General features: G+C 38.2%; 12 protein-coding genes and 1 non-coding gene across 20 annotated transcripts; 7 read left to right on the top strand and 6 right to left on the bottom strand.

Annotated features, from left to right (window-relative positions):
- The first annotated feature begins 4,988 nt into the window (after positions 1 to 4,988).
- Positions 4,989 to 44,221, top strand: LOC141901454 (vitamin D3 receptor-like). Of its 2 annotated transcripts, XM_074788691.1 has the most exons (7): positions 4,989 to 5,059; positions 11,387 to 11,457; positions 23,570 to 23,720; positions 31,334 to 31,504; positions 35,195 to 35,312; positions 35,711 to 36,291; positions 37,186 to 44,221. In XM_074788691.1, the coding sequence occupies exons 3-7, from the start codon at positions 23,592 to 23,594 to the stop codon at positions 37,684 to 37,686; spliced, it is 1,500 nt and encodes a 499-aa protein (XP_074644792.1). In that variant the 5' UTR covers positions 4,989 to 5,059; positions 11,387 to 11,457; positions 23,570 to 23,591; the 3' UTR covers positions 37,687 to 44,221. The 2 variants fall into 2 exon arrangements, with proteins under 2 accessions (XP_074644792.1, XP_074644793.1); XM_074788692.1 differs by lacking the exons at positions 4,989 to 5,059; positions 11,387 to 11,457; positions 23,570 to 23,720 and adding an exon at positions 28,552 to 29,181.
- Positions 44,222 to 46,248: 2,027 nt separating this feature from the next.
- LOC141901500 (alpha-aminoadipic semialdehyde synthase, mitochondrial-like) lies at positions 46,249 to 66,816 on the bottom strand. The gene is made up of 22 exons (XM_074788774.1): positions 66,544 to 66,816; positions 65,154 to 65,409; positions 64,318 to 64,494; positions 63,753 to 63,905; positions 63,148 to 63,294; positions 62,964 to 63,042; positions 60,380 to 60,507; positions 59,701 to 59,975; positions 58,852 to 58,963; positions 58,663 to 58,722; positions 58,108 to 58,178; positions 57,647 to 57,774; positions 57,149 to 57,278; positions 52,173 to 52,283; positions 51,248 to 51,356; positions 50,692 to 50,768; positions 50,552 to 50,615; positions 49,762 to 49,929; positions 49,308 to 49,403; positions 48,969 to 49,084; positions 47,948 to 48,036; positions 46,249 to 47,270 (listed from the first exon to the last, which is right to left on the bottom strand). The coding sequence occupies exons 2-22, from the start codon at positions 65,373 to 65,375 to the stop codon at positions 46,984 to 46,986; spliced, it is 2,799 nt and encodes a 932-aa protein (XP_074644875.1). The 5' UTR covers positions 65,376 to 65,409; positions 66,544 to 66,816; the 3' UTR covers positions 46,249 to 46,983.
- A 321-nt stretch (positions 66,817 to 67,137) lies between these two features.
- LOC141902487 (solute carrier family 52, riboflavin transporter, member 3-B-like) lies at positions 67,138 to 77,732 on the top strand. Of its 3 annotated transcripts, XM_074790241.1 has the most exons (4): positions 73,040 to 73,069; positions 73,219 to 73,299; positions 73,375 to 74,664; positions 75,208 to 77,732. In XM_074790241.1, exons 3-4 carry the CDS (start codon positions 73,411 to 73,413, stop codon positions 75,406 to 75,408), a joined length of 1,455 nt encoding a protein of 484 aa, XP_074646342.1. In that variant the 5' UTR covers positions 73,040 to 73,069; positions 73,219 to 73,299; positions 73,375 to 73,410; the 3' UTR covers positions 75,409 to 77,732. The 3 variants fall into 3 exon arrangements, with proteins under 3 accessions (XP_074646341.1, XP_074646343.1, XP_074646342.1); XM_074790240.1 differs by lacking the exons at positions 73,040 to 73,069; positions 73,219 to 73,299 and adding an exon at positions 67,138 to 67,272; XM_074790242.1 differs by lacking the exons at positions 73,040 to 73,069; positions 73,219 to 73,299 and adding an exon at positions 72,281 to 72,413.
- A 1,292-nt stretch (positions 77,733 to 79,024) lies between these two features.
- On the bottom strand, positions 79,025 to 155,680 carry LOC141902435 (pachytene checkpoint protein 2 homolog). Of its 4 annotated transcripts, none has more exons than XM_074790151.1 (14): positions 155,642 to 155,668; positions 151,854 to 152,037; positions 145,498 to 145,611; positions 104,469 to 104,665; positions 88,754 to 88,919; positions 87,674 to 87,853; positions 86,786 to 86,876; positions 85,852 to 85,988; positions 85,519 to 85,605; positions 85,328 to 85,434; positions 84,779 to 84,932; positions 82,816 to 82,937; positions 81,870 to 81,939; positions 79,025 to 79,222 (listed from the first exon to the last, which is right to left on the bottom strand). In XM_074790151.1, the coding sequence occupies exons 4-14, from the start codon at positions 104,630 to 104,632 to the stop codon at positions 79,130 to 79,132; spliced, it is 1,371 nt and encodes a 456-aa protein (XP_074646252.1). In that variant the 5' UTR covers positions 104,633 to 104,665; positions 145,498 to 145,611; positions 151,854 to 152,037; positions 155,642 to 155,668; the 3' UTR covers positions 79,025 to 79,129. The 4 variants fall into 4 exon arrangements, with proteins under 4 accessions (XP_074646252.1, XP_074646253.1, XP_074646254.1 ...); XM_074790152.1 differs by having other exon boundaries at positions 145,492 to 145,611; XM_074790153.1 differs by lacking the exon at positions 151,854 to 152,037 and having other exon boundaries at positions 155,642 to 155,680.
- LOC141902174 (uncharacterized) lies at positions 131,846 to 143,267 on the top strand. The gene is made up of 3 exons (XM_074789813.1): positions 131,846 to 133,248; positions 133,569 to 133,716; positions 142,998 to 143,267. Exons 1-3 carry the CDS (start codon positions 131,846 to 131,848, stop codon positions 143,265 to 143,267), a joined length of 1,821 nt encoding a protein of 606 aa, XP_074645914.1.
- A 349-nt stretch (positions 155,681 to 156,029) lies between the features above and the next one.
- On the bottom strand, positions 156,030 to 161,711 carry LOC141901379 (eukaryotic translation initiation factor 6-like). Its single transcript, XM_074788586.1, has 7 exons — positions 161,540 to 161,711; positions 159,917 to 160,005; positions 158,625 to 158,800; positions 158,043 to 158,153; positions 157,520 to 157,585; positions 157,197 to 157,378; positions 156,030 to 156,494 (listed from the first exon to the last, which is right to left on the bottom strand). The coding sequence occupies exons 1-7, from the start codon at positions 161,644 to 161,646 to the stop codon at positions 156,485 to 156,487; spliced, it is 741 nt and encodes a 246-aa protein (XP_074644687.1). The 5' UTR covers positions 161,647 to 161,711; the 3' UTR covers positions 156,030 to 156,484.
- A 1,971-nt stretch (positions 161,712 to 163,682) lies between these two features.
- Positions 163,683 to 165,362, bottom strand: LOC141902781 (uncharacterized). Its single transcript, XM_074790671.1, has 4 exons — positions 165,296 to 165,362; positions 164,808 to 164,909; positions 164,511 to 164,628; positions 163,683 to 164,148 (listed from the first exon to the last, which is right to left on the bottom strand). The coding sequence occupies exons 2-4, from the start codon at positions 164,907 to 164,909 to the stop codon at positions 163,709 to 163,711; spliced, it is 660 nt and encodes a 219-aa protein (XP_074646772.1). The 5' UTR covers positions 165,296 to 165,362; the 3' UTR covers positions 163,683 to 163,708.
- A 2,598-nt stretch (positions 165,363 to 167,960) lies between these two features.
- Trnae-cuc (transfer RNA glutamic acid (anticodon CUC)) lies at positions 167,961 to 168,032 on the bottom strand. Its single transcript has one exon. It is a non-coding gene; the product is annotated as a tRNA-Glu (tRNA).
- A 776-nt stretch (positions 168,033 to 168,808) lies between these two features.
- Positions 168,809 to 170,269, bottom strand: LOC141902459 (uncharacterized). Its single transcript, XM_074790191.1, has 4 exons — positions 170,203 to 170,269; positions 169,938 to 170,042; positions 169,649 to 169,757; positions 168,809 to 169,356 (listed from the first exon to the last, which is right to left on the bottom strand). The coding sequence occupies exons 2-4, from the start codon at positions 170,040 to 170,042 to the stop codon at positions 168,917 to 168,919; spliced, it is 654 nt and encodes a 217-aa protein (XP_074646292.1). The 5' UTR covers positions 170,203 to 170,269; the 3' UTR covers positions 168,809 to 168,916.
- A 1,588-nt stretch (positions 170,270 to 171,857) lies between these two features.
- On the top strand, positions 171,858 to 173,807 carry LOC141902477 (uncharacterized). The gene is made up of 8 exons (XM_074790220.1): positions 171,858 to 171,925; positions 172,084 to 172,148; positions 172,276 to 172,381; positions 172,487 to 172,561; positions 172,655 to 172,720; positions 172,803 to 172,844; positions 172,932 to 173,039; positions 173,493 to 173,807. The coding sequence occupies exons 2-8, from the start codon at positions 172,086 to 172,088 to the stop codon at positions 173,726 to 173,728; spliced, it is 696 nt and encodes a 231-aa protein (XP_074646321.1). The 5' UTR covers positions 171,858 to 171,925; positions 172,084 to 172,085; the 3' UTR covers positions 173,729 to 173,807.
- A 4,466-nt stretch (positions 173,808 to 178,273) lies between these two features.
- Positions 178,274 to 206,033, top strand: LOC141902758 (copine-8-like). 2 transcript variants are annotated; one of them, XM_074790631.1, is made up of 18 exons: positions 178,274 to 178,416; positions 185,126 to 185,213; positions 185,302 to 185,405; positions 186,018 to 186,057; positions 186,352 to 186,463; positions 188,090 to 188,118; positions 188,672 to 188,775; positions 189,403 to 189,549; positions 196,356 to 196,431; positions 196,933 to 196,986; positions 197,621 to 197,682; positions 198,111 to 198,263; positions 198,514 to 198,589; positions 198,898 to 199,025; positions 199,792 to 199,894; positions 199,979 to 200,036; positions 200,123 to 200,196; positions 200,340 to 206,033. In XM_074790631.1, the coding sequence occupies exons 1-18, from the start codon at positions 178,346 to 178,348 to the stop codon at positions 200,973 to 200,975; spliced, it is 2,115 nt and encodes a 704-aa protein (XP_074646732.1). In that variant the 5' UTR covers positions 178,274 to 178,345; the 3' UTR covers positions 200,976 to 206,033. The 2 variants fall into 2 exon arrangements, with proteins under 2 accessions (XP_074646732.1, XP_074646733.1); XM_074790632.1 differs by having other exon boundaries at positions 196,359 to 196,431.
- Positions 206,034 to 218,019: 11,986 nt separating this feature from the next.
- On the top strand, positions 218,020 to 220,077 carry LOC141902175 (uncharacterized). Its single transcript, XM_074789815.1, has 2 exons — positions 218,020 to 218,889; positions 219,946 to 220,077. Exons 1-2 carry the CDS (start codon positions 218,020 to 218,022, stop codon positions 220,075 to 220,077), a joined length of 1,002 nt encoding a protein of 333 aa, XP_074645916.1.
- A 6,071-nt stretch (positions 220,078 to 226,148) lies between these two features.
- Positions 226,149 to 231,649, top strand: LOC141902656 (GLIPR1-like protein 1). The gene is made up of 10 exons (XM_074790488.1): positions 226,149 to 226,183; positions 227,403 to 227,509; positions 227,638 to 227,714; positions 227,963 to 228,113; positions 228,653 to 228,771; positions 229,219 to 229,337; positions 230,038 to 230,073; positions 230,260 to 230,364; positions 230,885 to 230,978; positions 231,195 to 231,649. Exons 2-10 carry the CDS (start codon positions 227,471 to 227,473, stop codon positions 231,211 to 231,213), a joined length of 759 nt encoding a protein of 252 aa, XP_074646589.1. The 5' UTR covers positions 226,149 to 226,183; positions 227,403 to 227,470; the 3' UTR covers positions 231,214 to 231,649.
- The last annotated feature ends 37,144 nt before the right edge of the window (positions 231,650 to 268,793 follow it).

Below are 268,793 nucleotides of genomic sequence, written 5' to 3' on the forward strand. Positions count from 1 at the left end.
GGGTCAATGAATTCGCGGTTGCTTCTCATTTGAAGCTGCTGGGTCTTCAGCAAATTTAAGATTGCTTCATCATTGGTATTGGCTATCTGATTCACCTCATTAGTGTCGTTTCTCTCAACCTTCAGTGGCTGCCAAGCTGGTGCTTCAGAATCGAGGCTGACACCTGTAACATCGTACCTATTGTGGATATATGTAAGCAGCGGCCTCAGATAACCGTGTGCGAAGCTTAAGTTGCTGTTCTTCAATTCTGAGTCTTTCCTCCTCTTGTTTCAATACCAATCTTCGTTCTGACAGTTGTCTCTCGATCTCTTTCTAGAGCAGCAAGTTTTGCTTCTAAATGCTTTTTTCGGGTGGATTCTTCGATCAGCTTCACTTTGACGCTATTCTTTCTGCTCTTATGGCTACTGCTTACATGACTGACTGAGTCGTGAGGCGTGACGTAATCCTGGCGTAAGTCTGATATCCATCCTTCGGCTCTTCTGCTGAATACCGAATAAGCTTCCTCTTTCTTCTCGTAGTATGTTTCGGTCAGGTCCTTGTCTTCGTCGGTCTTTAGCTATGCGATGTACACAGCGTAACTTTTTTCTAAGTTTTTTCCAACATGTCTTGATGTCGTTCAGCCGAGTTTCTACTTCGTCAACGTTTGATTCGCTGGACATCAATTCTCGAATCTCTCTTCTATTCCTCGTCAAGGTCGCCTTGTAACCAGCACGACTTCTCTTTTGCGAGGTTAATTCAGCTAGTTCGTCTTCGGTTGGATTGCCATCCCCTATCGACGTCATCTTGCTTTTGTGTTAAACAATGGGGGATCCTCAATTCGAATTGGGTATGGGGGCGATGACAATCCACGAACATATGTGACTAACGCTTCTTGTTGTATGATAATTTAATAGTTTATTTCCCTCGATAACGTTCAACGACGACGACGAACGACGGAAGGCGGTTTCTGGAATACACAAGTACAAAGAAACATCTAAAAGTTGTACTAGAAGACGACGAACATAGATCGGACGAGAACACAGTATTGACGGCTAAGTCCCCAAATTGAATGATATGCAATAATAACACTATCGCTATGTACTAAATAACTATAAAGATGCCATAAACATGTAAAATGCTACGTTTCTAAGTTGCACTAGCTATGTATAAATTCGTGACAAAATACGGTAAGCATGGGCGTACCCAGGATTGTTTGTGGGGAGTTCGTTTTAAGGCATGTCTTGGGGTCCTCCCCCAGAAAATCTTTGAGAATTGCGTGAAAATAGGCGCGTTCTGGTGCAATCTGAGGCTGATAGGTAGACTGGTTCCCGTTTACTTGGCATGTATCGATTTTATTTTGCTAATTTAGCAAATACAGACAAGTTCCGACGTTCGTCGACGTTTGAAAATTCGAAAAAGGGGGTTCGTTCGAACTACCGACAGTCCCTCCATCCCCCACCCCCTACGGACGCCCATGGTAAAACTTACAACACATTATGACATTATGTTCCTACGCATGTTCCACGATCCGACACATCCAACGACCAGGGCTCAAAGAGGCCGGTTTAACTGCGAGAAATGCTTTAATACAGCGTTAGAGCTATGTGACCGCTGAGGTGCGAGCCACCAATAATAATGTTATAGAAATATTTAACTATTAAACTATTGATCCCTAAAAACTAGCTCCTACATACTGAGTTAGTTTATTCACTTCATAGAAACTCATTCAAGCGTCGTTCATTTATAGATAAATGGAAAACAACTTCAATACAGACAATTGTGAAGGGAATAAAGAAGTTTCCAGTTTCTAGGACCGCATCGCGCGTAAAGAAATTACGATTTTCATTAATTTTGAAATATCTTAGTGGTTATTAAAGCTATATTTCCTATCTTTACTGAGGTTGAAGAGCGTTATTTGCAGTTTTGGCCTGCGTTGGAATTTTTTAGATATCTTTCCTGACGACTGATCTGTAATCGATAGAGTTTGAGATTACGCGCCAAAGGGGTCTGCGCTCACTGCCCACCGCCATTTCACTGAACATTGAGATTTGGGAAAGGAAATGGCAAAAATACAATTTAATACTGGTTTCTAGTTATCAATATTGCTTCTTAAGGTTATACGTTACCTTTATTTTCGTATGGTTGAAATAGAATTTTGAGTGCTTTGATGAGCACGAGTTTTGTAGCATCGGGAAACTAAAGGATTTTTTGAAAGAAAGGAGACTTTCTGTGCTGATTGTTAAGGTGACCTAGTTGAAAGCCTATCTTTGCGTTTGAACAGAATGTACCGCTCCTGGTTGGAGACTCTAGAAGAAAATCAAGGTTTTGATATGTTTTTGAATATGTGGCTCAGTTGAATGTTGCAAAAATGGATGTTGACCCTCTAAAACAGAATATTAAATGGTGGACAGATATGATATTCATGATATTGGAATTTGATATCAGTAAGGTTTTCTGGTCATGTTTTCAAGCAAGAAGGTCGATATTCAGTAAATTCATCGTATGATCCCAGAATGAGGGATTACGAGAGAGACTTATGTAACTAGAATTTTTACCTGTCGGTTGGAAACTAGTAGATTTTCCGCAGATTCTGTTAACTCGATAAATTAGACGGCCGAAGCTCCAACTCCGATGAAACCGTAGTTTATTTCAACCAGCAGACAATTCAAAGCTTACAAAATCTCGGTGTTTTTCAGGTATGGGTATTCCAAGTGATATAGCAAGGATCCATCCAAGACAAAAGTCTAACTCTGGTTGCTACATAATTCTAGAAACTTAAATATATATCTTTACAAGCTAGATAGGTTTATAACATGTCTGACACATTCTCAAAGACATTACTAGTATAACTGCTTAGAAATAGATGTCAAACTATTGTTACAAACACTATCACTATCAAATCGATGCTCAATAAAGTAAAACGTTCACTGTCTCCAGTATGTGACGAGAATGAACAAAGAAGATATAACATAAAATGCATACAGATACACACTAAATAAATAACAGTTCTTGAAATTAATAATAATAATATATAGTACTAAATAATATCTGGGACCAACTACGCTATAGGAACAACCGTAATACGTTGTCCCGACGTTTAATGAATCTGGAATTGATCTCGTCGTAAGCGGAAGGGTCTGTGTCCTTCCAGAAATGTTATGAAATGTGCTGCTCGTTGAAGCGGCGGATATGCGAGCTCTCCGATAGACACTTTAGAATACCACCAGGAACATACGTTATATCTTCAGAACAAATATTTGTTTCAAATTAATTTCGTCGGTCTTTGATATGGATTCATATCTTGGTCGTTGTGTCATTTAATCGATTCTGGGTCATCGACAAACGTTGGGTCTACCACCACGATCAGCTTGATCAACACCGGCATTTCCTTGATATTCATTGTGATCTATTCAGGACGGATTATTAGCGCATGTTGAACTGATTTGAACAAATTTTGGACCAGTCGCACGAATTGTGAGACTTAACCGTTTAAATCGTAGCTAAGTCTCATCCCGCTAATGGGAAATTTTCTTCACTTGGTTTTCTCATCGCTTCGAAATTTGTTTTCACGATTCTTTTTTAAGTCGAAAAAAATTCCAGCAAACCGAATCACCCACCAAAGATAGTACGTTGTAGTAGTACGCTGTCCAGGACCTCACCCCCCAAAAGGCGTGATCAAATCCCTGGATCGGATGATCCTGCATACTTTTGTCTGACTTTCACTGGTAACACGAGTACGAGCGCGTTTTGCCGGCCGATCACCATCGTGCACTGCGTACATGCTGATATAACTTCGAGACAGACAGGTTACTGGAGAACGGGCCTACTCAAATTTGGCCAGTAGGGCGTCCCGAAAAAGAAAGCCGCTTAAATACGGGTCCGCGGCTCTTTTTGAGGGGCAGTTCTATTTCAAGAAAAAGGGCCTTTCATCGTGAAAAAAGCACAGAATATGATCTTATTTATGATTTTTCGATAACCTTAACTTTAAATCACGTTGAATTTAATACCGTCAACAACATTACTTAAGTAGTAAATTAGTGGAATAAATTTTAAATTTAAATTTAAATTTTAAATTTTCCCTAATTTCCCTGGGAGACTTTAAGGGAGGTGCGAACCCGCACTCCCTTTGGATCCGCCGCCCCTGTACAAAATCCAGGGGCGGATACAGGGGGTCGCACCTGCGGCACGTGCGACCCCTTGAATTTGTCAAGTGCCCTTTTCAAAAAGATTCACATGAAAATACCGTCCGGCCCGCTACAGCGCCCGCAAAAATACGACGTCCGGACCTATGAAATGAATTATAAATTTGAATATATATTGCCAAAAAGGGCACGTTATATTGCAAAAAATGGCACGTTTTATTGAATCAATTGCCAAAAAGGGAACATCATATTGAATCAATTGCCAAAAGGCACGTTATATTGCCAAAAAGATTGTCAAAAAGGGCACGTTAATTTTCCAAAAATTCAGAAAAGGGCTCCAAAAATCGTTTGAAAAATCCTGTTATGGGCAGAATTATTCTCCAAAATGAGGGATTGCAAAAAAATTGCAAAAAAATCCTAAAGGCACATTGCATTGCCAAAAGGGTGCGTTCATCAAAAATTCAGAAAAGGGCTAAAAAAATATTCGGCTCAAAAATATGACTAAATAACTATCACATTCTAAAAGGGGCACATTCAAATTGCAATAAATATTAAAAGTGGTTTGTTATTGCCTAAAATTCAGACAAGGGTATTTTTTGCTATTTTGATGCCTCAGATGCTCTGATACGTAGCTGGGCTTCAATTTTTAAAACGTTCTATAAACCCTTGGTGGCTTCGTACCTTCGGTGCTCGCCTCGCCGTGGTAATACAAATCCGGACAGGTGCCCTCTTGAATGAGTGCTACCCCTTGAATTTGGGCCTAGATCCGCCCCTGAAATCTAGAACGAAACACTCGAGACATGGCCTGATAACCGACCGCGCGTAAAAAATGATATCGCTTTTTGAGACCATGACGTGCTGCCATCTACTGGTACTCCCAATGAACTTGTGTCCATTATAGCGGACACAGTGCTGATGATCATTTACTCGATGATAAGGTAAAGTGTTTTATTCTTTAATGAAAGTACATCTATTATTGTACTATTCAATGCGATATTTTAGGTTGGTTTCAGGCGGTCGAGCTATAAACTTCATACTGGTGCGTGGAGGGATGCAAAAACGAGCAAAATAATTTTTTATAGTCTGTGCAAATTACGTCTAGGTCCCAGGCCTAGGTGTACATGGACCACAGGCACTCGCCGATGGGCTTGGGATAGACTACTATTCCTGGGGTTTTTGATAGTGTTAAACATGAATACGCTATCAAAAACCCTAGTAACTGTACGTATCCCAAGCCCATCAGCATCGGCGAGTGCTTGCGCATGGACGAAAACCAGTGCGAACTTTGCTTTTTGTGGTTAGTCCTGTTGAACAAGAGGTCTGGACGTATGATTGAACGTACTGTAGTTTTATCTGAGGTGTTTTTTTAAAATCATTTTGAATACCGAGAAGATAATAGAAGGGTGTCATGGTGAGGTCGAGAAAAAAGAAACGAATTAAGATTTGACTCTGGGTTAACTCATTGAAAATAAACTAACTTATACTCAGAGTAAACTAACTCATTCCTATGGAACTTGGTCCAGCGTTTGAACATATTGAGTATTAGAGTCTTCACGTCAGTGTCAGTGAATATTTCAATAGCTTTGCACTCAAATGAAATGCTATTGCTAAAATTTCATTAAGATAAACACTAGGTCTAATGGGTCATCCTTATTACCGAGATGACATAATTTACCGAGATCAACCGAGATGACATGAAATATAGCATATTTATTTATTCCTTATCGATTTTAACATTTGAAATCATATTATATCAGTAATAAATACCTTCTAGAGTCATATTTTTCCGGATATTTTGGAAAAAAAAATTTGACTTCAAATACGTAATCTCTTTTAGCAATAAAATTTCATTGAATTTGATTGATCGACGATCTCATCTCGGTAAAGTTAAAAGTTATGTTTCTACAAAAATATCCGACTAAATATGTAAAATATGACTCCAGCAGGCATTTATTACTGATATAATATGATTTCAAGTGTTAAAATCGATAAGGAATAAATGAATATGTTATATTTCATTTCATCTCAGTAAAATACGTAGTCTCGGTAATAAGGATGACCGGGTAAATCGTTTAGTGGTTTGATATGTAGGCTTACATGCAATGCATTTTGGACATAGGCCTATATGATGCGCGTCGAAGCACGGGTGATCAATGAATATCAGGCCGGTCCGAAACAAAAATGGGTTGGTTCAATCAATGATTTTTAAGGTAAAATTTCCTTAAATCTATAAAATTTCTGTGTAGAAAGAACCTCTTTGAAGCGTGTCACGGAAAGATTAGGTACGAAAAGATGATTAGATTTAGCTCGTTATTCAGATCGGTTGTGAACGCAACATTTGTCGCGGCTTTTTAAATCAAATGCCTCGGAATATCGGGAAAATGAAGGGTTAACGCCCTTTAGAACGACGATAGGTTGCTCTTCACAGTTTTCATTTCAACTTGAGTGGGAAATTCACTAGGCCTATATGAAAACAAAATATCATTTGCCTATCACTAGTAGAATTTCGCCAATGAGCCAAAAATTTTTTTCTCAAGTATCAGTCTGACTCACAATGACCTAGTAACTAGGACTGTAGGGACATTGAACTCCTAGGCCTAATGAATATATTGCATTGCTACTGCATGTAGCATTTTTTTATCCATCGATATCAGACTGTCATAAATCGAAACGCTTTGGAGAACCTTTTTACAGTGTTGCCAGACTTACGAAAATCGAAACTTTCAACAAAAAAATTCTCGGAAATTTTCTGCCATTATACTTCGTCTAATAAACGAAACTTGTTTTGTTTTTATTTATTGATGAGCGATAGTTTAGTCGGCATACGGCTCCCGTAATGCTGAAAAAAACCGCTCAGCGGATGTTCAGAAACGTTGCTATGACGTCATCGCCTATTCATTAGCATAACAAAACAATGTAGTTGGCGCCACGTTTCGGGCCGCGAAAGCCGTTTTTCAGCATTACGATACGGGGAACGATCTTTAATTTGATATCCGGAAATATTATAGCTAGGCGCTGGCAACACTGTTTTTTTAAACTCCGATGCTCGCTTCAAGCCAAAGTTTTTCCGGGAATTAATGTTTCAATTCCGATGAAAATGCGTTATAGTAGCCGCGTTCAAACGGAGACAATTCGGCCCGGGCCAAATCGGCACGGATCAGACCCGAGTGATATTTGGTCCATGCCTACCATATTTTCCGGCCAATAAGCCGATTTTCTAGCCTCAGATTTTTACCCAAAATATCGTGATCGGCTTATTGGGCGGATACGATCTGACATAAAAAATCAGGCTTGCTCGGTCCAACGTTCGAGAATTGCTCGTAGGTCCAACAGACTTATCATATGCGAGGCTGTTGAATCTCTAATGCAGTATCAATCTGCTTATGACCCTTACAGAAACAATAATTTGATGGATGAAATCAAGACGATCTGATTTACCAAGCTTTACCGCTGCTAAAATGTGTCTGTTCCGTCGAGCCCTAGATGAGGCGAAGTTATGACAATTAGTTTTTGTATGGATGACCATCGCGTGTTGATTATCTGAGGGTTGGGTCCAGGACAGATAAGTCTAATACCTAGGCCAATTAGCCGCTCAATCCTTTTTTTTTCTTCTTTCCTTTTTATTTGATCTTAAAATAGGGATTGTCCGTTATTTATTTGGTTGGTAAATTTTGTTTGATTTTTTGATTGAGTGTCCCTTAAAGGCCCACCACACCTGCCGGGAGCGAAACAGGGGGTTTGATTTTGAAATCGGAAATCAAAGTACAGTTCATCGGCGGTCGAGTTTACAGAATTTTTTGTTTAAATCGAAGTACATTTATTGGGAAATTCAAACAATCTTCCATTCAGTCTGAACCGGGAAGCGACTGATTGGGCTGAATTTTTCTGGCCGCCTAATTTAATACATCGAAATTTTGGAAATAGCTATATTGAAGATCATTTTGCCCATTTTAAAATTTTTTCGGTTGTTTTCTACGTGTAAATAGTCCATTAGTTTATTGTAGTTTTCTCGGGTAGATGTTGATGTAGATAGTCATCTAAGTTGATTGTTCTGCGTGTTGACTAGATAGAAAGGAATGTGTCTGTTCCATCGAGCGCTAGATGAGGCGAAGTCATGACAATAAGTTTTTGTATGGACGACCATCGTGTGTCACTTATCTGAGATGAGACTCATACCTGGGCTAATTAGCCTCGATCTTTTGGTTTGGGCCAACCGTTCACATGGACGCCAAACAGGCCCATGCCTCTTTGGTCGAAACAAAAACGTCAGACTAGACCTGATCGGGTCAAATTGTTATGTGTGAATTGTAACGAATTCTGAAATTAACTCCCTTCGCTTTTTTACTATCGAGTAATAAGTTTATGTACAGTGAACACGTTCTCTCATCAGGCATCGGCCAAAGTCGACTCTCCGGGCCAAATCTTCTCCATATGATCGCAGCTAATGATAGCGCATGGCAAAATACATCAAGGTGTTTCACGTTGGTGATAGTATTTTTCCTGAATGAAAATTTCAGTTCGTCGTCGGCTAAGCCATCGACGAAATGCCTTAACGCGCATTGATATTCGCCCTTTGAATGCGGTCGGGCATTGGTCGACCTTGCGACGCGATGCGGTCGTCGCGTTGCGTCACAAGTGGGGGCGTAAGTCGGTTGCGACGCGATTGTCTGCGGCGTTGCTCCCAGTCGCAAGAGCGCGTAGATCGGTTGCGACGGTTGCGTCGCATCGCAGAAAGTAGAACATATGCGACTCGCGTCGCTGGCAGTCGCAATGGAGCGTAGGTCGGTTGGTTGTTTCGACGCGATTGTCGCTGGCGGCCGCAATGAGTCGCAAGCCGTCGCAAGGCCGACCTACGCCCGGCTTAAGGGAATAAGTCATATTTATGAATGGAACAACCAGGGTAGGATAGATTAACGCCAACATTATATGAATAAGTAATAACGTGGATAATTTTCTGATATGATCAAACATATACCTTTCACAAGGTCCCTACTACTACTCCTCGGTCCATTTGAAAACTCCTAAACAGAAAGTGCTTTTGAAGATCGTGCTTAAAACTCCTTTATTTTGAACGAAATGCTCAAAACTCCTTCAACATTCTTTTCAAATTAGAAATTTTTGTAACTTAGATGGAAAATGCTTTTGAAGACCATGCTTGAAACTTATTTTGAACAAAATGCCCAAAACTCCTTTAATTTTGAGATTTAAGGAAAAATAAGAATTTTTGTAAAGAAACGGAAAATGCTTTCGAAGACCATGCTTGATTTATCAGTGTTTATAGAATGAACAAAAAGTCAGTTATTGACATAAAGTGGCCCAAATAAAATTGTTTTAATAAACATTATAAGCAGGACTCGAACCCATAAACAGCGGCAAAGTGAAGGTCATCTTGGTTGGATATCGGAAACTGGTTGCAGAAGGGCTCAGGTCTACAAAAACGCCGCACAACTAGTGGTAGTCGCTGCGGCGCGTTTGCTGAAAGTTCAACATGTTCAACTCATAGCGACTGGCAGTTTTTCCATCGCCGACCCGTCGCTGTCAGTTGTAGAAGCGCTCAGGTCGCCGCAACTGGCAAAAAACCAGTCGCTGACGATCGTTGCCAGAACTTTTGCTCGAATCAGTCGCTTCCAGTTGTAGTCGCAGTTGTAAGCGCGACCTGAGTGCCCCTTAAAAACTCCTTGCAAACTCATCAGGATTGACTGATCTGTTGGGACCCTGTTTTAATCATCAATAAAATACTAATATACTGGCCTAATTTTTTGAGTTACCAACACAATGCCAAGGTCAGCGACCGGTTGCTCAAAAGTTGGTCAGTCAGGGGCCGGTTGCTCAAAAGTTGGTTAGAGTTAACCAGTGGATAGTTGATATGGTGACAATTGAAATTTCATTGTTATTATGGTATTTAACGGGCGGTTATCTTTAACCAACTTTTGAGCAACTGACCCCAGAGAATTTGTGATGAGACGCCACCATTTTGGAGTTTGTACAAGATTTTAGAAATCAGCTAAACGCTGAACTGCCATTTGCCTGACTATTATCAACTGCCCTTTTCCACGAAAAGGTACTCTTTTTACGCAAAACTTTAACATAAAAAAGATTTAGTTAGGCTCTGATCGATAGAACTTTTTTTTTGGCTATTTGATTTTTTCACAAGACATTGAGGCAGTCTTGCCTTAAAATGTCATCTAATCAAAATAGATAGTAATTAATATGTACCTGGTATTGAAACATGTTAATACAGTAAACCTAGTCAGATGTTTCTGATTTTTGTGTTATTGTGGTTTATAGCTGCGATCACACTGAGACGACACGGATCAGACTCGAGCAAAATTTGGCCCGTGCCTAATTAGAGAGTGCTCACACGTAAACCACTCACTCGCCACTGAACAATGCTCTTTTAAACAAAGCAAAGTCATTTCCGGTACCAGTTGCAATTCAAAGGCAATCATTTGTCCTGTGCAAAAATTTGGCGAGGGCTTGGTCCGATGTTTTTGGTCGGGCCAAACAGGCTCGGGCCCATTTGGCACCTGTGTGAGCGAACAGTTGTTCCGCGCCAAAAAGGCTCGAGTGATGGCTGCTTATGTCTTGCTGTGTACGCTGGGCTAAGTGATCTTGATTAGGATCAATGAAAATACTACCGTTTCCAAAGAAAAAATGGGGCGTAAAGAGTTTTCATCCAAGAGCGTTGTATTCGATTTATATTCATCCTGGAAGACGACTTTCCTACTTAACATATATTTCATACTGAACAGAAAAAGGCATTATCAGATTTTAGGGACTCGCACAAACAAAGTAACCCCTCCAGCGCTGGGCATGATCGGGCAGTTATTTTTTTTCTTTCGTTTCTCATTTCAAATATGATTCCGTATTGATAGTCTTTTTCTGTGTATGCAGGTCGAATGAAGATGTACTTTTTTTGCGCTAAAGTACGTCTAGTCTTTCCATGAACTCTGATACGATACGTTGATGACACAGGGCGAAATAATCGATAAACCGCGGGGCTATCTCCGGTCTATTAAAGAAGTTAATAAGAGTGTTCTATCGGGGAGGCGCGGTTGGGTTATTCGTGGAGCGCGCAACCCCCGTTAAAACTCTCATTGTTTTCACATCATCGACGATGCATCGGATTAATAAACCCCGTACCCAGCGCGATATTGAATCATAGCTCGTAGAAAGATTTCTACTCTACTGCTCGAAATACTCGCGTCGACCTAATTCAAGCGATTTTACTAACGCAGGATTTTCGGCGTTGTAAATAATTTCAGGTTGGTTCGGATTAGAGAATGCGCCGCATAAGATACTGAAACAAAGAGGATTTATGGATTTTTCTATAACGGTAAGTGTTGATTAAGTTCTTTTTTTTTGTTGAAAACTTCATTAATAATAGTATAGACTCCCCCAGTCAGATCAGATTAACGTACTCGGGATGTTTATGTTGGAATGTATTCGGGACACTCTTAATGAAATATATTAGCTGCGTTCACACTAGGATTTCAGTACGGTACTAAGTGTTCGCGCTAGGAAATTATTCGAGGCCTAATCGCGGCTTATTCAGTTCCGTATTTAAATACGCGGCTTATTAAGCCTGGAATGCGATTCTTTGCTGAAAACGTGATGTCAGTATGACACTGAGCTGACCGCGTATTTTCTGTAGTGTGAACGCAGATTCGGCGCTTTAGCCGCGTATTTACATCCTCGTAGTATAAAACACTGAACACTAATTACACTCCCCTCTATTGGCACACTGGGTGACTACTATACTGAGCTTACTGAGTGCTTAATTGTCGACTCGTAGTGTGAACGTAACTGGCTGAATAAGTGCTGTATTTTGGTGAATTTGGCACCAGCGAAGTACGGTACTTCGTAAGCGCCGAATCTAGTGTGAACGCGGCTATAATTTCCAACTCCGATGATACGATTCAAGTCAGACACATTTTGCCACCTAAGGTCCTACTCGAGCGGAGTCAAGTTAAATTTGAATCATTCATACACTACGTTTGTATTGAATTACGTGTGTCTGAAATGCTTTATTCATCCATTCATGAATGTATGTCACCAACGAGCAATTATCTGAACTTAGATGTCACTAAGTATGCAAACATGTCAATTGCACTCTTTTGCTACGAAACAAAGTTACATTTCTGGGCATCATTAGGCTTTATTAGGGCTTCCCAATACTTCACTGAAAGCTCTTATGTTCATCTTCTCGTGTTTATTATTATGAATTTTTTCACCTTTTCACACTCTCCAAATATTGTACATTGCTCAACAATATTTACAGTCTCCCTATGACTCATTGATTCCTTTTCGCGCTTTTAAAGTTACTTAACCCTTTCAGTGCTGGCTAATTAATACCCTATAGTGCTGAAGCTAATTTGAAAATTCTAAAAAATTCCACCCTAGTGTTTTGAATAACGGGAATACCACTATAGTGCATCTACACCGCGGTGCAGTGTATCGTTAGTTACTCAATAGTATTTCACTGTTTGACAGGTGCTGCCATTTTTCAATAGAGAAAATTAGTAATTACTAATTAAATCAATACACTGCAGTGCGGTGTACTAGCAAAATCCATCACTGATTTGTACACAGCACTGCGGTGTAGACGCACTGAAAGGGTTAAAACTCCTTTCATTTTGAGAAAAATGCCCAAAACTCCTTTAAAATACTCTTTCAACGTTTTGAGAAATAGGCAATTAGAAATGCTTGTAGTTGTGTACAGAAAACTATGCCTAAATCGGTTGGGGCCAGGATATTTTTGTTACCCAATTAGGTGGTTATGGAATTGGATAAAAACTTTTTTCTTATAAAACCACTGAATTAACAGTTTACTGAGATAAGCAGAACTGAAGTGATATCAACATGTTACTGGTGCCATCTTCAGACCTACACATTGACCGCACGATTCAGCGGTTAACCCAGGGGAGGATGCCGGGGACGCTTACCCCCTTAAAAATGTGGAGTTGCCCTGAAATTTCGCGGAAAAAAGGAAATATCAACTGATACCTGAAAGAGTTAAATTTCATAAGCTTGTCCTCTGTATCTCCAAAAATGAGTTAATGTTTTGTGATGAGCTTTCGGGGTGCCCTTTTATTTGTATGATGTGCGCGGGGTGCCTGTTTTCGGGGTGTAGCCCTCCCTGAATCAGACTGGTATTGCGGTTCATCATCTGTTTGTGTAATTCGTTATATATGTTGGCGCTGTATCACCAATGTGCTGCATTCGATGGGTAACATACCTGCAGCCAACTTATTCAAGAGAAATATGTATGAACGTCCAGGGGTCAACGACCCGGTATAGGCTAGGTGGCAGATCTGAACCGTGTATTTCCAGTTAGAATGTTCATGAACCGATGCTAGAGCGTATTCCATCAATCGATCAGAAATAGCAAGGTGATATTGATGTCCATGATAAGTTGGCATATGTTAATTGTACCAGAAGGATAGGGGTTTTGTGCGTGGGTCTTAATGACAATTCATTGGCCCTAGCGGAAGCTCCTTGTTATGATATCTTAGTTTTCTTGCTCATTGAAGGCCACTGTAATTTGCCTATTATCTTATGGAAAATATTGCTGAGTTGATTCATTTTTGAGTGTTAGGTGTGAAGTGTTTACATAGATATTTCATATATATTTGTAACTATACGACTAGTATACATGTAAAAATTCATTATTTCTGCATATTTACAATTGTAACATCTCATAATACAAGCCTGCATAAGTCGGGGTATGTTGTAATATTATTCAATGACCCATTTTTCCGATAAAGCCAAGAATAAAGCCTATAAATATTTAGATTTAGGTTGTATCAATGAGTTGGATTTTAGGATTTAGTCTTTGCTCATTTTGTTGCGCAATTGTTTGGGTGTCCATTCTGTTTGAATTAAAGTCATAATTTAACTTGACTGACATTTCCAGCTGCTATGGAATAATATTTTGATATTTGGTGGATTTGCTGGCTTTGGGGCCCTATCAATATCGAACTACCGTGAAAAATTCAGCAAAAATCAGAATAAAGCAAAATAAACCAATAATCTTTCGATGAATTGAACGAAAATCGCTGTTCCTGTCGGATGGAAAGATTACCTACATTATGAAAACAAATGGCTTAAGTTAAAATTTAAGTTAAAATCCCAGGATTTTGAGTTAAGTACTGCAGCTAGTGATCAACACCTGTTGTGAAAATTTGGGAAACACTTGTTCGTAAGCTTGATTGAAGCAGGGAGCACCTCACTGATTTAAGGGTATTGACCATTGATATTTGGATCAAAATGGTCTAATTGGTGGTCTTCTATGTGTGAAGCCAAGAAAAAATATGTCTAATAGCAAGTATTGCGAGTCTTCGACTCATATTTTTATAGTGCGAAAACAGCGATTTCGGAAAAATGAATTTCATTATGGATATCTTTCTTGATAAAGTATCGTCAGCAGCATCCGTCTAAATTTAACGATTATGCATATTTTCAGAAGAATGCGATAAACTTTAGTTGGCCTTTTGGTTGCCGTTGGTAACTGATAGAGACGTGCGTTCGGGTTATAAGGTCACCAATGTGTGTATGTATATATATATATATATATATATATATATATATATATATATATATATATATATATATATATATATATATATATATATATATATATATATATATATATATATATAGATATATATATATATATATATATATATTTTTTTTTATATATATATATTTATATATATATTGAGCGTTTCAGTTATTTCATGAATTTTCCCCTCAAACCTTTTGCCAGGATGAAACGTGGGTCATGTACGTAGGTGCGGTAAGTGTGCTTACCTGTGTAGTCCCACTTGACCAGTGGTTATACACTAAAGCTACGTCCTGTTTGCGTTTAATGCATTTAATTTCGGATCGTGGCATACTTTTTCTTTAAAAAGAATGCGTACACGTGCGCAGTGCACAACAAACAGGTTTATACATGATATAGTATGACTCTTTCGTTCGAATCGCTGTTATCCAGATTTTCACTTATTTCGAACTAAAATTCCAGTCCTCTCTAGGTTGAGAGGACACTATTCGGGTTGTCGTTTAATTCGGACCAAATTTTCCGGCCGTGGGTGATCAGAATTCAAAGAGTTCTACTATATTGCATACAGATTAGTTACTGTGACATGTACAAACACAGTTCGAAGAGGAGAACACGCATACGTATTTCTGGAACATTTTCGGCCATTTTTTTTTTAAATAATTGCGGAGGGGAGAAATTTTTTAAAGAGAATCCATTTTTTTTTCTTAAAACATTGAATTCATTGTTAAGCGGTCGGGAGGGGAATTCGAAAAGAAAATGAAAAGTTGTCATGTTTTGGATAATGATATAGGAATATTGTCTACTCTTTGTTGAAACGCATAGCTGACATCGCCATTTTTCACGAGTCGCGTTTCAACGAATATATCCATAGAACACCGTTTTCGACATCGATTGTTTTATGTATGATGTCGAAAGATGAAGTGGCACTGGAAAGAATTGTAAATTTTGATTTTAATTTTCATATCTACGCTTAAAAATGAGGTGCGTCAGAAAGAATATTAAATTTTTTTTTTGGCTAATCGTCTTGTCTGGATTTATTGTAGGATTTCTCTCTAATGCGGATATCGTGCCTCTTCTCTCGGCCATCAGGTGAAATGTTCGTATGTTGAATACACCCTGGGCGTTTATCGACCGTTTATGAAGGCAGGAAATGAAATGAAAAATACAAAATAGCCTCCCTTGACCTTTGACCAACAGGACTTGAAATCTAATCTAAAATTATCTATGGTCTCTAGGATAACCCATATATGAAATTTCACCAAGTAATCTTAAACCATCTATGAGTTAGTGCCTGGAATTGAAAAACAGCTTCCTACTTTGACCATCGACCTATAGGACCTGGAATCGGTTACCCACGGTCAAAAGGATATAGGCCTAACCCATCCACAAGATTTCACCGAGCTATCTTAAACTTTTTATGAGTAAGAGCCCGGAAATGAGAATTACGAAATGGCTCCGACTGTGACCTTGACCTCGGTCCTACAGGACCCAAAATCTAATCGGTTACTAACCTCATCTAGTACGACACAACAGTTGAATTTTGGGAAAATATGTAAAATGATTCAGGTCCGAGCACACGGAAACCACTGCCGACAAATGGACGAGTGACAGTTTAACCTTGTGTTGTGGAGGCATAAAACGGCCTTACTAGAATTTACATATAAGGGACAAAGATATATAGCCTATTAAATAAAAACTTTTGACCCTTGCTGTGTAAAGCGATAAACTTTTTACGATGATCAACTTCCTCATAAAAGGATTCTCTGATCCCCCTTGAGTAAAAAGAAGGCTCTTCGGCAATCATTGAAATCAGTTCGGAGCTGGTATTAGATCGTTGGTTCCGCCAACATTCCAGATTTTTGGTGTCATGTTCGAATGCGTAAATGAGTATGTACTTCTAGAATTAAGTCAAATATCAAAGAAAAAGATGTTCCGTGAATACGAAAGTTGACTATAACGTACGTGTGAAGTAAGGTCTCGAAATAAACACCGGATTTTAAAAATCCTTTGAAACTGTATTGTGTAGGATTGCGAAATAGTCATTCTTTTACGTAAGTTGAATCGAAGAAAAAGGAGACGATTTTATTTTTTAATCGATAGATTGCCTATGAACTGAAGTTATTTTTTAATCATCAAAACATGGAATGAGGAAACTATTAGACCTCTTGACCTAGTATTTTCTAAACTGTGTTTTTTCCTCTTGTGTCGGTTCAATTCGATCGAAAGGTCATCGACATCCAATGGTCAATGACCTTTTTCATTGTCAGCCTGCTTTAATGACATAACGTATATGTATAATGACATAACGTATATGTATATATATATGTATTTGTATATATACTGGTTATGAGTTGTCTGGTTTCGATTTGCGAATATAAAATATTCTGAAAACGAGGTTACGGTTATTCGTCGAAAAATATTAAAATCGAAAATTTGCATATAATATCACTCGAGGTATATGTATGTCATGTATTCAGACGTTAATCTGATTCGCGAACGTTATTGATGGCTGTGTATATGCTAGTGTGGCGTTATCTTTTTACTAGTTCGGCAAAGCTATGCCGCACATAAGGCAGTTTTAAGATGCAGTCAAGGTAAGATTTTTAGTTACCTCATCAGTAACCGTCAACCCGCTGCTGCTAGGCGGGTGTTCTCGGTGCGGGAAAAATATGTCGTAAGATGTTTGGTGAATTGTTGGCCGATGACGAATGAAACGATCATTTCATTTCTGAGTCGGCTATAAGTGCCGTACTTTAATCACAGTGGCCACTTAGCCGGGAACTATCTTCAAGCCAGTGCCAAGCTTTTTTTAGGGGCAGTTCTATTTTGAGAAAAAGGGCACCTTATCGCCGTAAAAAGGTGCTCTTTCTTAATGAGAAAGGGCAGATATGAAGTGTCCGGGTACCTGAATAAATCATTTGAGAATTGATTACTTTTCATTTTCTAAAAAAGAACATGAAAATTGTTTCCGAATTTCAAAAAAAATCTTGACCAAAATTTTTAGAATTGACTTTGTTTCGAAGGGCGCTTTGATGACAATTTTAGGGGTTCGCTACTTCTTAATCCCCTTCAGCACGGGCCTACAGGGACCCTGTAAAATGATAACAGAACGATGCTGTGGTAAGTGAAATGAGACAATTCCTACGAGAACCAATTGGCATTCACACAGGATGAGGTGATCCATATATACTAAAATTTGGCACGGGCCTGTCCGATGCACAGTAAAAAAAAAAACCTTTGTGCAATCGGAGAATGGTGGAGGTAATGACAGGCAGATGTAGACAGGTCAGTGACATGCTATGTTTAACTAGTCGGAGTTCATTGACATAGTTTCCCAGGTCTGTAGAGGGCCAATGAGAGTAGTAAGAGGAGAGTCCCCTCTCACCAAGTGAACTACAGTAGCACCCCCTAGGCAGGTGACATTATTCTCTGTGTGATATGATGACATGTGTTTGTATGTTTTTACTGGTTTGGATATTGTTACAGACAGTTAAGTCCATACCCAAGAATTTAGTTGAAATACATCGCGATAAGTATTTTTATTTATTCTATGTTAATTTGATTAGAATAATGCGGGTTATTGGTCATAATTGAGCTCGTTTCTAAGAAGAAATATGTTAAGCCATTAGCACTCAGGAATTTCACTACGTAGTGTCTATGATGAGGTACTAGCCTATCAAAATCATGACTTTTTGCTACCTGAAATGTATCCAGATTTCTCTTGGATTATAAGTGAGCGCTCAGATCTGTCATGTTCGTATTCCAAATACTCGAGAACATCAAATCGGAAGATGTTGATATCTGTATGGAATTTTACAGAGTTTTGATGCGTCTAGTTTATCCTAAGCTAATGGGTTGATTCCCATGTTATATCCATTTTTGTGTAGCAGATGAAATAAAGTCAGGGCCGATGCGGGCGGCTTGAAGGCTACAGGTTTGTGCGCCCTTTGCAATTTTTCAATTTGAGCGCCTAGAGGCACAAAAAATTAAGCTGTTACCGTCTCCGTGGTCCCATATTGGATATGGCTTCAGTTGCTACTAAAATGAATTGTAATTGGTAGCCTCGTGAAACTGGGCGTATTATTTATTTCAGGCAAATGTCACGATGTTGTTGATCTCGTACATGAGACGATACTAGTAATTTTCTCTGAATCATCTGAATGACCTAGCCTTATATGTCTTGGCCTTTTGACCGAACTGCTACCATATATAATCAACAGGCTGTCTGGTGGTCAGTTTATCTAATTAGATTAGTTAGAATTGCGGAGTGTGTCTGTTTTATTATCGTACGCGTTTGTCTGGTCGGAGAATTGAGAATTGAATTTATCGCCAGCAAAATATGTAAAATTTCACCAAAAGAAAATCTGAATAAATTTAACCAAATTATGAAGTGTAGCAGGAAACCCGTCCGGGTTGGTTGATGTGGAGACATAAATACATCAGCGTTACATGTCAATTATAGCCGCGATCACACAAGCATTTTTGGCCCGGGCCAAATGAACGCGCTCTCTTATTAGCACGGGCCAAATTTGGCCCGCGTCCGATCCGTGCCAATTTGGCCTGGGCCAAATCATGTCTGTGTGATCGTGGCTTATATTAATGATGGTTCATAGTCCTTTACAGAGGGACAATCCCCCAACTGCCAATTGCATAGTTCACTAATTTCCTCACAAAGACATCGTACACATAGTATCAATATAGCTGATGCGCAATGATTTTATTTCATTCGATTTTTATTTCATTTCGTATGATTTTCTGTTCGTGGTCGGGTTTACTTGGCCTTATGCTGTATGCTTAATTTAGGACTGATTTACTGTAGGTTGTGGCACTAGAACGCCGCTTGCGCGAAATTTTCTGAGGGAGGACCCCAGACCTCCTTCTATTCCTAAAAGCGAACTCCCCGAAAAAAATCCTGGCGACCCCCATGTGAATTCATCGAAATTTCCTATGTATCGCTTCACTATTCGCCATCTGGTGTGTGTTGCCGGTACTTCAATTGATTTGATGTGTTTTTAAAAAGTTTTCTTTTTTTGCTTCGTATTTTCAATTTCGAGTTTACCAAAAATAATGTGCGTTGGCTTAGTACATAAAAGATGTGCAGTTCTTATTACTTGAGCAAAAAATTTGGTTTTAATTTCCAATGTAAAACGCCGATCTGGCGGTAGCCTGTTTGTACGCTGTATGAAATTGATTGAAATTCGTCATGGTCAAGGTTATGGCTGAAGGTTATTCTACTCGGTTTAAACAGTATGAAATTCATCAGATTTGTTGGTGTACTTTTACTGAAATCGACCGGAAAATCTGATGAATTTCTTTTTTTCAGAATGCTGAGGGCCGAGGGTTTGAGCAGTTATAGGACCAGGGTAAACATGTTTGTTAAAACCAATAGCTATAAAGTAAACCTCGCCTAACTCCGACAATTCAATTCAATATGTCTTTATTGTCCTTTGAGTAATATAAAATACAAGTCAGGTTTTTTAACAATTAAAGATGAGATAAGCATAAAATACAAAATCTTATAGGAAGTCATAATTTAAAACGCTGTTACAAAATATGAATAAACATATAATACAATGTAATGCAATATAATTACAAAATAACAGTAACAGTGATCACCTTATAGAGTTACCTATGTCGTTCGAAGCCCAGTGAGATGAATTTTCCGAGAGCTTTAGTTAGTTTAGGGGAACACGTAATAATTATGAATTTGCCATGACCATCTCTGATTCACTTACTCTGACAAAAACAAAATTGTTTTCTGTCTTCCTAATTCATACTTTGTAATCTTTTACTTGGCCTTATGCTGAACTGCAACCATTCTGCCACTCCCAGTTCGTCTTGAGTTGCCCGAGGTTTACTTTACTTAGTGTACGAAATCTAGTTGAATTTTGGTCCTTAATCAGTAGTGGAGCTATCGATTCCGGAATGCCATTTTATTCGGCATTAATCGTACAAAAACGTGAGAGAAAAGATTCATATGAAGCATTACATATCGCCTAAAAACTTGGCTGCAAATCTTTTAGTCATTAGGCGCCGTGCCTCTGGAACTCTTTACCGAGTCGTATTCGATCGATTCATGACCTCGCTCTGTTTAAGTCGGATTTTAAAACATTTCTGTTCGAAGCAGCATTTTCAGATTCATAGACACTAATTCGAGGAGCACCTATGAACATTGTTTAATTCTTTCAGTGCGTCTACACCGCAGTGCAGTGTATAAATCAGTGATAGATTTTGCTAGTACACCGCACTGCGGTGTATTCATGTAATTAGTGATTAGTAATTATCTCTCTTGGAAAATGGCAACACCTGTCAAACGTAGTAAAATACTAGTAACTAATGATACACCGCACTATGGTGGTATTCCCGTTATTCAACACACTAGGGTGGAATTTTTCAAAAAATTCATATTATCTCCAGCACTATAGGGTATTAATTAGTTGGCACTGAAAGGGTTAATCAGTGGAATGGGCGCTATATAAATGAACCATCATCATCATCATCATTATCATTCATACCCTGTAAATCTGAAATAGAAAAACGTACTTCGTCGACGTGTGATCGCATCGTTTCGTAAAGAAGTTGCTATTTGAAAGCTAGCTAGGCTACACGCACAATAATAACGACCATTTATGTCGACCAGTTACCACCTAACTACGTCTCCGTGAACCGGTCTCAAACTGGCTTAAGTTGTTTTGGTGAGTTCAATTTCGAATCGATTCCCGATTGTTATTTGGAAGCGGAAATATCTAGCGTGGTCCAAAAATAGCTTCCGAAATTTTGTGCGGGTGTTTCCTACTGCTAACACAGCTATTGGCGTTGATAATTTCGAGCTTTTTCAAAATCTGCTTGTGTTAGGCAATTCGGTTGTACGTACGTTTGGTGGAAATATGTTTATTGCGATAGTCGACGACACTGGAAAAGCCGACAAACTCGCCTCGCGCGTCATATCTGCTTTCTATGGGCGAAAAATGTATTTTTAAGATTTCAAAGAAAAGATCATATGCGCCTAATGCGGTTATCCTCGACGACAGCGCGCGTTTCTTTTTTCAGATCCGTCTCATAGATTAATCATGACTGATTTGAAAGTACAGGGGTGGATCCAGGAGGTGGCTTATGGGGGGGGGGGGGGACGAAAGTTGGACAGATTATCTCCGGACACAAAGATAGGGTATGGGGGGCCTCCCCCAGGAAATTTTTTTTAAATGAGGCCCACTAGATGCATTTCGGAGGCATCTTGATGTTATGATCCTCAACACGCGACCATCCACTTTCAGGCAAAAAAAACAAAAAAAGACCAATAGAAGAGTTATTGTAACATCAATCTTTTTTAGAACAACGTATTTACATTTGTACCATAGAAACAATGAGTAGAGTGCATAAATGATCCTCGACACAACTATCTACTACTAAATCCTACATGAAAACTCTTGTTTCTAAAAAGATATATCTATCGAAAGATAAATATTTCAAGGCCCAATGTGGTAAAAAGGTGGGTCCAGATTTTTTACTGACATTTTTAGGGGGGGGGCACGTGCCCCGGTACTCCCCTGAAGTATGTACGTTTACGTATATTTTCAAGAGAAAACGCGGAGAAAACGCTTGTTTTCTATGACGATATACTCTACCAACGACGGATGGAGGTTCGCGTTTTATTACCGTTCGATATATATTATTGATGAAGCGACTTCGAAAATAGAACGGATTCGTCGACGCGATTCAATCCTATTCGCGGGGAGAATGGTCGAGGTGCGGATATCACGACTGAATATTACGTGAGAGGGAGGGAGGGGCAGAGGGGGAGAGAACGAACCGAGCTGCAATCGCGAGGATTCGACACGGATCGGGCCCCGAGTCAAATTCGGTCCGTGTGCCTGATTAGACAGCGCGTTCACGTACGCAAACCACTCACTCCTCGATACTAAACAACGCTCAAACAAAGCGAGGAGGTGAAGTGAGTCGCCTCTGAAACCAGTTGCAATTCACACGCAATAATTTGTGGCCTAAGACTGGCCCATTTGGCACCTGTGTAAACAGTTGTTCGAGACCAAAAACACTCGTGTGATTGTGGCTACCCAGAAGGGGATGATGAAATATAGGTGAAATATTCACATAATTCATGAATATTGCTCTGCGGTGTCGGTTGGAGGTAGAATCCATTCCCGAAGCAGAGGCATTGACGGTTGTTCATTTCTATGGTTCCGAGTTTGCTGGACCAGGTCAGCGTATTGAATAAAGGTGCATGCGACCTCGCGGAGGATATATTGTTCCGTACGCGTAGGGAGGCAGGGAGGGCCGCGATGATAGAATAGGAGAAAGCATGGCTGTCGGTGTTATCATTAAAATAGTGCATTCTGAGAGCGATTCGGGCTGTCACATGTACACACATATCGCCGATCTCGACGCCTGTGCTGTTTGTGACATATGTTGTCGTACGTAGACCCTACATGTATTCATCATTTTCGACCGGACTTTTTTTTCTATCATAAATCTATCTGCATTTACGGGATTTTATTATTCATTTCGTTCGAATAGTGCTGTACACGCTGTACGATATGTAGCACTACAGTCGAGTAGCAACATATATAATATTTTAGTAGATATTTAGCCGAGTGTATATATATTTATATATATATATATATATATATATATATATATATATATATATATATGTATATATATATATATATAATATATTTATATATATATATATATATATATATATATATATATATTTATATATATATATTTAATGTTGTATTGATCTCTGTCGTCCGCTGTGAGTTTTGTAAATAGCTGTTTTCGAAACGATATTATGAAAAGCGGTGTAAAAAATGAGTAGAAATATGTACGAGTGTGTAATAGATACGCATATTTATATTTGCAGGTCTACCGGTAATTGAAATGATATGGAGCCAGTAAGCGTAACGGGAGTGCCTGCAACTCATCAGTTACATAATAGAATGTATGATAATCAAATGTATCCGAATATGAACGGTTTAAACTCCGGTGGCAGCGGCGGCGGCGAGGATAGTCAGGTAGGTTTCCTTTATCCAGTCATTTCAGTGGCGCTCACAGCCAGGCCACGAGTCATATTCGGCCCAGGTCTGATCAAAGGGAGAGGGAGAGGGAGAGGGAGAGGGAGAGGGAGAGGGAGAGGGAGAGGGAGAGGGAGAGGGAGAGGGAGAGGGAGAGGGAGAGGGAGAGGGAGAGGGAGAGGGAGAGGGAGAGGGAGAGGGAGAGGGAGAGGGAGAGGGAGAGGGAGAGGGAGAGGGAGAGGGAGAGGGAGAGGGAGAGGGAGAGGGAGAGGGAGAGGGAGAGGGAGAGGGAGAGGGAGAGGGAGAGGGAGAGGGAGAGGGAGAGGGAGAGGGAGAGGGAGAGGGAGAGGGAGAGGGAGAGGGAAATCAAGTTTTATTTTAGCCCGGGTTTTCCACTTATAGTTTATCTGTGAAATTTGCCTGCAGCGAACTGCGATCATACAACTGGCAATCTGATTGTTGCGGCAAACTTGCGCATGTACCTGCACACCCGGTCTAGCGTAGCAGGGTTTCGTGCCGAGGCTGATTCAAGCGATGCCATCAGGTTGAAATCCCTGCTGCGGAAGAAGGTTCTAACCAAAACGCTCGAGTGATCAGGACAAACGCTTTTTCCCGAAGATGTCGACATTTAAAATAAAATTTTATTGCTGTATATGAATGGCGAGCCTTCAACGCGATGTTGCGAGGGTCAACTAGCTGATCGGGTCATCGGTGCTTGTAAACGTTCAATTGAAATCCAGGCAAATATTCTCAGAAATAAATCGCGATTGAGTTGTAAATCTCGACTATCAATGAGAACGGTAATAAACACTGAGTTGGAAATTCAATGACATGATGATACAGCGATACGGAAGCCTCAAAATTTTCGCAATCAAAGTTCATCGGAAAAGAACTAATTTCGACGGCGAACGACTGAGCGTTTTTCGCCACGCTTCCGATTTTGTCGTTCCCCCATTTGTCTGCCCGAATTCGAAGACGATTCTTCATTTACCTTTTTTTGAGGTCCCGATTCGTGCGTTCGCTAGTTCGTTGCTGCTTCATTTTATTCTTTATTTCAAATGAAATTCAACTTCGACTTCTCTTGGGAAGTAAATCAATTATTGATGAGTACTAGGCCTACATCCAATTACTCGCATGCTCCGGCGGAAGATAGCGATTTTGTTGCATCATTTTCCATTATCGGTGTATGTACTCTGTTACCATATTAGCTACGTATGTTTTTTTTAAGCGTACATGTAGTTTTTACATTCTACGTCCTTGCATCGATTATTGCACCGGATCAATGAACAAACACGAATAACGATTTATCGATGGTCATCATCGCGTACCGCCGGTACAGCGCGTTAACGCTTAAAGACCGTTCTGGTCCGGGGTGGCAACTGACCCGCAAAACCCGGAAAGCTCGGGAATCGGAAAAATCTTTGAAGAAAATCGGAGAAAATTCCCTGAATTTGACAAATTTTACAACAACAAAAAAAAAAAACAAACAAACTGAAAACGCGGGGAATTCTGATAATGCTATTGAACGCGTATTTCTTTATCAGTACGTGATTCAACGAGAAATTAATTAATCGTAACATTTTGAACCGAGACATTCATTCCGAATTTTGCGTGATCCCGCCGAAAAATCCGGGAAAACTCCGCGTGATTAATATATATCCATGACGTAATATATCTAGATATAATAGTTGGTCTTTCATCGGGGACAGATCGATGAAACTCCTCTAGAGTCGGCTGTTACGATCGACCGACTCGGAAATGTGCAGCTGCTTCGTATGATACATCATACATATCGTCGTCAATGCAAATGCGGTTGTAATTATGAATTTGTAAAAAGTCTCTGATTATATCGGAAAATGTCAGAGGCGCCTACGCGTAGACTACTGTCGTCTCATATCAAGGTCAACGAGGACTCTGATGAATGGAGAATCCACCAGGTGGTGATAGCGTGCAATTGCTGGTTTGTTTCTCGAATCGTCTTGTCGACGTGTTCTATGTGGACTATCATAGGCACAGTGTTGTTACGCGGCTGGCTTAAAATCTTTCGTGTAAATCGATTGAAAACTGAACAAACTGATGGTGCTGATCCCACCAACCCCACTGGCGGCACACAGACCTCAAATTAGAAACACAAGACTCACGACTCACTGGAAGCCATATGAATTTCACTGAAAGTCCACTCAAAGTAACAGCGAAAATTTTTTGTGAAACTGGCCGGCACCTCATTCTGTTTTTGGGCTAGGTTTGACTTTGAATTGGTTCATATTTCACTAAACGTATATATATATATATATATATATATATATATATATATATATATATATATATATATATATATATATAATATATGTACTAGGTACTCGAATAATTTTAGAAAGGTCCGTCCGCGTTTTTTCCCTTAAGCCTGGATCTTTGGATTATGTCTGGATGAGAACAGCTGACGATTCTGTCATGAGACAGACACCCTTGCCATTAGTTCAGATCATTTCTGACTGATTCGGTTTCAACGTATTTCACATTGTTCTGTAGCTGTATGTATATGGTTATATATGTATAGATTCAGAATATATTTAATGGCTGCCAGAGACGCTGGATGTCTGGAGTGGTTCTTGACTAAAACATCGGAACAATTATTGATGAAATATTAGCGGCACTCACACGAGATTCTTGGCTTACAATGTATTGTAATTGTGCGGGAGCGAATATGCCAGAATACCGCGCCTACATGTGATTCTGTGCTTAGTTAGCCCACCTTAAGCCTAGCGTGCATTGTCACTGCGATTGGAGACAACTGGTTGCGAGGCAGTTTTCGGCGTATGCGAGTAACTGGCTGGATAAAATCAGTTGCTTGAACGTGTCGATGTGAGCGAGCTTACGACTGGTAAGCGACGATCTATATCCTGTTCTAGCCAGTTGCCCATGTTCTACTTTTGAGCAACTAGTTGTACTCAGTTACTGCCATATCAGTAATCATCAACAACATGGTTGCAACTGACTAACAACAAAGCAAAATGACACTTGACTTGAGATCCCCTCAAGAATATTTGCTAGTAAACACATCTCTCTTGGGGCAAACTCTTTTATCAGATCGGAGAATCCGTTTGCCTCCAATCGTACTCTTTTATTGGTCACGTGACTTTTTGGAGTCTCCGAAACCTCCTTTCTGTCTCGGTGGTGTGATTCGGATTTTGTGTGGAGCCAACCGGAGATTTCGGACGGAGACTTCGGAGGTCATAAAAGAGTACGCCCTTGGTGTCAATGTGTGCGTTTCAGACCTAGAGACTGACATGAGCCATGCAGTTGCTGGTTTTTGCTAGATTCTTGATGTGAGGGTGCTGGGGTACTCGCTCACTAGCCACTGGATATGATCAGTTGCTAGTCTGACGTATGCTACAGGGGCAGATCCAAGCTATATTCCGTTGTTTTCCAGAAAACAGTCAGAACAATGTGAATAACATACTTTCTAGAAGAACCTAATCTGACAGGTCCAGATTGCCTTTAGATACCAGGAAAATGAGTGATTTTCAAATTTTTCTTATGGGGAGGATACCAAACCCCCTTAATGAGCTTAGTCGCTGGCAGATAGGCTAATTGAGCTGTAATTTTGAGGACTAGGCCTGTAGTAATATTTACCCGCTGGATCCGCCCCTGAGCTAGGCATTAGGTGTGATTTCATGATGGCGTTTCTGTGCTATCATCGTTTTCTTGAATATATTTCGGAACTCTTCTTAACCTTCTCTCCTGCCTTCTGAATGGCAGTTTGAATTGTCAATTTGGTGTATAGCTACCGAATATGAGCTTAAAACGTTTGTCGCCATATATTGTTTAAAAAGTTAGCCTCAAATAATGTGAATACGATTTCCTCTATAGGCCTATCTTCGTTCTTATTAGTGGCTCTTAATGTTAAAAACTGGTAAAAACTACCATATGCGTGAATCAACGACAACGGCACTTGTTTCCTGCTGTGGTTGAGTGTAACGTACTACAATACCGGCTTGCAAATCTGCATTCACATTGCAGAAAAAAACGTGACCAGCTGACTCCCGGGGGATACACTATGCCATTTTCGCTGCTAATCCATTCTGGAATGGCGGCTACCGGATTGGTTTCAGTATCTGGCTAGAATAGAAATCTGCGTCAGGAAATGTGGATCAGTTTAAGTAGATCTGGCCTATAAATCTGCATCGGGAAATGGCGATCGGTTTCAGTAGATCTGGCCTAGAGATCTGCGTCTGGAAATGTGGATCGGTTTCAGTAGATCTGGTCAGAACTCTGTGTCAGAAAATGTGCATTGCTTTCAGTAGATCTGGCCTAGAATAAAATCTGCCTCATGAAATGTGGATCGGTTTCAGTATATCTGGCCTAAAAATCTGCGTCAGGAAATGTGTATTTTGCTCTTTCAGAATGAACCGAGCATTTTGCGAAAAATTGAATTTCGATATTTCGTGAATAGACAGAGTAATTTGTCACGCAATTTTTGTTGTTGTTGTTGTTGTTGTTGTTGTTGATGTAAAATGAAGACAGAGATGATGACAATAATCACGGTAAGTTCAGCAGACGTTTGCCGGCTAGACACAGACGTATATCTCGCTGGCACTGGCGCTCTGACTGTAGAATACAAAGTTCAAATTGATGTGGTCAGTTAATTATACGCGCAAATTCCAGGAATAATCAGCGCTTGTGTATGTGTATATATATATATAAAGCGTATGTATGCACACTGATAGAGAGTAGCAGACTGTCAGGAGGTCAAGGTTAAATATATTGGAATCTATTATAAACAGGTTTCAGCTATCTCTCATATTTCTCACTACGCGGAACCATAGTACACTAAGGTTCACCAGGTCAAGCACGTATCGATTTCTCCTGGAATTTCGCCGGCACCATTTCTGCTCTCGGAATCGAGAATATTCCGAGCGCTCCGCGGAAAAAGGGGCCGCGCGCGCGACGATAGGGAGCGAGTTCATACGGATCGATGTCCACCTAGCCGTGCAATTAGAATCGACTGTCTGGTTTATATCACAAAAGCCGTCTATTAAATCAAGTCTTATTGCGGTGGACTGTCTCGGATTGTGGTTTAGCGGTCAGTCAGTGAGTGTACACACACACTAACAAACACGACTAAAGCTGCTCTACCTCTATCATAGCCGTTCTTCGCGTTTCGCGTATGATCTCTGACCTTCTGTTGACCCTGTTCGTTGAATGACCTACACCGGGAGTTGTTGAGAACTAGCGCACACTCACACACACGGATAACCGTTTATATCGCCGTGCTGTTGGAGAGTGTGTCCGTATTGCTGCCCGGCCGTTCAGTCAGTCGGTCGATAGATTTTTAAATTCGTAATTTGGATTTTCGAGCGAGAAATTTCGTCGGCGTTTCACGACGACGATGATAAGTTGTCGAGGTTATAACGTGTATCGCGTAAACGATCAGGCAGTTTACAGCATGAATACGCCTAAGGTAAGTCGACATGTCGCGGACTGCGCTCGCTTGCTCTCTCTCTCTCTTCTCTCATGATCATACATCATTATCGCTAACTAAACTTCTGATTCACGTCGAATTTCGAACGAAGTAGATGTCTGGCGAATCATCCATCAATCCAATCAACGCTCATCGGGGGGGGGGGGGAAGATATTTTTCACCAAAGAGTTGTTATCGAGCGGGGATTTGTGTAAGATTTTATATCGTAACCCTTGATATTTCGTATTTTGTCAACACGTTTATCTATGTGAAGGTCGTTGATGCGCATGTCTTTCCGTCGACGTTCGTTAATGACGATCTGAATCGGCGAATATAGCTGACATTTTTAATTCCGGCGGAATTTTTTCGATTTTTCTATGGCTTCCGTTATGAGACCCTTGTTTTCGAGCTGAGTGTCCGTCTTTCATCGACTTTTTTAATAGTGGGCTGATCTCGATGAAACAATATGTTAGTGCGGGGTCGAGTTGTGCCGCGCAAAGAATGGGTCCTGTGTGCCATCTAAAAACTATTTCAACGATACGTCTTTGAAAATGAGGGGGTCGAAATTTATTTAAAAAATTGTCTCGTCAAAATTAAGCTATTGGCACTAGATTGGCCTACAACATATCCAAAATACAATGGGAACTATAACGCATGGTAATTTCGCATGGTAATGGAGTTTGATGCTGAGCCCGAAAACTGTTGTCGCATATGGCTCGTGATCACTTTTAATCCCCACGATTAACTAGACTTCGATATGAATACTTAGTACCATTCTACCTTATGATGATTTGACAGCTCAAACACTTATAATGACTCATAGTATATGGCCGAAATGTTGGGCGAGGGGGGGCAAACTTGGGGGTCAAATATCTTTAGGGCTAATTGCGTAATAAGAAATGGGCATTCCGGCAGCAACCTGCTGACCCCTTTTCTATTTCCATTCAATTTCTAACTTGTATCTTCCGTTTAACTGAAATTGCTCTTTTCAATCGAAACCAATAGGATGCATTATCAATATCATGTGATTACTATTGTTATTACTATCATTACTCAATTCTCTGCACTTGCACAAGGTACCTAGGTGCAGTGACCTGTACAGCCCCTTACGCTCTCACTGTCACCTTCATTTAACTTTACTTCATTTTCTCTTTATTGTCATTATTCGTGGAAATGTAAGTCGAATGAAAAATGAATTATTATTATCGTAAAATGGATGCCATCAGCGGAGTACGTTGTCGGAATATCGGTATTGATCGCTACATTTATGTACACACGCATATAGTAATCGGGTGATTTGCTGCCTAATTCGAAAAATTAAACTGCTCCGGTAACCCTACTTTAGCTGAAATGTTAGGTCAGTCCCAGCTGATGATTTTTATTTAAACGTAATCATTTGTCATAGGCTTAGGCGCGAAGATTTTTGTCCGGCTGAATGCGTAGAACTTTTTCTTGAGTTCGTTGAATTAATCGACGAGCCCTTTTCCTTCGGTATCCCCGTATGACATTATTAACTGTATTTTGAAATTACTCGAGAATGTTTAGAAAAATGTTTCTTACATGTGAAAATGTGCAAAAAGTGAATATTTTTGAAAAAAGTAAGAAAAAATTGGGAAAAAGTATGTAAAATTTTGTTTGAAAATTCTTGTCAGAAAATGTCCATGTAGGCTGTATATGTTCTTTTATCTCTGGTCTTTGCTATCGTCTAGTGTCAAGCATCGATTTGTATATCCTAATTATAGGTCAAAATTGTTTCATCGTCTTTAAAAATGTTTTAACTATGCAATTCTTGCTTAAAACCTCAATGAAAATGGATGAATCGCGTTAGGAGTATGTCCCTTTTAAAAAAAATCTATTGTTAGGTGTGTTATTCTGAATGGAGTCTGTATTTGGTATGAAAAAATGTGAAAAATCCTTCGGTCAGGTGCTCAAAAGTCGTTTAGAGTTAACCAGTGGATAGTTGACATAGTAACAATTAAAAGTTCATCTTTACTATGGTATTTATCCTTTGGTTATCTTTTTGCAACTTTTGAGCAAATGACCCCTTGTTTTTTGAAGAAATGTGAAAAAGTGGATAATGGCAATATTGAAAAAAAGTGGAAATTTCTGAATCTCGCATCTCATCCATGTCCTTGTTATTTTGTCGTTTCAGTCAGCGTCTCCGAAAAGGGAACGGAGGAAGCGACGCTTAAAACCGCCCGGTTTGGAAACGGCCGATATGATTTGCGGCGTATGCGGCGACAAGGCCCACGGTTACAATTTCAACGCGATCACCTGCGAGTCGTGCAAGGCGTTCTTCAGAAGAAACGCGTTAAGAATGGAGGTATGTCGCGAAGGTTTATCGAGGCCGAAGCTAAAATCGGAAAAAAAATGTTGAATTCGTCCGCGGCTCAACTACGTCGAAATGACCTCGGCGGCGGCTGCACTGGCTGCAGTAGCTCAAAAGTCGGTTAAAGTGAACCAGTGGATAGTTGACATAGTTGACAATTCAAACTTCATTGTTGAGCTAAAAAAATTCCTTGTTTGTGTTGAGCTTATAAGTCGACTCGGCCGGCTGCCTATCGACCTTGTACTACATTACTTCTTTTAAAATCGTGACCAATTTTACCATAACAGACCCTGCAGCTATAGAAATGAACTGATTACAAATTATATTATATTTTACGAAATGACCCGGCGGCCGCTACGGAGATTCGAGCTATCATTTTTGTTTAGCCTTACTTTGGTAGTTATCCGCCCGCTATCTTTTACCAATTTTTGAGCGACCGACCCCAGATCGACATGAACAGTCTTATCGAGGATATTCGGCGAAATTGATGTTCACCGAAAATTCATCAGACCGAGTTTGTAGACGTTTGAAATCTTATGCGTAACAAAAAAAGAAAAACGTTACAGCATGGTCGGTTTCAATCGATAACACTTTATTCGATAGGGTTGCCTCGATCATAACCTAAGGGTGGCTCCATGTCATTCCATTATTGGTAGCATCGGCGAGTAAAGACGTCCAGCTGCGTTGCCTCCTGAAGCGTCCTGCATTGCGCCTATGAGCAATTATAACGTCGAGATAATTTCTTGTAGCTATGTCTCAAATTTTAATCAGCGCGCATAATTTCTAATAAATTAACCTCAATGACGATGATAGTTACTATATCTCTTAGTGATTCCAATCAAAGCATTATACGGGAAGAATTCTTTTTGAATAGGCCTATATCCCCCCTCCAGCAAGCTAGTTGCCATTAATAAGAATAAATTGCTGATAATGAACGAATCATGGTAATAGCTTCTAATTTCGATATAGTTTGGCACTTATTTTGTATGATTTTAATTATTCAAAAATCAGTGAAAATGAGAAATGTTTCCTTTTAAGAAGATTTTCTAGAATGTGGGTTCATTTGGTGCACGGAGTGCTGCCACACGGAGCTATTAGCCTAATTAAAAATTCTCCCGTTGAAGGCTTTGGCTTTGACTTTCTTGCAAAGACCGAAGTAAACAAGATGACGATTTTGAAAACGCATTAGGAAATGCTGCGCGAATTCTCAGAAACTCATCCGTCTTCGTTTGAATCCCGCAGCGGCTAGCCGACCAGTACCGCGCGTCGCTTTTGAAAATAGTATTCGTCTCAGAGCTCGAGTCGCCGTAATCCTATTACTCCACGCTAATGAAACGGCGTGATCTCTTTTCTAATCCCCGAAATAGAAGAAAAAAAAAACTATTCATAACGCCTTCGAAGATATATGGTATTCATGAGATGAGTTGGAAGATGGCGTCGGGCTTATATTTCACCAGAAATCCGAGATAAATGAATTCGCGTAGTCGACTCAACATTAAAAAACTAAATACTACTACTACTACTACTACATAGTTTTACGGAACCTTCCTCTGAAGATGAGGTCTATATAATGTGTTGTCGCGTTGTATTTCAGGTGTGTAGAAAGTCGAACTGTGACTGTTTTTGGAAGATGGGTTTTTATGGAGTTGTGAATCAGAAGATGGAATATATTAATGCAAGGGAGTCGTAAGGGGGGTCTCGATACGCCAGGTTTCGATGGGTTCCTTAGATATCGGTCTGAAAACACCTGATCGACCTTTTTCAATGAATACGGAGATGCCCAATCCCCTGAAGCCTTGAGAATTTATGAAGCCTTCTTTTTGGGTTTTTTCGGATGCTCGCAATATTTTTTCCATTACGTAATAATTGTGTTAATTCAACCGATTATATTTCGTTATCTGATTTCTAAATTAAAGCCTCGGTTCCGTACAGGCAAACCAGGAGTGTGGGCGAGGCATCAGTCGATTCATAGGAAACCCCTCCAGAAAAAAAAGAATCAGTTCCGCTCATTTATAATCAAAAAAGGAAGTAAGGAAACATAACACTTACAACTTCATATCACAACATATTACGAAAAAAATGCCTTTATTTAGTTTGACTTTTGTTTATATCAGCAGAAATCGCTGTAATCAGCGGAAATCAGAGGACAAATATGAGCATAAAATTTTCTCGGGGTTCATGAACCCCTGACCCCCTTCAGCTCCAAACCAAGTTAAAAACGAACCGACCCTAATGCTACGGCCTGTCTGGGCAGGTGGGCCGTGGGTTTTTCGAGGGACTGCCTCAATCATATTTATCGTGGAAACTAAGTTTCTGGATAACGCTAATCGGAAAGGTTTAACTCCCTGGTTAAAAATGTTTTCCGTGAATATGCGGTGTTGAAGATATTTATGACCTGGTTATAATCGTCTACTGCTGGTGGTAACTTGGTCAGCAGTAATGTCATGAACTTTAAACAAACCAGTAAAGGTTCAACAGGCGGAGTGCTGAACTAATATTGAACTGGGTTTCCATTTAGCGCTCGCTCTCCGGATGGTTGGCTGATAGCCAACCTAATTAATAGGTATTCACACAAGTGACAATGAGATTTGATTTGCGTAAATGACGTAAATCAATAAATAAATAAATGGTTAAATGTTTTCGCTAATCAACAACCTTGCGTAATATTAGTTAGTTCGTCCGGGGTGTTAATTTGATCACTGAAATAATATTGCTATAATTGTGTCATTTCTTATTTAAGCTTAATCCACATCAGCCCTTTGATGTGAGGTCAAACATTATATAAGAAAGCAATGTAATGCTGAACAAAAGGAGCTGTTAATGATTCTGCCGATAGGGAGACCCCTGTGTTCCAAGAAAATTGAGTTCAACCTAGAATATTGGCAAGAATAAGAATGGCCTTTTCAGGCATATGAAATCTATATATTCCCAGGGGTTCATATGGTATCATGGGGCTAGTTTTATTGGCCAATATTAACAGGAAACCAAGTGGTTGACTCAATCCAACTCAATTGAGTTTTAAGTTAACATTTCTTTATCTTGAAATATGGATTGTCCCTGTTATTTATTTGATTGGTAGATTTGGTCTGATTTGCTTTCATTTTGTGTCGCTCATAAACCCACCACACCTACCGGAAGCGAAACAGGGGGTTTGATTTTAAAATCGGAATTCGAAGTACAGAAGTAGTTGTGCGATCGGCGGTCAAAATTACAGATTATTGTGTTTTAATGGGATTACGAAATCGGTAAAAGTTAACTTTTACCACGATTCAACTAAATTGAGTTAATACTGCTCTATTTTTTGGGTCGTATCCTTTGCTAAAAGCTTTCATCAATGGTACCAATCCTGTAATTAGGCAGTTTTAGAGGTTGTAATATTATGATAATTTTCCGGGGCAACCTTATTTCCGCGAACCTGTTGCACCCATCCAGAAATCGATATACATAGAATATTCTAAAATCATCAACACACCGAATCTGCTTGCCCTTCCCACCACTACTTCTACTAGTTAAACAATCCCTAAGATTTTTGTTGTCAATCCCGTTGTTTTCCGACCTCATGACACAACTTCTAAACTCGTTGTGTTGTTACTCAAGGTTTTCAATTTAACCATAGAGTTTTCGGTTTAACCTTATCCTTATATTGTGGGTTGCGTGTGGTGACGTTTTCAATTCTATTTTCAGGTGATAAAATGTAACTTCGATGGCACGTGTAAACTCGATCCCCATACGAGGCGATTTTGTACGGAATGCCGCCTTAAGAAATGTTTTACAATCGGAATGAAAAAAGAATGGATTCTGAGTAAGTTTTTACCCTTGACGTCCTTCTTCCTCCCCTCTCACGCGTATTGACCTTATTTCACAAATCCCAGTCCTTCTTGTCTTCCAGGCTCACCTCCACTCATTCATCCCTCATCCTACCTCATGCCACCCATTTCATCCTACCTGATTCTATTTCACTCCCTCCTGCCTTCCCTTTCTTAGTACTACTTGCGCGTAACAAGGATTGTGGACACTGGGCTGGATATTTGCAGGCAAACCCAGATAATCCGGGTATGAATGTCTGTCCATTGATACATAAATGTACATGAATTTTGATTCAATCCGGATCTCATCAACTGGACAAATTTCATCGGCCTCAAATAATCTGATTTAAGCGGATTCTACTGTAAGATGTATTATTGGAATTACTGTTTCTAGGTGACGATCAGTTGATGAAAAGACGAGAAAAGGGCGGAAAGAAAGAGAAAAATTCCTACAACGTCAACAACACGTTTCATCATCAAAATAGTCAAAATAATAAAATCGAACAGTCAGTTTCGAACATGTCAAACATGTCGTTATCGCCTGGCAACTATTCCGACCAATCCGATCAATCGTTACATCAAATCAGTCCGATCGACCATTGCGCATCGATGGATATGTTACCTATCTCATCACCGACGGCGACGACAACGACGATGACGACCTTCGTCAAGGTCGAACCGGATTCGCCGCCGACGTTACAAGAATCTCCGTCGTCGTCGTCGTCGTCAACGACGACGTTGCCATGGCAATCGAGCGGCAACCAAGTCGAAATGGATATCGCGACGTTAGAACAGTTGCTAGCGACGACCGTCGATGCTCCGTACACGGAACGAGACACTCAGAAATTTTCGCCTAATTCGGCGAGTGATATGTTCAATATGGCTGACACGTTCATTCGACGATTTATCAAATTCTGTAAGAGTTTGCCTGAATTTTCCGCGTTATCTCAAACGGACCAAATTGCCTTACTAAAGGTAAGTTGAATCAGTCGCAGATATTCATGCTCTGCCTGAATCCACCCCACCCCCAAAGTGGCACACGTCTTCAGGACTTTAGCCCAGACACTTTTTATTCAAAATGACCTGGAAACACCAAATATTAGACATATCAGGACATTTTAACCCTTTCAATGTGTCTACACCGCATGGCAGTGTAAAGATCAGTGATGGATATAGCTAGCACACGGCATCGTGGTGTATCTGTAATTGGTCATCAATATTTATCCCAATTGAAGGATGGCAGCACCTGTCATACATAAATGAAATATAAGTAACTAATCTAATGATACACTGCACTGCAGTGTAGAGATGCACTGTAGATGTATGCTTGTTGTACATCAACTGTGCCAACAGTTTTGTTTCAATGTCCAAAGAAGGTTGGTTCAAGGCTGCAGATTGACATCTGCAATAGTATCAATGTATAGTTAACAATAAGCGAAGATAAGTGAATTCTTTCTATCTTCAATATGAAACCCTTTCTCCGAACTCACCACTTCAATTCATACAATACAATAAGTAGGGTCGCCAAATTTTACTCAATTTAAGTGTTAGTGAAAGTCTGAACTAAACAATGAATTTCTAGCCAATTACCGTGGAATCTCGTCACAGCAAACTTCATGGGACCAGAAAATATGTTCGTTATAACCGATAATTATGAAAATAATTAGATTGTCTTACGGGGGATGAAATTCTATACTTGTTACATCCGATGAATCGTCGTGCCCGAGTTCGTTATAACGAGGTTCCACTGTAGAAATCAGTTCGTAAATAGAATTCGATCGCGGCGCCATAAAAAAAGATACGCTCGGATACCCCAATGAACTCTCTTTGTCGAAATGACGATTTCATTTCTCGTTTTTTTTTTTGCAGGGTGGTATAATGGAGGTGATGATATTGCGCGGAGCGTTGAAGTTCGACCCGGTGGCGCTGTCGTTCAAGTTCACCGAGGCGATGAAAGGAATCGGCAGTATCAACTCGTCGTTGATCGACAAGAACCTGTCGGTGCCGGACAATAGTCAGTTGCAGTACCACGGCAACGCGGTGCACTTTTTCAAATCGATGAACGATCTCGTGCACGGCAACAAGACGTGCATATTACTGTTGTTGCTGATCGAGTTGTTCTCGCCCGACCGGCCGAACATCGACAATCGCGTGAAGGTCGAATACGCGCAGGAGCACTACTCAAACCTGTTACAAAGACACATCGCGAATATCTACTCGGCCGACGAGGCGAAGGGCCTGTATCCGAAAATTCTGATGAAACTGGTCGAGGTACGTGAACTCGGCGATACGTCGTCGAAAGCGGCCGCGCGCATCAACGTCAGCGACATGGAGCCGCTGCTAGTGGAGGTTTTCAGTCTGTCGACTTGATACGAATCGAAATCATAGGATTTAAAAACGTTAATACTAGAATATATTGTCATATATATATTATATATATATTGTTGTCGGATACTGCACTGCTGATTGGTTAATTCGTAAAAAAATATGATTCTACTATATCATATTTTTTCAGTGGATATTATGCGAGTATTTTAGAAATTTCTAGCGTTTCGAAGGCTGTATTCATCTAGTATCGTGATGTTGTCGAATTACGACCTCGCCCGGTTGTAATAAAATACGAGTGGAATGTTTTGATTCCGGATTCGAATACGCACTCGATTCTGGTTCACTTAGATTCTGGGCCCAGTTCCGCGGAGCGGGTCCGTTCAATATACTACCGATGTGAATCTGGTTTGATTTGATTCGAGATCCAGTTTCCCAGTTGTGGGTAAAAAATTAACTGAATTTTAGTCCCGAGTTGACCTATAGGTCCGAATTTAGTCCTGTATAGGTTGGCTGATTTTAGATGTACATGTATTAAAAGAATTTTTAACATTCTCGATAAGGGAAGATGTTTTATCGATGAGTCTTCTGTGAGTTTCGTCGCAACTTGACCCGAAAAAGCCGTGTGATAAGGATTTAGTATTTTAACTTTTATTCGTCATCGAAATCTGAACCCGATTTGAACTTGCTGAAATGTGCTACGTAGATATAGGAATAGAAAGTTAATGAAGCGATAACCGAAAATTGTTTTCGCTCGGTTATTATTTTTATTCGGAAGTTGAAAAAAAAAACCAGAGCAGAGAAAATCTTAATCATCTCCAGTGCTGTGCTAAGTATAAGAAATATATATCAAGTTTTGGAAAAATTGATGTATAAAATGTACTAGTACGTTTTATACTTTTAGTGAAAAATTCTTTGTTGAAATTTGCCGACCGGTGGAACTACATTTTGTCTTAAAAAATGTTTTGTATTTCTTGTACAGAATGGTGGTTTATTCAAAATGTATTGTCAACTACAGGTTTGCCCTGTTAGTTAATCACCTGGTTAACGAATTGTTCCTTATTATTTTTGGAATATTTCGAAACATGACCACCCGGTTTGTTATTTCAGCAGTATGCCACTATTTGAATTGGCCTCGTTTTCTGCCAAGTATTGTCCCGATCAAGAGCGATTCACTTTTTGTTTACTTAAACACAGCGGCCAATGAATAGTTGCCATTCATATTTTTTTCTGGGTCAAATACTTATATGATGCATTATTGATCAGTGAATGAGAACATGTGGCCTTGAGTTCTTGTTAAAGGACACAAACAGCTGTGTGAACAAGTGTGTGCAATGTGTAACCTCGTTAAAACAAACCCAAATCACCTTGGATAGAAATAAGCAGAAATGACATAGGTGATCTAATAGGCTTCCCGGAGTGAACTTGGGGTAATCAAGGTGAACAGAAAAAATGGCCAAGGAAAAAGTGGCCAGGAAAAAATGGCCAATCAAACATTCTTATTAAAACATTCATAGCTGTGTTCTCCAAATGCAGAAGTAGCAAGGCTTTCAGTTTCCAAAAAAAGAAAATTTGGTGTAATCTTCTATTTGTCACATTAGCTCAATATACATTTCAAAGCAATTATCGGCATTGATAGAATATGTTGACATCCACTCTCGTAGGGGCAGCATATATTTCAAAGGGGGTGGCTAAATTTCTGAGGGGTGGATGTAAAAGTGACAGGAGTGGCCATCCCTCTAAAACCTGTTGTGGAGAACACCTCACACATACACCACGTGTATATGTGTGGCAAATGAATCGCTGTGCTTCACTTTCTTTTAAATTTCAATTGAATTCGAATTGACAAATCTCTTCCATGTATGTTTATTATAAATGACAACCTGAGTCGGAAAAGCCGATTTAATATCTTTATTATCGAAATGAACTAATTATGACGCGAATGCAAGATGGACTGTTGGTCAAACCACCTGGCGAGATAGCTGGATTCACGGGAAGTCCGTACAAATTTGTAGTTTGATTAGAAATCTTGCTTTCTTTCTATGGATTTAGATTGCTCTATTTCAAGTTGAGTCGAGTGAAAATATGCTCTCCGATTTTGCACCATCCTGGCTCTGGGGTGGATCCAGACTGTATTTAACGCATTGGATAATAATACTTTCTATGTAAGTGCCTTGTCACTATTATATAAAATTTTTGAAAATGTTATTAACTAAGGGAACTTGCCCCATAGTTGCTTTGAGCTGTGTGCATTGGCTGTGATACAGGTGTGCCCTTGAATGCTGTCTTGAAACAGCCTGGATCCGCCTCTTTGGCCAGTTAATTTGGAAGAGGCTGCGCAATAACGAAATAACTCAGGGAACTTATTATTAAACTGTCCATAATAACACAGCATAATCTCTTGTTCTATCTCTACCTCTTAGACGCTTGCCAGGGTAGCCGAACAGACACCCGTATAAAACAGGAATAATTTGCATGATATTGGAAAAAAAAAGAACAAATAGACAGCGAGTGAATTGCTCATTGAGGGCTCTCGACCTCCAAATCAACTCTTCGTCGTCCTCGTTTTACACCAAATAAAAGTTCTGCCCGCTTTTCGGATGATAGCGACATCTAGCGATATAATTCGAAACTACAATCAACTGCCTTCGATTTAAAACCCGGAATTGAATTTTCATGTAAAACCTGTAATCAAACTCGCTTTACCCATGAGCACTCGGGAATTTCACTAAGTAGTGTCTATTACTCCCCAGAAAATTCAATTGAAAATCCAAATTAATCCCGATACCGAATAGCTCATTCCCAGTTTATTTTCATGTACATGTATTACAAGTTCTTGTTATTTTGTTGTAAATAGTCGAGGCTTTCATATGATATAAGATTTGATGAGGTGGGCCACCAAAATCGTATCATTTTGGCCCCCGAAATAATCCAGACTAACATGGATTTGAAGGCTCACTTCTGTCATATTCAAACTCCAAATACTCAAAAGATTTTAAATAGGAAGATGTTGACTCTGTATGGTATTCTGAGAACTTAGGTGTCTAGTTTATCATAAGCTATTGCATTCGAATCCCACTACAACCGTTTTTGTGCAGCACATGATAAAAGTGTCTGGGAGGATTCGGGCGGCTTGAGGAATAATAAGGCAGGGCATATACGGGCGGCTTGAGTGCTAATGGGTTTAGTGGTTGAGAGTTGGGACTATCAATATTTCACCGACTTATCCTAATGACAGCTTACACTTGTTAATTGAATTATTTTTGATTGTGAATTGGGATTCGGAAATAGAGATGCCTAACTCTGGTCGCACTAAGATCCGATCGGATCATCCGCGATTCTGCACATCGCGAGTCCGATTCAGCCAAGACTCGTTTGTCGGATCTCGGCTACACTCAGGTCACCTGAGGTACACGATCATTTTGAACCGTATGCTTCAGATGTTCATTGGCTACGACTTTACGATTGGGCGTAAGTACACTCAGGTCACCTTAGATCCGATCCGATCGTCGTAAGAAATAGAACATGTCCAATCGGCTTACGACCGGTCACAGATAAACGATCTCAAGTGCACTGATGTCACAAAAATTTTCTGACTAAGAAACGGCGACTGGTTGCAGATTCCTGACGATCGGGTCCGATCTTACGCCACCTGAGTTTGGTTTAAGCGATGATCTGCTGACTAATCTGACTGGCGACTAAAACGAGTTTGACTGTTTTGAACACTTTCGTCAGGATCATCGGGATACGATTCTTTCCAAAAATGTTTAAGATTCGACTGAAACAAATGCCGGTGTAAATCAAATTAATTATTCTGTTGCGGTAATTAAGATATTCCTGTTTTCCGGGAATTGGTCCATTAAATTCGAAAGCGGGTGCTTATTTACACGTTGAATATATAAACTTATATATATATACACATATATACTAAGGCTACTGTAGATAGGGCATAAATTTATGATTTTATTTATACATAGTAAATCGTCGGTTGTTTTTAATCGAAACGAGGAAATGAAAAGAAATACGAGTGAAAATGCTTGAAACAAATTCCCGTTTATCGAGCGTCTATATTTACGACCAGTAGACCCTTCCCGAAATGACTGCTGCATTCCTAGATCGAATTAAAGGCGTTGAATTGATGTCAAAATGAAAAATCTGCAAAAAAAACATGAAAATGTGTGCGAACAATTTCGAGAAGTTTCTGTCGGAATATTTTGATGATATTCAGAGCGAACAAGTTTTACATGAGCTGTATTATTAAGATCGAAGAAATTTAATTTTGAGCTGTCCAAGATATGAAAAATCCTGGTTTATTGTCGTGAAAGAAGCCGATTGTAAGGATGTAGGAACAAAATTCCATCATTATCTGACCCCTGTGGCCAGTTTTATAGACTGGTATTAACTTAAACCCGGGGGCTAACTTAATTTATTTTCGATAAAGTTAACCCCCGGGTTAGAAATAATACCAGTCTATGAAACCGGCCCTGGAAATAACGGATGTATAGGCTCGTCCGAAAAAAATCCTTTAGGAGTTAGATGACGTTTATTCAGGATTTAGGAGGAAGCCATCTTTTAAGAAAAAGGTTCCAGCAACATCGGATGTTCCACAGTTCTAAGTTACGATAATGTAAATGAAAATTCTAATTTTTGTTGCAAACCTTAACCCATTACTGTGGAACTGGATCCAGATTTACAATATTCCAAGTAATCCGATCTTGATTCTTTTTAAACCATCTCGTCGTTTCAAATATCTAATATTTGCAGCTAAAATTTCATTTAGTAATACTGCAACGGAGAAAAGATGTGTTAGTGACGGGGGATAAAGCGGCGACTAACTCGGAAGCTGGTTAGTTATTTTTGTTTTTAGTGTAACCAGAAACCCTGGTTTGGAAAATTTTCAGTGCCATATTGATTTAGGATAACCTGTCGCCATTGTTAGTGGGTATATCGAGGGGGATTGGGCATTACATTGTACCGGTAAGTCTTATTTATTTCCGTATGTCGTCGATTTTTTGGGGGATTATATTTCGCTTAGTCTTTAGAACACCTACCCCAAACATGAAATTTATGGTTGAGACTGCACAGGTTTCACTGGTTGTATTAAGACCAATTTGAGGTAGTGTTCAAAAGATTAAAGCCGGACGCACAGGGGCGACGTTTTCGAGCAATTCTTGAGCAACGGCTCGATTTGCTTGGTGTTGAATGAAGAAATTGTTCGTCTGCGTTTACAGGAGACAGAAATTGTTCCTTGTCGAAAAGATTTGCTCAAGAGTCGCCCAATATCAAACGCGTTAGATATTGGGTGATGGAAAATTGCTCGTCGTCAATTACTCGGAGTTGCCGTGTGAACGGCAGCTGGAGATGCCAAGCGACGAGCAACTTATCCAATGAGCCAAATCCCAAATGCGGTGACTTCTAAGGCAGCCATCTTGACATAGATGTTTGCTAGGAAATATATTGACTCAGTCTCCAGTGATAGCACACTGGAAACACCAAGCGATCGATTGCTCTAGAATCCCGCGCAGTACCAATCGCTGCAACCGGTGACTATAAATCGCATCGTGCGCGCCGAAAAATGGACGACACAAAAATAAATCGACTTCTAACCACATTTCTTTCTCATCTGATAATGTTGCCTCAGTCATTTGCTGATAGGTTTTAGCATTTAAGCTGGAGGTGGTATAAATTGTTAAACCGACCCAGGGTGTGGGTTATTCGGTCTGAATCATGTAAGTCGAACTCGCTTAAGTAGTCGAGACCTTCGTTAATTTTGATATTCACACGGATGAATAGTAGTCAAGGGATCATTCATTTATTACGTACGCATTAAATTTGACTTTTCCAATGCGGAGGTAATAAATGAATGATCCCCGATTGAATTAGGAATACAAATTCAATCTAGAAAACACAGACAACTCGAGTAATGCGACGACTTGTTAGCTGATGACTTGAAGCGAGTTTGACCGTAGTTGTTCGTAATGTTTCGTAGCGAAAAAAATAGATGACGATTTTCAATGAAATTATTTCGATCGAGCATTGGATTTATTTTGACCTTTTGTGAAAGGGTATGGTAGTTATGGGAACCATTGTTGTAAAATGTCGTAGATCAAGAGTTCGTATTCCAACGACAACAACTTGTTAAAACACAGGCTGAAAGCCCTTAGTTCTTAATGCACAAAATACACCACAAAGGTTTTTATTATAGTTCTGTAATGGCAGTCGACTGTGAATTTTTATTCCTGTTAGTGGCTTCCTATTGACAGCCAATATGGATATCGTAATGTCATGAAAAACTTTAGTACTGGGTAGTAAGCTGCAGGTATGTCATCAGGATTTGTTTATGAAACCATGGACGTATAAACTAATCTAGTTTATACATCCATGATGAAACTTAGGCATCCGGACAATATCCATTGATGAGCTGCGTTGAACTTACACCTGTAACGACAGACTAGACCATTGGTTATTGATAACTTCTTGTTTATTTTCATTTCACTATTATTGTAAATTACTCCAATATTGTAGCTGGCCAGATATAAAATGATTGTCTCATACTAAAAAAAATAAAAATGTGTTTTGACTTGGCATTTTGAGTTGGAATTTCATTTGCTCTGAGAACAAATTAAAGATAGGATTTGAAGATATCAATCATGTACTGAGGACTATAATTTAAGGACATTTTTAGGGGGCATAATGACTGAACCGTTGCAGGGGCGGATCCAAGCGTTATTCCACTGTATTCCAGTATATAGTCAGAAACATGTATATAACATATTTTTTAGAAGTGCCTTATCTAACAGGTCCAGAATGCCTTTAGATACAAGGAAAAAGAGTCATTTTTCAAATTGTATTTCTTGGGGAGGACCCCAACCCCCCTTTAATGAGCTGGCTGGATCCACCCTGCATTGTACGCCCAAAAGATCAATCACAGGAGCACCAACTGATAGGAGAGGGAATCAAGTTTGATGCGTAACCATATTAAGCAGTGGCCCTATGAACGCTCATTAGGCACATGGTCACATTATACAGAAAACATTGCTGTGAAAATATAAAATCACAGGCCACTTGTTGTCAATGTCCAACGAGATAAGCCAACTCCATGAGATTTTCAAGAAAAATTTTGATTTCGTTTTGATCTTAATGATTGATATGTATATGCATCCTCTGAATTCATAGGCCTGTAACTTTCTCTATATGGTTGCAAATATTACAATTACTGTTAAATGCAAATTAGGATATAGATAAGCATATATAACCTTGTTATCCCAAAAGTATGAGAAATGTTGAAAATGGATTCATTTGTATTTTGTGGTTGAGATTGCACAACAGACTACCCCGTACATATTCCTACATACGATATTTGAATGACTCTGCAATCTGAATGGAATGAAAAACGTTGCTTGATTCACCCAAGATTTTTCCAGATTCCTCATCGATGAGGCTGTTTTTCCATGGGACTGGTTCACGTGGAAAATTTGATCTAACAAATTTCCCTTTAGCTTTTCGTTATTTTCTGAGAATTCCCTTTGGCAACAGGCCCAACAGCAGAGCAGACCCAAACCCACCTCCGTGTCTCGTCACTTGGCAAATCAATCTTATTAAGAAATTAGCACCATATTATCAACACTGTGTTAATTTTATCGTCCTGTATATTTGATAATTTCGCTTTATGCAATGAGGTTTTCAGTGCTTAGAATTTTCAGGCAACCTCGTCAACCTTGTTAAGGATCCAAAGACACTATGCTCACGAAAAGTGAACGTAATAGCCCGCTGGGACTAAAGTCCCAAGTGGGTTAAAAAGTAATTAGAAAATATGTATTTTAAGTATAACAAAAATAAAACTCATCCGACACCCAAGAAATTTATAGCTTAGGAATGAAGTCTCCCGTACCTGCTTTGCAATGATCTAGAAAATATCCCAGACATTCAGTCTCCAGAGTTATAATAGCAGTAAAATCAAGTCAGTCGGTTATAGAATTTAAAAAGACACGAGTCAAACATTAAAGAAAGTGAAATAAAATACAGTCAACCCCCCATTTACTGCCAACCCCGTCTACCGACTGGTTTTCTCAAAATATATGAAAATTACCAATATAATGAAAATTACCATGCGTTCAGTCTTAACTTATGCTATTTTGCTCTACTCAGACCTAAAAACTAAACAACTTGTTTCCAGCATAAATTTCTTTTCTTTAATATATATGTGACATGCTTTGCAGCTTATAGATCAAACCAAAAATACATCATATCGATCAGACTTAAAATACACGATTCAGAAAGAGATTCTGACGATGAAGATCTGCAATGAATGAGATCATCTGTTATCCTTCTTGTGGCCTGGACCTTCCCCCTCAAAAATTTGATACTTTATCACAATTCCTCCAATTTCCGATCCTCAAAGCTTGACCAGTATTCAGGAATTTACGATTTTTGTTGAAAATTATATCACAAATGGATATTAAACACTCAACATTAGTCAGCGGTTGTCAAGACTTCAGATTATTAATTGGTGGATGGTGGTAGGTTCCAGGCTGCATAAGAAATGAAACGTCCATAATCATCCAAATACAACTTGTTAATTCCAGTATTGAAGTTGAAACCGTTTTTATTGTTAGCAATAATATACAATGACACTGACATATTATACAAGTACCGTATAACATATATAACATTAGTATATATATCAGATCTCAAAACCAGCTCTGGTTATTGTGAGGTTGAAAAACTCTGAAATGCTTTGTACACTAAGCTAAACTAAATCTAGCTCTGGAATGTGAAGGTTAGATCTAAAACAAAATCCAGCCCAGGAATGTGAGGGTCAGATCTAAAATAAATCCAGCCCGCAAGGGTCAGACCTTGCCATACTTAACCCCTGGAATGTGAGACAAGACCTACACAAAATCTAGGCCTAGAATGCGAGGGTCAGATCTAAACAAAATCAAGCCCGGGAATGTAAGTATCTGGTCTTAATGAAGTTAAGCCCTGGAATGATCTTAATAATTCAAGCCCTAAAAAGTGAGGGTCAGATCTAAGAACATTTGAACCTCTGGAATGCAAGGGGTGTTCGGTCAAAAAATATAAAACATTTCGGAATCTAAATATAACAAAAATAAAGAAATCGTTGTAAAACCTGATAAAATTTGAGCCTCAATTTACCACAGCCTCTTTTTAAAATACACTATTTCATTCAAATATCTGAGAATCTATGATACAGAATCAAACCCAAAAATACATCAATTTATACTATAGAAACACATCACACAATGAAGGCGCTTACGCTTACACAATATTACCGCAAACATTTGCACCGTTTTTTTAATCTGCCCGTAGATGGCATCGTTGTTAGTTGACGGTATAGGTGGCGCTGATACCCTCGGCTCGTAGTCGTTGTAACATTGGACGGTACATGGATACTCCTTTCGGCATACAAACTCCTTTCGATTGGATTTCTCCTTCGAGGATCATTTTCGCGCCGATGCCGGCTGTATAGCCAACACACTTGGCCATAGCGCTGTGACCGTTCGGGTCGCCGTAGACAACTAAACGAGTATCCCTCTGTTCTGTCGCTCCTGACGACCATTGGAAGTCGATCAGATTTCTCATAACAACTAAATCACGTTCTCCAGGACCTGCAATTGGATATTTCCATGTTGGTAATGAATTATTTGCAATCAAATGGTGGTAATCGCAGTGCTACTCTGGCAATCAAATTTCCACTTATGGCAGGCGAGGATCCGCCAGGTTCGCTAGTAGATAGTTGGTCGTCCGTGTTCAATTTCTTCTACATTTCAATTAAATCTAAATGAACTTTTCTCTTAAATGAATCAACTATTTATGATACCTTTCTCAGAGTAGAAGAATCAAAGTATTGTATATTTGGGGGTCGTTGTGATAATATATAGATTGAGGAGTCTAAAAATCCAGTTTAATGTTCATTAAAAATGAACTAATTTTGACAATGGACACCCTACTGCTTGTCACGCCAACTGGCGGGATAGCTGATTTTGCGGGTACCCCATTATTAGACAAAATAGTTTCACCCAGAGTTATCGAACCCTGGAACAGTCTCCCCAGTGTAGTAATGTGCAACACAATGGACTCATTTTAGGCGAATCTCGACAATTACTGGTGTGACTGTCACTACCGCACACACCACCAAAGTTATAGCCTACGCAACTGTATTTGATGATGATGGAGCCTTAAAAATAATAGCTTAAAGTATGTATGATGAACCAGTTGTCCAGCTGTCCTAATACTGTTAACATGAGTCAATGATCCATTCAAATTGAGAGTTCAGAAAACTTACCGAATGCAAGTAACGTGTTTAAATGTTCAGCCAGAGTTTCTACAGGAGTTCCACGTTTATCTATAACATCATCGCTGATTAATCCCAACCTAAAATAAATACATGTAAATACAGGGTTTGATCTAAGGAATGAAAGCCACTTGCCTGGGGGGCAAGCATATCTGAAATTTCGCTTGCCCCCTCCAAAAGCTACTTGCCCTACACAGGCAGTCCGATTGGTGGCACTATCATCCGTTGTATGAGTGGGGAAAAAAAGCTTTGTGACATAAAATTTCACAAGCCCGGGGGACAAGCGATAATGATAACCTACTTGCCCTGATGAGAATATACTTGTCTCGAGCAATCGGACAAGTGCTTAGATCGGACCCTGCAATAGCAACTAATCGGATGAGGTATGGGGTATCATGAGTTCATGAGTTTCACAAAGTTAACAAAGCTCGAAATCTATAAACAAATTTAATTCTTTCCTTGTAACCATTCTCAATTGCAGCCTAAATTGTGCAAGCAAAACATTCAAGATGGCTGTCCTGGTGGCCATATTGACCTCCATTTACAATAGGGTTGAGCATTTCACGTGTCCCATTCCTCACGGCAAGATTCATTTCATGAATATCTACCAAAACTTGCAAGCTGTATCATGCTAACAAGAATTTCAAGATGATCCCCGAGGTGGCCCTATTAGATGACCTCCATTTTCAAAAGGGGACATCTCACCTGAACCAATCCTCAAAACCCAATCACATGGTAATCCACTATGAATCGTAGGCTGTATCACGCTAACCAGGTCTCAAAGGGATGGCCAATGACGCACACTTACTTATGTAGAACGTCTTCCCCCATAATCACCATATCTGGAAAGTGTCCATGGCTTAATAGCCAATACCTATTGTATGTAACAACTTATGTCAAATGGAATCCTCATTTGATATCGTAGAACATAGCATAATCACTCTTCATCGACGTCATAAATCTACTAAATTGCTGACTTTACATCAATGAGTGCTCTGCACTCAATACCTACTGTTCAACCATTTGCATCTGTTGTTCATCTTTATCTAAATGATCGAATACGGCATTTCTCAAAGTGTCCACGAATATATCGGTCGGCTTTCCAACTAATGTGCACATAAACTCTTTCTGTAACGAACAAAAACCCATTCCGATGAAGCCGTGTTTCTTCAAAAAACACCAAACTCCTTTCAATTTGAAATATAGCTTAACGGTTTTACTCGCTGAAGTCAGATACAAATTCGAGCTGAAAAGTATTTCTGACGCGACATGAAATTATGTGACTATCTTTTTACCAACAATGACTTTAACAAGTTTGACCATTATTACGCGTTTTAAGTTGAGCAGTTACCCATGTTATATCACGGCCACCTGGATGCAGATAATGGTTCGGCTGGTCGCAAATGAACCCTAGTTTAATCAAACCTTTCATTGCGTTACAGAAACCCTGAAAATAAACATAATTGCCTCTGTATAACGAAAATGATACAACGGACCAATCGGTATAGTTATACAGTGGAACCTCATTACAGCGAACTTCACGAGAACAAAAATTCTGTTCATTACAACCGTGAGTTCATTATATCCAGTATGAAAGTACACGTAATTGATATTTTCCTATTTGGGACAAGATTCTAGGTTTTTAATAACCGAAAAATCGTTACATCCGAGGTCGTTATAACGAGGTTCCACTGCAGGCATATATGGCTTACAGATGACCTGTGCACTGTAGGGTTGATCTAATAGTTTTATTCTAAATCGCTTCGTGTATGATATAGCGCGGGTCGGTGTATCTGGATACTTACCGCATATCTCACTGAACCACGTAATATCGTCTGGGCCGATTGTATACCATACAATTCCTTGTAAACTGTAGAATCGCGGTTGGGTAAACCTTCCAAATTGAATCCCGGGAAAAAATCCAACACGGTCGCCTCGTCCATCAGAGTACCACCAGCTGATATATCAACTACCTAGAAAATAAAACGACGTTGCTATTAGGAATCATCCATCTACTATCGGCAGTTTCCTTCCTCCATCTCTGGACTTTGATTTATTCAACACCACAAAGCATGGTTAGATTCTCTAATCTCATATCTACGTGTACTTTCATTCAGTATTAAGAAAAAGGACAGAAAGAGAAACTCTGTCACTGTCAGGATTCCAATGATTAAATATAGCTGCAAAGCAGCGATAACAGGTTTTCTTTCACATGTGACACAGAGGGATTGAAAGGATGGAAAGATTCGCACCACTGAGAAAATGAAATGGGAGCAACTTTGATTTGAATATTTTCTTAATAATGGTTGCATGGAGAGCTCATAAGAAGAGCCCAATAAGAAGATCCTCTAACAGTAAGGATTCAAGCCACAACCTTTTGAGTGAGAGCTTTGAGAAAAACCACAGAAAGAAATTCTGGCACTGTCAGGATTTGAACCATCAATTGTGTCATTGTATGAATTGAATTGTTGGATAACAAGCAAAGAGGAGAACTACAGAAATTCTGCCTGGATTTAATTGTAGAAAAAGAAGAACCACATGTTCAAATAGATTCAGGGAACTAAGTGTTGAAAGATGTTTCATATGTTTACATGCCTTGTTATCCATGAGATATCTAGCTGCTCCTACAACATTTCTCAACACACCAACAGGACTCCAACTATAAATATGAAGAAAAAAGAATTTTCCAAGAGCTCAAAGCTAGAACAATGTTCAATTCTACGGAGGCTACATACCTGAATTTATATCTGAGAGGATTATTAGTGAGTTCTGGAGAAGGTAACCCTCCACAGTAGGAGGTGAATCCAGTTATCTGTAATATAAAGACGATAAAACTATTTACCACACAGCCCAAACACGGAACTTAACAGGATTTTGCTTTTAAGCTAGGCTATGCCTGCTTCGGCCTCTACTCTCTGCGACTGGAAGATCTAGTCACTTGCTTGTGCTTGCAGCATCCTAAGAAGTCTTTTCACGTAAAGCTTAATTTCATATGTAGATGGGTACAACTCAATATCCCAGGACCCAATATTGTTGGTTAAATTCTGACTAAAGGATATCAATCAAAATGAACTCAATAAGGAAAATAATTGAGAAATTTGATTATCAACCCCTGAGGTGAAATGACTAATTTCAGGCTGCTAAAGCTGTACTCATGAAGGCTTCTCACCAACAGAGTCGACAGTCATGGATCATTCAGACTACAGCTCTCAGGCCATCGTAGGCGAACCATAGAAATCTGTACAATGTACGTTATTAGCATTGATTTAAAAAAAAAAAAAATGAAATTACCTTTCCACCGGCTTCATGAATTTCATCGAAACATTCTAAAGCCAACATATGGTCGATCCCCGGATCCAAACCCATCTCGTTCAGAATCGTTATATCTGCATTCACAGCACTATAAAACAGACCAATCGATAAATCTTACCGTCACGTATTTCTTGAAACATGTTACAAATGATTTAGAAAAGTTCAGGAGTGATGTAAAAATTACCAGTAGTTGATTATATCAAGTGCTGGTCAACAATCAACAATTCAGATGTCGTTCAGTCAAGCTGTTATGACTGGTCTCAATGTCTTTCGTATCAGCTAATAGAGACTTATCAGTAAAGCCTGGCGCACACGAGGCAATTTTTGGTCGCCGGTTGCTACGACCAATTTTTTAAGCAACCATTGAGCAATCGATTCTTTGGTGTCGCCCGTTTGCTACCAATGGCGACAAAAAGGTGATTCTCTCTCTACATCTGTATCATTTGATTTGTCAAGATGGCCGCGCTATTGCCTCGGAGGTCACCGTATTTGGAAGTATCAAATGATAATTATTCACTCTCTCATCGTCTAGTTGATGAGTTGCTCGTCGCCTGGCGTCTCCAGCTACGGCACACAGGCAACTCCTGAGCGATCGATGAGCACTTTCTCGGCGACGAGCAATTTTCCGTCTCCCGATATCAAACATGTTTGATAACCAGCGACCAGGAGCAAATCCTTTCGTCAATGAGCAATCGCTGTCTCCGGTTACCGCAGACGAGCGATTTTTTCGTTCAACGCCGAGCAAATCGGGCGGTTGCTCGAGAATTGTTCGAAAACGTCAGCCGTGTGCGATAGGCTTAAGGCTTAGCTCATAAGACTTAGCTCAAGGACTGGTATCACACAGTTTAGGCTGATAGAGACTGGTATGAATTAAGTTTTGGCGGATGGGGAAGATGATACTTACGCATCATGTAGTTCTCTCATAGATGGGTGTATGTAACTACTGGTTAACATGTTAGTCTTGTATTTGATACATAGTTTTGCTATATCTATGTGGTGTACATGCGGCAGCATGCTAGAAAACAAGATGAAAACAAGAATTATTCATCAGAAAATAATAGAAATTCGAAATGATTCAAATGACTTTCGTGTCAAAACATATAGCAAATATTGGCAAGGAATTTCCGTCCTCGTTCTCTTCGTCCCCGTAGTGCAAATGTAACAATGTGCAACCAATGACAGACCCAAACAGGGATATAATAAACTGAAATCATGCATTTCATACCTCTCAGTCGAGTACAACACAAGAGGTCGAAATCACACAATGTGCAAAATACAACTAAATATACAACTGACAGGGAAAACGTATCATTCACGGGACGGGTTTCATAGATGGGCCACTACTTTCACAAAACGAAACCCCATGATTTCTACAGTGGAATTTCGTAATAACGAAATCAAATATACCCGGTACGTAAAAACAAATCTAGAATTTGGTCCCGAATATAAATAATTTCGCAACAGATACAAGGAAGAGATGTGCTGGTTGCCTGAAATTCATATCAATGTTGTTCCACTGTGATTTCGTACTGAAACCGAATTCACTGGTCCCCTGAAATTACCACTAAAGATTAATGTCTTATTCATTGGTGTTTATAACTCACCACACCTGCTGGGAATGAAAAGGGGAATTTGATTTTTAAATCGGAGAACAAACTATACCGATAGATGATCAGTCAAAATTTAAAGAACTTTCTTTAGTCTATATCGAAGTACAAAATTGGAAATTTCTATCGTTAATCGTTAACATTCACATAATAATCATAACTTCAAACTGTTGCCCGCAGTAAAAGTAATCAGCCGACTATAAAACCAGACCCTGAATAAAGAAACGAACATTTATCTAAGGAACTTAAGGAAGATCGAACAACAATTTACCCGTATTCCAATCTGGATAAAGACAAGATCATAAATAGATATACACTACTTTCAGAGCACTAGTGTACATTTACCAGTAACTAGTGATTGGGTTCATAAATGAAGTAATATGCCAACCAATGGGTTAACTGAATACCGAATCAACAAAATGTTTTCTTTAGAAAACTACATTTCATTTATAATATACAAAGAGGGACATCTTTCTTTGGCACGGATTCGAACCTGATGGCATCACATAAAACAATGCATGAACAGTCCAGTGCACAACTATAAGCATTCTTAAAATGTTGTCATTATTAGTCAATTGAAATTAGTCAATTTGAATGTTACATTTGGCCCGGGTTATTCTAATGATAAATATATCCATGAATTTGCATCATACGTACAGCATGTCAAACCTGACTACCTTATTATCTACCTTCATAGCAATTTTGACCACAATTTGATACATAAAATCGCAGTTTAATTGAAAATGAACTAAAAATTAATCTCATTTTGAGAATATTTCGATGATATCGGTGGTTATTGAGCTCTTAGGAGTAGTAACTACCGTACTCTTAAATAGCATTAGTAGTCAGGTCTGGCATAAAATCTTATTGACATAGCATATTCTCACGTGGCGAAGGAGCCCAAGAAAGGCTGATCAGGCAGATGGCAGAGTGTTATAATGCCATCAGATTCGAATCCCTGCTGAGAGGGGATAGGGGGGTTTAAATATATAGAAAGATGAGAAATAAACGTAGAAAGCAATAATCACGTCAAAGTACCTCGATGATGACAGATGCCATATTGTCAAGATTGTTTAGAAATTTCATGTATCATCGATGCAAATTTCAACAAATCAAACAAGAATTTCGTGCAAAATATATAACAACACCCTACTGGAAGTACATATTCTTAATATTTCTCTCCAGTATAATAGACGTACTTTGTACCAGGTGATGAAATTTATCGTTAATTACTAATATTATGCTATCATATTTTATAAATCGAATATCGATGTAGCAAATAATTCACATAATTCCTTTCAGACCAATGAAATTAAACGCCATATCGTACATACATCTATGCATAGGTGGACTAAAGATAATATCGAGATAAGATCAAAATCCAGATTAAACCGTTCCGGATTAGGTGGGCTTGACTGGTTACACCGCAAAACCGAGTAGACCCAGTATATGGTGGTGCCCGGTACGCGGTGAAAGAGTTAATTGAAATAAGTTAAGAAGTTTATCAATCATAGATGAATTGAATAAGATAGAGAAGCATAATTAGAGTGTATATATTCGGAAAATGGATGCATACGTAGATAGTGACAGAAACAGAATCATCTAAACAGAGATATTTTGTAGCGGTTAATAATTAGCAACATTCGGAAATGAAGAATAATGGAAACGTTCCACGATTGAAAAAATATCGGCGGCAACAACTACAGTATCGAAATAAAAATCGCGTAAATTATGATCTACATGTATTTCATTACCGGGGTTGGTGCAGATAGTATTCAATTATGGGACACATTTCTTTCAATGAGGCTTCCATGCCACCAGTTATCGCACCAGGGTGTCACTAACAATGACCCATTCTTGATGAAAATGTAATCGATTCGCAATTCACTATTCATATCCGGATTTTAGCCCTCTATGTAGAAAATTTGATCATGTTTCAAGATTGGTGTTCTTATAAGGCACTTATTTTTTCTTTGTCAATCAATGAATTTGAAAAAATCTTAATTTCAAAGGAGAGTCTAGGTCGACTCGTGACGCTACCGGTTGCAACTGGTCGCAGATCAGTGCTTGGGTGAACTGTAATGCATAAGTCAGCAACGGTATACTACTCATCTTACAGTCACATAAGCAGCATATGGCAGTTGCAACTGGGAGACGCCACGTCGCGTTGCAAAATGTCAAACAAATGCGATGGCAGTAGCTACAGGAGTGCGTATGTTGACGGGTCTTTGCTAGCGAACACAGAGGGAATCGTGTTGCAATGAGTCAAAGGCAATCGCAATGCCGACCTATGCCTGCATTAAAATTGAACCAGAGAACAAATTCAAATACACATTCTACCACTGTACATTATCAACACCTGGTGGATTCTGGATTGCCATGACCTCATTGATTTCAGATGAAATCAGCTCAGGGGGTGGGGGTGGGGGTTCAATCAATTAAATACATATTTCATTATACATGCAAAATTAGAAATCGCAATGAAAACCCACCAGAACTCTTACAAATAAACAAACAATACTACAAGACAACACAGAGCCTAACAACGGCATGATTTTCATCTCTGAAATACATAGATACATTGAAGTTGGTTAGAAGAGATTCGTAAATTGTTAGATTTTGAAAGTCTGCCTAAAACCTGACGACGTACGTAGTGGTTGCGACATATTTTATTTTTTTGTCTTTATCACCGTTTGGAATCGTAGCTGAATGCATGAAAAACAAGAACAAGTCAACAAATTCTATACACGCGATTAGAACTGCAACTTCAATCCAATTCCTTCAACCCACTGAGCGCTACTAAGGACAGTATTAGTAGGTTAAGGCTACGGCGCACTCTGCTCGAGATCCGAGTGGACCGCATTTGATGCATAGAAGTAGTGAGCTTCTACCTGCAAGATTGTTATTGGCTAACTAGCGTGTGTAATAACCCGAAAACTATTTGATTAAAAAAACCAACAGATCGAATTAAAGATAAGAATTGCGTTGACTATTTCTCATAAATCAAACAAGCAAACGAAGATTCCAATTTTCCTACCTTCCGTATTCCCATTCCTTTAAACTAGAACATACGTAATGCGGTAAGCTGGATAACACTTAACGCCCATTTTCCAAATTACATAATCTACACCCTTTATACCGACGGGGACAGAAGCCACAGCCCGGAGCATAAATACATTTAGGCCTTGTTGTTATCGCAGTCAGCACAGTTATTTACGGTGTATTTTGTTATATACATGCAGTTATATGATTCAGACAGAAAAATACATAAATTTAAGTTGGATAGATCAAGAAATAATAAGGAAATCATCCCCGGGCCCTATATCAGTCAGTAACCACATTTGTTAGTGTACCTTCCTACACGGATTCTCCAATGAGTATTTCTTTCCCCTTGGCAACAATAACCGGATTGTTGGTGTCCCCTTCAACCCAGGATTTTTCAAGCCATTAATCCGACGACCTATTAAAATTACGTAAATGATTGAACCTAGGGCTCGAGGACACCACGATAAAATCTGAAATTTTCAATTTTCAACGCCCCCATGGTCAACATATAAACACATACTCATCACATTCATTGACAATGCCTAAAATTTCGCCTAAAACCACATGTATCTCCCATCTGAAACTGACATACTAAGCTATAGGAAAATCGGTACAAAGTGTCTATTTTACTTACACACTAGTATAGCCATCTTGGATGACTTTCATGGGTCAAAAATAAGTGGACTTATCCCCGAAAATATGAAGACGTAAGAAAATTGGTCCAAAACTACTGTAGACCATGGAACTGGAGCAAGGTTCAAAATTCCTATTTCGCATACAAAACTGGCCCTCCTTCCACTCCTAACCCAAATACCAAGTTATAGGAAAATCAGTCTTTGTAGTGCGGGGACACGGTCCATATTGAACAGGGTTGGAATGCAATATGGCCACCATTCAGCCATCTTAAATACACCTTACAGGTAAATATGCAGCTCTACTCCAAAAACTACGCCCGATATGACAAGAACAGCATTCGTAGTTTGTAGTTCATCATCAGCTCGTAGACACAAGTTTTAATTGAGAACTCTAGATGCGGTTCTTGATTATATGGCCTTTGATTCGAGATTAGATATCCCCACAAAACGCAGATGCATCTAGGCTAGGAATATCTACAGTAGGGGGTCTTGCGGTAATCCAAACCAATCACAATGTGGATTTAATACAAAAATTTGGTTACTGACTGCTAGAATTCTAGAGGGTAAGCAAAAAGACTTATCTTAAATCTTACCTGATCACTAAATCATGATCTTTAATCATCTCTTCTACATTTTCGCGCTGATCGATAATGTCGAGGAATTTCGGAGCAGTATTTGGGTAAATGTTCGAGAGATTCTCTGCTTCGCTGCGGCTGTTCGAAGCTGAAATTCAACACAAATGCAAACAAACTGACACATACACAGTAAACCGCACGCGTAAGTTAGATCAACGCTCAAGTCAGAGGTAAGGGGATGTTCAAAAATTACGCAACACATTTTTCGGGAAATTTTGATACTCCTCATCCCCAGTAACAAATTTTGATAGACCCCCTATCATATAACGTAACAAATGTAACACCCCACAAAATCATTGCTAAAATCTTTATCACGATACCACTTTGAAACTTTATACTATGATCAATATCATATCATAATATCATTTTGAATATCAGTTAAATAAAGCGAAATGATTAGAAAATTGTCGATTGAGGTTTGCCCGCAGTTGTCTTCGTTTCAGCGCGACATCTTACCAACGGTGACGGCTATCGTTTTATCTCTGGTTAAATACTCCACGACTGGTTCCGAAACGTATCCCGATCCGAGTAATAAAACACGCTTCGACGCGCTTCGAGCTGCTGCCTGCGCTGCTGCATGACTCCTAAAAATATCACAATCGAGACACTCATTTAATCTAACTCCAACGTTACACATGCGAAATTACTACTGCAGCAATGAGTATTTTCTATGCTTCGTTTTATTTAGACTTTGTTTTTAGTTCATACAACTTTTTGATGTACCAGTTGCATGTGTATTAAAAAGTTTAAGCTATCTGAATGGAAAATGAAATACCGGTAATAAATCAACTATAAACACCAGTCAACAGATATTTTGTCAGCAAGTACAACAACTTTTCATTGAGCTGCTTTCAATCTTTCGAGCAAGTACAGCTAAAACCTATTCGTTTTAAACTAAAACTGGTCCCAGAACTTACTTTCTGCTTTCCCGGAGATCAGCGATGTAATTATATTTATCGGCCAACATTCCATTAGTAGCAATTACAGCCTAAAATGAGATATCAAAATAAATACATTGCAGCATGATCAAAACCCTGAAAAACTATCCAGTGCCTTTGATTCAAACCTGACACAATTTCAGTGATATTCCTAAGCACCCACACTGGACACCAATGCCACGATTTGGATATTCTCCGAGCCTGTATGTGTTGTACATCAACCTACATACTTTTATATTGGAAAAGTCTTATCATATATGGATGCATATTGAAGAATCAGTGTTTTCGTTTTCATAACAATACATAATATAATGTCTATTCACAAATTGCATTACAATAGGAAGCAGCATGAATAAATATTACAAAATTGAATCAATGCACAAAAACGAGAATGCAGCTACCAAAACTTTATTTCTACACATAACTGATTCTTCAATAAACATCCGTATATAATAAGGCTTCTCTAATCTAAAAGAGTTAAGAGTTGATCGAAAACTGTACAGCATGTTTTCCAACACCGAGCGGCAAACTTACATTTTTGACAACTGAACCGGCGCTGAAGTTAACAAATGGTTTTATTGCATCCGATTTTAGCTAAAAAATAAGAAAGAACATAAGGTTAAAATTACTTCGAATTATAATCAGTTATGTTCGGATTTCATCAAATTTCTTGCGAAGAACGAACGCCGCCAAAAACTCTGTATGAAGTACTAAATCACCCACCATATCTGGTATCCATGGTAACAGTTTCGATCCGAAGTAATCGGTAGCTTCTAACGGCATTTGAGCGGGCAACTGTTCGATACTACATATCACAACACCATCACCATCAAAACTATTGACACAAAATATAGATTCAAATTAATGTAAATCATTAAGTTTCACACTTTATCAGGAGCAGGGGAGAGATTGATCAACTCCGGACTTTTCACTTATTTACAATTGGCTTTTTAAACACAAATACTAGGATTTTTACATTGTAGCACGCAAGGTGCAATAATGTAAGCAGATACTGATCACAAAATGGACAAACTAGAAAAGTTTCGTCAACTTTACTAGAGCTAATGCATCGCACATTTTCATAATTTTTCAGATTTTTGGACAATGAAATATATTCTCAGTTCTTCACATTTTTCAATTCATTGATTGCAGCGGCAGGATACAAAATTGCCAGCATCGAAAGAAATACCAGCATTGCAGACAGTTGCACTTGGGTGATTGCATAAACATGAAATTTGTGCATATTTGACTCAATTTCCCGGAAATGGCATCTTTACACATTGATTTTTACAAAAATCGTCGGAATCACCCTTCATTTTTTTCAGATTCACCCCTAGGGATATACCGTTAACTAGGTAGGTGACAATGGGACAGGCATGGCTTAGGTCAAAACGTGGTCTAAAACCATATAAGACCAGACTTATGTTGATAGTTTGGCTATAGAACTAAAATGAGTTTACACTGGCCATTACAAAGCAACTGGCCTCAAGTATTCAGTGTAAAGGCTTCAACGTACGTTCCGAAGACAAGTCTCTAATGAGGAAATCAGATCCTCAGAATCTTTAGACTTACTTTTCGGAATTTTTATGCTGATCGGCGTCATAAATACAGAACGGACGATCCATTGTCGTACATTCCTCCATGAATTCGATTGAACCACCGGGATCGGCGGATATATCACATATGGCTACAAGCCGATGAGGCAACGTCGGACAGCCGGGGCTCGTAGGAATCCACGGGGTATCTTTCGGTTGCAGAAGGGTTTTCGCGTCAGGGATCGAGATGAGTCTCGGAGCACCGGGAGCGTAATAAATACCATTAATAATACATGTAGCGTACGGAGCAATCTGTAAAATGTAAGGTAAACTGTCAACGAGAATAGAGAATATATAGCCACAAGGCAGCGAAATCTAAGTTCTTAGTATGGTTCGAATAGCGTTCTAAGGTAGGTGATGAAGATATAAATTTTCTTTTTGAATAGATTACCACAAAATAAGTGGCATAGAAAATACAAACAGAAAATATAGCCACTAGGCGGTGATAACAGGTTTTCTGTACGGTCAGAAAAAGTATGTATCACACTTTTAAATATCAAGAAAATGCAATAGGGCTTTCTGGGAGTAGCACACAACCATAATAATGGAATAGGTACCTATTCATTTCATCGAAAATGTAAAAAAGAAGTATTACATACAATGCGCATGTATGGATTCAACTAAATAAGTATTTTGATAACCAAATCAACGCTCACCTTTTGACTGAATGTAGAGATGTATTTTTCAGGATGAGTCGTGAATTCTTCCGAATCGAATCCGCCGTCTGCTTTACGAATATAGTGATCCTCGCGGCTCACGACGCATCCGTAAACTTTATTTCTTTCTGTGAAATAACGAAAGATGAACTACAGACATTTTCGAAATAAATTGATCTTGAATCACTCACTGACTGCTATGGAATTTGAGGTAAACATTTTAGTGAAACTGGACCTAGACAACACGCACACACATATGCTGTCTTAAATCTCGGTAAATCACACCGGCTCATAACCATAAATCTTGACTGTGGTTTCGAACAAGCTACAAAATTCTTTAAATGGACTTTCAAGTGTTTTGATAATAATACAAGGTTTGAGAATTATAATACTTCTGGCCTACTATATTGTGTATATCAGTGTGTATTGTAAGCTGACGATAAAACAGTAAAATTTCATCGGATGATCTGCTCAGCGTGAAACGCAGTCTTTCATTGTATTGAATTGCTTGCTATGTACCGATGTACTTAATGTTTTGACGCGTTGTGATCTCATCACTACACCTGCTGATCTCTGCGGCTAAGCCAATCATAGAGGAGTCTTCGCTTTCTGATTGGCTTTTTAAAACCGATATTTTTGCGTTCAGATTTCCGCGAAAAAGCTCATATAAATTTTAACGAGGCCCTTTTTCAAAATTCAGCTTAGTAGGATTTGGAGAATGGGTAACGCTTTAATGAATGATTTGTACGAATATAATATGCTCAGTTGCACAGTCAAAGAGCCTTAGCTCTGGAAACCATGTCAATTAAATTCGCTCCATTTGAATAGTAATAGGCTCAGCCTACGGCTGGCCTAAAAATAAACTTCGTCATCAGTAAACATATTACGATGAAATTAAATAGCATAGAAGCCATCATTACTCCATTGGAAATTCCACCACCTTTGGTGGAATTGTCTACAATGGGCATTGGCATAATGTTCACATTAGACTTTGCATATCAACCGATAGTTTTAGAGAAAATCCTACATGGATATAAAATCGGTATAATTTCCCAAACAGTAAAAAGTACAAAGGATCGTCTGCTACCCACTAGATTGAACTTTACCATATAAAGGCTAACACTACTGTCCATTTAAATGTGTATCAATCCAAAGCATTGTCCTCTTAACTACCAGATTGAACTTTTCTGTCGGGTGACCATGAGTTGAATCAGACACCAGTCAAAAGTACTTAATCTATTGTACGATTGCTTTAGAATATAACTAACTAGGGGTCCAGGGACACCATGCCCACTTGGGAAGTGGTTTCAAATGCTCAACAATCTAACAATTTCAATATTCAATGCCCCCTGGTGACCATTTACAAAAACCAATGACCTTAAAACTCACCACAATCATAGAACATGTCAGCAGCTACGATTTTGTAATTGATTGTGATAACAAAATATGCCTCGTTACCAATTTAATATGGAAATACTAAGTCATTCTACTATTCAACGCCCCCTGGTGACCATATTCAAAACTCAATGACCTCGAAACTCACCACAATCATAGAACATGTCATGAACTACAACTTTGCAATTGATCATGGTAACAAAATATGCCTAGGTACCAATATGATAAGGAAATACTAAGTTATTCTACTATTCAACGCCCCCTGGTGACCATATAGAAAAACTTATGTCCTTAAAACTCGCAACAATCACATATGATGTCTTGAGCTACAACTTTCCAATTGATTGTGGTTACAAAATATTCTTAGGTACGAATATAATAAAGAAATGCTAACATATTGTATTATTCAACGCCCCCTGGTGGCCATATACGAAATCCAATTACCTTGAAACTCACCACAATCATAGAACACGTTATGAGCTACAACTTTCTAATTGATTGTGGTAGCAAAATACGCTTAGGTATCAATATAATGTGGAAAAACTTTTTCCCACTTACGAATGAGTACTGGTGACACCAAGATGGCCGCCAATTGCATCATAATTGGCTGATGAAAAATACCTGTCTCAGGTATAAAACATCCCTTTCCAAAGAACACCCATCACAAATTGTAATGAGAAATGGCAAACCAGTAGGAAGCTACAGGACTCAGAATTCGGGCCAAAATTAACATTTTTGGGCACCAAAAAGGTCATAGGACGGCCATCTTGAGTCCGACCGACCCAATTTTTGTTATGTTGATGGGCCCTGGGGGGTTTCACATATATCCGAAAGATCAAGGTAATTGATCAAAGCGCCTTCAAAATTTCCCTCAAAAAGTTCAAAACTGTGTAAAAAGTGCTGATTTTGGCAAACAACAATGGCTGCCAGTCGGCCATCTTGATTCTGACAGGGCCAGTTTTTGGGCTGAAGATGTGTCTAGGGTAGATACATGTGTAACCCAAATATCAAGACGTTACCTAGAAGCATCTTCAAAACTTCCCAAAATAACTGGATTCCGTCTACGGACGGACGGACGACGGACGAAAAGTGAACGCAATAAGGACTTAAGTCCCAAGTGGGCTAAAAATCATAGCACATAATCCAGATATTGACCTATTCAAGGGTCTGTAGTGAATTAAATACAAACCTCCATGTCGGGCAACTTTCGGCAACTGTTCCGGTTCTATATATTCAAATGGCAACTCTTGAAATACATCTTGGGCACCCTGAAAATCAATGCAATGCAAAATAAATAATACACACTTTTTTCCTACTAGATCAAATTGATGAATAATAAAAGCGCTCATCATGAAGGTGAAAATAGAGCTCACCTGCGATACATTTCCACGTCCGGTGAACACAAATATCAATGGACCAAGACTTTTAGGTAACGATCCGAGAGCGATTTCATAACCAATATCTCTCACAGCCTGCAACGCCATTCCCGTTCCGCGGTAATTATGAGCTAAACCGATGTGCTGCGAACGCAAAACCAGAAACGAGAAATTAACACAGGATCGATATTCATGGATGACACAAAACCAGGGTGCACCCGAAGCAATCTAGTCAAACTCCTATGGCTTTAAGTCATTGTAGCTGGAACAATCATGATATCAACCAACTTATCAACATGATTAACCATTGATTCAATTGTAAATAAAATTTACAAATTGGGACCCAAACATAGAGATGGCTTAAGTTATGCGATAGTGACTTTACCGAGTTTGACTCTCCTAGAGAAAGGGATCATTTCATTTTAGGTTAAAGTATGTATATTCTCAGCGCTAGCGCCGGTCTTGAACATCTGCTTTTAACCATCTACAAGTCAGTAGTGGTGTTGAGCCATACATATGCCAGATCCTAATATAAACAGTTAAGTAATCAAAAATACCTATTGTAGTAGAAACGAACTCTACGCATAAAACAAAAATCTTACCAGGAATGGAGTATGATGACCTAAAGCCAACAGACGAACTCCCATACCATGCAATATATCGATCATACCGCAGAATCCGGCGTACTTTCCGAACGCTACCAAACGTCGACTGTTTTCATCGACCAAACGTTCATAATCAATCAATCGAATATTCTACGATAATAAAGAGTGAAAAAAATAGACGATGATTTTCTTAAACGTAATTCTCTTCGTAGTCCAAGGAAATGTGGGTGTTATTTCGAGAAGAAAAAGCGTTACGACTGAATATGAAATCGATGCTTTTCCATAGCGTTTGAGACTGGAAAGGGCTTATTTAATGGTTCATCAAAAATTCAAGATGAAAACTATTGTGGAGAAATAATATAACCATCAAATAAAACCTGTTAATTACTGTGGTTATGTCAACTATCCACTGGTTTACTATTTACTTAGCAGCTTTTGAGCAATAGTATAAAATTCAAAAAATAAAAAACTTTCCTAAGAAGCTAGTGAAAGTGTTCAGGCTAATGATTTTTGCCAATTTTAAACGTATCGAGTAATTTCATACAGCCTCCAAAATACCAACCTTTTCCATGATAGCGTCTAACATGGCCATGTTGTCATCTTGAGCTTTGATCGTATGCGAGAAAAATGCGTACGTTTTATTCGGTATGAGCTGATCGATGGCGCACTGTTTAACCCCGATAATCAACGAGGCTTCGCGAATATCTTCTTGAACGACAGCTCCGACGTGTCGATAATCCTACGAAGTGATCGGGAAAAAAACTTGTTATCGATAAACTTGATATCCTGATAAACTTTTGAGAAATTCTAACAAAAACCTGCGGTGAAATCTTTGGAAATTTGTGAGACTGGTGAAGTACAATCAAGTGGGTAGCTGACTTTCACCACAGGTAAACGGACGAATACCAGTAGTAATAGTATTGGTCATATGTCTATCGTATCATGCTTACCACAGTTATATGAATTCAGAATTCCCAAGTTTTTCATGGGTGATTTTTCAATTTTCCCAAATGGAAATGAACACATATCGTCATGCTACAATCAACATTTTAGTGGTGACTGGCTGATTAAGGCGATTTTCAAGGGAAATCGCTGAAGAAAGTTGCCCTTGGCAAATGCAATACGTGAAATGTAATGAATTTCCCAAATACCCGGTATTTCCCTGATTTGCGGAAAATTTTTCAAATTCCAAAATATTTCCAAACCGGAAATTATCATTTCAAAATTCCCAAGTTTTTCCCAATTTCCCTGTGTACTGTGGGAACCATGATCGTATGCTTTACACAGTTCAGGTCTTTCATTGAAGGCTGTATAAGTCATCTTTGAAATGATTACCATGAGATCATGCGTGTCTCACATAAAAATGCACTATATTCTTATTATATTATTATGGATTACCTCAGCCGTATAAGCTCGTCTGTTCGAAGGTTGAACGATGACTTTGACACCGCTTTTCACTAAATTACGAACTTGTCTGGGTGCGAGAGGCGCGCGACCCTCCCAGACGTTTATATCTTCACGTCTTATCGCCAACACCGCCGGCTGAGTACTGGCTGCACGGCACCCCCTAGCGGCCGACGAAAGCACTCGTCTACACAGTTGCGATTGAACTTTCCACATTTTTCGTCGTTCACGTTGCTGTATCGGTGGAAACCTGAAAAAGGAACCAGTGGAAAATAGTTATTTGGATCAAGGGAGCGACTACAGCTCAATAGGTATCCTTAACTTGGTCTAGTACCTAGCCGTCGTTCCACAAACAACGTCTAGGAAAGTGCTCATACAAGGTTAATTTTCGTCCCTCATTTTCAGACTATCCTTAAATTACCAAATCTCAAGACAATAAAGCGTCTTCAAAATCACAATTAGACTAACCATGTTTCATGTGTCAACATGTTTGGCAGCAGATTTTTAGAATTTTGTGTATATAAAATGTCTTAAGAGTGATTTTTTATCTCAAGCGGTAGTTTTACTTTTAGATCTTATTGTAAAATATAAGAAACAAACTCCAGGACCAGGGGGCTGCTAAAATTTGGATCACGGGCTATTTTGATGAGAATCAACTTATCTGTTTTATGGCTGCCTATGTCAGCAAATTAGCCATAAAATATCAACTTTCAGTAAAAGTGCAGATCTGCACCTCTCGTAAATGGTTCAATCAGTTAAATATCACTGATTCAGAGTCAAAATATCATCAGCAAATCAGTATGTTTTTAACCTGGATCTTGTCTCGAGGTCGTCACGATTTTTGAACCAGATGCCATATTGGATGGGTAAATCTAAAGTGAAGATTTGTTTGGAATAGGCCTTTTTGCTGAAACAATGTTTCATGAACCACTCAATTTGAGGGAAAAAAATTAAAATTTCTTGTTTATTTCAACAAACATATGAAACAATTTGGCTCGCATTAATAAACCCAGTGACAATTGCCAAAAATGTGATAAGTTTTATGCACTTATTACCCTCACATCGTTTCAGCAAATACTTTAGACAAATCTTCACTTAAGTCTTTAGATTTCCCAATCAAATATGGCATCTTATTGAATGATCGTCACGATTCCGAGATAGAAACCGGGCCAAAAATCTACTTTCCAGTGAAGATATCATAAAATAAATCACTGCATTGAATTCCATGAAATATTCTGGCGTTGTATTAGAACAGTGATTTAAAATTCAGTAGATTGCGTGAGATGAATCACGAGAAGTGCGGATCTGCACTTTTACCCAACTTTCTTCTTAATTTTCAACATAACTTTCTCAATAATGAAAGAACTTGCAATTCTGAATTCACCTCTTTTTCTCTCACCACCACCAGATTCGGCGATTGACTCTGTTTGTCAAAACAAATCAAATGTCTGGCCCTGTGCTGTGTCACGGTGTGTCACAGTCCCTCCTGCTGCTGCAACTTGTTGGTCTTCACACGCTCGCAGTCGCTAGCAGCACGCGTGACGGTTTTCAAACAAGTGTCGACTCTGATCAGAGCCGCTAATTAACGTTAATTGGATTCATTAATTAGGGGGCGAAGTAACCCCGTGTTTCGCTCCTTTTCACACCGCACCACAGCAACAACTAAAATCCGACGAGAGATGAAGCGGCGAAACATAATTTTCATTCGAACTAATCCTGCCTAATCGTCCTTTTAACCAACTCGATGAAATTATGAAAATTCTTATTCAATATGTGTTTATAATTTTACAACTTCTAGCTTTTGTTTTTTCAGCAGGTTCTAGGTATCAGCGTAGTGGTCATTTCGGGTCATAGAATTTTGCACTTTATAGCAGCGGAAATGGATCTATAAAAGGCTGGCTCCGAAAGAATTGGAATCCTCGATTGCCACAGCCAACTGCGGAGCATTGCCTTATGTAATCCGTACTCACTTACCCCAGCCCACTTTTGTACATTTCAGAACTCGCATGTCCCCGGCTCGAATTGAAATTAAGCTAATGGTTTTCTATGTTGCAGATTTTGTAACATCGTATTGGATAAAATAAGGGGAGCGACTAAATAAGCCAAGGACAAGGTAATAATCTGTGTTTGAATGGCTTCGTCTTTTAATTTAGGCTTTCCACAAATGCAACTACAAATTAAATTTAAATGCAGTTTATTTTTGCATTTGATTTTGACAGTGGTAGAGCATAGGTGAGTTGTAGGTCGGGTCTACAAGTAAATTCCGGTCTTATCGAGGGATTGTAGTTAAACTGGATTTAGTTGACTCTATTAGTGACCTTAAGTTAAACCGAATGTCAGTTCGTTGTTGCATTGATGGACTGGTGACTGGTCCACAAATCGACCACGGGACTGAGCACGGTCGCAATACGAAGTGGATATTTAACCGTGGTCTAGTGGTATGACGCTGCGCTAGTAATTTACTGGCCCGGGTTCGAGTCTAGCTCTGTCCGCTCTATTTTCTTTAACTCTGTTCTCCACACTTTCCTTGAATTTTCTAAGCGGCGAATTTTCTGTGCGCATGCGCGGCACAAATCAGCCAATCAGCGACGATGTATGGTAAAATAGCGGTAATAAATACTCAGCCGTATACGGTAAAATATCCACCGCCGTCGCAATATAGTAGTTCTGACCTACCTAATATATTAGAAATTCCAAGATGGCTGATATTTTGAAATGCGTTACCAGACTCATCCTCATTTGCCAGGGTTTGATAGCTGCTCGCTGGAGCTCGCGCTAATACAAACCCTGGCGGCAAACCCTTCCATTGGTCTATTACATCACCCACTACTTCTTGGGCGGACAGGTTCCTGCTCAGTGCCCACCAGTCTGTATATCTAACCAATCAGATGCAATTACACCAGCATGACGTTTGCTCTATAAATATTACACATCTGATTAGCTAGATATATAGACTGGTGGGCGCTGAGCGGGAACCTGTCTGCCCAAGAAATCGTGGGCGATGAAGTGAGATAGACCAATGAATGGTTTGCGGCTAGTGCGGCTATCAAAATCTGGCAAGCAAGGATGTACCAGACTATAGTGCCTTTCGTTATTTTTGCTCTGACCTCTAGTCGACTATAATAACTGAGGTTCGTCGGGATTTTGGTTAACCTTAAATCACTTGATTTTACTGAACTGCTTTTATTGTTAACCTAACCATATAACACTTATCTTAAGATTAAGAATTGTCTAATTACACTGTAATTATGTAGCTTAATACAGTGATACAGTTGAGGACAACAAATGATAGAATGTAGAAAAGGCAATGCTTTTTAAAAACAGTAAGAATAAACTTGAGAAATATTGTTATTTTAAATGAAATTTATTCACACTCAGCACCTCAACAAGAGGTAAACAGAGGTACATTGAATTGGCCTTACACTAGTGCCACATAGTGGAAATGTGACCTTAACTACAGTTAGTTTTTAGCCCACTTGGGACTTAAGTCCCAGCGGGCTATTGCGTTCACTTTTCGTCCGTCGTCTGTCAGTAGACGGAATCCAGTTATTTTGGGAAGTTTTGAAGACGCTTCAAGGTAATGTCTTGATATTTGGTTTATACATGTATCTACCCAAGACACATCTTCAGCCCAAAAAATGGCCCTGCCAGAATCAAGATGGCCGACTGGCAGCCATTGTTGTTCGCCAAAATCAGCACTTTTTACACGTTTTTGAACTTTTTGAGGGAAATTTTGAAGACGCCTTGATCAATAACCTTGATCTGTCGTATATATAGGACCTTTTAAGTGCCCAAAAATGTTAATTTTGGCCCGAATTCTGAGTCCTGTAGCTTCCTACTGGATTGCCATTTCTCATTTCAATTGCTGATGGGTATTCTTTGGAAAGGGATGTTTTATACCTGAGACAGGTATTTTTGATCAGCCAATTATTACGCAATTGGCAGCCATCTTGGTGTCATTAGTACTCATAGGTGGGAAAAAGTTTTTTCAACATTATGTTGATACCTAAACATATTTTGTTACAACAATGAATCAGAAAGTTGTAGCTTATAACGTGTTCTATGATTGTGGTGAGTTTCAAGGTAATTGGATTTCGTATATGGCCACCAGGGGGCGTTGAATAATACAATATCTTAGCATTTCTTTATTATATTCGTACCTATGCATATTTTGTAACCACAATCAATTGGAAAGTTGTAGCTCATGACATCATCTATGATTGTTGCGAGTTTTAAGGACATTAGTTTTTCTATATGGTCACCAGGGGGCGTTGAATAGTAGAATAACTTAGTATTTCCTTATTATATTGGTACCTAGGCATATTTTGTTACCATGATCAATTGCAAAGTTGTAGTTCATGACATGTTCTATGATTGTGGTGAGTTTCGATGTCATTGGGTTTTGAATATGGTCACCAGGGGGCGTTGAATAGTAGAATGACTTAGTATTTCCATATTAAATTGGTAACGAGGCATATTTTGTTATCACAATCAATTACAAAATCGTATCTGCTGACATGTTCTATGATTGTGGTGAGTTTCAAGGTCGTTGGTTTTTGTAAATGGTCACCAGGGGGCGTTGAATATTGAAATTGTTAGATTGTTGAGCATTTGAAACCACTTCCCAAGTGGGCATGGTGTCCCTGGACCCCTAGTTTTTATTTGAAAACAGACATTAAGAAAAGGCCAATGGACTTCCAAATTGGAATAAATCTACAAGCAAATAATAATTTTTGCTACGGGGAAACTGGCCTGTAAATCTGAATAAACCCCGAAACTAGCAGGCTTCTAGGTCCCAACATACAAAATTGACATGCTGCCTTATCTCAGTATCCCCAGTTCATTTCATTGACTAGGGATCACTTGGCCGAAGGTTAACTATCAAATTAGCCTTTAATTGTCCCTATCACACTTATCCATAGCTTAACTTAAGCCTACTTTTGAGCAACTCTCGTCTCGAACCTTTTAACTATAAATCGAGTTTACCTGGGGCCAGTTGCATAGTCATGGCTTAGACTTAAGACCAGTCTAAGACCAACTTAGTTCTGTAGCTAATCTAACAACTTAAGACCAGTCTTAAGATTTAAGACCACTTTTGGACTTAAGTCACGACTGTGCAACTGGGCCCTGGGGTTTAAGTTTAAAGGGCTTAGAAAACTGTCCCCAAACTGTGCAGTAAATGTAGTACCTTTCTACAATAGATAGGGTTTCAGCATTTTTAATAATCTCCATCATAGGCCTATATGATATCTAATCTGATATCTAAGGCTCTACTAAACGATCATCATTATAGAGTACCTTCAATCCCCTGTATGCATAACTGTTCATCCATCATCATAGAAAATGTTAATCTGCTGCCAGAAACAGCAACATATCAGTTAGGCTATTCAGTAAACTTACTCGTACATTGGTCTTCCAACTTTTGATCATCCAGGCTTTACATATGTTCAGAATTTCACCTTAGGCCCGCGATTGATAGCTGCAAAATAAAGCTCGCATCACATTACTAAGGTCAAACCTTTAAGATTCTTGGTCGAAATTAGCTTCTCCCATGGTCGACATTTTGTAGCACGCTCCGCGTTTCCTGCCATAGGCCTATGCAAACACACGAGAAATTAACTAGAAATGAAATGCTGTATTTTAGGCCTAGGCCTACCAGTAAATCAAGCTCTAGGTATTGGCTGACAGAATGTTACAATAAATGCTAACATAATGTGTGATAGTAGTGTTCTGTAATAGAAAAAATAACAGTTTGCATAGGCCTATAGGCCCATCCTTAATATAAGAAATATTGGACTAATTATTTCCTGCTTTACTCAATCTTTACCATTTGTTACATTATCACTCAAATGATCCGCCATCAGCTGGTATATACGCTGGTATATATTCATATGGAATTGAAGATCACGAAAATATTTCAAAAAAATCAATTAACATAGGCCTCAGTGACTGAGTAATTAAAAAAAAAAATCAATTAACATAGGCCTTAGTGACTGAGTAATATTGCAGGTCTTTTAAAAACTCCTTCATAAATTATGCATAATTTTCGTTAGAATATTAAGCTTTAAAGCTTTTTTGAAAACCAGTTTTAGTCATTTAATTTCGATTGTGACTTTTGATATGGATAAGGTTTAACATGATGATACAGGTGTAGATCCAGGGGGGCTTCAGGTGCAAGAGCACCTTCGGTGTAAATTTCCGTTGTATTAATTAGGTCTATTATCAGTTTGTTATATTAACGCTTCTTTTTAAAGCATAAGGTATATTTTGAATGTATGAGATGACCGAGCAGTGCCTAAAAATGCTCAGAATGCATGATGGACGCAATTTTTAAATATTTCAGCACTAAATTTAAATATGACCAGCAGAGCAGGGGCGGATCTAGGGGGGATTTCAGTTCAAGAATCGGCCTGAAAAACATTTCTTTTTCTTTTACCACTGCTATTCCAAATGATTCTGAAAAAAATCATTAGTAACTCCTACGTCAAATATAATGATAAATTTCACTGGTTAAATGCAGGAAATGCATCTGGAGGCTTCTATTTTTCATTGAAAAAAATTATGTGCTAGTGGCACTTGCTACACTGCTGAGTAATTTTAACCTGGGAATCCCCCCATGTCTAATCCTGGATCCGCCCCTGCAGAGCACCCCTTTTGAAAATCATGGATCTACCCTGTGATATTATGAAATTAGATATGAAGGCCTGTTGCCCCCCTTTGAAGCTCATGCCTAAAAGGCTTGAATGCAACATGCGCTCTAATTCATATTCTGAATTGTTGCTTATGGAACATTGATACAAATATCACTTAATACGGAGGAGATATAGGCTTAGACAATATTATAGTACACAGCAAGCGAGTACCAATTTGTCATTAAGAGCTTTTCAACTGTGAAGAGTGAATGTCTGGATTATGAATATCGGGGTAATATATGCGTAGGATTATTTTCGACATGACATACGTATAAAACATGTGAATTATTCCAGTTTATGTAAGCAAACGACAATGAATCGTGGATTATGAACTTTGACCCGTTAGGACTAGCAGAAAATCACGTGTAATAACACTCGCTGTCGTAAACATTTAAGCTCATTGTGTGGATAGTTCAGCAGCTGAACTGTGAGCTGCAGTAACTGGATATTTTATGATATTCAGTCCTACGCAGTATATATTTCATTAGTGCTGATAAATCAAACTGGAAAAGGATTGGGAACGTTTTGACTTAGACATTCATGGGTACATGGCAATTTTTAGGTAAGTTCAGGGTGGTAATTGTATTTACACAGTAAGGTCCAGTTGGTGAATGTTTTCAGGCCTTTCTTAATTACTTGGAATACAGATTTGATAAGAGGTTAAAAAGAGAGAAAAGGGAAAAATCAAAATTCAAGCATTTTCCGCATATAATCTTGGAAGGACTGTGGACAAAAATAGGAGTGGAAATTATGTGGAAATCATTAGATGGAAAATGAAGACAAAAATATCATGTAAAAAGTTTTATTCTCCAGCAAATGTAAAACTAGTCATTAAATCAGCTATCAACTATTTCTAAACAGGCCACAAGATATCTCAAGTTTTCGATCGGTTCATTTATAAATTCGGTTCCATAGTTCAAGGGTTCGAGATTTATCTCAAATAAACAAAGTTTGAAACGACTATCAATTCATGCAGGTATCAATCCGCGGACTGGAACTCTCTTCGACATTCGTCACCGCGCCAAAATCCCTCTGTTGAAAACATTTGATTTAAAATGGGGTTTACCGTACGATAGAACCTGCTTCGTTGTGCGGATCATTTTGGACCAATGAAATTAATCCAGTTTATGAAGCATCTGGATTAAGAAAATTTTATGAAGTAGATTCTATGTATTGGTAAATGGTAAATACAGTGGAACCTTGTTTTTAGGACCTCAGGTATATTGATTTATCAGTTATTACAATTATCACAAGAATTTCTTCCTAGATAGGGGGGAGTTTTAATAATTTAATACTGGATATAACGAACGATCCCTAGGATCCAGTTCCACAGTTATGAATTAGAGTTAATTCCGAGCTAAAATTAGTTCATTTCCAATGTTTTAACTCTCAAGAGTCAAAACTTAACTCACGAGTGCGTACCTGGTTCTGAAGTTCATTGCGACAAGGTACCACTGTGATAACCAGATAAATCGAAATCCGAATTAAACAAACTTTATCATGTTGATCTTCTTTTTTTTCAGAAAAAGAAACTATATGACAGACGTTCCAACTTGAATATGGCAGAATTTTGCTGTAAAAATCAGAAGATCTCCGTAGCCGTTTATCTGCTAGTCGGGTTGTTCGGAATCGGCTCGTGGTTGGCGATCAACGGGTTATGGGTCGAATTACCGATACTGGTCGCCCGCTTACCCGAAGGATGGGATTTACCGTCCTACCTCGTCGTGATAATACAGCTCGCGAATATCGGACCGATCGCGTACGCCGTGGCGAACAAATTCAGCAACGGCAAAGTTGGCGAGGTCAGCGTCGTGTATATCATCGTAACGGTCGGCGCGCTGGCGTGCTTGCTGCTGGCGATATTTTGGGATCGCGTTACTCTTATAGGCGGCGTCGATCACAGCACGGCGTTGTTGGTTCTAGCGTTTTCTTTGGCGCTTGTCGACTGTACGTCGTCGGTCGTGTTTCTGCCGTACATGGCCGTGTTTAAACCCGAGTACATGACCGCGTTGTACATCGGCGAAGGTTTCAGCGGATTGTTGCCGAGTCTCGTCGCGTTGATCCAAGGCGTCGGCGGCAACGGCGACTGCGTCAACGTCACCGTGCCCGTCGACGTGAACGGCACGAACGCGACGACGTCGAAGCTCGTTCCCGTCGCCGTCGAACCGCTTTTCACCGTCGAAGTGTTCTTCTTCTTCCTGTTCGCGATGATGCTGCTGTGCGGAGGCGCGTTCACGTGTTTGAACTATTTGCCGTATTGTCGCCGCGAGCACGCGAAACTGAAAGTCTATTTGGAAAACGTCGACGACGCCGACGACAAACGAGCGGTCGAATTTCGAAAGCGTCATCGTCGCAGTAGCTGTTGCCCGAGCAGCGGCGAGCCCCGCCAGACCGAATCGACGGAAGACGTTATTATTCACGATACCGAGAATTCGGCCGTTCGTTTGTGCCCTGACGACGATGCCGATCGAAATCAAAACGAATCCGGCCCTCTGCCGTTAACGAAATATCAATACGTGTATCTGCTAGTGTTGAATAGTTGGATAAATGCTCTCGGAAACGGACTGCTGCCGTCCATCCAATCGTACTCGTGTTTACCGTACGGTATAATGACCTATCATTTAGCGGTGACGCTGGCGAGCGTGTCCAATCCGGTCGCGTGTTTCGTCGCGTTCTTATCGCCGACGAAATCGAAGAAAGTCGTACAGATTTTGACGTATTCGAGCACCGCCGTGGCTGCGTATATCGTGTACACCGCCGCCACGAGTCCACACCCACCGTTATTAGACAACGTTGGCGGACAAATTCTTGTGGTAAGTGTTGTCATTTCTTAGTTCAAAGCCGGGTTTGCAATATCGCCAGTTAGTCTGCATGGACTGACTTTGAAATGTGGGAGGGTCCTCATCGCTTAGTCATGGTCTTTGCTTTCAATGACCCCTGTGGGTAAAATGTGCAAAAATCTAAATCAGCTGGTACCACTGGTCCAGTAAGACGTAACAGTGATAGACCGATCTAAGATTGACGAGGACATCCACTTCTTCCAAAAACCAAACATCGGCCATGTTATCAACGCACTTTCAAGAAGTGATCGCCAAAATGTTGAACGTCTTAAGTGAGGGGAGTCATCTCTACATTCAATAGCTGTTTAATTGAAAACTAAGTGAACTAATTCTGTGGCTCGGTCACCATTACATGTATTCAATATGGCATCATTAACAGCTGATAAAACTTACCTGTCTATAAGGTACCGATCCTGGGTAAAAGCAGCTCCTGTTTCCGTCGGAACTCAATTATTGAAAACTTTTTTTAGGAGGTTCTAAGCCATTTGTTAATGAGATGTTCTGTTTGAATTGTAGGTGGCGTGTTGGATCCTTGTGACGAGTATATTTTCATATACGAAAGCGACGATAGCTTGTATATTCCGTAACGAAGGAAGGAAGGCATTGTTATATTGCGGCGGAACAACGCAGGCTGGCTCGGCTGTCGGGGCTTTAGTCGCGTTTCTATTGGTCAACATATTTCATCTATTCGTCAGCTTACCGCCGTGTTCTACCTGAACATCTACTCAAACACTTGTTACTTGTCAGTCATTAGGAAGTTAACGGTCTGTTGCTTATTTGATACTGGTCAACTGGCTATAACAATGAATTTCATTACAATTTTGTTTGGGAAAAAAACGATTTCCCTGATTCTCAACTCAGAAAGAGGCAAAGTTTTACCGTATTGTGTAATGCTACCAACTTATTGAATTTTTTGCCACGGCAAATAAGAATTTTCATGCACGTTGAGGCAGGTTTTGATTCGGCTCCACTGTTTCAGAGATACTGTTCCGATGGGTCAGTTGCAAAAAAATTGGTTACAGTAAACCACTGTATTTTTGACTTAGTGACAATCAAAAGCCCATTGTAATCACTGTATTTATCCGCTAGTCATCTTAAACAGAGCAACTGGCCTCTACTGCTCCTTTCGACCGGAATACATTCTTCCTATTCTGGAATAGAATCTGCAAATAGCGTTCGTAATCCAGATTGCCATCAATCGTATTTCACGGTTGTTGTTTCTCAACCACTGTAGAGCTATGTCAAAACCTGCTTTTAGGTACCATCGTCATGAAAAAGCTTTATTAACCCTTTCAGTGCTGGCTAATTAATACCCTTTAGTGCTGAAGATAATTTGAAAATTCTGAAAAATTCCACCCTAGTGTGTTGAATGACAGGAATAGCACTATAGTGCGTCTACACCCTGGCGCGGTATATCGTTAGTTATTAATATTTCACTATGTTTGACAGGTGCTGCCATCTTTCAAGAGAGATAATTAGTAATTACTAATTAAATCAATACACCGCAGTGCCGTGTACTAGCAATATCCATCACGGATTCATACACCGCACTGCGGTGTAGACGCACTGAAAGGGTTAAAGGTCTTGATTTAGTTTTTTACATTCCATATTTTCAATATGCACGACAAAACTGGACCTCGACCATTTCTTATGTTTTATCTCTTCATAGACAAAGACTAGGCAACATTTCTGAGAAAAGTTCAGCCATTTTATCTTAATCTAGTTAGGCACTAGTAAAAACCTTGAGCACTATATCTGCTGGAGTGGAACCCCGTTATAACAGCTCCTATTCTATAAACGATAAGTTCGATGCAAAATATGAGAAAATTTTTATCTCATAGGTTGTTCCACTTAATACGATCTCAATATTATACCCTGGAATAGGGCCTTTATTGTTACAAGGGTTTGTTGTTAATGGTTTTTAATGTAATTTTTTTCTTCGAAAAAAAATACCTACCCGGTATTGCATAATTTAACTACTACTCAGAATCTGCTATTTTCTTGAGAGTTGTAGTTTTATAATTATTATGATTAACTTATGTATTATGTGACTTGTGTTAGAATGTTTGACGGAATATATTGATTTAAAAGCTACATTAGGCTCCTGCTCAAGTCAGATCCGATCAACTTGGATATCAGGCGGTCATTAAATTTGAAAGATTCTCTAGAGAAATCCCACAATAACAAAGCCAAGATTGAAAAGTTCTATATGAGGAGCGACGTTTCGGCTAACAACTGTTAGCCATCATCAGGCGTACTCCTGATGATGGTTAAGTTGTTAGCCGAAACGTTGCTCCTCAAATACAATCATTCTGATAAAAAAAATTTCAATCTTGGCTATGTTATTGGGGGATTTCTCTCGTGATCATCATACACGGATATTGTGTATCTTTGACTAATTGAAAGATTCTCACCCTGTATAAATATTCAACTGAGGTAATGCTCGAGTCAGAAAAATATTTATGGTCCTAAAACTGAGCTATCTGTTAGTAAAAAAATTCTAATTAGCGTCTTGATACAAGGATGCGAACCAGATGGTAGTGTGAGACTCGGCCACATTTCTCCCTATATTCAAACCCGAGTGGCAATGTGCTACATTAGGAATTTGAATCTGATGATACTCTGCCATGTAAACAGATTGTGCTGTAGCAGGCCCAGAAGTCATGTTTCATCCAGCTAATGATTTTGAAGTATGAAACAGGAAATATGATTGGCTTGCTCACTTGGGTTGTCTGAATGTTGCTGGCATATTTGAGCAGTCAATAGACCAATACTTTGTGTTTCTAGTTAATGATAAAATCCTTTGTGTATCATGTTTCAATTTGTTGTTGAATATTCCATGACATTAATGCAAATCAATGAATATACATGCAATAAATTTTTCGAAATGAATAGTTGACTATTAGACGTGAAACAGATGTTTTGATATTATGGGTTTGTCATTGTACCTATGTGCTGCAGAGTTTTACTGTTAGAATAAACTAATTTTATGATACTAATTGATATGATTATGAAATGATGAATGTTGGATATTGAATGAATGTTGAATAAATATAATAAAAGTTTAGATGAATAATTCTATGACAGCTGGTTTCTGTTATCATTTGATTTGGTACCAGGTTCTTGTAAAAAAAACCTCCATGCTCAACTATAGTCTCGCATTACAGGTACTTATATAAAGTTGTCGTCATGTGGAGTCCCAATTTGAATTTTAATCTGGATGCAAGTAAATTTAATGGAAATTCATTCTGTATATCTCACAACTGCCATTCAGAACTGAACTGCCATTTGAGAACGACTTAGCCTGTGTTACCACCATCCTCTTGGGTTTACTTTACCCCGAAAGTGCTTCTCGCATCACATGGTACTCATCTTGGCTCATGTTGGTCTCGGCAAAATACCTTGCTCCCCCTTGTATAAACTACCCTCACTTTCCTAAATGACAACAAATCACAAACCAAAGGCATTTTTACGAGCATCTAATTTTTGCAAACTTCATTATCTGTTATCTAAATCACCATTATTGTTGCAAAAGTTCTGATTAAATCGTGAAGTCAGGGAAAATCTATATCAAAATTTAATGCTGGTTATAACCCTCCAAGAAATCTTTTTCCAAAACCATTTTGGATTCCCAAATAAATTAATCTTCGAATTGAGTGTAATCAAGAGGTGGATACCAGTTAACTACCAAACTTGCTGGTATAACTGCTGCTGATATATTGTGTGATTTTAATTAACATGTACGTGTCCATTACTCACTAGAACTTTTTTCCTAGTGTACATAATTCTGATTGGCTTGTGACGTATATCTCACTTTACTAGGACATGCTCAACTCTTTCAAGTTGACTAACAAGATGATTTTCTGATTTATTTCCTTTCTTCTTTTTACCAATCTGTATCTCTCGTCATAATAAATCAGCATTCAGTATACAGTAAGCCTCATCCAACAGATGATCTTGGTCTGACATAAGGTGATGTCTACTTTATATCGACTAGATACTGACTGTGATGAGACCCCTAGTCGTCTGGATGCAGAATAGATGATCATCAAGTATCCTTGGTTCAAACCCAGTACTGGCACTGCTTCACAGTGATTTGTATGCTGAATAGAGAACAGGGGTGTTCCTGGTTCGGACTACTGATACTAAATCTGAGTGGTTGAGGTACTGAATAAAGGTAGTCTTATTTTACTGACTCGAGAAGCTTGACGTTGATTTGAGGATGAACTTCCTTTCATAGACGACGATGACAACCAGAGTTAAAAGTCCACGTTATGACTAAGATTTTGTGTATTTTTATTTAAATATAAGAATTATATTTATTTACAAAACATCGATGAACATACGTGAGAATCATTTATAGGACGAACGTATTGAACCAATTTCTCGAAATTTCATTGAAATGCATTTGTAAAACTATACTATATATATGCGATTTTCATTCATTTGAAAGTTCTTTTATTTCTTGAAACTGTTTTAATACGGCTTTCTCCAAGGCTTCCAAATATACCTCCATCGTGACTGTTGGCGTCTGCAATGAAAAGCAGATTAAAATTATAAATCCGGTAGTTCAGTCGAAAAATTGCGCCATTTTGGCAACAAGCAATTTGCACTATTTTGGAAACAAGTAATTTACGCCCTTTTGGCAACAAGCAATGAAACTTCCAGGAATGGTAGAGATTAACTAGCTGAAAGAAATCAGATATGACCACCATGACGAAGGGTAAAATGCCCTCAAGCTTGCTAACTATATAAGCTGGTAGAGTAGAATTCGAATCATTTTGGGCTGATAAAATCAAACCATCGAAATAGAAATTGAAAGAAGATTAAAAACAGATCCAGACTAAGCAGGTTACTGTTGAACCGAGATTCACTGAACATAATTAAAATACATGAAGAACAAGGACAGCCAGTCATGAGTTCTATTTAACAAAAATACATTTCAATTCATCTCGGATATTCTCAGACAATTGGTCATCTTTGTTATCAGGATGACTGTCCTATTTACAGGCATATGTCCTGAGGGAAATTCTAGTGTTAAGTCGTAAATCATTAGTTCCATTCTGCAAGTCACAAGTCTCTTACGTTAACAGTTCTACTCCAGGAGTCAATGACAGTAAGTACTACAAGTCATACCATAGAGATGACTATGCTGATATGGTATCAGCTGGGACTGGTTATCTGGTAAACTATTTCATATTTTCAAAATTTAATATTTAATATTTTTCACAATATGAAAAATATTCAAATAAAATTCATATGATGTCACATATCAGAGGGTGGCTGAATAATGAGTCTTGGAAACAAAACCTCTTCCAATTTATGGATGCGGAAGCTAAAACACCTGGGTGTAGTATTAGATCGTTTTATATCCTGGAATTTATCACTAAAATATTCAGACCTCGACCTATACTTATAGTTTTACCGCGATTTTACGTGAATTGGCTCAATGCCAACCTCATACTGCTGACAAAGGTAAACCAAAAAGTTAACAACGTACGTTTTTTTCTCACTTACGTACGTGGGGGCTCTAATTCAATGTATGCTTGGGTACAGGAGAGAGTGGAATTTTATGGAAATGAATGGTCCCTAAAATACATACATACATCCTCTGTAACCAATGAAAAGGCTATAATTCTGTAGTAGTCACATTGTCCTCCCTGAGCTTGATCACTTGTTCGGCTTTTTTTCGCGCGTACAAATAGAACATTTCGCGCACTTCCATCACGGCGTTGATTCGCCGGCGAATACTTTCCCGATACCGAACTAGGGAGTGTTCCTTCGATCGATCGAATCGCACCTCCAAATGTTTCAGATTGCGATCGAGAAAATCGATCTGACGACACGCCAACTCGAACTGTTTCTCCAATTCGAGCATTCGTGTCAATATATCGATCTCCTTTTCGTCGTAGATAGTCTGCTGATCGGAGACGTCGATTGCCAGCGAATCGACGTCCAATTCGTTCAACGATTCCTCGTCTATTTCGTCATCGCCAGTGCGGCTCATTTTATTTAACGAATAAAAATCCGAATAAAAATTTATTTAACGAATAAAAATAGTCTAAACTGGCATTACACAATATCCACAATCTATCCACATGTATGCGTGTCCATCCGCAATCTAACGTATATAATCCGTGTACAGATGTTTAAAGCATCAAGTGTTAATCACCTACTCCCCAGAGGTATCCCAGTGTAAAAGTGTTAATGTAATATTCTTACATTAACTATTCAAAATCCAATTTTATACACGCGGATGACATTTTCTCGAATATCTCTATACTAGTAGTTTAGTCCGGTTCCGTAGGCAGACGAAGTATTCTCAAATATCTCTAGTGATCATAATTGTAAGTGGATTGTCTATAATCTGAACTCAATACGCTAATACACACATCTCATATATCTCTATGCTATTAATTACTATGGGTGGAGGATATGTCTACACACTATTTGACCTGTGTCTGCTTGTACACACTTCTACAATAGTAGACAGTAAGCAACTTGTTTGGGCAATCAGCTAACACGCCACACAATTAACTACTACTCACACAAGCACAGGCAACACACATTATAATCATATCAATTCAGTATCTATAAACAATCGTTTCTTTTAAGTTGACAACAGAAATCAAAGGCATTGGGAATACCATTTAAACCCCAGTTAAAAATGTCAAAGGTTAACTGCACATTTCAATTGGAATAATATGTAGTTAAATACAAATGTCCAAAAACAACATTTATTTCAATCAGGAGTACCTATATATTGATTATATATATTGTTATATCGATTTGATACAAGCATGCAGATAAGAATAAGATAAAAGTCTTAGTCGAAATTTCAATGAAACATATCTAAATAATCATTGAAATCTTTTTGCAAATGTGCAAAATGTGCCCAATAAATAATGCGCCCAATTTCCACCAGTTTCCGAGTTATTTTATTCATTTCTTTACGTGAGAAACTATTGTTATTAATTCACTTTATTTGAATGTTAAAATACATTCAGATAAATAGAAAAAAAGGTCTTCAATATTTTCAAACGAAATCTTTCAATGTGAAAAGGTTTCCGTGGTTTGACGATATAGAATTCATTGAGGGAATGAAAAAAACTCTTGTTTAACTAAGAAATAAAATTTTGATTCATATAGCGATTCAGTAATTCAGGATTTTTTTTTACCTGAACGAACACAGCGTGTGCAATGAAAGGCAACTTTCTCAAAGTGCGTCCACTTAAGCCATAAGCAATCCTGTATAAAGATAAAAGAAATTGCGCATTGATATAGATTTACCATCATTAAAGCCTTTTTAAATTACTACTTGGAGTACGGATCCATCCAGAATTTCGCAAATTTTCAATCTACTTATTTACAAGAAGTTAACTTTCTTCATTTCTTTCTTTCAAATACATTTTTTACCTCCAGTAAGTTAAATTCAGGACCCAGGACCCAGTTCCACAGTCGTGAGTTAGAGTTAACCCTAAGTTAAAGTTAGTTCATTTTCAATGAGTTAACCCAGAGTCAAATCTTAACTCAGAACTGTGGAACTGGGCCCAGTTCCACAGTTAGAATTTGACTTCTTTCACTACTCTTGTTGAGCAATGTCATTCATAAATATTGTGATACATACCATCAAAATGAAACATCATTAACCTGACAATCCTTAGTCAAAACATTGCATTTAAAGTTCCAAATCTGAATTTGGATATACTGTCAATACCAAGTCACTATTGAAAATCTGATGTTTAGTTATGGCACGTTAAGAATGAAAGTTTGATGGGTAGAATATGAAAGTTCGACTAGTAAGATATAAAAGTTTAACAGGTAAATTTGATGTTTCATTTCGGCAGTACATCTACGCCATAGACTGGGCAATCAATAGGCACCACAAGATCTAGGCTGCATGAAACATATAATATAGCCATGATATTCGACTTGGATCTCTTGACATTTTAACATTTGCCTTAAAAGATGTCAGCACCAGTCAAAAACTTTGAAATCTTGATGCAATTCATTATGGAGTAATTTTCAAAAATTTTTCCCAGCAGTTTGGGATGGGAAACTAACTATCAGTACTGATATCCCAAAACTTCTATGGAAAGCGAATTCGTGATTAAACAAACTTACGTCGATATATGTCGTAATTTCAGACTCAATCGAGTCGTTTTGTTATCGACGAATCCCATTACTTCTAATTCTCGTAAATTCAACAGCTTCCCCAATGGTTGTATTGGTTGTATAATAGATGTCTACAAATATAAAATCAATCAATCATGGAAAGAGTTTTATATAGCTTTTACACACTTAGATTTAATTGGACTAGCTAAACATGTCAATGAGAAACGGTCCGTTCTAAAATTTAAAACGGACGTGGATCAGTCTCGTTGGAAGGTCAAAAAATGTCAAAACTGGTCTGTCTGTTTGACCGATCAAGAAGATTTTTGAAAGGATGAAAGGAACTAACAAGGAGCCTATCGGCTTATATAGCTCCGCGTGTGACTTGAAGAAATAGAAGCTGCATACCTAGGGGTGCCCCCTTTTGGCCAAATCCAAAAAAGGCTCTGTACTTTGTAGGTATTGGTCCAAACACCATTCATACCAAATTTGGACTTGATCTGATCAAAACTATAGGACTAGTAGCGATCTGAAGAAATAGAAACTCCACCCCAAGGGGCACCCCTGAGGGAAGAATAAAAAAAATGGCTCTGCAACTTTATAGGCCTTGGTCCATAGAACATTCAAACCAAATTTGGAATTGATCTGATTAAAACTGTAGGACTAGTAGCGATTTGAAGAAATAGAAACTCCACCCTAAGGGCGCCCCTAGGGGGACAATTCTAAAAAATGACTCTGTAACTTTATAGGCCTTGGTCCATAGAACATTCATACCAAATTTGGAATTGATCTGATTAAAATTGTAGGAATAGTAGCGATTTGAAGACAAGATAAATCTATAAATAGAACTAATTTGCAAAACATCCTCTATACTTATGTAGGCATCATCCCATAGATCATTCATAAAAAGTTTAATTCAAATTTGATAAAAACTGAAGAAGGTGTAGCGATTTAAGTGAAAATCTAAAAAAATTATCCCTAATTTGCAAAATTTATGCATAATCTAGAATATGGCTCTATACTGGTTTAGACAATCCCCTATAAAAACATTCATACTAAGTTTGAAATCCGCTGAAAATTGGAGGAGTAGCGATTGAAAGGAAAATCTAAAAAAGGCCTAATTTGCATAATTTATGCAAAATCAAAAATATGGCTCTATACTTTTGTAGGCACTCCCCAAGAGACCATTCATATGAAGTTTGGTTGAAATCTACTGAAAACTGGAGTAGAAGTAGCAATTTAAGTGAAAATCTAAAAATAGCCCTAATTTGCATAATTTATGCAAAATCAAAAGTATGGCTCTATACTTTTGTAGGCACTCCCCCATACATCATTCGTACCAAGTTTCATCAAGATCCCATCAGAACTGTAGGACTAGTAGGGATATAAAGAAAAAGTTGACGCCGGACACCGAACACCGGACGGACGGACGGACGACGACGGTCACAGCGGAGCTAAAAATGGAATGGACTAAATTCAGAACGTTGTCATAAGGCCGCTTTTTATCATCTAATGTCAAGACAGTTAGACCTGGCACTAATCCAGGTAGGGCTTTTAATTGCTGTAGCACCGGATCTCCAAAACTCTTTGCAAACATTTCCTAGTCACTAAGATAAAAACCCGCTATGTAAAAATTAAAACCCACTATGTAAAAATAAAAATAATTCTAAAACCGAGAGTTTATTTATTCTAAAAATGTAAAATGTAAAATACACAACGTTTCGATTTCACCCTAGAGATTCATCATTAGGTGTGATTCTGTACCACACCTGACAATGATCTCTTGGGTGAAATCTAAACGTTGTTTATTTTTCATTTTAGATTTTTTGAATAAATAAACTCTCGATTTTAGAATTCTTTTAATTTCTACATAGTGGGTTTTTATCTTATTATCCATTCACCACGTTTGAGTGTGGTTATCGTACTATCATTTCCTAGTCACCTTTCAGCTCTTAGAAAGTGAAATAAAACCTACCTTAACGAGTTCAGAAATACAAGAATGTAAAATCTTAAATATAGCAGCTGATGATGGGGGTCCTATATATTGTTTAATATCAGCTCGATCAACGAACGCTAAATCTATAGCACCAGTTATATTGGACGTAGTCAGTATGAGCACATTAGGATTCCTACGAGATAAATGAAAGAAACAATAAGTGCAAAAGACAGTGTTAGAATTGCATATGAAGTGCCATTGAAAAATAGCTAAAATTGTTTGATAAACCAATGATTTAACGGGCATACACCATCTACACAAAATATTGCGTAAACATTTTCAAAGGCGATATATTCACACTTATCAAATATGCCACTAGTTCGAATTTTATTTCAGCCATTACTGAGATATACAACTTTTAAATTAGCAATTTCAGCACTTGCTCACTGTTGTTGTTAATGTTAGCAGGTGCCCGTAGGGGATTGATTTGAATGAAGCGAATCTACAAATTCACGTATTTCAACTGCACGATGACGGGCCGTCTGCGGAAGAACTTGATGACGAAGATTCAGGTGACGTCATGCTTACCTTTTAATTTGATCAATTTGAGTTAGTAAAGCATTGACAACTCGTATAGCATCAGACGGATCGGAACCAGATATCGAAGACTTCCGCGCTGCTGTTAGACTTTCAACCTATTCAAAAAGTAATCACCATTATTAGACTCAAATTTAACCATCATTTTGAATTATGTCTCAATATCGACCGTGTTCATTTACCTCATCAATTAACACACAAACTAAAGAATCCCTATCGTCTATCAGTTCTTGAATTTTCTGGAACATTTTCATCACTAATTTTCCGCTCTGAAATTGTCGATTACACAGAAAATCAGTTGCATTGTCAGAATTTTCATATTTACATTTCCGTCTTAATTTTTGAACTATGTAATCATTTGAAAAAATTTGGAAATGGAAAATAAGTGAACGTTTCAGTTCACGCCAGTTATTTTCTTAATCACTTATCAACTCTTTCACTTGCACCTGGCTGATTTCATAGTTTCTATCACTTAATAAGACGTTAAAGGAATACTTCCAAAAAGCCGCTCTTACCTCAGAGAACCATTTCGAGAATAAACTGTGGCTGTTTATCTCGACTAACTGTCCGTACCGATAGCGCTCGGATAAATTTATACACAGTTTTTGAGCTAATGCTTTACATAATGATGTCTTGCCAGTTCCAGGAGGCCCTGAAATGAGTTTTAATCGTACTGTAAAATGGTTGTAGGTAGGTGGGATAGAATTCACACCTGTATAAATACTAAAGCCACTACAGGCATACCTAATGGATTTATTTATACTCCTAATCTTTAATAAGCCCTATATCGACCCTATAAACCATACATATTCTGAAAGGGTGTAAGCAAGGGCTTCAATTTGCAGAATGCTTTCCATATGCAAATTAAGTCTTGTCATTTAAATGTGACTTAATTACAAATTCTGACTACAAGTTCTTACCCTGATTTATGAGCAAAAAATAGATCCATGAACTATGAGACTTCATCGAGAAAATCGGAAGTTCCAGGCAGTTAGGCAAAATGAACACGAGCCCCAGGTTGGGAGAAAATGTACGTTAAATTATCAAGTATAAATTTCCTGCCTTTTCAAGAAGTGTAAGTCATAACAAATAAACATGTCCCACATTTGTGCTTACGTAATTTAGAAATCAAATAAGTAATCTCTGTAAAAATATATTACTTAGTCTCAATAATCATACAATTTGGTTCATTTTAACAAGTGCCCCGGGACACTACAACCGGCCTGTAGCTTTTTCAATCATTCCATAAAAATCATGATAATTTGCGGATATAGTATATATTAGGAAGCTTAGTTGGTAATGGTTAGTGGATTGCCTGAAATTATTTAATTACCAGTTTACAAGAACTATTACAAGTTTTGACAGCTACATGAACCTTGATGGTATAGTCACGACATCTGATGGGATAAGAGGATTTTGTACATTCCCAATCGGGGCACAAAGTCTTACCGTGTAAAAGAATTACGCGGTTCCAGGATATCACATTACTGTCGACTTTCCTGTCGGAAAATAACAATGTTGTCCGAGCATATTGTATTAACTGAAAAGCAAGAACAAAACTATAGAAAAGAATAGAAAATAAAAGGATATGTGATGAAATACAATTTCAAATGGACTTGAATTATCAAAAACAATATGGTTAACCCATTGAGCCATATATCTGTCGGTGCCTGAGGTGATGTTTCAAACAGGATTTAGTTTTGAAAGCCAGGCGGCAGCACGTACTGGTATTTACTTTCTCGGGTTTAGAAAGGAGTAATGTTGCGCTTATTTTAAAGTAGCAACGCTCCAATACGAGATGGCAGCTCCTATCGAAAAACGCGATAAGATAACATAGCTGATCACAGTGGCGGAGCCCATCCACTGCTGGGGCTCAATCGGATAATAATGAAACAAGAATAACTAATCATTATAAATGAAAATATAAATACTAGAAAATCTTAGTAGACTCTGCAACATAGTAGTAGACTCTCAACCCAGAACATCGCTTGAGTTGAAGATTTATAATTTATTTCAATTTTCTGATTTCCAATTTGGTAGAATGAGTTGCAAAGTCTAATGTACAGCATAGTACAATAACCACACTCAAACGTGGTGAATTGATGATAAAAACCCACTATGTATAAATTTAAACAATTTTAAAATCGAGAGTTTATTCATGTAAAACCGGACGATGATCTCCAGGGTGAGATCAAAACGTCGCGTATTTTAAATTTTTGATTAAATAAATTCTCGATTTAAAAAACTCCTTTAATTTGTACGTAGTGGGTTTTTATCTAATTTACTGTACAGCAACTAATGAGCATTTTGAAATATTAAATGAACATTTTTCTGAACCTGTTGCTTGATGTGAGAATCAAATACTAGATTATTCCACAAGCCGTCGAATTCAGCGCACGGTAAAAGCCAATGATTGGCTGCTGCCAAATCTTCGTCATCGAGTTCTTCCGCAGACGGCCCGTCATCGTGCAGTTGAAATACGTGAATTTGTAGATTCGCTTTATCCAAATCAATCCCCTAAAACGGTATAAGGAAAACCATAGATCGCATAGAAAATGTTTGATAGATTTTCTTTTTACAAAATTTTCATTAATGTGGGTAGAATGTGGCAATGTCCAGTTTATCTTCCTCAGGTTAGCAAACAGTAGTAGCAAACAAATGAAGACAAGTATATGTAACATTTTGCATCCGAATAATGAACAGCAAATACATGTACTCTGTAAGACTGTAAGAATTGTAGGTTCAAGTCTAGACAAGATAACCTGTCGACTCCAAGTTTCATGGAAATTCAAAAAGAATTGCAGGCTAAATCATGCCGACAAAAGTTCAAGATGACCACCCTAGTGGCCATATTAGATGTGTAATAATATCTATTGTCGTAGATATTTTACCTGCTCCAATTCTTGACCAAGTTTTATGGAGATCTATTAAGAATTGCAGGCTATATCTGTTATCAATAGATTAAAGATGGCCGCCTCTAACCAGCCATATTCGATGACTGATGACTTCAATTTTCAATAGGCTAAGTGCCCAAACCTTCACACCGAGTCTTTTGGCAATCCTACTGTCAAGAAATTCAAGATAACCACCCTGGAAGCCATATCACATCAAAGTATGAATATTTTCAATAGGGGTAGACATTCCTTATACCACATTGCATGGAAATCTATCCTCAAGGTTGCAGGAACATCGTTGGGGCTTAATATAACTATAGTAAAAAAGAGGCCAAGTGTACTTGTATTCAGATGGCTGTTTACACACATGTGTCATGTGGATGAGTTAATGTGGTCATTGCAACGGGATGCTATCCCAGGGATGTTGGCTAGCAGTTCTGCAATGTTCAAAAACCATCAGACATAGGCATAAACGACTGGAAAAAATTTTTGAATTGGGCAATGAAATATATTTTGCACATACCTGATAATCATAAAGGTCAGTATCACATATAGATATTGACTGAACGTGAGTCGTTAGAAAGTCATCGCTAAATTCTCTGATGGTAAAATCTTCTCCATTCAGTGTTTTATTGTGTTGTTGTAAATGGCGTACAACATGTTCCTTGATAACTTCAGACTGAACTGTACTGAAATGCAGGTAAGCAAAACTAAATTATTTGTTCCAAAAACATGGACAATTCTTATCGCAGCAGTTACTCAAACGTAGCATTGAACCCGAAGGCACAGAGATATCACGATTTTGTAGTGGATTTCGTCTCGTTGAACACAACATATTAGAGCATCATCTTTAGACTGAAGAAGGGTGGTAACAACCACTCGAAATATTTCTAATTTTCAAAGAAACTTTTCATTTTCGTTCACACATTGTGAGATTTTTTACTCATCGAGTCTTGTCACGCATACTGATTCAACATATTAGAGCATTTCAGTATGCCTGCAAGCCTTTTGATTACGTAAAAAGGGCTGAATCCAGTGGGTTTTTAGACTAGACTATACTATTCACCAACTATACGTGCAATAGATCTCGAAAAGGGCTTTATGTCTTGGATAATACTTTTAGTCTTTTTCATAAGAACCATTTTTTTCAGAAGTGTCAGACCTTCGATGAAAAGTAGTAGTACCCAGTCCGAGGTAAAGAATCAGCTACTTGTATTCTACAGATTATTCTTTATTCTCTGATGTGACTTTGTCTTGCTGAATGTACATTTGCTTATATAGGTGAAGCTTCAACCATAGCAAAGGCAGAGGCTTGCTGGTAATCGTCAACATTCATACCGCCCCAATGCATGTAAGTTAACCCTCTAAAGGTCGTAGCGCCCAAAAGCGCCCGTGACCGAAGACGTCCGTAGCGCCCGAAGGTACCTTGATGACTTCGGGTTCAACTACCACCCGCAAAAATTGTAGAAAATTTATTACAGCTGGTTCATATCAAATCAATTTTAAGTCACGATTTCATTTCCGGTTTGAAAAAAACCTGATGAGGAAATAGACCCTCCTATTCAGCCAGTGAATGATGATGGGACCCCTGTTACTGTTGATGATATTGTGTGGGACAGCCAATGTACTTCTCATGATCCCCAATTTGAGGAATATATGCTAGATCCGGCTTTCACTCACGGACTTCCGATTGATGCCGAACCAATCGATTACTTCAAAACGTTTGCTGGTGATGACTTTTTTTATATGTTTTCCACAGAAACTAATAGATATGCTGCATTCAAAAATGCAGAGGGCTTCAAAGATGTTACTGCAAATGAAATGAAGACTTTTTTAGGTGCCAAAATCATCATGGGTATCAATAAGTGTCAGACCTTCGATGAAAAGTAGTAGTACCCAGTCCGAGGTAAAGAATCAGCTACTTGTATTCTACAGATTATTCTTTATTCTCTGATGTGACTTTGTCTTGCTGAATGTACATTTGCTTATATAGGTGAAGCTTCAACCATAGCAAAGGCAGAGGCTTGCTGGTAATCGTCAACATTCATACCGCCCCAATGCATGTAAGTTAACCCTCTAAAGGTCGTAGCGCCCAAAAGCGCCCGTGACCGAAGACGTCCGTAGCGCCCGAAGGTACCTTGATGACTTCGGGTTCAACTACCACTCGCAAAAGTTGTAGAAAATTTATTACAGCTGGTTCATATCAAATCAATTTTAAGTCACGATTTCATTTCCGGTTTGAAAAAAACCTATTCCTATTCAAGTTTTCGAGTAAAATTGTGTTTTTGAAACCTGATTTTTTTCATTTTTCAAGCGAAATTGACATTTTTATAAACTCAATAAAGGTTAATAAAAATGTCAATTTCGCTTACAGTCAATCAATGAAATGGATGTGGACGTAAATGACGAAGAATTTAACATTTCTGGGTCCGATTCTGAGAGACAATCGTCGTCGGATTCAGATGATAATCCGGATGAATCAGGTGATGAGGATCGTGACCCCGAGGATTTTGAGAACGAATCGGACATCCACACGGATTCTGAGGATGATATAAATTCTGATGAGGAAATAGACCCTCCTATTCAGCCAGTGAATGATGATGGGACCCCTGTTACTGTTGATGATATTGTGTGGGACAGCCAATGTATTTCTCATGATCCCCAATTTGAGGAATATATGCTAGATCCGGCTTTCACTCACGGACTTCCGATTGATGCCGAACCAATCGATTACTTCAAAACGTTTGCTGGTGATGACTTTTTTTATATGTTTTCCACAGAAACTAATAGATATGCTGCATTCAAAAATGCAGAGGGCTTCAAAGATGTTACTGCAAATGAAATGAAGACTTTTTTAGGTGCCAAAATCATCATGGGTATCAATAAACTGCCCGTACTTGATATGTATTGGTCGACTGATGACGCGTTGGGTAATGCGTATATTCAGCGTAGCATGTCCTGTAACCGGTTCAAATCAATTTTGAGGTATATGCATTTATCTGATTCTGAAAATGAGCCTCAGAAAGGACAACCAAACTATGATAAACTGTATAAAGCGAGACCTATCATAAACTATTTCAACGAAAAATTTCTTGCGGGCTGTGTAGCTGATCAAGACGTTTCCGTTGACGAGGCAATGGTGAAATATAAAGGTCGTTCAAGCCTCATACAGTATCAGCCTAAAAAACCCATAAAACGAGGCGTGAAAATATGGTGTGCGGCAAATTCTTTACCAGATATATGTATAAGACGCAGGTGTACTCCGGGAAACTTGATGACGGAGTAGTTGAACAAGGACTTGGGTACAAAGCAGTGATGAATGTTACTTCTGATTTACTAGATGAGTACAGACACATTTATTTTGACAATTTCTTTACTACATCTAAACTTGTTCTTGATTTGTATCATAGAAAGACATATTCATGTGGAACTATGAGATCTGACAGAAAGGGTTTTCCGCCAGATATAAAAAAACCTAAAAAAGGGGAGACTATGTTTCGGCAAGATGGTCACCTTATGTCTACCTCCTGGCATGACAAACGTGTAGTGACAATGTTGTCCACAAATTCTAAACCTGTGAGTCATGAAATTGTTCGAAAAAATAAAACGGGAGAAAATGAAAATATTCAAAAGTCCGAACCTATTGTTATGTACAATAAATGGGCGGTGTTGACCTTGCGGACCAATACCGTAGATATTACTCACTGGGTAGAAAAAGCAAGAAATGGTGGCGCTACATAGCTTACTTCTATTTGCAAGTTGCCATTGTTAATTCATATCTCTGTTATGATAATAATACTGCCATTGTTGTTGAAAAGCCAATGTCCTATCTTGAATATCGCCTGTTACTTGGTAAGCAACTAATCGGTGGTGCCGTAACCCCTGCCAGGCGCAAACAATTGAAGAGGCAACGGGTTGAAAGGACATTAGATGCTGCAAATGTCTCTGGCCACCAGCTTGTGAAGTTTGATGGGCGTAAACGGGTGTGCATTCATTGCAGTAAGTTGGGTCGCAAAGCTCCGAGCAGCGGTGGTATTGTGTCGTCATTTGGGTGTTCCGTCTGCCAGCAAAACCTCTGCAAAACCTCTGCAAAACCTGCTTTAACCCTTTCCATGCATCAATCATGATGTAAAATGCCAATAGAAATGATATATGATGTATAAACATGTTGTTATGATGTATGGTGATTGCTTCAGATATGATAATAAAAGTGAAATTTAAAATGAACTTACCGTAAAAAAATTTTTTCACCTAAATTTTGTTCCACTTCTTGGCTAAACCACTGAAGGTACTGGATGAACTATCATGTTTTTTGGCTCAGATTTTATCTATTCTATACATAGAATCACATTTTAAACATTTATTCATTTGTAATTTAACCTTTAATACTGTTTGATAAGATAATGTCTTTGATAGCCTAAATTTGTTTGTGGAATGTAAAACTTCAGTTACTGCCGCTCTATCCAGGAGGTGCTATTATATGGTAATATTTTGAGTGTTCAATTTTGTATTTTCAGTTAACCATCATCTTCACATCAGTTCATAATAAACGTTGGTCTAAGAAATTCTCAATTGTTTGTCAGTCATCTCACACCTACCACTGACACAATGGGCATACACGCCGACATCCCTGCAAAAAGATACCCTTACAGCAAATGGGTTTGGGGAAAAAGAAATTTACTTTGAAAAGGGAGGTGATTCGAGTTATCTTATCACCAAAATATATCAGTAAGTCCAAGGCAATACAAATTTAAATTCAAAACAACAGAGAATTTCCAAAGATGGAGACACGGGGTGGAATCGAAATCCTAACTGTTGCAACAGCCGCAAGGAACATCCTTGAGTCAAGACACATAGCATCGGTAACAGTGGAGTTTTTTGAGCATCAAGCCAATTCTCTCGAATTATGACTTGTCAATCCATAAGTGCGGATCTCTCCGAGTGGAATTCACATTAGAATTGAATGCTGAGTTTATATATTCTCACTTGCCAGAGGATGAGTTAACTGGGAATGAACATAAACATGAAACAGATATTTTGCATAAAAAGGTATTTTTATCTAGCCCTTGCTAAATTTGGATTGATAGCCAATGGTTTTTCAATACGACCCGGCCCTGCGGTATTGCATTTAGCCACCGGCGAACTCCGCCATCTTCTTTCTTGGCGTTCTTGTATATGAACGCGTTGGATTTTTTCGCCAAAAAATCAAAGGGATTAGGAAGTTAAGGGAGTAATCACTCTTGTAACGGTGAGTCCGTTCGCTTTGGGGGCTATCCCTTGTTTCTTTTTTCCTGAAATAATTTAACTAATTTAATTTAATTTGATTTAATTGAATTCATTATTGTGACCGATTAATTGAATAATTATGCCGCCCCCCTCCTAAGGGTCAACATCGTGGCGGTGAGGGATGTGGGCATTTGTTCGGTGCCTGGGATGATCACGGTTCGTGTGCGTCGTGTTGGCGTAAATCTGGCCAAATCTGTTCTAGGAGTAATCCTTGCAAGACTTGCGAGGTTTGGTCCGAGGACCTTTGGAGTCGGGCCGATAAGACTCGGAAGCTGAGTGATCGTCGTCGAGTTGCTCACTATGAAAAAACTATGCGGTGAATCAATCCAGAATTTCTCAGCAGAATGTCAGACACTAGGTACCTTTCTTTAAAGGTTTATTTGTTGTATGTCATTTACAATCAGTTACATAATACTTTATTCATAACTGAAGTGGCGCGCCGACGGCGAATGCTCAAGCGAGGTCAGTCATGTAGGCCAACGATAACACGAAACAGACCACGGTTTTGCCGGTTAAGAGCGTCTCTCCACAAATTAGAGGGACCGTAATGGACCATTTGTTGACACTCACCTTTAATAAACTATGTATGGACACAATCAACATAACTCCACCCTATATTTCCACTATTCAACGATCGATGCGCAGCTAAAACATGGCGCCGCCATTCAATACGCTAGTCACGATGTATCTCTACACACATCAAATCACACTTGAATTACAAGTGTTGACTTATGGGAAATGATCAACAAAGCAATTTGGTTGGGAAAAAAGCAGTACTATAGTTGAAAAAAGTTGATAAACAACCTCCGACTGACTAATCATTTAAAAGCTCTGCCTTCACATGGAACTATTTCTGCCTTATCACAGGTGCACTCTGCCGCCGTGATTCGCCCATTCAACGATAAAAACTTTCCTAAGGTCCTACTATTGGCATTTTCTAATAATTTAGGGAAATATTTTAAAAAGCGAAATTTCACACTATGCATTAATAAGATTAGAGTATTTATTCGTTTGACAAATCTACCTCTGAACTCCCACCAACAAGTTATAAGTGGCGACACAAAAATGATGTCATCTACTCACTACTCATCTTATAACCTTCATGACTATGTCATGACAAAGGAAGGTAAATACCGATTACGATCAAATTAAAAAGTTAGGCGATTTTATTCTGAGATATATATTCCAAACATATTTTTCTATTTCATGTACCCAGGAAGCTTTTGTATTTATCAGATAAAATCCACAAATTATGTGAAATTTGGAAATGTTGAAGGGCCATTCTTGTCATCAGGAGGGGTTGAAAATCAATTCACCCTATGGCTAAATAACGTTTTCTCCACTTTCTTGCAGCTTGACTTTGAATGAACGAGCACAGGTAGCTGTGAAGAAGGCTGTGAAGATCAGCAAGTGTATACGTGTATACGGAATATTTTAGATTCGTTATTCACTACAGAAATTCTGAAGACTTCGTCGTATACGGGAAAGGGAAATAACAATGTCCTTGACAAGGCAAAAATCCGATTGTTAGTGGATAGGATATAATCATTTACTAAAATATCCTGCCAATGATGCATAGCGTAAAATGGTCAAAAGAAAGGTTCAAATTATGATTCCTTTCTGCGTATCAAATGTGAACATCTATATAAATGAAAATTAACAGATTTTTGTAGGTCCTTGGTTACATTTGAGCAAGTCGCAAGCAGGCTATTTCGTCTGCTTTTTATCAATCCACCATCCGCTTATTCATCCAACGGGATACAGTTGTTTGGGGCAGTTATAAAGATAATGATATTGTAAAGTGACCTTTTTGTAGCTGAAAAGGTCATTTTTTGTCTCAATTCCAAAACCTGTAGCTTCTTGCGCAGGGAACTTCCGTGCAAGGGTTTCAAAATTGTGGCTTGTGATATGTTCATCACGGTTTATTTCATTCACCTGGGGGTGTTGAATATTGAAATTGTTTGATTGTCGTTGTAATAAGGAATCCTATGAGTTCGCGTTGTTTTCTTCAGTTTCTACCCCCACTACTGCAGCTCCGGGGCCTTGAACCCGTGATATTTCACAAGTTCAGAAAAACAAAAAGGTAGTTCCCCTGCCATTGACACAACAAAAAGATACCCTAACGACAAATGGGTTTGGGGGGAAAAGAAATTTACTTTTAGAAGGGAGCGATTCGATACAAATTTAAATACAATTTGTGATGAATTGATATTTCAAGGATCAATGCTTTTTCAGAAAATTTCCAAAGATGGAGACAGGGGGTGGAATCGAAATCCTAACTGTTGTGACAGCCACAAGGAACATCCTCGAGTCAAGACACATAGGACCGGTAACAGTGGGGAGATTTTTCAGCTATAGTATCAGTGATACCTTAGGTAGCTTCCAGATAGTGTGTCAAATTGTCGTCCAGTAATTTTTTCTTAAAGAAAAGGTCTAAGTCAAATGTAGGGATAAACTTGTTGATAATCCAGTGACGGTTGTTGAGTAAAAAATTCGGATATTCTAAGGATTCAACTGTATGTTAAGACAACTAACCACGAGTGATACTGATGACTGACAAGTTGTGATTAGTTTTGGCCATGTCTAAAAACGCGTTGGGACTCGCTTGCCGAAATTGAAAGCAGCTATCCCAAAACGAAACTTACAGATGGAACGGGTCTTTCTGGAGCAGGAAGGCTAACTGCAAAGCGTATTGACACCTTGCAGAATTATTATGGCTTTGCTATACGCCAGCATAAAGGTGACCTTGATGGAATGGTAAAGTCTGTTAAGGCCGTTTTGTTTCACGTTGCATCCACTGATGAGAATCCTCAGCACGATAATTGCCCTGAAGGTCCTGAATCCTGGTGTGGATATCAACGTGATGCAGTAACTTATAAACACAAGCTTTGGCTTCCAGATACAGTTGTAGCCTTTATCAAGCCAGTCTTTGATAACCTACGTGACAAGGAACTGCTTAAGAAGTGCATGCATGGGAAGACGCAGAACAACAATGAGTGTTTAAATAAACTAATCTGGTTACAATGTGCAATTGCAACGATCCCCCCCTAATGTGCACATAAATGAATGACTCCAGGTACATATTGGCCATGAAATAATAAACCAACTACTTAGTCAGGTAAAACAGTGATGACCCAGTGACGATTTTGAAACATTATATTGATTAACTACTGAAAGGTCGGCCATTGGGCATCACAACAAGGTTAGAAGAAGAAACAAATAACACATCCATTTCCAACTATAATTCTTTTGGGGATGCCATAGATGGCATCCTTGAAGGATTCAATCCGAGACTGGTATTGGAGATCGAAACACTTTGGACAGGAGGCCCAAGATCTGGAGGGCCTAGGCAGCAGTTCCTCGCCGAGATCACAGCTGAGATACAAGACAAGGCCAATGATATTTTTTCATATTTTACAGATTCTGTCATATCTGATATGCAGTGTTCTGCTGTCACAGATGCCCATTTAGAGAAATTGACTCGAAACTGCTAAAAAATACAAAAGATCACCAGGTACTGCAAATAAACTGGAATGAATAATTTATATACTAACAGACTGCCAAAACCAGTACCAGGCTATCCTGTAATGTGTTCAATTTTGTATAATGGTGTAATAATAACTATCAGTGCATTTATATGAAAGATATATTTTTGTACTAGAATTGATGATGTTTGAAGATTATTCATCAGTGCATTTATATGTCTGATATATTTTTGTCAGAGTCAGTTATCACTATGATTCGAGCACGAATGGCCAACGTAACGAAAGCGACAACTTCCGATCGTGATTCAATAGATTTCGCCCAACGGATTTTATATTTAGGAATCATAATTGCCGAATCACGTTTTGCATGACTGACACAACGATTTTCCTATTCTGGAATCTCCACTTTTCATAAACTCAAGGAATGTGACGTAGGTAGAACAAAACGATCATGTTTAGAAGTTATTCATACGAGGGTCCATTTCCGTGGTTGAATTAAAAATATTTCCGTTGAGTACTGTACCCTTTCCTATGGTTTTTGCCAATATTTTCTAAATTTGGATTGATCGCCAATGATTTTTCTATACAGCCCGGCCCTGCGGTATTGCATTTAATCACCTGTGAAATCCGCCATCTTTTTCCTTGGCGTTCTTGCAGACGAACGCGCTTGGATTTTTTGCCAAAAATTCATTGAATTCAAGGGGATTTAGGAAGTCTAGACTTTTCGCACTCGTAACAGTGAGTCTGTTCCATTTGGGGGCTGCCCCTTGTCTCTTTATGTTAATCTGAATAATCTATTTTAATGTAATTTATGATAAATCCATTAACTTATTGAATGCTATAATTCCGCACCCTCCTAAAGGTCAGAATCGTAGCGGGGATCAAGATTGTTCCAGGGTTAATCCTTGGGTTTGTTGCTTTGAAACAAATACAAAAATCCATCGAGGATGCACTTGAGTCAGACACTTGTAGATATTCATTTGATGCTTGCAGTGTGAGCTTATGATTGATGCGAAATCAATCGGTTCTCATACTAAATAATATGATGTCCTTGAAATTAAGTAACTACTGTGCATGTAGTCAAAATAAATTAGTTATAACTTTCTTGTGGAGAGTATTTCGCAAACAATTTCGTTACTAAATTGTGACGATGAAGAAACTCTAGCTGCACCTCCTGAAGTAGATTTAGGAGACACCAGTAATCCAGCAGAGGCTGATATCAAATATTCAGAGTAGGATATAATTACCTTATCTTAGTGTACTAACGAAACTAAACTATGATCGATTCTACAGACTGATACAAACTTTAACCCCCCCTGGGTATCTCGATTGAAAACGAATTGAGTTAATCCTTAGGTTTTAAGTTAATACCTGGACCCTGACGATCTAATCAAGTAGCCAATATTCAAACATGAAAGCATTATATTTCATTGTCATTGTCATGGACATTTTATTTTGTTTAGCGAAAACGTTGCTCATAATAAAGTCTCTTCTATTCAGGAATTTTTCACTTGGACCGAATGCTTGTGGGATTTCTCTCGTCATCCATCATCTTACACGGATAGTGAGTATCTTCTTGACTCATCATGTTTCCCACGGATCGAAATATCATTCCTCAATTCTTCCTCATAACCTTTCCGCATCTCATCTCTTGCTTTCGGATCCAAACAAAAACCGTGAAAACCAAAGTGAAATTCCTTCAAGATTGCCTTCACCACGAAAAGGTAATTCCTCGATCTATGAACTGGATCAAGAAATTCGATTCGAACTCACCCTTTCCGTCTGAAGCAAGTTCTCATCTTAAAACAGCCATCAGTAAAGCTAAAGATGATTGCGATTATCAATTCTTCCGATCTCGACAAGCTCATAATTATCTACGATCTCAACTTCCAGACCCACATTCATTCAATTTATTCACTTTATCACTATGGACTCCAGTTAAGTGTCATTTTTCTGGTAACTCTAGAAAACTCAGCTCGAAGTTACATCTATTCCTGGTAATGATAAATTCATCTCGTTTGACGCTAACTCCCTTTTTACTAATGTTTCTCTCGCGCCTACCCTTGATTTATGTTTACTACCCTCGTTAGATTTCAATTCTGATATTCCTTCTGATTGTATTATTGAATTATCAATTGAAATTTGCACTTAGAACTCCTTTTTTAGTCAGATAAATCTCCAAATTTGTGGCAACGTTCTGATTATCTTAGTCAGTTGACCAAGTTTGAGTTTTTCCGCACTCACACCAGACAGGGTAAAACCTCCTGTTCTAAGAAATCGAAACTTGGTCTTGCCGTGTCACCTATGATCAGAATATATATGCTGTGTTTTTAACCTTTTAGTTTGAATTATGTACCGTATTTTCCAGCCAATAAGCCGACTCGGCCAATAAGCCGAGGGCAGTTTTTTAGCCTAAAATACATGGATTTCATAAAGCTTCCCCCAATAAGCCGAGGCCCTTCATCAGAGATTTTAATTCACTGATTTGTCAATTAGTTCGTCTTAATTGACGATTTAAGAGGCTGACAGTAGCGCCCACCGATGTGTGAGAGTGCTGTGTATACTATCATCGCCGAGTGACTGTGATATATATAGACTCACTCAGCTGATTACTATACACACAGCCATACACGCAGTACGCGGCTCACTGCTGATTTGCATATATACTAATGTATGAACTGACACGTGGTAGTACGATGAACTCGCGCGTTATATAAATGTATACCATTGCCGCTGTGCGGTGATGGAACAATCTTAGTAAAAATAAAATAGTTCAAAATAAAATAGTTCAAAATAGATTATAATTGGTAGTTAATAATGACCTCAAATAAATATCGACCACTTTTCTTGATTTTGACGATCATTGAGAGCATTAGAGTGGCATAGATCGGGAAGTGATTTTTTATGTCAGATCGTATCCGCCCAATAAGCCGATCACGATATTTTGGATAAAAATCTGAGGCTAGAAAATTGGCTTATTGGCCGGAAAATACGGTAACAGAATAGTGTGGCACTGATACTGTATGATATTGTGTTAAGTAAGTTTTTACAGATGTATTGCAGAACATGTCGTTGAATGAGATGACTTTATATATTTACAGAGTGATGATAAAACCGTATGGAAGTATACTGACGGGATCCTATCATCCGACGATAGGTAAGTCCAACTTTAAAAACAGTGAGAAACGTGTTTTGGAGGGGGCTATCACCTTACCGATTCCGAGGAACATTACTGGAACACAAAGAATATATATTGTTACTCATCCGTGTGTATCATAATGGCCAACCGGAATACTGCTCTATCTATTCAGCTTCAACCACACATGGGTTGAATGCCGTGTTTCGTGCTTGCATCCGACTCATACACCATATCTGCTGTCGAATTACTATGGACAAAGTTTGGCACAACAGCAAGCAAAAGATGCAACCCAATGTCAGCAGAAGCGGAAAATATCGAGACAACGGAATAATCACGAAAAAGGCCACCTTCTAACATCTTCACCAGATAAAGATGAAAGATCCCCTGAACAGACACAGCACGTGATGTCAACGGAAACCACAGACCCTGAGACAGATGATCGGGATGAAGTTAAGGTTGCCCCTGTCTCTAAAACTTCAGAGGAAAAGAGATCGGCGAGATCAAGCATCATGTTGGCGGATCAAAACCTGAAAAAAAAACCCAATCGAAGAATGGGACAAAACCGAAAAACAAGAAAAGCCACTTAAGGTGATATATACGTTCCTCTAATCATGTAGGTAGAAATGAAACAGAAATGCGAATACCTTAGGAAATATTAGATTTTTATCACAACTGTAATGGCTTAGCTTATCCAAACTCTCAAACTATTAGCATCTTTGAGAAGCTCAAAGACCATGACATCATTTTACTACAAGAAACTATCTTACTAATGATTAAGAAATTCAAAAAACATTTAAACCCTTAATGAAGAATTTTGAAATGATATCGAACTTTACAAATGAAAGAAAATGTGGAGTTACAATTGGCATTAAAAAATCTTTGGATAACTCTACAGAGAGACAAGGCAGACTTATATCTTTGAAAATTATTTTGTGCGGCAAAGTTATCAATACCATTAATATCTCTGCTCCAAATAAAGAACCTGATAGGAGATTCTTCATAAAAAATATCAGTAATTATCTTCACGTCTATCCTTATGAACATACGATATTAAAATGCATAGAAAGTCCCATACATCGAGATTCAATATCAATCAATTCATCAAGTGGTTCAGAACAATTAGCCAATTTATGTCAATAATACAGATTAGCAGAAGCCTATAGATTCAAAAGATTCAATAGATTTAAAAAGTAAGAAGCAGATTAAGAGCATGTGAAACAACTCCATTCATTCCGATCATAGGATCATCCAATTAACAATTAACACTGCAAGTGATAGACTGGCAAAGGATCCTGGCATCTCAACAAAGTAAACCCTTATTACATCACTATGATAACAGACTTTTAGACACAATGGTAAAATCCTAAACAGTTCTATGACTAAATCATTGAATGGTGGGTCGAGGGTAAAATTCAAATTAAAAACAATGTAAGAAAATAATTAGAATCTGAACTATCCATATACTCCAAAAACTTTCATTGAGACTGCTGCCCGATGTGGAGAGGCCTCGGGTATAATGAATGGTTCCCAGTGGTTTGCTATGGATTGCCACTTTAAGAATAAAAAAAGAATCTCAAACTGATCTTATCTTTACAGATGTTGCTCAAGTTCAGAATTGTCTAAAGGAAACGCATCAACTAACTATTTCTCTACCCAGGGCCAGATCCAGCCTCCAGCTCAGGGCTCTTCTTTACCCATGCCACGGGCTTCTTTCCAGCAGGAACATATCAGTAGCCCAGGACAGTCTCCGTAATGTAGAGGGGAGAAGTTTAGTAGTAATATACATTCCGCAGCATCAAGTCAAAGAGAATGACATTGGTTGATATCTTCCCCAGCATCAGCACGTGTCCCCACTACAACATACTCCAGGCCTTAATGAGGCCTCGGGTATAATGAATGGTACCCAGTGGTTTGCTATGGATTGCCACCTTAAGAATAAAAAGAGAATCTCAAACTGATCTTATCTTTACAGATGTTGCGCAAGTTCAGAAGAGTCTGAATGAAACGTATCAACTATTTCTCTCCCCAGGGCCAGATCCAGCCTCCAGCTCAGGGCTCTTCTTAACCCATGCCACAGGCTTCTTTCCAGCAGGAACATATCAGTAGCCCAGGACAGTCTCCGTAATGTAGAGGGGAGAAGTTTAGTAGTTATATATATTCCACAGCATCAGGTCAAAGAGAAGGACATTGGTTGATATCTTCCCCAGCATCAGTACGTGTCGCCACTACAACATATTCCAGGCCTTAATGAGGCCTCGGGTATAATGAATGGTTCCCAGTGGTTTGCTATGGATTGCCACCTTAAGAATAAAAAAAGAATCTCAAACTGATCTTATCTTTACGGATGTTGCTCAAGTTCAGAATTGTCTGAAGGAAACGTATCAACTAACTATTTCTCTCCCCAGGGCCAGATCCAGCTTCCAGCTCAGGGCTCTTCTTAACCCATGCCACAGGCTTCTTTCCAGCAGGAACATATCAGTAGCCCAGGACGGTCTCCGTAATGTAGAGGGGAGAAGTTTAGTGGTTATATATATTCCGCAGCATCAGGTCAAAGAGAAGGACATTGGTTGATATCTTCCCCAGCATCAGTACGTGTCGCCACTACAACATACTCCAGGCCTTAATGAGGCCTCGGGTATAATGAATGGTTCCCAGTGGTTTGCTATGGATTGCCACCTTAAGAATAAAAAAATAATCTCAAACTGATCTTATCTTTACAGATGTTGCTCAAGTTCAGAAGAGTCTGAATGAAACGTATCAACTATTTCTCTCCCCAGGGCCAGATCCAGCCTCCAGCTCAGGGCTCTTCTTAACCCATGCCACAGGCTTCTTTCCAGCAGGAACATATCAGTAGCCTGGGACAGTCTCCGTTATGTAGAGGGGAGAAGTTTAGTAGTTATATACATTCCGCAGCATCAGGTCAAAGAGAAGGACATTGGTTGATATCTTCCCCAGCATCAGTACGTGTCCCCACTACAACATACTCCAGGCCTTAATCAGGCCTCGGGTATAATGAATGGTTCCCAGTGGTTTGCTATGGACTGCCACCTTTAGAATAAAAAAAGAATCTCAAACTGATCTTATCTTTACAGATGTTGCGCAAGTTCAGAATTGTCTGAAGGAAACGTATCAACTAACTATTTCTCTCCCCAGGGCCAGATCCAGCCTCCAGCTCAGGGCTCTTCTTTACCCATGCCACGGGCTTCTATCCAGCAGGAACATATCAGTAGCCCAGGACGGTCTCCGTAATGTAGAGGGGAGAAGTTTAGTAGTAATATACATTCCACAGCATCAGGTCAAAGAGAATGACATTGGTTGATATCTTCCCCAGCATCAGTACGTGTCCCCACTACAACATACTCCAGGCCTTAATCAGGCCTCGGGTATAATGAATGGTACCCAGTGGTTTGCTATGGATTGCCACCTTAAGAATAAAAAGAGAATCTCAAACTGATCCTATCTTTACAGATGTTGCTCAAGTTCAGAAGAGTCTGAATGAAACGTATCAACTATTTCTCTCCCCAGGGCCAGATCCAGCCTCCAGCTCAGGGCTCTTCTTTACCCATGCCACGGGCTTCTATCCAGCAGGAACATATCAGTAGCCCAGGACGGTCTCCGTAATGTAGAGGGGAGAAGTTTAGTAGTAATATACATTCCACAGCATCACGTCAAAGAAAAGGACATTGGTTGATATCTTCCCCAGCATCAGTGCGTGTCGCCACTACAACTTACTCCAGGCCTTAATCAGGCCTCGGGTACAATGAATGGTTCCCAGTGGTTTGCTATGGATTGCCACCTTAAGAATAAAAAAAGAATCTCAAACTGATCTTATCTTTACAGATTTTGCTCAAGTTCAGAAGTGTCTGGAAGAAACGTATCAACTAACTATTTCTCTCCCCAGGGCCAGATCCAGCCTCCAGCTCAGGGCTCTTAACAGTGCTGTTACACACTGTGCACTCGCTGGAAGAGCTTGATATTAAGCCAGGAACGAAGCTAACGAAGATTCTATTTTTCCAATACCATTGAGCACCCAAAAAGTGCAGTATGGTTTATACTGCAGCCACCAAGGGAGTAACATCTGTCTCCAGGGCAATTTGTTGCATAATTACGCAAATTGATAATAAGAACAACCTAGTGTTTTAATCATGGTAATAGTGATGGATGGGTATTCCAACTTTTTTTTCCACTCCATTCTGGATCTTACATTATTTTGATATTTTCAGAGTTTTACTGTGGGCAAGAAAGAATCTTCAACCGCAGATATCCGTATAAAAATGTACATGATTTTCAGCCTCAATAATTGTTTATAACTCTTGAAATGAGCTTACCTGCCAGTTTTCTGACAAACTTCTACGTGAACTTGATTTGTATGATAATCTCCATTTTCAGAATGACCATTCACTACAGCATCTGTTTTCATGATCGGTCCATTCTTAAATGTCTTGTCTCCTCCCCCTCCACATTCCATCTCTAGTCCTCGATTATGATTCATTCGTGAATAAATTTCAACTCAGTAATGCAATCCCTAAATAAAGGTTTGGAAATTACAATGATGATAGCTACAACTAAGGTTTACTCTTATTTTATTGTAACAGCCATACTCAACTATTGCATCAAGCGATATTTCTTTCCATATATATACTAGTTATCTTATAAAAAATTATTGGTAATAAGCTAATGAATCATGGCTATGTACAAATTTTGCAAAGTTATAATTCTCGAAGCCAGAAAACTATCAAATTCCATAGAGATATGCTCGAGGTAGTTTTATACTTAGATACCAGTAAGTGGAAGTGAAAAGACTGCAATGCAAAGCCATCGGTGCCACATAGAAGGATCAAGTGTCTCAGCTTGGGGCTTGAGTTTTTACATCTTGGCAGCAATCCATCAAGGTGACCATGTCATTAGACCCGATATTGCATGTTTTCGCTAATTGGTTGTTAATAAAAATGTAGACAATGGGTGGTACCTGAGTGGTCCCATAGTTGGTCCCTGAATCTGTGGCTTTATTGAGTTCTTAATTTGATCTTTACAAATATTTATAATAGTGTTAACATCATCGTTATCAAGGTAAAGGTAGAAAAAGGAAAAGCTCCGCCAGAAGTGATAGAAAGTAATCTTGGACATTGCTGGGATCCACCCATCCCAAGTAACAAGAAACTAGTGATTAGGAGTATGATTGGTAGAACACTATATCCGTGTTGACATGATGTAGAGAGAATCCCACAATGATAGTAAAAAAGTAAAAAAGGAATTTTGATATAAGTTTATTATGGGGTGAATAACCATTGTTAAGATTTACAACGTTGTTTGAAACGTTGTTAATCGTTGTTAATTTTCCTTTAGTTTGTATCATCTCTGATTACTTGAATTAGTCTCCTCTGGATTGTATATATATATATCTCATAATTTTTGTAGTATCTCATTATTCCTGAAGATGACTATTAGGATATAGTCGAAACGTTGAAATAAACTACTATCTCGAAGATTCATTTTCGGACTTTTTTACTATCATTGTGGGATTCTCTCTACATAGTGATTAGGAGGCCGGACATCTACGCCATGAGATCATAAGGATCATGGATAAAGCGATGGTCCTAGACCAAACCAGTGAAGAGAAGTTAAACAAATACTTGCCATTGAAGATCCAACTAGGTTGATTGAATCCAGAGTAAGTTAAAAAGTGCACCAACGTTATCAGTGCGTTAGGAAACATGCTCATGTAGCCGATTCAAATAGAATAATACATTTACAGTTGATGTGTAGCAGTTTACGTGGTTGTTTATTACTGTAGGCTTTGATTATCAATCTGTATTGTTTAGATCGTTCTGATATTATCTATTCTTAGTCTTTCTTCATATTTAATTAGCACCTTGTAATGTATAGATATTCTATAAATCGTAGTTCCTATAAGATATTTTCTACATTGATTATTGACTTGCGGTGTAAAAATAATTGCTACAACTTGCCAATATCATTCATTCTTAGTCCATACTACCACCACAAACACTCTAAGAATAAATAGCTTATTCGCCATTATTTTGGAAAAAAGAAGATGTGGAGGGTCCTGTCTTATCTTCGGGACGGGTGACATCAAATGTCACTGTTGTATGGGGAATTAACGGTATGGTTTGAATCCTTATGAATAGGGGACAAGCTGCTGCTGTAATAAAATCATTTGCAATATGTGTTTTGATTATATGGCGGAGGACCAAAATGATCAGGCAAAATCATGAGACGCATTGGGCTCGATGGACATGCAGACAAAGTCTGTAATGGCTGTACTTGTTTGGAGGATATTTGCAAAGGGTGCGCGTTGCAAGCGAGATCCAAGATGCGCAGATTGGAGAACACTGGATGATATTCCCGCACGATTTGGAAGATGCTTACACATGCATGAACGAGACATGATTTACAAACATGTCTGGCAATTTTTTACCGTTGCAAACATTTTTCCATAAAATATTAGCCACCAAGGAACATGTTGACTTAGAAGATATCAACTGGTCTACCAGATCTGCTATTTGTAAATAGTGTAATACGAAAATTACATACGTTAGTTTTCAAGTAACGACTTCAGGAAACTTATTTGCTTTGAGAATATTAAATAAGTGCAAAGTGCAATTAGTCAAGCCCGACGTGATCGACGCGAGGCTCACATGGTCTTCATAAACCTGGCTAAGGCTTTTGATACAGTGCCACATGGCGCTAACTATCGTGCGCTCAGAAGGAAGCGAGTAACTGAAGAAATGGTCAGGATCGTACAGGATCTTTTCAACGGCAAATCGTCTACAGGCGATATCATTATTTGCAATGATGGGGAGAAGCAGGGGTGTTCCCTGTCCCCTTTCTTTTTTAACTCTGTCTTAGACGAACTGATTACAAATCTCAATAGTACGTCATGTGGTATGACCGTCCACGGTCACAAGATCACATGTTTAGCATTCGCTGATGACCTGGTTTTACTAGCTCACTCCGCAGAAGAGATGGATCATCTCATAGGCTTATCGGAGGAATTTTACAGGACTAAACAGATGTCCGTGAATGCGAGCAAGTGTCGCAGTCTTGAGACGAAACCGGTTCCTCACCGTATGTTCAGAAGGACCGTAATGGCAGTGAACCGTCAGTGGGATGGCTGCGATATCCCCGCTATTACCTACACCGAGTTAGTGAAATGCTTAGGTGTCGCAATCGACCCTAATGGGCGAATCGCTTTTAACGCTTCTTTGCTAGATCAATGGTTGTCTAGGCTCAAGGCCGCACCATTAAAGCCACATCAGAGGATGTACGGCTTAAAGACTAAAGAGTAATCCCACGATTGATGCACGTTTTACGTCTATCTCATCGTTTTGATAAAACTATATGTCATGTTTAAGCGATCATAAAGTGTATGAAGGATACAACGAAAATGTTTTTAGTAGTTCCATACCTTCATTTTGTGGCATAAACGAGTGTTTAATATGTTTGGAAATACACTAAACAAAAGAAAGACTGCAAAATCCCTGCTATTACCTACACCAAGTTAGTGAAATGCTTAGGTGTCATGATCGACCCTGATGGGCGAATCGCTTTCAACGCTTCTTTGCTAGATCAATGGTTGTCTAGGCTCAAGGCCGCACCATTAAAGCCGCATCAGAGGATGTACGGCTTAAAGACTATAGACTATATAATTCTTGGTACAAGAATTCGATCCTGATACGTTGAAAATGAAACAATTCATAGCGTTCGATTTCGAAACTACTACAACAGAAGATTAAGGTCATATTTGGAATGGCCGTTGCTGCAAAGAGTGCAAATTTTCAGCTTAAACCAGCGATTCAGAATGCGCATATTGTGGTAAAAATGAATTTAAGTTTCAGAATGAGACTGAATTCAGCGAGTGGCAATTCAAGAGGGGCAACTGTATTTGCACATAATTTTCAATCCTTTGACGGGTATTCTATTTTAAAATACTTGAAAATCACGCATATGTACATCCAGCAGCTAGATTTGAAAATCTTGAATACACTGAATTATTTACTGATTAAACTAGCTTAACCCTTTCAATCCCACTACCGTATGGCATACGGTACAAATTGACAAGCTAGCATACCCGTACCGTATGTTATACGGTATCACTTAACCCTTCTTCTAGAAGGGCATATCTTTCGGTATCAGCCGGTGCTGCCATCTGCATAAAATCAAAGATGGCAACAGCCATGAAAAAAACAATTTGGCTGGATGAAACGGTTCAGCAGCTCGTATATGATGCTGACAGTGATGCTGGTGACTTGCTGGCAATGATTTTGATGATGAAAATGAAATCAGTGACAGTTTTTTTAGACCCTGTTGATACGGTTGTCATGGCAACGGACACCAATAATAACGAAGAATCAGAAACTGTCCATCTTCAAGGTCACATATATTCAAATAATTTGTCTTATTTGTAAGCCCAATGGTTATCAACACCATGGTATACAATGTATCAGTGTCAAATACATAGGTAAAAATTTTCTGAGGCCTGAAATTATACCCCAATGAAACCCCTTACATCCGGCCTTCCGACATATCGGTGAAGAAGTTCGTAAATGAGTAGAAAAATAAATTTTTCTAGTTGTTCTATTGCTTTGAAATTTTACTACATAAAGTAAGGATATATGGCATACAATTTCAGTTGGAATTGAATAGATCAGTGCATTTTTCTGGGAGCAGTTTATCTGAAACTTTTTTGGTGAATTTTTTTCATGGCGGCCATCTTGAAGTATGTGACCTTGACCTCAACTTCACTTATATCCAAATTATTTATGTCTAAATTGTTGGCCCAAAAGTTATCAACATCATGCTATATAATTTTCTGTGTCAGATACCTTGGTAACTTTCCTATGAAGTTTCAAATATAACCCTATAAACCCCTTAATTCCCTCCGGTACAGCAGTGGAGACACTATATGGTATTGAAAGGGTTAAATATCTAGTACTTGAGGTTTACGCGAATTAAAAAAAGGTAATTTTCCATACAAGTTTTGTAGATCAGACAATTTGAATTATGTTGGTGTGTTGCCCGCTTGAGAAATGTATAATCCGGATAGACTCAGTAGTGGGGAGCATGAGAAACTTGTTGCCTGGCATGATTTGCAACAACAGGGCTGCGAACAGTTACAAAATTATGTCTAAACAGTATGTGGGGGAAATTCGTACAAAATCACAATAAAATTTCAGCGAAAAATTCGGACCCGGGGGAATTTTATGAGTTAATTCTCGACTGTTGAAATTTCCGATATAATCATCTGTAATGATGAAGTATTCCGTCTACATTATGACACAAAGGCAGAGTTTGCCAAACCTCATAGTCGAACGAACATTGCCATAGCAGCTTTTACAACAGCCAACGCGCAACTATACTCATACATGGAGAAGCTAAGCGCCTGAATACGGCATAATAATTACACAAGTATAAAGTTACATTCAATGTTTATCTACAATATTTTGGAAAAAATTTAGTTCCAAGCGGGGTGACATAAAATGTCACTGCTGTATGGAGAATTTACGTTATGATGTAAATCCAGCACGAACAGGCTGCGCCCAGTCAACAGCAGCCATCCACATCAACAGCAACGTGTTTTTCATGCGTGAAGTGTAATGCGTCATTTCATCGAATACTTGACTGGAAGCGACACACCAACTTTTGCCGGAAAGGTGACGAGTCGGCAACCAAGCGAGGAAACATCGACGAAGAACCAGCTGTTGAGCAACCGACGAAAAGACACCGAGCAGCCTATGACGATGATTCGGAAGAGCGAACGTTCGGTAACGTCAAAGTGACTAGGGTAGGTTTCTTTTTTATCCTGTCAACCGTTTTGTCTATAGTTTTTTTTCTAATTTTTTTTTCTTTTTCAGGTATGTTCTCGGGCAAGCAAAAAGTGGGGCCTTAGTCCCGACGTTTACAAGGCTGAAATTGTCGATAGTCCAGCTGCCGATGAGGAAACCGATAAACGGTATGCTATCATTTGTAGAGGCAACCAATGGCGATCGTATATGCCTTTCTATTGAACATCCAAACTTGGATAATAACATCAATTTGCCCCTTGTAGCTGTTGAAGAATTGAGTCCCAATTAATTTTTGTAGAAATCGTTAAAGTGATGCAGTCGAATGATAAGATTGACTTTAAGGGGTTGATATTCCATTGTATTTTTATTCGAATGCCCCGGGGCGCCGGACAACCAAACAAAAATTACATCAAGCGAACGATGCTAAAATACGATAAATTTAAACAGCAAAAATGTTGTATCATTCAAATAAGGAACACTGACGATTTATGTTTGGCCCGAAGCATTGTTGTAGCCAAAGCGCACGCAGACAATGATCCCGCTTATGCGCAATTGCGAAGAGTTGATGGAAGCGCCAAAAAGGTGCAGCCGTACAACTACACACCAAGTACGGCGTCCCACTGGGTATGTATGGCTTAGAAGAAGTCAAGTTGTTCGATGAGCATGTTGACGATTACTTTCTCATGGTCGTGACGGGGGTAACTACAATTTCGATGTGTTGTATGCATCGAAAAAAACAACAGAGAAGAAAAAGATATGCTTGTTATACCACGGTAACCATTTTCAGGTCATAACAAGCATGACTGCGTTCACGTGTAAGAAGTATTTCTGTAATAAGTGTAGGAAAGCGTTTAATCATAAGGAGTCACATCCGTGTTTCGATCACTGTCCGTTGTGTCTCGGTGTTGGTTGCAAAGCAGAGAATTCGATACATTGCAATAGATGTAACATCTATTACAAGGGACAGGAGTGCTACGCCAATCATTTGAAAAGCTTGGCTAGCGGGATGTCGTTGTGCGACAGTCGAGCAAGGTGTAAGGCATGCGGTCAATTTGTAAAGCGCGAAAAAATCGCCTCAGCTGACCACGACTGTGGTATTAAGTATTGGTATTAAGTAGGCGGGTGTCTTGATAAACCCGTACCTCCAGGGAGGGAAAGAATTCGATGCTGAGTTATTGAAAGTGAAGAAATTCATAGCGTTTGATTTTGAGACTACGACAACAGAAGATTCGATTCATAAGGTCATCTTTGGAATGGCACACCGTTGTTGCCAAGAGTGCAAGTTGTCGACTATAATAATGAGCGATTCAGAATGTGCCCATTGTGGTAAGAACGAATTCAAGTTCCAAAATATAACTGAATTCTGCGAGTGGTTGTTCAATGACCAAAATAGAGGGGTAACCGCATTCGCCCACAACTTTCAATCCTTCGACGGATATTTTAATTTGAAGTATTTACTAGACCAGGCAATTAGACCTGAGATTATTCTGAACGGCGGTAAAATCATGTACATGTACATCCATTTGCATTTTCATTTCAGATATTATTGAAATGTATCTACTTTGTAGTTATCTTTCAATGCAATAAAGAACTGAAATATTAGTATCATATTTTATATATTAATCTAATGTGTTGACTCTGTAATTATCTTTTTTTGATGCAATAAAGAACTGAAATATAAGTATTATATTTTATATATTAATCTAATCCATTGAGTTTCTAATTATCTTTTTTTGATGCAATAAAGAACTGAAATATTAGTATTACATTTTCGTGAAGATGCGCACAATGTATTGCCGAGCCTGTTCTGTCGAAATGTAGTCTACTGGGCACGGATGTTGGCGGAATCGATTAGGCATTGAAAACATTTTCCTTAAACAATCAACCAGCATGGAACATGTCAACTTTGAAGATAATGACTGGTCTAACAGATTTGCTATTTGCAAATATTGTAAAACGACAATTACATACGGTAGTTTTCGAGTAATGACCTGCTGTAGGAAACTGATTTGGAAGATTGTTGGTTGGTAAACACTCGGTGGTTAAGCGTTCAGCATAATTTCAAATGCCCTATCGAGGATTGTGATGCGAAAAAAGACTGCTATCGATGCCACGGACAGGAGGATTTGTTTCATTGTTGCGGTAAAACTATATATTGAACATTAAACGAACTCAAAGCGACAAATTGTAGGCTAAAGAGTGACCAGGATTTGAAAAAACTCAAAGCGACAAATTGTAGGCTACAGAGTGACCAGGATTTGAAAAAAGACGGCCATGGTGCCTATGACATGAAGGTAGAAAAGACACCAATATTATCTGTCTGTCATGGCTGGACAATAAAGTGGTCAACTAAGCGTCATCTTACATTGCTGCTCATCCAATAGGGAAAGCTTGGCGATGGGATAAAAGCCAGAAAAAACATGATTGCCCAGTACAGTCAATTCATGGGTGGCATAGATCTGATGGATATGTGTATTGCCATGTATAAAACAAATCTGAGATCATAAAGATGGTACCTTTATGTATTCTGGCACAGAATAAAGCTAACTGTTAGTAGTTAGGAAATGTCACTTCAGGACCTCAATGAGGGGGGAGGGGGAGGAGTGAGGAGGGGGAGGGGGAGGAGTTTCTTAAGATTTTTTTCTTAAGATATTTTTCTTAAGATTTTTTTCTCAAGATTTTTTCCTCAAGATATTTTTCTTAAGATTTTTTTTTTTTTTCCTCAAGATATTTTTCTTAAGATATTTTCCGTAAGATTTTTTTTCTTTTTTTCCTTTACGAATTTTCTTTTTGGCGGCAAAATTCAAATCATTGACTATGTAAATTCCAAATCAATTTATTGATGTGATTAATTCCCTAGATGGCGCCACTATTACGAGATCCTATGCGTGTGTGTGTGTGAGGAGGGGGAGGAGTAAATCCTAGATGGCGCTTTCTTTTCCAGCATTACCAATTTCGAGTGATACAAAGAAACCACAAAAAACAAACAAATGTAAAACAAATAAAAAACATTTATTGACCGTTAAAATTTACAGTTTAAACACGATTTAACTCCGAATTCCTTCGCACACGAAGCGTGAACATAAGTACCGCAACAGTCCGTCTTTTGTTTAGTTATCTCCAAACATACTAAACACGTGTTTACGCCACAAAATAAAGTTACGCAGTTAAAACAAAAGTTTTCTTTATACCCTTCATACGCTTTGAGGTCGTTTAAACATGTCCGACATATAGTTTTACCGCAACAATGAAACAAATCCTCCTGTCCGCGACATCGATAGCAGTCTTTTTTCGCGATGTGTCTTATAATCCTAAAATGTGCCACGCAATCCTCGATAGGGCATTTAAAATTATGCTGAACGCTTAACCACCGAGTGTTTACCAACCAACAATCTTCGCAAATCGGTTTCCTACAGCAGGTCGTTACTTGAAAACTACCGTATGTAATTGACGTATTACAATATTTGCAAATTGCAAATCCGGTAGACCAGTCGATATCTTCAAAGTCGATATGTTCCGTGGTAACTGATCCTTTGCGGAAAATATTTTCAACGGTGAAAAATTTGCCAGACATTGCCAGACACAGAAACCGGGCTCAATATTACGTATTCTTGTGCACGTGCGCGCGCGCGTGCGCGTGCGTGTGTGTGTGGAGGGGGAGGATGGGAAAGTGGGAGATAATTCCAAGATGGCGTCTTTTAACGGCTATTGCGAAATCATGAACGAGTTTGGGCGAAAAATATTTCGCAATAACATGTGAAACCGTAAATCGTGTTCAGGCAAGTCATTTTCTGACAATAAAAACGCGTTGTAAATCCATAAATTAATCATTCTGCTCAGAGACTTTGACCCGTCAACATCGACCTGTATCACCCAGATGGATTTGACTAGTGGACAAACTACCTTAGAAATATGTAGTACACCAAAGTCATCTACTCAATCTAGAAAAAGAAAAAGTCCTTCGCACAAACTCGACTTTAGTAAGTTTCTACTTCTTCTCCGTATTCGAAACCGGTAATTATTTTTTAGACGCATACCTATATAGAATATTTTTTATTGTTTTATAGGTTCAATCGTAAATGACAACGCTGTTCCGTCGAAAGTTCAACGGAATACATGGAACAATGACCCCGAGCCTCATTATCTAGGATCGCTTGTGTACGCGAGTGCGAAAACGTGGCAGGGGTTAAAACGTATAGATTTACGATCTTTCGAATGCTGTGAACGTAGAAAACAACTGTACCCCACTAAAAACGGTATTGCTTTGGATCTCCAAGAGTGGGTACATATAAATTATTGTAAAGCCGATATCGAACACGAAATTGCGCGCGTTAAAGAAGATATCGATTACGTAGGCGTGATGACCGTTGGTCGTTCAAACTTTATCAAAATATATAGATCTAGTCACGATCACCGTATTTACGTAGATATCCGAAAATACGATCTACACGATGAGCTGTCCGATGTAAATCCGACTAGATGCGGCGTAAAACTAACATTGGAACAATGGAAAAAATTGAAAGACATTAATTTTACAGAAGATATATCCGAAATGGCTAATATGAGACCGTGCTGGTACGATTCGAGTCACTCGAATCAGGAATACAGGTGCCCGTACTGCGCAAAAGACACAAGCGGGGTTAGAAAAGCACCTGAATACGGTATAATGATAACCCAAGTATAATTTCACAGATAATAATTAGATATTATTTATATAAAAGCTTATTAAAATGTTTAATACATAATAAACTTGCAATGGATATAATATTTCATATCTGTCTCATTTTATTTACTCTATAATAATCAAGCATTTCGTCGTTGCCTAGGCCCCTTCTATACAATATATCATCAAAGAACGTAATTAAGTAATCGAGAAACAATTACCATTGACCCGTTGTTAGCATCTGCCGTCTAAAATAGCTGGTCAGTACCCCCATATGTGCCGGAATATGCGGGATGAAAATTACGCAATTAAGTAATTGAGAAACAAAAACCATTGACCAGTTTGTTAGCATCTGCCGTCTAAAATATCTAGTCAGTACCCTCGATATGTGACGGAATGGTTTAGAAACCAAACCGAATAGACAATTAGGTAATTAAAGACCCTTGATTCATCCATTGCAAAACATCTGCCACGCAAAGTAGCTACTGCGTATAAAATACTCGTCAGAAGATCTCTAAAATCCATTACGAAAATGACTAACAACGGTGCTCGTTGGACGGTGATCCCGGACGATGCAGAAGCGGTATTAGTGTGTGACATTTGTCTGTGTTCAGGACAGCGGGCCTGCATGCTGTGCGGTCTATGCCAGTACCGTCATCCGCTGTGCAATAATTGCACAGCAAGATTGATTTGTACTGGCATAGACAACAGCCTCCCAAATGCGGAAAATGTTATATCGTGTCCGTTCTGTCGGAACACGATATATTGGGCCCGAGTAATGCGTCGCCATAGTCGCCTCGTCCGTGAACGAATAGCGAAAGCTAATAGAAGACGAAGAATGCAACAGCAGCAGCAGCGTCAATGATTATGACGACGACGACGACGACGACGACGACGAAGCCCACGTGAAACCCCCCTTTAAACAGTTCTTTTCAGAACTACTTCAATTTCCAAGAAAGAGCCAGTGTTTAAACGCCTCGCCTCGCTTTAAGCTTCAGTGTTTTTTTATATTGAAGAGTTTTAAACAAAACGCGTTATTACCCCCTACTTCATTCATCAGATCGTCGACTATAATTAATGTACGTTTACTGCCATCTATTTTGTCGTAGAGTTCTCCGGAAAAACCCTCTACAAACTGCACTCCAAACTTTTCCAATTCATTGAACATTTCGGGTTGCGCCTCCGCGTAACACCAATATATCTTATCGGGATTTTTTTCGACAAGATTCTCTGTTATAACTTTTTTGACAAACACACTTTTATCGGAACCCGTCGGTCCTGCGACTATCATCGTGAATGGGTGGGATAAGTATCTCGGGCCATTATACTCTGCCATCTTAGTGTTTTAGTGTTTTAAGTGTTTTAGCTACGAATGAAAAACACTTTTAATAGAAACAAGGGGGTTGTCAATATTTTAAAAATACAGTACACGCATTTTATAGTTTACTAAATTCTTTATTTTTCACTAAACGAGGTTCTAACAATTTTCAATTTTGAAAAAATGAGGTTTGAACTTTTTTAATAGGAAAATACTATACGGTTTTGAATATGTTTTCATAAACGCTATTTGACTTTTTTCACGATATACGTTCTTATATCGATATACGTTCTTTGAATGAGATATTTATGTTCCGGTTGAAGATCAATCACGTCTAAACAAAATATAGCGCCAACAATTTTATAAAGGAATCGCTCCGTCATATTTAATTCTTTCAAAACTAGGCATAATCCATCTGGTTCGTCGCAATTTACAAAATCATTGGCTAAACGTTGAATATCTGTTAAATGCTTTTGACCGAGTAACACTTGGTGTATTCGCGTGTAATCCAAAATCGTGAACAATAGCCTTCGTAATAGCCCGTCCATTGTACTTGATAGTCGACCCATAATTGACTTGTAGACACAGATTAGTCTCTTTTAAAAAATAACACATATTCAATCTTTTTTTCTCACAGAAAATGTATTCATGCCAATACTGCCCGTTGACCTTTGTCAATGAACTGGGTTTGGAACAACACCAACAACTTCACGTTGGTAAGAAGGGGTTCAAGTGCTTGAGCTGTTGCAAAGCATTTGCGTGTGCGCGCGATTTAACGCAGCACACGTTTATATGTATGACACCCCAACCGGTTCAACAACAGATGCCTGTAGCTTCGGTCAATCCGGTAAGTAGCTTACAATCGCTCATTTCATTAATTAATTATTTTAATGTATTCTTAAATACCCGGTTTATTTATTTATTTATTTATTTTTTCAGCAAATATGGGACTGCATAATATGTGGTCTTAACTTTGCTGACCAGCAAACACTGACACATCATCTGAGTTCCCACTTTGGAACTACCGATGGTTGGCAATGCGATACATGCGGCAAGTCGTTTACACGTAAAGATCACTTGACCCGGCATGCTAAAACGTGTAAGGGCTACGTTGCCAAACACGTATCACTACACTCGCAACCAGGCACATCAGAAGCTAGACCGGTAAGTAGTGAAATTATGAGTTACTAAAGAAAGAAAAACAAATAAACAAACAAAAAGACCCGTTATTTATATTCTATATATTTGTCTATTGAAGGGACCCGAGTGCAGCAAATGTGGCAAGGTGTTTGGACGCGTAGACAACATGCGCCGACACGTCAAAACGTGTAAAGGATCCGTTGAACCACCGCGTGTAAACCCTCTACCGCGCGTAAACCCTCCGCGTGTGAACCCACCGCCACATCCTGATTGTCACCCCATTCACCCCTGGACGTCTAACTCTGTAAGTAATCGAAATCATGAATTGCTAAAAAACTGTTATTCATCTTTAATATAATCCGGGTATTTTTTTCTATTTTCTAGCATTCTTGTGACATATGCGGCAAAACGCTATCTCGTAAGGATAACTTGGTAAGACACATGAGAACGTGTAAACCTAAAAAGACGTCGGCCTTACCACAGCCTCCACCACCACCAGCCGTACGGGAGTTTACATGCTCGCGATGTTCGGATTCGTTCCATTCGATCGCCGAGTTAAAACGTCACGGCGAGGTATGCGCTCCACGACCCTCAACATCGAAGCGTCCTATTGACGATATTGATGATGATGAGGAAGAAGTGCCGTGTTCGAAGCGCCCTCACTGTGAAAACCCCGACGAGATAATACGGGGCAATATTAAACTGGTCAGGGTAAGTAATCGAATACACCAAAATTCGTTTAACATAATGACGAACAAAAATGATTAAAAAGAATGTTTCCATTATTTTACAGAACGGCGTACAACACAGCAAAAAATTCAACATGAAAACTGAGTTGTACAAGGTTACCGTAATTCCGCGTGATGACCAGAATAACAAGACACTCGACGCGCAGGATACACAGACAATCGTCCGAAATTACCTAACCGACGTTTTAGCGGCAATTAGTGAAATGCTGGATGCTCGTTCGAGTGACATGATTCGTATATCTATCGAACACGCGGATCTCAATGGAAACATTGAATTTCCATTCGTACCGTTGGACGAACTAACGGTCGAATATATACTCGATAGGCTAATACATGTTCTACAGTCGAATGAGGATTTGTCTTTGGATGGATTAATTTTCCATTGTACATTCATTCGAATGCCGCTAGGTGGTGTACGTCGTAAACGCGTCGAGGTAAACTTCAATCAGTTTAGACAGAACAAAAAATGCGTTGTCTCAATTGATAATGACGATGATTTGTCTCGCTAGGTCAATAGTGGTTGCAAAAGCGCGTGCGGACAATGATCCCCGATATGATGTCATACGTAGATGCGACCGGCCTTTGCAGAAGAATGCGGCAATTGCCTTACACACGAATGCCGGTGTACCTCTAGGCAAGTGTGGATTGCGCGAATTGGATGTATTTGCGCAACAATTATCCGATTACTACGTATTAGTCGCAACTGGAGATGATAATGCGTATCATATCATTTACGAGAAAAACAACGCCGTGCTAAAAAATAAAGGAGCTGGGGGTAAAAAGATTGAACTTTTATATACGGCTGGACATTTTGACGTTATTACATCGATGTCTGCATTTACCTGTCGTACATATTTTTGCTATTCTTGTAAAAAAGGGTATACGAATACAGAACGACACAGTTGTACAGATAAATGCAGACTTTGTTTAGGTAATTGCGGACAACAAAGGGGTAGTTATTTGTGTATAAAATGCAATATCTATTTCAAATCGGAAGCGTGTTTAGCCAGACACTGCAGACCAAGACCAGATGGGTCAAGCTTATGCGATTCAAAGGCTAGATGTTTACAATGCGGTTCTATTGTATCTAGAAAAAAACTTGACCCCAAATCTCACGATTGCGGGCAAAAATATTGCAGTTCTTGTAAAGAGCGAAAGCCTAGCGGTCATCTTTGTTACATCGGGGTCGCTAAAAGTCGGGATCATGTGGTATCTGAGGAACAGGGTAACCCTCATACACTAATCAACCCTTATTTGGATGCTGAAAATGCGGGCGATGAGTTAAAATATAGAAAGTTCATCGCATTCGATTTTGAAACAACGACTGTGGAATCGAACCACGTTGTAGTACTGGGTATAGCACATAGAGTATGTCAGATGTGTAAATGGTCGAAACGGACCCCCGACTCGGTTTGCGATTATTGCGGTAAACACGAACACGTGTTTAAAACGGCCTCTGAACTCTGCGAGTGGTTGTTTACGGAAGAGAATAGGGGTGCCACTGTTTTCGCGCATAATTTTCAATCTTTCGACGGTTATTTCATTCTGCAATATTTGGTTTCACAAGGTATATTACCGGATATTATACCAAACGGTGGGAAAATAATGACTATGACCGTCAAGCATTTGGATATAAAGTTTTTAGATACTTTAAATTTTCTACCGATGAAACTCGCTAAATTACCCGAAACACTAGGTATTCCTGAGTTGAAAAAGGGCTATTTTCCGTATAAATTTTGCACTCGCGAGAATATTGATTACGTCGGACCTATTCCCGATATAGAATATTACAATCCCGACGGTCTAAGTTCGAGCGAAAGGTCTGATTTAATAAAGTGGCATAGCGATCGTCAGTCGGAAAATTTCATTTTTGACATGCAACGCGAGTTGGTCGAATACTGTCGTTCGGATGTGGATATTCTGATGCAATCCGTCGTAAATTTTCAACATCAATTCTTTGCTCTTTCGGCTGTTGATCCATTTCGTAACAGCATCACTATAGCATCGGCGTGCAATGTGGCGTTACGAACAAACTTTTTGAAACCGACAACAATAGGGCTAATCCCTCCGGGGGGTTATAAACCTAATGCAAAATTTTCCAAGATGGCAATTAACTGGTTGAAATGGGTATCCACAACGAATGACATACGAGTCCAACACGCGTTGAACGGCGGCGAAGTATCGATTGACCGCTTTAAAGTAGACGGTTATCACGCCGAATCCAATACCGTGTACGAATTTCACGGTTGTTTATATCACGGATGCCCTAAGTGTTTCAAAAATCCGGATTTGATATCTCCGGTACGACCCGATCGTAAATTCGGTGAATTATATCAGGCCACATTAGAAAAACATCTAAAATTAGGGCTATGGGGTACAATTTGGTGGAATTTTGGGAACACGAATATCGTGACTTGGTTAAAGAAAACCGCGCGTTTGCAGATTTTGTCAAAAAATCTGATATTCTCGATCCATTGCAACCACGTGACGCATTTTTTGGAGGTCGTACGAACGCGATAAAAATTTATCGCAAAGCCGAGGGTGAAGAAAAAATCAAATACATCGACATATGCTCGTTATACCAGTACGTCAACAGTCGTTGCAGTTATCCAATCGGTCATCCGACTATCGTGACTGAAAATTTCCGCCATATCGATAATTATTACGGGTTGATTAAGTGTAAGGTTTTACCGCCTCGGGGTTTATATCTACCCGTGCTCCCGTATAGATCGGGTGGGAAATTGACTTTTCCATTGTGTCGAACGTGCGCTAATGAAAGCAATCAGCGCGAAAAGTGTCAACATTCGGCAAATGAGCGTTCGATAACGGGTACCTGGGTAACTTTAGAGGTACAAAAAGCAGTGACACTTGGTTATAAGATATTAGATATATATGAAATTTGGAATTGGGAAACTAATGAAACGGGTTTATTCGAGGATTATATAGGAAAATTCCTCAAAGTTAAAACCGAAGCCAGTGGTTGGCCGTGTAAAGATATGTCGCGCGACGAGAAGGATAAATTCATTTCCGATTATTTAGAAAGAGAGGGTATCCAACTCGAAGAAGATAAGATTAAGAAAGCCAAGGGGATGCGAACAGTCGCGAAATTATGCTTAAATTCGATGTGGGGTAAACTCGGTCAAAACGAAAATAAGACGACGGCCAAATATATTTCGGACCCCGGGGAATTATATAGAATGCTTTTGGATGAAACTTTAGAGATAAGCGATTTGTTGTTGTGTAATGACGAGGTGCTAAGAGTGCATTACAAAAAACGCGCAGAATTTGTCGAATCGACAAACAAAACCAGCGTCGCTTTAGCAGCTTTCACAACGGCTCATGCACGGCTTATTCTCTATAGTTATATGGAGAAATTAGGGGAACGAACCCTATACACGGATACCGACTCCATTATTTATAGCGTGAAACCTGGTGAATGGGATCCGCCGACCGGGAATTTTTTGGGTGATATGACCGATGAATTGGTCGATAAATACGGGGAGGGGTCGTTTATTTCAGAATTTGTTTCGGCTGGACCCAAAAATTATGCATATCGGGTATTCAGTCCTAGAGATAATACATTTTCAACGGAATGTAAAGTTAAAGGGATCAATTTGAATTTTCGAAACAAACAAATTGTAAACTTTGGTTCCATGGTAGATATAATTGTCGAAGAAAAGTACGACCATCTTTACATATTAAACCCTGACAAAATTAATAGAAAGATCAAGGACTGTTCTATTTACAATAGAGACGAACGAAAAATATATCGCGCGGTTTATACTAAACGAGCTTTCGACCCCGCAGATCGGTATAACACGCTTCCGTACGGATATTGATATAGGAAATAACGCAGTGTATATGATTATTTATTTATCTATTCTATTTATTGCGCGGTTATTGTTAATAAATGTTTTTTAATTGTTGACATTAATTTGTTATACATTTGCTTTTTTTTTTGTGGTTTCTTTGTATCACTCGAAATTGGTAATGCTGGAAAAGAAAGCGCCATCTAGGATTTACTCCTCCCCCTCCTCACACACACACGCACGCAAAGGATCTCGTAATAGTGGCGCCATCTAGGGAATTAATCACATCAATAAATTGATTTGGAATTTACATAGTCAATGATTTGAATTTTGCCGCCAAAAAGAAAATTTGTAAAGGAAAAAAAGAAAAAAAATCTTAAGGAAAATATCTTAAGAAAAATATCTTGAGGAAAAAAAAAAAATCTTAAGAAAAATATCTTGAGGAAAATATCTTGAGGAAAAAATCTTGAGAAAAAAATCTTAAGAAAAATATCTTAAGAAAAAAATCTTAAGAAACTCCTCCCCCTCCCCCTCCTCACTCCTCCCCCTCCCCCCTCCTCATTGAGGTCCTGAAGTGACATTTCCTAACTACTGACGGTCATCCCTGACTATGCTGAAGCTGTTTTGGAGTGTGATATTTGTCTGTGTATCAGACAGTGGGCCTGGCTGTTGTGTGACCCAAACTAATATCGGGATCCGCTGTGCAATTGCACAGCAAGGCTAATTTGCACCGGCATAGACTCAGGCAGGGAGAATGCGGAAAATATAATACATTGCCCGTTCTGCTGAAATGTAATCTATTGGGTCCGAGTTATGAATCGACACAGGCAAATGGTTCGTAACCGGATAGAGGGCTAATCGGCGACGACAGCAACAACAGCAGCAGCGCCGATGATGATTATAACGACGAAGATGACCACATGCAACCCCTTTAAACAGCCCTTCTAAGGGCTAACTTCAATTTCCAAGAAAGAGCCAGTGTTAACACGCCTCGCTTTATGCTTCAGTGCTTTTCTCCAAGTTTTAACAAAACTTTTTTTCCTCGGTGTTTGTATAAGCGGTATGTAATCATTTTTTGATCTATAACTAAACACCTGGCTAAATTTGAAATTTTTGTAGTGAGTAAAACAATCATTGGGCACTCCAGGGTTAACCAATTATAGTATAACCATTTTGGGTTTTGTTACATTAACAACAATTCAAAAGTGTTTATTGCTCATGCTACGGACACAATTAAGTGGTTAAAAACGTTAATGAAGTAAAGATGAAATCTATCTAACCAAACCGAATACAATTAAGAAGTTAAGGACCCATGATTCATCCATTGCAAAACAAACATCTGCCACGTATAGTAGCTATTGCGCACGTAATCTGGTCAGTACTCCCCATATGTGACGGAATATGCAGTATGAAAATTATGCAATTAAGTCATTTAGAAACCAAACCGAATAGACAATTAAGTAGTTAAAGACCCATGATTCATCCATTAAAAAAAATCTAGTAGCTATTGCGTATAAAATACTCGTCAGAAAATCTCGGAAATTCATATCCAAAATGACGAACAAACCGGGAGCAAGATTTTTTCATTGTGACTACGCCAGAACACGGGAGTGCTGTGGGTGTCTTGAAAGACAGCGAGCTTTGGTGGCTTGTGAAAATCACCCCATGGCCAATTATATTTGTATGGGGTGTTTTGTTCAATTAGTTGAACTACGGCCGGAGAGTTAACATTATATTACGTGCCCAATGTGTCGCCTGGAATGGTACTTTGAGCTGATGAAGGCACGCCCTCCAACGTTGAGTGGTATGCATGGAATGCTACGTAAGGAAGACGACGAATAAGAAGGGTTGTGAAACGCTACTGCAAAAACATACAGTTCTTTTAAGAACCACCCTAAAATTATGAGAAAGAGACAGTTTTGCTAAGCCCCTCGCTTTATACCTCAGTTTTTATCTTATCAAAGAATGCAATTAAGTAATTGAGAAACAAATACCATTGACCCATTGCTAGCATATGCCATCAAAAATATCTGGTCAGTACTCCCCGTACGTGACAGAATTTGCAGGATGAAAATTATGCAATTAAGTAATTTAGAAACCACACCGAATAGAGAAATTAAGGAGTTAAAGAACCATGATTCATCCATCGAAAAACATCTACCATGTAAAGAAGCTATTGCGTATAAAATACTCGTCAGAAAATCCCGAAAATCCATATCCAAAATGACGAAAAAACCGGGAGCAAGATTTTTTCATTGTGACTACGCGAGAACACGGGAGTGCTGTGGGTGTCTTGAAAGACAGCAAGCGTTGGTGGCTTGTGAAAATCACTTATATCAATTATATTTGTATGGGGTGTTTTGTTCAATTAGTTGAACTACGGCCGGAGAGTTAACGTTATATTAAGTGCCCAATGTGTTGCCTGGAATGGTACTTTGAGCTGATGAAGGCACGCCGTCCAACGTTGAGTGGTATGCATGAAGGGAGGAAGATCTATGCAGGGGGTGTGTTTGTGCACATTACAACTGATCAGATGCTGTGTTGTCATACACCAATATTTGATGAATGCAGCAACAAAATCAACCACTCGCAACATCACCAATGTATATATTGTAGTTCGATTCTAGACCTGACGTGCTGTGTGTGTTTGGAAGTGTGTGGATACACCGACAACGTGTTGTAGGAAGCAGATCCACGTTAAGTGTATAAAACGCTTAAAGAACACACGAGATTACGAATGTCTGTATTGCCGAAGATGTCAGCGATCCACTACCGTCGGAACAATGTCGTTCAATCCCGACATATACGATTCAGAACGCGTGATATTCTAATATACGCGTATATTATGTATACGAAGAAAAATGGTCTTTTTCGAGTACCCTCGATATGTGACGGAATAGGACAGTATGAAAATTACGCAATTAAGTAATTTAGAATCAAAGACAATTAAGAAGTTAAAGACCCATGATTCGTCCATTGCAAAACATCTGCCGCATAAAGTAGCTATTGCGTATAATTTACTTGTCAGAAGATCTCGAAAATCAATATCCAAAATGTCTGGTGCAAGATACATGAGCTTTCCTGATGGCGCAGAGGCCGTTGTCTAATGCGGGGTATGTTTAGAGACTGGTCTACAGAAACTTGACGTGTGGAAGCTGCGTCTCAGCTATCGTACGAAGAAATCTTGAACTGGAGTGTGAAGACGCAAATGATGTATTTTTGTGCCCGTTCTGCAGAAACGTGATAAACAGGGCACATATGTTTGCGGAGTATACATGCAAAGAAGAATGCCGAACTCGTCGAAACTGAAGACCACGTCATCAGAGACGTCAGCAGCAGCAGCAGCAGCGCCGATAATAATGATAACAACACTGCCGAAGAATACGATACCATATACACGCTACCATATCCTCAAAAAGGTCCTTTTAAGGGCCACTTCAATTTTCAAATGGTTTACTAAATTCTTTAACGAAAATTCATAACGAAAATGACTAACAACGGTGGTAGATGGACGGTCATCCCCGACAACGCCAAACCTGTTTTTGAGTGTGATATTTGTCTGTGTATCGGCCTTGCTGTCGTGTGACCAATGCTAATATCGGGATCCGCTGTGCACAGCAAGGCTAATTTGCACCGGCATAGACTCAGGCAGGGAGAATGGGGAAAATATAATACATTGCCCGTTCTGCCGAAATGTAATCTATTGGGTCCGCGTTATGAATCGACATAGGTGAATGGTTCGTAAACGGATAGAGAGGACTAATCGGCGTTGACAGCAACAACATCAGCAGCGCCAAGATGATTATGACGACGACGATGACGATGACCACATGCAACCCCTTTAAACAGCCCTTCTAAGGGCTAACTTCAATTTCCAAGAAAGAGCCAGTGCCAACAAGCCTCGCCTCACCTCGCTTTATGCTTCTGTGCTTTTCTCCAAGTTATAACAAAATTTTTTTCCTCGGTGTTTGTATTAGCGGTATGTAATCATTTTTTGATCTATAACTAAACACCTGGCTAAATTTGAAATTTTTGTAGTGAGTAAAACAATCATTGGGCACTCCAGGGTTAACCAATTATAGTATACCCATTTTGGATTTTATTACATTAACAACAATTCGAAAGTGTTTATTTCTCATGCTACAGAAGTAGTTAAGTAGGGTCACTTTGGGACCGAGTGAGGAGTGAGGAGCAGTGAGGAGCAATGACGTCATCGCTGACGTCATGGATGACGTCATGGATGACGTCATTGATTACATCATGTTGGTGGGGGAAAACGTGTTTGGGCGAGAATATCGATAACAATAAAGCGAAGCCATAAAACGTGTTCGGGCCTGATATTTGTGGACAATAAAAACGCGATATAAATCATGTTTAGACGTCATTTAACTCGGAGACTTCGGGCGGTTAACATCGGATCTCTTCACATCGACTATCGCGGATATCATGGATTCACCAAGCGGCCGAAGGACATGTAGTTTAGAAATATGAAGTTCTCCTAAAAAAGCGAAGCTTTCACCCGCATATAGGAAAAGGAAACCGGTTCATCTCAAACTTAATTTCGGTAAGTCTATTTCTGTTTCGAGACAATATTTCGTAAAATGTATGTATGTTCTAAATACTTAATTTCGTAACTTTATTTTCTATAGACTCAATCGTTAATGATAACGCCGTCGATACGCCTCAGTCAATGAAAACCGTCACATCGTCAGATGGTCAACCCGATCCTCATTATTTAGGACAACTCGTTTACGCGTGCGTGAAAACATGGCAGGGTTCAAAACGTATCGATCTCAGGACATACGAGTGCTGCGACCGGAAGCACCAGTTATACCCGACTAAAAACGGTATCGCGTTAGATTTGCAAGAGTGGGTACATATCGACTACTGTAAATCCGATATCGAACACGAAATTGAGCGAGTCAAACAACCAGCGGGATACGTGGGAGTTATGACTATCGGTCGTTCGAACTTTATTAAAATCTATCGTTCTAGTCTTAATAGTCGTGTATACTTCGATATACGGTTCTATATACTATGCGATGCGAAAGGCGAAACCGTACCTTCTAGAAAAGGTGTAAAATTCTCTCTCTCAGTGGAAGAAATTAAAAGACATTAATTTTAGCGACGATGTACCCGAACTATCCGATATGAAACCGTGTTGGTACGAACAAAGTCATCAAAATCAAGAATATAGATGCGCATACTGCGCAAAGGACACTAGCGGAGTTCGTAATGCTCCAGAATATTCCGCATACGCTCCCAGTAAGAATAAATAAATACGTTTAATTAACCGTCTAATAATATGTATTGTTTTTCTAACTTTATTATCCACGATTAAATGAAAATAAACGTGTGTCAATAGAAGTCAATTGTCTTTGTCATTGTTTCGTCGGTCATCAAAATAAACCATTAGCCGTCCATTATAACCATATACATTAGGTAAAACAGTATTCTATTATAAAATAATAGTACGTAGTTATAATCATTTCGTTTATATAGCGATAAAACAGTTATTTCATCGTCTAGAAGGTTAAGAGCTATTCGCAGACGGAAATAAGTAACCAAACCTTGTGATATGTCATCGAGTTCTCGTTTACGACAATTATCACTATCTCGGCCATAGTTTCAATCGTAACTAATTCTCCATAGTCAATGTCAAATAATGGTATTTTACACTAAATTAGTGTCAACCAATGTCTATTACTATTAATCATATTTTCTGCTTATGAGTATATAGACCCTTGTAAACTAGTCACTTCATTCGTAAAAAAAAAAAAAAAAAAAAAAAATGGCTACCCAATCGATAACCATCACGGCGATCGACCAGTTTGACTGCGTGGTGTGTTTAGAGACGAAATCGACAACAGTTACATGCCCGAATCATCGGGTATGTAACAATATATGTGTTAGCTGTTATTCAACACTGGTAAAGATGGCCGGTATACGTAGAAGGCTGACGTGCCCGTATTGTAGGAGGTTTTGGTTCGCGGGCGGTGCCTTTTTACAAGTCAGGACGTTCGTAGGACGCGGAATGATGTTCCAACGCCGCGATGTAACGGAACTACCAAGGCCTGGAGTAGGCGCTCGGCCCACACAAGATGCCCATGCTGAAGATAGACCCGGAATAGGTCGTGGTCGAGAATAGTAACTTGGTGAACGAAACTAAGAACAAACCAATTAAAACGGCCTTTATCAAGGGCAACCTAAATCTCTCAGAAAGAGTCAGTGTATGAACCGCCAAGCTCCTCGCTTATATGCTTATATGCTTATATCATCAGTTCTTATAAGGACTCTACAGAGAGAGAGAGAGGGAGTGTGAGTGAGAGAGGGAGGGAGGGTGAGTGTGAGTGAGAGAGGGAGTGTGAGTGTGAGGGAGAGGGAGGGAGTGTGAGTGCGAGTGCGAGTGCGAGTGCGAGTGCGAGTGCGAGTGAGAGAGAGAGAGAGAGAGAGAGAGAGAGAGAGAGAGAGAGAGAGAGAGAGAGAGAGAGAGAGAGAGAGAGAGAGAGAGAGAGAGAGAGAGAGAGAGAGAGAGAGAGAGATTTTTTCGTATATTCCCGCTCAACGCATCGTCGTCTACGAGCGCTAAAACGATAGCCTTTGGAATTTCACCCACAAAAAAGGAATCCTTTACGATCGTTCTATGGCCTCTAGGAATATTCAATGAAGTTAATTCGGTTCTTGAAAAGTAGTATTTAGCCGTGTTTTTTTCTAATGCCTATGCGTGCGCAACCAAAACCGAGCTATCTAATTCTAGTTTTCGCAAATAAAGTTGAGCGCTTTCTATTCTTATACGAAAATCAGCGTTTTCCGCGGGAGAAAGTAAAACGAAACTTTCCTTCGATCTATTCAGTTTAATTTGCATATCTGTATTGTTGATGAAAATTTTATTCATTCTCATTACATCGCAGTATAATCGAGAATAAGCGCAGATTAGTTTACTGTTTTTTGTGTAATTATTTCTTCTAACCAGCCCGGTATTAGCACCGGCTATCGTCGGGTCGATATGATTTTTCTTGCCAGCCTCATCTTCAGTGTATAATTCGCATTGTAACCAACTGCTATTTTTAGTTTCGGAATCATAGTTCAGCATATTTTCCAACTCACATTTAAACGGGTACAATCCGCCGTCGTGCGTAACGACGCGATCATTGAGCGTAATTTGAACGTCGCTAAATAAACTGTAGACGCCATTAATCATCGACACGTATTTATCGGGTGCCACATCAGTGCCATCACCGTTGACTATTTTAAATTGTAGTTTCAAATAAGTAACGTTTAAATCTAAATATTGTTCTGTTTTCGGTATCCTGAAGACGATAGGTCCCGAATCATTGATCGAAGTAGAGGGTTCGTAACTAACGTAACGGCATTCTTTGTAGTTTATCTGGGTACCGGGGATAGTAAACAAATCCAATTCGGATTTGACACACAGGGGCGAGTCTTTATGTACTAATAACGACATCTTGTCTAATACGCTTCGCCGCTAACACTTCTCTTTATACGTTTGCCTGTGTAAATAACCCGCTGTTTTCGTTTTCTCTTTTGACCTTTTAATGGTTTTGTACCGGTTCGCACTTTACCCCGGATAATACGACCCATTGTTTCTAATCCGCGATCTTTAATGGCTGTGGCAAAATTCTTACCACCTACGACATCGCTCGCAACGTGCAAACCCGTTCTTAGTAAATGAGGCAGCCATATTTTTCAATAGGGGTATCGCCGGTCGAGCGAGACCGCCTAAAACAGAAGCAAATCCAGCACCGCCTTGTATAGGCGATGATGTGTACACGTCGACTCCGGCACCGCTTTGATTTGCGTAATATCTACAACAGACATCGTGATCTATTTCGCAAATAGCCCTCATATTAATATATTTTTCTTTTTAAAATGTAAAACAAGATTAACTTTTCCTTTTTTAAAAACAGGTATTTTACCCGATTCTCTTCTTATAAAGACTTCTATAGTCTGAAAATTACTCCTTTGCACTGGAAAATATTGTAATTTGTTAAACTCTTTTCCAATAACCTTTCCAAAATTTATCGTGTTTAAATGTACCATACGCAAAAGATTTGCGCTCTGATCGCCGACTAGTCGGGGTTCTATAACATCGCTATATATCATCAAATTATGATAGTCGACGTTTATATCGACACATCTAGACGCTGTGACTTCGATGTATTTGTAAATAGTTTTGGTACCATTACTATCTACAAATGGTCCATTTTTCTTCGAACCCTGACGAAGGTCGTTAGGTATATCGTTTACCGGTATACCAGATTTGAAGCCTAAAATCCACGCTATATCGTTCGTAAAAGTTAACGAACACTCGTCGTAAAACTTCACATTAACTTTATGACTTAATAACGACTGACTTTGAACAGTTCCGAAAAACAAAGAAATCGGTCATCAGTATAAATAATGATGACGATTTATGCCTAGCGAGGGCGCTAGTCGTGGCGAAGGCGCGAGCCGATAATGACCCTCGTTATAACATAATTCGTAAATGCGAAAAATCACCGCCACGAGAAGCCGCTCTCGCATTGCACCAGGCGACAGGAGTCCCCACCGGAAAGTGTGGAATCCCCGAGCTGGACAAAATGGTGAAGGCTAAACTTGACGATTATTATGTTTTAGTGGTGACTGGAGACGATAACGCATACCACGTATTGTACAAAACGATAAAAAAATATTAACCCAGGATTCAAATGCGAAGAAAATAATCCTTTTATACACGAATGGCCACTTCGACGTCGTATCGTCAATGGCTGCATTTACGTGTCGTGTATATTTCTGTTTCTCGTGTAAAAAGGATATAATACAGCCGAAGCGCATCGTTGTAATGACAAATGTTCCTTATGTCGTGGCGATTGCGCTCGAGAACAGAGGGGCAATTATTTTTGCAATCGTTGCAATATGTACTATAAATCGGAAGCGTGTTTTGCCAATCATTTAAGACCTTTGGCAACAGGTCAAAGCCTTTGTAATTCGCGGGCACGGTGTATGCGTTGTGGCTCTATTATTCCCCGATCGAAACTGGATCCTAAATTACACGATTGCGGTAAAAAGTATTGTTCCTCGTGTAAAGAAAAGCTACCTATAGGCCATCTTTGTTGTATTGGGGTGACAAAAGGTCAGGTGCACGTGGTCCCCGAAGGCGATAAAAACACGCATCAATTAATCAATCCTTATTTAGACGCGAAAAGCGAAGAATTCAAAATTAGAAAATTTATAGCGTTTGATTTCGAAACGACTACTGTGGATTCGAACCACGTTGTAGTATTAGGTATAGCACACAGAACGTGTCAAATGTGTAAATGGTCAAGGCGTACTCCAGACTCGTCATGCGACCATTGCGGTAAACACGAACACGTGTTCAAGTCGGATATCGATTTCTGCAAATGGCTGTTTACTGAGGAGAATAAGGGTTCCACTGTTTTTGCGCACAATTTTCAATCGTTTGACGGCTATTTTATTTTAAGATATTTGGTTTCGCAAGGCATACTACCGGACATAGTACCAAACGGTGGTAAAATTATGACGATGTCTATCCAACATTTGGACATTAAATTTTTGGATACTTTGAATTTCCTACCTATGAAACTTGGTAAATTACCGGAAACATTAGGTATTCCGGAATTGAAAAAGGGTTTTTTCCGTATACTTTTTGTACTGGAGAAAATATAAATTATGTAGGACCGATTCCGGATTTACATTATTATAATCCTGATGGCATGAGTTCCAGTGAGAGGAACGAATTTGTAAAGTGGCATACAGAGCGCCGGTCTGAAAATTTCGTTTTTGATATGCAACACGAGTTGATAGGGTATTGTCGGTCCGATGTTGACATATTAATGCAATCGGTCATTAATTTCCAACATCAATTCTTTGCACTTACTTCAGTCGATCCTTTTAGAAATTCAATTACCATTGCGTCGGCATGCAATCTAGCGTTAAGAACAAATTTCCTAAAATCGGAAACAATTGGCTTAATACCCCCAGGCGGTTATAGACCCAATGCCAAGTTTTCAAAAATGAGCATCCGTTGGTTAAGATGGCTATCTGAAAATAATAATATTCGAATTCAACATGCGTTGAATGGCGGTGAAGTAACTATTGACCGCTATAAAGTGGATGGTTACCACGCCGAATCAAACACCGTGTATGAATTTCATGGCTGTCTGTACCACGGATGCCCTGAATGTTTTAAAAATTCAGATATGCAGTCGCCGGTGCGGCCCGATAAAAAATTTGGTGAACTTTATCAGGCTACGTTAGAAAAGAGTGCAAAGATTAGGGCCCTTGGATATAATTTGGTGGAATTTTGGGAACACGAATATTGTAACTTGGTGAAAGAAAACCGTGTTTTTGCCGATTTTGTAAAAGAAGTAGATATTTCTGACCCGTTATTACCGCGTGACGCATTTTTCGGCGGTCGAACTAATGCAATCAAAATCTATCATAAGGCCGAAGATGATGAAAAAATTAAATATATTGACATATGTTCGCTATACCCGTACGTTAATAGTCGTTGTAGCTATCCAATAGGTCACCCAACAGTTATAACTGAAAATTTCGGTGATATCAAAGATTATTACGGGTTGATTAAATGCCGAATTTTACCACCTCGGGGCTTATATTTACCCATCCTTCCATACAGAGCCAATGGCAAATTAACCTTTCCTTTGTGTCGCTCGTGCGCTGAAGATAGTAATCAATGCGAAAGGTGTCGCCACTCGGAAGACGAACGTGCTATTACCGGAACGTGGGTCAGTTTAGAGATCCAAAAAGCCGTTGAATTGGGATACCGTATTATCGGTATATTCGAAATTTGGAATTGGGAACGTAGCGAAACCGGATTATTTGCAGACTATATAAGAAAATTTCTAAAAGTAAAAACCGAAGCTAGCGGGTGGCCATCTCCCGATATGACTCGCGCCGAAAAAGACCAATTTCTATCCGATTATTTCGAGCGCGAGGGTATCCGTCTCGAAGAAAATAACATAAAGAAGGCGAAGGGCATGCGAACTGTCGCCAAAATATGTTTAAATAGCATGTGGGGTAAACTCGGTCAAAATGAAAAAAAAACCACTGCTAAATATATTTCAGACCCCGGTGAAATGTACAGCATGCTTTTAGACGATAGTTTGGAGATACAAGATTTACTGGTGTGTAACGAAGAGGTGTTAAGGGTGCACTACAGAAAACGCGACGAATTTGTCGAATCCTCCGGTAAAACTAGCGTCGCCTTAGCCGCGTTCGCAACGGCGCATGCTCGACTAATTCTCTATAGTTATATGGAGAAACTAGGGGATCGAACCCTTTACACGGATACCGACTCAATCATTTACACCGTTAAACCTGCTCAATGGGATCCGCCAACTGGAAACTTTTTAGGGGATATGACCGATGAGTTGGCAGATAAATACGGAGATGGTGCCTATATTTCGGAATTCGTTTCGGCCGGTCCGAAAAACTATGCATTCCGTGTTTTCAGTCCGCGTGACAATAAATTCTCATCGGAATGCAAAGTGAAAGGAATTAATTTGAATTTTAGAAATAAACAAATAGTCAACTTTAAATCAATGGTTGATATTATAGTCGGTGAAAAATATGATCATTTGTACGTTTCCATTCCAAACAAGATAAATCGAGACATCAAAAAATGTTCCATTAATTCGCTTTTAGAGGATTTGATTCTTTATCTCATTCTATTACTCGCTGTGGACCGTGCAACCCTAATATTAACCCACTACCGACTACGACGATGGCTTTTTCCAGCGACTTTTGGAAAAAAGAACAGGATGTGGAAAGAAGCGAAATTCCAATTTTTTATACCGCTACCGGTGATGTTAAATGTCACTGCTGAATGAAACAACTGGGTCACGATGAGGATCCATTTGATTTCGTCACAAACTGTTGCGAGAAGATCATTTGCTTCAGGTGTTTCAGTGAGGCAGCGGCCGACCAGATCGACCAAGAACATATTATTTGCCCGCTTATGCGCATAAGCGGGTTTGAAGAACACCTCGATGAATTTTTTCAAGCTGGCTGTTTTGGACAAGTACCCGGCTTGGATAGGGACGAAAACGTTTGTCGTGCATGCGCGCTCCGATACACGACCGGACAGATGCCTTGTTGCAGCGAACCTGTGTGCGAAGAGTGTGTCGTACCGTTGAATGAATCGTCATCGTGCCAGTCATGTCAACAAAACATAGATTTAACTTGTTGTATTTGCTACGAACCATGCATCGATAAGCCAATGAGGTGTTGCAACAAACAAATACATGTAGCATGTATTAAAAAACTGAAAAATGTGCGGGGTTTCGAATGCCCTAATTGCCGAAATGCGTACAGTGATCCCATACCGTCGATGTTTCCGAGGGTCATGCCATCGTATAATGTCCAAAACGTATACTTCGACGCTTACTAGTCGTCGCGGCTACATAGCAGGATATTTAAAAAACGGTGTAAAATATTTGTAAAATAATTATCTGTATAAATAATGTAATAAATAATATATATATATATATATATATATATATATATATATATATATATATATATATATATATATATATATATATATATATATATATATATATATATATATATAAATATTGTAATTAATTAATAGTTCATTTTGTTTTAGTGGTGACTAGAGGAGATCGTCATTTTTGTTTTAGTGGTGACTAGAGGAGAATAATAAAACGCGCAATTAAAAACCATATGGAATCGTGTTAAATCAGTTAACCGGATCAAAAGCCCTTTTTAGTGTATACGAAATAATTACAAAAGTCATTGTTCTATCGGATACAATGGCTCGGCTATTATAAACCCATTGTTTTAACATCATCGTTATTCCCAAACACGTTTTCCCCGCCAACATGATGTAATCAATGACGTTATCCATGACGTCATCCATGACGTCAGCGATGACGTCATTGCTCCTCACTGCTCCTCACTCCTCACTCGGTCCCAAAGTGACCCTACTTAACTACTTGTGACCAATGCTAATATCGGGATCCGCTGTGCACAGCAAGGCTAATTTGCACCGGCATAGACTCAGGCAGGGAGAATGGGGAAAATATAATACATTGCCCATTCTGCCGAAATGTAATCTATTGGGTCCGCGTTATGAATCGACACAGGCGAATGGTTCGTAAACGGATAGAGAGGACTAATCGGCGTTGACAGCAACAACAGCAGCAGCGCCAAGATGATTATGACGACGACGATGACGATGACCACATGCAACCCCTTTAAACAGCCCTTCTAAGGGCTAACTTCAATTTCCAAGAAAGAGCCAGTGCTAACAAGCCTCGCCTCACCTCGCTTTATGCTTCTGTGCTTTTCTCCAAGTTATAACAAAACTTTTTTCCTCGGTGTTTGTATTAGCGGCATGTAATCATTTTTTGATCTATAACTAAATACCTGGCTAAATTTGAAATTTTTGTAGTGAGTAAAACAATCATTTGGCACTCCAGGGTTAACCAATTATAGTATACCCATTTTGGATTTTATTACATTAACAACAATTCGAAAGTGTTTATTTCTCATGCTACAGACACAATTAAGTGGTTAAAAACATTAATGAGATAAATATGAAATCTGGTCAGTACTCCCCATATGTGACGGAATATGCAGTATGAAAATTATGCAATTAAGTAATTTAGAAACCAAATCGAATAGACAATTAAGTAGTTAAAGACCCATGATTCATCCATTAAAAACATCTAGTAGCTATTGCGTATAAAATACTCGTGAGAAAATCTCGAAAATCCATATCCAAAATGACGACCAAAGCAGAAGCAAGATTTTTTCATTGTGACTACGCCAGAACACGGGAGTGCTGTGGGTGTCTTGAAGGACAGCAAGCATTGGTGGCTTGTGAAAATCACCCCATGGTCAATTATATTTGTATGGGGTGTTTTGTTCAATTAGTTGAACTACGGCCGGAGAGTTAACATTATATTAAGTGCCCAATATGTTGCCTGGAATGGTACTTTGAGCTGATGAAGGCACGCCGTCCAACGTTGAGTGGTATGCGTGAAATGCCACGTAAGGAAGACGATGAATAAGAAGGGTTGTGAAACGCTACAGCAAAAACATACGGTTCTTAGAACCACCCTAAAGAACCACCCTAAAATTCTCAGAAAGAGACAGTTTTGCTAAGCCCCTCGCTTAATACCTCAAAGAATGCAATTAAGTAATTGAGAAACAAATACCATTGACCCACAACAACAACAACAGCAGCGCCGACGATGATGACGACGACGATGACCGAGGTGTTGTAACAAAATCATTTGCGATATCTGTTTTGATAACGCGGCTGAGGATCAGATGGATCAGGCAAGAATCATGTGCCCAATGATGAGAATCATTGGGTTCGAAGAACATGTTGACTCTGTTTTCAGCAATGGCTGTACCAGTTCAGTTCCTGCGCTCGGTCGGGAGGAAGATGTATGCAGGGGGTGTGTTTGTGCACCCATCAACTGATCAGATGCCGTGTTGTCATACACCAATATGCGATGAATGCAGCAACAAAATCAACCACTCGCAACATCATCAATGTATATTTTGTAGTTCGATTCTGGACCTGACGTGCTGTGTGTGTTTGGAAGTGTGTGTGGATACACCGACAACGTGTTGAAGGAAGCAGATCCACGTTAAGTGTATAAAACGCTTAAAGAACACACGAGATTACGAATGTCTGTATTGCCGAAGAGATGTCAGCGATCCACTGCCGTTGGAACAATGTCGTTCAATCCCGACATATACGATTAAGAATGCGTGATATTTTAATATACGCATAACTTATGTATACGAAGAAAAATGGTCTTTTTCGAGTACCCTCGATATGTGACGGAATGGGACAGTATGAAAATTACGCAATCAAGAAATTTAGAATCCAAACCGAATAGACAATTAAGTAGTTAAACCCCCATGATTCGTCCATTGCAAAACATCTGCCGCGTAAAGTAGCTATTGCGTATAAAATACTTGTCAGAAGATCGCGAAAATCAATATCTAAAATGTCTGGTGCAAGATACATGAGCTTTCCCAATGGCGCAAAGGTCGTTATCTAATGCGGGGTATGTTTAGAGACTGGTCAATGGTACTGGCTACTATGTAGCAAGTGTCAATACCGAAACTTGACGTGTGGAAGCTGCGTCTCAGCTATCGTACGAAGAAATCTTGAACTGGAGCATGAAAACGCAAATGATGTATTTTTGTGCCCTTTCTGCAGAAACGTGATAAACTGGACACGTATGTTTGCGGAGTATATATGCAAAGAAGAATGCCGAACTCGTCGAAACCGAAGACGACTTCATCAGGGACGTCAGCAGCAGCAGCGCCGATAATAATGACAACACTGCTGAAGAATACAACTACGACGACCTACGCCTACCATATCCTCAAAAAGTTCCTTTTGAGGGCCACTTCAATTTTCAAATGGTTTACTAAATTCTTTATTTTCATTAAACGAGGTTTTAACAATTTCCAATTTTGAAGAAATGAGGTTTGAACTTTTTTAATAGGAAAAAACTACACGGTTTTGACAAAATAACATTAGTTAAAATTACGGTTTGAATAATTTTCAATTTTAAATATTCCCAGTTTGATTGTTTTTTCAATGAACGCTTTTTTCACACATCGATATTCGTTCTTCGAATGAAATATTTATGTTCCGCTTGAAGATTAATCACGTCAAAACAAAATATAGCGCTGACAATTTTATAAAGGTATTATAATAATACACGGTGTATTCGCGTGTAATCCAAAATTGTGAACAATAGTACTCGTAATAGCCCGTCCATTGTACTCGATAGTCGACCCATAACTGACTTTTAGACACTGAAAATTAGTCTCTTTTAAAAATAACACATATTCAATCTTTTTTTCTTACAGAAAATGTATTCATGCCAATACTGCCCGTTGACTTTTGCCAATGAAATCGCATTGGGTCAACACCAGCAACTTCACGCTGGGAAGAAGGGGTTTAAATGCTTAAGCTGTTGCAAACCATTTGCGTGTGCGCGTGACTTGAAGCAGCACACGGTCATATGCATGACACCTCCGCCCATGCGACAGCATGCGCCTGTACGATCGGTCAATCCGGAAAGTAGCTTACAACCGCTTATTTCATTATCAAGTTATTGATTGCATTCATAAATACCTGTTCTATTTTTTTTTCTTATCTTTCAGCAAATATGGGACTGCAAAATATGTGGTTTGTCCATTGAAGGGGTCTGAGTGCACTAAATGCTTGATCACTTCGATACTTTCGAGCACTCCTCCCATGAGTAAAAGAAGTGAGTGCTAATATACGAACGTAACTTGTGGTCATTGTGTGTCCGCGATCATTAGATGAAACTCAGTCGTGAAGATGCGCACAACGTATTACCGAGCCTGTTCTGTCGACATGTAGTCTACTGGGCACGGATGTTGGCGGAATCGATAAGGCGTTGAAAACATTTTCCTTAACCAATCAACCACCATGGAACATGTCAACTTTGAAGACAATGACTGGTCTAACAGATTTGCTATTTGCAAATATTGTAAAACGACAATTACATATGGTAGTTTTCGATTAATAACCTGCTCGAGGGAACCGATTTGCGAAGATTGTTGGTTGGTAAACACTCGGTGGTTAAGCGTTCAGCATTATTTCAAATGCCCTATCGAGGATTGCAATGTGAAAAAAGACTGCTATCGATGCCACGGACAGGAGGGTTTGTTTCATTGTTGCGGTACAACTATATATCGAACATGTTAAACGAACTTAAACGACAAATTGTAGGCGTGACCGGGATTTGAAAAAAGAGGGCCGTGGTGCCTATGACATGAAGGTAGAAAAAAACACCAATATTATCTGTCTGTCATGGCTTGACAATAAAGTCGTCAACTTAGCGTCCTCTTACATTGCTGCTCATCCAATAGGGAAAGCTCTGTGATGGGATAAAAGCCAGAAAAAAACATGTTGATGTTGACCGACCTGAGATGATTGCCAAGTACAATCAATACATTGCAATAGATGTAACATCTATTACAAGGGACAGGAGTGCTACGCCAATCATTTGAAAAGCTTGGCTAGCGGGATGTCGTTGTGCGACAGTCGAGCAAGGTGTAAGGCATGCGGTCAATTTGTAAAGCGCGAAAAAATCGCCTCAGCTGACCACGACTGTGGTATTAAGTATTGGTATTAAGTAGGCGGGTGTCTTGATAAACCCGTACCTCCAGGGAGGGAAAGAATTCGATGCTGAGTTATTGAAAGTGAAGAAATTCATAGCGTTTGATTTTGAGACTACGACAACAGAAGATTCGATTCATAAGGTCATCTTTGGAATGGCACACCATTGTTGCCAAGAGTGCAAGTTGTCGACTATAATAACGAGCGATTCAGAATGTGCCCATTGTGGTAAGAACGAATTCAAGTTCCAAAATATAACTGAATTCTGCGAGTGGTTGTTCAATGACCAAAATAGAGGGGTAACCGCATTCGCCCACAACTTTCAATCCTTCGACGGATATTTTAATTTGAAGTATTTACTAGACCAGGCAATTAGACCTGAGATTATTCCGAACGGCGGTAAAATCATGTACATGTACATCCATTTGCATTTTCATTTCAGATATTATTGTAATGTATCTACTTTGTAATTATCTTTCAATGCAATAAAGAACTGAAATATTAGTATCATATTTTATATATTAATCTAATGTGTTGACTCTGTAATTATCTTTTTTTGATGCAATAAAGAACTGAAATATAAGTATTATATTTTATATATTAATCTAATCCATTGAGTTTCTAATTATCTTTTTTTGATGCAATAAAGAACTGAAATATTAGTATTACATTTTCGTGAAGATGCGCACAATGTATTGCCGAGCCTGTTCTGTCGAAATGTAGTCTACTGGGCACGGATGTTGGCGGAATCGATTAGGCGTTGAAAACATTTTCCTTAAACAATCAACCAGCATAGAACATGTCAACTTTGAAGATAATGACTGGTCTAACAGATTTGCTATTTGCAAATATTGTAAAACGACAATTACATACGGTAGTTTTCGAGTAATGACCTGCTGTAGAAAACTGATTTGGAAGATTGTTGGTTGGTAAACACTCGGTGGTTAAGCCTTCAGCATAATTTCAAATGCCCTATCGAGGATTGTGATGCGAAAAAAGACTGCTATCGATGCCACGGACAGGAGGATTTGTTTCATTGTTGCGGTAAAACTATATATTGAACATTAAACGAACTCAAAGCGACAAATTGTAGGCTAAAGAGTGACCAGGATTTGAAAAAACTCAAAGCGACAAATTGTAGGCTAAAGAGTGACCAGGATTTGAAAAAAGACGGCCATGGTGCCTATGACATGAAGGTAGAAAAAAACACCAATATTATCTGTCTGTCATGGCTGGACAATAAAGTGGTCAACTAAGCGTCATCTTATATTGCTGCTCATCCAATAGGGAAAGCTTGGCGATGGGATAAAAGCCAGAAAAAACATGATTGCCCAGTACAGTCAATTCATGGGTGGCATAGATCTGATGGATATGTGTATTGCCATGTATAAAACAAATCTGAGATCACAAAGATGGTACCTTTATGTATTCTGGCACACAATAAATAAAGCTAACTGTTGTCAATTCATGGTTACTGTACAGGCGTGTAAAATCTTATTTCTAAGTGAAGATAATGTTGAATTTTTTTTTTGCAAATGCCCAAGTTTTCATATATGACAACTCCCCAAATTTTGGCCCCCCAGCAGATATATTCGATTTAGCGGTATGTAATCATTTTTTGTTCTATAACTAAAAACCTGGCTAAATTTAAAATTTTTGTAGTGAGTAAAACAATCATTGGGCACTCCAGGGTTACCCAATTATAGTATACCCATTTTGTGTTTTATTACATTAACAACAATTTGAGAGAAAACCGAATAGATAATTACGTAGCTAAAGACCCATGTTTTGTCCATTGAAAAACATCTGCAGTGTAAAGTAGCTATTGCGTATAAAATACTTGTCACAAGATCTTGAAAATTCATAACGAAAATGACTAACGGTGGTAGATGGACGGTCATTCCTGACAATGCCAAAGCTGTTTTGGAGTGTGAGTGGAGTGTTTTGGAGTTGTCTGTGCACCAGACAGCAGGCCAGGTGGTTGTGTGACCAATGCCAATATCGGCATCCGCTGTGCACAGAAAGGCTAATTTGCACCGGCATAGACTCAGGCAGGGAGAACGCGGAAAATATAATACATTGCTCGTTCTGCCGAAATGTAATCTATTGGGTCCGTGTTATGAATCGACACAGGCGAATGGCTAATCGGCGACGACAGCAACAACAGCAGCAGCGCCCATGATGATTATAACGACGAAGATGACCACATGCAACCCCTTTAAACAGCCCTTCTAAGGGCTAACTTCAATTTCCAAGAAATGTTCAATTTCCAAGAAGAAGAGTTAACACGCCTCGCTTTATGCTTCAGTGCTTTTCTCCAAGTTTTAACAAAACTTTTTTTCCTCGGTGTTTGTATAAGCGGTATGTAATCATTTTTTGATCTATAACTTAACACCTAGCTAAATTTGAAATTTTGGTAATGAGTAAAACAATCATTGGGCACTCCAGGGTTAACCAATTATAGTATAACCATTTTGGGTTTTATTACATTAACAACAATTCAAAAGTGTTTATTGCTCATGCTACGGACACAATTAAGTGGTTAAAAACGTTAATGAGATAAAGATGAAATCTTTCTAACCAAACGGAATACAATTAAGTAGTTAAGGACCCATTCATCCATTGAAAACATCTAGTAGCTATTGCGTATAAAATACTCGTCAGAAAATTCGAAAATCCATATCCAAAATGACGAACAAAGTGGGAGCAAGATTTGTTTTATTGTGACTATGCCAGAACACGGGAATGCTGTGGGTGTCTTGAAGGACAGCGAGCTTCGGTGGCTTGTGAAAATCACCCCATGGCCAATTATATTTGTATGGGGTGTTTTGTTCAATTAGTTGAACTACGGCCGGAGAGTTGACGTTATATTACGTGAGTAGTTACATGTTGTCACTATGTCACCATAAAACGAGTTCGGGCAAGTCATTTTCTGACAAAAAAAACGCGTTGCAAATCCATAATTTAGTCATTCTGCTCAGAGACTTTGAACCGTCAACATCATACAACATCATCGTAATAATGGATTCGGCCAGCGGACAAAGTATTTTAGAAATATTTAATACACCAGTTAAAGCTAAGTCATCGCTTAAATCTAGAAAAAGAAAACACCCCTCCCTGAAACTCGACTTTAGTAAGTTTCTACTTATTTCCCCGTATTCGAAACCGTCAAATATTAAGACATACGTATACTGATATATGATATTTTATTGTTCTTTTAGGTTCAATCGTTAATGACAACGCTGTCGCCGGCCCATTGAAAAGTGCGAACTTGCGTAACACCTGGAACAATGACCCCGAACCCCATTATCTAGGATCTCTTGTTTACGCGAGTGCGAAAACGTGGCAGGGGGTAAAACGTGTAGATTTACGGTCGTACGAGTGCTGTGAACGAAGAAACAACTGTATCCCACTAAAAACGGTATTTCGCTCGATCCCCAAGAGTGGGTGCATATAGATTTTTGTAAATCCGATATCGAACACGAAATTGCGCGCGTTAAAGAAGATATTGAATACGTGGGTGTAATGACTGTCGGTCGTACCAACTTTATCAAAATATATAGGTCTAGTCACGATCATCGTATTTACGTAGATATCTGAAAATACGATCTATTCGATGAACTTCTCAGTGTTTCTCCGACTAGATGCGGTGTAAAACTAACATTGGAACAATGGAAAAAATCAGCAAACGCTGACGCAACACATGGGCTCCCACTTTGGGATTTCTGATTGCCAGTGCGTCACATGCGGTAAGGTGTTTGCGCGCAAAGACAATCTGAAGCGACACGCCAAAACGTGTCAAAAATTCGTCAAACAACCACGTGTAAACCCTCTACCATGTGTAAACCCTCAGCCACAACCTGATTGTCACCACCACCATCCGTACGGGAGTTTACCTGCTCGCGATGCTCGGATTCGTTCCCTTCAATCGCCGAGTTAAGAAACCATAGTGAGGTATGCGCGCCACAGCCCTCAACATCGAAGCGTCCTATCGACGATATTAATGATGAGGAAGAAGTACCGTGTTCGAAGCGCCCTAACTTTGAAAACCCCGACGAAATAATACGGGGCAATATTAAACTGGTCAGGGTAAGTATTTGAATACAGCAAAATCGTATAACATATATAATGACGAGCTATTTCGAATGAATAAAAAGAATGTTTCCATTATTTTACAGAACGGTGTACAGCACAGTAAAAAGTTCAATATGAAAACTGAGCTGTACAAGGTTACCGTGATACCACATGACGACCAGAATAACGGCCAACTCGAAGCGCAGGACACACAAACCACTGTCCGGAACTATCTAACTGATGTTTTAGCGGCTATAAGTGAAATGTTGGACGCTCGTTCGAATGACGTGATCCGGATATCTATCGAACATGCGGAACTCAATGGAAACATTGAATTTCCATTCGTACCGTTGGACGAACTAACGGTAGAATAAATACTCGATAGAATAATCCGTGTTCTACAGTCGAATGAGGATTTGTCTTTGGATGGATTAATTTTCCATTGTACATTCATCCGAATGCCGCTAGGTGGTGTCCGTCGAAAACGAGTTGAGGTAAATTTCGAGTCGTTTAGACAAAACAAACGCTGTATTGTCTCGATCGATAATGACGTCTCGCTAGGTCATTAGTGGTGGCAAAGGCGTGTGCGGATAATGATCCGCGTTATAACGCTATTCGTCAATGCGATCGTCGGACACAGAAGGACGCGGCAATATTGCCCCACACGCGAGTGCCGGTGTACCCCAAGGCAAGTGTGGATTGCGTGAAATGGATTCGCTTGCGAAACAATTATCCGATTACTACATACTTGTTGTAACTGGTGATGATATCGCTTATCACATTTTATACGAAAACAACCGCAATGTGTTAGACGTTCAGGGTGTAAATGCCAAAAAGCTTATATTATTATATACGGATGGACATTTCGATGTAATTACATCGATGGCTTCATTTACCTGTCGAGTTTACTATTGCTACATTTGTAAAAAGGGGTATATGAATACAGAGCGACATCGCTGTACAGATAAATGTAGACTTTGCTTTGGGGATTGCGTAGAACAACGGGGAAATTATTTGTGCGTACAGTGTAACATTTATTTTAAATTGGAAGCGTGTTTAGCCAGACACTGCAGAACACGAGCAGACGGGTTAAGCGTATGCGATTCGAGATCGAGGTGTTTACAATGCGGGTCTATTGTATCTAGAAAGAAACTTGATCCTAAATCTCACGACTGCGGGCAAAAATACTGCAGTTCGTGTATAGAGCGAAAGCCTAGCGGTCATCTTTGCTACATCGGGGTCGCAAAAAGCAGGGATGAGAACGCCGACCTGTAAAATCCGCGGGTTATTTTTCTTGAGTGGCATACGCGAACCACTAGCGAGCGCCGAAGGCGCGAAGCTATTTTGGGGGGGTTTGGGGGCCCTCCCCCTTGAAAATTTTAGAAATTAAATACGTTTTCCCCGGGGAATTATATAGAATGCTTTTAGACGAAACTTTAGAGATAAGCGATCTGTTGTTGTGTAATGACAAAGTGCTAAGAGTGCATTACAAAAAATGCGAAGAATTTGTCGAATCGACAAACAAAAACCAGTGTCGCTTTAGCAACTTTCACAAAGGCTCATGCACGACTTATTCTTCATAGTTATATGGAGAAATTAGGGGAACTGAATGTAAGGTAAAAGAGATAAATTTGAATTTTCGAAACAAGCAAATTGTAAACTTTGGTTCCATGGTGGATATAATCGTCGAAGAAAAGTACGACCATCTTAACATATTAAACCCCAACAAATGATTAGAAACATCAAGGATTTACAATAGAGACGAACGTAAAATATACTGCACCATTTATACTAAATGAGCTTTCGACGCTGCAGATCGGTATAACAATGAATAACTGGTGCAATGAAGCGATAGCAAACCCTAGATAAAACGCTGCAAGATTTCGGTGTATCCTTTGAACTTATTGGCGACCATCAAACACTATAGGGAGAAATCAGCGTCCTGGATAAACAATAAATCGTATAGATGAAAAAATGAAGATGAAAAAAAAACCTGTACTCATGGCAGATCAACTAAATCCTAGCCCGCTGATCTACTGAGCTTTCCAACAAGTTGCAGATTCAGCACGGAGAGAAGTTGGTTGAACTTTTGGAACTGGACTGACAGACAGAAACAGAAAACGACAGAAAATTACACCTAGTAGAACGAGAACTAGTATCCCGAATGGACATAAGAGCAAAACCTAAATAAAGCACAATTTGCAATCTCACTTTTTCAATATTTCAACAAATCTGAAATAGGATACTCATTTTCAGATAAAACGCATTTCACAAGTGTGGCACGCACTTAAAAATAAAAATAAGCAGGGATGGCTATCGATGAAAATTGAAATAGTTTTGCTCAAGCTGCAACCTTAATTTAACCTTACCTAATCGGTCAATTTTATGGTCAGTAAATTATTTTAGAAAAAAACTACAGGCAATGAAAAATGTAAGACCTCTATGTAAGGAAACATACGCCTAATTCATTTTGTCTGATATAAATCATCTTTGGATGATTTGTGGGATTTCTCTTGTATATTCATCTAACACTGATCTTGTGTATCTTCTCGGCTTAAGGAGCAATAAATAATAAAAAGGATCGCTGACGTGTCTTACCAGTACCTGTTACTTGTAGCTGGTATTTACGGTCTTTGATTGTCACTAAGTCTCAGGTTTTTGTCTTCCTTTCCACCACTGCGATCAAGGTTCAGCGTATGATGAGAATGTGTCTTGGATCTGAAATGAAATGAAAAAGCTTAACAATATGACGCTACGTTTTACACATTTTGCTGGATATTTTTGCGGAAAAATAACTGTGAACTTTACAGAGATGAGATCATTGAATATTCCATGAAATTTCTGGTGAATAAGATGAATTCACGATCAATTAAATATATTTCATGGATTTTTTTTACCAGGATTACATCATAAGTTCACATCAGATTTCCTGTTAAACTAAAATATCTTTTGTTTTTATATTTCATACAAATTACTTTCAAGATTGTATGTAAATTCAACTTTCTTCCAAATAAATTATACAAAAAAATGACTGTGAACTTTACAGAGATGAGATCATTGAATATTCCATGAAATTTATGGTGAATAAGATGAATTCACGATCAATTAAATATATTTCACGGATTTTTTTACCAGGATTACATCATAAGTTCATATCAGATTTCCTGTTAAACTAAAATATCTTTTGTTTTTATATTTCATACAAATTACTTTCAAGATTGTATGTAAATTCAACTTTCTTCCAAAATAATTATACAAAAAAATGACTGTGAACTTTACAGAGATGAGATCATTGAATATTCCATGAAATTTATGGTGAATAAGATGAATTCACGATCAATTAAATATATTTCACGGATTTTTTTACCAGGATTACATCATAAGTTCATATCAGATTTCCTGTTAAACTAAAATATCTTTTGTTTTTATATTTCATACAAATTGCTTTCAAGATTGTACGTAAATTGTACTTTCTTCCAAATAAATTATACAAAAAAATAACAATAAATTATACAAAATCTAATTGATCGACGATGTCATTTTGGTAAAGTTTTAAGTTTTTTTTCTACAAAGTTTTCGACAGAAAATTTAAAATATGACTCCAGAAGGTATCCATTTCTGTAAATATCATTTAGGCATCAAAATAGATAACATATCAACCATCACGCGGTTGATCTCAATAAATTACATCATTTCGGTAATAACGATGACCGCAACCTCCAGCTATTTTCGAACATTCATTTGGATTGAAGTTATAATTACTAGTACATGAATAAAAGTGTGGAATGTGATTCTGCGCCGAAAACCCGATCTCAGTACGGAACTGAGCTGGCCGCGTATTTACACCGAATCTAGTGCGAAACGCAGCTATAGGCTCCTACATATAACGATTTAGAATTTTACTGAAGTCAATTTAAAGAAATCAATCTGCTCCTAGTCATTACATTGTTCAGTATAGTATAATTCGAAAAAACTTGATGCTTACCCTACATTCTTTCATTAGCAAAAAATAGATATTACGTCAAGTTTTTTTTCAAAGAGATTAAGGGTACACTAGTTTGAATCTACATGAGCCACTGAACAGTTCATATGTATATGTTCGTTGAATGTTGGTAAATAATCATTTATCGAATATGAAATATCATTTAGAAGATTTTTTTTCGAAAAAAATTTCAAACACCTAGATACATGTTGATGGTACCATAATTCTGGATAACAAAATAAAATATCATTTGAATGATTAGGTTTGTCAATCAAGTTGCTTATGGATTATGTTTGATTTCCAAGTTTCGCAATAAGTAATTATTATCTACTTATAAAAATCTAGATTTACTTATGAGAGATACCCATGTCAGATACAAGTTTAGTTGTAATGTACATCATGAATAGAAAAATTACCGGTGATGTTGATGAAGATAACGAAATGCTATGAGTTCCGACATCCTAACCCAGTGGTGGCCAATGCAAGAATGACTCTGTGAGCCTTTGTAGACCCAAGTTGGCCCTATATCCATTTCAATGTTTGCTTCGTTAATGCCTGCATATGCAACGAGCCAATCATCTCAAGCTGAGATGATTGCCTGTGAGCAATCATCTCAAGCTGAGATGATTGCTTGTGAGCAATCATCTCAAACTAAGATGGTAATTAGTGGGCATGTGACACTACTGAGTTTGTCTGTTGTTAGTTGCTTAATTAGATTGCAAAGGTCAAACCAAAATTAAGTTAATAACTATAGGCCTAACTAGCAGCTGACTAATCTTTCTGGCTGAGTAGTTTTTTTCTGAAGTTTAGACAACTTAATTACTATTCAGTGGATCAAGTAGATTGTATCATCTCTGACATGGTGACTATTAGCAGGGAGGTGGTGAAAACTAACAATAATAAAGGCATAATTATTCATGCCATATGAGTATTGGAAGGAAACAAGTTTAGACAAAATTCACAAACAATCGGGACGCTTAATTCTATCATCAAAGATCAAGTTTAGCCTAAAACATAGTTTCCACAGTTATATGAATTCAAAATTCCCAAGTTTTTCCCAAGTATTTCATGGGTGATTTTTCAATTTTGCCAAATGAAAATGAACAGATATCGTCGTGCAACAGTCGACATTTTAGCGGTGACTGGTTGATAAAGGTGATTTTCTAGGGAAATTGATGAAGTAAGTTGCCCTTGGCAAACGCAATATGTGAAATGTAGTGAATTTCCCAAATATTTCCCTGATTCGATGAAAATTTTTCAAATTCCCAAATATTTCCAATCCGGGAATTCCCAAGTTTTTCCCAATTTCCCTGTTCTTAGGAACCATGCTAAAATAGTTTTCTCTTTTCATGATATCCATAACCATTGCTAAATCATGAATTCAGTGGGCAACTAGTAGGAAAAAAAACCAATAAAACTTATATGTTCCAACCTATAGGCCTATATTACTACTTGTCTCTTTATCTACTTAAACCTGGTAAACATAACTATCTACGAATCTACTGATGAGTGGCGTTGGAAGTGCAGCGACTGCAGCGGCGAAAGCCACGGCAATATTTTACTGAATGACGTTTTTTTTTTCGTTGAATACAACAATACATTTTACTCAATAAGTTTTCATAGTAATAAGCTCGAGTCAGTGCTCATCATTAATTAATTTCTCTCAAACATGTCAGCCCGCATATGCTAGTTTGTGAGTCCTCGTGTCTACAAGTTGTCTGACACCTAGTTCTCACTTCTACTCATGATTCTGTATATGAAGACTACGTAAAACTAAGATCATCATTTTCATTCCGGGATAAGGTTTAACTGCCTGGTGTTCCTGATGGATGGAATCCTGTACTGCCGGTGTGAAAGCTAGTTCCCTAACCAGCCTGCCGATACAAGCAGCCAGTTACACAAGTATACTGGATAACAATTTGTAAAAATTTGTGCAATACAAGAAATTCATAATGATCATTATGTTGTGAAATAGGTATAACTAGATTTACACTTTGCGGCCTAAAATACCCCCGACAATAGACTCTCCCCAAGAAGCCATTATCATTCATATCATAGTGAGATTCGATTGGAATCCTGAGTCTGAAAATTGATAAATGACAAAGATGTGACTGATTTACATGGTGTCCAGGAGTAGAATCTTAATGGTATATTAGATAAATATACACAATCATTTTGAATCGACAGAAATTATAGATTCATTTATAAGTTCAAATAATTTGATTAATCTAGGCCAATATTAAAATATCTGAGTCAACGTGAATTATAATGTACAACATTCATAAGATGAAAATGCAAAGACTGACTTACCGAAACATTCTTAAATTACAATACATTTATGATAGATGTGACCAGTTTACTTGGTGTCCAGGAATGAAATGACCTAACTTGAGCTTGACCACAGTAATTTGGTTTAGGCCACTCCCCAGATGTTACAACAATCATACTTCCTTACAATTGGTCAGTCTCAGTTTCTCTGCAGAGTGAATTAACACTATTTGTTTGTTTTAGGCCTAATTATTGAGTCAGAAAGTCCACAGCTGTTGTCTACAATAAAAATCTAGTTATAGTCAATGGTTTCTATGAAAACTATTTACAGATAATTATTCTCTAAGTTCTCTATGTTGGTGACATGTTAATGAGACTGGTGTATAATTAGCAGGTTAATTGTAAATAAGCCAACAACAGTCTTTTCTGAGATTTGGTGACTCAATACAAAGGCCTAAATCCTATATATAGAACTTAATATATGTTGATAATTAAATGTGAAATACTTAAGTATTATATTTGAAGAATATTACAATACAATAATTTTAAACCTAAGCCCTACAATGTACCCTATTACCCTATCACCTCCTCCAATCCTTACACTGAGTTTCCATGAAAATCCATCAAGAATTGAAGGCTGAATAGCGCAACCAAGACAATCAAAGATGTCTGCTATGGAAACAATGCAATTTACACTCCCATCAAGCATTTTCCGTAAAAACCAGATAAGTTCATCCATAACTTATCGAATTTTGTCAGTATTCTCGGTAAAGTAAAACTTTTCTAAAATCAGAACACCGTATTTTGAGAACAGTTGGCAGCTCTGTATTAGTCGAACAGTTCCAAGCCTAAAAATTCCCTGCTTAAACTTACTCTAAAACCCAAATTTGATTGGATGGTGAGTTGTCCTTTGAAAAATTGAATGATTATTCACAAAGTTTTCTTATTATTTGAGATCTAATTGGAATTCTATTTTAACCATGGAATGATGTTAGCTTATTGAATTTTATTTATTTATTTTGTTAACTTAATATTTTGCCAACCTTTTATTCAAATGCTATTGTGAAGTTAAAAATGTCCCATTTGTAAGTTAGGAAAATATGTCCCAAATTTTGGTATCAACTCATTTTGCTTATTTCATTGAGAACGTGTCAACTGAGTAAAACACCAAAACCATTATTTCATGAGACAAACTTCAGGGTAATCCTGATAATATTATGAAGACGTTTAGGATATATATACATATTATTGGGCTTTCATGAATTATACCAATAAAGCTTTCGGGAACATAGTAGTAGGGTTCAGTTATCAGCGGTTAAACAATATCAACAAGTAGTGCATGGAAGCTGGTGTTCATGGCCAGTATGTGGAAGCCATATGTGGAAGAGGACCTGCACACATTACACAAGAGAAATTAATATAAATAGGGAGGTTTTTGTAAGCACGAATAGAGAGCTACGGGGAATGATCTGTTTACATCTAGTAAGAAGAAATAAACGAATGATAACTTTAGCCATTGTTAAGTTATTTCTGGAGCAGTGTAGAGTCAATACCGAGGACGGAGATCTGATCTAAGAGAAGTGTCCTTGCAACATCATCTAGAAGAATTATTACCACGAAGCTACTTGGACAACCCAACCCGGATCCGCAGCACTGGAAGAGATACGGACCGCAACATAGGTGGAGTTCCATACTACAACATTGTTGGAGAACCGAAACCATACCCACAACATTGGTGGAGTAGAATCCATCACACAACAATAATAAAAAGGAACGATTAGTGGATATCTTTGTGAAATAACTCGACTCAACAAACTTTGTTATTAGTTTAAAAGGAACAAGCTTTATCTAAGTGAACACGATAATCATTATAATTAGATTGAACCAATTTTTTCATGAGACAAACTCTGATAATCAAAGGGTACTGTAATTAGTGTACCTAATCAAAGAAGTAACTCAACTCCTCAACCTGACAGCACGTGATTTGACTTCACTTTAATGTACATTGTTTCCTTTGATTAAAGGGTTTTAGTTAGTATCAGTTAAGATAGTATATACTTTACTATAATATCGTTAAAACTAACTAACGCCTATATAATGAATGATTTTTATAGAAACTGAAGCATAAACCACCTTTTGTACTGGGAATGAAATAATAGATAGAATTCTAATAAAGTGAGTATTATAAGAAAAACATCAATACGTAAACATATTTACTGTATTTGATGTGAAATTCAATAAATTACCAAGTTATTAATGATAGACTGGGACATTTTTTCCTACTTTACAAATGGGACAATTTTTCTGGGGACATGTTTTCCAGGGACATTTTTTCCCTGGGACTTTTTTTGCGGGGAAATTTTTTCCTGGGACATTTTTACCGTATACCGTTTTATTGAGCCTAGGACTAGAGCCAGTGACTATTATATTCAAGATGTTCCCTGCTCAATTTTGTGTAATCGGACCATTAGTGTCTGTAGGATTGGATTCTAGTATGTTCTTCCCTATTGCTTAGTTATTAATGAATGCTGAGCTAACCCCAAAATCCAGTATTTCCACTAGGCATATATGATCTATATTTACAATTTTCTACTGTTTTAACACATCACGATGCTTATTTCATTGCGTAAGAAATTAATATAACAAATTGAGAATGATGCGCTATGCTCAAACAAAGTATGGTGAAGTGAATCAAACAACTAAGACCTACCCATTATGTTGAGCATTTCTGCTAGGCATATGTTCTGCCTGAAGCCTGAACTTCCGGTTGGACATCCCTTTTCTCCCTGAGTTTTTCATGCCAGGTACAGAGACTGAATTCTGCGTACATTTTCATGTGACACATAGGCCTAGGGCTCCTGGAGAACTTGCGCAGTTACACAGCAAAAGTGCACCTAGTGAATAAAGGCTTTAAGCATTGGGACCATGTGACTTGAGGAGAGGAACCCTTTAGTAGTGTAAATTGCTGCTCAATCATGCGTGAGGCAACTGACCTGAATATCGAAGCATAGTTTAACTAAGAGTCTTTGACCAATGGCAATTTCATTTGAATGTGAATTTGCCAGGATTGTGAAGCAGAAAATGTCCCCATTTTAAATACTGGGGCCAGTCTTATCTTCAATAACAAGAAAACCTTATCTAGCAGGATTTATTACAATGTATACAGCCTCAAGAAATGGTGTTGATTGATTAAATGAGGGCCCATACCAACTTTTAATGTATCAATGAAAATCTATAACAATCTTTTGAATAACACAAAACCTTTTATCATAATAGATAGCCTAAGCAACTATCAACTGCCATTAAATGATTTAGATTAGGCCTAGACCACAGGTCCTTTGTATAGTAACTCAGTTCATCTGTCCCCAGTTAATCAATATAAGTGCTCCATTAACCCTTTCAGTGCTGATTTATTAATACCCTATAGTGCTGGAGATAATTTGAAAATTTAAAAAAATTCCACCCTAGTGTGTTGAATAACGGGAATACCACTATAGGTGTCAACACTACAGCGCGGTGTATCGTTAGTTACTGGTATTTCACCATATCCGACAGATGCTGCAATTTTTCAAGAGAGATAATTACTAATTACATCACACCACAGTGCGGTGTACTAGCAAAATCTATCACTGATTTATACACTGCACTATGGTGTAGATGCACTAAAAGGGAAAGGCCTAAATAAATTGGTCCTGTTATTAACCCTTTAACTTGCTGTCATCCCTAATTCATGCTTCATTATCCATATTTTCGCTTATTTCATAGACAAATAGGGCTGACTTGGTCCTCTTGTCCAATTTATGAAAAAAACCTAATAGGTAATTCGTATGAGCCATCAGGAACATAATCATATCTATAATGAAAATAAATGAATAACTTAAATCTAACTCAAAAGTTAATGTGGTCTATGTGCAATATGAGAAACTCCTGAAGAATTCCATCTACGTCAGTCTTCAGTTCCTCCAGTCAATGATGGTTCCTGGCTTTGTATTGCTGCTTTTATTAAGTGTTTTAATTGTAGCCACATGTCGATTGTAAGAAGCTTTTAACAGGTTATTGGGTTATGCAATTAAGGCATAGTTAATATGAATTATAATTAATTCATAGAATCACGGATTAACCGTTATCGGTAAATCGCTTAATCCGTACTAAAAAGCTTGGTTCTGAGTGATACGGATTGATCGGGGTTGACTGTAGTTTACAAGAAATAGGCCACACAAAGACATACACCAGTTTCTTCAAAAAATCAAATTCTAACCATGCAGTAAAAATGTCCCTAATAAAAATTTGAAAGCCAAATGCACTCGCCCGCATCGGCAAAGCATCAATAGTCTTTTAGTTCAATGAAAATCAAAACCCACTCGCCTGCAAAGCTGTTTAATATGTATTAAAACAAAGGGGTAGGGGTATTTGTCTGGCATTGGTAAAAAACTCATCTATAAGTCTCCAGGGCCCAGTTTCACAGAAAAGTTAAACTCAAATTTTTGGTGTAATTGCCATTGGTAACTTCATATCTTCAATGAGGACAACAATTTAAACTTAACTGTTTTAGGCTTACACTTTTTCGTGAAACTGGGCCCAGGGGCGGATCCAGCTGGTAAATTTGACTATATTCCTAAAAATTACTGCTCAATTATCTGCCGGCGACGAAGCTGATTAAAGGAGCTTTGGGGGTCCAATTAAAATGTCTCTCATTTTCCTTGTATCTAAACGCATTCTGGACCTGTCAGATTAGGTTTTTCTTGAGAGTATGTTATTAACATTTTTCTGACTATATTCTGGAAAACAGTGGAATGCGTTCCTGGTCTCTGGTTGAACTTTTTTAAACAAAGGACTATAAGGTCCAGATGGTCGAAGCATAGTTTAAAATTGGCAAGTAGTGAGTGGATGCATGAGATGTCATGGTCAGTGAAAATTAATTAAAATTTCTCATTTGGCCTATATCTTTTTTCTAATACGGTACATGCACGCAGGGTATTTTCCGTCCGTCAATCAGAGTCGGTCAGTGTTTCAACGCAGCACTTATCTAGCCGTGTGTATACAGCACTAGTGTTACTAGCCAACTACATACCGTATTAACTAGCTCACAGATTCCCTTGAGTACCGCTTCGAATGACACAATTTGCGTAGTTAATGTGATGCAGGCATAACTGGTTATTTTTAAAAAAAATTTATTTCAACCAATCAATCAGAGTAGATTGAATCATTCAATTGCAAATGCAATCCAGACTAGTCTGAATACTACCACCCGTTGTTACCGGTTCCATATAACGTCTGACGTTTGAGTGCCATATAGAGGTTAACTCCTGTTTTTTGCAATGCAACAACTGATTCTAGTGTCAAACCTTTGTACTTAAAAAAAATTAATTAGTTACCTTGTTGACTTTTAAAATGTGTTTTATAATAATATTTTTGAAGATTTAAATCGGGAACCAGAGAATTAATTGATTTGATTTGAATTTATTGCCACAGTCTGGATTTTCAATACGGACTAAATTGATAAAATGTGAAAATTCAATACGTCTCTCTAAAATTACTCTAGATGTTATTTTTTAATGACAAAACGCATCAATTTTGGCAAATTTTATCTTAAGAATTTGAAACAAGAATAATATCTGCATTCGCATCTATGTCAGTCCAAGTTCAAGTCCCAATCCGTAATTTACACTCCCATCATGCAACAAGAAAAGCCGCCATATTTGTTCAGTTGCTTCACTTCAATTATTTTTTGAGGCAACTAGTCAAAAGTTTTGAGTTACTACGATCGTCAAAAGCTATTTAGGATTAAATCTATGCCCAAACAATAGTTAACTTCCTTTCTGTTAACTTATGGAAAAATCAGTTTGAGGTAAGTTTTAAGGGGTGTAATAGACGCCCAAAGCCTCGTCCCTCAAAATGAGGGATGAAAATTAACCTTATATGAGCACTTTCGGTATTTAACGACCGGTTATCTTTAACCAACTTTTGAGCAACTGGCCCCAGAACTTTATAGCGGATAAATAAACAATATAAACACAAGGTATTTCTGTGATATTTTGAATATATTCGCAGTTTATATTTAGCGCCATTCTCGCGAGATCATCAACAACCCAGAAATAAATTCCAAGCCCATCGCCCCTGTGAGTAAAAACAAGAAATTCGAGAGTTTAGTTCATATGTAAACCCGTACGGCGTAAATTCTGGGGGAATCCAGCTTATATGGCTCATAGGCCAGCATCGAAAGGAATCCCAGTACAGGTATGCCAGTTCATCCAAGCCCAATATCTAAGGGATTCGTGTTTGGAACCACTCCAGGCAAAAGAAGTCCAGGGAATCCCTTATTTCATCATCGATCCGTCTCTCATCAGGATCAATGGATTTCATACATATAACCGAAATTCGTTACCTATCCCATTTGCAGAAATTATGGTAACATTTATGGGGGACCTCTTCTTTACTCTAGGTAATATTTTTGGGGTCCGGCCCTACGCATCTTTGAGCTACTGCCAAATATCTTACCCACAACATTCGATTAGACCGCCGCCATGATGTCAATTCAACTACAATGAAGGATTTGTTTCCATCCAGCATGATCAACATTGGCTGAGGTATATAACCAGCAAAAATTAATGTCTATTATCTATTCCAGAGATGTACGAATCAAAATTTATACGAGTTGTATCATATTTCTATAATTTAGTGTATCAAAAAAGGTAGTTAATTGGGTACTATTAACCATGCGGATTTTTATAAAACGTTGTGAGGCTAGCGTATTAATATATATAATAGGAGAAGGTTTAACCACAACAGACAGAACCAGACTAAATAAATTCAATGTATTTTATTTAATCGAACAAATGTATGTAGCAATCGTGCTTTTTGGTAACTACACTATTAACCACTTCATAAGATCCAGTTCCGAACTTTACAGCCCATTTAAACAATCGAACATTATATTATTTCCAATCTATTGTAAATTAATCCAAAAAACAAATGCTTTGATGTTCATAGATTTCTTGGAATACCAAGCCAAACGTTGCTCATAGTACTCTTCAATTTCTCATCTTTGACTGAATTATTGAGGGATTTCTCTCGTGAGGCTGCAAGATCTTCGATAATACTGAATAAACTCTGACCATTGTTGTAATTATCATATATTTCATTCAAAGCACTATTCGATTGAATCATGATTCTTGATAATATTATTTACAAAGAAATGCTCATTGTTTTCATTCTATTTAGCGAAAAAGTTCTATAGTTCGGAGATATCGCTAATTCTGATCCTTGTTCAGCTCAGGTTGTTATTTTGCAGCTACCATATCAATTAGTTTTTCTCTTTTAGATCAAGTTTCAAATGCTCTTTTACGTCATACTGCAAGAACAAATAAGAAGAAAATATCAAAATCCGATGTCATGAGATACATGCAGTAGTGCAGCTACTTGTGCACTTAGCTACGATGCTATTATTAGCCAATCAGAAATCACATTAAGCCCAGATCATTTCATTCATAGCCATCAATGTGTTTGCCTTAGCGATTGCACAACTTGCAGGAAAAGGGTGAATTGGGGAAGGGTGAAATGGGAAAGGGGCAGATTGGGAAATGGGCATAGTGGGAATAAATAAGGGGTGAAATTGGAATAAATTATGTATTTGAATGAAGTCAACCCCCCCCCCCCCCAATATACCACCACCCTCAAGCCTGGTTTTTCAAAGAACAGAACATCAGTATTTTGTATTGGAACTTAAGTCAACCCCCGATATACTGCCCACATCGGTGCAGAACAATTTTGGCGGTATAGAGTACGGCGGTATATCGGGGTTGTTTTACTATGTAAAATGTATTTGTATAGAGATGTACATTGAGAAAACCTGGCTGTAGGCGGGGGTGGCGGTATATCGGGGGTTGACTGTATTTGTTTGATGCCCTTGGGCCAAATGAGGGAAGGTCTTGTGCTGTGGCAGTCTTGCAATGCCATCAGGTTTGACCGTTGCCAATGGATTGTGAAGCAATTCAGCAGCCGAATTGAAATGCCATCAGCCACCGAACAACCAAACAGCGCTTCGGATACTCACCTATCAATGAGCGATTCTCTCATCTGTGTTGAAATAGTCGATGGTTGCGAGTCGCCTAATTTAAATATGCTTTCAATGACTGATAATTCTGTACTCGTCGTACCAGAACCACAGAACGCTACCCAATCGTTGACTACCATTCCGCCTCCGATCACTTCACTACCACGGTTAATCGTACCTGCCTAAATAATCAACTATTAAAATGCAGGCTCCATTTCCACAGTGCAATAATTCACAAAGTAGGAAATCATTGTAAGTTAATTGTAGGAAATTATTGTACACTGAATATATTTCCAATGAAATTTTTTTCTTAGGAATCTTACCACGAGTGGAACTTGTAATAATGAGGACAATTCATCCTGCTCTTCTATCGTCGCTTTAGGGTGAACCTAAAAATCAAATCTATTTGTTATAAATCATTCTTCATCGATAATTTTGATGGTACATAGCCAATATCCACTAGAAATTTGATCAATGACACTCTTTATGTTATTTTGTACAAGTTATCTCTCCCTGGGAAAAAGTAAAAGGCAAGCTAATGAGCCCATCAACCTGGACAGGGCTGACTGAAGTCAACAAATGGTCTTAAATCGTTAGACTGGCCTTTACTTGTTAGATTGGCTATACATGTAGGTCTTAAGTTGAAGCTGTGAGTAGTGACTATGCAAATGGTCCAAGGTACCCAATTGCTCCTGGGTGTGGAGATGTAATGATAAGTCTATTGTCCAGGGACTAGTGGATGAAACCTACAACCTGGCATCCCAGTGGAGTCAAATGCTCTAACCAGTCACAGCCACACACACACACACAACAGACAACTATATTTGATAAAACAAATGAACTTACTAATCCTCCCTGATTGCTGAAAGCACAATAACTACCGACTAATACATTTGTTGCGATAGTCTGTTTGAAAACTTCCACTTTTAAAACGTCTGCTAAGATTTCTTCAGTTGCCTACAAATGAATGCATTTTCGTAATGTATTTCATTGTTAATCTTTTATTTCTTGAATCCCGAGATATAAATACAGCATAAGCTGAAACGTGGATTACATTCTTAAAACAAATGAGGTCTTAACTCTCCAGCATTCTCCCCAGCAGGGATTCCAACCTGGTGGCATCTGAGCTTAGATGATGTCATCATTAAGCCAATCAGAAATCCCATTGTATCTTAGCCCCAGTTTTTCCATTTAAGTTTATCAATAAATCGTTTCAGCGATTAAAATTCATGGGAACTCCCCTGAACTGCCGTGTATAACACATTTGCTATACTCCGCATCTACCAGCAATGCAGTGAATCACTTCACAACATTTGACAGGTACTGCCATATTATCTACAAATAGCAACTAAACCAAGCATGTTTTGTGAAATCTGGCCTGGTACACTGCTGCATACCATAACTGAGCCAAAGGCTTATCGCACTTACACTATCTAAATCAATGTGAGCCAATGCTACATAATCATTACAGGATATAACATTTCCTAAAGCTGAAAGACGCTCTTCAACCCTGCGAATTTCAACAGCGTCTGGTAACGAATTACGTAAGTGCTGTAGCTCCTGATCGGTTGTCGATGACGGCACCAATAATCCATTTCTGTTTCCTAAAAATAATGTCAAATAATTTTGAGGAAATGCTCTGCGTGGTATTAGCGATAGGTCTAATACGGTAAATATCTCACAAGGGTAAGTGCAATATAAGTTTACTAATGTCTATTTCAACTTGACTTGAGAGCAAATCAGGTGGCCTACCTCAAATAAAACATCGTTTCTTAATCCATTTTAAGCTGTATTGAAGGATAGCCAAGAAGTCTTCATTGAAATGGCTTAAAAATGACTCGAAAGTTTTACTTATGTTTCCATGCCTACGTATAACCTGAAGTTTGGTATGTAGGCATGGTATATAGTTAAACTTTCAAATCATGGGGTCTCTTTTCTCTCATGAACCCCGTTGAAATAAGACTTTTTGGCAACCCTTCAATACAGTTTAAAATGGATTAAAAATCAATGCTTTCGGTCAACTGCCAGTCCTTTCTGGTCGTTATAAGACTTTTACCAGGTTGCATGTACCTCCGAAACTGATTGAGCTAGGTCACCTCATGTGCTCCTCAAGTGGAAGTTGAAATAGAGATTGTTTGTATCAGTTCTCATCGCTTGATCGGTCTTTTTTTCTGGATTACATTTCATAATTTGATGTCTCTTGAGTGATTATTAGGATGTAGTTGAAATGTGTTGAAATAGGAGATAGCTCAAGGGAACTGTTTAGTTTTCAAATGGATATCTATAATACAGATCAACCAATTAAATGCAAGGGCCAGTTGCTCAAAAGTTGGTTAACCCTTTCAGTGCTGACTAATTAATACCCTATAGTGCTGGAGATAACTTGAAAATTCTAAAAAATTCCGTCCGAGTGTGTTGAATAACGGGAATACCACTATAGTGCGTCTACACCGGGCATGGTATATCGTATTTCACCATGTTTAACACGTGCTGCCATCTTTAAATAGAGATAATTACTAATTACATCAATACACCGCAGTGCGGTGTACTAGGAAAATCTATCACTGATGTGCGGTGTAGACGCACTGAAAGGGTTAAAGATAACCGACGTGTAAGTACCACAGTTACTATGAACTTTTAAATGTCACTGTGTCAACTATCCACTGGTTAAATCAAACCAACTTTAAGAGTAAAAGCCCCCGGTCTATTGATTCACATACCGACACAAAGTCTTCCGATAATTCTACAACCTCCGATTGCCGTGTGTACCACTGGGATTTTACTCGCCTCTAATTCACTTTCAAAAGTACTGGAAATAATAAAGCGATTTAATTAAAACGTGAATTACTTCAATACGGAATGGAGCAACTTCCGAGTGCCAGCTGGTGATTTCTATGTAAATTAATGACTGATGACTTGGATGGACAGTTCTAAGCGAGCTCTCCTCAGTACAAACACGGACAGAGCACCGCAAATCAGCCACTCTCTTCACGATTAATGACCCCTCGATTAAATTTGACTCCTGGGTTTCTTTGGCTTTGGCCAGAAGAAGTAGGAATTCCTCATTCCTGAATTTGATTGATGAGAAGAAGTCAAAGAAGAATTCATTCAAAGAAGGAAGTGGTTATTTAGCCAGATCCGGTCACCGATTTCTGAATGAGCCCGCTGAAAGCCACCCCGAATGTTTTAACTACATATAGCCTCACCTTACCCTAACCCTATCCCCAATGCGCAAAACATTCTATATTTTCTAAATATTGCGGTTGTTTCGTTGATCCATACGATATTCCAGCTTTGCAAACGCGAATTTTCCGATTTTCATCAATTCACGCACTCGACACACGATCTCAAAATGGCGACCTTGAACTTGAACTAGCAACAGGTCCGCAGTGAATTTTATTTCGTAACATTCAATCAAATAATATTTTATCTTATTTAAGCTAGAATAAACACGATCAGGTTATAATAGATTCTGAATTTCACGTAAATATAGACAGAAAATAAATTGGAAATAAAATTCATTTCGGTTCGGCATTGCGCTAAGCATTGTGGGAGATGACAGTCGCCATTTTGAGATCGCGCATGGGGTTCGTGAATTGACGTAAAATCGGAAAATTCGCGTTTGCAAAGCTGGAATATCGTATGGATCAACAAAACAACCGCAATATTTAGAAATTATAGAATGTTTTGCGCATTTGAAGCCCTCGATCATCAAAATCGGTGAAGGATTTTACGTCGAACTCAACCTTTGAAATTTCGAAATCGACGAAAACCGGCGTCATAGCATTTTCGGTCCAGGCGATTTCGGTCCGAATTTCGCGTTCAAAGACATATTTTTCACGAACTATTCATTGAAAGTTAACGGGACTAGTTTCGTTAGAAGCAGGAAGCTATTAGCTTTCATATCATGCCTGGATTATCAAAATCGGATGAGAAATAACGAAATAGTAAGCGACTGAAGTTGAGTAGTTTGTGAGCGTCGTTAGCCCCCTTGTTATTTTATATATACTATATACATTGGATTAACAGATTATCGTTTTTACATTACCTACAACTCTGATACAAGCCCCTGTGCCCCAGAGGCCAGAGTTGTGAAACGGTAGGCCTACCCTCTGCTTTGGACCCTCTTCTCACCCTCTTAGTCTTGACACTTACCCTATAAAGCGATTGTATTGTTACATAATAAATGGATCCGGCAAAGTATATTTTATAAGTCGCTAACCTGATCCGGCTAAATAATCACTTCCTTCAAGGAATGAACGAAAGATAATCCATTCCTGACCGGCTTGGATTGATTTTGAATTTTTGTTGGAGGGGGGTGAAAGTGACAATGACATCGATACCTGTAAAAATTAGCAGATCCACCGATTCCTACCAAACAATACGCATTTGTTAATTTAGAAAATACACCGACTTCACCGTTGCCTTCAAATTGTACGCGTACAGCCATAATTACATACAGTCAGTATTTCAATCGAGCATGGGATGTTGTGAAACTACCGTGTGTGAAGTACGTCATCAGTTCCAGTGCTTTACGCTATACGTCAACTATGGATATGCGCGCCGACACGATGTCGGAGCAGTCCCATCCTTCCATCAACGGGTGTCTCGATCAGCCGGTGTCTCGACGGCCACGAGTAGTGCAATTCCTCAGATTTCCTCTTTGTCTTTATTGTTGGGCCTTTTTTAATAGCTTGGTTTACGGGCCCGCCTCCCGAAATTTGAAGAATAGTCAAATAAGAAAAAATGTTTCTTAATTTTTATTCCCGTGGGACAAATTCAGTGGAAAAACCACAGGGACTTGACACAAAAGGATTTTGACCCAAGTTTCCTAGGTACTATATATAAAAAGTCTTTTTATAAATACTACCTAGGATTCTGGGGTCAAAATCCTTTTGTGTCAAGTCCCTGTGGGAAAAACGAGCAAAAAAAGTTTTTCACCTCCACCGAATGAGAATCCTAGTGGCTTGAGGATGAAAAAATTGGTTTTTGCCCACTCGTTAGAAAAATGACAAGTCAATCGTAAAACGCAATTTCAATTTTTCCAGCTAATACAAACTATGAGAGCAAAACATTCGAAATTGAAAAGATTTATCAAAACCCCAAATAGTTTATCGCTTTATCCTTGATGTGACATCCTAGTCTTGGACATGCCTACGACATCGTATTCTCTATGACAATCCGGATTGGCAAAGGGAAGACCGTGGTTTTATCGACCGCTTGTTGGTATAGAATGCCTTCACCTTTGAATTCGCTGCTAGTCACACCCAGTCTTAGAAATAGACTGATTTGCGACGCTCATTGACTGTGTGTTAAAGCGCACATCGACACTGCGATTGGAGACAACTAGTTGCCAGGCAGTTTTCGGCGCATGAGAGCAACTGGCTGGATACAATCAGTTGCTCGAATTTGTCGATGTGAGCGAGCTTACGACTGGTTAGCGTCCATCTATCTCCAGTTCCACCCAGTTGCTCATGTTCTACTTTTGAGCAACTAGTTGTACTCAGTTGCTCTCATATCCGTCGATGTGAGCGCTCCATAATCAACAACACATGGTTGTAACTGACTAAAACAAAGCTATTTGTCACGTGACTTGTGATGCCCTCAAGAATATTTGCTAGACCACATCTCAGTTGCTGTCGATGTGTGCGCTATGGACCTAGCGACCGGCATGAGCCACGTAGTTGCTGGTTTTTACTAAATTTTCGATGTGCGCGGGGTACTTGCTCACTAGCAACTAGTTGTCTCCAGTCGCTTTGTCGATGTGCGCTAGGCTTTAGGCCGTCGAAGCTCGCGCGTGAACCATGGACTGTGATTTACAATGTACCGGCAAAAAGATTTAAACAAAAAATTCGGTCGCTAATCACACACAACTATGTTAGGCCTACTACGATTTCCGATTTCAAAATTACACTCCATGTTTAGCAGCCGGGTGTCGTGGGTTTGTGAGGGGCACTAAAACATAATCAGACGATATCTACCAATCAAATATCGGCTCACTCCCTATTTCGAAATTTAAAAAAGAAACGAACCGGCTGAAGCATTGTCGGATATTTTCGATCGTTGTCACTATTGTTTAAGAGTCCGGGCGTTTTTGTTATTGTGAATATTGAGCTCTGGCACCGTAGCCCTACGTTTCATCTACCTTGTTCAAAACCTAATTGATATTTTTTGAAACAGTATTAAGTGCTGTATTTGGTTTCGCGACGTTGTGTGTTGCGCATACGTTTTTAACTCTATCATTCAAAACGCACCCATTATTATTGAACCAAAAAACAGAAAATCTCTTTAATTCGGAATAAAAACTGGAAAATAATTCGTATAGCCGCAAATTTCCGTACAAACGTTACCACAAAGGAAAAGAAACGAATCTCGATTAAAGCGACATTTTTTTTTAGTGAACAGGATAATTATTAAATATTGCACACTTTCTTATTCTTTGCCTTATATCGATTACCTGTTTGGTTCCAATGAATTATAGGCTTATTCCAATGAATTATAGAATTATTATGTTAATACAAAGGTATCGGTATGCCCGCTCCGTAACCATCAATATGATCATAGTGAACCGTCATTCTCATATTCGCGCTGTGGTGACCGAGAATCAGGCGTACGATACCTTGGTCGATGGCTCTGGTTACCCTAGCCTTCTTTACGCCTCCGACTATCGATGTAGTGATGTACGCCTCGTAGACTTGGTAGTTGTAAGCGGTTCGGTAGAGGTTACCGCTTACTATGTTTCCGGCATTCGCTTCGTCTCTTTGCAGAGTGCGATCATCGGCAGCTACGATGACACTAATGATTCGCGGGTCTCTGCTGTAGAAACCCAGTCTGTACGTAAATTCGGTATCCCAATTTGCTTGGCTGTTTCCGAGACGACTGAAGTCGGCGTATTTCATGAAGTGCTTGTTTTTAAAATCGCGAGACAGAGTACGTTTCGGTCTCTGTACATCTGTTGAAATAATTGCATATTGTAGATCTTACGCCCGTATTATTATAGATTGCATTTATGAGGAATATGTCAAAATATGAATTTGAATTTTGAATTCAGATACATCAAGTAGTTGGATATGTTATAGTGTTCCAATCATCTGAATGATCAATTTCAAACATCATTTATTCCTTAGTAGAAGGTCAGGCGTTCGTGAAGACACTTAATTGCTTACGTTTTGTATGAAACCTAAGTATGTATATGTTAATCAATGATATTTTTTCTGTTGACTATTTGGTGGTTTTCTTTGAAAATAAAAAAGCAGTATAGAATAGAAAGGATTATGGTATGCGAATGTTTAACTGAATAGAATGATAAATTACCAGAGTCGCCCAACTGGTCGAATGATCTTTTTTCTATCGCAAATAACTCAGCTCCGAAAAATTCATCAGTGGTCGAGACATCTCTGGTAGCTGGATGATTCTGGTTATCGATCGTCAACTAAGATAAACAAATGTCCATAGAGGAGGACGCCACAAGATAAATTATTCTCACGTACTTGTACATAGGTATATATAGCTAAAACTACTTCGCTAGAAAATTGTTCTGTTCGAATTATTAACGTCAAAGGCGAAGAAAGATGGCATTTGAAAACATACTAGTCATTCCAAAATTTTTACCTGACTCAACGATTTAGCGTGCACTAATACAATCGATACAATAATCAGGGACACTACACTGAGTGGTCCAGTCACTCGTTTTTTGGCTCCGGATATCAGCATCTACAAAACAGGATGGAAATAATAATTTAAGTGAAAAAAAAAACGAATTGGCCCCTAAGATAGCTATGTAAAAGGAGGAAGTGTAACAAGACAGCAGGTTTTCTCAGCTCTCGGTTTCTTACCAGGTAACCTGGGACAAATCCCTCGCTTGTCGCTCCACTGCTGCTGCTACTTTTTTGCAACCTTCGTCACCGAAAAGGTATTTTTCTCTGCCTCGTCCGAAGGTGACGGTATCGGGAGGAAGAGGCAATTCGACAAACGCAGGCGCGGTGTATCATGTAGCGTTGTTTCTTTGGTGACGCATAAAAACTTACATTTTTGCTGAATATTGTTTGTCGGGACGTACGTTTCGAAACTTATACAAGCAAAGCGTTTTGATGACATACCTGTCCTGTGAGTCCAATTTGTTGTCTAGATAATAATCAACAGCCTTTTGAGCGTTTTTTATTTCATCAAAAATATGACAAAACATTGAACCAACTCACACATTTAAATAGTCAGACCGACTTTACGATGGTGTGATCTATGAGACAGTTAGCAACGATAAAATGTAGTCAAATGATGCAAAATATTCGCGACAAAAATATACGCGACAATAAAATCGGTGTATTTTCACAAATTACGAGTCTAGTTTTAATGACATTTTTCATTACCTGAATAATTTGTCAAAATGTGGCAACGATTTTACGACCTGGTTTTCGGTGCAAATATTTTCACAGCACTACCAAGATACACGCTCGTGGGCAGATTTAGGTAAATTGATGGGCGGGGTCTGCAAGAAACGAAGGGTAGTACTCGGATAGAGCATAACTACCAGAATCAATAGACATTTTCAGACATTTTTTTGGAAACAAATATCCGTTGCAATTTCAAAGAGTATGGCTTTCAAATTTACAGATATGATAAAAACGGGAACATAGACTGTATAAGCTCATGTAGATACGTAGGATCGATATCCGATTTTCTTTTGTATTTCGTTACATTCCGAAGAAAATACAGGCGAAAAAACCTCAATAAGTTAATGTGTATTGATAGAAGTTATTAATTTGCTTCATGTAGTAATTTTCCTCTGTGTTCAGGTAGTCGATTTAATCATTTGAATTTTGCGGTGGAACCTCGTTATAACGAACTCGGATAGAACGATTCATCGGATATAACAAACATAATTTCGTCGCAAGGACCATTTGATTGACGAACATGTTCAGGTCCGCTGAAGTCAACGAGGTTTCACTGTATTCTATTCATTTGAAGGGCGCGAAACAGGGGGTTTTATTTTGAGATCGGAATTTGAAGTACGGTCGGATGATTAATCGAATTTCTTCTGAAACGAAATGAATATTTGGAACCTTCCAACTATACTGGACCGGCAAACAACTGATTGGGGTTGATTGTTGGCTGCCGTTACATCGAGATTTGGATATAACTGTAAAGCTTTATGATAATATTGTTTATCTTTATATTTTCGTCGTTTTTTTCCAGCGTAGGTGTTGATGTTAATGTCCTCTAATATATATTGTCTTTCCCACGTGTTGACTATATTTAATCTTGCAGAAAAAAGCACATTTCAAAACGCTAATTATCCAGATGGTTGAGTGGGAGTGATCGGACCTTCATTTAGCAGTAGTCTTCTTTGTGTTTTGCCATCACTCACTCGTTAAAAAAATGAAAAGGTAATTGTAATACACAATTTCAATTTTTCCATTTCATGCCATGCGTATCGTCATGACTCACGATGGTTTGAATTTAACGAAAATATAAGATAGACTTCCATACGTGCGTAGGTCTTCAATGCATATATTCTTACTATCAAACAAGAAATTCCAGACCAGTTGCCTACTGATAGGAGGATCATACGTATATGCCATTCATATATCAGCTTCTCAAGATTTGAGAACATATCCTTTCGGTCAAAAGCGAAACTGGCGAAGTCCTATTTGGATCGTAGAGGGGATCGTATCTTCATTTTAGTTTTTTCATTTGATTTTGTTGTATCTTCGTAAAAAGTACAGTGTACAAATATCGCTAATTTGATACAAAATATAGTGGCAATCTATAGATACATAGCAGTCACAATAGTAATACTGTAGATGCATCATGGAGGTTCAAAAGCTGAAGGTTCGAAAATACGTAATACTTGGTTATAAATTGACCTAGGAATAAAGAGCCCACGAAGTGACGATTGTGCCCTCGATCGATTATTGACTATATCTGCTTTATTACCCATACTAAAACGTCCTACACCGATATCAGTTAATCTCGGTGTGAGCGGAAGTTGCGGTCCGAACAGATGTTTTTATTTTCTTAAATCTTAAAATAGGGATTTTCCCTGTTATTTATTTAGTGAACAAATTTCGTTTGATTTTTTGATTGAGTGTCCCTTACAGACCCACACTACACCCGCCGGGTGCGAAACAGGGGGGGGGGGGGTGATCTTAAGATCGGAAATTGAAGTAGGTGTAGTTGTGTGATCGGCGGTCGAGTTTGCAGAACGGATGTTACTGCCGGAACCGGGAGAATGCCAGTTACGCACTTCTAATCTCTTTGTACTGAGAGAATTATTCAAAGTATTTTTTGAAGAAGTGGAAAGGGTTATCAGTTTATAATGGCTTTGAATGGTTAAAAAATTTGTGGTAAGCACTGTGATCTTAAAATTGTATATTCATGAAAAAATTGGACATTCGTAGAAAGTGATATTAATTTCCGAATACATTACGATTGCATTTTAAACAATGTCTCTGGTTTTGGGGGTGTATTACTATATCTATCAGTTTCAATAGGTAATTTGTGATTTAGTGCTCCGATTTGTTTTGTTTTCTGCCATCACTCTCTAATCAAAAGATGAGAAAAAAAAACGAGACACACGATTTCAATCATTCCGATTCAGCAAAAATTAAGTTAATTATACATAGGCAATGGCACAAAATGGTAAAAATCACAGCACTCATTCACCTGATGAAGCTTCTACTCATTAGAAGCGAAATCTCGTGCGTCAAATAAATAGTTAACCTATACAGTACTACTCGTCTCGTTACATAATGGTAGTAAAAGATATTCCCGTACCGAGAATCGAACCCGGGCCGCCTGGGTGAGAGCCAGAAATCCTAACCACTAGACCATGCGGGATTATATCATTATAAATGAAATACGTCGTTCCGATACAAAGAGACCTATTAAAAGTGAAATACTGTAGTATATTCAAATTATAATGATTTACTAAGGTAACGATTTACAATCTTAACGTTGAAAAGTTTAATTGAAAAATTTACCAGAACTCTAAATAGTTAATCGCTTTGTTCTTGTAATGGGTTCGGGCCATCATTTGAAACATACGACGAATTTCTCCATGAGTATCAGGAATAATGGCAAAGACAAGATCGTGGTTTTAGATACCAACTTCGAGGGTGTGAGGCAAATAGCGTCAAATACGTTATGTACGTACGTATATATGACGTGACAAATGAACAATTTAGAAAAACTAATTTCTATCTAGTCTGTTTCGATGGAATGAACAATCTTAATGTAGATGAAAGGTTTCGATTCGTTTTATGTGGGATATGCATGATGAAATTTTTCTCCTCAAACGTCCGTTAAATCACTGCAAGAAGATACGTAACGGAAACTTGTCCTCATTTTAGAAATCCACACGTTTTCGTTGCGCGTTGTATTCGGTCTTCAATAACCTGTGCCATTCCAGCAAATCATCATCAAATATTCGTGAACTAGATATAATTCATGGAGTGTGTAGATTTAGACCAAAGATGCGCCAATATTTCGAATCGGAATTTTAAATGAAGCTGACGTATTTCCAAAAATCTTTTCTTTGAAAACACGAAATTTTAAAAACAAGTGTTGACGCCGCAACGAAGAAAAAAAACCGTAAAGAAATAAATTGATATCAGTGCGACATTTTATTTTCACATGTATGAATATGCTCGGCACTTGATTTATGATATAGTTTCACCTTTTTATTTTCTAGCCTTGTGTAACTACCTCATTTAAGCGATAAATTATTTCAAAGGTATCGGTTTGTTCGCGCCGTGACCATCGATATGATCGTAGTGAACGGTCATTCCCATGTTCGAGCTGTGGTGACCCAGAACTAGGCGTACGACGCCTTGGTCGATGGCTTTGGTTACCTTAGCCTTTTTTACGCCTCCAACTATTGACGTAGTGATGTACGCCTCGTAGACTTGATAGCTATTGGCCGTTCTGAAGAGGGTACCTTTGATTATGTTTCCAGAATTCGCTGTATCTCCTTGGAGAGTGTGATCGTTGGTCGCTACGATGACACTGATGATCGGTGGGTCTCTCTTGTAGAATCCTAGTCTGTACGTAAATTCGGTATTCCAATTTGCTTGGCTGTTCCCGAGACGACCGAAGTCACGGGATGTCATGAAGTGTTTGCTTTTAAAATCGCGCGACAGTGTACGTCTCGATCTCTGTAAATCTGTTGAAATGACAACATATCTATATGAATTTCGCTTGTGGAATATATTGATACGAATTGAAATCCTAATACACACTTATATTTCGAGATACTTATTTTCTGAGTATTACGCCTGACTTAATACTTAATAATAAATCTCTATGTTTTGGTGACACTTAAAAATTTTCTCAGGTTTTGTATTCAACGGAAACATCTAATAACCAATAATATTTTGTTCAAATTGAAAACTATTGATTAGTCAGATTTTGATGTGTGCCAAGGATGTATATGGAATGATAGATATATTACGTACCTGCGTCTTCCAACTGGTCAAATGATCTTTTTTCCAAGAACTCAGCCCCGGAAAATTCATCAATGGCCGATACATCTCTGGTAGCTGGATGCTGGTCATCGATCGTCAACTAAAATATCGAATGTCCATAGAGGAGGACGTCCATAAAACATGACATTCTCACGTAGGCCTACGAATATGCTAAAACTCGATCGAAATCGTTTTTGAATTATTTTAGAAAGCGAAGGAAATGGCACATGAATACACTTCAGTAGTTCACCCGATTTCACATTTTGTTTCCAATTTTTACCTGACTCAGTGATTTAGCATGCACTAATACAATCGACACGAGAATCAGGGCCACTACACTGAGTGGTCCAGTCACTCTATGTTTCCTAGCTCCGGATATCAGCATCTACAAAACGAAGTAGAAATTAACTTAACAAGAAATCTGCTTTTGATATCAAATAGTAAAACAAAAATACAATTTCATAGTCACTGAGCTTCGCAAAAGTTTTTACTTCTGAATTGTTTGTTGCCAAACGATTGAACAGAAAAAAATCAAATTTTGATACCTTTACTGTAAGCCCAATCAATAAGCGGTGTCAGATTCAACAACGTTTTTTGGCGTTTTTCTGAAATGACAAAATATCGAATTAACTCACCCGTTTAAATAGTTTAACCAATTAAATGATTGCATGATTTATTGGACAGGTGCAAATGATAAAATGCAATAATCATATGCAGCATCTTGTTTTTGAAAATAAACACGGCCATAAAGTCGGTGCAATATCATAGATCACCGAGTTAGGTTGTAAATGATTCAACTGATAGGAGCAAGGTACGGGCTGGATCTGTCTCGTTCCGGTGTCCGTTCCGTTCTCAAAAATACTGTACGGGTTTTTCGTTACTTCCATCTTATTGCGAGGGCATATTGGCCAGAAACGAAGATTCCTTTTCGAATCTGAAGCCTGCTATTTCGTGTTTCTTAAATGAGTACGGTAAATGTCAAAATGCCATTATTTACATAGAAATGTCTCTCCGTCATGAAATGGTGCTAAATTTCTAAAATAATTTCTTACATCATTTCAAAGAGCCTGTTATTTCATTTCTTTTTCGTGCTGGGCTGCTCCGAAGCTGTATTGCGGTTCCATCGGCCATTTTGATTGAGCACTTTCCCTTCAACTGAATATATACATGTACCTTCAATTGATAATCTTAAAGTAATATAATGATCTGTATGTTGAACTGTCTGTATGTTGAACTGTACCCACGTATCGGGACGCCCGGTATCCTGTTTCGGACGGATTGACTGCATACATAATCTTTTATCGCTTGCTAATTTCATAACACACATGAATATTATTCTGTTTTATTTGTCAAATGCACTCGATTTAATGACTTGTTTATGGTGGCTGATAATTCCCAACATTATTATTGATTTTATTACAACAGCGATGAATTAACGAAAAATGAAATGGCATAGAACAAAAAAAAATGAAAAAATGAAGTGCAAAGCAGGGATACCGGGTTTTCCGTTATCTTACATTTACCAATCTAATACAATTAATATCTATTCTATGTACATAGTTTCCTGGAAATCGGTCAGTGAGATACGAGGTATGTGCTACCAGTGCACCGTAGATAGGGTGGCCACGGATTTAAATCAACTTCGGTTTGTAACGAAAAACTTTGGTGGTCATGCGGGGCTAGAAAATCAATCGTGGTCATTTTTCTCACCGCATCTTTCATGGCAAAATTGATTTTAAAAAGTTGACGTCCCTAGATGGCGAATTCAAAGATCGAGAGAGTTGATGGTTAGGTTGAAGGGTTTCCTAGTATTTCAGTATAAAAAAGTGTATATCATTGACTAATTCAGTACAGAGGTTGCATCGTACAGAATAGATCCGTGATAAAATGTCGGGTCAGATCTGAGGACAGCGGGTTCCAAGAAATTGGCAGAAAACCCTACATATTCAGAGGGATTGTCTACCAGAGATACTTAAATCGTTTAATTACTTGCGTTTTAAGGCAATCAGTGCAAATGAAACTGTTAGTATACATGCGTGAGACATAAACAGATGAGCATTCATTTTCCAGTTCCTGATATGAAATATCGATTTTATAATAGTGAAAACATGGAAAGCAAATATAAGAATATCAAGTCAAAAAGATTCATCAATTATTTCTATAATCATAATCTGTCACATAGCGATAAGCATATGCAATTTGATAGAAGTCTTCGTTATTCCTCTGTGAATTTGTCGAGAAAGTACGTACAGACTTATTCACATCCAGGTAAAGTATATTTGCAACGAAAATGGGATATTTGATTTAATAGTTTACTCAGCTTTAAAAGAATAACATTAACGTATTTTATAATTATATCAAACGACAAAACATTCTGCTTTGATAAGTCTGATAATCAATATTTACATTTGCATTTCATTTTGCAGCAATGAAGCAAACGTTGGTTATTTCGATTTTTGTGCTCATAGTATTAAATGGCGTTATATCCGAGGTAGTTAAAGCTACGAGCAATTCTGAAAGATAATTGCTCGTAGGTTAAAGCAAGTGACTTCTTTTTGACTTTTGAATACCATGTATGTACACGTGATTCGCGAGATGATTATTTCTGTATAATTCAGGTTAATTCAGAGCTGACTTTAAACTCACTGGACTTCCTTGTCAGCATAAACGACGTCGAGAAATTGAGAAATTACCACGGCCTGAGCCAGCTAACAGAAATAATAAGTTAGGTTTCGATGATCAGATGGGTTCTTGGTAAACGTCCTGTAAAAGAGTCCAGTATTCGTTTTTTTCACAACTCATAATCATATTTCGTATTCATTCATCTAGAAAATTTGGAGGACCAAACTTTGTCCAAAATTCAAAACCTAGAAAATAGATTGGCTAGGCTTCAAAACGAATGTGGTGAGCAACATAATGTATATGCCACATAACCTTCAGTATGGTTATCATTGACCGAAACTAATTCTACGTTGTTAACGTAACATTATCATTTAGCAAATAAGCGATCGAACATTGCGATTAATGCTACAAAGAAAATGAAAGATATCAACAAAAAATTTAGTAAGTATAACAATGCTTTTAGCTTTTTGCAAGTTGAACTTGAACTTGAACACGTTTTGAAGCATTCATGGATAATTTACAGATAAACATACGGCTCAGCTTGTTGGCATCGTTGACAATTTATGTAAGTAGCCCTCAGACAAAACTATGTCTATTAGTCGATCGTTAATGATTTATTTGTCTCATTCAAAAACGGTGCTTGCTACTGTAGCTCCAATTCTTACTACTTCGACAACCACAACAACAACAACAACTACACCGACGACTACTGTGACTTCACCGGATACTGATCCCACGACTTCCCCAACTAAACCTACACGTAAGATTCATTCTTTCTATATTAAGTACCGGTACATACATTTCTTTACGGGTATTTTGACGGAGATTAACTCCCACTTCAAACTCCAAAATCCAAGTTGGGATTCGCCGATCATAATTGGAACCCCCATTTCTCGGCAAGTGGTTATTTGCTCCTAATCAACGCCCCTAGCCCTAATTACGTAACTACTAGTAACTGGTAGTCACTAGTAGTTACATATAGAGCTTTAGCCTTGACAAGTCTCTTTAGATATCGTTTGGGTTAGTGAATATTACAGATATTCGATATATTGCCATGGGCTCTTAAACGAACTCGTTTTACAGTCCATGATATTAGGTTATTTCTGATTCGTTTGTGCATGAACCTTAGAATCCATGGTTTGTGTCATACAAGTTTCACTCTGATATCAGCGAGTTGTCTGTCCGTTCCTTAAAACGGTTTCTTTTTCTGTAGCCCGGTGCAAGATGGTCCTACAGAAGAATACATTCGTCAAATTAAACGGCCCTCAAGATCGAAGTGGAAAGTACAGCGAATCGCCTAGCGCTTGCAACAGGAGGTGCATACGCGAAAAACGTTGCATAGCTGTGGATTATTGGAAACCTGACGAGAGTTGTATCATGATCTACCGATTCACCAAGAAAGGAACGGACAGCTCATACGACACATATTGGAAAAAGTGTCAATCCTAATATTTTGTATCAAATACATCAAGATTATATGTCTGCAAATGCACAGTTCCGCCATTAAATGTTGATATGTATTGATCATCATTATGATCGACATTTTGGTTCTACGCATTTTGTGTCTCGTAATGATTTATATTCTGTCCTTGGGAAAAAAGGTGGTGATGTGTAAACGGAGAAAAAGACAGTGACACGTGTTAATAAAGAATCGCATGGGACACGACATAGGGAAAATAGCGCTAAATCCAGAGAAGCAGGGAAACACGGAAGACCTGCGCCATGTCTCTTTTACCAGAAACATGGTTTCGGGGACAATTTCCTAGATCAGGTTTGTTCATGTGTCTGTGTATCCCGGCGCCCCCGCGTGTGTTGGGTACACGTTGATAACAATTCTGGCCCATCGTGTTCGGCCAGTTATAATCGTGAATCAGAAGCAGATGCGGAAGTATCAGAATTCATTAGCTGAAAGTATAATAAACTATCTATGGAAGAAATACAGACAAGTTGCAACCGGCGAAGCTCAGGGGCCGTATTCACGAAGCACCCGTAAGCCTACGTGTCACGTAAGTCTGCCCGTAAGTTCACACGTAGAGAAAATACCTTATTCACGAAGCACCCTTAGGTCGCGCCTCACCTCTGAAAATTACGGATTTTATATTATTATTATTGTTATTATTGTTAAGTGTTTAGGACAACAGAATCGATATGAACAGTGGGTTCTATTTTATTCCAGCATTACTTATTCTTTGTGAATAAAACCTACATGTTTTCCATCATATTTACCTCAACAAAAAGAGAGTGAGAATATTCGTAATTTGGTAGAATATGACTCTGACTTAGAACCGATTTCAATTTATTCATCGAAATATATTTATACTGAAAAAATTCGTAACAGAAAAACAGAACACTGAAAACAAAACATTAGATCACATAAGATGTTGAAATGGGTTGGCACCACGTAACGCTGCGTGAGAACCAACCATGTTGGCCTGGTGAATAAACGCAGTCACCCTAGTTTTGGCATGTTGAATAAACGCAGTAACCCTAGTGTTGGCCTGTTGAATAAATGCAGTAACCCTAGTGTTGACCTGTTTAAAAAAACGAGGTTGCCCTAGTGTTGGCCTGTTGAATAAACGTAGTTACACTAGTGTTGGCCTGGTGAATAAACGCAGTCACCCTAGTTTTGGCATGTTCAATAAACGAAGTATCCCTAGTGTTGGCCTGGTGAATAAATGCAGTAACCCTAGTGTTGGCCTGGTGAATTAATGCAGTAACCCTAGTGTTGGCCTGTTTAATAAACGTAATTGCCCTAGTGTTGGTCTGGTGAATAAACGTATTTACCCTAGTGTTGGCCTGTCTAGTAAACGTAGGTACCCTAGTGTTGGCCTGTCTAATAAAAGTAGTAACACTAGTGTTGGCCTGTTTAATAAACGTAGTTACACTAGCGTTGGCCTGTTTGATAAATGCAGTAACCCCAGTGTTGGCCTGTCTAATAAAAGTAGTTACCCTAGTGTTGGCCTGTTTAATAAACGCAGTAACCCTAGTTTTGGCATATTCAATAAACGCAGTAACCCTAGTGTTGGCCTGTTTAATAAACGTAGTTACCCTAGTGTTGGCCTGTTTGATAAACGCAGTAACCCTAGTGTTGGCCTGTTTAATAACGTAGTTACACTAATGTTGGCCTGTTTAATAAACGTAGTTACTCTAGTGTTGGCCTGTTTAATAAACGCAGTAACCCTAGTGTTGGCCTGTTTAATAAACGCAGTAACCCTAGTGTTGGCCTGTTTAGTAAACGCAATAACCCTAGTGTTGGCCTGTTTAATAAACGTAGTTACCCTAGTGTTGGCCTGATTGATAAACGCAGTAACCCTAGTGTTGGCCTGTTTAATAAGCGTAGTTACCCTAGTGTTGGCCTGGTGAATAAACCGGCCAGGTCACTTATGTGAATTCAAATAACATTTGTAATCAGTCCATTTCTATAGCTGCCCGATCAGTGGTTAGCCTGATCGTGATTGTATGTACTGTATAGATAGGCAATAGGTAAACGGAGAAACAAGTTATCCTTTTAGCCTTTAGATGCACGAAAAAGCAATTTCACAACTAGCATTTGGCAAGGTTTTTATTTTCATTTGGTGAAAAATTAAACATGAATTTTTGGAAATATTAGGCTAGACAGACATCATTCAGGCATTCACTTATATACCAGGGCGTTTTTCAAAGCGTCGATAAGTATGGTGGCTGATAAGGGCCATGGAAATATTTCCTGACAAAAAATAATTTCATGAAAAATAAATTTCTATCGGCGACATGTTCAAAATGTAACTTTCCATACATCTATGTATATATATATACGGATCCGGGAACCAGCAACCGGTAGCTGGCTCCCGGTTCGGCGACCGGTTCATAATTTCGCCGAACCGGGAACCGGGAACCGATAGCCAGCTTCACGGGGGTATGAAATTAGCGTTCTACGATCTTGCGGGATTTCCTAATGCAGGGTGTATGGATGGCAGCCTCGTTGAATTGAATGCACATTTCGCCGATGGAAGATGCGATGGTTGGTGTGCCATAATTTTGGTAAGTTCGATTAATGTCAAGTGTGCAACACACCATTACAATCATGAATCGATGGTATCTGATATTAACAAAAAGATACCTGAAATAATTCTAAATTTAGGAAGCATGTGTATATTCTGGACTAAACCGAATGAATGTTACCAATGAGTGGATCATTTGATCCTCAAATTTTCCTAAGGCCAGCGTCTGGACAGGGTTTCGTCAATGATGGTTCGAAGAATAATATACGCTTTGTTGTTTAAGTGCCGGTGCGTGATTTACGGGTGAACTTAAGACTTTTTTATTTAAGAACTCGAATCAACACGGATAGAATCGCCCATTTATTTAAGCAACGCGCCTACAACGATTTGCCTACAACGTCCATTTATTTAACCAAATCGCCAATGGGAGTACCCAACGCGACCAAATCGCTCATCGAAGCGCTTTGATTCGATTTGCTACAGCAGTGGAGCGTTCGATGATAGATCAAAAACAAAATGGCGGCTTTTTCAATCGCAGAAAATTCAGGTTCCGGTTGTGGAGAGTAGGGTCATTTATTTAAGGCGATTCGATTTGTACTACGTGACAGTAATCGACGGAGCAAAGCGATTTTATACGAATTGCTTGAATAAAAACGCCTTTAAACTTACGGGTAGTTTCGTGAATACCACGTAGACAACCCGTAAGTTCGCCGGAAGATTACCCGCAAATCGTACCACGTGACACTAAACTTACGGGTGCTTCGTGAATACGGTCCCAGGGCGGTGATCGTGCCGCGTGTCCGTCACATTAAATTCATTCACTAGAACTCTTCCTCCATTTTTTGTATTTCTAAATTGAGATCTTATTATGAGATCGTATTTTAACCTCTAGATCTTATCATTTAGCACGACAAATCGAAATCGTACTTATCAAATTTGCCGGATAACTTACCAAATCAAACTTACCAAATCAAATTTGTAAAGTCCTTAACGTAAAGTTATGCCAGGATAAATTATCCTGGCATAATCAAATTTGATTGGGTCTAATTTTTGAAATTAACACGGTAATTCAAAGCGATTTATCAAAGGCGTATTTAATACATCAAATCAAATTTGATTTTAATTAAAATCGTTTTTATCTTGTCATAATCAAATTCCATTTGGTCTAATTTTTGAATTTTACACGGCATCAAATACAAATCGATTCGTCAAATCATAAAATCACCCCCGGAGGTGATTTGATACGATTTGAAGATGGTGGACTCACAAATTCTTTTTCGAAAAACTGATATAAATGTCAAAACTGAAAGAGAAACCTAAATATAGATACGCTCTAAAAACCGGGACAGTATTTTCTTGTCAGCAGTTTGGAACAAGGCATCAAATTCATCCTGTTGTGTAAATCTTATTTGATTAGATTACACGTGACTAGCAAATTATGTAGGCCGGGAAAAATCAACTTAATCTGATTTAGATCTTAGGAAGAGAGTTCAAGTATCTGAAAAACCATTTAGCGATAACACTAAAAACCTCTCATTTTTTAATGAGTAAAGACAGTTTATAAAGACAGTTTAAACATTTGATTCACTTGTATTTAACGTGATGAGGGGATATGATCCCGAAAACGTTCGTGTCAATAAACTGTCTTTACTCATTAGAAAATGAGGTTTTTAGTGTTATCGCTTCTATGGTTTATCTGATTTGACAAGAGATACCTTCGCCTAATTATCAGGTGATTTGATACGATTTCCGTGGAGATGGTGCCTTGGTGGAGTCGACTCACAAATATTTTTCGGATAGGCCTAACTGATATAAAATGGTCAAAATTTGGAGAAACTGAAACTCATTCTAGGAAATAATATTTATAAAACCGGGGCTTTCGTCTTTAGCGTGTTCCGATATGTAATGGCAGTTACGACATTTCTGGAGCCATCCTTTGTTGTACAGCAAATAAGTCGGTTGAGGTTGATATTTAGTGCGACTGTTTTGACATTAGTTATACTTCCGCATTGGCTTAAATCAGAAGCAATCAAATCGACAACAGATCAAAAACGAGATTCGAAAATCACACCCGTTGAGGAAAACGATGCAGCAACCATTTCATCCAGGTGCAGCGACTGCACCATCCTCACAAGTTGAGGTTTCGATTTCGTGCAGGTAAATATCTTTTCGTCGTGAACTATGATGAGGAACACCTGCCTGCAATGCAAACGCTCGAGCCTACTAACACACTATCAGCCCATTGCTGAATTTGAGCTGAAAAAGAGCTGAATTATGAGCGGAAAATGGACTGAAAATGAGCTGGAAATAAGCAGAAAATTGTGTGGCTGAAAACCAGCTGAAAAAAGGCGGAATTTATATATGTCTGAAAATTCAGCTAGATTTCAGACAGGGACTTGTCACGATTGATAATGGATGAGACCAATGATGGGGGTACCAGTATCCCTGCAACTGTATAATAAAATAACAAGGCAACAAATTTTCAATCTGACAATGACTTCTCCACTTCAATCGACTGAAATTCCAAAAATTCTCAACCGATTCACATGAAATAAGCTTTAACACAACCTAGAAGACTTTCTGCTTCGAACGAGCCTTCAACCACCACTCTCCGACAATTATCTCACAACGAAATCACCTTTTTTTGACGAGAGATAGCTCAAAATGGAGGTCTACCGATTCTATGGTGGACAGCAAATAGTCAGTAACCTGACTGTGGTTTAGTTTCACGATCGGATATTTTCACAAACCACAGTCAGGAATGGGAAGGTCATTTTTGTATGAAATCTTCGTCAGCCAATTTGACTGACGAGTAATTTGCCTGGCATTTCATTGTCTCTTAAGATATCTGTCTCATTTTTGTTGTAATCGACGCACAACAGATTCGTAGTTTGTCTGATACCTATAACACCTCACCTGACGATCTTAATCCATGTGCAAATCGGCCGTAAAGTGAGAGTAAATTTCCGTCTAGTCAACAGCTGCCATTTTGAAAATTACTGGAGGTGCTGGCACCTGTGGACTGAGGCCAGGACAACAGCACAAACTAATAAAGCGAAACGACGAAATTTAAAAGAATTAAAAAATCAACACTTATTCACATTTTTCTTTTACCAGAAATTTCTTATTTCATTATTTATTATGGAAAACACGAAGACTTGAAATAAAAGTTGGAAAACCATCAAAAATAAAAATTGTCGTTTCGTCTTGGAAGTTTTATATAAATCCTTGTAGGTCCCCTTGTCTTATCATGCCACATGTGCAATACAGAGAAATGGCGGCCAATGGCGAAATTTGTGGAGAAATTAATTAATTTCTCAAAATAATGTTGATTAATCACTCGAAACATACATAAAATTGGATTATTTCGAATGGTACCTGTGTTAGTTTGTGAATTAAGCCATTAATTGTGGACTGAAGTGAATAGAAAGTATATTTTTGAAGTGTTACTTTTTTCAACCGTGTTTTGGTCCTTGTCATCCCTAACGTTGGTATAAGCCCATCCGATTATAAAAAGCTTACCACCAACGATTAGGTAACTAACTAGACAGCAAAATGGTCGTTTTTTTCACTTCAAACGATGATTTCTATGTGAGATCTTAGAGAAAACCCCAACAAACCATACATTTTTTAAAACTACGCGGTCATACCTGTACGCTTATCTCATTTATTTGTATAATCCACGCGATGGGTGAGCTCACAAGCTCAAAATCGAAAATGAGGACGAACACGGCGTTCAACTTGTCATCAACTGGGCGGCCATTAATCACGTGATATCGTAGTAACGGGCTAAGTATTTCACGCGCACTGATTGGCTTAGAGATTTCGAAAAACATAACAAAATTTATTAAAAGTTCTGTTAATTAATAAAATATCCGTATTATGAAAATATAGTGCAACATTCGTCTGAGGGGTGGTATTATTAGTAAATATTTCCTTTTTTCAAGTCTACAGACGTAGACTTGTCGCGGTTCTATTAACATAGCCCGAACCTATGCACGTCACGTGATTAATGGCCGCCAGCGTGATAGTGCGAGGTGACTTTTTCGTATATTTGTTCGATTTTGAGCTTGTGAGCTCACCCATCGCGTGGATTATACAAATAAATGAGATTAGCGTACAGGTATGACCGCGTAGTTTAAAAAAATGTATGGTTTGTTGGGGTTATCTCTTAAGATTTCAAATAGAAATCATCGTTTGAAGTGAAAAATACGACCATTTTGCTGTCCACCATAGAATCGGTACACCTCCAATTTGAGCTATCTCTCGTCAAAAAACGGTGATTTCGTTGTGAGATAATTGTCGGAGAGTGGTGGTTGAAAGCTCGTTCGAACCAGAAAGTCTTCTAGGTTGTATTAAAGCTTATTTCATGTGAATCGGTTGAGAATTTTTGGAATTACAGTCGATTGAAGTGGAGAAGTCATTGTCAGATTGTCAATTTGTTGCCATCCTTGTTTTTATATTATACAGGGATAGTGGACCTGGTCATTGATATTGGTTTTATTCATTCACTATCAATTGTGACAAGTGCCTGTGAGATTTCAGCTCTAATTACGCCTGGCAACAAAAGGCTGAAAATCAGCAGAATTTATTGAAATATTTTCTGGCTGAAATTGAGCTGAAAAAGAGCTTAATTTGGTACTCCACAGTGTTCTATTTCAGCACAGGGGCTCGTTACGATAGCTGGGGGTCCAAAATCAAAGATTTGACCCAGTATCCTAGGTACCACCTATAAAAAAAGAAAAGGGAGCTAACATTTTGACATACTAGAATTGACCTTCTCATTTCAATCGCTCATAACTTCGTAACCCATCGACCGATTCGCTCGAAATTGGTTTCGTTTCATTCCTAAGAGGTTACTTTTTCGTTTGAGACCTTTCGCGACAAAATCGGATAAGAGACACCCGAGAAATCACGACTCAAACCCGAAAAAACGAGTCAAAATAGCCAAAGCCGGAATTACTAGGACGTCTCGGAGTAGTCGATTCCCGACGAAAAACGATGAGTTGACGCGGTTCCCGGACGTTAATCTTCACATATCATACATCGCTGGAAAGCTTATGAACTGACCTTATTGAAAAATGCGTTTATTTGATAATCCGTTCCGAAACCGGCGACAAGCGAGGTGATAATACGCACCGAACCGATATATACGCACTTTAAGCGTCACTGAACCGCCATTGAGGGTGTGACGTCACGGGCTCTGAGGACTGATAAATTCGCGATACGTGATTGGTTGACTGAATATGTCAATTATCTAGCGTTGCATGCTGGGATTTCTCATGACGTCACACAGTTAATGGCGGCCGGAATACACTTGGAAATCGTATTTATCGCATCAATCTGGATTATCAGCTCGGTAGGCGTCGTTGCTTGTCGACATGAGCCAGCTTTTATGGAAGCGACATTTCAGAATAGCTCAGCCTCGATTTGAAAACGCTAATTAGTCCAAATCTAGGCTGATAGAATTGTTGTTAATTTTCCGCTCAAAAACAGCTAAGGGAACTCAGCAGAAAATGAGCGGAAAATAAGCGGAAAGGGGGACACGTTCCGCTCAAATTCAGCTCATTTTCAGTACGCTACAAATGTTAAATTCCGTTCATTTTCAGTGAATTTCCGCTCAAATTCAGCTATTTTTCAGCATTGAATTTTCCGCTCATTTCCCGCACTCTCAATGGACTGATAGTGTAAGTAATACTATTACTAGTAATACCAGTCGTTGTAACCGGTTCCCTACAACCGTTCGTCGAACGACGGTTAGGTACTAGACTAGCTCGAGCCTAAACCTCCACTCTCTACAGTCAGGGCGCAGCACATCCATGCAGGCCTTCACCCAGCCCTGGCAGTGGTTGTCTCCACCAGTGAGTGATCTCCGTCGCTCTACAATCCTAGTGTGGGTCATCCTTATTACCGAGATGACGTATTTTACCGAGATGAACCGAGATGAAATGAAATATAGCATATTTATTTATTCCTTATCGATTTTAACACTTGAAATCATGTTATATCAGTAATAAATACCTTCTAGAGTCATATTTTACATATTTTTTTGATTAAATTTTTTACTTCAAATACGTAAACTCAGTTAGCAAATAAAATTTCATTGAATTTGATTGATTGATGTTCTCATCTCGGTAAAGTTAAGTTATTTTTCTTCAAAAATATCCGACAAAATATGTAAAATATGACTCCAGCAGGCATTGATTACTGATATAATATGATTTCAATTGTTAAAATCGATAAGGAATAGATAAATATGTTATATTTCATTTCATCTCGGTTCATCTCGGTAAAATACGTCATCTCGGTAATAAGGATGACCGCGTAGTGTAACCACCCACCCAGACACGTTCATTCAAATTCGCGTGACTTGCCGACAGAACTACTGTCGGCATTTTTGCCTGTGTTCAAACTGCGATATCTCAGCAAATAAACAACCGATTTTGATAGATAAACTATCTACACTAACCTTATGACGTCTTACATTTGTTCATAATATCAATTTGATTTTAGTACGATTGAATTTAAGATACAAAAATGATTGTTTAGCGATGAGACACTGATCGCTCAAGTGTCTTGTTGCTAACGAACTACAGTGTTACAATGCCTAGTTTCAAAGTGAAAAATGGTGTCATTTTTCCTATTTCTGTATTTATATCGCATCAAGCACGGACTATGATGAAGGAACCTCCGAATGAATATAATAATAAGAAAACTGAATGTTTTTAATTTTCATTTGGATGTTATAGATGAAATCGAAACTGTCAAATTCCTAGACATTTTACAATCGATGAATCTAGTTCAACATATAACTGAATCCACTTATGATAAAGATCACATTTTAGATTTAGTGATAACTCGTGCTTCTGATAATTTTCTCAGTGATTACCGAATAAACTGTCTTCTACCATCGGATCATGCCGAAATTATAACCTATTTGAGAATTGCTAAACCTTCAATTACCAAAGAAACTTACATACCGACCTATAGCTAAGTTGGACTTGGAACAGTTCTCAACTAGGTTGCAATCCTTATCAGACAATACTGGACCCGTATCTGCAGATAGTCTTAGGTCATCATTTAACTCTGTAGCGCAGGAAGCACTGGATGAACTTGTCCCACTACAGACGAAAACGATAAGTCATCGTCCTAGGGTACCGTGGTATGTTGATGACCAAGCTAATCGGAGAACTAAACTTCGGGCCCTAGAAAAGAAGTGACTGAAGTCCAAACTTGAAATCGACCGGCAGACTTTTGTCTTGGCACAGACAGACTATTCCATTCATATCGATCGTCTTTAAAGCCAATATCATCGTCAACGTATTCAACAAGCAGATGATAAACAGCTTTTTAAAGTGATTGATGACCTCATCGGCCAAATACAGAATAGTGCCAGAGTTTCACCTACTGATCTCCGAGATGGCCCTGAGGCCTACGGAGAAAAGCTGTTGTCCAAAAAAGCTGGAAAAGTTCAGACAAATAGGAGTCGAGGACATTTCCAAACTTATTTCAAGCTCAAATACTAAGTCTTGTGGGCTCTTTGTTGTTCCCACGTCTGTGGTAAAAAAGTGTGTCCAGTCAATTGCACCGATCGTAACAAACGTAATCAACACCTCGTTTCCGTCTGCATTCAAGCATGCTCTAGTACGTCCACTTATTATTGAAAAACTGAACTTGAACCAGAATATTTTAACAAATTACAGACCAATCTCAAATCTTTCTTTTGTTTCGAAGATAATGGAGAAATCAGGCAGCATACTATGCAAGTCACAGCACCGAGACAGCCCTTTTACGTGTGTCTAACGACATTATTCAAGGTCTTGATAAAAGGCAGCATTCTGTTCTCCTGTTGCTAGATCTAAGCGCTGCATTTGACACAATCGACCATGACATTCTACTTAAACGCCTCGAAAACCGTTTCGGAGTGACTGGAGTCGTACTGGATTGGTTTAAGTCATTTTTGTTGGAACGTACCCAACAAGTTGTTCTGATCGGGCAGTCATCTTCAATTTTTAATTTAGTTTGCGGTGTGCCCCAAGGTTCGGTACTTGGACCAGTGCTTTTTACATTATATACGGCTCCTCTCGCGGATATAATTGAGGAACATGGTTTAAACTATATGATATTTGCTGACGATACACAGCTCTATGTTGTTTGTAAGAGAATCAATTTAAAGAGAATCAATCAATCTTTAATTGTTCAATCTATTGAACATTGTGTAGACGAGATTACCGGGTAGTAGTTGGATGAAAGCAAATTTAATATTTCTTAATGAATCCAAAGCTGAATTAATGGTTTTTACCTCAAAATTTTAAAGTAATAGTAGATCAGAGTTTTTGAGTCTATACAGATTGGAGATTGTGCAATACATCCTAGCAAAGTGGTACGGAATCTGGGTGCTTATTTTGACATAGTACTATATAGGTTAACTTGGTATTTATTTGACGCACGAGCTTTTGCTAATGTATAGAAGCTTGTCGGTCAAATAAATAGTTGACCTATATAGTACTACTCGTCTCATTATTTATGATAAAACTAGATAAACTGACTACTATCAAAATCATGGATCAAAGCATCAGAACATGTGTGACAGTCAGAAGTCTGAATACTAGATGATGGCTATTTATTTCAGCCTTGCTTGAGAGGACATTAGGTGGACTAGTTCAGTTGGTGCATTTATACCGTACCTGATATAGGCCTAGGACCAGCACAGAAGAGGAGCAACTGAACTGAAACATCAATGTTTAATTAGCCATCTAACCCTGTATTGAAGGATTGCCAAAAAGTCCCATTTACACATTCCTGTTTTCCGTTTTGATAATGACGCAATTAATAATCGCACAATATTTCTATTTTCGTTTCACAGAAATTTAATGGACAAAGATGTATTTTCGAAATCAGATCCTTTGGTCGTAGTGTACATGAAAGCGTTCGGTTCAGAGCGCTATTCTGAGGTAATTGGTTATATATCCGGTATGGAAAGATTGTTTTGCTTGTTTGTTTGTTTGCACTGTATAAAGCTAAATAGTATTTCATTTTTAGATCGGAAGAACGGAATCAATACAAAACACACTGAATCCAGACTTCGTAAAGAAATTCATCTTGGATTATTTTTTTGAAGAATGCCAGAAATTGAGATTTGATGTGTAAGTATTATCGCTGTTATTTTACCAGTGAATGATTGTGATTATACACAGAAAAAATTCAACGGGACAAGACACGTATCCTCATTTCCTCTCTCCACCCACCCAGCAGTATCTAGGTGACTCCTTTGCACTAATTACTATGATAATCATATGGTTGAAGAAAACGGAGTTGAACCTCATTTTCTTGTATATTTATGAACAAAAATGTTGTCTGGATTATACCAAAATCTGGATTAAGCAGTTTTGACTGTATGTCACTTCTCTTGAGGGATGGAGGATCTTGCTTCTCTGCCTGGGGTGATGATTGATAGCCAAGGGCTAATGTCACTCCTACCCAAAGAAATATGGCCGGTACACAGAACATCATATTGGCCGTAAAACGCAAGCAGCTATCTGAGAAGTAATTAGTCAATTGACAGCTACATGAACAATGCATGTGACGTCTGTGCAACGTCTCTATTGCCTCCAACCAAAAATTCATGAAAAGACCCTGAATTTTCTACTCCAACTTAGTCTGGATTATTTTGCAGCCGTGTTGTTTTGAGTTATCAGGATGGAACATATTTCAGTGTGATGAAACATAATCGTTTCGGTTTTATTTTCATTTTGTAGTTATGATAAAGATGATCCAAGCGCGCATTTAGACCGACAGGTAGGTACACTCTAAACCATTTCCCTGGCCTCAATTTTCCAAAGCCTCATCGGGGGCTGGTTGCTCAAAAATTGTTAAAAGTTTACCATCAGATAGATGCCATGATAATTAGTTTCAACTGTTACCATTTCAACTATCATTTCAACTATGCACTGGTTAACTCTAACTTAAATTCTGAGCATCCAGACCCAGGTGCGCTGGGAATTGCTGTTAATAATTATGGGTGCTGATTCAATTATTTTGGGAGCTGATACGAAGAATTTCAAAATTTCGTTAATGATTTATGTTTTGTAGGATTTTCTGGGCAGTATGGAATGTACATTGGGCCAGGTAGTTGGCAGTGCTGGTGGTCGGTTTACAGCAAGGTTAACTGGTGCTAGTCGATCGAACAGAGGACAAATAACAGGTTCGGTAGTTCAATACATAGGCCTAATCGGGTAGACACAAGGGTCAGTTGCTCAAAACTTGTTCAGAGTTAATGTTTTACAGTTTTGATTTAAGATATGACTCAGAGATAAATCTCATTGAAAGTGAACTTATTCTAATTCAGGAGTTAACTAAAACTCTAACTCACAACTGTGGAACTGGATCCATGTGGACAATGTTATAGTACACAGCTCAACAATTACCAAGAAAATAATGCGATTTCAGTTGTCAGTGGCTAGGGGTAGACTAATGTCCACTCAGTAAACTTTAACTGAATTTTGAGCAACTGGCCATAACTGGAGGCTCAAGGACAAAATGAGATGGTTGAGGGGCCTGCTTTAGAATTTAAGGTCATGTTTGTTGCATTAGTAATGTTTTGTTGATTTGTGGATTCTGGATCTCGACCTGTATTGGGTTTATAGATGGCAAATATTGAATGGAGGGGCCACTTATAATTTTCATGCTTATAATTTATGAAATATCTGAAACATGAACACTCACACACAATCCTGGGTTTTCTGGGTGACAAACTATCTGAACGATCAATTTTCCTATTTGAGTTTCATAGGGCAATGTCAAGTGTAGAATTAAGGCGTTTCAGGGGTGTTTCCAGGATTTCCAAGGGTTGAAATTATGAAATAACAGGTCTAATGACAATATCTGTGACTAATTAGTTATCATATGATTTACAGTATACATGGAAGATCAAACTTTGATAAGCCTGTTTGTTGGCAAAATATTCTAGAATCATCAAATATCAGTAACATGCATTAATTAGATTAATATTAGGCCTATTCCATAGAAATCTTTCAATTATCATTAAAAAACAAATGCTACATGTGTTAGCTTGATAATGCAAATGTAACTCTCGGAGAAACATAGTCATTTTGTTGTTGAATCTTTATGCATAACAGACTATCATCTCTAAGTATTCATTTAGTGAAGTGTTTATCCACTGAGATTACGGTCGATATTGAATACTGGTAACTATAAATCTGAATGCCAGACATCTAAATCAAGCATCAACTAGGTAGTCAAACGAAAATAATCTGGATTTGTTTAACCCTTTCAGTGCGTCTACACCGCAGTGCGGTGTACGAATCAGTGATGGATTTTGCTAGTACACCGCACTGCGGTGTATTGATTTAATTAGTAATTACTAATTATCTCTCATGAAAGATGGCAGCACCTGTCAAACATAGTGAAATATTAGTAACTAACGATATACCGCGCCAGGATGTAGACGCACTATAGTGCTTGCTATTCCCGTTATTCAACACACTAGGGTGGAATTTTTCAGAATTTTCAAATTATCTTCAGCACTTTATGGTAGTAATTAGCCAGCACTGAAAGGGTTAATCCATATATCATTTATTGTCAACCTATTCCCACATGTATGTAAAATTTGAGGCATATTCGGATTTCTCATTATATTGGATGGATTTCATTTGTCCCAACTGGCTTTGACTCTATATATTTTCCTATAGTAAAATGTGTACTCCCGGCCATTCCGAGTAAACAAGGTTGCCTAGGTATTCATTCGATTTTTCATCATGTGAAATCTTATTTACCGGGTGTTAATTTTTCTGGTATTTCATATTTTCAGTGTCCGCGGAAGAAATCAGTTCATTAAAGGTTTGTACTTTCAGGTGAAGTGAAGATTTTTCGTTATGCTATGTGCAGTTTTATAGGCCACGATATTAAATGTTAACTAGAGTGTTTACTCTAGGATGCCAGGTTGTGAGTTGGAACGTTGTAGTGTCCATATACTTATCAACATTGCTTTACTCTGGAGTGAATGCGATGGGAACCTGGCCTGATAGATGAATTCTGAGTCCTAGCCAGTAGCTTGAATGTTGCTTCTCCCCAAGGACAGATGATAATTGATACGGAGCGATATAAGGCCAGGGGTAATGATACTGACGTTCCAGTACCAGTGAATACCTTTACCAGTGAATACCTGATTACAGTGGAGCAGGCACTACGGATATATTCCTGTTAATTTTGGTTATCAAGATTTATTTGATGAGAACATCAAAATAGTTGGAAAATTCCCTACAGGCTGTGTTTTAATTATTGTATCTCATAATATCTGTCAATAACTGGGCCCTTGTGTAATATTAATTTTGTGTAAAATAAACTATGCCTTGTGAATCATATCAAAATGTTTTCATTTTTCTTACAATAGGACGTTGCAGTTTTGCAGTTTTGTGCCAAACATTTAGATAAAAAAGATTTTTTGGGTAAATCAGATCCCTTCTTGGTGTTCCATCGGAGTAACCCTGACAATACGTAAGTTTTCCAGCAAATTCTTCAGAGTAAATTATGAACAAATTTATATGAAAAAAGATATATATAGATTAGAATCCACTTGCGTTTGATCTTGGGATCAATGAATTTCCTACGAAAGAAGCAAATTCCAGCCTAGCCGGAGAAACGGAGTCAATCATAAAGGTAGTCTGAGGTAGTCAGCTCATACAGACTACTATATGGTGATGCTGTAATGCTGCTTGGGGCGTGCACGTTTGGTATGATAACAGGCTGAATCGTCGTTGCAGAAGATGAGCGCTGTGTTTTCTGTTTGATAGAATGTGTGATAAATTGTAATTTCTTGTGACCTGAAAATACTAAGCAGCAAACTATAGGTTTAGGTCGAGGTCTGAATATTGTAGTGGTAAATTCCAGGATTTAAAACGATCTAATACTGGTCCCAGTCATGGTCTATGACTGGTCCCAGTCAGCTTACTCAGCACATACTTGAACCATTAGAACTCCAGATTCCCGAATCAGTTTCAATTGTATGCTTATTACAACAGTAAACTTTTCTTTCGAAATTGTACAAAATTGGCTAAATCGAACAGGGTACCTGAGGATTGAATACAGAAAGTTTTTGAGTTGGAAATGTATTTTTATTTGCAGGTGGACAGTCGTTCATAAAACAGAAGTGATAAAGAATACGTTAGATCCAACATGGCGACCATTTTCAGTTCCAGTCCGCAAGCTGTGTAATGGAGATTATGACCGACTCATAAAAGTTGATTGTTTCGATTGGGACAGCGATGGCAGGTCTGTTTATTGAGATAACATAGCTATTTAGTTTCGATAATCCCATGATTGAAAAAGTACCTGGTAATTACTCTGGTAGCAGTAATGTTTATGTATAGGCCTATAGTTAAGACACCATTTATAGAGACAACCTTTTTTCAAAAGATTCTCTCAAAACATTTTGTGAAACACGTGTTTTCTGTATTGATGAAACAAATGTTATGCTGTAGGCAGCGTGTGCAAATTTTTCTATAGCGAAAAACCTTTTTGAAAAACTTTTTCAAAGTGTTCTGTCATGCCAGTCAAAACAGAAAATGCTGAACAAAAAAACTTTTTGTTTCACGAAACAAGCACTGCTTGATTTGTGTCAAATGTTTTGTGTCGTCGAACACGTTTTTCGTCAGGTGTGCGTTGGATGTATTGTGTTTTGCAGAACATCCACGGTGTAATAACCATCACTGCATCACATGAAATACACAAAAATTGATGTGAATATCATAAGTTTATTGTTGCACTGTTTTCTATGTGTTATACTGTGTGTGATGAACGTTTTATCGTTAGCGAGTAAAACTTTTACTCTAAACGTGGTATGAAAAATGTGTTTTCTGTTTGCCATTTTTCCATGTGCGTTTGGCGTTAGGTTTTAATTGCAGAGTAAATTCCGTAACTCGCACCTGATTTTTTTGCCTGACATCAGATATATGTACATATTCAGCGAATAATTCAGCATAAAAATGTCAGCAACAGTGTTGAAGATGTATTTTAATTGGGAATTGTTCCAGACTATAGGGCTAACTATACAAGTGGGAAATGTTGTGACCATGAAGAACACGCAGAGTAACAAGACCATCACGGTTACTTGTTTTGAGGAATTTGATGTGCAAGTTTTGTTGTGCCTTCTGAATAAAGTCACAGATGTTACCGATGAAAGCATGACTAGAAAGCAAAACGGAACTACAGAAAAGAGCATTGTCCGCAACAATGGACTGTGTTCGGTGCTCGTGCAACCGACATCGGTGAAGTCCATAGACACAAACAGGAAACTGTAAGTCAGCATTCCTAGAAGAGCAACAGATAAACACATTGTCGAAGCAGTTTTTGATGTCCAGAAACGAGGACCTCTAAACGGAAAGCAAACCACACACATCCGCTCGGTGGCTATTAGAACCAACGTCCACGGGCTAATAGTTAAACAACATATCAAACAATACTCAAAAAAAATACATTGTATTCGTGTTGACGGTTTGATCAGTAACATCCTATATAGCAGATTGGACAAAACGTTGAGAAATACACAGAAATTTGCGCAGAGGACCACAGAATCACATATTGCCAATTGCACAAACATCTGGCTAAACGAATGTCGCCACATTTTACGTTGTAGCATAATGATTACGATCAGCAGATTACCAGTGAATCCAAAAATAAAAATGAGACTCATGAATGGGAGATAAAACCACAAATAATACGTTTCGTGTAGGTGCATCGGAGTCACTACGAGTTTTAAGTATAAGTTTGTTGGAAGCGACTGCAACGTTGTATTTTGAAACAAAGTCATCGCTGCCGTGAGAAGAATTTCTGAATGTACAATCAAAAAATAAGCAAGATGTTTATATGTGTAAAGTATATATTTCACAGCACATTAATAACAGCGAACCAACGTGCTTGAAAGTTTATACCGATAATGCCTGTTGGCGATACATGTGAAATTTTGGGTTTACAAAAAGTTCACACCGCTCGCATCGCTACCAGATTTAATTTAGTCGGCATGAAATATTTTTCTCGTCAATTTGCATCAAAACCTTTGAAGCGCTGAAGTTGTGTGCGCTTTGTCAATTTGTACAAATTATCTCATAATGCATCCACGTACAATGCACAATATTACTTTGAATATATAAACGCATATATGTGTAGTAATAAGAAATGCAATTTCAAGTTGAGTTTAGATTAGTATGGTTTTCCTTGTTTCGTTTTGCTCGACAAAAGCCTAGCACATATTTTCAGTAACCAGCTGAGCTGAGCATGCTTCTACCATTTAAGTTTCACTCATTCAAACACTTCAGAACAAAAGCAAACAAAATATTTTTTTGTTGGAAACGTGTTTTAGCGTGCATCTAGCGTAAATGGATAGCTTCAAGTTATAAAAAATGACTGTGCAACCAATACAACTCAAAATGATACAGGCAATTTGCGGATATCGTCAATCCAACCACCTGTTTGTCAGATGTTGGTGGTGGTTGATAGATCTTTCTTTTCAACAGCAAAGCGCTTTAATCATCCATGCGCCCTTTTAGAGGGTCGTAACAACATTTGGTTTTATGTACTTCGATTAAAACAAGTGGGCGTGGTGTCCCTGGACCCCTAGTCTTTCAAATAGAAAATTAGCTTGGCTTGTGAAGTTTGTTTGCTAATTATTAATCTTTCCCGGCATTTGCTTATATCTTGGTATCTATATTTCAAATTTAAAAAAATTCATTGGCTACTTGCCAAGTCAGTTCTTAACCTTGAACAATTTAATGTATCTTTATTAGAAAAAAGATTGGAAAGATTTGGGTGGGTGGGTCGAGTTTGGACAACAGAATCTTGAAAATGTGTTTTGGAAGATATTGTAAGGGGCCTGGCTGTATTAATATATGAACTTTGTTTACCGAACTCACCAAAACATGCATTCAAAGCATTGTTATATATTTAGAGCTAGACGCAGAAATGCATTGAAGGGGGTAGAGGGTGCGGTTCTCTAACTACTGGACAAACCTGGTAATATCATCAAATAAAACTAATTTCGGTAGCTGTTGCATGAATCCATAGATACGCAGTTTCACAGTCTCCTTTTAACACATGAAAGAAGCCCTGTTGATGCTAGGCAAGGAATTCTCAATTCCCTTGAGATATGGGTCACAGTTCATATCCGATGGACCTGATCAAACTAAGTACTCGAATTTAAAAAGAGAGATTAGAAAGAAAAAATACAGTATCAAATTATTAGTCAAATTAGGTTAGAAAGTTGAATTTTGTAGGCAATGATATATTTGTGGGTGGTTAAGCCTAACGCTGAATTTTTTCCTAGTGAAAAACTTTTTTGATGTGTTTTGTCTGCAGTCAAAACAGAAAACTTTTTTTCACGAAACAAGCACTGCTTGATTTGTGTATAATGTGTTGTGTCGTCAAAGACGTTTTTTGACGCCTTATAAAATGTTACCATTATGAAACCTAAACAATGCTAACCATTCAGCTTCATTTTACAAACGACAATGGTAAATCGATGTGCAAAACGTCACAGGTTTATGTGTACACATACAAGCTATTTGGCAAAATATTATTGATAAAGATGTAGAATGGCTCCCTGTGATTATATAATGACCTCTATTTGAACGTCGGAATGTTATATTGCATTGAATATCATGAGAAGACGTATTGTAATAGTAAAGGATGTATGATTATATCAGGAGCGGCAGGCATAAATAGAAATGATACGTAAATCGGATTATTCGGTTAAATGGCGGATGTATACACGATTTGGAAGTCTGATATAAAAGTCAGATCCTGTCATGGGGATGCTAATGGAAAGACGAAGCTATCTACGATCTGAGTAGGGCCGGCGTGAATTTCATCAGCGGCTACAAGCGGTCTATATAAAAACGTGTAAACATATAATTTCAATATTCAAATGTTTTAGAAAATATGTTCGATATTAGGGGTATGCAGGTTTCATGAGATTAGCAATTTATAATAGCATAGCTGTCATATACGGCTCCACGTCCACTGATGGCATGTGTATAAGGTGACAATTCAATTTAATACTTAATTGATCCTTATTACATTGAAATTCCGGGATAAAATTCCCAAATTCAATAAAGTTACAAATTTTAAACTAAGAAAATACAAAATACAAGACACACGGGTAATTCATACAGAATAACATGAATAAGTTATTTAAATGACAATGTCTACTTCAACCCAGACTCAAGTCTAGGATATCGAGTGACAGCCAAACCGGGCCCCGGGACCGGGCCGGCTGGCTACACGATATGCTCGAAGTCATGATGAAGCAGACATCAGAAGAGCTCTTTCTTCAACCATGGAGGCAATGAAGTTGCAGACCAGCTTAGAGGCAAAAGTGAATCGAAGTCGGTCACAAGTTGACAATTTTTTTTTTAATTAGACCAGTTGAAGACTGTATCATCTACCCAATTGCCAAATCTCATAATTCCCCAAATTTCTTAAAACTTGGATTTCAAATTTGCAATTCCACATTAGCTTATCCCAGAAATTCTACATTTTTTCGCAGGCATCAAATAATTTATTAAAGTTAATTTTCTTGTTCATCCTGTGTGCGTTGGATGTTTTGTGTTTTGCAGAACATCCACGGCGTAATAACCATCAGTGCATCACATGAAATACACAAAAATTGATGTGAATAACATAAGTTTATGATTGTTGCCCTGTTTTCTCCTCGTTCTTTTTATGCCGTGTTCTTTTTATTTTTTGCGGGTAAAACTTTTACTGTAAACATGTTTTCTGTTTGCCGTTTTGTCGTGTGCGTTGGGCATTAGGTTTTAATTACATGGAAAATTTTGTAACTCGCGCCTCATTTTTTTGCCGGACATCAGATATGTACAGATTCAACGGATAATTCAGCATTAAAATGTCGGCAACAGCGCTGAAGATGTATTTTAATTGGGAATTGTTCCAGACTATAGGGCTAACTACACAAGTGGGAAATGTTGTGACCATGAAGAACACGCACAGTACCAAGACTTATGAGTCAGCATTCCTAGACACGCAACAGATAAACACATTGTAGAAGTGGTTTTTGAAGTCCAGAAACGATGACCTCTAAACAGAAAGCAAACCACACACATTAGCTCGGTGGCTATTAAAACCAATGTCCATGGGCTAATAATAAAACAACATATTACAAAGTACTAAAAAATACATTTGGTTCGTGTTGACTGGTTGTTCAGTACCATCCTATTCAACAGATTAGACAATACATTTAAGAATATGCAGAAGTTTTTGCAGAGGACAACAGAATCACAAATTGCCAGTTGCACAAACATCCGACTAACCGAATGTCGCCATAGTTTACGTTGTAGCATAATGATTATGATCAGCAGATTACCACTGAATCAGAAAATAAAAATGAGACTAGTGAATGGGAGATAAAACCACAAATAATTCGTTCCACGCAACTGTGTTGGGATTACTACAAGTTTTAAGTAAATGTTTGTAGGAAGCGATGTTGTATTTTGAAATGAAATCATCGCAGCCGTGAGAAGATTTTCTGAATGTTTTCTGAACGCACAATGAAAAATGAACGAGATGAATGAGATGTATAGCTGCATGTATTTCACAGCACATTGATATCAACGAACCAAGGCGTGTTAAACTTAGCTGATGATGCCTGTTGGTGATACGTGTAAGATTTTAGTTTTACAAAAAGTTTACAGTGCTCACGTCATTACTAGATTTAATTTTCTCACAGTCGGCATAAGATGCTTTTAAAATCAAAGCCTTGACTGTGCAGCTAATAAACTTAAAATGATTAAAGCATTTAATGGTAATGTCAATCCAACCACCAGTTTGTCAGATGTTGGTGGTTGATAGATCTTTCGTTTCAACGACAAATAGCCCTTAATCAGACTTTGAAATTATCTTTAATCTGTGGATCTCAGACCTACATTTATGATTACGGATTTCCTAGAATGGGTGCAATTGTTGTGGTGTCATTGTCAGATATATATCATTATTCTGTTATTACTCTAAACTGGCTGTTTAAAGTACTGTGTATTTGACATGATGCGCTAAAGGCGAATGTAGGTAATAATCCCTTCGGTAAATATCCCCCTCCCGGTAAAATCCTACGATGTAAAAATCCCCTAGGTAAAATACCCCAGGTAAAAGTCCCCCAGTTCAGTATTTTCAAACTTAAGTATAAAACTTAAACGAAAACACTTATTACAATTTATCTAGGAATATATAACCCCATAGATATTTTACCATTACTTTAAGACTAAATGCTGTCAAAGCAAATTTGGGGGGATTTTTACCTAGGGGTGGTATTTACCAGGTGATTCTTACCGCAGTATATTTACCTGGGGGATGATTACTTGTTACCAGTAAAGGCAAATCATGTCCTTCAAAAGGTCATGAAGCTAATACAGAGCTTAACTCCACTAAGTCCAGGAAGCGCTCAAAATTCCCATAACAACTTAGATTCTATTTGTTGGCTACAAATGTGCATTTTTCAGAATCTATAGCTGCAATCACACTGAGAAAATCCAACCTTGGTCAAACTACCCCAGACCAGGCCAACATCATTCTTGCCAAATTTGGCCCGACCAAAAATCTTGGACCAGGCCCAAGCCAAATTTAAGAATGGCTCAAATTATTGCGTTTGAATTACTATTTGTTCTGCAAATGACTTACCTCACTTGCTACAACATTGTTTAGTAGTTTTTGACCTAAATTTGATCAGAATAAAAAATGCTCTTGTGATCACCTCATAGTTTGTTTGCCAACTACGTCAGAGACTTGATACAAAAACAACAGATGATCAGGGGATATACAAACTTCGAGGGTCTGTCATGTAAATCACTTATTGTATTTGTCAACCAATATGGTGTAGTCATGTCGTTAAAATAAATGGCTGCTAGACCTCTCTATATAAGTTCATGAAAATATTGTTGTAGCTATGTGATGATATTTGCCATGATTTCCAGAAGCGACTGAATTACAGATGGTAATTCTAATGTGGTAAAACGTGTTGATGGGCTACATATTACCCTTCCAATCATTTGTCTTTCTATGTTTTAATTTCATTTTAGCAGTCATGATTTGATCGGAATCTTTCAAGTGTCATTAACACAACTAGTCAAAGGTGGAGCCAGTAACACGTATGAGGTCAGTACCACAATGATCAGTACCATCCTATTCTTACAATAAGTAGTAATCTAACGCTTGTTTAACTCATAATTGATTAATTAGCTTAGCATTTAGCCCCTGTAATTTAAAGATGCTGAGTGTATATGAAATTGAATCTTGTTCCTCAGTTTTGAGTCAGATTCAACTCTTGAGTTAGAATCAGTTCATTTCCGACGAGTTAACTCTCTAGTCAAATCTTTTATTAGGACTGTGGAACTTGGTGGTTTTATTCATTTGATTCACATATATTTCACCGGAGGGGATATGATTGCGAAAACGTTTTTGTCAATTAACCATTCATACTCATCAGAAAATGAGATTTATGTTGTCACTGCTTTTATTGATTTTCAGTAACAGTAGTGTAGGTTGAAAGTAATCTAAATTATACGAAATGATTTTTGACTGAGGAATGTTTGTTCACATGATGAATCTTTATTGTGCTGTTAACTCATTCTTTTTATTATTATTCTATTTATTTAGTGTATAAATCCTAAGAAGAAAGCGAAAAAGAAAAACTATAAGAACTCCGGAACAGTAAGTTTCATTTCATCTGTATATTGCGTGAAGTTAATCTTCCATTCTGGCAGCGCCTTGCCTACCAAGCATCTCTACTCACTGTTCATCCCTGAGTGATCAGCGAAACCTGGACTGGGATGGGTAACACTGGAGCATAAGGGGCTTGTGCTCCAACTGTAATTTTTCGCTTGCCTTTTTGTATAACAATACTAATTTTTGGGCGCAATTTGTCTTATAGATTTTTCTTTCTGATATGTACGTAAAATGCACAGAAATTTAGGAATTGTCCATGCCCCATTTTAACTTCCTCTACGCCATTGCCCCTGCCTGGATACTTTTTAACGCTATGCCATTTTCATTTCTTTGTGCTCCTGTTGAATTCTGTCCCTGGATCCACCCCTGTAGGTATGCCTGAAAACATAACTGAGAGCACTAAAGTAACTGAGAGCAATTAAACCAAAACGTTACTAAAGATGACAATTCACTAAGACCATGAATTATCAAGATAATGTGCATGTGGATAAGTCAATTCAGAGTTGCATTGTAAAATATTGCAAAATCGTGATGAAATGGAGTAATAACTCGACTCGGCAAATCTAACACATTGCCTCTTGCTTCATGTTGAATGATTTGTATGCTACATCTCTTACAGGTATCACTGATGTCTTGTAGAATTGAGAAAGACTATACGTTCTTAGATTTTGTAGCCGGAGGGTCAGTATCAAACAAATACAACAGCCTTTACCTTACTAGGCTAAATACTGATTTGAAAATTAGGGAAAGAAATTTCCAAATTGATTTTAGTGAAATACACCCGCTTGAGTGATTTACTATATCAATGAGGTGGGTCTACTGTAGAACATCATCATTCATATAACAGCCTGTTTTTCCTCCTTATATAATTTCAAGGGTCAGTTTTAAAGTCAATATATATATGTCCAAATATTCAATTGTTAATCATCTAACACCTGTCCTACAAACCAGTTAGTTTTAAGACATGGTATCACAGTGAAATGCTCATTTTGGACTTGGAGAAATATGCCCAGTCTTAATTTATTGTTTCACACGCAACTGCTTAACACTCTCATTGCAAATGTTTTTTTTTGTCGCTATTCATTTACTTTTGTGTATTTTATTTTCAGAATGCAGATAAATTTTACTGTTGCCATAGACTTCACAGCATCAAACGGACAGCCAAATACACCTTCTTCATTACATTACATCAACTCCAATCAACCGAACCAATACGCTACTGCCCTCTATGCTGTTGGAGAAATCATACAAGATTATGACTCGTAATATTCTATTTCATATCAATTAGATCTGTGATAGCATTGACTACATCTGGGAAAATATATTGATGATAAATCCCGAACCTGTGCCGGTATTAAACATTTGTAACATTGCAATTCCTGCTCAGATATCTCACTTCTGCGTAACAAAAATATCTCATACTCCTGGTCCTATCACCATCGCTTCAATGAGATTGGGTCTACCAGCATTTCCACTTTCTCTCATGGCTAATTCTCCCTCTTGCCATTTTAGGGACAAAATGTTTCCAGCTCTTGGATTTGGAGCGCGTCTTCCTCCTGATGGCAGGGTTTCTCATGAATTCTTTCTGGTATGTATGAAATGTTGTATTTATTGTTACACTCCACGCTGATCTTGTCCAGTAAACTGGTTCGCTTTGATAGATATTTCCTCAAATCAGTACACATTTTGACAGCTACTACAGACTATAAGTTGGCATATTGGCTACTGAGTTTTGTAGGCAGTTATGTTTTCTAACACCTGAAATGACATACATTTGTAATTAGATGGTTTAGAAGAGAATTCTTTGAATCGGTAGAGACTCATCAAAATCTGCCAAGTGCTGATTTTTGTGATCGCTTTGCAATGGTATCATTAGCTGAATTTATACAATTTCAGAATGGACACCCTACGAATCCATACTGTGAAGGTTTAAATGGTCTGATGGCAGCATATCACAGATCAGTTCACAATGTACAATTATATGGACCTACTAACTTCACACCTGTAATTGACCATGTTGCCAAGTAAGAAGATTTCTTGTCTTGTTTGATTGACTGCCCACTTCAGAAAATTTCTTGCCAGATTCAAAGATGTTTCCTACCATTTTTGTGTTCGGTTGCACCATAGCTGTTATAGTAGGTTGTAATAGTTTTTTGAAATTAACAAAACCAAGTATTAGGCAAATGAAAATTGTCTACTTCTTGTTCGTATGAATTCAGAAAGTAAGGTACATTGTCATTGAATGAAGAAAATATGACAGCGTCCCTGGCAATATTGATTAATTTTTTTATTTTCATTTTCTAGCCATATTTATCTGCGCATTTACTAACGCGCAGAAAAGTCTGCAATATTTCATCTGCACGTTTAGAAAGTCTGCCATATAAATATGGCAGACTCCTGTGCCTTTGTAAACGCGCAGATAAGTATGGCAGATTTTTCTGCACCTTTGTAGATGCACAGATAAATATGGCTGGATAAATTAAGGACGCTGTCGTAAGAAAAAGCTTATGTTTAACCAAGGAGATAACACGAGTCATGATGCATAGCAGTAGTGTAAAATAATCATAGTCCTTTTTCACAGATGATATTCTATCAGTTTGCTGGTTATTCCTGTGGCAGTATGTGTTTATGTAGTTTGCACTGAGGCTTGCAGGTGGTAATGCAGGGGCAATCGGGGCTTTTATTACCAGTCAGAGATGTGGTGTACTGTGTAGAATGTTAGTGATATACTAGGATTGGCTGGTGCATCGGAGGACCGGATTGTATTTATCAATTTGATATTTAATTCAGATTTGCTGCTGCAGCAGTTGATGGATCAAATTATTTCATCTTGCTTATCCTTACTGATGGAGTTATCACTGATTATGATCAAACCAAGATGGCCATCATCAAGGTATATGACGCTTACAATTTCATTTATATCCAAACTTTGTATGTCTAGTCTTGAGTTTCAAAGTACTAGTGTATTTCTTTTCAGGCTTCAAGATTACCGATGTCAATAATCATAGTCGGTGTTGGTAATGCGGAATTTGAAGGTAATTTTTAAGTTGATTGAATTGATGTTCTTTGGTTTATTATAATTTGATTGATTATACTCTAACGTATGAGTTATTACTTGCAGCAATGGAAGATTTAGATGCCGATAATAAAAGATTGCATTATAATGGACATTATGCTGAACGTGATATTGTACAGGTAAAATGTTAACCCTCGGCAACTCATTCTCTATGTACTGGTGATTCACCCGGTAAACTTTATCCATCATTGAGAAATCTATGAATACAATACATTGCTTATTGTTAATTAGAATTTGCAGCATTGATTTTCTTCATTTTCAGTTTGTGCCGTTTCGCGATTTTATGACCAAATATGGAAGTTTGAGTAAAGCGTATTTAGCTAAAGAAGTATTAGCTGAGGTCCCAAATCAGGTGACACAATACATGAAAATGAGAGGTATTAAACCTCATCCACCTCCACCTGCTAGAGAAATACCAGAGTTACCTCCTGATGAGGTCATTCCACCACAGATGGCACCACCTCCTCGTAATGATAGTCTTGGCAGATCCTCACCTTCCACTGGTGCCTCTGCACCGTACCCAAGTCATGGTGCGCCAATACAAGGTACAACGCCATACCCAGGTCAGGCTGGTCATCCAGGAGGCGCACCATACCCTGCAAGTGGTGGTAGTCCATATCATCACGGAGGACAGATGCCCCCTGGTGGCAGTCCTTATCATCAGAGTGGACCAGGCTATCCTCCAGCTCAGGGAGGTCAGATGCACCCTGGTGTAAGCCCATATGGTCATAGTGGACCAGGCTATCCTCCTGCAGGAGGTCCAGGTTATCCTCCAGCTCAAGGTGGACCAGGCTATCCTCCTGCAGGGGGTCCAGGTTATCCTCCTCCAGGTGGAGCAGGCTACCCTCCTGCAGGGGGGCCAGGTTATCCCAATCAAGGAAAGCAGACTTCTATTTAAGATTCTCCTACAGAGCCTCAGCTGCACAAAATACATTTAGATATAAGCCGGTAAATTGTGACATTAAAAAAAATGTAAAATAACCAATTTTATGGCTTAAACAGTCAAAATATGTTAGTGAAACACGTGACATGTTGCTATTATATAGAAACTGTTACTTACAGTTATCTTCTACAGAATCTAATGATACTGATGTCGTTCTTCCTCTCTTGTAAAAAAAGGATAATGTATGTTCAATTGCTGAAAATGATTTTATAAAGTACTAAAAACAGCTTTTGCGGATCATTCATTTACTATGTAAGGGGTCAATCTAATGCAGGTTTAAAGAGGTGATTGTATGTACATGTGTGCATTTAGAAAGCGATCTGTTTTGTTTCTGGCAATGGATTTTCAGAAAAATATGATACACAGTAAAATTGCTTAATCTGGACAATTTTTGACCCATGAAATCATACGATTATACAATCTAGATTAAGCATATTCTTTGTACATTTATGTATGGATGAATCATGATTTTAACTGATCTGGATTAAGAGGGTTTGAATGTACATGTATATGTCCGTTCTTTTAAGGCAAACTGTTATTGGATGAAATGTTGAACTGTAAGCTTGAGATTGAATCACAGTAAAAATTTTCCAGAGAACAAACTTCGCAAATCTGACATAAATTCAATGGAAATGCTATTCTTTGTAACCCTAAATTTGTTATAATTCCATGTATTTCATTGGACCCAACAGTGGCATTATAAAAGACTATTACTGTCAGTGACTCAAATATATGTTCATATTGCAAAATCTAAAATTCACTACACAGATACAGTACGCACACACGGAGGCGTATTTAAAAATATGTGTATGTAATAAATGAATGAGCCCTATGATATAATATTTGTATTTTTGCGCTTTATTTGTGATCGCAGTCATGTACCTTCATTATAAACGAGTCGCATTGTTTAAGTTTATCCGTCAACATGTGGAATATGATAGTATTGTATCATTATACAGTGGAACCTCGTTACAACGAACTTCACGTCGAACTTCATGGGAGCTGAATATGTTCGTTATAACCGATAGTTCGTTATATCCAGTATGAAAATAATTAAATTGTATTACTTGGGACAAAATTCTATAATTGTTATCTCCGATGAATCGTTGTATCCGAGTTCGTTATAACGAGGTTGCACTGTATCTCACTTCAGAAACATCGTCCAGTCAGTTTGAGTTTCTGTTCTTTGGTCTTATTCAGGCATCAATCCGCAGCTTGGACACACCCCGCGCTTCAATATTTTATCACCAATTTTGATCATCCAGAGGCTATATTTTCGTTGACATTTTTAGTTGGAAATGAACTAAGGACACCAGCGATAAGGCTAAAAAGATACCTTGTTTCCAATAAAGAGAGAATCCCACAATGATAACGAAAAAACAAAGTCTGAAAATGTTTTCTAGACCGTTAGTTTATTCGACGTTTTGACTATAATCGATTAGTCATCTCCAGGCATACTGCTTTTTGTTGCCTTGTTTCTCATTTTAAGGCAACTTTTTTGCCAGTCCACCAGAATTTTTTTTAGGTAAAAATCTATTGAATGAATGCATTTACAATGTGTACCTATTGTTAAAATATTGTTAATATTTTCTGAACACAATGGGATCACTACATTTTTCGTCTTGATTTGTACATTGTCAGTAAGTAGTAAGGTCAGTACTGACATGCATACTTTAGATAAATCGGTGGCCCTAAGCTCTGCATTATCCATCTATGAGGGAGTACAACGGTGTGGGGCAACTGACTCTCTGCCCAAAATTTCAATTTTGAGACATTCGCATTATGAATTAGAATCTACCGACCTTTTTGTTTGACTTTTTTTTCGGTGTGATTTTTTCTACCTACCCGATCGTGGAAAACAACGTATCTTTGTGTTTGCCTAAACCATTTCATTGCCCTTAATATTCAAAAATTAGTGTTGTTGTTAAACTAGACTGCTGCACTGACTTCAACTGGCTATGGTAAATGTCAGAAGGCGTTCGTTCCAGGCTGCCGATTCATAGCTGCATCTATTCTAGCCGATCCTAATCATCGTACTTATTCTATTTATAAGTTGTGGTGAAATTATTTGATTATTCATTACTCGTTATATCAATGATTAGATTTGTGTTATATGTATATTGGCCAGAACGTATAATGTTTTTTATCGGATCATTCGTGTATATATATTTTTATATTCACTTCTCCCCGATCTGTGTAGTATATTTCAAGCTTAAAGCTATTGTAATCATGTTGTCGATAATGTTATGAGAATTGTTACTTACGTATTTATATATTTATCAAAAATATTCATGTATCACAGTAAACTTTGCCTTCTGTCGGTACTGGTCCGGTGATTTACATCTTCCCACGGCTGGGATTCGGTTTTTTCGGTGTTTTCACGAGCGGTTTCCTGCGGCAGCTGGAAAAAGCTAGCTGGAAACCGCTCATGAAAACCAGCCTTAAGGTGTGCCCGCTCGTATCGGGCGTATAAATTCATCGGCGAATTCGCTGGCGAATTTAGTCGTTGCGATCGGGCGGTCTTGTGTGGCAGGGTTTCGTACCGTGGCAATATCAAGGTTCGAATCCCTGCCGGGGAGGATGGGTGATTTACTGCTTGTCTCTGCAGTTGAATTACTATATCCGCATAGATTTTCTAACCCATATAAGGCCGCGCAAAGAAATGTCGTTGCATTCAAGCCAAATCCAGTGTGTGTGACTTCCGATATATCAAATTAAAGTTACCCAACTACATCAAACAATTTGCATCCCATACACCTTAACCCCTGTCTACCGCCAGGTTTTCCCTACGTACTTCCTAATATAAATACATAGTAAAACTCCCCGATATACCGCCTTACTCTCTATACCGCCAAAATCGTTCTGCACCGATTTGTGGGCGGTATATCGGGGGTTGACATTTATTACTCGAAACCAGACGTTTGGTGTATCGAAACTCTTAAACTTGGATTACCAGTACTTAGGTTGACCCATCAGTATACATGAAACTACTGAACAGCTGTTGCTTGTTCTGGCTTTCATAATTTTGAAATATTCATAATTTTATGTAAACGTACTCCCTCTAATCTGACAGTGAAGCAGTCGTTGTCATAAACCTACACCATGCACATGTACCGTACAATATTTGTCTCGTGTGTTTTATGTAGCGGTTTCACCCTTTATATATGTCTTGAGAGTTTTGTGGTCTATTCATAGGCTACCACGCATTTCATATTTCTTTGGCCGGCTTGAAAAATCAAACATGCTTGATATGGGCGATTCGCCGGGCGATTGAGTCGACCGACACGGCCGAATATTTCGGGCGATTGATGAATTCGCTGCGATCGGGCGAGAAAATACGCTCGTGTCCCTATCTTATATCTACAATATTACACATGATTGCAGAATATATGGATTGTTTCTTTTATAGATTAGTGGCTTCAGTAGCTAAAAAGATGCATCTCATAATTTTCGGCGGTATATCGGGGGTATTTTATTATGCATTTGTATTTGGCTGTAGGCCTATTACATAGGGTTTCTTCAGATTTCAGATGTCAAATGTTCCGTACATTGTGAAAACCTGGCGGTATATGGGAGGGCGGTATATCAGTTTGCTGAATTTCTATAAATTATTTAATCTCATAACCATGTGTTCGCGAGACCTTTAAATCAGCATATTCCCGGACTAATTATAATGACAGAGATTTGGCAAACACCTTAATGATCTAAAATCGATTAAGTTGGGATGAAATGTTATTAATAATTCTTGTGCGATCTTTTTGATGATTGTTATGAAATTTTGAATGTTTTAGAAAGTGAAATATCCATGATTGTTTGTAAGCGGTGAAACAGGTGAAACGGGGCTGCATTCTTCCAAACAGTGTCCGTCTAACCTAGTGATATGGAATTTCCAAAATCACCTATGAAATTTTTCAAACTATTTTTTTATGATGCATGTATTGTTTCAACGTACCGGAATTGTCATTTTCATCACCAGGAGATTCCTCTTCCTTACTTCAAGTGAAACTGCACCTGGAGGATGTACAGTTGACTCCGCAGGCCCGTAGCCAGGCCCTCCAAAGGGGGTGCGATAAAGACTACAAGAGGACCTTAACCACGTCAGTAAAGCCGAGCGGCGAAGACTCAAAGTTTTAATGCGAGATCAGCACTCATTTGGTTTCAATACTGGTACTCTGATCAGAAAACATCAAAACATTGAATATAAAATTCCCCTCCTGGCTACGGGCTTGCTCCGTCAATATTCCGTATCGTTTAGACTAAATATTTTCCCAGATTACCGAATATCGTGAGTTAAGAATCAGGGAATTTGAAGGTTATTAAATCACCGGTTGTGAGTGCGATTTACATGTATCAAGTTGACCAGTAGGATAACGAAGGTGTCTACTATATAATGATTCCAATTTTCCAGTTTTTAGAAAATTTGCATATCTTAGAAATATGGGGTTAATACGGATACGGACCCACTTGATTGGACAAATATGTATGATTCAATATATGTCGATCCTTTGTTTTACACAGTTATCTAGGGATGGCATCTCTTGAGACAGGTAAAATAATCCTGATCAACTACGGCACATATTCCTCGGTTTGATCTATTTTATACTTGGATTTTTAATGTTTTCGAATGAAATTACGAAAAAGCATAGAACTTTCAAGACAAGATCTCAGAGGATTCGTACTTATGAAACATGGACATTATTTCTTTATTTTAACAAAATGAAAATCGTTGTCACATTCATTTAAGGCTCATTTTTCATTTAATTGCGAAGATGAAACTGGTCCATAGACCTTTGTACCTCGTTACGACGAACTTCAGATAATCTGTTTGTAAGTTTATTCTTCTCGAAATAGAAATTCAGTATAGAAAATGATTTTATTGTAAATACATGAACATGTAAAATTCTTTTATTTTGGGCAACATGTCGGTTCGCTGAATTTGTAAATCGTTCAATTTCCGAGTTCCTAAGAGGTTCACCAGTATTCGTCAGAATTATTGTTATAACCTATCGAAATAAAAACCTTTAATTTATCAAGAATAAAGAACTCTTTCAGTCAAATTATTCTGTTTCCGCTTCATTTTCTTTGAAACGAAGCTGACTAGATTCAAGTTTGATACGAGAGATTTAAAGCGAAGGGAATGCAAGGTCCGAGAACCGATGGAACAACTTGTAAAAGCTAGCATAGAGAAGTTACTAGTTTTATCAGAAATTTGAGTTGAAGTATCGAGAGTGATGGGAAACTTTTATCTTGTGACTGGGCTTTAGGTATGAGACATTCAATAACACGATTTACCCTCCATGCCCTTGCAATCATCGAGGCATCATTGAAGGTTGTGATATTCCGTTAGGGGTGTACAATCCTAGAAATCGGGCATCTACATTTGAGCCCTCTTGGTTTGTAGGGCCGATTTCGAGCTAGTTTTGGGGATCGAGAATGTTTTGTAGGTGGAGAATTCTAACTACTCGTCGTTTAGAACGGTAACGTTTACGGTGATAAGCGGTGTTTTGGTGCGAGATCTGCTCGAAGTAAGGCATAATCGGATAGAGGAGGCCTTCTTGGTGTATGAGGAGTATGAGGAAACAGATTCTTTTTCATAATGATGATAAAGATGACACTTGATACGTGATACAGTGGGTCCCTCCTACCACAGCGGAAAGGAAATTGATAGGCCTACATGGTATAGCATGTTTGGTGAACCAATATGAAAATAGGAGTGCATATTCATATTCATTTCATATTTTGTTTCAAACGTACGGATGTAAATATTTTTTTTATTTGATCCTTCCAGGCTGTCGGCGTTTATTTTTTGCTTGTATCGATTTCAGATCAATTGTCAGTATGGTGTAAAGAAGGGGATTGAGGGACGAGTTGATCGGTAAGAAAAGTACCGCCAGCCAAGCCGCCACCTGATTCGGTATTTCTACACGAAATACAACACAGACCTGAACGATAATTAACGGCAGCCAGCAAAATAAATTACAGAGATTTATCACCAAACTCCTGCGTGCTAAAACTAGTTCTGTAGGGTCGATTCTACCAGAACCATAGCGACTTCCGGATACGAGTCTATACATCTGTGCGTACGTCGCCATTATGGTAGCCAGTAAGACTGAGTTGAACACTGCAAAAATAGCGAATGAATAGTGCCAGGCTTTGACATCAATGGAAATAAGATTCATAGGTAAACAAACTCCGGTAGTACCGTAAAAGTTTGCGCCAAAGTAAGAAAACGGCACAAGAGGTAATAATACTATGACACTCAGGATAATCCAGCACGTACAACAAATAATGGATACTTTTCGTTGAGATACAACGTGGCTACTAGAAAATGGATTAACGATATTTGAGTATCTATGATGCGTAATGATGACCAGAAAAGTCAATGAGCCTTCACATGAAATAAACACCAGGATCCCAGCGAGGCGACATAGTGAACTGTCCGTCCATGTTTCTGAATGGAGAAAATAGAATCCTTTATAAATGTAATCGGCTCCAGCGATCAAAAACAAATATATAGACATCATGAAATCACACACCGCAACATTGATGATCAGGATGTCAGATGATGGATTTGACCTGTGTGAAGAGGACAAACGAATCGAATGGATGCGAAGAAAAATGACAATTCCGTTGGCGAAAAAACTAAATGAAGCGATGACCCAGATGATCGTTCTAAGCACTGTATTACCCATCAAATCAGAACAGGAGGAAAATGGATCACTTTCAGGGAGGCATTGATCAACACTCGGAGCCATGCAGCAGAATTTAAAAGCATCCGACTGTAGGGAGATCAATGACGTCAGATTGTCGAAAAGATTTCTGTCAACCGAAATAACTTTGGAATTGTTGGTTACATCAAGAATTTCAAGCGTAGTTAACCCAAAAAATGCATATCTTGAAATGTGATTGATTTTGTTGCTGCTGATATTTAACGACTGTAATGCGGATAAACCCATAAACGCATATTCAGTCAGTATCAGTAAAGAAATACCGTGAAGGTCCAGAACATGAACTGATTTCAAACCCGAAAAACTTCCTTGTTCTAAGTATCTCAATGGATTTCTAGTTACATATAGCTCTTTTAAGCTATACAAACCGGTGAATGTATGTGCCGATAAAGATGTAATGTTGTTGTATGTCAGGTCTAATGTGTGTAGATTATGCAAGCTAGAGAAGGAGTTGGGTAAAATGTAAGATAATGCATTAAATGAAATGTTGAGAGTTCGGAGGTATTGCAGTGAAAGGAAGGTTGACGAGTTCATACGAATTCTGTTATTTGGCAATATCAGAACTCGAGTGGATGTGGCGAAAAGACCAGTTATATCTGTTAAACGCGCCTTATCACAATTGATAATATAACCTTGACATTTACACTGTTTAGGGCACGTGAGGTCACAGAAAGCCTCGTCATCAATTGTATGCTTGCAATTTACAACGCCATTACAAACTTCAGATTGTGGAATACATCGACTTTCCTGGCCACATTTAAACATTCCTGGACATGAAAATGTGTCACAGCTTCTTTCATCTTCCGAATTAGGACAATCCGATTGACCATCGCACACCTGTCTGATTGGTATACAGTACGATGCCGGACATTTGACAGTACCAGCTGGACATTCAAATTCTTCGCAGTTCAGAACATGTTCAAGATTTCTACAAACTGGGTAACCATTTATCATTCTTTCTAAGATACACCTGTGTCGTCTAGAATAACAATGGGGAGAATTGAAAGAACATCTCTGTTCATCAGATCCCGTGCACAGATTTGTGAAATTAGTTTTGCACTGGTTCTCACTATTGCATTGAATTTTAGGATTTACTATGACATTAGTTGCTACTAATTCATCTTCTTCGAGGACTCCACTGCAATCCACGACACCATCCTGATACAACCGAGAACTGATACAATCTCCGCTGTTACACACGAACCCCTGACACATTTCAGCCGTGCATCCTTTCTCATCGGAATTATCTTTACAGTCAATAACCCCGTCACATCGTTTATACCGACCAACACATTGACCACTTTTACATGGAAATTGGTCAGGCAAACACGGCGGATGGAAACAGAAGTTTTCATCAGAACCATCCACGCAATCTGGGATGAAATCACAAAAACCGCTGATTGAAACATTTACCTGACCGCATCGAAACTGGCTGTGTAAATTTATACCCACACAATTCAGTTCATCTTCACCGTGCCGACAGTCGTTTCTGGTGTCACATACGCGATGGTCGCTGATACATCTTTGGTCGTTGCATTTAAACTGCCATGATCTACAACTATTTACATAAGTTAAATCTTCACCAGTTACATTGCATGTACACAAAACAGAATACGCTTTATCTGTTGCACCATCAAACTGTTTCACTATCCATTTGACTGTTTGAATATACGTAATATCATCTCTAGTGATTATTGGGCTTATAACTTGCAGTCTGTCGTTAGAACTTATCGTTAATATAGAGCTATATTGGTGTTGATAGTGAAATGTGTTTATAAGGTTTAAAATTTCTTTTTCGGTGTAATTGGTTATCTTGCTAATTTCACCACGGATGTCATGACACATTTCTGACGCAGTTTCCATATCTAAACTGCGACGGTTTCCCCAGTTTGTCAATATTTGATGACATTGTTTGTTTACGCTTACCCAGCCGATCTTACAGTTCATGTTATTCAAACCAGCAGTAGTATCAAAGGCGTGTCCTGGTATAAAATATGTTTCGTTATTAGTTGAATTCAATTTTGTATATTTTGCGTTTGCTTCGGCATTCACAGTTGAACTATTTTTCCACGTATTTTCGACATCCATTCTTTCAAATTCACAAATAAAACTCATGAGTTCCTCTTCGATCATGCAGGGAAATCGAACCCAGTTCGCTGATCCTCGTGGATTATTCAGCAGCATAGCTGTACAAGGCATATTGACGTCATTTATCGGCTGTCTTCTTCGAGGAGATATCAATCCTTGAATAATTACTGGTATCGTGTTGTTATATGTAGGTTTAAACCACTCTGTGTAGCTCAGCGGTTTCCCATCAGTCCACGTGTATCCAGTGTTTGGCTAGAAATTAGAAATGCTAGCTAGAATCTAAATAACGAAAATCTAACATGAATCCAGTTTTGAGTTTACCTGAAGCGTTAATCCAATCATCACTACAAGCGCCTTCTGGGAATATGCCTCGAAGATAAGTTCGGTAGAGAACAATCGTTTGATAGCAATCATTTCCTTTTCTGAGTTGATACTTAGTAAATGTCCCGCATACTTCTGGTTACAGTATTTCTCAGCATTATCCCAATTTAGACGTTCATCCCTTATGTATTTTATACAAGAAATTCCCGAATCCAGAAATCCCAATTTACAGACGTTTGCAAACTGGTTTACTGGTGACGGTTGTTCTAGTGTGAACAGTATTTGAAATCTGGGAATTTGATTTTTCATCTCAAACCATAGGGGGCTGTCAATAAGACTATAGAATACAAGTCCAGGGGTGGCGTAATTGCCGCACAATCTGAGTTCATACACCATCACTCTGTTCTTATTCTTCTCTATTATCTGTATGAAATTAACGGGATCTCGGTCTTCTCCAGATAATTGGAGGCATGGTGTCGTTAGCATATATTTGATAACATATCTGTAATAAGCGATATTCTTACGTTTCGTATCTCGGACGAAATTGAAAAATAGTTTTGTTGACTGAGGGCGTGCAGACGCTGGGAAATTGGGTGATTGCATAATACCGCATTGATCATTTATTTTGACCCACATAGGTAACCCTATTAACGCTAGCACACTCTTGTCAACTTTTTTCATACGTTGACATTTACGTCTTAGTCTCACTATCAATGGATACCTGAAGAATAAACCCGCGTATCGTGTTTTAACATTATTCAATACGAGACTTCCATTGAGGAACTGACTACTTGAACTTATATACATATTGCATGATCTGTGAGATAATTCTTCCGGAAAACATCGGTCAATTTCATATTCGTATTCTGATAATACATAAATGTTTCTCAAAGGAAGGCGTCGGTTTTCAGGTGTAATCACGACGCACTGTGACGTCATATTAATCTGTCGTTCCCTTTTCCGTAAAACATAACTGTCACAGTCGGCTGGTCGAAATCCGAGCCCAAATGACTTATCGACTTTTAACTGACCCTCCCAGTTATAAGCGTACGCTACTACAGTAACCGGTCCACCAGATGTAACCAGGCTGACGACGTTACGGTCGTACGTCCATGAACTAGGACAATACGGACCGTAGCGTCTAGCTGTAAAATCACCACCATCATATATGTAAAATCCAGCTCGCTCGCACTTCTCTGATGATACTGTCAGCTCGAAATTACGTTCATGAATATCGACTTTCCATTCGAACAGCAATATATTGACGCGATATGTGAATGCTGTCTTCTTTGATAACAGGAACATCCAGGTCGACGGCAAGAGCCAGTTATATATCTATAAAATAGATCTATTTCTGTATGATCAATATTGAATATCAGTGTCAATATAAGTATGATCAATAACAAATTTCTGTATGTTCATTAGTTGCATCAGTTCTCTGCTAATGCAAAAAGATAATCGTCATCATATGATATGATATTTGTTTCTCCTTGGTTCAATATTATGAAACGAATCGTGGAAGGAACCATAGAGGAGCCTTCAGGCTGGATTTATGAGACATAGACCGCTGGGCCCAGGGGATAACAAGTCCAAAAAATACATCGCTCTACAATAATACATGATCAAATAAATCTTTAGTGAAAAGAAGGAAAAGCATAAGCTAGCAACTAACTTAATCATACTAATTTTGGGTTCAAGCCATGTTTTAATGCTCAATATATCTAGATTATGGATTATGAAATCTTTTACTCACCCGACGTTTTGTAATTTTTAAATCAACCTTCGAAAGTGGTTCCGTTTTGAAATATATTCCTATTTGAGACGTTGTAACTTTTTCCGCCAGTAAGATGCACAGTATAACGAGAAATCCACTGGATTTTACTTCCAGTGATTCGAGGTAGTTGTAGCTGACTAGGATATCAGTTCCAACAATCGTTAACCCATCCAGTTTATACACACCAATGACCTCACCAGATGTGACGAGATCACGTGTCCAGTTGAAGACGACGTACTGTAACACCTGCACTGTGATAGACCAGCAGTGCAAGCGTTTCGATTGAGTTATTACGTGTAGACTCTTGTCATCAGGAATGAGCACCCCCGATTCGTCATCATAGATATGAATCGACGGATTCGATATGTTCCAATCTGATATCTTATATATCTGGACTAGTAGCTCTGAATTAAATTGCAGCTGCCAATAGTTTAAGAGAGAGATGACGGCTTTATTTGTTTTAGTGTAAAATGACGAGGGCGGATGTCCAGTTTGTTGACGAATAAAACCTATAGGTCCACCGCTGCTGTTCCATCCGTCATAAATTTCAACAGCTGTCATTGGTGGAACAATCGGTTTTAATCGGAAGCTGACTTTTTCGAATGTCAATTTCATAGCAAAACCATCCGACATTCCGATCCATTCCAAAAACAACTTACATCGTCGTAAATTCATCGCGAATTTGTATCCTGTCGATGTTTGTAATTTAATTATGCGAAAACTGCTTTTGCTACAGCGATGACTTAATTTCAATCGACTTCTTTCAATGCGATACACGATAAATACCCGACTTCCACGTGCACCATCGACATTGCTCCTAAACGTTAACGAGATCGAATCGTTTCGGCGGATATCATGGTTTCCATCACCACAGAAGCTACTATCAGACTGATCGACGCGGAGGAAGTTATCCTTACAGAATACTGACGGCTCGATGAAGTGGTGTACTTGAAGGTGAAATGATACAGGTAAAGAGCTGTTGATGAACCATTGGCATTCAACACCACGCAATAACGAAGGATAATTCGGTGAAGTGATGTATCCAGAGGTTGGATCGAGGGGGTACCACGTATTGTTACACGCTGACCTTACCGTCACAGCCGATTCTTCGATAGAGTCCGTCCGATCAGCGCGCGAGACGTTGTAATAGACGGCCAGCGACGCGATAAATAGCGCTGTCAGTCGCTTTTCCATACCGGAACAATGTCGATGTAAGGAAATGAAGAAACTGTTCAAGACTCGCGTTCAATATCAAACTATCATCAAATTTGGGTTTCGTGTCCCCGCGCAGCATCAGTCTCATCCCAAATGACAAGAGAGATAATTCAACGACATTTCCACTCGACGGTTGAGTTGAGTTGAATAACATTATTAGCCGTAAGTGATCTCATACCTGATCATTACTTTTCGATTCATTAATCAGGGAAAGTAACGAGCTTCTCATGTTATCATTTTCAGTTTCATGTTTACACATCGTCATATCCACATCCAATTATATTTTCAGATATTTTATTTGTATCATATTCGTTTTTTTCTGGTATCGTTCATATGACATTTTAATGTTCGCAATATAGTGCCACGTGTACATCTGCGATAACCTACATCAACTATACCCCTACGGATGAGTATGCTTTACGGTCAGCTGGCTTCTTACGCATGGGTATGGCAAATGCAAATCATACCATGTAATTGCAATCAAAAATTGTATTTCGTTTCCGCCGGCGAAACCATTTTTTCAAATGTTGCATTTGAGGTCACGAGAGAATGGTATTACCTAGTGAACAATTGGGTTCGTAAATGATGAGAGATACTGTGATACGAAACTACGCATTTCATCGACACTCATCTTCGTATAACGGCCTGAATTGGTAACATTATAAGTTTGGCTTGTTAAATGAAGTTTTTCGCTATATTTTCTAAGCATTTTTTACTTTTATAGATTCAACTAGCGAGTCTTCTTACTCCAACTACAGTTTTCGTAATTGATTTTAACATTTTCGACCATAAATTAAACAATGAGAGGTGATTTGAAATCTATAAATGCTGAATTTCAATATAAGCGCTGGTCAGTTATGTTAGAAAACTGACTCCTGAATAGCATAACACAAAACACTCAAATAAGATGCGACCCATTTCCCCAAACAAAGTCTTCATGGTCTTCATGCAGACAAAATTTAGTTTTGAGTGATTCGATTAGTGAATAATAAGATAATACTGCATTTGAAATATATTTTGCACATGAATTATGAATAGTTTTTTCATATGTTCATATACGTATACTGAAAATCCGCTGCTGCGGTAGGATGCAAATAATTCCTAATATTACTTATAGCGACAACACATTGATTTGGGAACGAGCGTCAATTTACAGTGAATGGTTGACGTTTTATTAAACTAAGACACCCAATATGGATTGCACGCGGAAAACTAGATTTACTCAATTCGCTAGTGCTTTATTTTACTAAATTTCAAATTCATGCAAAAGATAGCTTGTTTCTCCTCAGTTTCATTTTCCGCGCGCGCCAAATAAAGTTCTTCGATAAAAAGTAAAAATGAAAATTTGCATCCCGAAATACAGAAATCCGTTTTCGTTTCTTTGAAAAAAGTAGAACACTCCCGCAATCCCGATAAACAACCTGATTACACTTTTTTATGTTTTTATCCCACGGTCGATACGCAATTGTTACTCTGACAGTTTCGGTATCGAGGTGCTCTAAATCCCGATTCACGAATGTACGGTTGTGGACGACTAAATTTCCCCATTTGAAAATAAGAAATAGTCGCCTTCGTCACCTTTGAAATTTGAAATTAGCCTTTTTATTTTTCTCTTTTTTATAAAAAAGGGAGGTAAAAATAAATACCTGCCACTCTCGTCACTTTTTCAAAAATGGGCTGATAATTAGGCCGTATTTATATTTTTGTAAAGGATACGGACGTTCGCTACATTTCTTATTGATAGCCGGGAAAGTTTTATCTGCAGTGTCGAATATCTTATAATGGTCAGTGCTTGTATAGGTATGCATTCATCCGTCTCATCGAATGCTAGCGCAATGTGTAATGTATTAGGAAAATTTTTACTTGCAATTTTAGTGATTCTGGGCAATATTAATGAAGCAAGCTAGCCTTATTCAACAAGTCTTTGATTACGGTTCCTCTTTTATTTAAATGTGTTCCAGTAATTAATATTTACTTCGTCTAGTGGTGATTGATAAATTCAACAGTAAGATAAAAACCCACTATGTACAAATTAAAAGAATTTCAAATCGAGTATTCATTTATTCAAAACCTGACGATGATCTCCAGGACCCAGTTCCACAGTTGTGAGTTAGAATTAACGCTCAGTTTAAGTTAGTTCATTTTCAATCTATTTGTAGTAACTTGTTTTATACCCGATGTCCCGAAAATGTTCGTAATCAATAAACTTATTTCCTCATCTGAAAATAAGATTCAGAGTAGAGTTAATATATTGTAATATCATTACTGGGACTGAAATAGTATTAACGACCAAATGATGTCCACAAGATGACTTCTTGAGTATATTCTTTAAAGCAGTCCGTAATTTGTTAAACATCATTTCATCATCAACTAAATTCACATTACATTATTATACATTCAGACTCAATTTAAACCCACACCTCTCACAGCCCTTTATCCATCCTCTGAATTCCACCCACAAAGTATCATTATCACCCTCTTCAATAGCGTTTAGTCTGCTGAAACCTTTTAACTGCCATCATTGGTCGACGTAATGCAGTAATGAGCCCAACAGTATCAGTGATTCACGTGTTCATTGGAGAAACGGCTTGAAATATTTTTCGTCCTGAGAACGGGGTGGCCGCTGAGCTGGAAAACCTAGAAAAACTCAGACAATTTGACACATTTTACCAAAAACCTGGGAAAATTCGGGGAATTCAGATGATATAATTGACCAAACGTTTCTTAATCAATTTTTGAATCAATAGAAAATGAATGAATTTTAAACCTCGAAATTTCGTGGGGACGATGTGTTAAATCACATGGAAAACTCAGGGGATTTGTAAAATGGTCGGAAAGTGGGTCCAACTTGAAGAAAATTTTCTTAGTCCCTTGATATGATATGATATTTATTTCAATCGTATATAAATGTTACAAATATCATCATTTTATGGTGGCTGATTAGGGCAATAGCGTAAAATTCCTGGTATGTAAATTAGGGCGCCAGAACGCCAGAACGCCAAACCGAAAAATACGTCCAATTTTCTCTGAAAGTTCGTTTTGGCGCGCCAAAACAAAGAATATTCCGTTTTGGCGCCCCCGCCAAAACAACGAAAAACGTCCAATTTTCTCTGAAAGTTCGTTTTGGCGCGCCAAAACGAAGAAAATTCCGTTTTGGCGCCCCCGCCAAAACGAACTTTCGTTTTGGCGCCCACCATTCAGTCGTCGTTCTTTATAAGGACTTCCTTATTAGGCAGCAGTTTAATAGGCGTTACATAAGTATTCATCACCATTGCATCGGTTATAATTGCAGCTTATACTCGAGTGTGATCGATGCCTCGTAGCGAAACTCTACAATACCATATACAATACTCTATTCTTTTTTTTTGCACTAAACATCGCGGCGCGTTGTGCCTTCATCGCTGTTGGGCAAAAGATGATGACTAAATTCAACCAATACAGTTAAGATGATAAAAAGACTATCCTGTTCGATCGTGAAGATATATGAACGACTATATGTTTGAACTAACCATGAATCAAATAACCGGGTTCATATTTTACTCCTTGATTGCTTAAAAACTCCTCTAGATTGAAGAAATAATTTCTGGATTCCCGGCGGGGAACTGTACGACTACATCAGCGGCAAGAAAGTGCTCGACGAGACGGACGCGCGCAAGCTTTACCGGCAGATCGTCTCGGCCGTTCATCACTGTCACAAAGCTGGCATCGTTCACCGCGATTTGAAACTCGAAAATATCGTCCTCGACGAGAATAACAACGCGAAGGTAGAGATTTGATTTTCAGTGACTTAGATGCCTGCATATCGCTACACTCAGCCACGGCCCTCTGCCACACTAGATCGGGTGAACAGGTGCATGCCCAGGTTTGCCACACAAAATCAGGCACCTGTTTCATAATTCGCGAGGCAAATTTCGTGGATGAACTATAAATGGAAAAACCCCAGGCTAAAATAAAATAGGATTACTGATTGGCTTATGATGGCATCCCTGTTTCGCTCGCGGCAGGTATGGCGGGTTTGTGAGGGACACCAAATCAAGACAAATCAAACGAAATCGACCAATCAAATAAATAACAGGGTAAATCCCTATTTCAAGATAAAAAGAATAATGGCATCATCTTAGTTGGACATGTACCTGCGCACGGGGGATAGTGAGGCAGGGGTTAGTGCCGTGGCTGAGTGTAGCGATGCCATCAGGTTCGAATCCCAGCCGGGGGAGGATGTCGCGCAGCCTTTTTGTTACGGACATTGTAATGAAGTATGTCAGGGCTTGGCTGAATAGACCTGGACAAACTCACGGACTTAATGAAAATCTAGAAAAGGGAATTTGAGAGATTTTGCAAAAAACCTGGAAAAATCGCGGAATTTGGATGTGCAATTGACACGAAAAATTAATAGATTGTTACATTGTAAACACCAAGAAATTTCTCCACTCACCTGCCACAGAATTACTCGGGGAATTCTGTGTCATGACATGGAAAAATCAGGGAATTCGTAAATGGGCGCCAAGTGGTCACCCAGTTGAACATAAATGAATTGAGCTGTTCTTCATTTGCTTTGATACTTGCTTTTCCTATAGAACTTATGTTTGTGTAACCCGTTCAGTGGAGGTTTCCGCTAATTTAATTCTCACTTAATTCGTCCGTAGAAGTCGCGTACAGCTATTTCAATTTACTGAATATATGTTCGCAAATCGGAGTAAATTGTCTCGAATTGATATTCAACACGCTGTCAACAATTTCATAGTTTCATCTCTAACAAATAACGAATGAATTATACTTCATTTGGAACGTGAATGTGTCCATTCATTTGCAAACTAAACCGATGATATGAGTCGAGAGTCAGTCGGTCGGAACGCGAGATGTTGAAACCATCATGAATACTGCCGACGTAACGCCGATTTTCGTTATCAGGCCTTACAACTACACCCTTTTTTTTGCATTGAATAACAGATCGGTCGTCTACCGCACGACATTATTGGTCGTCCTGACGATCGTGTTCCTGTTGGGAGCATTCGGCAATTCGGCGACCTTCCTGATCATGATCAGCCGGCGATTCCGGCGTTTATCGTACGCCAACTATCTGATCGCGTTGTCGGTGAGTGATTTCGTCGTCTGTCTCAATGCTACGCTGATGCCCGTTTTACAGTTCGCGATCGTGCGTCTGAGCGACGCGCGTTATTTCGTGATCAACTCGCCGATCGGTTGCGGGATCAACGAGTTTTTCATGGCGTCGATGAGCGCGTGCAGTTCGTGGTTGTTGGTAGCGATATCGCTAGAACGCGCGGCGGTCGTGCTCTTCCCGTTCGCGTCGCGTCTGCTATGCACGCCGCGTTTCGCCCGATGCGCCGTCGTTTGTATTTTCGTATTCAACGCGTTTGCTATCGGCGGTTACCCGGGATTGACGGTGAAGTTTTCCGACCATTTTTTCGGATGTTACTACCAGATCTACGACGAATCGGTATATTATATATCGTACGTCGTGTACGTTTACATCGTACCGTTAGTTTTGATAATGACGTCGAATTCGGTTATAATCGTTCGGTTATTCACCGGTTCGAAAATGGTCGCGTGCGATCGCAAAACGACGAAATCGAAACGCACGACGGTGATGCTCGTGACGGTTTCGATCGCGTTTGCGATATTCATATTTCCGTCGTCTTTCGCAGCGTTTCTGCCGAATTCGACGGAGAATCTGGAGTTCATTTTCGACATGTTTACTCATTTCCTGATGTTTAACTATGTCGTGAATTTCTACGTGTATCTTTTGCTGGGACGAGAAATTCGCGAATATTTCTGCTCGAAAATAAGCTGTAGAAATTCAGTGAAAAACGAGTAGCCATTGATTTAAAGTTTCAAGTTTTAACTTATTACCTCTATGTAACTCTAATCAGGGGTGGATCCAGAGGCCGATTTTGATTGTTTTGGCACATCCCAAAAGGGCACTTTGATGTCCAGAAAGGCAAAATTTTGTATACTCCCGCACTGAGGGGCCAGGTTTGAAGAATTTTTTACATCCCAAAAAGGCATTTTGATATCCATGAAGTATTCCTGGACTGATATGCACCAAGTATCTTTGTAGAGAAAATAAAAAAGGGCACTTAAAAAGATATTGTTGGACTTGTACAAGTCTCGTCAGTCCCCCTGGCTCCACCCCTGCTAATAGTTTATAAAGTTTCTATTTATAATTCATATATGTATAATGTTCACGTTGAACAATGATAATTGAAATAATTGAATGAATTATGGAATTTGGTTTTCCGTGGACTGGTTACGCTGTCATCAATCATGGTTACACCAGTAAATTGAATACACAATACAAACTTATTCATATTCTTCCATACCTAATTTTATCTAATTCTTCCTATGATATCGTTGAATTGCCCTCTACTGGTTGACCTTATTCCATAAACTCATCCAGTAAACATGGATGAAAATCTAAAAGAAATATGTGACGATAAAATTGAAAAACTAATGTATGTTTCCCTGAACGATAGATAAGCCTCAGCACTGACTCAAAATTTTGGAACATATACTTGTTACAATGATTTTTATGTAAATTGATGGCTGCTATGTGTGGTTTAAGGGCTTCTGTGTGAGTCGATGTGTACTGCTGGCATTTCAAAATAACAATTATATACAATTGTGAATTTTGGAATTCATTTTATATGAATATTTTCTTATTGAATAATTTTCCTAATCTTTTTGATTACGAATTCTGAATGGATGTGCACTATGTCATCAATATCGGGGCTCTACGGAATCAACAGTCGACTTGATGTGGTTGTTGTTGTACTTTCAGATAGCTGATTTCGGTTTATCGAATGAATTCAACGATAAAGACATGTTGAAAACGTACTGCGGGAGTCCTCTTTGCGCTTCGCCCGAGAGTCAACGGACTGCCGTACAACGGACCGGAGGTACGCTGGTGTAATCAAAATTAACGGTCGAAACGTGTATCCCTTTTCAGTGCTGACTAATTGATACCCGAAAGTGCTGGAGATAATTTGAAAATATTAAAACGTTCCAACCCAGTGTGTTAAATAACGGGCATACCGCTTAGTGGGTCTTCACCACAGCGCGGTGTATCATCAGTTACTAAAATTTCACAATTTTTGACGGTGCTGCCATCTTTCAGAGATAGTATAATGTATCTACACCGTGGTACGGTGTATCGTTAGTTACTTATATCTAACTATGTTTGACAGGTGATGCCATTTTATAATTGAGAATAACTAAGTACTTATAGCATCACTGTATAAAGAGGTTTCCAGTTTCTAGGCGCCATTTTGTGGCGGTCCCTTAAGGTCCCCATTGTTGCGATGATTTGCGCTCATTTTTAAAACATAAGTTTAGATTGATATCATATAGTTCTGCATTTTAAAGGAAATGAAATGCAGAGATTTGCTGGCGTTTCTTGGAATTTTTGAACGCAACAATTGAGAATAGTGACGATGTGAAACCAAGGACCGCATATCTTAACCGTGCGTAAAAGAAATCGCAATTTTTATAAATTTTGGAATATCTAAGTATCTCTTGAAGCTATATTTCCTTTTTTTCACAGAGGTTAAAGAGGGTTATTTGCAGTTTAAGCCTGCGTTAAAATCTTTTGATTATCTTTCCTGACGACTGATCTGTACCCGCTTGAGTTTGAGATTACGCACAAAAGGGGTCTCCCACTACGCACCGATAGTTAAGATATATGTACGGAAACTGGCGTTCAGGGCCAGTGTTCCTATCAGGCAACCTGTGTCGTTGGAAGCGTCATACATAAACAATGATAGAGGTAATGTATAAACATGTCTGGATGTGATGTATGTGTCCACGTGGGAATAGCACGGCCGTGAGCTCCGACGTGTGCAAAAGATATTTTTAGGTTATTGTGACGTATGTAGGTACGTCAACACTCCATACATGGGTTGGAGGAATGTTGTGACGTATGAATGATGCGTGGAAGAGGGCCTGCACACGTTACTAAACTATAAGCGATATGAAAAGGGAGGATTTCTAGTTCAGGAGGCTTTAGAGAAAAGAAGGAGGTTTTAGAGAGAAAAGGGCTCGAGGGAGAAAGATTTTACACATCTGATTAAGAGAGAATAAACACGAATAGATAATTTCTTCAGAAGTCGTTTGGGTTGTTCTGCACCGATACCAACAATACAAGTAAGAATATTTGCCAACAATGCACACAAATACTGGCGGACATTCAGAAACCATAACAGTTGATGGAGAACAATAGCATTTTGTGGGAAACACCAGAACAACAGAATCAATTTTAGCTCAAGTCCAACCAGAAACGTGGTATGCATGCAACCGCTTACTTAAGAATTACACATTCTTAAGTTTCATATTCCCCGGAGTTCTGGAGGTGAGATGGTGGAAATAGATATTTTTTTCGTTGGAATGAAATGGTCTTTTCGTTCGAACGAAATGTTTTGCGAGGCCGCGAAGAGTGCATTTCGTGGCCGCAAAAATATTTCGTTCGAACGAAAAGATTATTTTGTTTTCCACCGATACAAAACATCACCATGTCGCCTCCGTAATATATCGATTTGAAACTACGAGGTTACGAGGTGGGGAGTTAGAAATAGAAATATACCTCTTGTCATTGCCTCGTTTCTTTTGAACCTGGAAAAAAATGTCCAGAGATGCGAATACCGGTAAGCTACGTATCAGGTATAGACACAGGTAAAAAGTGTACTATTTTTGAAATATTGAGAATTTGTGTCATACCTTTTCGTATTGACTTTGCGTCTTTGCGTACCTAGGATCAGGTCACGACGACGACGACGACGACGACGACGACGACGACGACGACGACGACGACGACGACGACGACGACGACGACGACGACGACGACGACGACGACGACGACGACGACGACGACGACGACGACGACGACGACGACGACGACGACGACGACGACGACGACGACGACGACGACGACGACGACGACGACGACGACGACGACGACGACGACGACGACGACGACGACGACGACGACGACGACGACGACGACGACGACGACGACGACGACGACGACGATGACAGGAATGGTAATGATGACCAGCGTAGCAACGATACTTCCAAAATGGCCACATGTCAACAGTAGATTGGTCTCTAGATGGAAACAAACGATATGCTAAATATTTCCACGACTGAAGAACTAGTCGGAACCATATCGAAAAGTTGTATTTTGTATGTTGTATCTACGTGTGTTCATCTACTTACCACATGAGTTACAGGGTTATATCTGCGCTACCGATTGAATTATTGAGATGGCACGAATAAATTCCATAATCAAACGCCTGAACTGACTGAATAGTGGCATTTTTTAGAAGTTGTCGTTCTATTTGCTTCATTCTTAACACAACTAAGAGTTATCCCTTCTGATGGATTCGCGTCGTAGTTAATCGTGAATTTAGCAGTTTCTCCTAATTTTGCTGCTACGGATTGAACTTGCGCGGAGACCGTCGGTACATCTGTTGCATTTGAGCAATAAAGACAACATGCAGGAAATAAAGTGAAATAATAATAAACAGGTTGGATCTCTGAAAAATTATTCCCCCAAACCATGTTTCTTGCTTCTCTAAAAGGCACGAGGCACAGAGAAACGTTCGGAAACGTGTTTTTGTTCCCTGTTTCCATGTTCCCTGGGTCGCGTGTGTTGGACAGTTCCAAGTTCATAAAGGTTTTTTTACATAATTTACTCATACTTACATGGACCATCGATAGTAATACTACCAGAAACTGTTCCGCTATATTCGATAATGTACATGTATGAACACCTGAATCAGTTTTTTGTAAAACTGAGTTTGTCATTAGACTGTCCTGATAGATTGGCACCACTCCATTTATATATCAGTCCAGTTGCTTCACAGTACAGGAGAATTTACCATTAATAATCACATATGACGGTTCACAGCCTGAACCTTTTAAATTAAGAACTAAATGTATTTCATATCGCTTTACACTAAAAATGTTGCTGGGATTTTACTAATTAGGTTTCAATAACACACTCGACGACAGCATGGTGCCATTAACGGCATCACCCATATCTCGTAGATATCATTAAATAACTTCGTAAAAGGTTCACATTTCTCCAGCGTCATCGCGGCTAGAGCAATGTTCGATAACAACATTACTAGCACAAGTGTCGCATTAGCAACGTCTCGACTCAGCCTGTGCCAGATTTATAAATCTCATCCAATCAAATGGAATAATAGGTTCAATGTTCTTATATATTTAGGCTGGTATCTACCCGCGTCCGTACTGGGTATAATATTCAACGCGTTCACGTTGGTAGTTCTGAGGGAATTTAAATCCGATAATTATTTCCTCATCAAAATCCTTGCGGTAAACGATCTTTCATTCATGGTCGCTACGTTCATTCTCTATCCACTGAAAACTGCGTACATATACGCAGTTTTGGGAGATATCTTGTTTCGTGTTAATGACTGGCAGTTTGGATGGATTTTTATCACATTTGCCTTGCCATTTTTCTACATGTTTCAGATGACACGCAACTGGTGCGCTGTACTGCTCAGCCTTGAGCGGCTAATCGTTGTATTACTTCCAATCACATCTCGCAACTTCCGCAAAAAGTTATTATCACTATGGACAATGGTAACAATTTCATTGTTAGGTTTCTTTGGACATTTCATTCACTTTCTACCATCCCACAAATTACTATTTACGGACTGTCCCATCCAATGGCCATATATTTTTCGGCGGGCTAAACCCTATGGATTCTGGTATGAGTCACTATCCCAATTTGCCTGTTGGTTGTCATTGACGCTATTCTTATTTCGGCAACATTTTTCCGCCGGGCTATTCGACGTTCAGAACTCGGCGTAACTGATGAATCGTCTAGGATCGAAATGAGGGTGCTTAGAATGGTTTTATCAGTGGTTACGCTGTTCATCATTTGCGAAGGTTTAGGCTTTATCGATCGTCTAATGGGTTCAAAATACGTCCCACAGTTCGTGGGTATGAGACTGGTAGCGTTGGGATTTTCTATCATTGATTCATCCGCAAACTTTATCGTGTACTGTGTAACAAATGGGAAATTCAGAAAAGTAGCTATTGATATCATAGGCATCGTCTACTTTCATAATCAAACTAAAAGCGGACCAATCAAATAACCAGCATTTTGATTAGAAAATGTACACATATCACCATAAACCCTTCAATGTCTTATTATCTTATCTGATGATTTCAATGAATTTTTCATCTAAAGATATCAGCAATACAACGATGCAACATCGCGTCTTTTCAATCGTTGAAACCGACTCCTCGAGACCCGATGTTTATTGTCGTTAGCAGGCGAAATAAAACATACGCAAGTATAATACAACATAGAAAAATGTCACGTAGTTACACGATCTCAGAATATGTGACTAGAAGTAAATATAAATCGTATTACAGTAGGGGCCTCATCCACAATATTATCAACGGGGCCCGTACATATTAACAACAAATGGAAACACTGTCACGGTGCTAAGATCCGGAGTTCCAACTACGTACTTCGATTAAAACAAAATATTTGTAATTTCGACCGCCGATCACACGACTATATCTGTAATTTGGTCAAGCCCCCTGTTTCGCTCCCGGCAGATGTGGTGGGTTTGTAAGGAAAAAAAAAGAAAATCGAAACAAATCAAACGAAATCTACCGAAAAAATAGATGACAGGGTCCAGAGAAAAAGAGATCCATTTCTGGATTGTGAAACTGGAACAAAATGTGTAGAATGATTTTCACTTCACTATTCTCTATTGTGGTATAAGCTTCGTCCCTGGCGGCAGGCTAGTTCTGGTTCCAGCAAACTGCTGCAGATCTAATTAAAAAGCCCTACATCGTTGCAACGATGGGGGATATTAAGGATATCTTATTAATTGTTTTTATTCGCACAAGTTCCACAGTGATCCCAAAGATAGGTCGTTAGGATGACCGTTAAGTTTCTGCACAATGTAATGGCTCTATTTTACAAGTTGATAACCTGTCTGTAGGCTTGAATTCACGAGGAAGCGCCTGCGAACACTTCCGTCCTCACACCAATCATATTGAAAGTATATCTTAAAAACAACGTACTGGAATTTTAGATCAGGAGTTTAACGTCGCTAGTTCCAGTGCCAAAGCTCTATCATTTTGTGTGAATATTTTGTGTGAGTTTTGTGTGAACTCGTCCTTATCTCCTAATTAGCATAAAATATATACTACCCATCGAGACGGATGGAGTGGATCTTGGCGTGATTGTTCTGTGCGAAATATTTTGCAGTTGATATAGCATTGCAGTCAAGATTCATACACACAACACGCGCTTTGTAATTAGAAAAGCCTCGTGTTTTCAAGTACCACCAAACGTTTATGAAATAATTTTATAACAAGCTATTGACCCGAACTCAAGTTTTAATTTGCATTTATGAGATTTTATTCACGTACGTTACAAACCACTGTGCATATAATTTCGGCCTTGGTGTAGGTCCACTCGACCCAAATATTCACAGAAAACCGGCCCGAATTATTTCATTATGTTAAGGTACATCGCGAGAGTAAGGATGCATTTTTCATCGCTTTCTGAAGTAGTTATCATGTAAGTGATATCACAATATTTTCAAAGTAATATCTCTAAAATCGGTTATCGGTATATGAATGATTATGATATCGCCTACCGAATACTCTCCTCTATTTCAGATCGGGTAAGACACGCTAGCCGTCTACGTACGTCAGATTACATTCCAATTTTTTACCTTCGTCAATATATGACTAACGTAGACTAGGCCTTAACACTTTCGATAAATTCAGAATGATTTTCGACAGAAATTATCACCTTTAACCGCTAAAATCTCTCGTTTTACTGATCATAAATTCCATGGAAATTATTCACGCTTATTATTAACTATTACATTTTACTAAATTCAACCTCACTTGCCAGAGTATGTATCTGTCGATATATTTCATTCGATGCATGCTTTTCGAACTCGAGTTATCTTTTTATTCATCAGCTGTAGGTGTGATTGTAACGGGCCAGTTTGCTTACGGTAAGTTATCATTTTACATAATTCACAAATAAATGAGGCGAATGTCGTATGCAAATTTTCAACAGCATATTCTAGGGTATGCCCGCTGATTTGAGCCATATCGTAAAGTTTCTGGTGTGTAAATCAGAGCGATCAAAAAGCTGGAAAATTACCTCCCTCGGCAGGGATTCGAACCTTATGACATCGCTAGACTCGGCACAAAACCCTGCCACACTAGACCGGGTGCGGAGGCGCAGTAATACCGCACGAAACATTGCGGCACCAATCAGATTGCTCGTTGCACAGGCACTTGAATATGGGCTTTGATAATGGATAAATATTTGATAATTTACCAGCGATACGTTAATCCTACTTCGATAGATAGTGTTCGGCTGTCCCGATAACTGCGGGTAGATTTAAGCAATACGGAGATAGGATCGTTTCCAGCCTTTCTGTATAGTATAGCTAAACGACGGGCGCGCGTTGCATCATGGGTAAATTTATTATAAAACATGGCGGATTATCGAAGTAGGAACAACGTATCGCTGGTAAATTATCAAATATTTATCCATTATCAAAGCCCATATTCAAGTGCCTGTGCTCGTTGTATAATCGATGAGGCATATTTCACGGATTATAAACCGATAAATTAAAAAACTCAGGCTGAAATAAAATAGGAAATATGATTAGCTAATAATGACATCCTCTAAGTTTCGCATGTAGCTGTGTACTCCGGCTAGCATAACGGGTTTTCGAACCGCGGCGAGTCTCGATACCATCAGGTTCGAATCCCTGCCGGGGTAGGATGGAAAATTACCAAGAAACTGGGTACTTTGGCGTGCCCTCATTTGCATGTTAGAAATGGTATTCTGCCATGATATCATAAAGTCTAAAACCAGATTACGTATTCTATTTGTCTTATAGTCCATATACATGTATATATGAAATGGCAGTCGGCATAGCAATATGCTCGGCGAGCAAATAGATTTAGATGACAAATCCCAAAAGTTTCTAGAATTTTACGTATATTAAACGTTTATTCTATGCTACACCCGGTTACCTGATCTAATCCTTAAAACCATTTTCCAAACGGGATTGAAGTAAGCTAGCTTAAACGTCGAACAAAACCAAAACATTTGTTTGGATTTTTGTTATGATTTTAATGAAATGTGAATGATCATTCTACCTGTCACACGTCGCTCGCCTAATTCGACAATCACCAATCACTTTCTTTTTTTAGGATGTGAACTCTCAGCTTCTAAGCTCAATGCTGGACAAATCAGCCAACTGGTTACCAGATACAACGAAATGAGGTCTTCATTACGTTCATCTGATGGATGGAAAGTTGTAAGTACTGTATACTCCTCAGTCTAATACCATTCAACGAAAAGAAAGCCGTACCTCAAATTCGAGATTTTTTTTCAGATATCAACCATTATATGATAATGAAATGATATTTTCCCCACCTTTTCCAGGAATGGGATCACGAACTAGCAAAAAGAGCTCAAGCGTTTGCAAATAAATGTGTATTTGGTCATGGCCTGATGACGAGGTAATGCATTGAGCTGATTTCAGTCTAAAAACACAATTTCAATTTTTCAAGCAAATTCCATATGATGCCATGTTTATTCAATACTTGCTTCGGATAAGACCCCAGTTCACTAATTTTGAAAGATATTTTGGTAACTTCGGCAGAATTTCAATAAAAAAGTGAATAGTAACACTCATATAGAATTTCCAACGAACGAAATAGAAAATAAGAAACATTCGAAGAATTCTTGACCGACTGAACTATTCTAGATGTGATGGTACAGTAATCGGTCAGAATGCTGCCATGTTGAGTAGTTTTACCAACGGTATCAAACCGGGAATAGAAGGCTGGTGGGCCGAAGCTAAAGACTACAATCATTCCGCGGACAAATGTTCCGGCGTATGTGGCCATTACCGGCAGGTAAGATTATTCCAAACATTTTCTTACATGTGTTCATTAATAACAAGAACAATCTGTCTTAGATTTAGTCACCTAATCAGGGGCGGATTCAAGGGAGCATGGAGAGCGCTCCCCCATCAAATGGTGCCCTAAAAAAAATTTCAAAGAAATTTCTTTTTAAGTTTCTTCTAAAACTAAACCATCCTTATTGGGTGTTTCAAAAGTTTGGTTAATTTTTTTCCGGTGAATTTCCACCAGAAAAGCCCAGATAGGTCTAAAATTGTATTGGGCAATTTTCTGAGGTACCCGCTCTAGGGGCTTCGTACCTTCGGTGCCCTTATTTATCGTGATGTGCCCTGCTCCCCTCCTTTATTAGACCCTAGATTCGCTCCTGCTTCCTAATCGAATAAGTTTAAATCAAACTTAGTTTGTCAAAATATCTCACGATTGTGAGACAACGCCTCTTTCCATTTGAAATTTGGAATATTTGGGGGTGGGGTCTTATATGAAACTCAGTTCTCCGCGTCTATCCCTGAAGATGTGAAATTTTCTATTTGCAGATGGCGTATTCAAAGGTTTACAAGTTTGGTTGTGGTTACAAATTCTGCCCCACTATGACATTTCAATCATCGGGAATCAAACGCAAAAATTACTATTCGTATATCTGCAACTATGACCGGTAGGTTCCCTTTCGTTGGTTAGTGCATGAACGAATTAAGAAAATGGAAATATGATAATATTGATTATGAAAAGCTAAAAAATTCAATCTACCTTCTGAGGTTGATTTCGGTGCTAAATGAGAAGGATTGAAAGGGTTTGGGCATTTACTGGAGCAAATTTCGCAATATCGTATTTCATTGTTGTCTGGGCTGTTGAAGCAACCGTATGTCTCATTTCCATGGCCAAAAACGTTTGAAAATGTAGCCCAGGCTCTTGCTTTTGTGTAAACGCTTGGCCCGTTCTTAATTGGAACGGGCTAGATTTTAGATAACGTAGTGTGAACATGGTTCTATAGTGATAGTGTGTACGCTGTTGATGGCAAGTCTCCGGCACTGACCGAAAAACAACCCCCGAAATAACGTGCATTACTTATATATATATATATATTTTTTGTATTGTTTTGAAGGGCGATGCCAGGTTCGGGAAAAGGTATTTACAAAACTGGTTCCTCGTGCACCAAATGCAGCAAGGATCACGATTCCAATAATGCCGTCAAGTGCGACCGATCATCAAAGACTTGTTCTGGTAAGTGAATTCTAATCCAGTGCCACGCGGGGCAGGCTAAAGACCATGAGGTATGTTCCAGAACCATTCCGCGTGTGTTCCAGACCCATTCCGCGTGTGCAGCCTACACAGTTCAATACACCTTGCTCTTTATTGTGCCTTAATATATTGTTTACGCCATTGGCTTAATACAATACAGGAAAGGAAAAAGATAAGTGTCACAACAATAGAATAAAACGATTATCACTAATTTATCAAAAATACTCATGTTTTCACAAGGATAAACGAAGATTTAAAAAAGAATGTCAATAGCTCCATTCAAAGTCTAATACATGTAATCGACATCTAAAATGCTCTGTAAAATCAGTTATTCATTTAGTAGTTTCTATTTCGTCAAAAGCCTACTTTTGACCGGTTTTTATTTTAACTGCTGCCATCGCTATCTTTGTCGTGTGTTGTGCTTTTTGCCGAAAAATTCTGCTCAACAATGAAGCATAGTTGAGTTATATTTTGGTTTGAGATCTGATTAATTTTAGTAATGCCGAACACGTGGAAGTACGCATTGTCCCTGCCTCAAATTTACGATACATTTGAAATTATCTCACAGTTTGACCACAGCACAGTGTCGAATTGACACTTTGTCTGTGCTATATTGTAAATACATGTATGAAATGTTAGTAGAGTTGGCTTAATGGCTAACAAATTGTATGGACTATTTTAGGTACTTACATGTGCAAATATGGAACTTGTCATAGACGTGAGTTAAATTTATGTTGCGTCAGTTGTAAAAAAATGTTTCTATAATCTATGTTGAGATTTTCTAGTTACTTGTGATTATCAATGTGCATAAAAGTAACAATCTATGATTACGGCTTCCAGTCCACAAGGACTTACAGGGTATTGAGATACACTATATTTCTAGAACAGTATTTTGTATATTTAGAATGCAACATGGATCGAGGAGTTTGTAGTGGACACGGAATACCGGACCCGAATAACGGATGTAAATGTAAATGCGACGCGAAATACAGCGGAAAGCAATGTCAATGTAAGAAAGAAATTAATTTGATTTTTCAGTCCAAGGTAGAACTGCTCGGTGTGTGAAGAACGCTAGATCGACTAGAGGTACAATGAGGAACTGCAAATGATTGCAGACGTTCACACGATAAAACATGCGAAGAGATAAAATTCCTTTTAACTTTTTCAACCACTTAAACACATTAGCCATAGTTTTAATCAGTAAATTTAGATAGCTGTATAAATCCAATTATCAACAAGGGATGAGGATGAGCTTTGGAAAATATCGATTGACCGGTATGCCGTTATCATGCCGTTCTATCTAGGTGGGTATTTTAGTGCGGGTCCTGTGCGGTAAATCTGAAGCCGCATAATTTATGCAAATAGCATTGTCAGACATATTGATAATATCAAGTAAACAGGAATCATCTCTAAACCCAGACTTGAACTTTAATCGGTCTAAATTCAAGTGAATTCTATTGTCCGATTTCGTTATAAGTAGATTACTATTCTTCAATGTTGCTTTGTCACCTTCGTGCTTGTGGTTCCAGGTGAAGATTCGTTTCTATGGTGCGCTGGTTCCGTAGATTTATGTCCAATCGATAAAGGTACAAGGGACATATGTAAATACACATGCCGCAAGGAGTAAGTAGTCAAAACATCATAACACGGGTGGTCCTGCACATTACTATAAAAAAGTCTCCAACAAGCTCTTGCGTTTCATCGTAGGATCCTCACTGATTATCTATTTCAAGGGTGCAGGCTGACCGTACCCGGAGCCGCATTTTCATTGTATCGTCGCGCAAATCAAACATGATCGATGTTTTTTATGACAAAAAACCATTTAAAATTTCATTCTAGAATTCCAGAATGCAGGTAGATAAATCTACACACTTAAGGGACCCGCAATAGAATTCAACCGCTGCCGGAGAACGAGCGCACAATTACATCGGTCCCGAATGAGCATCGAGCGAAGCGAGTCAAATCAATCCAAATCCATAGCCGCGGAAACTGCATATTTTGTATATAACGATGATAGTAATAGTTTACATATCGGGTGTCCCAAAAATAGTGAACCGTTTTCTGACGACAATATCGCAAATACATTTACATACGGGTTTTTCAAAATCGATAACTAAAAATTTAGATTAATTATTTTCATCAAGAAGTTTGATATATAACCGCAGTGAACATGGAATGGATAATAATATCTAAAACACTACGAATATTTACCAAGTATGATAAAAAGTTAATGAATATTACTACGAAGGACTACATAGTTAATATAAGTTATTCATTTACGATCCCCTATCCTCATTTCATCAACACTCTCCTTATATTTTGCAACTTCGATTCAGTAATATAATAGTCATTTCTAACGTATTTATTTATCCATACATTTGCCTGTATAATGTATGCATATATTCGAACTATTTGAATAAACGAATACAAAGATATAAGACTAAGATGGACTTGGGTAATCACTCTTTATCAGTTCCAATACTCGAAAAAACATTAAGTCATCTAGAGAATATGTCACTTTCTATGGAATGTTACGTCATTACGTCGTTAAAAAAATCAATCTTGTAGCGCCACCTACCCAGGTCCGTGCCAAGGGGTATTCAGGGGTAGCGAACTCACGCTAAAAAAATTTTCAAAGTGCCCTTCAAAAAGTCAGCGTCTTATGGTTCAAGATTTTTCGAAATTTGGATACAATTTTCATGTTTTTTTTGGGAAATGATAAGTAATCCATTTTCTAATGGTGTACTCAGGTACCCGGGCGCCATCACATTTAAGATCTGCCCTTTTTCAATATGAAAGTGCCCCTTTTTACGGTTAAAAGTGCTACCAAACTTCGAAAATAATCTATTACTTAATAGTTGGATGAAGCCACTTCGATGAAACTCGATAGACATGTACCCAATATCAGAAGTGAACCCTATATAATTAATTCCTAATCTTTCCACTTGTGGCGTAAATCGCCAAAAGCCATTTCAGTATATGTTTTTCGAGCTTAATGCAGCAATTTCACTGAATCCCGGAGCTTGGTGCATCAGTAAAAATGTATTGTGGTGAAAAAGTAAGCATACAGTACTGCGATGAGAAACGTCGTAATTGTATCATATGATACAATATGGTGGGAATTTTCAGTCGTGACCCACTCGCGTAGGGGCCTATACATTGAGATTGCGCACAGCAATCAAAACAACTTATTTTCCGAAATCAACACTTTTTCGGAAAGTGACGTTTCGCGAAACAATGTTTCTTGATTCGAACTGAGGTCGAAAAACAAATGAGAAAAACATTTCTGTTTCGTTTGTTTTTGCTTTACTCGGTCGGATCTTAGTTTGCCAAGACTAACCCTATTGGATTATTCATTTGACCCCACGACGGGACGGCCTTTGGAGTGTTGCCCGCACACGGTAAGCAGCCGAGCTGCCGAGGCTGTTGCCGTTTAGGTGTTTATTTCGTGCTGTATTAGTTGCTTTCGTAATGTAAGGCGTTGGGGGTTCTATGAAATCAGTTATATTTTTCAGAAGGCCTCTTACGTGATCCACCCCTGGGACGTTATCCAGTTGTTGTTATTTCGACGACCTTCCCCTCTTCCTGTCTCTTACCTGGGCCAACGACGTTTTTACTCACAATTGTTTCATCACAGGGCACATCGTAGATGCAATAGCTCGGTGGATCGAAATCGTTTGGTTTAACGTCGTCGCTTTAGTTAAACGTTCGACCTGCTGGACCAATTCAGGCAATTGTTTCGCTTGAACGTTCATCAAGTTATAGATATCATCGGGACCAGACATCTGAGGCAAAGCGCACTTTAATATCTTCGCGATTTCTTTCATGAAACACAAATCTAAACCTAAAACCGAGAATATCCAGGAATTGATTAAATGTATGTTTGTATGTATATTATTTGATCCTCAATTATAATTACAAATACAATTTATAGCAAATAAGTAGATTGATGATGAGGGGCCAAAACAGAGCGTACTAAGAAATCTAACTCGATTCCCGCTGAGCTCAGATAAAATGTAAAATTGAGTAATTGGTGTAGTTTCCTTCTGAAATGCATTATCTTAGATTTATCTGGATTGACGGACAGTTTCCATATCTTGCACCAATCTGAAAGTTGGTTAATCATGATCTAGAGAAGCTGTTCGTCCTCAGCTAGGAGAACATCATCTGCATCTAGAAGTATTGGTAGTTTCAAGTCTTCAACAGCGACCCCAAGATCCAAGGATTTAATCTTAGTATTCGGCAGTATCATTCATTAACTTCGCCATATCACAGAGTTATATTGTGCCATGAAACCCCAAAAGCTGAAATATTCATACACATTTCCTACATTGCCACAATACGGAGCATGGCCATTTCTGCTTCCTGCTGCTTCGCGTAAATCCCGCGCAACCGCGCGTGTTGATATAAAGAAAATGAATTTGGTTATAAGCAGTTACCTTGACGGACTACACATGAGCTAGGGAAACTATCTGTCAGGTGTCCATTTATCTTTACACGAACATTATTTTCTCTGTGCATTCTTTAGATTTTCATCATTCTTCAAAATCATCCGCGAGGCGAACCAACCTATAGATGTTTCCGGGAAATCAAGACATTTAATCCAACATTTACGATATACGTAACGATTACGATTTCGTTTGATATAGCAATTTCTGAATGTATCGTACCTTTGGTGGCATGCCTACAGCATCCTCGCATCCTGGGGTCTAATTACCGCCCGCTGAAAGCTGACGACAATACATTGGTCTATTACATTGCCCAATGTTTCGGAAGCGATATCATACACTCGTTTTGAAGCATGATCCCCAAACCGTTTAGATTTTAGCGTATCTTAGTTAAAGGATTACTAGTGACGACGCATAGTAAGTAAAATAACTCCTACTAAAAATTTTAAACGAGCGATTTTTATTTCAAATGAACTACAGCATGGCAGATTTGGGTTCTAATTTCTGGTTCTGACTAGCGCCATCAAACTAGAAATTTCAGAATATGGAGCTGTCAAATGCCGTATTGAATTTATGATTTTGGAATTTTCCCATCGATACGTCGGCTTTCGTTGTCTCCCAAATGGCCAATCAGTATAATTCTCGTTGAACGTTGGTAATTTCAATGTGGGTAGCTGTGGGGTCTTTCTTGGATGATTTTTCTCGAATTTTGCCTCGATTCCTGGACTAGCCGCATCTCGTCGAATCGTGATTCGATTTCGGATGATGTCGTCTTCGTAGTTCAATTAAATAGTCATCTTATCGTTATTTCATTCATTTTATTGTGGGAAATTTCCGTGCTCTAGCATCATATTGATGGCTAGAAATCATTACAAAAATCCATTCTAGGCCGTGGAATGGCATTATTGATTGGTCCAAAAACGAGGTAAAGAAATTGTAATTTGATCATGTCTTCGAATTTTGATAGCATATATTTCCGAAAAAATGTGAGTAAATATAAAACATAGCCGCAAAGCAGTCAACGCCTAGCAGCATCATTAATATGCAAACCTTTGGAAATTATGAATAGAAATGAAGAAATTCTTTATAGTCGGAATTTGAACCTGATAAACTGGTACATCAATATAGTAGTAAGAACTGACAAATTACTTTAGATATGACGGAAGACACTATGTACATGTAGTATGACAACATTTAATCGTTTGAAAAAGTTTTCGAAATATTTGCCAGCCTACGCTCGTTTTCCTAATCGGCCGCAGCTCAAAAACCAGACAAGGGTTTTTCCAAAAGCTCTCCGGATACATATATACACGAACAAATTGATCATAGAATTTACGGTGTGTAAAAATTGACCCGAATGATACGGTCGATATTTCCTGCCCTCATTTGCTGGTAAAATCGCCGGCAAAAATGTGTTAAGTACATCCATCATATATTCAACCATATATATCATATTTAAAACCAGTATCGTAAGTGTAATCTGGCGACCTTGTTTACTACTAGTGGAGCTTACATGTTCGACCATTTGTTGAAGTTTCTGGCGCACATGAACCGCTTCGATCACTAATATGAACATATGAACGTTACACGCTAAAACAAAGGCACCCGGCATAAACTTAAGCACAACCTTACCGAATACAAAATCGTAATACATTGCGTATTGCTTATTGAGAAGCAGTAACTTTTTCTGATCGATATACGTACACGGTTGATCGGGATTGACTACGTACGTCTCTTTATCCCAAATCGTCGGTATATCAAAGATAAAAGTTGCAAGCCAAGTCGCAAGAGATATACGAAACGCATTTTGAATTGTACATATTCGTCTGGCAGATAGCGGGTATCTTATGGCCACATAGCGATCAATACTTAATGCAAAAAGCAACCAAGGACTCGTTGTCGTGGTCATCTGGAATATGGCATCTATATAAAGATAAATATGGTGGAAGTACTGTTGATAAGTATGATTAAAGCGAATAGATTCAAACGGGAAGCGCTTGGAAAGCATCATCAACTCGCGTCCGAACAGCCCGGTTAAACAGTTGACGGTATCGGCTACAGCAAGTGTCTCCAAATATAAAATACTGCTTCCGTTATGTTGCATTAGACGAAGAACTATGAATGCGAGGCAGTTGGAGACGACGCCAATGGAGTAAAGTATGGCACGGGCTAATGTCATTATGGTATCGTACGTGTAAGTACCCGAACCATCACAGAAATTGCCGCAGCAGATATCCGTTTGGTTTGTTACCAGACTGTACATTCTTCCAGATTACATCCGAAGTAATATAACAGTGAAACTCGCAGTACAGTGACGCACTTGCAGTGTATAATCATTTTCCCTATACGTTAGGATCAACTTTGCCGCAAGTTTTCCATTCACCACCATATTAGCTATTACGATAAACACAGTGTAAAGTTACCGGATATAATTCTAAGATATAGAGAGGTACCCCAGTATAGTCCAGTAGTGCTCGGTTTTCCATCGAAAATATCACCGGGGCACGTCGCTCAAAAGATGATAGATAAGTTCTCAACCTGCGGCGGATTAGAACTTACCCGTCAGTTTGTCTACGCTGATCTTCTATATAATATATCGATCGATTAATTGTATCAAGAATGTATTCGATATTTCAAATAGTTATTTTCGAAATGAAATATATAATTGCCTACCCACCCTCAAAATGTTGGATGAAATTACTTTTTTCTATGATAATTATGTGACCGGCCGACTGCAAAACTTTCCATCTTCGTAAATATTTTTGTTTTTTAATCAAATCATGACTTCAGCACTTAGATCGACATCATAGAAATATTTTATTGCATCGGATCCGACAATTTGACTCTAGAAATGATACAGCTGTGCTCAAACAACTTTGCTAATTAGCTATTGATAGCTATTGACCTTGCATTTTAAATTGATACAGAATCCTAAAATATATCATTTTCAGAATTACATTTTGACATTTTCCTTTTCAGAAACAGTTTCCAAATGTGAAATGTGTTCAAAATATAGTCTTTTATTATACAAAAACCTCAAATTCGTTTCAGTATTGTGGTGTTCTAGCTGCTAAGCAAACCTTTTACTGGAAATTTGGTCAGTGAAAATTATTTATAGCGACCTACCCACTGCCAGAATACCCGATTTTTTTTCTATTAAAAGAGAAGCCAATGAGCGTGATTAATTTTTCGGAGTAATATTCTAGAATATGAAATGTGAAGAAATTCAACTAGAGGACCAAAGGTCCTGAGGCTTGAAAAATATCAGATATTCAAAGGTGTCCCCCTTTCGAGTTAAGAACATTTACATTCCGTGGTATTATACTGGTACCTTCTGAAACATGGCCATGGCCGCGACTGCACATCAATACCTGGCATTGGGTGTTTCCGTGTTACACTTATATACATGTACAACTAAAGTAAACGGAGATCGGGAAAACACAAACAATGAACGCTTTTACGGTTCGCAGCGCTTTTACGGCCGCAAAATGTGATCTACCGATCTCAGAAAAATTATGTGACCCAAGCCTCAATAACCCTCATCCCCCTAAATCTCTACATATTTCCACTGCTCTCTGGAATGATGAGATGAAGAATAAAAATCGACATCAGTAGCACCAAAGCTAACCGTACCATTTCTTCTCACTACTTGAACTAACCTATGCGCAAAGACAGAGAAAAATTCGCGATTTTAGAGAGAGATAAATATAATGCAACACTCATCATCGATTCGACACAGCAGTTGCACTTAAATACTTGTAGTAAAGCGCGGTCGATTGATGCGCGCGGGCAGTATCTTATCTTCAAGCACAAAACTATCGTATTGTTTCCAATAATTAATTTGTTTACACTCTTCGCGTAAAAGTAACGCGACACATCTGAATTTCTTCCGGACAGCAAAGTAAAATTAGGTGACAATTGGAACTCTTTAATTTCGCGCATTGAAACATACATACGCTTTAAGCGGCGTGATCAGTACGCACAATAGGGAGCATTTATTGATTGCTAGAAAAGTGATAAAGCGACTCAACTTGTCGAACTGAACGGTTGATTGTGCGAATAATACTAGTTGCTCCCTACACTACGGCACATACGATCTGTTAAGGCTCTTTTCGAGCCTAAAAAGTATACATGTACCGAATACCTTAGGTATGGAAGCCCTGAGACGACATCTTGAGTTCTGAGACGACATCTTGAGTTCACGAGTTTTCAAGTTCAACCTCGTGAGTTCTCAAGTTCATGAGTTTCTGCCCGTATGTTTAAATGGCAAAACGCCTGCGATATCGAGACATCGAACGTTAACACCCAAGTCTCAGGCAGGCCAACACTAGGGTACGTTTATTTACTAGGCCAACACTACGGTTACTGCGTTTATTCACCAGGCTAACGATAGGGTAACTACATTTACTCACTAGGCCAACACTAAGGTTACTGCGTTTATTCACCCGGCCAACACTAGGGTAACTACGTTTATTCACAAGGCCAACACCAGGGTTACTGCGTTTATTCACCAGGCCAACACTAGGGTTACTGCGTTTATTCACCAGGCCAACACTAAGGTTACTGCGTTTATTCACCAGGCCAACACTAGGGTTACAGCGTTTATTAAACAGGCCAACAATAGGGTAAGTACGTTTACTCACTAGACTAACACAAGGGTTACTGCATTTATTCACCAGGCCAACACTAGGGTAACTGCGTTTATTAAACAGGCCAACACTAGGGTTACTGCGTTTATTTAACAGGCCAACACTAGGGTAACTACGTTTATTAAACAGGTCAACATTGGTTTGACTACAATTACTCACTAGGCCAACACTAGGGTTACTGCGTTTATTCACCAGGCCAATACTAGGGTTACTGCGTTTATTAAACAGGCCAGCACTGGGGTTACTGCGTTTATTAAACGGGTCAACATTAGTTTGACTACAATTACTCACTAGGCCAACACTAGGGTTACTGCGTTTATTCACCAGGCCTATACTAGGGTTACTGCGTTTATTAAACAGGCCAACACTGGGGTTACTGCGTTTATTAAACGGGTCAACATTAGTTTGACAACAATTACTCACTAGGCCAACACTAGGGTTACTGCGTTTATTAACCACGCCAACACTAGGGTTACTGCGTTTATTCACCAGGACAACACTAAGGTTACTGTGTTTATTAAACAGGCCAACACTAGGGTTACTGCGTTTATCTAACAGGCCAACACTAGGGTTACTGCGTTTATTAAACAGGTCAACATTAGTTTGACAACATTTACTCACTAGGCCAACACTAGGGTTACTGCGTTTATTAAACAGGCCAAAACTAGGGTTACTGCGTTTATTTAACAGGCCAACACTAGGGTAAATACGTTTATTAAACAGGTCAACATTAGTTTGACTACAATTACTCACTAGGCCAACACTAGGGTTACTGCGTTTATTAAACAGGCCAACACTAGGGTTACTGCGTTTATTTAACAGGCCAACACTAGGTTAAGTACGTTTATTAAACAGGTCAACATTAGTTTGACAACATTTACTTACTAGGCCAACTCTAGGGTTACTGCGTTTATTTGACAGGTCATCACTAGGGTAACTACGTTTATTCACCAGGCCAACACTAGGGTTACTGCGTTTATTCACCAGGCCAACACTAGGGTAACTGCGTTTATTCACCAGGCCAACACTAGGGTAACTGCGTTTATATGGTAACTACGTTTACTCACTAGGCTTACACTAGGGTTACTGCATTTATTCACCAGGCCAACACTAGGTTAACTACGTTTATTAAACAGGCCAACATTAGTTTGACAACATTTACTCACTAGACCAACACTAGGGTTACTGCGTTTATTCACCAGGCCAACACTAGGGTAACTACAGTTATTTACCAGGCCAACACTAGGGTTACTGCGTTTATTAAACAGGCCAACACTAGGGTAACTGCTTTAATTTAACAGGCCAACACTAGGGTAACTACGTTTATTCACCAGGCCAACACTAAGGTTACTGCGTTTATTAAACAGGCCAACACTAGGCTAATTACGTTCATTTAACAGGCAAACACTAGGAGTAACTACGTTTATTAGACAGGCCAAGACTAGGGGTTAGAAATATAATTGTGCGGACGGGGCAGTATACGAACAAGCGTATCAAGTTTCCACTAGACCATCGAGGCTCATGTGAGCCTTGCATTGGCCATGACACTGATGAACTGCATGACCCTGATGGACGTAGCCATCTGTGACGAGAGTGCTTTGTTGAATAATGCGTCGTTTTCAATAGACGTAGACTGGCAGGAAACTATCTGTCACGTGTCCATTATCATTACACATACATCATTTTCACTGTATATGCTTTATATTATTTTCAAAAAAATCTTCATTGACACCCATAGTACTTAAGTTATAAAACTACGCAATATATCGTGAGAGACGAATGAAATGTTATCAGTCCCACAATCCCAAGTTCGAAAGATTACTCTTCAAAATGGTTTATAGCATAAAACCGAAAATTCGAGGTTTTAATACATTTTTAAAGTTTTGATGTTTTAAAATCTTTCGAACTTGTGATTGTGGGTGGGACCTATAACCCATAGTACCAGTTATTACTGGTTAAGTTTATAGAAAAGGTAACCCCTGTCCACGATATCAAAGGCTTTTGCAAAGTCAACCATTCAGACGTCGATTTTTTATAATAGAGGTCCGACAGAAAATTTGTTCTAAGCAGGAGCGATCTTCACGGAAACCATTTTGTCCATCGCATAACTTGTTATTTTCATCAGTAAGGGAGGGAAGGCGATTATTTGAAGCTGAGCAGAATAGTTTACTGACGTTAGAATTAGGCTTATCCCACAGAATCTAGTTTATCCTTTCTTACGGATGGGACGTACAATACTTGCATTCCATGTACGAGGAATTTCGCCCGAATTCATGGTTTCGTTAAACATCATACAAAGACTTTATCTTAAAGATGGGTACTTTCATTTGGTATCTTATCAAACCCAGTTGCATTGCCACTCTTCAACTTACGAGTGGTATATATAAGTTACTTCTTCCTTCGTGATCGCACAGTTTAACCGCATGGTTTGAGTTCCTGATTTATTAAAATTATTTACTCACTTGAAAAATGAGATTTATCGTGTTTTCACGATTTCATGGTTATTCAACTACCTCAACTCTCTACCGAAGAAATATAAAACAGTCGCAGTGATAACGGGTTGTCTGCCTTGCAGCATTATTAATATGCAAATCTTTGGAAATTATAAATAGAAATAAAGAAATTGTTTATAGTCGGGATTTGGACCTGATATAACTGGTACAACGACATCAATGTAGCGGTAGGAACTTACAAATTACTTTAGATATGACAAAATAAGACACTATGTACTATACAACATTCAATCCTCTGGATAAGTTCCACAGTATTTGCCAGCCTACGCTCGTTTTCCTAATCGGCCGCAGCTCAAAACCCAGACAAGGGTTTTTCCAAAACCTCTCCGGATACATAAATATACGAATAAATTGATCATAGAATTTACGGCGTGTAAAAATTGACCCGAATGATACGGTCGATATTTCCTGCCCTCGTTCGCGGGTAAAACTGCCGGTAAAAATGTGTTCAGTAAAGCCATCACATATTCAACCATAAATATCACATTTAAAACCAGTATCGTAAGAGTAATCTGACGACCTTGTTTACTGTTTGTGGAACTTGCATCTTCGTCTATTTGTCGAAGTTTCTGGCGCAGACGAGCCGCTACGAGCACTAACATCGACATATGGACGTTACACGCCAAAACAAAGGCACCCGGGATAAACTTAAACACAACTTTACCGAATACAAAGTCGTAATACATCGCGTATTGTTTATTGAAAAGCAGTAACTTTTTTTGATCGATGTACATACACGGTTGATCGGGATTGACTACGTACGTCTCTTTATCCCAAATCGTTGGAATATCAAATATAAAAGTTGCAACCCAAATCGCAACAGATATGCGAAACGCATTTTGAATTGTACAAATTCGTCTGGCAGATAGCGGGTATCTTATGGCCACATAGCGATCAATACTTAATGCAAAAAGCAACCAAGGACTCGTTGTCGTGGTCATCTGGAATATGGCATCTATATAAAGATAAATATGGTGGAAGTACTGTTGATAAGTATGATTAAAGCGAATAGATTCAAACGGGAAGCGCTTGGAAAGCATCATCAACTCGCGTCCGAACAGCCCGGTTAAACAGTTGACGGTATCGGCTACAGCAAGTGTCTCCAAATATAAAATACTGCTTCCGTTATGTTGCATTAGACGAAGAACTATGAATGCCAGGCAGTTGGAGACGACACCAATGGAGTAAAGTAAGGTACGGGTCGATATCATTATGGCATCGTACGTGTAAGTACCCGAACCATCACAGAATTTGCCGCAGCAGATATCCGTTTGGTTTGTTACCAGACTGTACATTCTTTCATTCAGATGACATCCGAAGTAATATAACAGTGAAACTCGCAGTACAGTGACGCACTTGCAGTGTATAATCATTTTCCCTATACGTTAGGATCAACTTTGCCGCAAGTTTTCCATTCACCGCCATGATTGCTATTACGATAAACACAGTGTAAAGTTACCGGATATAATTCTAAGATATAGAGAGGTACCCCAGTGTAGTCCAGTAGTGCTCGGTTTTCCATCGAAAATATCACTGGGGCACGTCGCTCAAAAGATGATAGATAAGTTCTCAACCTGCGGCGGATTAGAACTTACCCGTCAGTTTGTCTACGCTGATCTTCTATATAATATATCGATCGATCAATTGTATCAACAAGAAAATTAACTTCAATAAATTATTTGACGCCTGCGAAAAAATGTAGAATTTCTGGGATAAGCTAATGTGGAATTGCAAATTTGAAATCGAAGTTTTAAGAAATTTGGGGAATTATGAGATTTGGCGATTGGGTAGATGATACAGTCTTCGACTGGTCTAATTAAAAAAAAAATTGTCAACTTGTGACCGACTTCGATTCACTTTTGCCTCTAAGCTGGTCTGCAACTTCATTGCCTCCATGGTTGAAGAAAGAGCTCTTCTGATGTCTGCTTCATCATGACTTCAAGCATATCGTGTAGCCAGCCGGCCCGGTCCCGGGGCCCGGTTTGGCTGTCACTCGATATCCTAGACTTGAGTCTGGGTTGAAGTAGACATTGTCATTTAAATAACTTATTCATGTTATTCTGTATGAATTACCCGTGTGTCTTGTATTTTGTATTTTCTTAGTTTAAAATTTGTAACTTTATTGAATTTGGGAATTTTATCCCGGAATTTCAATGTAATAAGGGTCAATAAAATATTGAATTGAATTGTCACCTTATACACATGCCATCAGTGGACGCGGAGCCGTATATGACAGCTATGCTATTATAAATTGCTAATCTCATGAAACCTGCATACCCCTAATATCGAACATATTTTCTAAAACATTTGAATATTGAAATTATATGTTTACACGTTTTTATATAGACCGCTTGTAGCCGCCGATGAAATTCACGCCGGCCCTACTCAGATCGTAGTAGCTTCGTCATTCCACTAGCATCCCCATGACAGGGTCTGACTTTTATATCAGACTTCCAAATCGTGTATACATCCGCCATTTAACCGAATAATCCGATTTACTTATCATTTCTATTTATGCCTGCCGCTCCTGATATAATCATACATCCTTTACTTTTACAATACGTCTTCTCATGATATTCAATGCAATATAACATTCCGACGTTCAAATAGAGGTCATTATATAATCACAGGGGGCCATTCTACATCTTTATCAATAATATCTTGCCAAATAGCTTGTATGTGTACACATAAACCCGTGACGTTTTGCACATCGATTTACGGTTGTCGTTTGTAAAATGACGCCGAATGGTTAGCATTGTTTAGGTTTCATAATGAATAATTCAATAACAGGCCAATACTAGGGTAACTACATTTACTCACTAGGCCAACACTAGGGTTACTGCGTTTATTCACCCAGGCCAACACTAGGGTAACTACGTTTATTCACAATGCCAACACTAGGGTTACTGCGTTTATTCACGAGACCAACACTAGGGTAACTATGTTTATTAAACAGGCTAACACTAGGGGTACAGCGTTTATTAAACAGGCCAACACTAGGGTTACTGCGTTTATTAAACAGGCCAACAATTTAGGGTAACTACGTTTACTCACTAGGCTTACACTAGGGTAACTGTGTTTATTAAACAGGCCAACACTAGGGTTACAGCGTTTATTCTCCAGGCCAACACTAGGGTAACTGCGTTCATTAAACAGGCCAACACTAGGGCTACAGCGTTTATATGGTAACTACGTTTACTCACTAGGCTTACACTAGGGTTACTGCATTTATTCACCAGGCCAACACTTGGGGTAACTACGTTTATTAAACAGGTCAACATAAGTTTGACTACAATTACTCACTAGGCCAACACTAGGGTTACTGCGTTTATTTAACAGGCCAACACTAGGTTAACTACGTTTATTTAACAGGCCGACTTTAGTTTGACAACATTTACTCACTAGGCCAACACTAGGGTTACTGCGTTTATTCACCAGGCCAACACTAGGGTAACTACAGTTATTTACCAGGCCAACACTAGGGTTACTGCGTTTATTAAACAGGCCAACTCCAGGGTTACTGCGTTTATTTGACAGGCCAACACTGGGGTAACTACGTTTATTCACCAGGCCAACACTAAGGTTACTGCGTTTATCAAACAGGCCAACACTAGGCTAACTAAGTTTATTTAACAGGCCAACACTAGGGGTAACTACGTTTATCAGACAGGCCAAGACTAGGGTTACTGCGTTTATTCACCAAGAAGGGTTTGCTCAGAATGCACCTAAATGCATCTCATTTTCCAAAATTTTCAGACCCCCCTTCTGGTGCCTCGCACCTACAGCGCTCGCACATGACGGCGGCGCCGTCATTACAGGCGACAAATGCCAGCTTTCATTATGTACCCCCATGAGTTTTGGAATAATATCTTACAGAGGCCTACTTGGGAAATGAAAACTCAAACCATGCGGTTAAACTGTGCGATCACGGAGGAAGAAGTAACTTATACATGCCACTCGTAAATTGAAGAGTGGCAATGCAACTGGGTTTGATAAGATACCAAATGAAAGTACCCATCTTTAAGAGAAAGTCTTTTTATGATGTTTAACAAAATCATGAATTCGGGCAAAGTTCCTCGTACATGGAATGCAAGTATTGTACGTCCCATCCGTAAGAAAGGATAAACTTGATCCTGTGGGATAAGCCTAATTCTAACGTCAGTAAACTATTCTGCTCAGCTTCAAATAATCGCCTTCCCTCCCTTGCTGATGAAAATAACAAGTTATGCGATGAACAAAATGGTTTCCGTGAAGATCGCTCCTGCTTAGAAAAAATTTTCAGTCTGACCTCTATTATAAAAAAAATCGACGTCTGAATGGTTGACTTTGCAAAAGCCTTTGATATTGTGGACAGGGGTTACCTTTTCTATAAACTTAACTAGTAATAACCGGTACTATGGGTTATAAGTCCCACAATCACAAGTTCGAACGATTTTGAAACACAAAACTATAAACATTTATTAAAACCTCGAATTTTCGGTTTTATGCTAAAAACCATTTTCAAGAGTAATCTTTCGAACTTGGGATTGTGGGACTTATAACTTATTTCATTCGTCTCTCACGATATATTGCGTAATTTTATAACGTTAGTACTATGGGTGTCAATTAAGATTTTTTGAAAATAATATAAAGCATATACAGTGAAAAATGATGTTTGTGTAATGATAATGGACACGTGACAGATAGTTTCCTGCCAGTCTACGTCTATTGAAAACGACGCATTATTCAACAAAGCACTCTCGTCACAGATGGCTACGTCCAACAGGGTCATGCAGTTCATGTGCCATGGCCAATGCAAGGCTTCCAAAATTCCGTGTTTTTGGAGAAAAATCCGGTATTCCGTTATTCCGCGATATGATAACACCGCAGATTTGTGTTCTTATTTACGGTTCTGACTAGCGCCATCAAACGAGAAGTTCCAGGATCCGCATCCGTCGATATTCCGTATTGAATTTTGTAATTTTGGAAATTGTTTCCATCGATACATCAGCTTTCATTGTCTCCCAAATGGTAGCCAATCTGTATAATCTTGGAGTAATCATTTGACTGGAGAGAGCTCGCCTATACAAATGATTACTCCAAGGTATAATGTTGGTAATTTCAGTTTTGGTAGCTGTTTTCGGTCTTTCTTGGATGTTTTTCTGCAGTTTTTCTCTCCATTCCTGGACTAGCCGCATCTCGTCTATTCGTGATTCGATTTCGGTGGTGTCGTCTTCAATGTTGACTTCTTGCATGAGTATTCAGACTCGCTTCATCAAATGTAGCGGCGTCCACTTGTCTTCGTTTTCGGAGCTGGTCCAGTGTTTCTATTCTTTTGGCATTTTGATTTTGATCTTATAGTTCGGTTTGCTAGTTACCTTATCATTATTTCTATTCTATTCTGGAAAATGTCCGTGCTCTATAGCATCATATTGATGGCTGAAAGAGTAACCATAACAGAAATCCATTCTGGGCCGTGGAATGGCATTATTGATCGATCCAAGAACGAGGTTAAGAAATTGTAATTTGATCATGTTTTCCAATTTTGATATCATATATTTCTGAAAAAATGTTAGTGTATATAAAACAACATAAATATAGAATCAACAGTGTTTAATTAGCCAATTTTAATAGTTTGTAATTATCAAAGATTTGTATGCACATAAATACCTCTATGTTATCCATTTGTAGTCACTTGCATTATACCTGATGAAGGGAAATGTTCCAAAAAACGTTCGTTATCAATTAACTTATTTATTCATTTGAAAATTAGATTCAACGTGTGTCTCACGCTTTTATGTTTTTCAACTATCTCTCAACTCCCAACCGGAAAAATATAAAACATAGTCGCAGAGCAGTGATAACGGATTTTCTGCATTGCAGCATCATTAGTGTGCAAACCTTTGGAAATTATGAATAGAAATGAAGAAATTGTTTATTGTCGGGATTTGAACCTAATATTACTGGTACAAGGACAAATTACTTTAGATATGACAAAATAAGACACTATGTACATGTACTATACAACATTTAATCCTCTGAACAAGTTCCCGAAATTTTTGCAAGCCTACGCTCGATTTCCTAACCGGCCGCAGCTCAAAAACTAGACAAGCATTTCTCCAAAACCTCTTCGGATACATGAATATACGAATAAATTGATCACAGAATTTACGGCGTGTAAAAACTGGCCCGAATGATACGGTCGATATTTCCTGACCTCATTTGCGGGTAAAATTGCCGGCAAAAATGTGTTCAGCACAGCCATCAGATATTCAACCATTGAAATCAAATTTAAAAACCAGTATCGTAAAAGTAATTTGGCGACCTTGTTTACTATTTGTAGACCTTGCATCTTCGTCTATTTGTAGAAGTTTTTGGCGCAGACGAGCCGCCTCCAGCACTAACGGTGAATCTTGGCTGACACAAAGCATTACGAACGAAACATGGTTTTATCACTCAGTTGAACAGCGCTCAAAAGACCAATAAACACAACGATGGTTTAACTGGATCCATGCGTCTAATGAGGCACTTTTCTATCGACATTTTAAATCTAGTATTTCTTACGAATTGTATCTGAATTATCCGAAACAGATTAGATCCACTATTGCTCGGTTCAATCAGATGCTCTAGTCATGACCTGCGTGTGGAAACTGGGATGTGACTGCGCCCCCTATACCCCATCATCAACGTATATGTGAATTTCGTAATCTTAATGAGATAGAGGACGAAGTCCATGTTATTTAATATTGCCCTCAGTACAGTGATGCACGTGCCATACACATCCCAAAGAAATATTATTATTAGTCCAAACACATATAAAGTTGCCAAATTTATGAGAAACCCTCTCAATAGTATCAATTTATCAAAGTTTTTGAAAAAAGTAAAAGATATTAAATCACTTCATTAATCTAGTTAATCAAATCAGATCATAATATGTAATCACTTTCACTGATTTTGCAGTTGTATGTATGTGTAAATGTCTTTACTAACTGTATCCGCTTATATTTATATTTGTATGTGTCGTACGAGAATATTCTCTGACAATAAAGATATATTATTATTGTTATTATTATTATGATTACTAACATGAACATATGAACGTTACACGCTAAAACAAAGGCACCCGTGTTAAACTTAAGCACAACTTTACCGAATATAAAATCGTAATACATCGCGTATTGCTTATTGAGGAGCAGTAACTTTTTCTGATCGATATACATACACGGGTGATCGGGCTTGACTTGACTCCTTACGTCTCTTTATCCCAAATCGTTGGTATATCAAAAATAAAAGTTGCAATCCAAGTCGCAACAGATATACGAATAGTCTAATAATTGATTCTAAAATATATTATATTCAAGATAAGATTTTGGCGTTTTTCTTTTGGTAAACAGTTTCAAAATGAGAAATGTGTTCAAAATATAGTTAATTATACAAACACCTCAACTTTTATTATTGTAGTCTTCTGGCTGCTAATCATATTCTTAGCTGGAAATTCGGTCCTCTGAAAAATTGTTTATGACGACCTACCCACTTTCAGGAGACCCGAAAGAACAAAAATTCCATACCTACTTACCCTTGTTGGTGATTGCCCCGCCCGAAAGACAGGATTTTTTTGTGGTGTGGCCTAGAGTACCCTAGAATATCTTAATAAATTCAAAAAGTATACATGGCTTTTTATGTAAACCATTTTCTCAATTTGCAATGTATACTATTCTATACATGATTGAAATGATGTGTAGATCAGTACAGCATTGGTCAGAGAGAAACTTTTCAATATACCAAATTTGCACAATTGTTGCACATTATCCGAAGCTCACTCCTTAATTTGGTTTTCTGTGTGGCCCATAGGTCAGATCGAGATGGGATTGGAAACTGAGAGAAAAATAACCAAATTAACGTAATATATACGTTATCATTCCTGAAGATGACTCTAAGGTTTGGTCGAAACGTTGGATGAATAAATTAATAGCTGAAGGTAGTTTTGCGAACTAAATCCTCCGTTATATTAAAGTGCAGTATTTTCTACATACCACAAAACCTATCTATATTCTGAAAATATATGTCTATACGTGCAATAGGGTTACTAGTATAGACGGGATTGAACTCATAAGTTTGTTTAAACATATGACCCGCTATGTACGGCTCTCAAACGCTTTGTAAATATAAGCGATTCTGAATTAAAATACTACAGAATGAAATATATCAAATATCTGCGCTGTTTTAGCTGGAACATTGGGTGTTGGCAAAATATCGATTCGATTTCGTCTGGATTTTTGTTAACGGTTCCCCTATAGGCTTCACTCAACCAGCGGAACACGTGCCATTATACTGGACAGAAGCTCAAACGAAATCAACGAAATTCATACTATTTTGTGGTCAGACTATCCTACTCAAAAATAGCATACAAGATCTGCAATTCGGTTCCATTCGTGGGTTTGATTTGGATATGTATGAAGTTCCACTGTAGTGTGGATTTGATTTGATTCCCGAATCCACAGTTGTAGATAAACTTGAACAATATGTATAAGTTCAACATTTGCTTCAGTTTCATAATAGATTGTGGATACGTTCTACCGCTGTGTCGTTTCATTTTGACGATGAATCCATTTTCAAAGTTGCACATGTTTAATTCAATTATTTATATCCACGGTTATAGGCTAAATGTTCTTCTCTCGAAAAGGTTGAATTCGTATGATATAATAATATTCAATTGATTACAATTAACTAATTTCAAATTTTTCACTTAATTTGATCACTTAATTAAAACTTTGAATATTTGTTCTATCGAATATCATTTGCTTACTCCGAATGGAATTCAAACACTTCAAAAAATGGTGTTTGTGATAATAAAGAGCAGCTGGGTTTGCCACGTTTTGTCAGTCGAATCGAAAGCGTGGACAGAATTTCATCATGTATTTCGCTGTATTGGTTTGTGTGTTATTTGCTGGCGTTTCGGAGGCGGGCAGCAGGGAGGAAATCGGTAAGACTTCAAATCATACCAGTTTCAGCTTCGCAGGCTTCTAGCTTTTCGCCAATGAATGAATGAACCGGCTTCGGTAGGGTCTTAACGGTCGTAGGCGGTATTATCTACAAATCTACAGAGCTGTAGCAAATCTTTGCACGGAACAACTTGAGCGTAATATTGTACTTTTTTAAACACCCTCAACCCGCTAAGCGCCACGCAGGGCATTATACGCAGCGGGTTCAATGTTTCTTTTCCCCAACGAGGAAGAGACCAGAGAAGAACCTTCGACCAAGAAACTCTGTCACCAACAGGGTTTGAGCCCATAAACCCTGGATTGACGAGACCAGCGGCTTATACCACTAATCAAATCATATTTTGGATCATAGATCTTCGATTCGAATATTTTGTTTTTGGTTGCTTTAAAACAAACTAGGATTTACGCTCACAGGATTCATTTTCAAAATTAGCGCCCTTAGTCTTGCTATCTTCACTGATAAACTATGTTTCGTCAGCTATTTATTCATTCTTCGGATGCCAAAATTCACGTAATTAGCTCCTTAATAAAAACAAGATCATTTTGATTTCAGGGGGTTGTACTGTCGAGAGGTTTCCCGAATCAAGTTTCAACAGCGTTAACAATCGTTACGAGAAGGAAGGAGATTGTGAAATGTGTTACTGTGCAAACCGTGCCGCAAACGTAACCTGCAAAACGTAAGTTTTTTTTCGTAACTTTGAAATAAATTGAATGCACATTCTGGACGCAATAATTCCGTTACTCAAGCTATCCCACCAGAGGGTGTGTATAATAGTCAACTTCGTCCTAGTTTAGATTGGTTTATTTGGTTGTTGTGGGGTTGAGTTTCTCCACCAATTGTTGTGGGGGCCACGTTGCATTCCACCCTCGTGTTGTCGTTGTTGGTTCCGATTAATCCGATAAGTGATATCCCTCTGACTCCGGAATAATAACAACTCTTCTAGTGGGTCTAAGTTCTTCCTTTTTTCCCGTACAATTCTTATTCCTTCCTACAGCTCGTATTTTAGGCTTCTCCACCACTCTAGCATCTCTCGACCCCCTTACTGTGCTGACCCTCCCTTTTTATACTATTTCATGCTCGCGACGTATCTTCTACATATGTTATACGTCACGAGTTTATTACTTGTTTACTACCTAGCCATACCAGAGCTCAAGGCTGCGGCTATAACCAGCAACCCTACGCAGATACTCACGTCACTTTCACCTATCTTCTATTCAGTGTCTTATGTGCGACGTAAGCATCTACGCAGGTTGTTTACTGACTTACTGCCCTGAACTCTGGCTTCCCTCCCTGTTATGCAAACTACTAATATATCACCCCAATATGGCTCCTTTATCTTGCTTTATTTAAAACGTATTTAATACGTATTTCATGCATTAATACGCATTTAATACGTATTTAATACATTAATACCTCAACCCCCCTTTTTAATTAACTAATATTTTATACAATATTTCATACATTTCAGCCAATATATTTTATATTTTCAGCTAATTTAACAGTGTTATTCTTAATTTGAATTATATAATTTATCATTTAATTCATGAACATATCTATGAGTTTTTTAACTTTTATCATTTTTATACCTTTTATTACATATTTCTGGATTTAATCTTATTAATTCTATCTGAAATATAATTGATATTATCTTTTAATTCAGCGTATCTAATTTTGCAATTATCATAAAATTCCAATAACTGTTTCAAACTATAAACTGAAAATGAAACTAATCCTGAAAGCATTATAATTGATTTAATTTATTCTGTTGATTTCTGTAAATAAGGTGTAATATTTCTAATATCTTACTTTCACTCATTTTTATAGCTAAAATATATAGAATAGATTAAAATAAAAGATACTGTCTTAACCCTCTAAATTATTTTCTAAATTACTTTTTATTCTTTTTATTTTTATCATTATTTCCATTCAACTTCTTTAATTTCTTATTTAATTTCATATTTTCATTCATTAGATCCTTACTAATATTCTCGTAATAAAAGTATGCGGCCAATATTAAACCTCCAGCAACTAAATAATGTTTCAAATCACTACTTCCGGTTGGAATGAATGTATTTAATGTTTTATAATCATTTTTGGAAATATTAAACTTTAAAATGACTAAATCAAATAACAATTAAACTTACTGTCTAACAGTTATTCATTAACAAATTTCTCAATGTTTTAAATATTATATGTTTAAAACATACAGCTTAATCTTATTTCAATATATAATATTATTCTTTCCATAATTGATATGTTTAATTGTTTGATAATGTTTTGATTTATGTGATCTTAAATATTTGCCACCACAATAACAATGCACTTTTTCATTTGGATTGAATTTTCTAAATTCATCATCTAAATTACATCGAATTCCAATATCTTTATAAGAATTATTATTATCTGATTCACCTTGAATTCCATTATTTGATGAATTTTCATTATAGATAATTTGTTTATCATCAAAATTGAAATGATATAATTTTTTCAATTCTTAAGTTAATCAAATCATTGTAACCTTTAGACAGTATTAAATCACTATCTCTATCGTTATAAGGAGTTTGAAGAATATTTATTATGTTTTCATCTAAATTACCTTTATAATTAAAAACTGTAATAAATATTTTAGGATTTTAAGCACCATTATCTAAAGTATCTACTAGTTCAGTAATTAAATATGTTTCATTTGATAATATTGTTGCTGAAATATAATTTTTAATGTTTAAACTGTGAAAATAATTTATTGGTTTCATTTATTTCGATTTTGAATTTAGGTTCTTCTTCTTCTTTCTTCATTTTTATAACAAAACTTTTATTGAAATAAATCTAACTCATACAATTATTCAATGTTAAAATATGAATTATTTCACTCACACTTTAGTCACACTTTTTATGTTTAAAAATAAGAATCTAAATATAAATATAAATATTCAATGTTTCAAATATGAATTATTTCACTCACACTTTTTATGTTTAAAAATCAAGAATCTAACGTATATAAATATAAATATTCAATGTTTTAAATATGAATTATTTCACTCACACTTTTTATGTTTAAAAATTGATTTTTTATTATTCGAAATCTATATTTGATCTTATTTTTCTAGATTATAATGCTAACACTTTACTCACACTTTTAAAAATATGAAATTATTAGAGTATATAGGAAAGTGTTGGTTCAGGTCAAAGGTTGAGAGGGCGAGTGAGTAGAAAATTAAAATAAATTCGAGCGTGCGTACTATTTGCGAACCGGCATACTTCTAAAGTATCTAGATTTCCACCGGGCTCGGGTAAACTTTTGAAAGGCAGGGTATGCTGACGATGAAATGTCTAATATCTGATCCTTAAAGTTCATTTTCGTAAGGAAATGTGTGAGGTGAAGCTAAACATATTATTTCATGTGAAGTAAGGACGATCACTTTTGAAGGTGTGACACAAATCACTTTTGAAATGTGTTTAATATGTCTGGTGTTTATTGAAAATGTCCCAGGCAAAGTTGCAATGTGTACGTATATGGTTTGCATTATCTGTTTTGCAGGTGCACCCTATGGGGAATTCAATCATACACATGTCAGTACGAAATACTGTTGAAAGACGTGTGTTATTACGGTAACACAACCGCTCAATGGCCCGGGTGTTGTTCGAAGCGCAGGACAATCTGCCAATCGTCTGGTAAATACACGTCAGTGTTCAATAGTGATGCATTTGCCGAATTCCAGAAAACGGCAGTTAAAGATCCTACGTGTAACTCTACCATGGAGGCAATAGTTAGGGCTTGGTTAGCCCTTTACGACTAAACATCTGTATACATTAACGATTTCGTCATATTTGATATCTCTGACGTTATATTCAATAATAATCTATATGTAAATGATATCTATGACGTTTTCACAAATAATTCAACATATGTTTTGACTAATTTCATCTAGCATCTTTCATCAAAGATTTATTTATTGTATACGATGATGAGGCAAATTGAAATAATTATAAACAGTGATAAAAATATGTTTAGTTTTCATTGCTTTTAAAGTAAAATAAAATGCACAACATGGATATACGAATAACGAATTACGACATTAGAAAATTGCATATTACTATCATGTTATTGACCAATGAAGTTTGTACTGTGAAATAGGCGTCAACACGTCTAGAATAACGCTTCGATATTTGAATGCGTTTCTTCAGGCAATTGTCATCAATGTATAATATTATACATAGCCTTATGTAGTATTATTGAAACTTTCCTTGTGGCCTCTATTAATTAAACGTCGCGGTTTGATCACGATGTGGGCTTTTAACGGCAAAACTATGATAAATAGACGCTCGATTTGAATTAAAACAGTCGCCAAATTACGAGTGGCCCGAAGCGTGTCGTTTAGTATCAGTAGCGCCCGGCGCATGTGCGGAAAGATCAGACTAGCAGGTTGACCAAAAACGTAACGTCCATGGATAATGTGAAATGCTAAGAATGTCAGTGGTTCTCTGAACAGCTTGATAATTAAGAACGCGGTCGCGACGCTAGCCATAGAGCGTTAACGGAACGGTGCGCCTTTAGCAGACGACCCAATATAACAATCGTGATCGCGTTCAGAGATATACCGATAACGCAAAGAGGACCCACACCGTAGTAAACCTTGACGTGGTAACAAACGTTATTCATCTGTATGAACTTCGGTTTGACCAAACTATCTGTTAATCGCTGAACTCCATCTTGCATCCTCTAGTTCTGCGTCAAATGTTACCGCATCCTTTCAAACCGACTTCTATTGAACGTTTCAACATGAACTTAATGAGTCAATGATTCTCACTAACTCAGGAAGATCGAATCGAGTTTATTTGATAAATTGAATTAAGCAATAATGGGACTAAAACATTAACGCAATTGACGCCATATATCTATTGAAAAGCAGTTTGATAAATATCTTCCCATTCATAATTCTGTAAGTTTTGGATCGATTTGAATTTCAACATTTTGTAGAAAATTTTGATTTACATATATAAATAAAGCAAAGGCGGTCACGATTCATGAATTTTAGAGTAGAAACTGATAGAGAAAGAGAGGGGAGGTATATTGAAATTCAAAAAGTTTCTTCGAGCTGAATAGATTCATTGAATTAGTTTGTGGATGTACATGTAGTCGACGAAGCTGCAGCTGCAAATTACGAAGTTGAGCCACGTACTCAAAAACGATTCTAAACGTCTCGAATTACAAGAGTAAGTTGCAAATAAAAATTGCAATAAAATTTCCATCTTGGATTAGTCGAAAAGTTCAATAAACTACCGGCTCTAGGAAACATGTAGAATCCCACAATAATAATGAAAAAACAGTCCGAAAGTTTAACTGTAGCTAGTAGTTCAGTCAACGTTTCGACTATATCCTTATAGTCATCCTCGGGAATACTGTATTCAGTATTCCTGAAGATGACTATTTGGATGACTTTATACGCGAGATATGGGCGTGGTCATGCTGTAACACTGACCAACCTAATTTCGATTAGATGGCAAACTCTTGGCTACTCAAACTGTATGAGCATGCTCTAGGAATGTCTTACAGTCGTATTGTATTGAATTTTTGTATTTTATTTGCAATATCATAAAGAACATTGAATTTTTGTATTTTATTTGCAATATCATAAAGAACATAGTAACAGATGTTGTAACACATGCGAGCAAAGATAAGAATGAGATTGCCAGGGACCGGAAGAATCCAGAGATTATCCCTGTCAATGACAAATTACGGAAAAACTGTATTTTGGCTAACTGATAAAGCCATACATTGACGAAAACCGGAAATGAGGATTTTTATTGAAAATGAATGCAGAACGTTTAGGATAAGATAAAGATTTTATGTATTATTTGGATAGAATTATATATCAATTACAGGAAAGGAGGTGGACATTTAAATAAGGAAGAAACAGACAACCTATTACGAATTGCATGCGGGATGCTACTCCAGATTTTGGGACAAGAGATACTTATAGAGAATGACCTATGGGTTGTGTGAAAATACGGTACATACACGGTATATCGAGATCCCGTGCATTGCGTAGAATTCTTACTATCTCTCGTTTTTAAAAGACAATAAATGTATGGAGTTATCGGCACTAGATGACCAGTTGACCAGTTTATACATAAAGAGCGCTGTAAGAAACTTATTAATATCAGTGAGGGTAAGAAATCTGCCAAGTTTAAACAGGGGGACCGTATGTGCAAGAAATGGGACATTGAATACAACGCGAATTGCTCTCTTTTGGAGAATCATTATTCGATGGAGTCGAATAGGGTAGGTCCGTGTCCATACAATGTTGCAATAAAGGAAATAAGGGAGTATAGGGGAGTTATATAAGGTAGGTAGAAAGCATCTCGGTAGAACTCTAGGGGCTTAATTGTACATCAAACCGATCGATTGCGAAACTTTATTAGAAATATAGTTATATGAGGAGACCATATAAGTAACTTGCTGTCAATTAACGCGCCTAAGAATCTCGAAGTATCGGCTCGTACAATAACCACATCGTCTAAAACTATATTCAAACCCTGGGGGATACGAACGTTACCAAAGATTATATAGGCCTAGCTTATTTTATCTATATCTAGGGGGAGTTTGTTTAATCTAAACCAAGAAGAGAGCCGCTTTAGTTCATTGTTAATTGTATTAATTGTGTTAATTGTATTCGCTATTGGGACTTTATTGCTGTAAAATATGGTAGTGTCATCTGCGAACAGGATGAAGTTCAAGAGTTGAGAGGTTTTAGTAATATCGTTGAGTAAGAATAGTAGAGGTCCGAGAATTGATCCTTGAGGTGCTCCATAATTTATAGATTGTTTTGAAGAAAACGCACCGCTGTAAGAAACATACTGTGATCTATCTTTTAGATAGCAAGTGAACGAAGATTGAGGAACACTACGCGAACCAAGATTCTGTTATTTACTGGGAGTATGCCATGGTTGATTGTATCGAATGCTTTTGAAATGTCGATGAATATTCCACAATAACGTAACCATCTTCAGTTAATTTGGAAATTTGGTCAGTGAAGTCAAGAAGGCCAAGTTCTGTGGAGTAACTCTTCCTAAAGCCGTATTGCTTTGGTGATAATATATTGTGTTTATTGATAAATGAAATAAGCCGGCTTGTAAGTTAGGCGCAGTATATTTGAAAAACAGGATAACATTGAAATCGGTCGATAATTCGATATATAATCCCCATAGAACCCTTCTTAAATAGAGGAATTAATAAAGCAATTTCAAACTGAGTAGGGACAATACCTGTAACGTAAGGACGATTAAAAACGTGTTAGAGAGGAGACAATGATCATTGTGTTTTCAATAATCTTTGGTTTAATATCATCGGGTCCCGCCCCCTTATCGCCGTCCATACTACAAACAATGTTTAAGATTTCCGATTTATGATAAGTGAACGGCGAATATTGTCCTCAATCCTAGCGCCAAGGTACGCAGAAACCGTGACCGGTGTTGATGGTATAAATTAGCTGCAAGGTCAGGCCCAATGTTAACGAAAAAGGTTTTGAATGTATCAGCAACTTGATCAGTTGTCAGAAGAAGTCCATCGCGAGACTTAAATTGAGGGATAGACTGATCTTGGTTAGAAGTTCCTACTCCTACTTCCTACTACTATTAAGTTTCCCAGGTTTTCCGTAGATCATTTTTAACTTAGAAAAGTGATTCAGAATAATACTTTGTTTCTGCAGTTTTAAGTGTGTGATTGAAATTGTTGCGATAAATGCGATATATTTCTCTGTCATCGGGTTTTTTAGTTTAAATAAATTTCCGATAGTATCTAGATTCAGTTTTAATAGATCTGAGAAGGCCGCTAGTCAGCCAAGGTTTACGAACTATTTGAACTGTTTGGTGCTGGACTGAAAATAATTCACCATATATGAATTTGTATCTACCAAAAAAAACAATGCTTGATTAGGGGCAGGTTCAGTAAGAACGGGAAATAAATCTTCCATTAGTAGTCTGATTTTGAAGTCGCGAGTTTTAGCCTCAGTTATAAGTCGAGAGGAAATGAGAACTGTGTTTATGACCCGATCTCAGTACGGAACTGAGCTGACCGTGTATTTTCTGTATTGTGAACGCAGATTCGGCGCTTAGCCAGCCGCGTATTTACATCCTCGTAGTACAAAACACTAAACACTAATTACACTCCCCAATGTTGACACACTGGGTGACTACTATACTGGGCTTACTAAGTGCCGAATTGCCGACTCTACGTGTGAACGTAACTGGCTGTGTAAGCGCCGTATTTTGGTGAATTCGGCACCGGCAAAGTACGGTACTTCGTAAGCGCCGAATCTAGTGTGAACGCGGCTTATGTATGGAATAGTGGATGACAAAGGTAGAAAAGTGATCGGAAATATCGATGGTCACAATACCTGAATGTGTTGAGTAATAATGAATAACGTTAGAAATATGTGGTCAATGCAAGTGGCGGTATATGCAGTGACGCGGGTCGGTTTGGAGATGGGAGGATTAAGCGGAAAGGTCAACATATGGCCCAAGTCCGATATACGACATTAATTTATAGTGCAACGTGTAGAGATACCTTTTGGAGTAAATCGGGGAATAATGGGCAAGCTGAAATATAAAAGCGTAGTAATATGGAACTAAAAGAAGTTCCATGAAAATAGATCCTTGATTGGGGATCCATATTCTGCAGCTGATGCCACGCGACACCTTACATACTAGGGTGATGACTCTAAATGACAGTTGACAGGTGACACCCTACACACCAGTTAGGTGACGACTCCACAGGACGGTTGACAGATGACACCCTACACACCATTGGCGCAAGTCCAATATACGACATTATAGGGCAACACATCAGTGGAGACATACTAACGCGTTCCCAAATGTTTTGATACTTTCTCAGTTTGTATCAAAAATATTGCCAATTTCTGGTCCTTGAGTCCTGAAAAATGATAAATTTACAGCGCAAAATCGTACAAACGTGTCAATTATACTTCTAAACACTTTATTTGCGGACCACATTATGAATTGAGCGTGGGCCATAGAGCGCTATATCCGCCTGTGATCTCGACTTTCAATTTATTACGTAAGCTATTCGTGAACAAAATGCGGCCGGCGCACAATAGAAACTTCGCTCTATGTATTCTTTCATTACCGCCGACAAAGAGGACCGATATTTCGCAAATTGGATTCGGGAGGTTTAAACCTCCCAAGGTCAAATCACTAAAATTGTGACCTTCGTGGAGATTATCTAAAAAGCCGATGGTAATCAAATTTAGCAGAACTTTTTACCCAAACGTTCAATGGTTTGAAAATCTTTCAATGGCATTCCTAAGTATTTGATGAAAGTTGAGAAATCATAAGATATTCATATAACCATGGACTCTAAAACCTAAATCGTTTAAGAGTCCCTGGTATAAAAGAAAAAAACTTTGCATAACGAATAAGCAAAAATTCGAATCTGAACCATCTGTTTGGAATTGATTCTTATGAAATGGAAACAAATGCGTGAGCACTACTCATTGATTCGTTCATTATTGTACAATATGTTTCATTTGTTGACCGTAAGACGTTGACATTATGTCAATTTCATTCAATTTACTTTGCGGCTTTACAACGGCTATTTCACTGGTTCTGCGTGATGAGATAATTCTGATTAAAGTTATTGTATTAATTTCTACATGTATATACGTAATGATACTCTTTCTGAATAAAAGATGCACGTTATTCGAATCCCCACCATTGTTCTCTACAATGTACGTTAATCAAACTCACGATAAAACCAGAGCCAAAACCATGGACTCAAAAACGAAGAATCCGTGGTCAAACATACAATTCTAATTTCCCCGTTAGTTCACTGATGCCGTCAGTTTCTATCGAATGCAAGGATTCTAGCCAATCAGAGAGGCGCATTTAAACATCCATTGGCATGTAAGTTATAGTACAACTTAGACAATAATCAAGGTTCGAGCCAATGTCAGTAACTACAATATGTTCTTTCATCAAATATAAATAACTCAGCAGTAGTCAGTTAGTTGAGTTTGTTTGACTTGTTTTGTATTTCATCAATCAATCTATTTCATTCTATTTTAAAGTACAAACTAAACGCTTGAATTGCTTATAACACGACCAGGTATGAATTAGAATAGATTGGCTTAATATTTCGAATGCAAATTTGGCGATTAAGCAATCGGAAATTCGAAGTGCTTGAGAAATTTTTCAATACGCCCATTACTTCGAATAGCGATAAGTTCATTGACACATGTGACCATTGTTTTGTTACTTTCGATAGCGATTCGAATAAGCTATGCGACAGCTAACGACAGCACAATCGCAATATCAACAGAAGTTCATTTTATCCTACATGATGAGGCTAAATTCAGTGAAATCGATCGTGTTCTGAAATATATATTTTCCTGGATACATTTTGTTTATTGTAGCTATTCTATGCGGTTTTATACATTAACCTGCTATAACATATTGACCTTTTTCAAGAACCCAAAAATTACAATTTTCTGGGAATCTGTTTTTTTTTCAAAAACAACCCAAACCCGAAATTCTGTACAGTTAGTACGCAGCGTATATAATGTCGGATTAGAGAATATTGAAAAAACTTAGAAAAAGTTCAGTGAAGGAAAATAAGCTCAGCAGTGACAAATTGTCATTTCATCCCCTTCACGTGATTAATTGATGTCCAAATATGTTCTACCGTGAAAACTCTGCATTTAGCGTCAAACGAATTTTTGTATATGTATCTCAGGATGCATGCTCTTAAAAAAGGTAGCCTATTAGGAAAAAACTTACCCGGTAAAATCCTAATTTGTCCTAAACGATATTCCAACTATTATTTTGTTAATTGTTCAACTATCATCACTAACTGGGTAAGTTAGTTGAACTTACATAAAGATATATCATTAGGGACACTTCAATTTCACACCATTCAATATCATAAGGGAACAAAATTCTTTGAAACTTGGTTAATGATTTGATTTGATTGGAACACTTTATTTTTCAAATATAATTTACAGCATAGTGTACAAAGCATAATACAAAATACAGTAAATTAGACCTGGAGGGGCCTGTAGAAACTAAGGAATAGTTTGTATAAAACAGGTCCCTCAAAAGAGAAAAGAAAAAAAGAGAAATGCAATAAAGAAAATAATATGCTCACAGTCAACCCTTAACACACAAAATGCAATCAAAGTAAACTATGATAACAGCTTGATTAAGATATAATCATTTAATAAGCCAGTTATTTTCTGAAATATTCCAAAAACAATAATTTTAGTTCGAATAACTGTATGATAAAATCAAGCACAAAGTTGCTTTCTATAATTTCTTAGGAACAGTTTAGAATTGTCCATGTTTTTTAGATTTTCACTGATGTTATTCCAAAGTAAAGGGCCGGATACTTTTACTGAAAATTTTCTTCTAAGAATATTGAAAGAAAGTGTTTGTAAATCTTGACGTCGCCGAGTATTGTGACTGTGGATTTGAAAATTTTGGTTCCAATAATTTTCGAATGATTTCGGTAATATGGAGTGGACAGATCTGTAGATAAAAGTACCTAGCTGAAGTTTATTAATATCTTTGAGATTGAGGATATTAAAAGCTTTGAATATAGGGTCAGTGTGCGCCAAATAATAGGAATTAGAAATTAGCCTGATAGCTCTTTTTTGCAATACAATTAATGGCTGAAGTTTATTTTCAAAATTTCGTCCCCAAACTAAGTTACAATACTGGAGGTAAGGATCAATAAGCGACAAATAAAGGGTACGAAGAGAACTCACTGGCAGCTTATATCTTACTCTATTTATTATACCAATGCTTCGAGAAACTTTTTTTTCAACTGATTTTATTTGATCGTCCCAGGTTAGATTCCTGTCAATAAAAACTCCAAGAAAATTTGTGACATTGACTTGTTTGATCTCTATATTGTTAATTGATATTCTAAAGTTATGTTTTACCGAATAGTTTACCGAACACCATAAATGACGTCTTCTTTACATTTAATGACAGCTTGTTTGTTTGAAACCAGGTATACAATTTTGATAATTCAATGTTTACTGTACGTACTAATCTGTCTAAATTAATGTCACTATAAAAGGCATTTGTGTCATCGGCAAACAATATAAGTTTTAACACATTAGAAAATTTAATACAGTCGTTTACATATAATAAAAAAAGCAAGGGACCTAAAATTGAGCCTTGGGGTACTCCAGTTTTAACGGTACATAACGAGGATTTATAATTTTGAATTTGAACAAATTGTTTTCTATTCTTCAAATAGTTTTCAAACCAGTTGTTAGAGATGCCTCTTATTCCATAAAAACATAATTTTCTTAATAAGATTTCGTGATCAACGGTGTCAAAGGCTTTTGATAAATCTAAGAATACCCCAATAGTTGATTTGTTTTCTTCTAAATTTTGTGAAATTTCATCAGTTATCAATTTTAAGGCCATGGCAGTTGAATGGTTCTTTCGAAAGCCGAACTGGTTTGGTTGAATGATATGAAACTTGTTACAATATTCGGTTAATCGATTATACACTATCTTTTCGAGAATTTTAGAAAAGCAAGGCAGTACGGATATCGGTCTGTAATTATCAAAAGAGTCATTATTGCCAGCTTTATAGAGTGGACGTATTCGCGCTACCTTCAGTTCAGCCGGCACTATACCGGAATTTAAGCTACAGTTAAATATATGAGTTAGCGGGTTTTTTACAGAATCAATTATTTTCTTAACTACTTTTACAGAGAAACCATCAGCACCAGCGCCTTTGCTGGGTGAGAAATCATTTACAATCTGACTGATTTCCTCAGGGTGGGTCGGGAAAAAGAAAAAGTTTTCATTTACTGGATCTGTCAGATATTCACTGAAGTGGACACCTGTATCTGGTATTTGATTGGCTAGGTTGCTACCAATATTTACAAAGAAAGAATTAAATTCATTAGCGATATTTTCATAGCCGTTTACAACGATACCGTTCCTTTTGAAAGAGCAAGGTAATCTACTCCGATCATTGGAAGATTTTCCAATTAGACTGTTTAAGATATTCCATGATTTTTTCATATCGGATTTGGCTGTAAGTAATTTAGTCTCATAATACTTTTTCTCGGCATATTTGAGTGTACGAGACAAGGTACGTTTGTAATTCAAATAATTTTTCAAATGTGATCTATTACGCAAAGATTTTCTGTACGAGCGATTTTTGTGTTTAATACATTTCAATAATCCAGATGATAACCACGGTTTATGTAATTTATTTTCGTTTATTTTACGGGGAGTTGAAAAAGGAAAACATTCATTATATAATTCCATGAATTTAGTGTTAAATGCGCTGTATGAGAGTTGCGGGTCTGCATTACTATAGATATCCGACCAATCAGTGGCCAGAAGAGCTCTATTGAATTTTGAAATGTTACGTTCACAATAGTTTCTGTTCGAAGTCACCTCTTGGTCAATTTTGGGCTCAACGTGATTACAGACAGTAAAAATAGGAAAATGATCCGAAATATCGGTACAAATAGTACCCGTACTAAACACATGGCGAATATCGTTACAAAAAATATTATCTATAAGCGTCGAGGATGTGGGAGTGATTCTTGTAGGTTTATCAACTAATGGAATGAACCCAAATGAAGTCATATTTTCTAAATAGTTATCAGTTGGTCTGTGGGCGTTAACTTGTAGTAAATCGATGTTGAAATCGCCCATAAGATAGCATACTTTGTCTTCTCTATTAAGTTTCACTAAAAGTGGAATTAATTCATTATTAAAGCCATTTATGCTTTGTCCGGGTGGTCGATAGATCAGACCAATTAATTTATTTTTTTCTTTTTCAAGAATCAATTCAATAAATAGACATTCAAAAGTATTTCTATCCTCGGATAGATCTGGTCTAAGTTTCACATTAAAACTTTCTTTGAAAAATAGGGCCAAACCTCCTCCCTTTTTCTACACTTAAAAACACTTTTCATACCTGGGAGATTATACAGCCTGCCATTATCATGAAGTTCGCTAGTCCAGGTTTCGGTTAACCTGAAAATAGAAAAGTCAGTTTTTAAATTGCTCAAAAAATATGAAAATGTATCAAAATTTCTGTTACAACTACGAATGTTTAAAGCACAGATTGAAAAATGTTGCTTTTCAAACTCTACAGTAGAGTTTACATCAAAGTATTGACATTTGTTATTATTAAAGATGTCGATGATGAATAAGTATAGGGTAGATAATACTCGTTAATAGGTAGCATTATTAGACTGATGTTATCGGTAAATCATCCGGGACTGAAATTCTGTCCTTTTTGGCCATGTGAACAGTTGGGCTAATATCGGATGATGATGTCTGACTTCTGGTTCGTTTTTTATTCTGATCCGGTGTTAATGCACGAAGAAAGACTTGTGTAAGTTCTTTGGCACCATCGATTCCATTAGGATTCCTGACCTATCAGTTGAATCAAATAACGACTGGTTAACTGAAAAATTTGGTTGGAATACCAAATCATTGTCTATATATAGTTCAAATGATTTTCACTGTCACATAGCTTTCGAAGATAGTTATTGATCTTTGAGGAAGTGTCATTGTAGGTTAGCGCGGTCTTACTTTTTCCTTTACGCGGTAGTATACTAGATACATTAATTTGAGCGCTGGGAAATGTATTTCGAAGGATATTAATCATTTTGACATATCCAGGATTGTTTGGTCATGATCGTCTTTGTTTCGAGTCATGTCGTTGGTCCCTAGATGGCAGATTATCGATTTTATTTTCGCATTTTCAATAGACGGGTCCACTTTCTGGAGAAGTTTATTTACATCATGGGCCGTTGCACCCGAAACGCTGCACACGTGAACGCTTTCCGGAATATCTGTAAACATCAGGCGAGAGCAGTTCGAGTCACCCATAATAATATGTTTCGGGGGCACAATTGTCGAGCTAGCGGTGCGGCTCTCTGCAGGTGACATGTCAGTGACGGTAGACTGAGTATGAGTAGGAGTTTTAACTGTGGAATGTGATTTGTCCTCACATGATTGATGATCAGTTATGTCGTCGTCAAAATTTAGTCTTTTTTCCAACCCCTGTAATATCGGACATTCTGATTTTTTATGCCCTTCCTTACGGCAGTAGAAACATAAAACGCCAGATGGACAATTGGCTGCTAGATGGTCTGGAGATTTACATTTAAAACAGAGTTTGCGAGTACGCAAGAGACAACGATAATACTGGTGATCCGTTTCACCGCAATACACACACTGCGTTTTATTATTATCGCAGTAAAGTCGGACTTCAAATCTTCCAAATTTTGAATTAACTGGAATTATACTTTTCACTTTAAGCAATTTAGCATAAATAGAGCCATTCAAAATATCGGTGTCTTTTATTTTCCCTCTTCTGATACTCCCATTTATTACCTCACCGTATGTCGATAATTGGGAGGCAATGAACGCATCTGATAATTAAACTGGTGCATCTTTAATTGTAACGTTCGTAACATCTTGTACATCGTCAGCTTTATCAACTTTTAACGTGCGGTCTCTTATTTTCGGTGGATTTTTTATGAAATCCTCAACTGCACTCGTGTCCTTGAACGTAATTCTACACTCACCAGTTTTTGTGATTTGAATCGCACGCACTCGAACTGATTTAGATCCCAGGGCTGATAGGATATCACTTTCCGTAATCCTTCCACCATAACAAACGACCGTGAGAGGTCTTTTTAGATCCATGTTTAAACTTGCGGCTAACTGAGAATTGAGGTAAAAATCCAAAAAACCATATCAGTGACGGAGAAGCGACTCCAACACCGCCGCCATTTTGAATAAGTTCAATGGTAGTTCTTAAGACTAGGTTTTGTTTCCGGAATTTACTAAATGTACCAATTCCAATAATTCACTCATTGAAGCTTCTATACATTAGAAGCGAAAGCTCGTGCGTCGAAATAAATAGTTAACCTTTAAAGAACTACTCGCCTCTTCATTTAAATTCAAATAATATAAGTCTTTATTGATTCTTTTTTTTGTTGGAATATGCATAACTTTTTCTGGGCAAATTTCTATATTCTGTCAAGTCATGGACGTTTTAGAGTCCATGGTCAAGGTATTTTGGCTATAACGAATATAACTAACTCCCTGGGGCAACGATGTGGCTGATGAAATGATCTCTCCCATTGTAATCCCATCATTTAATTACTCATTGTATAACAACTCTCACAATTAAGCCTCGGACTCTTCAATGAATTATGAGTGCATGCTTTAGTATAGGCTCTGATATAGAGCATATTGTCTTGATTTAGAACATGTATGCATAAACTTTAGGCTGCAAAGAAATACGTTTTCAGCGGCTCTAATCGAGTTAAATCTTTCGTGATAGATTAACACAGAAAGGCGGCACCCAATCGCTGCTTATTGAGATTAGGCACAAGTCACTGTTATGTTCATTAGTAAAACTAATATAGAATGAATAAGTGAGGAGGGAAAATGTATAAATTAAATTTATAAATGAATTTATAAGAATTTAGCATGCATCGGAGTGCACTTAAATCGGATTATTACAAAATAACTCACTTCAAAATTTATGATATTGTTTCATTGATATTTATTACTTTAAAGTGATTCACTTTAAGAACTTTGGTCAACAATAAGTCTGACCTGCAAATCAAATCATCGGGAGACAAAATACTGTTTCAAAAATTTATATTGCTTATACATTCATAATCTTAACCTTTCGCCATAAACCTACTGGATTTAGGGCCTGGGGTAAAATCTAGGTAAAATCCTCACTTGGCGATTTCTCAAGAACATTTGAAAGCACGATATTTATTCAAACATATTCATCCACAATACAACTGCAATATATTTAACTGTGCATTGATCTCTTTTGTTGAAATAAATCTTTAAATAAATTCATAGAATAAATGAAATTAATGAACTTTTTATTCATACTATCTTTTCATATTCTTATTCATACTATCTTTTAATTCGAACTAAATAACTCTTTTTAACTTGTGGTATAGTATGCTTATGATATGGATTCGATTTACGTATCAATATTTTCATGTTGACGGGGGCCTGATGATGGCTAATAGCATTAGCCGAAACATTGCTCGTAGAACATTTGATTTTTAGCTGAATTCATTGTGGGATTTGTCTCGTTATTCACCATACACGGATATTGTGTATTTTCTTCTCATTTTCATGTTGGTTTTGAACAACTTAAATTTTGCGATTCTAATACCTTATTAACTTTAGATGACAGTAATACCTTCAATTTACATGTAAAATATGATCACTGCTGAAAGTGTAATAAGGAATATATATTTACTCCAGTGACAATGTTTAATACTAAAGGGATGTTGTGGGCCGTTTGGGGGTCAAATTGCCAGGCCTGGACCAGACCTGAAAGACCCCCTAAGCTCCCCCTGGCGTTAGAAATGATAACAAAATTTGCATATGAATGAATAGTCAATTAGACACGAGCTAGATATGTTCTAAATATATTTTGATGGTTTTTACGGTCATAAAAAATCGGCAAGGGGGTCCTCCAGGCATGTGACCTTGACCCTAATTTTTGGGCTTTTCTGGGGTCTTTTGGACCCTTAAAATTTTTTTGGCCAAAACTGATCAGAATCGAAAGACTAACACTAGGGACATTACGTGCATGCATTATAACCATGATACAAGCCCTATTCTGCGTATTTTGGGGTTTTGAAGGTTTTGGAAAAAATGCCCTGGCCATTAGAGAACATATAGTGCGGTCGTGAAAGGGTTAATATGCAAACCTTTGGAAATTATGAATAGAAATGAAGAAATTGTTTATTCTTCTATTAGTAGTCTGGTTTTGAAGTCGCGAGTTTTAGCCTCAGTTATAAGTCGAGAGGAAATGACGCTTTTATGAAAACTGTGTTTACGACCCGATCTCAGTACGGAACTGAACTGACCGTGAATTTTCTGTATTGTGAACGCAGATTCGGCGCTTAGCTAGCCGCGTATTTACATCCTCGTAGTACAAAACACTAAACACTAATAGTAAAAGGGGTTTAGTTGTTCTAGATCAAAGGTCGAACGGTCGAGCTCATAAAAATGAAAAACATGAAAATAATAACAATTTCTACTTGAATTAGTAGCGAAACTCATATAAATGAACATTATTTACATGAATTTCATATATTTTAAAATCATTTATATGTTAATTACAAAAGTGTTGGTAAAGTGTGAGTAATAATTCATATTTTAACAGATTTCGAGTAAAAATATAAGTAAAATAAATGGATAACTAATAGAGTATAAAAGTGTGAGTGAAATAGTTTATATTTTAAACATATTTCAATATTTATATTTGTATGAGTTAGATTTTTAAACATTAAAAGTGTGTGTAAAGTGTGATTGAAATAATTCATATTTAAATCATTGAATATTTATATTTGAATGAGTTTTAATAAAAGTTTTGTTATTAAAATGAAGAAAGAAGAAGAACCCAACTTTAAAATCGAAATCAATGAAACCAATAAATCATTTTCACAGTTTAACATTAAAAATTATATTTCAGCAACAAATTTAGTGTCCGCAAGGTATTGTAAAATTGATAATATTACTATGATTAATCAAATATTATCAAATGAAACATATTTAATTACTGAACTAGTAGATACTTTTGATAATGGAATCAAAAATCCTAAAATATTCAATACAGTTTTGAATTTTAAAGGAACTTAAAATGAAAACATAATAAATATTCTTAAAACTCCTTTCAATGAAAGAAATGATGATATAATACTTTCTAAAGATTACAATGATTTTATTAACTTAAGAATTGAAAAAAGACAATTATATTATTTCAATTTTGATAATAAACAAATT

The sequence above is a fragment of the Tubulanus polymorphus genome, chromosome 3 (assembly GCF_964204645.1).
Source record: "Tubulanus polymorphus chromosome 3, tnTubPoly1.2, whole genome shotgun sequence".
Classification (NCBI taxonomy): Eukaryota; Metazoa; Nemertea; class Palaeonemertea; order Tubulaniformes; family Tubulanidae; genus Tubulanus; species Tubulanus polymorphus.

Excerpts from the sequence above, each read along its gene's own strand:
- LOC141902656 (XM_074790488.1), top strand. The coding sequence starts at position 227,471 with ATGAGGTCTTCATTACGTTCATCTGATGGATGGAAAGTT. Across the intron at positions 229,338-230,037 it reads ATCATCAAAGACTTGTTCTG|GTACTTACATGTGCAAATAT; the intron begins GTAAGTGAATTC and ends GGACTATTTTAG. Across the intron at positions 230,074-230,259 it reads ATATGGAACTTGTCATAGAC|AATGCAACATGGATCGAGGA; the intron begins GTGAGTTAAATT and ends TTGTATATTTAG.
- LOC141901500 (XM_074788774.1), bottom strand. The coding sequence starts at position 65,375 with ATGTGGAAAGTTCAATCGCAACTGTGTAGACGAGTGCTTTCGTCGGCC. Across the intron at positions 63,295-63,752 it reads GTCATCATACTCCATTCCTG|CACATCGGTTTAGCTCATAA; the intron begins GTAAGATTTTTG and ends TTGCGTTCGCAG. Across the intron at positions 50,616-50,691 it reads CCTCTCAGATATAAATTCAG|TTGGAGTCCTGTTGGTGTGT; the intron begins GTATGTAGCCTC and ends TCATATTTATAG.
- LOC141902459 (XM_074790191.1), bottom strand. The coding sequence starts at position 170,042 with ATGCTGATATCCGGAGCTAGGAAACATAGAGTGACTGGACCACTCAGT. Across the intron at positions 169,758-169,937 it reads ATGCTAAATCACTGAGTCAG|TTGACGATCGATGACCAGCA; the intron begins GTAAAAATTGGA and ends TCGATATTTTAG. Across the intron at positions 169,357-169,648 it reads TGACCAGTTGGAAGACGCAG|ATTTACAGAGATCGAGACGT; the intron begins GTACGTAATATA and ends TCATTTCAACAG.
- LOC141901454 (XM_074788691.1), top strand. The coding sequence starts at position 23,592 with ATGGAGCCAGTAAGCGTAACGGGAGTGCCTGCAACTCATCAGTTACAT. Across the intron at positions 23,721-31,333 it reads GCGGCGGCGAGGATAGTCAG|TCAGCGTCTCCGAAAAGGGA; the intron begins GTAGGTTTCCTT and ends TTGTCGTTTCAG. Across the intron at positions 31,505-35,194 it reads GAAACGCGTTAAGAATGGAG|GTGATAAAATGTAACTTCGA; the intron begins GTATGTCGCGAA and ends TTCTATTTTCAG.
- LOC141902781 (XM_074790671.1), bottom strand. The coding sequence starts at position 164,909 with ATGCTGATATCCGGAGCCAAAAAACGAGTGACTGGACCACTCAGTGTA. Across the intron at positions 164,629-164,807 it reads ACGCTAAATCGTTGAGTCAG|TTGACGATCGATAACCAGAA; the intron begins GTAAAAATTTTG and ends TGTTTATCTTAG. Across the intron at positions 164,149-164,510 it reads CGACCAGTTGGGCGACTCTG|ATGTACAGAGACCGAAACGT; the intron begins GTAATTTATCAT and ends TTATTTCAACAG.
- LOC141902477 (XM_074790220.1), top strand. The coding sequence starts at position 172,086 with ATGAAGCAAACGTTGGTTATTTCGATTTTTGTGCTCATAGTATTAAAT. Across the intron at positions 172,845-172,931 it reads TGGCATCGTTGACAATTTAT|CTCCAATTCTTACTACTTCG; the intron begins GTAAGTAGCCCT and ends TTGCTACTGTAG. Across the intron at positions 173,040-173,492 it reads TTCCCCAACTAAACCTACAC|CCCGGTGCAAGATGGTCCTA; the intron begins GTAAGATTCATT and ends CTTTTTCTGTAG.
- LOC141902435 (XM_074790153.1), bottom strand. The coding sequence starts at position 104,632 with ATGAATCATAATCGAGGACTAGAGATGGAATGTGGAGGGGGAGGAGAC. Across the intron at positions 86,877-87,673 it reads ATTCTCACATCAAGCAACAG|TTAATACAATATGCTCGGAC; the intron begins GTTCAGAAAAAT and ends CTTGCTTTTCAG. Across the intron at positions 81,940-82,815 it reads AAATTACGACATATATCGAC|GATTGCTTATGGCTTAAGTG; the intron begins GTAAGTTTGTTT and ends ATCTTTATACAG.
- LOC141902487 (XM_074790240.1), top strand. The coding sequence starts at position 73,411 with ATGGCAGAATTTTGCTGTAAAAATCAGAAGATCTCCGTAGCCGTTTAT. Across the intron at positions 74,665-75,207 it reads TTGGCGGACAAATTCTTGTG|GTGGCGTGTTGGATCCTTGT; the intron begins GTAAGTGTTGTC and ends TTTGAATTGTAG.
- LOC141902758 (XM_074790631.1), top strand. The coding sequence starts at position 178,346 with ATGCAGCAACCATTTCATCCAGGTGCAGCGACTGCACCATCCTCACAA. Across the intron at positions 198,264-198,513 it reads ATCATACAAGATTATGACTC|GGACAAAATGTTTCCAGCTC; the intron begins GTAATATTCTAT and ends TTGCCATTTTAG. Across the intron at positions 200,197-200,339 it reads CTGAACGTGATATTGTACAG|TTTGTGCCGTTTCGCGATTT; the intron begins GTAAAATGTTAA and ends CTTCATTTTCAG.
- LOC141901379 (XM_074788586.1), bottom strand. The coding sequence starts at position 161,646 with ATGGCTGTACGCGTACAATTTGAAGGCAACGGTGAAGTCGGTGTATTT. Across the intron at positions 160,006-161,539 it reads GGATCTGCTAATTTTTACAG|TACTTTTGAAAGTGAATTAG; the intron begins GTATCGATGTCA and ends TATTATTTCCAG. Across the intron at positions 157,379-157,519 it reads TATTACAAGTTCCACTCGTG|GCAGGTACGATTAACCGTGG; the intron begins GTAAGATTCCTA and ends TTGATTATTTAG.
- LOC141902175 (XM_074789815.1), top strand. The coding sequence starts at position 218,020 with ATGAATACTGCCGACGTAACGCCGATTTTCGTTATCAGGCCTTACAAC. Across the intron at positions 218,890-219,945 it reads TCCTGATGTTTAACTATGTC|ATAGCTGATTTCGGTTTATC; the intron begins GTGAATTTCTAC and ends TTGTACTTTCAG.
- LOC141902174 (XM_074789813.1), top strand. The coding sequence starts at position 131,846 with ATGCAGTCGCCGGTGCGGCCCGATAAAAAATTTGGTGAACTTTATCAG. Across the intron at positions 133,249-133,568 it reads GGTGAAAAATATGATCATTT|GTGTTTCAGTGAGGCAGCGG; the intron begins GTACGTTTCCAT and ends CATTTGCTTCAG. Across the intron at positions 133,717-142,997 it reads GCTTGGATAGGGACGAAAAC|AACGGTGTACAGCACAGTAA; the intron begins GTTTGTCGTGCA and ends ATTATTTTACAG.